Below are 221,017 nucleotides of genomic sequence, written 5' to 3'. Positions count from 1 at the left end.
TATTTGGGATAGAATGAAGCCAGAGAGCTTAGATTATGCAATAACCAGCTCACCCAAACCAATGAAGCTATTATAGGGGAGTATTTTTTTTTTCTGCAAAACAAGAGTCCGTAATATTAACTAACATACTTGACTGATTCCCGTGCTCTTGGGGAAACTCTCCTGGATCCATTTTCCCTCTTCTTCAATTTTTTTTTAGGTAGCACGGCTATTTCAATGCTGGCTGACTGTCAGACCCACCTCGGGAGACGTGAATGAGCGGACTCGTGGCCCTGGATGTGGCCCAGGCCCTGGAATTTTTAAATTTTCCCCAAAGTGGCTTAATGGGCACCCAAGAGGTTGAGAGCCACTGATTCTGTCTTTCATCAAAAGTCTGTGCTAACATCTTCATTCCTTTTAAGACTGACGTCTTTCTTCCACATTCGATCTTAATAGTAATTTGGTCACTCGCAGAATTCTGGGTTGGAAGCCATTTTTCCCTGCATTTTGCAAGTGTTCACTCACCACCTTCAACTGTCAGTGTGAATGTCACCTCTTTTCCTTTGTGTGGGTTGTCTGTCTTTCTTTCCTCCCCAGCACCCCTCACATCGTCTCTCTGTCCTTGACATTCTGCATTCTTACTGCAGTGCATCTGGCTGGAGGTTTGTTGGTGGGTATCCTGCTTGCTTTTCAGTGTTGTCTATTTGTAAAATGCTGCCTTTCTTAAATTTTGAAAACCCAACAGCTACTACGTGTAGGGCTGGAGGATGTAGCCACATCTATCCTATCCTATCCTATCCTATCCTATCCTATCCTATCCTATCCTATCATCTGTCATCCTGGAACTTGTATCAGATGTATGTTTCAGCATCTCAGTTCATCCTAAGTTTGTTTCATTCTCTTTCACATCTTTCCTTTTTTGTCTCATTATCATTAATTCCCTGGTGTGATCTTCTCTTTCACTAACTCTCTCTTTAACTGTATCTACTTTAGAGTTAGTTGTGTCTCACTAAATTGTTTATCTCAATATTTCCAGTTTTTTAAAAATTTCCAGGCTCTCCAGTCAGTCATTTTTCTCACCTGCTTCTTGATTGCCAGCTTTGAGAGCTGTTTGTTTCTACTATTACCCCTGCCTCCGTGTCTTTGAAGAATGCTACAGTGAGTTAAAGCCCTTTAATAATGGCTCTAGTGTTTGGATTTCCTCAGAGGCATTGTCTTATTTGTTGTAGTTATTGGAAATGTTTTCAAGGCATTTATTTCTCTACTGTGTTCTGGGATGTTATTTTGCAGTCTCCTATTGTTTTGTCCATTCAGTGCCTCTACTCTCTCCTTTTATGGTTGGCAGGTTCAGGGTCAACTCCACCTGTGTATCCACCCCTCATCAAAGCCAGGAAAACAATCTTTATCAAAAGAAATTAGCTGTTTGTTCACAAGAGGAAAGCAACAGTCCTGCTCTTTGTTTCTCAGAATGAGCCAATTGCAGGCTCTTGTCACACATGGGGCACCATTGGTGTCCTTTGCTGCTTGGAAGTTGACATACTGATGGCACCGCCTGTCTGTAGGCCTAGACCCCATAGGCAGGTTGCTTTGGCCCTTTCCAAGAGTTTGCTCATTCAATTTATAGCATAGCTATAGAATAGAATAGCTGTGTATGTAAAGTATTTTGTGTGCATGTGTATTCGGATGCTTTGGGGTGGTAGAAGGAAAAAAGCCAATTCAATGTGACTTTAAAGAACTTTGCTATGTCATGCAGCTGCAATCTGGCTCTACTTGGTCCAGTTGTTCTTCAATGTGTTAGAAAGCTTCCATTCACCCTTCTAGACTGTCTCTCAACCTCTCTGGGTCCCCTCTGAGCTCTCCACCTCAGAAACCCACCCGGACGGACTTCCAGTTGAATTTTGCTAATGACGGCCATCAACAGAAGATCCTAGTGGGAAGTGGCTGTGAGGTTGAGCATTTCGTCTCCCAGCTGTCTCCTTGCAGGGACCCCTCAAACTGGCTGCAGTCCCCACAGTTGGACCCAACTTCTCAGAAGGCCATCTCCACACAGCCTGTCTGCCTCCAAGTTCTGGGAGGGATCCTCTCCCTTTTCAGGACTTGAGGTGCAGAGGGCAGGATGGAACAGCTGCCCTCACTGCTACTAACTACAAGTGGGCACTATACTCACCTCCCATATAATTTTTTAAATAATTACTTTATTAGACTCTCCACGTTATCCTGATTCCAATGTGCCATCTACTGGGAACTTGACTGGTTAAAAAAACAAAGTCACCAAGGATCAAGGTATTTTTTGAGTCTCCAATCTGCCATCTACAGTATGACCTTCCTCCTAATAGTGGTTGGTTGTCAGCTGGTGCCAGCAATAACTGTGCATACATGTTAACGTTCAGTGAGAGAGAAGAAATCATCTCTTCAAAGATCAAGGAGTCTTTCCCAGGGCTGCCTACCAACCTCCCTTGATGTTTCGTTGTCCATAACTGCTCACGTGTCCATGCCTGAGCCAATTCCTGGCCGCCAGAGAAAGGCCATGTATTGGTTGACTTCCATGGAGTGTTCAGACCCATTGCTATCAAAGAAGCTGCTATGATTGGCTTAGGAGGATGCTCTGAGATCCATCCTCCAATCCCAAGGCTGTTGCTACATGATGGGGCAGGAGTGGAATGGGTGACAAGGAGACATTCACCATTTCTGCTAAGTTTGGAGAGAACAGAGGATAACAACTCTGAATTTTAAGATGTATTTCCATGACAACTCCCTTTTCTTGGCAGTCTATAGAATTTTGTGGTTCTTTTTTTTTTAAGACTTTATTTGAGAGAGAGAGAGTGTTAGAGAGCACTACTGGGGGGAGGGACAGAGTGAGGGGGAGAGGGACAAGCTGACCCGTTGTTGAGCATTGGTTCCCAATGTGGGGCTCGATCCCAGGACTCTGAGATCATGACCTGAGCCAAAGTCAGACGCTTAACTACCTGAGCCACCCAGGTGCCCAGAATTTTGTAGTTCTTCTGAAGACACTTGTTATTTGAAAGTAAAGTCTCCTGTAGCCTTAATAAGTCCCCAGATCCAAGACTACTTCCAAGATGCAAAAATGCTCTTGGTTTCCTTACCTGGAAGAGAATGACTATCACAAGAGCATTGCCTTGAATGAGGTCTTGTGTCCCATAAGGACATCCACACCAGGTGGGGAAGCAGCCAGCCAGGTTCGGGTATAGCTCTGGGACTGGCTTTTATCCTGATGCAGTCTGACCATGGCAGTGTTCCAGAGGGCCATTGTCAAAGGCTTGGTGGGGTGGGGGGAGTGTTGTTCATGATGGGTCCAATGCCAACCGAGTGTCAAGTGTCAGACACCACACCCTCTCTCCCTTTCTGTGAAACCAGACCTGGAGACAGTTTTTATTTCAAGATCCATCATTTAAGTAAGTTTCTTCACAAGAAGAGAAATGAGAATTTCCATAAATTACATCCGATTGCTACATATACCTATAAAAGGTGATTCTATATCCAGTGTACGAAACTTGTCCTGATTCTTCACCCTCTTTCCTCCTTCCTTCCTCCCTTCTCTTGTCAGCAGTAAAATTTGAAGCCAGCCTGCTCCCTCTGGGTGAATCTTGACCTGGAGAATAAAATTGTTTTTGTGTAAAAAGAAAACAAAGAATGACAGGAGTGTGTGTGTGTGTGTGTGTATCTGTGTTGTCATGTTTGAGCATATATGTGTGTGTGAGGCCATGTGCATGCATATGCATGTGTGAGTGAGCATGCCTGAGATCATAATGGGGCACGTGCATACAGGTGTGAAGGCGCATATGCATGTGTGTGTGTGTGTGTGCACACAACGTGCTCTCTACTATGCATAGACCTCCTCAGCTACTAGAAATTTAAAAAAAAACAAAACAGGATTTAAAGATTAGCTAACTTTACAATCTTTTTTTATCTCAATGCATTTAATTAGAGCAAAAGACCCAGAAATCTGCCATCATCTTCCCGTTTTTGTCCTTCAGCAGAAAAGGACTTGGTGACCACAACAAAGATGAACAGAAGTTGATCTCCACTTGCCCTGCAGATGTACATGAATCATTTAATTATGCCTCCATTAGACAAAAGTATCAGCCTAAATATACTACCCAATATTATAAACTACACTCTATAAAATTTCAAATGATCTGATGATTTTAGTTATACTTTCTTCGAGAGAATTTTGCCAATACTTGAATCTATGTGGATTTACAAGCAGCACATCCTAACAGCCCCAATAAGCTCCCCGAGCGTGAGCTTCCATCCACGCCTGCCTGGAAGTGGGTGGGTTAACACACGTGAATGCCAATGGCACAGGGCTTAGTTATTAGAAAATTCTAAACCAAAAATCCTAGTAAGGCATTACTGTAACCAAATAACCCCAAACCCATTACATTAATTTAAAAAAACTAACCCAAAGGCAATTGATAAGCAAAGAGTGTAATAGTGATAACTAAGAGCCACCAACAATAAATAAATAAATAAATAAATAAATAAATAAATAAATAACATATAAAAGCCACCGAATGATGCCATGACATCAAAGTCTTCATCAATCACAATCACTGCTTCTATCCATCAGGAGAGTGGTTCCCCCCAAAAAAAATCATCCCCCAGAAAAGATGAGGCTGCCTCTGTTAAAGTTCGTACAGGGTTCCTCATCGTGCAAGGCACTCCTACTTGCTTTTCAAACAGTGTTTGTATTGTGAAGTACGACATCAGCCGCTTTTTTACAGAAGACAAACTTCTCTTTCCTAGAAGCACGGTGGCCTGAAGTGACCCCAGTCCGTGCTCAGTCCGGATGCTTTGAGTGGCCCCCTGGTTGAATCACTAACAGGAGATAGAGAAGAAAAGCTATTCAGTGAGGATTGAATTAGTCCAGGAGGTCTGACCTCACCCTCCGAGGACGAGGGTGTTAAAAGTAAGTTGTTTTTGTTTTTTTTTTGTTTTGTTTTGTTTTTTGTGTGTTTTTTTTGTTTGTTTGTTTGTTTTTGTTTTTTAAAGGCCGCACTAAAAGCCATAGGGTGTCCGTGTTACACCCATTCGCCTGGGGAAGGAATGGCAAAGAAACCAGGGTTGTTCCCTCAGTAGCACAGTTTGGGATAAGGTGTCCAGTGGCAACACCCTGCCCAGCCAACTGGCTGTAGCTCAAAGGAACTAGACAGAACCGAAGACCCCAGGGTGGACCCTGGAGGAGTCCGCGGCACACATGCGCACGCACAGAACTCAGGGGCACCTCTTCATCCAACCGGGCATATGCAAAATCAGCCCCACAGTAACTTGGAATTTATTTGTATGCTCTCTGGTTTTTTTTAATGTGTGTAAGGAAATTAACAAATGCTATATATATATACTTTTAAAGATTTTATTTATTTATTCCTGAGAGACAGAGAGAGGCAGAGACACAGGCAGAGGGAGAAGCAGGCTCCGTGCACGGAGCCCAACATGGGACTCGATCCCAGGATTCCAGGATCACGCCCTGGGCTGAAGGCAGCGCTAAACCACTGAGCCACCCATGCATCCCCAAATGCTATATTTTAAGTGAAGATTTGACCATTAATCTGTCATTAAAGCTTATATGGGATTTTTCATATGAGAATGTCTTTGGTGGCCTATGTCCCTAATCTTCAGATCTGAGGCAGAGTGGGAGGCACCCCGGGCATGGGCCCTGGACACCGCTTACGCATTTCCAGCAAATGAGCAACATGCTGATTGTATCTAGTGCCTATAAAACATCAGTAACCTTACTCATTCATTTCATAGGTCACAAGTAAATAGCCCACTGTTTTGCACAAAGACAAAAGCCAACATAACTATGCTTCTTTGTGGGGCCTCTGGGTGGCTCAGGGGTTGAGTGTCTGCCTTCGGCTCAGGGCGTGGTCCCGGGGTCCCGGCATCCAGTCCTGCATCGGGATCCCCTCGAGGAGCCTGCTTCTCCCTTTGCCTGTGTCTCTTGTGAATAAAGAAGACCTTTAAGAAATATGCTTCTTTTTCAGATAAGAAGCACCAAAAAAACTCTATTTCTTTCCATCCACCGCGGCTCCCCAGGAGGGCCCCTCCTATCCTCTGGCTCCTCTCCTAGTCTTCAAATTTTCTCTTGTGTAACTTCTAAAGTACTTTTGCAAGATCATATGCAAGATCACTTTCTAAGCTGATAGGTAAACACCAGTATGCCTGTAATCAGTCAAGGATGGAATCCAGCCCCTTGTGAATATTGACATTTTTCAAAAAAAAAAACAAAACCTTCTATCATCTCTCAAGTGTAACCAGTTGAATCTAAATAACCCAGCGACTTGACACCAAGCCACTGGCCATTGGAGAAGCACAAGAGCCAACTCTTCTTGGATAGTCAGGAATTTTGTGTGGATTCTTTCCTCTCTGAACGTGGATCTCCGCCCTCCCACGTCTACCGATGTCAACCGAACATGGTATATTAAATACTGACACTGTTGAATGTTGCCTGAGGGTTGAGAAATCCCCTGACCCTGTTGTGCCCCAGTAAATGGTTTACTCCAAGGAATGCCCTTCCTCCTGTGACTTGGTAGGATTCATGGATGCCCCCCTCGTTTACCTATGACGGGTTCAGGCACAGATCCCCCCAAGTTCCTATTCTTTGCCTCATCAATAATTAGCTCAACTGCTCATTCCCACTGATCGACTGAAACAAATGCTTCTTATCAGAGCTCATTAAGGACCATCTCTTCTGGGTCACCGAGCTTTGGCCTGAGCCAACAGCCACCCTTCCGGGAGCGTAGCAGGTGTCTCCAGCTTACTATGGGATCCTGCGGTCTCTCCTCCACCTCACTTCCTCATACCTTGTCCCTTTGAGTTCTGTCTACCCCTCTTTTGGAACAAACCTCCTGCCCCCGTTGCCTGGCTCTTGAGAAGCTGCCAAATCTTCAGCCAGTGTGATCTTACTGTGCCCACGGTCCCCTCCTCTTGGCCAAGGTGCCTTTCCCTCCCTCAAGACTTCGTTCAAAGTCTCTCCTTACTAAAGCCCAGATTGGTTTTTGATTTGACAATATCCATTTAAGGCTTTTTGAGTTACCTTGACGTGCTCTCCTAGTAAAATGTAATTTTTAAATTATCTGGGACGTAGGGCACTGAGTATGGAAAAATGACTCTTGAATTGCGGTCCTCACTCTGATCGATGCACAGCTGGGGGCAGTGATGTAGGTCCGAAGTACAAACTTTGACGTGGTTGTAACTTCTGGCTTTACGAAGTGTTTATTGGAAATGCGTCTATTAATGAGACGAACTGATTTGAGAGCAGAAGCAACACACACACTCCTCGGTTCAAGGAGAGGATCCCATCCCACTATGCTCACTAGCATGACTTGACTTGACTCCTGGCATCTGCTCCCAGGCAAATGGCTTGAGCTTTCGGTGTAGGAAATTCCTGAATGATCCATCAACTTTCAGTGGACTGTATCCACAGACAGCCCAAATATTCTCTCCGTACCCACCCCCTCTCAAAATCCCTTCCTGGCTATTTCCAACAATCCTATGACTCTAGCCATTTCCAATCAAACCTACACCTAGCGGGACTTCAAAGTTACAATGAATCCCGACCTTGCCTTTCCCTCAGTGACTGGACTTTCCCAGTGTCTCTGTCCACCATCCACCTAGTCCTGGAGCACCTGGGACAGAGGGACCTGAGCGAGTGACCTCATCCGCTCACGGCTGAGTCCACAGAGACTGTGCCCCCTCTGCCAGAGGGGGTGACCTATGTCACAGGTAAGCCCCCTGGGTGACATGTCGGTGAAGAGAAGGAATGCCCCAGGAGCCTAAGGCGATGGTTCCCAAACTGTGCAACAAGGCACCCCGAGGAACCTCAGCAAGTTCACTGGGGCACTGTGGGGTATTTAAAATTTCTCAGGGGTACACAGAGACACCTGCAGGACACCAGACAGCCTGCTGTTATTGAGTTGTTTGGACCTAATAAATTATCAACAATTAATCGATCGAACTATTCGATATTTCTTTTGGTTGAGGGTGAAGGAGTTAGACAACACCTCCCCCAAGAACATGCCGCTTTGACACAATTTTGAGCTAAAGGCAACTGAGACCCTGTTGGTCCTCTCTTAACTCCATAGAAGGATCTAAATTGGGGGTCTTTCCAGAATAAGGGTTCTTAGCAGAGATAAATTCTATCTATATAGCGGAGCAACCATCTCATCACCAAACATCTGCTCTCCTTGTCGGCCTGTGAAGTGCCTTCCTTCCCTCTGAAGCCCCAGACCCCTGGCTGTCTGTCCTTCCTTCAGGATGACATCTGTGCCTCATGCTGCCTGACTGCCTGAACATCCACACCCGTGTGGACTCCCTGATGCACACTATTAAATTTAATTTTCTCTGTGTCATGGCAACTTGATTCTTAGTCCAGCTAAAAGGACCCTTAAGGGGGCAGGAATCCTTCTCCCCGACACCCTCTGCCCCCCTCCCCCATGGCACCTGCAGCCCGTGTCGGCCCCCCAGCAAGGGCGGGGCTGCTCCATCAGGCTCTGTTCCATCTTCTGCTCTCTGCGAAGGTCCCCGAATGGTTCCACGCTCCTGTAATTTTAATTCTTTGAGTGCCCGTCCTTTTTAACATGCATATCATACTATACCTTTTCTTTTTTTAATACAGATTTTATTAATTTATGAGAAAGACAGCATGAGCAGGGGTAGGCAGTTGGAGAGGGAGAAGCAGACTCCTTGCTGGGCAGGGAGCCCGATGCGAGACTCAATCCCAGGACCCTGAGGTCATGACCTGAGTTAAAGGCAGACACTTAACTTACTGAGCCACCCAGGCACCCACTACTATACATTTTCATAAAAATATAAAGAAAATCAGCATTTCTATTCTTCTGCAGGAGACATGGATGGCCTCTAATGATCGCTATTGTCACCTACAGTTCTGGTTTTTCCTATTTTAAACTGCAAAAGAAGGTGTGCACATGTGTGTGTGGGGTGGGGGCTGGGTGTGAGCACGTACATGTGAGCTTCTTTCTATGAGTTTTTTTGTCTATTGCTATTGTAACAAATCACCATAAACCTGGTGCGTTAAATAATACGGATTTGTTGTCCTACAGTTCTGGAGATGGAGAGTCAAACACAGATCCCACCAAACTAAAACCAAGGCTCCAGAAGGGCTGTGTTCCTTTCAAGGGCTGTAGGGGAGGATCCAACTCTTTGCCTTGTCCATCTTTGGACAAGTTAGATTGTTAAAATTAAAAAGTGCTTCAAAGGGTTTTGTTTGTTAGACAACTAAAGTACTTGAAGGGAAAATAAAAATATTTTATTTTTTTAAGGTTTTATTTATTTATTCATGAGAGACACAGAGAGGCAGAGACACGGGCAGAGGGAGAAGTAGGGTGCCCATGGGGAGCCTGATGTGGGACTCGATCCCAGGACCCCGGGATCATGACCTGAGCCAAAGCCAGATGCTCAACTGCTGAGCCACCCAGGCACCCCCAAAATAAAAATATTTTAATATAAGAAATGCATTCAAAATATTTATGGACATTTAATAAACAGGTTCAGAGGCTTCCTTTCCCCCCCAAATGATTATTCAAATTCTCCAAATTTATATGCAATAAGGTAAAGGAAACATAAAAGCCCAAGAAAAGGGGCACCTGGGTGGCTCAGTCGGTTGAACATCTGCCTTTGGCTCAGGTCATGATCCCAGGGTCCTGGGATCGAGTCCCGCATCAGGCTCCCTGCTCAGTGGGGAGCCTGCTTATCCCTCTCCTCCCTGCTTGTGCTCTCGCGGTCGCTATGTCTGTCTGTCTGTCTCTCTCAAATAAATAAAACCTTTAAAAAATAAAAATATAATAGACAGCTGTGGATAAAGCAAACATGAGATTGTTGCAAATAATCTTTCCTATACACAAAAATATCCTCCAGGACATCACAATATCTAAATCGAAAAATAGAAGCTCCTCTGCCAGGTATGGCTGTGAGTAGACTTATGTACCCTATATAAAGCCTTTGTCAGGGATGCCCGGGTGGTTGAGCATCAGACTTTGGCTCAGGGCGTGATCCCGCGGTCTGGGGATCGAGTCCCGCATCGGGTTCTCTGCAGGGAGCCTGCTTCTCCCTCTGCCTGTATCTCTGCCTCTCTCTGTGTTTCTCATGAATAAATAAATAAAATCTTTAAAAAAAAAAAAAGCCATTATCAGTTCTTCTGTAAAATGAATTTGCCCAGAGAGAATTTTGCAATATAAAGATGAGTTTTCCTGTGTGTCTCCCAGCATTCGAGTTTATAACGAGGTTCCTGTGTGCAGCCCCTTCTAGGAGAGCTCGCCCACCCGGTGCCCTGGAGCCCTGCAGCTCCCTGTCCAGAGTCAGCTCTAACCTGGGCATCCGGGGCCCCTTCCCGCCCTCACTGGGGAAGCTGGGTGCGACAGCGGGCCTTCTCCCGTTTCCTGCTGCAGCTCCCTTGTCCACATACCTCCCGCTTTGTAAGAGCCCCCCAGGAGAGGTCGGTACAGATCTGTCCCAGCCTGTGCTTCGCCCCAGTCTGATCCCAGCTCCTCATCTCTCCCAATGCCCCGGGTGTCCGTCCTCCCCCCATCCCGGGAGCCCACCCAGAGCACTGTTGCTCCATGTCGGCCCCCGAAAAAGGTGTGGATCTAGTTTTTACCCTGCATCTGTCTTCTCTTTACATACTTCCTTTCTAAATTGTTTTGATTGATTGAGAAATAGAGAGAGAGAGAGAGAGCAGGGGGAGGGGGAGAGCGAGAGGATCTTGAGCAGACCCCGAGCTGAGCACGGAGCCTGGCACGAGTCTCGATCTCACGACGCGAAGACCATGACGTGAGCTGAAACCAAGAATCGGACGCTTAACCGACTGAGCCACCCAGGCGTCTCCTTTTACACACTTCTTGTTATTACTGTGTGTTCGAGACAATGAAAATGTTTCAAGGCACGAGACAGCGTAGCAGCTTCGAGTTTCTTCTCATGTATGTACATATATATTTCTGCAACATTCAAACTATTTCAAAGATTTAGCTGCCCATTTATTATCAGACAAAAATTCAGAATGCAACCTGGGAGGTCACGGTCAGTCCTCACCTGATGTGGCCCCCAACAGCCTCATGACTGATTGTCCCCCACCTCCCGGGGCACAGTTTCTCTTGGATGTCTGTAGGAGTCCCCTGGGGCTGCTGAAGCAATCCTATAGCCTGAGGAACCATCCTCTTACAGTCCAGACGCTGGAGGCCCGAGAGCCAGGTGTGGACAGGGCTGGCGTCTCCCGTGGCATCTCTCCGAGGCCTGCAGACGGCTGCCTTCTCCCGTACCCTCACGTGGTCGTCCTCTGGACACGCACTCCCTGGCGTCTCTGCATTTCCTCTCCCTCTGGCACCAGTGGGCTCGGGCAAGAGCCACTCTAACCCTCTCATTTGAACTGAGCACTTCCTTCAAGGAGCTGGGTCTCCAAACACAGTCACCCGCCGAGGTTCCAGGGCCCAGGCCTTCCGTGGATGAGCTTGGGGGGTGGCGCACAAGTCAGCGCAGGGCCCCACCCTGCCCCATTCCACACCCTCTGCTGTCCCCAGGGCTCCGTCCCCTGAGCTGTCGCTACCAGCTTGAGGCTCAGCGACCGGGCCCAACCTCAGGCTTTATTGGCTCTCTCTGCTTCTGAGCTCAAATGATGGCCACGTTTCCACCTTCCCCCGGGTCTCTCTCTGCAGCTCCAGACTCAAGCCTTCGTTTCCCTCCCTCAATGCCATCTCCATTTGGGCCTCCCTGGAATCTGTGCTGCAGATGGAACTATCCAAGCCTGAATGAGTCACCTCCCGGCAGACACTCAGTCTCCTTCCCACCTACGTTGATCCCCCCAACACCAGGCCCAATGGCCTCAGTGCGCCGCTCCTTCTAGCTAGTAATTAGGGAAAGAGAATGGGCCACGAGTGCTTTTCTTCTAAACTAACCAAGTGAGGCTGCAGAAAAATCAGGGCGCAGAGGCTGGTCATCACAGAGGGCACCCGCAGGATGGGGTCTGGGCTCAGTCCTGTCACCTGTAGAAAGAGACACCAGAAGGTCGGTGGTGGCTAGGCACCTGACAAGCAAAACCCTTTGGAGCATTTATTCCATTTTAACAACCTAGACTTATAAACTTGCGAACAATCTTAAACATTTCAATATTATGTTTAAAACTTAGTAAAATTCTCCCCTGCAGGAGGCCAGGCTTTGTCCTGGAGCCTCGCGATGGAGTGCAGAACGGGGCTCACCTGGCAGCCCTGGGACGGCGACCGTGCGGTCACAGCATTTTGCCAACATTGCAAAGGTGAAATATTTTCACTGCAATCCTGAGGACCACAGCTTCTTTCTGCCCACACGTTGGCTTTATCCCAGGGCTCTTGTGGATGCTACAGCCGCCGCGGGCACATTTGGACGCGTGCTGAGGGGAAGCTGAGTTGGGGGTACATTTCGGTTGGGATGAGTCATTTTGATGTTGTCTGCCGTCATGTGTAGGTCATTTGTGGTTAACTGTGAAGGGTGGGAACGGCTTCCAGGGACGCTCCGACCACCCGCAGCGCTGGTTCGGGTTCTCCGATGCTGCCCAGCGCCCCACGTTTGTGGGTTCCAGAGGGCTGGAGACAGAAGCTTCCAGGATGGGGAACGGCAGAGGGTCCATCCATCCCCTCCTTAGAAATGCTGTTTATAAATTGTCATAAGAAGTGAGCAAAGCATACGCACCCTGAAAATGTAGTTCAAATATTACAGAATTAAGATTCTTCGGTCGTTTGATGTTGCAGTACTGCTGGTTTTTGAGCATTTATAATTCATTGCGGGTTCTTTTCTCATTTTAAATAGATACCTGCTCCTGGGCTGCTGTCGTATTTATAATTTTGTGTCATATTTTATAATTTTGTGGCTTACTTCTTAAAGAGGGTCCTCCCACAATGGATAAACTTCAGCCCCCGTACGATACGGGCCCGGCTCTAGTAGAGCTTCTTGCAAATATGCACCGCCCTCTTCCAGAAGCATAAGATGCTCAGGCCTTGTGTAAATAGGCCGTTGCTTCAGGGAAGAACTAGAATGTGCCAATACCTAAAAAAATCCAGTCCCATCTGCGCCCAGTTACTGGGTCCTTCCGACCATGGTTGGAATTTTATGTTTGGTTCTGTGCATTGGTTTAGCACTTTCTTCTCTTTTTAAAATTGCCTTCTGATCCATCATGTCCTGGGACAGCTGGGGCAGTGAGGCAGGACTGGCAGGTCACAAGTCCCTGCTCGACGGAAATAAACACCGACCAAAACAGAGGCTCAGCCATTGGCAATGTGCGCTCAAACCTAGGGGCCTGGAATCCAGACTTAGACACTCCAGTCCTTGCCTGGATGCACGGCCAGTGAATATGAACATACCCAGTGAGGGTCAGAGGCTGACATTTGCAGGGGCAGCCAAGATGCGTGCAAGGAAATATCCTCTCCTTCAGGCCCAAAGGAGGATGCTCATGAGCCCCAGGGGTTAATGTACCTCAGCAGGCGTTTCTGGTCCAACTGGAAAAACCAGGCCAGGCCCTGGGTGGTTGCAGGCTGCCCAGTGGGAAGAGGAGAAGTTTCCTCAAGCTAGTAGTGAGAAAAGAAGGTAAGAAAAGAAGCTGAATCACTAAGCAAGTAAACACACACCACCCAGATTCCCACTGGTGGAACCGGTCCTGGGGGGCTCTGGGCCCCTCACCCCGGGCACCCTGGCTGCACGTCCCGGCCAAGGAAGGGTCAGGGCTCATGCAGCCTCTTCTCCTCACTGATTCCCATTTCTACCATTCTCCTTGCTCTCCATCCCATCTCCCGGCCTCCCACCCAACTCCCAGGTAGGACCCGTGACCCTGCGCCTCTTCTAACACCCCAGCCAGCTCTGCTCTTGTGGCCGAGAAGTAAACTTGGAAATGTGAGAAACCCAACTTCCCGGGCGAGGCTATCTGGGAGTTGGGGAGGGTGGGAACACAGTCTGTGGGCTCAGGCTTGGGCATGACTCTGCTGTCACCCACTCTGGGTGCAGGGGTGCTGGTCCAGCCTGGATCCCCAACTCTGCATCTCGCTCACCTTGATGGTGGTACCATATGATGCCCAGCCCAACTACTCAGCTGGAGGACATGCAGTAGATGTGGACTCCGGTCTGTCCCATCTCCTGAATGGTGGCCCAGCCCCTGACCACCGTGCAACTCTGAAGGACACGCTCAAACTCTGTGTCGCTTCTGTAGGGTAGGCTAATGGCCCCCGACTTCCAGTATCATGCCCAGAATCTAAGGAGATCATTTTTAGCAAATGCCATCAAAGGACCCAGCACATGGTAAACCCTCTTAAAACTTAAAAAAAAAAAAAAAAAAAAGATTAAACCTAGTGCCTTAGTCCATTCGGGTAGCTACAACAAAAATACCACAGCCTGGGTGGCTCAAACAACAAACATTGCTCACAGTTCTAGATGCCGGAAAGACTGAGATCAAGGTGCCTGCACATTCTGTGAGGTCACCTCTTCCCGGGTCATTGCCAACTGTGTTCTCCTTGTGTCCTCACACGGAGCCAGAGGCCAGGGAGCTCTGCAGGGGCCCCCTCCATGAGGGCACTGACCCTATTCATGGGGCTTCATCCTCATGACCTACGGGTCTACCAGAAGCCCCACCTCCTAATATATTGGGGGTTAGGATTTCACCATGAAAATCTTTTCGGGGGGGACACAAATATTTCATCTATAGCATTATTGTACTGATTACATTCCCATTAAAAATAATAAAATTTTAATTTGTGAATAAATACACAAAATTATTATTATTATTATTTTAAAAGATTTTATTTATTTATTCATGAGAGACACACAGAGAGAGAAACAGAGACATAGGCAGAGGGAGAAGCAGGCTCCATACAGGGATCCTGATGTGGGACTCGATCCCCAGGACTCCAGCATCACACCTAGGCCGGAAGGCAGACGCCCAACCGCCGAGCCACCCAGGCATCCCAAAATTTTATTATTTTTAATGGGAATGTAATCAGTGCAATAAGTAGTACTGATTTAATATGACTTGCATCACAGATTATATTCTAGAAATATTGACCATATACTCTCCTTTCTCAAGTCTTTCTCCTGTTTGGGTTCTCCTGAATAAGAACCAACATGGCACCGGGAAATTATTTTATCCTCCCAAACTCCTCCTTGATAAACCGGAAATTACATTCGTCTAGAGTTTGTAAAAATAAGAATGTACGTGGCTCCCCTTTTACCACCTCTTCGCTGGATTTCGGGAGGAGGGAAGACGTTTTATACCTAGAAGTCAAGCTACCTTTGAGTACGTGTCAAGCTTCATGTCGACAGCACCAAGGCCACGGTGAGATTATGGGTTTAAAGTTCATCAACAACCAGACAAAAATGCCCAGGTTCTGAGAATTGGGCCACAGGCTCCTTTCTCAAGACCAGGACCTGGATGTTTTGCTTCGCTGGGCGGGCCATCCGCTGGCTCCCGCCCGTGGCTCCGTGTCGGGCCGTCATCACCGTTATTCTGTAGAGGTAGAAAGACTCTTCCCTTCCCGCTCTATCTTCTCGGTGGCTGGTCCCTGGAGAACACCTGTGAGGGCGTTCTAACAGGTGTCAGATGCCGTCCAGGTGTGGTAACGACAGGCTGGGCGCATGAGAGGCCGGCAAGTGCCTTTCTACACCTCGTGTCCCTTGATCGTCTCAGTAACGGGGAGCACTGGGCCCGCCTTGGAGAATGTCATCTACTTCTCATGATTACATTTCAAGGATGACGGTGCCAGGGTTTAAAACCAGTTGTCTGGCTTCAACCAGCTTGATCAGAACACACTGCTCAGCTAGCCCCTCTCCAGGGAGCGCCTGCTCATCCCAAGCAAGAGTTAATTATTGGGATCAGGACGTGGCCGAGGGGCCATGGTGTGCGGCCTCATGGAGATTTTAGCTCCAGCAAAGGTGTCTCTCAGGTAAGGAACTGCTTTTCTGAAGACTAAAATCACCCTGGGAGGTCATTCACTTTGCTCAGGTTGCTTCTCGTCTGTCTCACACTGTTCCAGCCAGCTCCATCCATTCACAAATTAAAATTTTATTATTTTATAATCTATATTATAGATTATATATATATATATCTATATATCTATGTATTATCATCTGTATTATTTATTTATGACCCTCTGCCTCCCCAACGAGACTCCATAATGGAGTCTGCTCCCAACCCCTCCTAAAGCCTCCTCCAAATGCTCTCCTCCGCCCAGCACCCAGCAGCCCCCTAAGTCTGCCACCACTCCCCCCTGACACGCCATCCGGGCACCTGGCTCAGGTGAGGCTTCTCAGGTGGGTTCTCCACTCAATGCTTCCCAATGCTCACATGTGTCTTTTAAAAGGAGAGTCCAGTTGGCTTTTAGTATGACTTGTGAAATACGACACTGAGGATCAGCGGTGGATGCGGTCACTCTGGCTACTTACCAATGGGACAGAATGTAAATCCGGTCCTCTCTTCATCTCCACGCAGGGAGGGCATCTCAGGGACAGCAGGCTGGCGACGAGGTGGGGAGCTTTGTCAAAACATTGCTTCGTGATTTAATTTAACTTTTAGGTTTAAACCCACCATCACCCCTGTGCCGGTGTAAAAGCCAAGCTGCAAATGTGCCCCCTTAAATATGCCATTTCTTTTCCGATGATTTTAAATTTTAAATCAGCATAAGGAAGCCAGCAAGAGAGTGATCTCTGAGGGCATGGAGGTCCAGGTGGTCACCAGTGAGGACCGGAGGAGAGCCCCCCGGGAAAGTCACAGTGCAAGGCTGGCCCTCACCCTTCCAGGTGAAACCCCATCCATCTGACAAGGTCTAAAACCCTGCTCGAGGCAGCCTCCTGTCCCCGAAGCCTGGAGGCGGCTGGGAGGGGGTGGACAGAGTGTGTCCCGGACCACCAGCGTCAGCCTCACCCCTGAAACCACCATAGAAGGCTCTTGGAGGCAAGGCTCATAAATTTGCATTTTCTATCAAGCTTTTGAGGTGATTCTTACATAGAATGACCCCCGAGAATTACTGGAGACATCACACACTCATATATCCATACAGATGACCTCCGTGGCGGCACTTTCCCCATCTTCCATGTCTGATCAACCCTCTTCTGTTTTGTTTGTTTGCTTGTTTTAGCTGGATTCACATTGGATGGAATGAAGGTGAGGTCCCGCTGGTGCGGAGCTGGCTGCCTGCCACCTGACCCCCTGTGACCTGACTTGCACAGTTGTTTTACCATCAGGAAGCAACCGACCCATTATTTTTGAGCCTTTGGGTCACTTCTCCATGCAGGACAAAAAGTGCTTTTAAAAAATCCTGTTGTGGGTCACCTGGGTGGCTCAGTGGTTGAGAGTCTGTCTCTGGCTCAGGGTGTGATCCCAGGATCCTGGATCGAGTCCCACATCGTGCTCCTCACAGGGAGCCTGCTTCTCCTTCTGCCTATGTCTCTCATGAATAAATAAATAACATCTTCAAACAAAAAAAGAAATCCTGTTGTTTTTGCTAATCTCACTGTTACACCTGAAGCCACCTCGTCCTACGCAGTTGTGGTATCATTGATGGTTTCATGTGTGGCTGGACAGTTTCAGGTATTAATTCATCTGCTTTCCTTACCCTCTCTCTTTCCTCTTGGTCTGGACCAAGCCAGCACTGGACTTTGTTTCTCTGGAGCCCAAGGAGGGAAGTGGCCAGAAGTGGGTCTTTCTGGTTCTTTTAGTCCAAAAGCCTAAAGCCTTAGCAGAATATTCTAGACAGCAGCCTTTTAAAAGGCTGTAAAATGAAAGGAGGAAGACAATTTGCTTCGAGGGAGAGGAAGTTCCCTTTGGCGGGGCAGGCCCTCCTCCTGGCCCTGCAGGGCCCATGGGGACAACATTCTGTAGGCGATGCTGGTGACGGCTTCACATCTTTTTCAGCAAAACATTGAGGGTAGATGTGCTTCCTCACGGCAGCCACCCCTTACCTCTAGCTGTGCTCTGGGTTCGTGGCTTCCTTTCTAAGCAACTGCGAGGCATCTCACTCTAAATTTTTATATTGAAATGGGGAGATTCATTCGGTTGGAAAATTCGAGAATTAAACGTCGATGTCATGATGACGAGACACGTCTTAAAAATAAATTTAAAAAATTAAAAAAATAAATCCATGTTTTATGTGTTATGTCTGTTTTATGTCTATTTTATTCCAAATTAAAAAAAAATAAATCCAAAGTTTAAATAAATCCTTAAGAGGCTACACGATGAGGGTACCTGGCCTGAAAGAGCTGGAAGGGACCCAACAGGGAATGTGTTTGCAGAGACTGATTTATACACGGCTGGTCTCAAGAGTTGGATACAAGTATAGAATGGAAAGAAAGAAAAACTAAACAATAAGGTGAGCAACATAAAGAAACAGGACAGGAGGACAAAGAAGAAGAAAAAGCAGCTGACCATAGAGGTGGACACAATAAATGTGCTTCTGAGCTTCCCAGAAACCAAGGACGGAGAAGTGGGGGGAAGCTCTGAGTCCTGTGGAGGGGAAAGCAGAGCAGTTCACCTTGGCAGATGATGGTCCTTTCCAGAAGGACCAAATTCTGCACTGCAATCCCCCTGCCGGCACAGAGACAGGGCCGTGTGCGGCCTGGGGGGCCAGTAGGAATGCCCGTTCTCTACACGGGTGCTCCTTCTATAAACAACACAGAGGGAAATCCTCTATTATTGGACTGGCTGTAAGATTGTGCCTCAGAAGGAGGACGCCTGGGTCCCTCAATGGTTGAGCGTCTGCCCTTGGCTCAGGGCGTGATCCCAGGGTCCTGGGATCGAGTCCCCTGCAGAGAGCCTGCTTCTCCCTCTGCCTGTGTCTCTGCCTCTCTCTCTCTCTCTCTGTCTCTCATGAATAAATAAATAAAAATCTTTAAAAAAAAAAAAAAAAGAAGGAGAAGGGCATGAGGTGTCACTTCCTTCTCTCATGCTCTCCTAATTCTACAACAACCAGGTTTTTGTCACTCTAGAATCCCCCTCACCATGCTCCCCGGATCGAGACAGGTGCAGCCTGGTCCTCCCACACATCACAGGCACCTGCTTCCTTCTCCTTGAACTCTTGTCACGCAGCCTCCCAGACGCTCCCCTGGCTGGGTGGCCCCCTTCCTGCCTGATGACGGGCTGCACCTTCTCATCCTCCTTCTGTGGGCTCCCTCTGACCCCCTGGCAGGTGCCCCCTGGGGCTCTGTCTCCCCAAGCCCCTGGCTTTCAGCAGCATCCCCCTGCTGACCCCCAACCGCGCCGTGTCCACTCCCCCGGCTCCGACTGCGTCCTGACCATCTCCGCCCAGAGGGCTGATGGCCATCTCTGCTCACTGCCCAGGGCTGCTGTCACTACATACCACGGGCCCGGCAGCTGAAGCAATTTTCTTCCTCAGAGTTCTGAAGGACAAAAGTCCAAGATCAAGGTGTCGTCAGGGTTGGTTTCTCCTGAGGCCCCTCTGCTTGGCCTTTGGGTGGTGGTCTTCTCGCCGTGCCCTCGCCCGGTCATCCCTCCATATGTCCAAATTCCTCTTCTTATAAGGACATGAGTCCAACGGATCAGAGCCACCCTAAGGGCCTCATTTTAACTGAACCACCCTTTTGAAGGCCCCATCTCCAAGTACGGTCACCCTGGGGCTCTGGGGTTAGGGCTTCACCCTATGGGAGGGGTGGTGTGGGACTATTCAGCCCACAGCAGCGTCTCAGACTCAGTACGCCCACGGCCGCGTTCTTGGTTTCATCCCCCAAATCTGCCTTCCCCATCCCAGTCAAGGGCACCCGATTGCTCTAGCCGTTCAGACCAAAGCCCCTGGGGGCCTCCCTGACTTCTCACCGCAAGGCCCACATTCTTTCGGCTAATGTGAATCTTATCTGCTCCCCCACCCATCCCCCAGGGACCGTGACACCCAGAGCACCACTGGACGCCCCCTTTCCAAGGACCCTCCTCACCCGCACGGGGCCCCAGCAATTCAGTCTTATCGTGGCCGAGAGCACAGTCTTATCATGCCTCCCGGACACAAGCCAGGTCGTGTGATTTCTCTGCCACCACCCACCTCGGAATACAACCCAAAATTCTTTTTGTTGCTCGGAGGCCTTGCATCATCGGCCCTACTCCCTATCTCTTACTCTTTATGGTTCTTGTCTCTTGGGCTGTTCCTCTGGGCCCCATGTGAACTCCTGCAGGGAGGGACCTCTGCCTGGAAAGCTTTTTCTCTGGCAGATGCACCTGTTACCTCTCCTACCTTACAGGTTGGACGGGAACCCTCTCCTATCATCACTCTGTCCCCTTGCAGTGAGTTTTATTTTTCTTTTTAGCACTTAGCACCCTCTGATTCCACGTGTTTATTATTTATAAGTTTCTACCTTCTCTGATGGGATGAAAACTGCACGATGACTCACAGTGGGCTCCCTCTGTGCCCCCAGCACAGGGCCTGGCACAACGCAGGTGCCCAGTAAATGTGTGCGGCCACCCCACAGAGCAGAAGGAGGCATGTGGGAGCGGGGGGGCCTCCTCTGTCGTTTCTCTAAGCTGAGGAATTTAAGAGGCTAGGAGAGAGAGAGCAGAGAAGGCAAGGATGATTCCTACTCAGTAGTAGCTTCTGACCTCAGCCCTCTAGGGAGATGGGGACTCTGGGACAGGCCACGAGGCATCGGGCGTCCACCAGACCCAGCAACTTCTGGAACAGCTCATGACGGTTCTAAGCATGTTCCATGCAGGGCCAGCCCCTGGGAGGCCATCCCTGCTCCTTATGGGCCGTGCAAGCTGGCAGCCAGGTCTTCCAAGTTTTAAAGAGGAGCTGGAAAGCTGCATTTTTATGTGAAGTTTCTTGATTTTAAACTGTTAGTTCAAACGCTCTTAGCACTCTGATTCTACTAAGACACGTCATAGCAGGTTTGGCCCGTGACAACCAATTAAGAGGTTTGTTATAAATCAATCTAAAGTGGCTGGGCACATTTTTAAAGTAATTGATGCCTCTACTTCTGGCCTCTAATTATATATTTAAGTCAGAGAACAATTAAGATACAAAACCATGATTCAACTTTACAAACCACGTGCAGGAGAGTAGTGCTAGAGGGTTAGTTTCTCCTACCTTTCGACAGCACATGGACAGGCAGCCTCATGAGGGGCTCACGAGGAATTTTCATATGAATCGGAATAAATCGTCTTTTCCATGAGACATTTCCTGGCTTGTTGGAAACCTGCCATGTTAAAACTGCCATACAGTGTGATCCCGGGGTCCTGGGATCGAGTCCCACATTGGGCTTCCTGCATGGAGCCTGCTTCTCCCTCTGCCTGTGTCTCTGCCTCTCTCTGTGTCTAACATGAATAATTAAATAAATTTAAAAAAAATAAAACTGCCATACATCTGAGTACAAATGTGGAAGGCACTCCTTGGATTTGGTCTGTACACGACATGCACAGCCACACAGGCCAATCCCAGGTATGAATGTCTCTGTCCAGCCCGTCCTAGACCTAAACTGCTTGAAAGTTGTCTGAATTCTCCCTTCCTTGGAAGAGGTGGCAACTTTTACTTGCCCAGCTCTTCACGGTTTGCAAAGTCTCTCTTCATTCATTGGCTAATTGAATCCCCTGCAATACAGATATATGTTATTATGCCTATTTTATGGATAGAGGAATTCATTCTCAGAGGATTTCAGCAATTTGCCTGTGAGATTCTGAAAGTAGTTAGAGGCAAAGTGGAGTACAAACCCCAATTCTCTGACGTAAGGAGTCCCTGAGGTCTGGGCTGTTCCACCTGGCATGGTCCGGACCGCTTTGCCCTTGTCCTCATCCTGGCGGGCACTCTCACTCACACTCAGCCCTTTAGCTCACTGAACAGTGATCTCCAGCCCTTCCCAGGGCACACAGCCAGGGAGATACGGGGGGTGGGGCCAGGGACCGTCAACAGTCCCTTTTTTAAATCAGTAAAGAAGGAAGTAGATTTTTGTTTTCTTCCTTCTTTATAGTGGAATCATTTGCTGTTTTACAGCAGACATTTTGTACTCAAGACTGAAAGACTTTTACAACTGGGAACATGACCAGTTATATTTTCCTTATTACTTTGCTGAGAGTAACTTATCACTCTCCATTTACATAAAATTGTCCTTTATTGTCAGGTGCGGGCTCCCCAGATAACCGCCAACACACCCAGACAAAGACCAGTTTATCAGTCATGATGATAAGGCCCTGTGATGTCTGGGAGAGGGGAGGGTGGGCAGGACCCACCCAGGCCTGGAAGTGGAGCTTGAGGTGGGGCCTTCAGGGTAGGGTGGGGGGATGGTTTGAGCGGAACTGGGTGTGGATCCTGTTGCAACATTCGGGACTGGTGGAAACAGCTGGGCAAGGAGTGTGAGGCAGGGATTTGAAGAATCACAGGGCATAAATTAATGATATTTGTCACTGAAGAATTGGTGGGGCCTCCTAGAGATTTCACTAGTGAACAATCAAGTCATTTCCCTGGGCCAGAGATCTCCTGGAATAGTGCAGTCATGCTACTGAAGACAGTCAGATCTTGTTAACGGAGACAGTGAGCTGTTTTGAGTGTAGGCCTAAGTGGTCTCTGTGCTCATTCTTTAAAGGGCAGATTCACTAAAGCAGTTATGGTTTCTGAAAACCAGTGAGAAAAAAAAAGTGCACACGTGTATATACACATATGTGCAGATGAGCACATGTATGTGCATATTTAAATTGTGTCCGGCATGTCAGAGATCCCCAAATGAATAGAACGAGGAGCATTCAAGTCAAGATGAGCTATGCTGTTTGTCAATCAGTTATGGCTCGTTTTCTAGGTGGACGTATTTGTGATAACTAAGTTGCAATGTGGGGCGTCCTCGCACCTGAAGAAAGGGAAGGAGGAGCAGAGCTCACTGCAAGCTGTTGGCTGTCCCCAGATGTTCCTGTTCTGCTTCAGAGCACATTGACCATTGACCCACCCCAACATAGCTGTCGCCTGCTTCACCTGTTGTAGTGGCTCTCATGGCTGGACATTGTGTTTCTCGGGGGAGAGAGATTTAAGAGTTTTATGTAACTTTGGGCCAACCATTACCAGGAAGGAGACAGAGAACTGGCATAGCTCCCCAAGCTGACTTCCTAACTCAGAGTAGTAGGGCTTGGAGGGTGGGGGCAGGAAGGGACTGGGACAATGGTGACAAATTCAGCAGGTGTACCAAGGTCTGGTTATAGAGGCTCTGGGAGTCCCAAATATCCACTCAAAATCTGAAGGATATTTAAGTGTGAATACGGAAGAGAACATCTATAGAATCACCAGGCCAGTTTAATCTTCTTTTTAAAGTTGTGTATTTTAGCCAGAAAAAAGAAAATATATAGAAGCGGGGGGGGGGGGGATATGTTTAATGATGAGAAATACCCTTATAAGAAAACCTTGAATTTAAAATATTTAAGAACTTACTATGGGGACACCTGGGTAGCTCAGCCAGTTAACTTCTGGACTCTTGGTTTTGGCTCAGGTTGTGACCTCAGGGTCTTGAGATTGAGCCCCATGTTAGGCTCTGCACTAAGCAGGGAGTCTGCTGGAGATTCTCCTTCTCCCTCTGCCTCTATCCACCCCCTCACTCATGCCCTTTATCTCTCCCTTAAAAAAACAAAACAAAACAAAACAAAACAAACTTACTATGAATGAACTATTTCTAATTCTTCTCTCTTTCAAAAAAAATATTTATTCAGATCAATACCCCTAAAAAGACTTATTTTTGTAAGGTGGGGCTGGCAGGAGGGCAAAACTCCAGGGATCACATGAGGGGTTCGGTAAGACCCATTTCATCAGAGCAACCTTTCTGGAAATAGAATTGCATTGGTAGTTAATACATTTAATTTCTCTTGATAGACCCTAGGTAACGTGCTGTTGGGGAAGAAAAATTTTCCTTTACCCTTCCAAAGTTCCTGCATCTGGTCTAAGAACCAAATTGACATGATGCAGATTAACAGGAGAACAATAAAATTTAATTTCATGACTACGGAAGCCAAGTCATGAAAGGTAAAATGATTCCAAAAGCAAAAGTTTCCAAGACAGAAAGGTAAAATGAGGTTGTCTATGCCCCCCTGAGCTAAGGAATGGGTTAGGGGTCTGGGTTTCAAAGGGAAAGAGAACACTTCACAGGGCGATGAGACGAAGAGCAGATGTTTGGTAATCAGATGTCCACCCTGCCCACAGATGGGTCACCCAGATAAATTCATCTCTGCTAATAACTCCAATTCTGGGAAAGATCCTCAATTTGGATTCTTCTATGGAGTTAAGGGATGGGTAAAAGTTTCTCTTGAGCCAACAGGGTCTTGGTTGCCTTCAGCTCAAAATAGTCCACAGGCCAAAAGGGTGTATTTGGGGGAAGACATACTCTGAACCCCTTCAGTGCATTCTGAGATGAATAATAAAACCTGCATTACTCATTTAGAGACAAATTTAATAAAACGCTAAAAAAAAAAAAGAGAGAGAGAGAGAGATGGAAAAATATTTGCTATACCAATGAAGCTGAAAGCTATTTCTGGTTTCTAACCACCCCCATCCCCTGCAAGCACCTCCCCTCCCTGCCCTGTACCTGGGTGGGGGAAGGGAAGGGGGCAGAAACCAGAGGTGCAAATTCATCTCACCTTCCCGCTTAAACCCTTAAGGATCCCCTCACCCCACCCCGCACTGAGGTCAAACCAAATTCTTTGAATGAGTCTTTGAGCTCTGATCCAGCCCCTTTTTAAATGTTGTCAAGGAGCAGCGTTTGTCCTTCCAGCAACATCTGGCACACGCTCTGCAAAACACACCCAAGCAGAGTACAAAGGAGGGGATTTGGACCTGCTGGTGCCTGCCCTGCCTCGGTGCCCACCACAGGCATCTCCTCCATGCCTGTACAGGTGTGGCCCTGCCCTCTGTAGCTTGTCCACACACATGTAAAGTGAGGGAACAGGTCTCCCTGTCTGGGGAGGAAAGGGAAGCAGCTCCTTTACATTCCCTGTCCCACACTAGAGCCACTCGCTGCCTCCCTCTAGCCTCAGGTTGATGAGACTGGCAGCCTGGCTTTGTACAGGTGCAGAGGATTCCCAGCCCCTCCCTAAAGAATCCTCATGGATAAGATGGGCAGCAGGTCTGGAGAGCAGGACGTGTGGAAGGCTTTGTGACAGCCACGCCACCTTGCAGAGTAGCCCCTGCACGCCTCAACTAGTCCCGACTTCTATAACCTTGCATTCAAAGCCCAGGAGCTGGGCTTGAAATTGAATTCTGGAGGCTGAACTTTAAAGAAGTTTGTTTAACCATGAATTGTTATTGTTAGGGCTAGTGCTGCATTTATTAAAATGCTTTAAAGGGCACTGCAGGTACCCATACCCGGTTCGCATCTGCACTCTCCTGGGAGCCTGCAATTATGCTGTCATTAAAGTCCAGAATGTTGGCACTCGACAATGTCATGTAAATATTAGTCTTGACACAGTGAAAACAAGTTTTTCTTTCACTACAACGAGTGGAACATATTCCATTGGGGCCCAGGGAGAGGGTAGATGGAGGATGGACAACACTGGGGAGGCAAGACTTGGATCCTCCAAAGTAGACCCAAAGTGTTTTGATGAGAGGCAGATCTTAGGACTCCCCAGGCTGAGGTTGGTGGTTCATCCATCCAGAGGTTGATTCTAGAATGGATTAATTCAAAATGGATTAATTCACATAGGTAGGAAGTGAATACATTTACTTTATGGTTTTTAGAGCCACAGGTATCATCTTGAGAGTCTAGAATATGTCCCCATAGGGATGCGGGTCCGAGTCTGGGTAGGTGTTTTGCTAGGCATGTTTTAGGAGGAGGGGAGGCATCCTGAGCACTTTTCTAGTAGTAGTAGCAGTAGTAGTAGTAGTAGTAGTAGTAGTAGTAGTAGTAGTAGAAGTAGGATTAGAAGTAGGAATAGCAGTAACTGGGCATTTAGTAGGTGCTGGGTGCTCTTCGAAATCTTTAACACGTCATAACTCATTTGAACAGAGTTGCATCTCTATGAGACTTTACAGAGAAGACTAGGGCATCAAGAGGTTAGGAGATTCTGTCCTGTTGCAGGTTCTCCGGCAGGAAGGAAGTTTCCTGGGGAGTGTTACTGGGGTCGGCCTTCGGGGAGTGAAGGTGGCAGAGTCAGGCAGAGGGAAGCATCAAGCTGTGGGGCAGTTACCCCAAGGTGTCCTCCACCACCCTGGGCAGCTCCGGCTCCACCTGAGTTGTCCCGAATTGGAGACAGGGGCTCCAGTCAACCAGCCATTGGATGCAGGCTGCCTCAGAAAGCGCTGAGCTCACAGGCCAGGTGTCTGTCGGCAGGACAGCCGTGGATTTTGTAGGCTGGGGTGGGGTGAGGTGGGGGGATTAGGAATCAGAGGAATGGGCTTCAGCAGGGGCCCGGGGGGTGGGGGGGTAGGCAGGTAGTGGTGGGCACATGTAGGGAGCTGACTAGCCTGCATATGAAGAGCCTGCACACTTGGAGGCGATGGGCTGTGTCCCTGTCCCTTCATCCCTGGGCGAGGGTAAAGAGAGTCACCCACAAGTAAGCCCAGTAGCTCAGGAGAGGAGAGAAAACAGACATCAAGCAAGAGAAAGGTCACAAAGTCATGTCAAAGGCAAAATGTGGTCTCCCCTCCCTGGCTTCCTGGGACTGGAGGGGTGTCTCAGGAAGGCGGTGGGACCTCGTCCGAGCACCTCTGCTCTTGGGGACAAGACACCAGCTGTAAAGACCAGAAGACCAGGCTCCAGTCTGGCTTCGAGGACTGTGTCTGACTCGGACTCTGGTTGATGGAAACCACACCCAGGAAAGCCCGGCACAGACCCGCGGCCAGAGAAGCCCAGGTCTGCCTCAGAAAAGTCTATGATCCCTCCACTCGGAGGCACAGATGCTTCCAGGTGTTTTCATCGGGCAACAGACGGTTGCTCAAGCAGCTGGGCAGCAGGAGGAGCCCTCCCCTGCCCCACTGGACCAAGGAAGTCCCCTGAGGGCAGAGCTGGGGGCTACCAGGACCTCGGGATAGCAGAGCAGGAATCCTGGTCCTTCCTTCTGGACAGGGTCCAAGGGAAGCCATGTGACCACCAACTGCTGCTTCTCCTTCCCCTTCTCAAGTGAAGTTTTTTTTTTTTTTTTTTAATCACAGTTACCCCTATTTTTCCTCCATCCTTATGAATCAGGTGTGTTGGGGACAGTGATAGTGATAACTTAGCCTCTCAATGAATGCACATCAGCCAGCCCCCGCCGTCCGCATGGGGTGTCCCCCTGGGGCTGAGAACCGCTGGGAAGGAGGACCAAGGTTGGCTGGTGGGACTCAGGGCATCGGAGGAGGCTGACAAGGGAAGCCGGAGATAAGAGGTGTTCTTTCTCCGCTAACAGCTTCTGCTGGTCCTCCCACCGCCCCCCCTCCCCCGCCCCGCCCGCCCCGGTCCCTGGCACCCTTTCCCCTGGAACTGCCCGCCTCTGGGGTCTGGAGTCAAGGGGACTTTAGGATTTGGGGGCTCCGATAGCAGGACAGCCTCCCTGGCAGGGGCCTCTACCCAAGCCCTGGGCTGGGAGCCCAGGCCCTCATTCCCACTTAGCTGCCTAAGCGACACCCAAGACCAGAGACCCAGTTCTGGTCTCCGCACGCCTGTGTGACCCCGGGAGCTCTGTGTCCTCCGGGACACCGTGTGTCCTCAGCTGTGACACGGGGATACCTGTGCGCCTACCTCCTAACGAGGTCACCGGCTTGGTGACTGTTTAATAAAAGGCCATTGTTATTTTCACAGGGCCCGGGACGCAGTGCATGCTGAGCCTCGGAGCCAAGCCTTGCAACTGGCTTCCACCTCGAAAAAAGAACAAATACGGAAAACTTTTTCCTTTGTTTGAACAACTGGGATGCAGATTTGTGTGAAGAACTCGCTGAGAGCGTGGTGTCTGCCTGAAGGGGCCCACGGGGTGAGGTTCCGGAGGGGCCTCACCCATCTCTCCAGGACTCGCCAAAGATCCTGCACACTCCCAAGGATGGTTTCAAGTGGCTGAGGCCTTGACACTCCTCCTGCAGCACTTCACTGGGAATAAATCCTGTGCCCCGCCTTTCCCAGGGATGTGTTCAGTCTCTTTCCGACTGTGGGTACCGATGGGACTCTCGGGGCTCATTAACACAACGGAAGTACAAAATTACCTTCTCCATCATAAATAGCGTGGAGCAGAAGGTCTAATTAACAGCTGACCATGAATTATTCCCATCAACAGACTTGCTTCTAAGGGCACATATTTTTTTTTTTTTAATTTAATTTTATTTTATTTTATTTTATTTTATTTTATTATTATTTTTTAAAGATTTTATTTATTTGACCCATAAAAAATATTTTATTTATTCAAGAGAGGCACAGAGAGAGGCAGAGACACAGGCAGAGGGAGAAGCAGGCTCCCTGTGGGGAGCCCCACACGGGACTTGATCCCAGGACCCCGGGATCATGACATGAGCCAAAGGCAGATGCTCAACCACTGAGCCACCCAGGCGTCCCTAGGGACACACATTTTAAAACCAATCAGTCTAATGATTATGCCCACGTCATTTTTATTTTATTTTAATTTTTTTCCCACGTCATTTTTAAAACTATGAAATATTCCATACATATGACAGCATACATATAATGCAAAAAAAAAATGAGGTATAAAGAGAAAAGGAAGGGAACACCTATGTCCTCATGGTCCTGGTTAACAATGGTCACCAACACCAGCCCGTTGGTCCCCTCACTTAAAATCCTTTCCCATTACATGCCCCCTATTCCCACTGGGGAAACCACAATATCAAATCTTATATTTGCCCATTTTGTTCTACGCTTCGTGGTTTTATATGTATGTATATCTGCATATACCGAAAAGCTATAAATATATCATCTAATGTTAAATGTTTGGATATTTATGTAGGTGGAATCACCTGCATGTGTCCTTGCAGCAAAAAACTTGCTTTTTTGCTCAAAAATTTGTAGGAGTTTTTTTCATCGTAATGGGTACAGTAATTTCAGTCTTTTGAATAGAGCACTACACATGAATTCCCTTTCCTATTAGCAAGAGCTGACAGGAGTTTCCTGTCCATCTTTGGGTGGTTTCCAGTTTTCCGCAATAGAAATGGTGCTTCTGTGAACATTCCTGGGGGAATTTCTGGGCACAGTTCAAGAGTTTCTTTAGGGTGCACACTTCAGTAGAATTTCTGGGTAAAAATCTTACGTTTCTTCGACATGGTGGGGTGATACAGAAAAGGTTTTCAATGTGGTTGTAGCAATTCAAACCCTCTTCTTTTCTCGCCCCCTCCCAGCTGACTCAGTTTTGGTCATACATAGTATTGAGCGACTTTAATTTTTGCTTATCTGGTGTGTGTCTGTGTTAAAATATGCTTGACATAAAATTTACCATTTTAACCATTTTTAGGGGCACAGTTCAGTGGTTTTAAAATACATTCACTTTATCGTGCAGCCATCACCATAACCCATCTCTAGAACTTTCCACTTTGTCCAGTTGAAACTTTGTCCCCCTTAAACAATAACCCCCTCCCCCCCACCCCTGGCACCCCCGACTCTATGAATCTGACTATTCCAGAAACCTCATATCAGTGGAATCATACAGCATCTGTGCTATCGTGTCTGGCTTAGTGCACTCAACGTGGTATCCTCAGGGTTCCTCTACGCTGGAGCACTTGCTCAGTTTTGTGTTCGATATACTATAACGGGGGGCATTTTCCAGGGTATTGGGTAGAGGACTTGAGATGGTGCAATTGAGGGAGCTGCCAACCAGCCCCTGTGTGTCCCTTGTCTCCACATGTGATGCTGAAGCTTGACGACCACAGAGCAGGGAAGGATGTTGTCTTGGCCCGGGCTGCTCTAGCAAAATACCACAGTGAACGTTTATTTCTCACAGTTCTAGAGGCTGGAAAGTCCAAGGTCAGGATGCTGGCCTGTTTGGTTCCTGGTGAGGACTCTCTGGCTTGCAGATGGCAGCCTTCTTGATGTGTCTTCACATGGCCTTTCATTGGGGTGCACACATGAAGAGAGGGAGACGGAGACAGAGACCGAGACAGACACACCTGCAGAGATCTCTCTAGCTCTTCTTATAAAGGCCATCAACCCTGTCAATCACCAGTCCACCCTGTGACCTCATTTCTGCTGGATTATCTAAAAGCCCTAATTCCATGTACAGTCACATTGGGGGTCAGGACTTCTACATGGGCGTTTGGGGGATCATCATTCAGTCCACAACAGATGTAAAGTGGCAGACAGAAGAGGCAAGTTAGAACCCAGATGCATGGGCTGGAGCCCATGAGGCCAGACGGTTGCCCATGACCTTGATGAGAGTGTCCCACGGAAGCTGGGGCAAGGGCTGGTCATCACAGAGCTAAACACACACCAACAACCAAGGAGTTGGAGAAGCTGAAGGATCTGCAGGGAAAGGCCTGGCTGTGCCTCATGCAAGGAGGGGTGTCAACCGACCAGCAACACGATCCGGGAGCAAAATCCAGTCCTGCTTCACTTCTGCCCTCCAGATCCCCCAAGATCCCTTCTGGCCCAACCTAAACCCATACACACAAAGTAGGGAATTCTGGTGAAGTCGTGTCATTGCAAAGCTACTACATCTCCTAGAAGTTCTAGCACGTTTATTTTCACGTATGGTCTTTAATCCATCAGAATTGACTTACGCCTATAATGGGAAGGAGGATTCTAACTCCATCTTTTTCCATACGATCCTCGGTTTCCGTGAGACTTCTCCACGGACCTGTATGCCGCCTGTTTACATGTCACATCTCCATACGCACATGGTTCTGTTTCTTGGCTCTCTGTTCTTCCCCTTCACCGTTCTTCTTTTCCCCACGCCAGGACCATTGGGCTGCTTCTTATAACAAAGTCATTAGACTCAATCTCCTGCGATTGGTCTTCTGAGACAGTTTATTTGGGAAGAATCCTGCCATGTCTTTGCTTTTGTCGGGCGTGTTTTGGTGCTTCTTAGCTCTTTGTTCTTCCATGCTCTTGCATATATATTTTAACTCATCAGTGAGCTCCAGGACACATGCATCAGAATTTTGGTTGCAACTGTGCTCAATATATGACATCAATTCGAGGGGACAGTTGACATCCTTATAATACTACACCTTCTGTAAATGCAATGTATTTCTTTCTTTTTTTTTTTTTTAAGGATGTTATTTATTTATTCATGAGAGACACAGAGAGAGAGGCAGAGACACAGGCAGAGGGAGAAGCAGGCACCATGCGGGTTGTGGGACTCGATCCCGGGGACTCCAGGGTCATGCCCTGAGCCGAAGGCAGACACTTAACCGCTGAGCCACCCAGGCTTCCCTCTTTCTTTCTATTTATTTAATCTTTAATACCTTTCAGCAAAGGCTTATAATTTTCTCTCTAAGGGTTTTCACATATTTGGGTAAGATTTATTCAAGGCAACTAATTTTTGTTGCCATTTAAGTGGTAAACCTTTGGCTTTTTTTTTCCCCGACTTTTTTGATGACACATTTCAAAGATGCAGAAAATCTGAAAGATTAGTACAATAGACATATGTCCACACTCCTCCTAGAGCCAACAACTCTTAACATTTCCCCATAGGTGGCTTTTTCTAATGAGCCATTTGAAATTAAATTGCAGACATCATGACACTTCATTCCTCAATATTTCTACATGCCTCTTCTAAAAATGACATTCACTCACAAAATCATGCTACCATGATTAAACGATACATTTTTAAAAAGCACTTCCAGTGGCTAGTTGGTGACATAGAAGAAAGCAAGTTGGGGATCCCTGGGTGGCGCAGCGGTTTGGCGCCTGCCTTTGGCCCAGGGCGCGATCCTGGAGACCCGGGATCGAATCCCACATCGGGCTCCCGGTGCATGGAGCCTGCTTCTCCCTCTGACTATGTCTCTGCCTCTCTCTCTCTCTCTCTCTGTGACTATCATAAATAAATAAAAATTAAAAAAAAAGAAGAAAGCAAGTTATTTTGTGCATTGTCTCTGCGTCTTGCATCAAATATAGACCACTAAGCTTTCTTTATAATTCTGTTTTTCTCTTGAATCTTTGAGGTTTTATAGGTACACAACGACATCAACTTCAAATAATGACAGACTAATTTCTTTCATTGTAACTTTCATCAGGTTAATTTCTCAAATAATGACAGACTAGTTTCTTCCATTGTAATTTTCATCAGGTTAATTTCTCATTCTTGCTAAAAAACATCCCATACAAAGTTGAGTAGAAGTGGTGCTAGCAACAATCCCTTCCTTTTCACCACTAAGAGTGATATTTTTGGAAATTTTTATAGATCTCCTTTATCAAGTAAGAAAGCTTCCTTTCATTTCATCTTTGTAAAGGATGTTTTTTTTTTATATTATCATGGAGACATGTTGAATTTTATTGAATGCTCTTTTTAAATATATTAAGGTAGTTTATGATTTATGTTGTCATGTTGAACTGTAGTGAGAGGTTTTCTAACATTAAAGCAACATTATATTCCTGGGATAAATCCAACTTGATTGTAATCTTTCTTGTAGAATGTTGGATTCATTTTGTTAATATTTGTTTAGGATTTCTACATTTATATTCATGAGTTACATTGGCTTGTGATTTTCCCTTAACTATCTTTGCTGGTGTAGGCATTGATAAATAAATGAATATTTTCTGTTTTTTTGATTCCTTGGAAGAATTTTTGGAAAACTAGAATACTCAATTTCTTAACTGCTCCTAAGAATTAACCTGGGAAATCATCTGGCCAGTTATTTGGTGTAAGTGTCTATATATTCCTTAAAAAAAAAAAAGTGTCCATGTATGTCCATCAATAAAGTCTGCTCGTTGTGTTGTTCACATCTTTTATGTTTTCACTGATGTTTGTTTGCTTGACCTTTGATGGTCAAGAGAGAAGGTGGTAGATTTGGAAAGATTTTGTAATTCTATAAATGTTTCCTTTATACATTTTTGGAAACTATGTTGTTAGGGATATGCAAGTTCACAACTACTATACTTTCCAAGCAATTTGTTTATTTTATTATTATAAGTGGCTCTCCTTATTCTCAATAAAGCCTTTTGTTTTCAGGTCTATTTTGTCCATTATTAATATAGCCAAACCAGCTTTCTTTTATATATGTCCATTCTACATATGTTTCATAAGTAGCACAGCATATGGCTGTCTTAAAAAACTAGATGATCTGATAATCTATGTATTTTTAAAATATCTATTCATGGTAACTGGACAGTTCAGAGTATATTTTTAAAGATTTTATTTATTTATTCATGAGAGACACAGACAGAGAGGCAGAGACATAGGCAGAGGGAAAAGCAGGATCCATGCAGGGAATCGGATGTGGGACTTGATCCCAGGACCCTGGAATCACACCCTGAGCCAAAGGCAGGTGCTCAACCACTGAGCCACCAGGTGTCCCCTAGTTCAGAGTATTTACATGTACTATCATTGCTCATGTATTTTGCATACACTTATCCACGTATATTTTGTGATTTCTTTTTGTCCTGTTTTTTTCTGGGTTCAGTCTTACTCCTTTCACCATCATCCTTCTTTGCTTCACTTTTTTTGGCTTCATTGAGTTCTTTCCCACTTATTCCATTTTTTTCTTCTTCGGGTTGGACATATCAACATACACTGTTATTCTTATACCTTATACCTTATTGTTTGTTTGTTGGTTGGTTGTTGGTTTGTTTTAAAGATTGTATTTATTAATTTGAGAGAGAAAAAGAGAGAAAAGGCATTTATTTATTTGGAAAAAAAAGAGAAAAAGCATTTATTTATTTGAGAGAGAAAAAGAGAGAGAAAGCATGAGCTGGGTGGGGGGAACGACAGAGGAAGAGGGAGAAGCAGATTCCTCAATGAGCAGGGAGCTCGATCCCAGGACCCCGGGATCATGACCTGAGCTGAAGGCAGATGCTTAACCGACTGGTCCACCCAGGCGCCCCTATTTCTTATTCTTTTGTAATTATCCTTTTAACAAGCATTTCAGCAATGTCGAACATTAATCAATGTGTTTCTTCTATTCCAGAGGAATACAATCATCAAAATGCCTTAATCTTATTCATTATGCTAGGGATAACACTAAGTTTTCATGCTTTTATTTTCTGGTATCTCCGTTCTACTTGTTGCTGCTGCTGCTGCTTCTTCTACCTTTGCAAATTAAACATTATCAGAGGTACCGTGTTTTGCTGGCAATATTGGTTTAGATTGACCCACATTTTTACCACATCCTTCACTCACCACCGCCTCTTGTGTGTCAGGCTTCCCTTCTGGGATCGTTTTCCTTCTTCTTGAACTGTGTCCTTTTCAGGTTTCCTTGTGGTTAATACTGTCTTGATTTGTCCGAAAATGTCTTTTCCCTCTTTCTTGAAGGATATTTTTTGCAGGATGTAAACTTCTAGGTTGACAGTCACTTTTTCCTGATGCTTTGAATATTTCATGCCATTTTATTCTGACTGCCCTTTAGGGAGCTAAGTCCTTTGCCCCAGGAGGTTTTTCTAGAATTTCTCTTTATTTTAAGGATTCTGCCTTCTAACTATATTATGTTTAACTATGGATTCCCCTTTTACCTGCTTTGAATTTGTTGTGCTTCAATAATCTAAAGACATATAACTTTTATTAATTTTGGGAAACTTTAAAAAAAAATTTATTTGTTTTATTCTTTTAGAGAGTGGGGAGGGGCAGAGGGAGAGAGAGAACCTCAAGCAGATGCCCCGCTGAGTGCTGAGCCTGATGAAGGGCTCAATCTCCCAACCCTGAGAACATGACCTGAGTCAAAATCAAGAGTTGGACACTTAACTGACTGAGCCACCCAGGTGCCCCAATTTTGGAAAACTTTTAGTCATTATTGCTTCTGCCTTGTTCTACCTCTTATCACATTTTGGAAGTCTAATCAGACCTATTTTATTTTATTTTTAAGTAGACTCCATGTCCAGCGTGGACATCAATGTGGGGCTTGAACTCCTGACTTTGAGACTAGGACCTGAGCTGAGACCAAGAGTCAGATGCTTAATGGACTGATCCACCCAGACTCCCTTAACCAGGTCTATTTAGATCTTCTTCCTCTATCTCCACATCATACAGCATATTTTTCATATATTTTTTAAAAAAAAGACTTTGTCCTTGTGTGAATTTTGGATAATTTCTCCAGGTCTGTATTCCATATCATGGAGTCTCTCTTCGGCTACTGAAATTCTTTTTCTTCTGGAAGTTCTCTTTACTATTTCCCCCTCTAGTTCTACTAATTTTTTTTTTTTTTAATATTTGCTTCCAGGGCACTTGGGTGACTCAGTTGGTTAAGTGTCCAGCACTTGGTTTCAGCTCAGGTTGTGATCTCAGGGTCATGAGATCCAGCCCCACGCTGGGCTCCTGGCTCAGCAGGGAATCACTTGGGATTCTCCCTCTGCTCTTCACTTCACTCTCTCTCTCTCTTTCTCTCTCAAATAAATAAATCCTTTAAAAAAATCCTTGTTTCTTATTCATTTTTAGATTCTCTGTTTTCAAACGTAATGAACATACTTATTGTCTCATCTGTGTCTAATAATTCCAATATGTATGGTCTGATTCCATAGCTTTTTTTTTCATGATGTCTTATTTTAGTTCTTTTTAACTCAATTAAAGCTCATTTTAATTGTGACTGTATGGGACTTTTTCTCCTGGGCTGAGTGGCAAATAGTCAAGGTTATCCAGAGAAAACAGAACCAATAGGCTATATCCATCTCTCCCTCCCCCTCCCACCTATTGAAATTGGAATCAGCTCATGTGATAATGGAGGCTACAATCTGTTCTCTGCAAGCTGGAGGACAGAAAAACCGGTGGCATGATTTGATCTGAGTTAAAGGTCTGATAACCAGGAGCACCAATGTTGGAGGGCTGGAGAACATGGATGTCCTAGGTCAGGCAGAGAAAGCAAATTAACTCTTCCTCTGCCTTTAGTTCTACTCAGTCCCTCAAGCGATTAGATAACATCCATCTACATTGGAGAGGGCAATGCTCAGTGTATTGATTCAAAAGCTAATCTCTTCCAGAAGCACCCTCACAGCCACACCCAGATATGGTGTCTTACCAGCTATCCCGCCAATCCTTAACCCAGTGGAGTTGACACATAAAGTTAACTAGCACATGGGGCGTCTGAGTGGCTCAGTCGGTAGAGCGTCTGCCTTCTTCTCAGGTCACGGACTCAGGGTGCTGAGATCCAGCCCAGCATCGGGCTCCCTGCTCAGCAGGGAATCTGTTTCACCCTCTCCCTCTGTGCTCTGTTCCTCTCTCTCTCTCCTTCTCAAATAAATAAATAAAATGTTTAAAAAAAAATTAACCAGCACAAACAGCATTCCACTAGAGAGGCTCTGAGTCTGCTTTGGCCATGTGCCGAGGGCATCACCAAAGTACACTATTTTATTTATTTTTATTTTGTAAAGGTATTTATTTATTTATTTATTTATTTATTTATTTATTTATTTATTCATGAGAGGCAGAAAGCAAGAGGCAGAGACACAGGCAGAGGGAGAAGCAGGCTCCATGCAGGGAGCCCATCGTGGGACTCGATCTCGGGACTCCAGGATCACGCCCTGGGCCGAAGGCAGCGCTAAACCGCTGAGCCACCCAGGGACCCCCAACCTACACCATTTTAGATTAAACTCTTGGCCTGACATTTTCTGACCACAAAGGTGGGAATTTGGGTTCAAAACCTAAATTGTGATATAAATTGTGATATGAGGACTCCCTTGTAATTATAAATTCTCACGAGACCATTATTCCTTCTGTAAACTATAGACAAATTTATACCTCCATATTCCAGTGGGGTGTATATCAATTTTTAAAAATCATTATTTTTCTGAGGGAAGAGATTTTTGGGTGTCCACTTGCTAGAGTGATATCACAGCCACCTTGCTGAGGCCTGTGACTTTACTCACCCTCACCCTCACCCCCTGTGCACAAAACTCTGCAGTATTTGAGAATGGTTTCGGGATGCCTGCCACTAAGATTCCTTCTTCACTTCCCTAGATACATACGCCCACTTCACTTTTGTGCCTCAAGATTTCCTAAGTTTTCTTGCAAATTCAGCTGTAATTTTAAAGGACGTCACAACATATATCCTAGCCAGCCTCTTCGGTTGTTTGTAGTGTAAGCATTATTTCAAGGTATCGACCCTGCCATATGAACAGAACTCTGTTGCTTATTTTTATTTTCTTTTTATTTTTTTAAGGTTTTATTTATTTATTCATGAGAGACACAGAGAGAGAGAGAGAGAGAGACTCAGAGACATAGGCAGAGAGAGAAGCAGGCTCCACACAGGGAGCCCGACGTGGGACTGGATCCTGAGACTCCAGGACCACGCCCTGGGCTGAAGGCAGGACTAAACCGCTGAGCCATCCAGGGATCCCCTGTTGCTTATTTTTAACATTTAATAATAGTATTTTGCTTTCATTGCATCACAGCTACTTCCCTTGGTGAGCAATCCTGATTTTCCGCTTGTATTCATCCAAGAAGTGGTAATGTGGGCTTTACTTCAGAGCCGATTTGAGTCAGTGGTTCAATGACACCATGAAGAACCGGGTTTCTAGTCTTCTCTGTGCTGTCGTTTTTGATGGAGGAACTTTGTTTATTGGGCTCTACCTTCCTGGTGATGGAAAGATAATGATCTGCAATTCCTGAGACCGCTAGCTTCTTTTTCCGAGGACAAGGAAGTGGTTCTCTGGAAGTTTCCTTAGAAAAGTGAAAAAAAAAAAAAAATCCAACCTCCCTCCCCTAAACCCCACATCTCGCTGGCCATAAGCATGTTGTGTGTTCATCCCTGAAGCGGGAATGTGATTAAGCTGCTGAGCCAGAGACTAGCTGGCTACATGCCCACCTCTAGCGCCGAGGCGACGTTGATTATGCAGGCTGACAGTCTGCCCCAGGGAGGTGTGTATACTGCAACAAAAATTCCATGAAGCGGTCGAGAGGAGAAATGCATGTTGAGAGAATAACCTTCAGGAGAGCTGAATATAGGGACCCACATACCACCTGGGGTGAAGGTGGACATTAGGGGTTTACATAATGGGGTCACTCCTAGACAGCTCCAAACACACCCGTCTGGACAGAAGTAAGTGGGTTGCCCGGAGGACAGAATCTGACCTGAGCGTATCTGCCATACATGGTCCTGGATTGTCTCCTCCTTGGGGCAACCTGGACACCTGTGAGGTATGTGAGATGGGTGGGTTCCCCGCACATGGGACGGTTCCCTTTAAGGATCTAAGGCAGAGCTGCCTCCGGAACCACCTGCCTTCTGCACCTGGGGGGGTCAAGGTGCAGGGTGGGAAAGAACTTACTAGGAGAGTCCAGCTCCCAGGCCAAGGAGACATGTGATTTTGAATGAATTAGGTTTTCTTCTGCTTCCACTTTATTGTAAAGCCATGCATGCTACTTAGTGTGCTGCAAACTGCATTGGAAAGAGTCTGCAGGACAGGGAAGAGCCACGCCTCTCCTGGACTGAGGCTTATCTCACCGCGTCCCTTGCCTGCCGTGCTGGGAAGACCTGTCCGTGCTCCCTGGGGTGTCCGGAGGGTGGGAGGAGCTGGGGACCTGAAGGCCAGGAAAGGCTGGCACCGGTGGGCTGGACGGGCCTTGGCGCACGGTGCTGTGTCCTGGGCGCCAGAGCCAGGGGTCCTGGGGGCCTGGGTTCTGCTTGTCGGGTCCAGGAGCTCTCGGAGCAGCTGCTTCTGGGGCTCCCGCGGGGCTCAGGCAGTGCTCCCCAGAACTCTGCTCCTCCATCCAAACCGGAGCAGTGCAGAGGACAAGGGCAGGGACACACTGCTCCCAGCCCTGCACTGCCGGCCACCGCGGTGGGGGGGCCCGGAGCTCCATGGGGTTCCCCCGCCGGGCAGGGGCCGAGCCCGTCCCGGGCAGTCCCCGGGGCAAACTCCTCCCCCCCCGCCTCCGCCCCCGTCCCAGCCGGGACCCGCCCCGCCCGGGGCCGCCGCACCTGCCCGTCCCCTCCCTCTGCCAGAGGTGACCTGGGACCGCGTTTAGGGGTGTCGCCCTGGGCACTTGGACACCGCCTCCCGGGATTAAAGCGAGAGCCGGGGAGTGCAGGGCCGAGGAAGACGAGCGCCGCGGGAGGCGGAGGAGGCGGAGGCGGAGGAGGAAGCGCGAGGGGCGGGGAGCGCCGGCCGAGCCCCGCAGGTGAGCGGCGCGCGCGGCTGGACGTGAGTGAGGCCAGGTGTGGGCAGCGCCAGCGCAGCAGGTGCGTCCTCCCGCCGGCGGGACCCTCCGGGCCGGGCCGGGCCGAGCGCCCTGGGGGGGCTGGAGGGCGCGGCGCCCCCGGGACCCCTCGGTGCGCAGCTCCCAGGTCCCCGGGGCCCCACGATCGCTCCGCGCGGCCGGGACTCGCTGCCCCGAGTCTCTCGCTCACTGGTGGGAGCAGGGGGTGCTCGGGGCCCCTCGGGGTCGGGCCTCTCGGCCAGAGCCGCCTCCAGGCCCACCTGCCTTCTGCGCCCCGGAGCTGGGGAGCCCGCGTGCGCCTTTATCTTGGGGGCGCAGGGGGCGGGGCAGGAGGATAGAGAGTGGCCTGTCCTTTTCTTTGTTTCGGGAAAATCTCTGCAGCCCCGGAGTGTTACCTGAACTCCTTCTGCTCCTTGGTTCCCTCCGGAGGTTCCGGGAAACTGGAAACTCGCTGAGATTCTGGGAGCGATAGGGCGGCGGGCGGGGATGGGATCCCGGAGGGCCCCGCACCCCGTCCCGGCCCCAACCCTGGGCGAGGAGGGCGCCATCGGCTCGGCGGCGCGGGACCGGCGGTGGCCATCAGAGCCAGGCGTCCTGGGCACCGGGGTCCGCAGGAGGCTGCCCCGGAGGAGCCGTCCTGACCCCACCGTGCGCTCCCTGCGGGGACAAGGGGACCCGGGGCGCCTGTCGGCCGAGCACACCAACCTGGTGGCGGGCGACCTGCCCGCGGCCCCACGGGCCCTGCACAAGCGGAGTCCAAGCGCCCCAAAGCCCGTGCGTCCTCTCTGCAGAGGGCCCTTGCGTGCCCAGAGCCCTGAGCCCGCCCTGAAGCGGGCTGCGCCTCCCCAGGGCACAGCGCATTGGTCCAGAATTGCAAAGCCCGAATGCCTTTACCAAGACACAGGCAGCGGCCCGCCAGAGAGGAATCCTAGTGGCTCCTAGTGGTTCCCCGCCCCAGGTCCACCTGGTGGGCAGGTGTCACCCACCGCTGGGCCCTGAGACTGCAGCCTCTGGGTCCTGGGACTTAGGATGAGGACACCCCCCAGGGGCGAGCTGAGCCTTACGGTCACCGTCCTGGCAGCTGTAGAGGGTCACCGAATCATGGAAAATTATAAGGGCTGCCAAGCGGAGTTCCAAGGTGTTTAGGAAACTCGAAGTGAGACAAGGCTTGTTGACTTAGCCGGGGAGGTTGGGAAGGTTCTCCAGGAAGTGAGGCTGTCGCCAGCCTCTCCTGAAGGCGAGTGGCCGCTGGGAGTGTGGGCAGAGATTACCCAGGCTCAGGAACCTGGGGGCGCAGGCCCCCATGGAGCCAGGCCGGGCCAGGTGAGGGGAGCCTGGCTGGCCAGGTGATGGAGGAGACTCCCTCTAAGTCACTGGGGAGCTGCTTCCCTTCCTCCAGCTTTTCCAGGGGTGAGGCCTGCCTCCCTGCCCCCAGCACAGCAGGAGGTTGGGGTTATCTTGGAAGGCAAGCATGCAGAACTGGGGGAGTCCTCACTGGTGCCTGGAGATCCATTCAACACCTTCCTCTCCGTATTTGTTTTTAGTTTTTAAATATCAATGGGTGGGCTGCATGGGCCTTCACCAGTCCAGCCAAGCAGCTTTGCTCTTCCGCATTTCCAAGGTCAGGCTTCTCCTAGCAGGGCTGTGCTGTTGCCAGAGCCCTGGAGGTGGCCTGGAACCCTGGGCTTGCCCAGGGGCTCAGTCACTGGAATGGTAGGAGAAAATGTGGCCGCGTTAGTATTATAATAACAGCAAAGGTGGATGAGGCACTTTCTTCCAGCCAGGTGTCATTCCAAACTCTTGATAACATCCTTCACTTAGTTGTGAGTTAACTGAGGCAGAGAGGCAAGATCCTCGCCCAGGGTCCTGTAACCCATGGGAAGCCCTAAGGGTGAAGCCTGGCCACCAGGCTCCGTAGGGCTGTGGCTGGTCTTGTGACCTCCTTTTCCTCTGGGAGATTGGAATGTCTCAGGTACAGGTACCTGGATGGAGCGCCAAGGGAGCTGAGAAAGGGACCCAAGGGACCCAAGGAATCCTCAGGCCGAAGGGGTGTGCTGGTGCGCTGGGCTGGTTCCCCCTGCCCAGACAATGGAGCACCTGCCTACAGCCCTCCCTGGGTTCTGTGCTGAATCTTCCAGAGTGACCGGGGCAGAAGGGTCTGGGACTCCTCGGTAGGGCGGTGTAGACAACTGAGCTCCTTGGAGCAATGAGGGACAAGAGTCAGATGAAAACATCCAGTAGACGGTGTAGCCTAGACACACACGGGCCTCCCAGGAAGTGAACACCAGGAGTCCAGGCTGGTGGCTCTCACTCTTTCCACCCAAACCTGTGTCAAGAGTCCCAAGAGAGCTTCGTAATAATATGGGGTCCTTGCCCCCGTTCCAGTCACTGCATCAGATTGGCAGTGGAGCTCACGTCTCTATTTTTTTAAGCCCTCCAGAAAATCACAGATTTGGGGGGACCAGAGTCAAGTCCAAGCCTTGGTAATGGAAGCAGAGAGGAAATGGACTGGGTCAATTTAGTGGCCGATCAGTTTTGGTTAAGGACTGGAAGCTGGCCGGCTGGTGAGGAGGGTGAATGGGGGGGAGGGGGCGTCTAGAGAGGCACTCAGGGTCTCTGCGCTTTCTGAGCTTTCTGACCTCTGTTCCCTCCCACTGCTCAAGGTCTCCGGGGGTCATCCTGCCCCCCACACTGCTAAGCCTTTGCTGCTCGTCCTTCCCTCTCCTTTCCAGGGCACCTGCGGGGACCCCCTGATGTTGGATCTGCCCCAGGACAGGCTGGTGGCTTCCGGGGATGGAGGAGGGAGGCTCACACCCCTCTGTGCTGTTGACCGTCCTGGCCCCAACTACATGTGGAATCCCAGAGAGTAGCAAAGGGCTCGGCTGGTCAAACAGGCAGTTATAGGGGACAACCTAGAGGCAAAGCTTGCGGTCAGGAAGGAGAAGAGCCAGCCTGAGATTTGGTTTGTCCCAGCTTCCAGACAGTGGTCGGGAGCCGAGGGACTCGGACGGGTGGAAATGTCACAGTCAACCTTAGAAACACGGAGGGAGAAAGAGGTGGAGGGTGTGGGCAGTTACTTGGATTGTGAACAGTGTGGACTTCGAAGAGGGAAGGTGGCTCAAAGTCACACTTGTCGAGGTGAGTCCGGGAGGAGGAGGACAGGGCTTGCTCTGGGTGAGAACTCCAGGCATTCTGCTGGTGTGGACGGAGCCCAGCCATGAGGCCCCTCCCGGGCTGTGTGTGCAGGAAGGTGAGGGTACAGAGATGTGATAAGAAAGCACAGAATGTTTGAAGGGCACCAAGTGTTGGCAGGTGCCGGCCGCTGAAGTCTGGAAGCTCCTGGAAGTTCATGCAAATGCAGAATTGACAGAAGGATCGAGGGGAGCTCAAGTGGAACTGAGAAGAGGCGATGGCATCCAGCTCAACAGAGAGATATTTTCCAGTGAGAGCTGAACTGGAAGATAAAACGGCCCAGGTTGCACGTGGGCACGAGACCTGGTGCCAGAGGCCCCCCTGGCCACTGCTCCCAGGGCACCACACCTGACCTCATGTCAACCCTCGATCAGACTCCGGGCACGCAGAGCCCCCGTTTTCTAGGGACGTCGGGTTTGGAGTTCGTTTTGTGAGTGTCTCATCACAGGCGATAAAAGACCGTCCTGCCTGGCCCCCGACCAAACTCAGTTCTGTTCTAGAATATACTCGGATAAAATACGCGCGGATAGCCCACCTTCCGGAAACATTGGATCAAATGTTTCTCAGTTTGGAGAACTCTGTTCTTTCCAAGGCAACTGGTGGATACTTAACACCTGCCTTGTTGGAAATGTGGTTTTCCCGGGTTGAGTTGAACCTGCCTTTCTGACCACTGGGATCCTGCTTTCTTTCGCCCTTTGGATATACACAGAATCAACTGAATCTCCTTTGCACGTATTCGTCCCTTTGATACACCAGCAGGTAAAAGCTTAGTTGCCGTCGTGATGTTATTAGCGTGTGCCATCGCGTGTCGGCCCCGGTGCTGGAGGCAGACACACTCGTTCCTTGGAAACAACCTTGTTCATTGATCATCCCATTCCACAGATGGGCCTGGGGAAGGTCTTCAGCCCTTAGCACAGCCTGGGGACTCCTTCCTCCCGGAGGGACCTGGGCACCTCTCCAGCCCGCATGCCGCATTAGGTATGCAGTCAGTTTTGTGCACCTGCGTCTCTGAGGTCACCCACATCCCCACCTTGGAGGCTGGTTCTGTCCAGGTGCGGGCTTCCCAGCCTGCTCTCCTCTCTCTCTCCCTCTCTCTCTCTCATTCCATCTTACTCGTTTGGCTTCTGGAACTCGAAAAATATCAGAACACTTTTTTTGTACGCTACAAAGCTTAGCTTGAAAGAAAAAGAAGAAAGAAAGAAAGAAAGAGAGAAAGAGAGAAAGAGAAGAAAGAAAGAAAGAAAGAAAGAAAGAAAGAAAGAAAGAAAGAAAGAAAGAAAAGAAAGAAAGAAAAGGGGAGGGAAGGGGAGGGGAGGGGAGGGGAGGGGAGGGGAGGGGAGGGGAGGGGAGGAGAGGAGAGGAGAGGAGAGGAGAGGAGAGGAGAGGAGAGGAGGAAAGAAAGAAAGAAAGAAAAAAGGACCCGACCCAATTCCTGGCCTAAAAAGTTTGTAATCTCACTAGGACAATGGGGCATTCATAGAAAGAGAAACTTGGAAGACGCGGGCAGTACCTCTCCGAGGCGATGTCTCTGTCTCTGTCTGTCTCTCTCATCCCCGTGTGAATCACTGCGCAGGCCTCTCGATCGCTTGTCTTATATTTGTTTACATGGATCTGTCGCTTACACCCTCAGTGTCCGATAACCGGCACCTAACCTCGCTTGGTATCCGCAACAGGATACGAGAGCATCTTTGCATATCATATCCTGTGATTTTATGGCCTGGTTGGGGTGTAAGCAGCTCCTAGCGATCGTTTGTTTGTTGGACAGGGAGCGTCTATTGGTGTTGTTTGCTTCGGGGATTGAAGGAGGCGGACAGGTCAAGGAAGGTAGGGCCTCGCCCTCTTGTCACACCTCCTCACGCCTCCTCACACCCCCGGTGTCTTAAAGGCGCTCAGTGGGGCTCGGGGCAACAGCAAATGCATGATAGAGGTGTGTGGTGGGGTCCACGGGGACCCCGTTATGAGGAATAATACCCCGGGGCCCCCTGGATGGGAGTCCGGATCGATGAGATGGACCTCATTTGCATTGGTTGGGTGGTTTTCAAAGTACCTCTCCAGCAAATGCTTCCAGAGATCCCCAGAGAAAAGACTGTCTTGGTTTGGAAAGAGCTTCGTCACGTCATGGGGTGGGGGGGGCAGGCAGGGGCCCGGCAGGTGCTCGGGATGACTCAGCTCTCTGAAAAGAGAGCCCGGAGTGACCGAAACCAGGCAGCGCGTTGTGTGGTGTGGTGTGACTCAAGTGGGCCCTTCTGTTAGTGTTGGCACGGGAGCTGGCCGAGGACCAGGAGGGACCAGGAGCTTTGTCACACATTTGCTCTATTGTCGCTTGAAGGAAACGTGCTTTGTTAGGTCTGGCTTTCCGGAATCGAGGACAATCATCCGTGTCCTTTAAATGACAGGAAAGAACGTTCGAGAAACTGTCCTCTCTCGCTACCTCGGGCTGTCTTGCTCTGTTCAAAAAAAAAAAAAAAAACCCAGTTAAAGAGATGTGCTTTGCTGTGGAAAGACTTGGGGTTTTGTGTCTCTTTCGTTCTGTGCGGGTGTTGTGGTTTGTGTGTGTGCGTGGTTTTGTGTTTTTTTGTTTTTTGTTTTTTTTTTTCACACAACGTTATATGTAAACGCCTGTTTGGAAGATGAACCGGACCCAGTGGCCTCCTGGTCATTTCGGACGTCGGTGCTTCCTGTAGGTCCAGTCCCAGAGTGAGACACTTCCCCTTCTTTGCTTTTGGGCCAGAGAAATTACAGGCAGCTCGACTCCTGTCTTCTGTTCCAAAGTCCGCGGAGGCCGATCTGGGCGCGCTGGGTGTTTCTGGTTCTAGGTTTTGCGGGTCAAGGGATCTCTGGATGAGACAGGCTTATCCTGCGGTTACTTCTGGGTCCTGTGGTGTTTACTGGACAATTCGCAGCTGCGGTCGCCTGCGCTCCTTCCTTCCTTGGCTACCTGGCCCCTCGCTGTTGGGGATCGCGAGGGAATAGGAAGCGTGGATTTTGAGCGTTGACCCATCATCCCCTTCAGAGGGCTCTTAACCGGGTAAAGCCGCCAGGAGGATCGGATTTTCATTTCCTGAAACTTCACCCCAAATCTATAACTGGTGAGATAGCTCAGAGGCACGGGGAGCTGGAGACCGGAGGGCTGAGAACGTGTGCTCAGGCGGGACGCTTCGGGAAACAACGTCAGGGACGTGCTGTGATGGTCTCCCCTGCTTGGACCAGAGGGGAGTGGGGGGGGGGGTCCTGTCTTGATGGCGAGTCTTAGATAGAGCCCCCGTCCTTCAAGGAGTGGACATCGGACAGGTGTCTTCATATGTGATGTATGTGATGATCACATCGTTTAAAGGCTTACACGAAGATCCTCTCACCTGTATATGGGTCACTTTTCTTCATTCCCAGAAAAGTGTTAATCTTTTTTAAAAACCTAAAAAAGCCTCAAAGCTATCAATACGAACTCATTCTTTTTTTTTTTTTTTTTTTTTTTTTAAATCTGAGTGGGCTCCATGCCCAATGTCAAGCCCAACACGGGGCTTGAACTCATGACCCTGAGACCAAGACCTGAGCTGAGATTGAGAGTCGGACGCTCAACCGACCGGGCCACCCCGGTGTGCCTCATTCTTGTATCTTAGCTTCACGTGAAAAGTAAATAAATGACCTGGTGCATTTTTATTGCGACCTGTTCCTTGAGGTTTCCCAAGATTAAAAAGCCATACTCACATTTTTATTTATAGCAAGCCAATGTGGGTTTTTTTTTTGTGTGTGTGTGTGTGGGGGGGGGTTGTTTGTTTGTTTTTAGTTTAACGAGTCCAACAACCATTGTGCTCACGAGGTGCAAGGCAGTGAGTGGGCCGGAGCTGGTCCTGTTGCATGTAGCTCCCAGTGGACTTGGGACTCGGGGAGAAGTGCCAGATGCAAATCTGCAAACCTGCAAATGTATCCTATGTCGCCTCCTTCCCTACCCCCTTGGAGGCAACAGTTATCAGCTTTACAATCACCTTTATTTAACAAAAATGTCAGCAGCCCTCACCGTATGCCAGGCACCAAGAGTACATTGGTATCAACTCATTTCACACCCCAACAACCCTGCTCTTATCTCCTTTTGCAGACGAGAGCACAGAGGCCTGGGAACATTTAACCAGCCTGCCCCAGGCCCCAGGTCCCAGAGGTCATGGGTTCAACCCCCGCACTGTGCCGCCCTTTGAGCACCTACTGTGCACCAGGCCCTTGGCAGGCGCTAGGAAGCCCAGAGCCTTCTCATCGGGAAAGTGGTCTGGAAGGCTTGGAAGGCCGTATCCTCGAGTCTTCTTTGGTCACTCCGAGACAGCAGGGAGGGGCGGAGAGAAACCCTCCGTGAGCACCCGGAGGGTGAGGGTGATGCCTCAATGGGGGCTTTACTATAAAGCATTCCATGTTGATGGTTTTTCTAGAAATTACGGTTAACTGTTCACAAACATCTGCAAACAACAGAGCCTTCTTTTCATTCCTGCTAACCTTAGAAACTGTCAAAATGGTTCGTTCTGGAATGTTTTCTTCTCTGGATTTGGGGTAGCACGTGACTTAGTGGGTGCATGTGGGTGAGCTTTATGGAATTTTGTTACACGTGTTTATTAAGAAGTGGGAGATTCCATACGGCTTATTTAGAAAGAAACGTGTGGCCTCCATCTGGTATTAAGTTGTGGACCACTTGCTGCACAGTGGGAGCGTCCCCCTCGTCCCCGTGGGTGGGAACCTTCCCCTCGTCCCTGTGGGCAGGAGCCTCCCTCTCGTCCCATGGGTGGGAGGCTCCCCCTCGTCCCGTGGGTGGGAACCTTCCCCTTGTCCTGTGGGTGGGCACCTTCCCCTTGTCCCTGTGGGTGGGAGTGTCCCCCTTGTCCCCATAATTGGGAGCATCCCCCTCGTCCCCGTGGTTGGGTGCCTCCCCTACGTCCCCATGGGCAGGAGTCTTCCCCTCGTCCCCCGTGGGCAGGAGCCTTCCCCTTGTTCCCGTGGGCGGGAGCCTCCCCCTCGTCCCATGGGTGGGAACCTTCCCCTCGTCCCTGTGGGCAGGAGCCTCCCTCTCGTCCCATGGGTGGGAGGCTCCCCCTCGTCCCGTGGGTGGGCACCTTCCCCTCGTCCCTGTGGATGGAGGCCTTCCCCTCACCCCTTGGACCCTCTGCAGGAGGGAGCAAGGAGGGGTGTCTCGTGGGATGCTGTTGCTCACCTGGAGCATGAGCTGGACCCACCTGGACCCCCTGGTTAAATCCTCACCCGAGCGAGACTGTGCCCAACTCCACATCCATGTCCATCCCAGAATCAGAGAGGCTCAGGCATTGGCATGATGACACCTCCAGGAAGTGTCAGTGCCATGAGGTGACCCCAGGTCTTTGCCCACCCTTCCCCTCCCTTGACCTTGATGGTCTGTGAGTCACTTTGTGCTTTGCGTCCCCGGGTCCTCCGTCGCCAGAGGCGGCCCGCGGGACATCTCGGCCTCGGCGAGAGCTGAGCTAAGTACAGCGGCCCTGGCCCTGAATGCAGGCAAGCACCCAGCTCCTTCCGTGAGCGTTTGGTGGGGAAGAGGCAGGTGGAGGTGAGGGCCAAGGTGAGTGGGTAAAACTGCTGTTTGCTCCGGAGAGAGCTAACTCTCGTCTGGAATATCTTCTGGTTTTTTTCTCCACGTGTCTCCTAAATATTAACCGGTCTCAAAATAATAGTCTTATCATTCTTTCTTCTAGGTCATCTCGAACGTCCCAAACCTTTGCCATTACCTGATGCTGCTGATAAAATCAAGATGGCCTTAAACTCAGTAAGTGGTTAATTATTACTTTCCCAGTCTTCTCCGTTTCCTTATTCCTGCTGTTATTTTCCAAAGCGTACGTTGGGCAGCATTTTAAGAGCCGGCTGCGGGGCTGCGTGTGCCCCGTGGACGCTGGTCAGGGCTCTCTCTCTGGGGCGGGTGGGCGGGTGGGAATGGGTCAGGGTGCAGACAGACCCAGAGCTGTCGGGTGGGTGTGGGGTGTGTGCACTGCTCACCTGGGCCCCTCCTCTTCCTGCCCTGCAGGTGAGTTTCGGGGTGAGCTGTGGCGACAACCAGGGGCAGAAGGGTGTGTGGGGGGGGTGGGGAGTAAGTCCCAAGGTGGAACAGGTGCGGGGGTCACCGCCGGCCGGCAGACCCCTGTGCAGCCCCTGTGCAGCCCGACGTCCTGATAAAACCGGGGGAGGCTACCCCTCTCCCCGGACGCCCCCCGACGTCCCCCCGCAACAACGCTGGGGGCAAATGCAGTACCTCTGTTCCCTGTTCTATCTCACCGACTCATCTCCCCGGGGACGCGTGCATGCGGTACAGGGTCGTGGTTCCTAACCAACCAGATTTTCCATAGCTCGTATCTGGAAAGCGGACCTTTTGCTTTTCCCTCTTTAGCAGTTGCTGGTTTTTATTTTCACTGGATCCATTTTAAAATTCCTATGCATTGCCCCGGGGCTTCGCTGGGACAGACGCTGTGCTGCCACGACCTTTCCCGGGTGGGACGGCGTGTTCTTAGATGCTTCCGATAGAGACAAACACAGGCTCTAGGTTTTTTTTTTTTTTTTTTGGCCTTCGGTGGCCTGTTTAGATGAGAGATTACACTGGTTCCCTCTCTGTCCACTGCTCTGGTTCAGAGTTACGGTCTTTGGACTCGTGAAGGAGAGCATCGGTGAGTTATTAAGCAGAGGTTAACTCCGGCAGCCCGCACGCGGCTGCGGCTCCGGCTCCGGCTCCGGCTCTGGCTCCGGCTCCGGCTCGTTCCCGTTCCCGTATAATCTTGCTTCCCGGGAGGCCCCATTTAAAATGCTAAGCGGTGCCTGGGCTCAGAACCCGGGTCCTACCTGAGACCCCGCTCAACAAGAAGCAGGAGGAGAAGTGAACGAGGGGAAAGAAGTTTGAGGGTCCCCCAGAGAGGACGGCCCAGCCGGTGGGCGATGGGGGAAGGGGGGGGCTCGCAGGTGCAGCCAGAGGAGGCAGCGTTTACCTGGGCAGAGAGCGAGGGGGAGGGTGTCGTGCACAGACCCAGCGCTCCCCTCGGAACTGGCTCGTCGCAGCAGGACTGCCGTGCACACGGTTCAAGGGTCCCCCGGTAAATGGTGACACATCGCCTAAGGGAGGACGAGGTGGAAAAGGAACTTTTAGAATAACATGGATAGCATGAGCCTTTAGGTAACTTTCTTAACCTCTATCACGCACGCTCCTCCCTGCAAAATGGGTCTGTCCGTCCCACCTGCATCATCCAAGGGGGGGGTGTGGCCCGGTTTCCAGGAGGCAGTGAACACAGGCTCACATCCAGACCTATACACATTTTTTTCTTTTTTCTTTTCTTTTCTTTTCTTTTTTTCTTTTCTTTCCTTTCCTTTCCTTTCCTTTTTTTTCTTTTACTTTCTTTTCTTTTACTTTATTTTATTTTATATCATTTCTTTTTTTTTTTTACTAAATCTCGGTATTGATCATTCACTTTATTTCAAAGTATTTTATTTATCTCTATTTCAAAAAAAATAGTTAACAAACACACACAAAACTGTTGACACTTTTTTTTTAAGATTTTATTTATTTATTCATGAGAGAGAGAGAGAGAGAGAGGCACAGACACAGGCAGAGGGAGAAGCAGGCTCCATGCGGGGAGCCCGACGTGGGACTCAATCCTGGGACTCCAGGATCACACCCTGGGCCGAAGGCAGGCGCCCAACCGCCGAGCCACCCAGGGATCCCCAAAAACTGTTGACACTTATTGAAAGTTCTGGTTAGTTCTTGGTCTAGGTGACTTCAGTGTTTGAACCTGAGGGGAATCTGCAGCAGCTTTTCAGCACCTTGTCCAAGTGTGATGGATGCACACCTAACCTCTGGGGTAATTGGGGTTTCCTAGCACTCACCTTCTCTTTCATCGTTTAGGGGTCACCGCCAGGAGTTGGACCTTACTATGAAAACCATGGATACCAACCCGAGAGCCTGTACCCCCCGCAGCCCGCTACGGCCCCCAGAGCCTACCCGGTGTATCCGGCCCCGTACTACCCGCCTGCAGTGCCCCAGTACACCCCGAGGGTGCTGACGCACACTTCGACACCTGCGATCCACACGCAGCCCAAGTCCCCGTTGGGGACTGGGTGCACCGCAAGTAGGACCCTTTTGTGTTTCTTTCCTACAACAGCACCAGCGCTGGGGTCCGCCTTCCCCAGGGGGCTCTGTCTCTGACTGTCCTTCCTCTGCAGGGGCTGGTCCCGCACCCTTCCCCTCTCCCTCGCTGTCACAGCTGTCACTGCCTCTGTCACCTCCGGCCTGGGGCCCTGTGAGGGCTGCCAACCTGCAGCCCTCCTTCACTTTCCTTGACCACCCGGGGTGGTCTTCCGAGCTGGGCCTCTGCCTGTTCTTGCCAATGAAGGGTAAGCTCCAGAGCGGGAATCCCGTACCCTCCTCCCTTTCTTTGTGGCATGGTTCCCTGGATACAGCAAGTCACGTTTAAGTTGCTGGACGAGGGCTTGGTGCTCAGCCAGTGAAGCGGCTGGTGTGGTTGGCGCACACGGAAGTAGGTCTCGAATTCAAGGATCTCACGGGCAGAGTGCAGTGCGTATTGCAGGGCGAGGGCTCCCGGGACTGATCCCCTCAATGCCACGTGCTTCCTTCTGACTCTCTCGTTCATCTCCTTTCTTCCTGCGGCCCTCCCAGCTCTTTGTTTTTGTTTTATTATTTTTTTAAGATGATTTATTTTAGAGAGAGCACTTGGAGGGAGAGAATGGCGAGCAGACCCCCCGCCCCCAAGCATGGAGCCCAACGTGGGGCTCAATCGCATGACCCTGAGACCGTGACCTGAACCCAAACCAAGAGTCAGATGCTCAACCCACTGAGTCACCCAGGCTTCCCACCCTCCCAGCTTTGACTGCGGGCTAGGGGAAGGGTGAAGAACTGCCCGGAGAAACCAGTATAGCTGGTACCAGTACCAGCCACTGAACGGTTACCATTTTTGTTGACGATGTTTTTATTTTATTTTGCAAGCTCGCGTGTACATGCAGCTTGTACAAAGAGCAATAGCGAAGTGAATCTCCACACGCCCCCAGCACATCGTAAAGCATGGAAATGAGTCCTTAACACCTGTGCTGCCTAAAGTCCCGGCATGCCCCTCCCCAGGCCCCGGCAGCCCTTAACCAGCGCTGTCACCCTTAGTCCTGCCCGACACTCACCTTTGCAAATGGCTCCTGGTCCTTCCTTCCCTTCCATAATCTCTACTCTCATTTATTCCCTCATTTCCTATCCTTCAGTCTTCCTCCTTCTTTCCTATATGGTTCCCTCTTTCTTTCCATCGCTTACCATCTCCAGGTTTTACCCCTGGAAGACTGGGGATGTAGGTGTCAGGCAAGTGGGCTCCTCTTGTCTGCCTGGGTAGGACGGTCACTAGTATGGATTCCACCCTCTGAACGTGCTAACCTCAAGAGGGGACTCTTGGTTTCTGACCATTGCCCCCCCCTTTTTAGGACTTTATTTATTTATCAATGAGAGACACAGAGAGAGAGGCCAAGACACAGGCAGAGGGAGACGAAGGCTCCCTACATGGAGCCCAATGTAGGACTCAATCCCAGGACCCTGCAGGTTGAAGGCGGACACTCAACCACTGAGCCCCCCAGGTGTCCCAATCAATAGACTAGTTTTTAGAGTAATTTTAGGCTTGGAAAATTGAGGAAAAATTGAGTCCTGAGTTCCCACATAGCCTTTCATTCACCCCCCAAGGTTTTCCCATCATCTTGCCTTAGGGTGCTACACTTGTTGCAATCGATGGACTGATGATGTGGATACAGTATAATTAACTAAAGTCCATAGTTTTACTTTAGGATCACATTCCTAGTACATTTTGCAGCTTTTGTTAAATGTGTAAAGACACGTGCATCGTCACAGTAAAATACTTCAGTGTCCTCAAAATCCCCTGAGGCGCGCCCATTCATCCCTCCCTTATTCCCCCAACACGTGGCGACCACCGATCTCCATCGTTCTGCTTCTTCCAGAACGTGGTGTGGTGGGATTCGTGCCGCACATAGCCACACATAGTGTCAGGGCCTTGGCAGTGTCTAGCGAGTTACTCACGAAGCACAAATCCAGAAGAACCCATCGGGAGTGCCAGGGCCACCCCGGGCCTCACTGTATCCGTTTGCTACGGCAACGGTCCCAAATGTCTCACACCGAGTCCCCACATCTATACATCCTGAGGTCTGGGTTTTGGAAAACTGAAGGTCAGCGGTCTGTGAGGCAGGTCGTTGGCCCTGGACGTGGTAGGGCTGCATCAACTGACTAAATTGAGGACGATGAGGGTGCACGAACAGTACGTCGTAGTGAAATGCAACAGGAGCACGATTGCAAATCATGACCCAGCGTGGACTGAGCAGACCCTGATGGCAGGTGCCCATCCACCAAAAGCAGGGTCGGGGCTTCCCACTGCCTACGTGCTCCTAGGGAGAGCTGGGCAGACGGCCGTACTCTCAGTGAGAGGTTAAGAATGCTTAATTTAATAGCTTTTAGCTCGCCAGGTGTGTTATTGTATCCCAGATAAAATACACAGGAAACCCCCTACTCCCCCTCCAACGGAAGAGATCGTCCTTGGCGAGTGAGTTCCAAGGAATTTAGAATTTAGGATTTCCCCCGTGAGCTTCCCCTGCCACTCCACCCAGCTCAGCCCTGACACGTAATCACCGGAGGCCTGGTTCTGATAACGTGGCTTTCAGTGTCACCTGGCCCTCCGCAGACCAGTGGCCTCCGCCTCAGCTGTGCACCTGTTACGACTGTAAATTCACGCCTCCCCTCTCCCAGCGGAACCGAGCTCCTGGTAAGGAGGGCCAGGAAAGTGGTTAGCAGACTCCCAGGCGATCCCTGAGCCTGCTGCGGTTCCAGAACATGCTCACCCAGAGGTGGGTTTGGAGGCCAGGCGGGTGGGTGGGTCGGCCCCGTCCACCTGTGTCCAGAAGCACAGATGCATACAGGGAGTGGCCGGCCTCCCCGCACACTCTGGGACACCTACGTACAGGGTGTCCTGCTGTAAACCGAGGGGCTGCTGAGGGTCTGTTGAATGCCCCCACCCCCCCACCCCACCTTGGCCTCTCCGCCTTTCTCCTCTGAGGAGGGCTCGCAGGAGCCGCCCTGTAGGAACTGCCGGGTGTGGTGTGTCTGGCGCTGCTCTCTGAACCTTGATACGGCGTTTGGTTCACACGTTGACCAACAGTGACCTGCCGGTGTGTTTTGACTGGAGAGCATGGGTGACTTTCTCCAAATGACGTTACTCTTGGCTGAGGTGTGAGCCCAGTGCTCCTGCCTCAAACCAAAGGGCCGATGTCAGCACTGCCGGTGGAACATTCCACGGGGGGCGAGAATGTTCCACAGCTGCCCTCTCCGGTAGAGCAGCCCCTGGCCGCACGTGACTGCTGAGCTTTGGAATTGACATAATGACCTTTAATGAATAGCTACTCAGTACGTTTCATGATAAGTAACTGAAGTGCAAACAGGCGTACGTGGCTGGTGGCTGTCGCTGGGACTCTGGGTCGGCGGCATCCACTCCCTGAACTGTCTTGGGTAAGACGATTTATTCTACCTTGAGGTCGTAGTTTGGGGGCATTATGGCTGTTTTCCTATGCCTGGAATTACCAAAAACAAGGTACTTTCCCAAGTTTTAGGCAATGTTCTACATTAAACATGTATTTGACTATTCTAAGACCAGACATTTAAAAAAAAAAGATTTATTTATTTATTTATTTATTTGAGAGAGAGAGAGACAGAGAGCACACAGGCATGTAGTAGGGAGCCCAGTGCGGGGCTCGATCTCACGACTCTGAGACCATGACCTGAGAGGAAACCAAGAGTCGGCGGCTTCACTGACTGCACCACCCAGGCGCCCTTAAGACCATGGCTTTTTAAAACTTAACGTAAGGGTAGGTTACGTTCATATCATGGCTGCAGAAAGCATGAAACTGGGACCCGCAGGTGGCTCAGCGGTTGAGCATCTGCCTTTGGCTCAGGGCGTGACCCCGGGGTCCTGGCATCGAGTTCAGCATCGGGCTCCCCGCAGGGAATCTGCTTCTCCCTCTGCCTGCGTCTCTGCCTATCTTTTTCTCTGTGTCTCTCATGAATGAACAAAGGAAATCTTTAAATGAAAAATTCAAAGTCTCACTTCTCACTGTATGAGAAATTACTGCTTGACATGCTGTACTATCCAAGTGGCGGGGACCGTTGGAGAGTGTGACTCAATTTGAGCAAACGCTGCCGCTCCACGGTGTGCTCCCCCCCTCCCTTTCCTAGAGACTAAGAAAGCGCTGTGCATCACCGTCGTCCTGGGGACCATCCTGGCGGGGGCAGCTGTGGCGGCGGTCCTGCTCTGGAAGTTCAGTAAGTGTGGGAAGGGGGCCGAGGCTTTGCGGGGGGCCCTGCCCTCTCTGCTTCCTGCAGTCTCTCCCAGCAAACCAGCTGTCTTCTCTTCCCCTCTGTTGGGTGACAGGGAGGACCCCTCTCACCCGATCTCCTTGTCTGGGTTGTTAGGAGTCACTTGCGTGCATCATCCTCATCTGTGGGTGGTCAGCACCCCGTGATGTTGGTGGCAGGGTGACACACGCCGTGGTGACACACTTTGGGTAGATCCGGGGCGCTAGGTGTTTCCTGGCACTGGTGAGCACAGACTCCCCGCCGTGTAGCCACACCTGTCCCCCGGATCTCAGCGTGCCGTGTCACCTGCTACGTGCGGGGGCGGGCCTTGCCTGTGCCACCTCGTTAACCACAGCCCGGCTTCTTCCACCAGCGCAGGGCACTACAGGCTCATGGAGTTTAGGGACCACAGGAGTCACCTGTGTGGCAGACAGGAGGTGGGGTACTATCCAAGTCCAAGGCCCCGGGCCCCTCGGGGTCCCCCTGGAGGTGATGCTGCGGGGGCTCCTGTGGCTGCCAGCCCTGCCTCCCTTGCTATCGACCGTGGCAAGGACACATCTGCTCCTTATTAAACCAAAGGGGGGGAAAGGTTCTTCTCTCCTGTTGCTTCGGGGCCCAGAGAGTGGTCTCTGGAACTCGCGGCAGGTGCGTGAAGTTTGCTCGGTGTCTCGGGCTGACCGGTCTCCCTCCCGTCTCTCTGCAAGTGGAGGACAAGTGCTCGGTGTCCGGGATAGAGTGCGGCAGCTCGGGGACCTGCATCAGCCCCTCTCAGTGGTGCGACGGGGTCCTGCACTGCCCCAGCGGGGAGGACGAGAACCGGTGCGGTAAGTGCAGGGGGCCCCGGGCGTCCACCACCGACACTGTGGCCGGGCCTGGGTCCGGCCCAGCCACCCGTTCGGGACCCTGAACCTTCGCTCTAACCCCAGATGAGGAGCGGGGCTCAGAGAGGCTGCGCTCCTGGCCCGGGGTCACACGGCGGTAGGAGGGAGACCGCGGGGCCGGGGCCACGCTGATGGTGTGCGTGCGACCGGCCCAGGACGTCCCCTGACAGCAACTCCATGAGCAGAGGGTTTAAGGTAGCGAGTCGGGAGTGCCCTCTGTTATTTTCCAAGCCAGCTCGCCTTTAAGGCGACGTGTATCTCTCGCCGCGGAGGTGGCCTGCCTGATTTTCCGATCACTGTTCCAAGTGATTTCCAGGGTGGAGGAGCGGCTGTCCTGAGCAGGTGTCGTGCTCCTACCCACCGACGGCCACCTCCAGCGTGACTCCCACCCCAGTTGGGCACCTGCCGAGGGGCCTGCATGCGGGGGGCTGCTTGTTCCCCGTGTCCTCTGGGTGGGCCGAGGTGGGCGAGCCAAGCGTCACCCGCCGCGTGTTTAACTGCTCTCTGCCCCTGGCAGAAACTGCTTATTTGTTCTGACGAGCTTTTAGCTTGTGGTCCTCCAGCAGAACGAGTGAGCCAGCCAGGCCGACGGCTGCGCCCCCCGAGTCCCGCTTCCTGCTGCACCCTCTGACACCTTCACATGAGAACCTCAGTTTTCTAAACAGACGGAAATTTCAAAATTGTGGTGTCAGAGGGGTCACCAGAAATCGGACAAGCAGCTTTTCCTCTTCTGCCCTCAAGTGTCCCCTCACTCCTCAGGGTTTTGTTTAAACCCGAGGAGGGCTGCGGCGGGCGGGGGATGCGGGTCCCCTCTCTTGTTCCGGGCCACCCCGGGTGAGGACTGCCCCCCTGCCCCTCCTCCCCGCCCGGTCACGACGCTGGTGTGGGGCACGCCACTGGGCCTGGCCGGTGGGACTCCCCGGAGAGGAAGGCTGGGCCCTGGATCCATGCAGCCCCTGGGGTCACCCATGTCCCTCGAGCTGTGCCTGCATCTGGAACATGTCCACACTCAGCAGTGACCCATGTGTTCCTTACACTTTCAACACAGCGCCCTGCCTGCGTGTTGGTGACGATGTGACCCTCCCCATTCTCTTAAGAAAGGGGCGTTGAGGTTCATAGAGCGCCCTTAAGCTATCATGGGTGATGGCTTTTGGTGTTTTCATCTGTGTGCACGCACGCGTGCAAGGAGAGACTCCGGCAAGACACATTTGTTCTATTTCCTGCAGACTCTCCCCTTCCTTCTTCTCTTCTTGATGTTTACGTTGTGTTTATTTAAATACTTGGAGTTGACATCCTCAAGTAGATCGAAATCAGGAAGGACCATAGGGTGCAGGGAAAACTCATTCTCCCCCACTCTGCTCACACACACGCACACGCACATGCACGCATGTGTGCCCAGGCACCAACCAATCATCCTACTTTCTCAGGAGCAACACATAGACTTTTTTTGTTTTTTGTTTTTAATTTTTATTTATTTATGATAGTCCTACACAGAGAGAGAGAGAGAGAGAGGCAGAGACACAGGCAGAGGGAGAAGCAGGCTCCATGCACGGGGAGCCCGACGTGGGATTCGATCCCGGGTCTCCAGGATCGCGCCCTGGGCCAAAGGCAGGCGCTAAACCACTGCGCCACCCAGGGATCCCCATAGACGGGTTTTTCTCCCCTTTTTTTTCTTTAAGGTTTTAAGTGAAAAAAGCAAATACGCGTGTGCCTATTTCCCACGGTCCTCATTTTCCCGTGGTCACTGCCCAGCCGACCACGAAGGCCTTGATGCCACGTCCTGAGGACCACTTCTGGTTGGGACGCGGGTCCCCGTGTTCCCCGCGGCAGCCCACCCCGTGCTCCCGCGTGTGGCTCCAGAGCCACGGGAGCTCTCTCTTCTCGGTGGACATAACACGCGTGTTCCAACCACAGGAGCACATTGGCAGGAGACACGCCCCAGAAGCAGAATTGCCAGGTCGGAGCGTTTGCACATCTGTAATTTGATCGACTCACCTTAGTTGCAGTTTGTATCATTTCCACGCTGATTATTTACATAAGACCAAGTAGATGAACATGACGTCGTGTGCGTGTTCTGCATCCCATCAGAACACGCATCTGGTGTGCTTCTAAGTCGCCCACCTCGCAGAGCAGAAATGATTCTCAATGAAATGCACGTCTTCTGGTGCTCGAGAACATCCCCCGTCCCGTGGAAAGCGTTCAAATATACGTGCAGAGCGTTCTCTGCCTCGGAGTATATATATTCTCGAATATATTTATGTGCGTATTGAATGTGCGAGCGTTGTTAACATTAGTTCACTTTCTACATCTGTTGCCATGGTTTCTGTGACCTTTACCTGTCACGAGAGAAACAAGAATGGCTCGGGGTGGCCCAGCGAGCGCGCTGTTTTGCACGCTTGAGACTGGCCGAGGGGGAAGACGTCAGATGTGCTCGCCACAGAGGAAAGCGAAGCCGTGTGCGGAGATGGGTGTGTCACCCTGCTTGATTGTGGCCCACGTGTCACGGTGTGTGCATGAATCCAAACGAACGCCAGGCCGTACCCCTTAAGTATATACAGTGGTTCTTCATCAATTGTGCCTCAATAAAGCCAAACAATCCCTAATACTTAAAAAAAAAAAAAAAAAAAAAAGAACTTGAGCTTGAGACCATTTCCAGCTCACTGGCACATCCGCTGTCGTGTTTCCCCAAGTTGCATTTTTTTTTTAAGTTCTTACTTAAATTCCAGTTAGATAACCTACAGCGGAATATTGGTTTCAGGTGTACAGCGTAGCGATGCAACACCTGGTACAACTCTGCGCTCAGCACAGCAAGAGCCCTCCTTACTCCCCATCACCTACCCTAGTGAGCATTTGATGGAAGGGGAAAAAATAAATCTCTTAAGAGGGCCACAAGTCAAGATACAAATCGAATAGTCTCCTTTACTATCTGCCATGCCACAGTGTCAGTTTTATTTTTAGTTTTGCAATTATGTTTAATTCCAGTTATTTTTTTTAAAGATTTTTAAAATTTATTTATTCATGAGAGAGAGAGAGAGAGGCAGAGACACAGGCAGAGGGAGAAGCAGGCTCCACGGAGGGAGCCTGATGCGGGACTCAATCCTGGGACCCTGGGATCATACCCTGAGCTCACCCGCTGAGCCCCCCAGGCGCCCCTAATTCCAGTTATTATTTTTTTTAATTTAATGGACTTTATTTTTTAGCAGTGTCAAACGTACAGAAGATTGAGCAGAGAGTACAGACTTCCCGAATCCCCGTCCCCCACACACAGCTGCCCATTTTTGACCCCTTGCACTGGGGTATGGGGCTTCCATTTTCATGGATGAGCCAATGATTAATTAATGCATTCTTATTAACTAAAGGTCTTAGTTCACAGTGGAGTTCGGTCTTGCCATTGTGGACACGTGTATCATGCATTTGCGTTTGAACAAACGTGCACTTTCCAGAAGCTCACATGGGGGAATCAGTCTGGAGCCTTTTCAGATTGGCTCCTGTCACTTAGTGACGTGCACTTAGGTTTTCCTCCCTGGCTTTTCCCATTTGATGGCTCATTTCTCTTTAGCACCAAATAATACTCCATCATCTGGACGGGCCACAATGTGTTTATCCACTCACGTAGCACGTGGCTGGCCTGCACGCACCTGGTATGTGGGATCACTCATCCCGGAAGCATCAGGAAATAATCCGACCTACAGATGCTCACCTCACAGGGGATGAGCCCCCAGGTGTCGGTCCGAACGTCCAGCGAGTGGGCTGTGGCCCCAGACGGGGGGTGGGGGTGGCGATGTGAGGTCTGCGATCACCAGGTCCTCATTTTATATTTTACATCACACGTAGTCCCCCCCACCCAGACCTCCGGGCACGCTTTCACCCGCTTTTAGACTTTGCTTAGGTGACGTTGTGCGGGACACAGCATTCGGCAGCGTGCCCTGGCTCCTGGCGCGCTGTCATCAAGGTCGTTTATATTCGTGCACGACACCCGCCGATCCTCGAGCCATACGGGATCCCGCTCTGTGGCTGCGCCCAGCTGCCCACGCGAGGAGAATGCTCAGAATTCTGGACTGTGGTGACCTCCGGGGAGGGGAGAAGGCGCTGGAGTAGCGAGAGGCTTAACCTATGTTATGTCTATAATGTTTTGTTTCTTTGAACAAAACAGCTGAGGTCGCTCGGGCAGAGCTGAGTTGCTGGATTTAGAGGTAGAGCTGTGGCCCAGGGGACTTGGCTCATCTCTGGGTGCGCTGCCCGGATCCAGGGTGTTGAGCAGGAGGGGTCAATTTATTGTTCAAAATGATTATTTAGAAGATCATTTTTAAAAAAAAATATCCTTGATCTTATTCATTTATTTAAAAGACGCTTTGGGACGGCCTGGGTGGCTCCATGGTGGAGCATCAGCCTTCAGCTCAGGGCGTGATCCCGGGGTCCCTGCATGGAGCCTGCTTCTCCCTCTGCCTGTGTCTGTGCCTCTCTCTGTGCCTCTCATGAATAAATAAATGGAATCTTAAAAACAAAAGCACCACATTAGCTTTATCAAGGTATAATTCACATGCCATAAAATTCATCCTACAATTCAGTGGCTTTTCCATATCCACAGAGAAGTGCATCCATCACCACGTCAATTTTAGAATACTTGCATCACCTGCTCAGGGAAGCAGGAGATGCGATCCCCCCCGCCCGCCCCCCTGGCTTGTCCCTCCTTCCCTCCCCACCCGGGGCCCTAAGCAGCTGCTAATCTACTCTCTGTCGCCTTGGATTTCCTACTCTGGGCGGGTCACAGAGCCTGGGGCATAGGGTGTCTGGAGCATCCACGCAGCAGAGTGTCGTCATGGCTCCCACGGCTTGGAGCGTGGGCCGGGGCCTCGCTCCTTTCCCGGCTGATGACGCTCCTCGGTATGGATGGACCGCATTTTGTTCGTTCATCCGTTCGTGGCCGCTTAGGTTTTCCCACCTGGTGGCTGTTGTGAAAAACGCTGCTGCTGCACATCCGCGTGCAGGTCCTTGTCTGAACACCTGCTGTCAGTCCTTTGGGGTGGAGAGCACTTTCAAGCCGGGAAGGGATAGACCGGGGACCCCCTTGTGTGTGGTCAGCGCCCGCGGAGCAGGGGGCCTGAGGCCTGGCACCTCTGAGCCTCTGTGTCGGGGGGAGAGGGGGCGCGGGAGGGCCCGGGTGGCGTTCGGACAACCTGCAGAGACTCACAGACTGTCTCCCTTGGTGCAGTTCGCCTCTACGGACCGAACTTTATCCTCCAGGTGTACTCGTCCCAGAGGAAGTCCTGGCACCCCGTGTGTCAGGACAACTGGAGTGACAGCTACGGGAGGGCCGCGTGCCAGGACATGGGTTACCGGTGAGTTGTGGCCCCAGACGCAGAAACAGAGCAAAGATTCTCTGAGCCCCTCCCCGGAGGTGCCACAGCACACACCCCAGTGCTGGCGACAGCTGTCTCCTTCCCAGCACTGGTCGGGGAAACCAGCAGGGGCCCACCCTCCCCTGCATCTAGAGGACCCGACTCACTGCGCCCAGCCCCGCCGCCTCCCCACCGCCATCCGCTCCCAGATACCTGGGGGCGTCTAGTGCCGCGGCCACCAAGGTCCACGGTGCTGGCCGAGGGCCGAGGGCTGGGTGACGCCTGGCTGGGGACAGGCAGGGGGCTCTGGGGGAGATGCAGGGGAACAGATCGTGCTCGATCTTCACAGCGGGCAGGCTTGGGGGATGGCCCTAGAGCTTTTGAACAAGAGAGCAGTGACATCAGATTTACACAGAAGGGGATTCGGTCCTGCAGGGGGCCCCAGGGAGGGTGGGAGAGGCAGAGGGTCCCTCCCAGGGGTTCCCAGTCAGGGGTGCATGGCAGCTGTCTGGCCCCACGGGGAAGAAGGCTGTGTGGTTTCATCACCATGGCCTTTCCCTCGGGGTGTCCCCGTGTGGCTTCCCTGCAATACTAAGGGGATCTCTATATGCCATTTTTCAGAATTAATTACCACTTGATAAGAAACTTGGCATCTTAGCTAATGAAATATTTCAAAATGCCAATCCCCAAATCGCCAGGGAATGACACAGTGAAGCCCTCATCACCGTTCAGGACCTGATGGGATCATGTAGCTGACGGTGTATTAATACCTGCAAATTTTCTTAAGTTACACGTACTCATACATCCCTAACCCAAACCAGGGACGCCTGGGTGGCTCAGGGGTTGAGCATCTGCCTTCGGCTCAGGGTGTGACCCCGGGGTCCTGGGATCGAGTCCCACGTCGGGCTCCCTGCAGGGAGCTTGCTTCTCCCTCTGCCTGTGTCTCTGCCTCTCTCTCTGGGTCTCTCATGAATAAATACATAAAATCTTAAAAAAAAATTTTTAAAAACATCCCTAACCCAAACCAGATTAGAAAACAACCGGCAGAGAGAGCTTCTCCCCGACAGTTGCGGGTTATCGGGTGCAGAGAGGCTCCTCACACCCGACGTGGCTTGATTAGACCTTGTGATCTTCGTCTTCCAAACGCTCAGCTCTTCCTCGTAGTCTGAGCACCGCCGGAGAGACGTGCGACGATAGGGCACCGGATTTGCAATGGCTTGCAACGAAGCCCTCGTTTCAATGAACATTTTCTGCCTCTTTTAGGAATAGTTTCTATTCGAGCCAAGGAATAGCGGATGACAGCGGGGCCACCAGCTTCATGAAGCTGAACATAAGTGCCGGCCATATGGATCTCTACAAGAAACTGTACCACAGGTAGGTGGCGATTTCGTGTTTCCTTTAGGAAAATTTGTCCCGAGAGCGAGTAGGAGACACCACGGAGAACCACGAGGTCCCGAGGCTGGTTGCTCTGCGCCGTAATTCCTCGAATCGCTGAGTTTCTCATGAGGAGACTGGACTCCACGCGGGGCTGGTTGCTGTGGGTTCATCCTTGGGAAGCAGCTGTGGGTTATTTGTCATTTTTTTAAAAGATTTTATTTATTCATGAGAGACACAGAGAGAGGCAGAGACACAGGCAGAGGGAGAAGCAGGCTCCATGCAAGGAGCCAGACGTGGGACTCGATTCCGGGTCTCCAGGATCACGCCCTGGGCCAAAGGCAGCGCTAAACTGCTGAGCCACCGGCTGCGCTTATTTGTCATTTGGTTTGTGCCCTTGCTGCCACTGGATAACATAAAGTGGAGAGTCCTCCTTACTGCGTTTTTTTTTTTTTTTAAGATTTTATTTATTTATTTGAGAGCGAGCGAGCATGGCAGGGGCAGGGGGGTGGAGGCACAGTGGGAGAGAGAGAGAAAAACAGGCAGCCCCGCTGAGCAGGGAGCCCAATGCGGGACTCGATCCCAGGACCCCGGGATCATGACCCGAGCGAAGGCAGACGCTTCACCGAAGGAGCCCTCCAGGCGCCCCCCTTACTGCTATTCTTTACTCCCCAGACGTTAGCGTGTCAGGGTGTATCTCCAGGAATCCCAGAGAAAGCCTCGGGGTCCCAACCGGGGCGACCAACTGATCCTGCTTTGCCCTGGACTTTGCCAGTTTCAGCCCGGACGTCCTGCTGCCCAGGGACCCCCTCCATCCCAGGCGGCAGGGGCGGCTGGTCCCCCGGCCCTGGGCCACCTGCCAGAGGCCGCCTTCGCCTGGGGGGGGGGGCAGCATTCCGGGGCCTGGGCGGGGCGGGGAGCGATGTGTCTTGCACCTCGGAGCCAGCGTGTGGCCCTGGGCAGGTCACGGTGTGTCCAGCGGGTGGAAAATCACCCGAGCAACAGATCCCGGGACGGACGGCTTGACCGGTCAGCAGGGCCGAGGGAAGGAGCGGAAGCTCCGCGTGCTGTTGTGCGTATGTTCACCGGGTGTGCGGGCTTCCTAGGATCGTCGTTACTCCATGGCTGTCCTTTAATGGCAAAGTCACACAGCGTCCTTTGTGCACGAGCCTTGGTCAGCTCCCAGGTCCCCATCAGTCACCCCCAGGTGGCTGGCCGGGCCGCCTCCTCCCCGCCGCCCAGGTGCCAGCGGCTGCATTTTGGGGCAGGCTGCGGTAGCCACGGCGCCCCTCCTTTCCTTCCAGGGGGAGCCTAGTGGCCGGTTTGCATTCCTGGCAGCTGCGTGGCTGGGGGGCTGGCTTCCGCCCGGCTGTCCCCAGGAATGTGACGGGGTGAGCCCGGGAGGAGGGCCGGCCTGGCCAGGTGCGCCCGCCTGCCCGCCCAGGAAGCCAAAGGCAGCTGCCCGGGCTCTCCGTCAAGGCCAGGTGTTCCCGTCCTTCCCCGTGACGCTCACGCGTGGAATCAGGGCTGAGCAGGGGGCCGCTGGCACCTCCCCGCAGGAGCCTCGGGGCCTCACAAGGTGGCAGCCGGGTTTGGGGGGAGGACAAGGCGCTCTTTGCCTGGCACGGGGCATCCCGGACATGGAAAAGGGGGGCCAAGGCTCCTTTCTCTTGGCTTTGATACCCAAGTCACAGGCTCCCGGCGGGGCTCACCTGCGTGACCGCGGGCGTGTCCACGCGCTGGTGGCTGCAGGCGCACCTCCACACGGAGGACAATCAGCCTCATGACTCTTAGAAAATTGTTCTTTTATTTACTTTTGTAAAGATTTTATTTATTTACTCATGAGAGACACAGGCAGAGGGAGAAGCAGGCTCCCTGCGGGGAGCCCGATGTGGGACTTGATCCCGGGACCCCGGGGTCATACCCTGAGCCGAAGGCAGACGCTCAACCACTGAGCCACCCAGGTGCCCCCAAAACATCCTTTTTTAATGAAAACATGTGTTCTCTTGGCGTTGTTATGTCTTGCAACCGGAGACCACTGGGTGTCCTTGGAACCATGGGGCCTCTTGGTGTGAGGGTGTCAGAGGTGACTTGATATATAGGACTCAGGCTGGTGTTGGGTCCTTTTGGGGAGGTTCAAGGAAGCAGGGGCTTTGCTCTGGATTGGATGCTGTTGGGAAGCGAGATGATTTTGTGATTGGTATTTTTTTTTTTTTTAAGATTTTATTTAGTTACTCATGAGAGACCCAGAGAGAGAGGCAGAGACCCAGGCAGAGGGAGAAGCAGGCTCCCTGCGGGGACCCCGATACAGGACTCGATCCTGGGACCCCGGGGTCACGCCCTGAGCCACCCAGGTGCCCCTTGTGATTGGCATCTTCACGCTTTTTCCTCTAGAAGGGGGCTGGCATGGAGCCAGGCTGCAGCGGGATTGGCCAACCGGTGCCGTCAGCCCCACTGGCCAGCGGAGGAGGCTGTCGCTCACTGCGTGGCTTGGGCTCGGCTCGGGCCTGGCCCCTGCGTGTCTGACCAGCTGCAAACGCCCGCATGCTAGGGCTGCTTCTCCCCCTCGAGATGTATTAGGGGCAGCTCCCCCTGGGGCAGGACGTGCGGGTTGTTCGTAGCCTCGAACACTCTCCTCCCAAACAAGTAACTGCCCTTCGGCTCCTGAGCAAACGGTCGGTGGTTCTTGCTGCGTGTGCGGTGAGCGCACAGCAGTCGCAGGGGCCTGCGCGTGCCCGGGGGGCTCCCGTGCAAGACCAGAGGCTGACTTTTAAGTTCTTGGAATAAAAAAAGTAGGTCGTGTAACCGGGCGCTTCCCCTTACAACCAGTCCGACCTGCTACCCTCATTCTCCCGCTCTTCGGATGGGGGACACTGAGGCACAGGGAGATTAAGTAACCAGCCCGAGGTCACACAGCGGAGACTTGAAACCCCCCACTTGGATCCACTCCCCTTATTTGAGTCTTCAATGGTGGGGAGGCGGGGGAGTGAGAACACGGGGAGAAAATGTTTCTTTCTAAGAGTCTTGAGAGTCGAGCATCCCCTGCTTATCACAGTGACCAGAACGTGCCCTGTTCTTTTGTAGTGATGTCTGTTCTTCAAAAACGGTGGTTTCTTTACGCTGTATAGGTAAGTGATGCTTGGTTACCCCTTTTTTTTTTTCTTTCCCTAAATAGGAGCAGTCACTCTGTACCTTCAGAAATGCCTCCCCTGGGTCTGGGGAGGCAGGGTGATGGGCTGGGATGCGCCCAGAGGCCTTGCGCCCCATCTCCACCCCCCCCCCCAAGGGAACACCTGTCTTGGCCCACGGTGTCCTGGAGACGCCGTCAGCCTCGCGTCCAGGAGCACCGTCCCGTGAGGACGTCGAGCTCGGGAGACGGACGGGCCCTGGCAGTTCCCGTCTCTGTGTCGGGATTATGTATGGCTCCCACACTTTTCCCAGGGTGGGTGCACCGTCCCTGGGCTCCCCTCTCTGGGATGGCCCCAGAGCTCAGCTTTTCAGGGTGAGCAGATGGAACTAGCAGCTGCTCTGGGTGGGCTGCGTGACCCCACGGTCCCGGCCGCCGCTTCCCGGCCTCGCGCAGCTCAAGCTGCTTTAGGCCTCAAGAGAGTGCGGCGCACAAGTGGCACCAGGCCAGGCATTGAGGGTCCCACACTCCCTCCCCCTCTTCCTCCTCCCTCTCCTTCCTCCTTCCCCTTCCTTCCTCCTTCCTTTCCCTGTTCCTTCCTCCCTTCTCCCCTTCTCTCCTTCTTCCCTCCTTCACTTCCCCTCCCTCTTCTTCCTCTCTTCCCCTCCTTCCTCCTCTGTCTCCCTCCATCTTCCTTCCTTCCTCCCCCTTCTTTCTTGTCCTCCCTCCCCCTCCCTCTCCCTCCCTTTCCCTCCCTCATCCTCCCTCCCTCACCCTTCCTCCCCCTCCCTCCTCCCTCCCCATCCTTCTCCCTCTCCCCTCCACCTGCTCCCTCTTCCTCCTCCTTACCCCTTCTTCCTCCACCTACCCCCTCCTTCCCTGTACTTCCCCCTCCTTCCTCACCCTCCCCCTTCTTCCCCATCCTTCTCCCATCTCCCTCCCCCTCCTCCCTCCCCTTCCTCCTTCCCCCTCCTTCTTCCTCCCTCTCCCCTCTCCTTCTTCCCCCTCCTTTCCTGTACTTCCCCCTCCTTCTTCTTCCTCTCCCTCCTCCCTCCTCCTCCTTCCCTATCCTTCTCCTGCCTCCCTCTTCCTCTCTCCCCCTCCTCCCTCCTCCTTCCCCCTCCTTCCCTGTACTTCCCTCTCCTTCCTCTTCCTCCTCCTCTTCACTCCCTCCTGCCCACCCTCCTGTGCTTTGTTCTGAGCATCAGGTCTCCCCATGACTCAAGCAGGTGCAGGCCCTTTACTATCCAAGGCCCCTGGGCCAGGCCTGCCAGAGACACTGATGGGGTGAGTGCTGAACAGAAGGTGGCATCAAGTGCCCACAGAAGCAGGGCTGCCCCGGGGCCTGGGGGGCTGGAGGGCCATCCTCTCCTCCCCTCCACCGGAAAGAGATCGGGACACATTCTCTCAAATTCAGATCCCAGACCAGTGGGAATGAGAGGCGGCGAGAGCAGCCACCTGCTGGCTGGGCCCGGGCTGCGGGGTCCCGGGGCGGCCCTGCTGTGCTCACCGGGGGTGCTTGTGGCTTTCAGAGTGCGGGGTCTCTGCGAAGGGGAGCCGTCAGAGCCGGATCGTGGGCGGGACCAGCGCCTCCCTGGGGGACTGGCCCTGGCAGGTCAGCCTGCACGTCCAGGGCACCCACGTCTGTGGAGGCTCTATTATCAGCCCCGAGTGGATCGTGACAGCCGCCCACTGTGTGGAGGAGTAAGTCCCTGACAGGGTTGGGGGGGCGGGCGGCTCTCAGGGCCGTGAGGTCGTGGGTTTGGAGGTGGCTCTGGGGCCGTGTGACCCGGAGGGAAGTCTCTGACCTCTGCAAGCTCCGGTTTCTTTGCCTGGATGTGGGCACGGCACCCGCTGCGGAGGCCTTGCCTGAGGGTCGGGTGAGCTCGTGCGTGGGGAGCAGATGCCGAGCCCGTCCCTTCAGCAGGTGCGCTCCGGGCGGGCTCCTGTGCAACAGGTGCTGCTGTGAGCGGGGCCCCTTCCAGCCCGCACCCTCCCTGGGTTCTCAGCACCCCTGGCCCCGTGAGAGGCCTGGTCTCCCCTGGACGCCCATCCTCAGGAGCACACCAGGGGACCTCCCGTCGCTCTGCCCCAAGGTTCCCTCGGACGCCGGCCACGCAGATGGGCAGGGAGCAGGGAGGTGGCCGTGACGTACAGCGCTAGCTTTTGTGGAAGGACTCGTCCTCCTCCTTGTTCCTTAAACATAGAGACTTTTGGTCACGTGCCTGTTCTGGAGGAAACTTGGCGCAGCAGAGCTGCCTTTCTGATTTGGAGTGAGCTCGAGCCTGGCTGGGGTCCGGTCTCTGCCATTCCCCAGCCGCGTGGCCGCAGGCCGCTCACTCAAGGTGGCCGGCCACAGCGTCACCTCTGCACACCTGCCGGACAGGCGAGCCGGCTCCTCCCGAGGGCTGTTGGGAGGGTGGATGGACCCACGTTCATTACCCAGCGGTGTTCCCTCTCTGACCTCCTTCCCCCTCCCCGGGACTGGGATTCTCTCCAAAGGGAAGCACCTAGATAAAGCTAATGCCCTGATGGCTGTTAGGCCTGGAGCCCAGGCATCCGTGCACATTTATTATTAAGCACCTACTGTGTGCGAGAAGACGCCCCATAGGTAAGACCCAGTCCTGCCAGAAATGAGGTTTGAAGCCTCAAGGAGGCATCAGGCCCAAGTGAAAGTGTCCTCAGAACCCGGAGGGTTTGCAGGCCGGGGCAGGAGCACAGGAGGGACGGGCCTCACGGCGGGGAGCGGAGGGAGCCGTGTGGGACCGAGGGAGGAGCCTGAGACCTCCTCGCCAGCCCTGCCCTGTCCTGAAGCTCCTAGTGGGTCGTGTCACCTACGGGACACGTGGCTCCCGCTTTTGAATGTCACCAAGTGAGTGACATTCGCGCGTCTGAGATACTGAGCGGTGTCCGGCTCTGCCTTCCAGACCTCTAAACAACCCGCGGTACTGGACGGCCTTCGCGGGAATTTTGAGACAATCCTTCATGTTCTATGGACACGGACACCGAGTGGGAAAAGTGATTTCCCATCCAAATTATGATTCCAAGACCAAGAACAACGACATCGCCCTCATGAAGTTGCAGACGCCTCTGACTTTTAACGGTACGGACCTGTGTCCCTGGGGCTCAGGGTGCGCGGAGAGCTTTGGCCACATCTTGAGGACAGAGGTCGATCTCACCGGGCGGAGGGGTTTGCGTTGAGCGATGATTTCATCAACACGGGCAAGTCCAGAAGGGGTTTCCAGCCACAGTGCTGTTGACACTTGGGGTCAGATGCCTCTTGGCCGTGGGGCCCTCCTGCACATAGTAGGACATATATGGGATCCCAGGTATCCACCCACTCGGTGCCCTTTAGTTGTGACAAAAAAAGTGTCCCATTGCTGCGAAACATCCCCTGGGGGCCAAGTCTTCTCCGGTTGAGAACTATCTGTCTAAAATTTATCACTACTTTACTTTCTTTACATAAATCCTGAAAACCAGATACTTCACAGTTTACAACAATAAAAAACACCGATTTCCCTTAGCTTCTCATTCGGCCCCCGTTCTAGTCCATCCGAGGGCCCCGCTGGAATGTTCCGGCCCACGTGGGCCCAGAGGAAGCCCAGCCTCATCCCTCCCTCGTAGGGGTTTGGATTCAAGCCGGGATACAGTGTAGACCCCAGAAGGAATCGGTCCAGGGGGCATCGGAGGTGCGGGCTGGGAGTGCCCGTCAGCTTCTCGGCCGCTGCCGCCCGTGTGTCCTTCTTGCCACCGATCACCTGGAGACACTGTGTATTTTGAAGTGTGTGCTCCTTGAGGATTTAAGCTTCGAAAAAGGTTTCATTGTTTGAAACCTATTTGCTCTTTTTCTCGAAGGTTTAAGTCTGGAAAAAAAACAAAAAAACAAAAAAAAACGTTAGTTGTGAGTTTTTAGAAGCAGAGCTTGCAAAGAATCCCATTGCCAAGGAGAAGGGAGCACCTTGCTCGTGGGAAGGAGGGGCCTGGCAGGGACAGGAGGCAGGATTTGTCCCTGAGTGATGGAGGCGGGTACCAGGCCCCCGGTCCCACCGGGCCGAGCTCACCGCGCTTTCTCTCCCGGGAACAGACAGAGTGAAGCCAGTGTGCCTGCCTAACCCGGGCATGATGCTAGAGCCGGAGCAGTCCTGCTGGATTTCCGGGTGGGGGGCCACCTACGAGAAAGGTGAGGCTCCCCGGGGTCCCCGCGGGGACACAGCACCGGGTCTGGAAGTGGGAGGTCCGGGGTTTAATCCCCCAACCCCATGATTAGAGGACTTCGGGCTCCAGGCTCAAGAGAGGAATCTGCTTGAGGATTTTCCCCCTCTCTCTGCCTCTCCTCCTGCTCGGGAATCAATACATCTTATTAAGAAAAGAGGAAGGAGGGGACGCCTGGGTGACTCAGCAGTTGAGCATCTGCCTTTGGCTCAGGGCGTGACCCCTGGGTCCTGGGGATCCGGATGGAGTCCCACATCGGGTCCCCGCAGGGAGCCTGCTTCTCCCTCTGCCTGGGTCTCTGCCTCTCTCATGAATAAATGAATAAAATGTTTAAAAATAAAATAAAAAGAAAGTCCACGTCGGGGAGCGTGAGGGGCCCGGGGAGGGCAGCTGCTTGCTTCGTGCTCTGAGCCCCAGGGTGGGCCGTGGTGCTGCTTCCCGAGCCGGGGAGTCCGGGCCGGTGAGGATTTGGGGCGGGGGGGGGCAGGGAGGGGCCCCGTGTTGGCACGTGAAGCCTGCGGTGCCCGGAGGACACCCATGTGGAGGCGGTCAGGTGGGAGCCAGGCGGTGGCGGTGACAAGAGCCCACGCTGGCTTAGAGATATCTGGACGTGCAGGGGAGCGGAGAAGTGGGGCCATGGGGTGGTGAGGGTGGGAACACAGGAGCGGGGTGGTGTGGGACGGAGCCTCAGGGCCCAGTGGCTGGGGGGTGGGGGAGAAGAGGAGGTTCTAGAACACAGAGGAGGCCCTCCCGGGACAGGAAGGGTCCAGATGACCCAGCTTCCCCGGGGTGGGGTGCAGGGGGGACGGGACATGCCCAGGGCGCTGCTGTCGCCGCGGCGTGTTCCGGGAGGGAGTGCACTGTCCCCTGCGGGCCGCTGGCCACGCCGCAGCTGGGCGTCATCCTCTGTCCCAGGGAAGACCTCAGACGAGCTGAACGCGGTCATGGTGCCCCTCATCGAGCCCTGGCGCTGCAACAGCAAGTACGTCTACAACAACCTGGTCACTCCGGCCATGATCTGCGCGGGCTTCCTGCGGGGAGGCGTCGACTCCTGCCAGGTGAGTGCCCGCCATCACCTGCGCTGCCGCCCACCTGGCGCCGCGGCGTCCCCCCCCCCCCCCCCCAGGGTTTTCATTTTGTCAGCTTGTCGGTGGGACAGAAAGAAGCTTCTGGACTATTTTAAACTACGGTCGACAATTTAGCTAGCAGCTCCTACCTGGTACTCGCTAGACTCGGAGTTATAGGTTACTGTCCCTCGGGGGAGGGGGGGACACGAAAGCTGCACACCCACTCGTAACTCCCATGGGGACCTCGACCCCCACCCCGACCCCCCACCCTCTGTGTGTGGCCGGCTGCGTGCACGGGTTGCGGCTTGAACCCCTGCTCTTGCTGTGTCCCCCAGGGTGACAGCGGAGGTCCCCTGGTCACTCTGAAGAGCCGCGTCTGGTGGTTGATCGGCGACACGAGCTGGGGATCCGGCTGTGCCAAGGCTAACAGGCCGGGAGTGTACGGAAACGTGACCGTTTTCACCGACTGGATTTATCGGCAAATGAGGGTAACTTTCCCGCGCTCCCAGGCTGCTGTCGAAGCCCAGAAGTCTGGGGGGTGTGGGCTCCCGGCGGGAGGCTGACGGTGGGGGGGGCACCCAGATTCTGCCTCCCAGGCTCCGGTTTGCAGTGAGCACCGCCCTCCGTCCCTCTACTGTGCACCCTCGTCCCTCTACTGTGCACCCTCGCTGCTGCGTGCAGCCCAGGGCTCACTCGGGTGGAAAAACTCCAGGAAAGAGCTTTTCAGAGTCCAGAGCCAGCTCTAGATGGGCTTCCCCGTGCTCTGCTGGCCCTGTTAACCCACCCAGACCTCACGGGATCACCTTCTGGGGATGGGCGGAGAGCAGAGCAAGGCCAACCAGCCACAGGGGACGTGGCCGTGCCCGTCCCGTGGGCCCCGGGCTGGAGCTCTCTGGCACGAGGAGAGGAGGTAAAGACGGGGAAGGGTCCGGGGGGTTCCCTGCAATCCTTCCCACCTGCCTCTCACCACTTCGCAGAGTCCTTTTCTCAGGCTCCGCCCAGATCTTGGGCTAGAAACGGATCTCACCCCCCACCCCCACCCTGAGGACTCCCGGTGGGCACTTTGCCCCGATTTCACCCCTTCCAGGGCCAGGCTTATTGGTTAAAGAGAAGCTTCTGTTGTCTCCTCTCTGCTTCCCAAGGGGCCCACGCAGTCGAGGGAGGGGCACATCCTGTCCACGGAAGATGAACAAAACTTTTAGAATTCCTTAAAAAAAAAAAGAGTTTTATTCGAGCCCAAGTAGTGAGGATGGCTGCCCGGGGTGGTTCAGAGTGAGTGCTCCGGGTTAGGGACGTAGACTAAGGGGTTGTACGTGGCCTCAAGAGGGACACGTCATCATGACGAACATCCCGTAAATTTGCAAACTGTATCCTATGTTTTCAGTGTGTGCGAGGCTGCAGGCCTCAGAGGAGTGGGATGGAATTAATGGACATTCTTACTCTTATTTTTATTTTTTATTATTATTTTTTTAAGTATGATTTTTATTTTTTTTTTAAGATTTTATTTATTTATTCATGAGAGACACAGAGAGAGAGAGGCAGAGACACAGGCAGAGAGAGAAGCAGGCTCCATGCAGGGAGCCCGATGTGGGACTCGATCTCGGGTCTCCAGGATCACGCCCTGGGCTGAAGGCGGCGCTAAATCACTGAGCCACCCGGGCTGCCCACATTATTACTCTTGTTTTTAGTTTGAACCGTGTCTGTGAGGTTAGTTGCTAACAAAACGGACGTACAATGCATGCTCAGGGCAGTAATAGAGCCCAGGCTTCGAAGTCTGGTTAAATCATTCTGACCAGGGTGAAAATTAGGGTGTAGCTTCCCTGGGAGGCCAGGAGCAGGGCTCACAAACACGGAAAGGTACAAACTTCCTTTATCAAACCAGAAGGGGTGGCCTGATGCAGCGCGGCCTGCATGTCCCGCAGATCACACACCGTGGGACCTGACACCTTCACGTGACCCCGGGGCGGAGGCAGCGGGGGCCAGGCTGTGGCTGGTAAAGGGCCGAGCGCTGGAAACAGGCCACCACCTCTGTCCTGCTGGGGGGCTGCGGGCTGGAGGGGGAGCCGGCTGGGCCAGGCCAAGGGGCCGACTGTCCAGCGCATGGAGTGACAGGCCTGAGTGGCACTAATTAAGCACTTGGGCTGCAAGGACTCAGGTCACGTTTGAGGTCCCCGGAGGAGGCCCACGTGCCGGCTGTGCTAGCCACACGCGTGCACATGCCACGTCCTCTCACCTGCCCTGTCCACCTCCTCCAGCCCAACGCTTTGACCTCCGTGCTGTAGGAAAGATACCTCGTGGCCCCTCTTAGCTCGCTCATTAGGTTCTAAGTCAATCTAGGGAGGAGAAAACCCATTGGCTCCCCTTTTATGTCTGAAGAAAATAACGTTATTTCTTTTTTTCCCCGCCAAACAGGCAAACAGCTGATCCCCGTGGCCTTTGTCCTTGTTCCTCGAGGAGATGAAGGGGCTGATTCTCCATTCCTCGCACATGATGTATTTTTAGAGATGCTTCGAAGGTCCTTTCATCGTTATTAAATAGTGAATTTGTCTGTCTTTGGCACTCTCCACGGTTCTGCAGAACTTGCTCCCTGACCCCTCGTCCAAAAAGGGTGGCCAGGCCCAGCTGGGTGCGGGCACCCAGCGCCAACGCGGAGCAATGGGGTGGGGGCTCCCCCGTTGGGATCTTCCTTCCAAGCCCTCTCCGGGGTCCACCTTCGGATGCACATGGGGCCAGTGACTTCTCAGCTGCTGGATGACTTGAGATTGAAAGGGAGAAAGCCAGGTGGGACCGTCAGGGGCAGGCTCTGAGGCCACTGCTCTGGAGGGCTACCCCAGGGCCAGTCTCCCCACAGGGGTCTTTGTTGATCATTTTTTAGTGCCTTTTCAGAAACCCCGGATGGTGGCTGGAAATAAAGGGACCAGCCCTTCATGGCTGAGGACGTGAGGGCGAGGGCGTAGACAGAGCCCTCGGAGCAAGGAAAGCCATTGCAGACACGTCCCGCATGCGCGCTGCTGGGCAGTTGGCCTCCGCCTGTTGGGCAGGGGCGCCCCCAAGGGAGACCCAGCCTCACTCCCCATCCTCGTCCTTGGGGGTGCCGTGCTTGACCCTCTTGGGGCCTGCCAATCACATGGAAATTGAGGCCACCCCCGGGGGAAATCAGGGATGTGTGATTCAAGAGACACTGTTTCGGTGTGAAGCTTCTACACCTTACTTACCTACCTCAGTGCTCACCGAGTCTTGATGCCTCCGCGTAGTCGCTGCCTTTGGCTCTTTGCGACTATGGTCCCGGCCAAGTGCCAACGGTGGCGGGCTAGAACGGGCTTTGCAAGGGGTTCTGCACACAGGTGTTGCAGAGGAGCAGCACCTGGGCTTGCACCAGAGAAGAGGAGGGGGGTGGGGACGCCCTGAGGCCCCTTCCTGCCCTGCGGCCTTTCCCTGGAGGGAAGGGCCAGGCCTGAATGCCGGGCGGGGAGCAGAAGCGCTCTTGCCCCGCGTACTGCTTTCCCCAGGCTCTGCCTCTGCTCACGCACGATTCTGCTGCCGGGGCTTAACCCCGAAAGGGGAAGGTCGTGGGGTCCCATCCCCAGGCGGGGGTGCGGGATGCTTCAGATCCGTGTGCCTCCTTGGCCGCAGCATCCCTGGGGGCCTTCCCAACCCTCGGCACCGCCGGTCCCGGCTCTCCAAGCCAGATTTTGAAAAGCATCGTTGGGGTGAGAACGTGTTCCTTCCTTAGCTTCTTTGTATGTGACCACTGTTCGTCTTCTTTGGTTTGTATCTTTTTTTAAAACTGTAAAATTGAATTGTGAGCATTGTACAAATAAATTATACTTTTTTTTTTTCCAAATGTTTATTGAGTCTTTGGAGATCTGCATGGGGAGCCGACCAGGTCTGCACCTCCTTGTTGGGCAAGGATGCTGAGTAGCTGCTGCCCGTGGAGGCAGGGGCGGGTGGGGGGGGGCTGGTCTGAGGACCAAGAGGGGCCGGGGTGGCAAGCGCAGATGGGGTCTTACGGTTGGTCCTGTCGGCCCTCAGGCCTGGCCGGTCGGAGGTGACCCGCAGCATCTCCTGCATGGGCATCACCCGTGGCTCCCGCTTCCCCTAGACTCAGACCCTGAGACCCAACTCCCTTCCAGACCTCTCTGCCCATTACCCCACACATCATCCCCAGGCCCGCCTGCTAAAAAATGCGTTCAGCATCTTGTCCCCTAAAGCTGTCTCCCCCAAAGCCCCTCTTGGTTCTTGGTGGCAGCACCGCCTCCTCAGCCGGTCCCGTGGAGTCGGGACCGTGAGCAGGAGAGAAAGACTGGATGAGTTTTTCATCTGCCCGAGAACAGAAATCCATTTGGAGCCTTCATTCCACAAACCCGTGGGCCCTACATGCATGACAGGTGACCGTCTTTATTATACCAAGATGGGTTAAAATTATGGAAAAAAACCTGTATTTAAAAAAAAAATAAAACACACAGTTTTGTTAGGCCATGCCCTGAAATACAGTCGAATCTGATGGTAATTATGTCCCACAAAACCGTCAGGAACGCTGAATTAGTGAATAGCGAATCATCGCTTCTAGGGGACACGCAGAGACAGGGCGGGGGCCTTCACAGCCGACAATCTTTTCAGTTACTTTTTTCATGCTGGAGCCGCCTTGCGAGTGGTTTCACTTGTGCGTGATGCTGACTCGACTTAGAGGATCTCGCCGGAATGCTGAAACTAGGGAGATCCTGATAGTTTTGCATTAAGACCTTTATCAACGATATAAGTTCATTGGCTTAATATAAACAAACCCCAAATACTAATGAAAGTGAAGACACGCGTGTTGATAGAAAGGGATAATGTGTGCTGGTCCTCGGGTTGCCTCTTGCAGCTGGCTCAGCGGGTGGGTTCCCAGCATGGAAACCTGCGCTCCCCTCCGTTTGCCTCCGGTTGAGTTGTCCATGCGGGACAGTCCTGCCTCGAACCCAGGTTCCAGGCCTGTTCTCAGCTCTCTCTCTCTCTCTCTGTCCTTCTAGGGCTTACCTGATTCCGCTCTGATTTCATGGCCGCTTCCCGTTCCAACCAAGGCCTCACCCCGAGCCTGGCTTTGTAAGGAGCTGCACAGAGGGTTCAGGAGTGGGCATCTTGGATATTCTACTAGATTCTGGACAGATAGATGGACTTTCCTTCTAGAGGAAGGGGCAGCAGCAACTGGAGATGCAGGTTCTGATCCTGGCAGTGTCCCTCAAGGGCCAGGGGGCGGCTAGGGACAGCTGATGGGAGAACCGGAGGGCATGTCAACCCCTCGTCTGAGCCCGGCTGCCATCTGAGCAAAGAAGTCACCCTAAGTGGACTCCAGAGCTGTCTCTCCCTGAGTCTGAACACACAGGAGAAAGGACAGTATGCTTCCCTGGGGCAGGCCTGGGGGATCCCTAGACACCTGCTGTTTGGGATCAAAATGAAATTGATTGCTGGGACGCCTGGGGGGCTCGGTGGTTGAGCATCTGCCTTCAGCTCAGGGCATGATCCCAGGATCCAGGATCGAGTCCCGCATCAGGCTCCCTGCAAGGAGCCTGCTTCTCCCTCTGCCTGTGTCTCTGCCTCTCTCTGTGTCTCTCATGAATAAATAAATAAAATCTTTAAAAATTGCATAAAACGAAAGCAATTGCAAGCACCTCGTGAGTCTGCAGCAGGCATGTTCCCTGGGAAGTTCCATCCTGGGGAGCACACACTCTCAGCTTCCTTCGTCCACCTTCTCTTTCAAGCTCCAGCAACATCGGAAGCACAGCAAAGAAGACCCCCGGACGACTCTGACATCCCTGGCTGCTCTGGTCCCAGCAGAACCCTCCTGGGGTGGGGGGGGAGGGATGCCTGGTGCTGGAGATGTCACCCAGCCCAGCCCCGTCCCCCACCCCGCCCCCAAGAAGCGGGCCCACATCCCTGTGCTAACAGGAGGGACCCGGGCCTCACATGCTGTAGGAAGGCCTGCTCCTCCCCAACTCTTGCAGAAGTCTGTGCAATAATGTTTCCTTTCAGCAGGAAGGAAACCTGCCCCTGCCCCTCAGGGGTTGTGAGTCAACCCTCAGGTGTGTCATTGGCGTAAAAGGCATGAGGTGCGGACTGGAACCCGTGGAATGCGCATCAGCTCTCCGGGCATCCTCCCTTGTCAGCAAATTCTCAGATTACGCCAAAGCACTGGCGGTCATTAGCATCCCGAGCGTCAGAAGGGACCTGGGGGATGGGGCTGGCTGCGGAGGGGACAGAATCACTAGTCTGCTTCCCCCAACAAGCGGTTGGCTGGCTCGGCCTGAAGCCCCCGTTGCCTGGAAACGCACAGCTCCTGGGAAGCTTCTCCCTTTCCGGACACCTGGCAGACGGTGCTCCCACCGCCCACACTGCTTGTGCAGACAGAAATGTGTCTCCCCGGAGAGCACCCGCTCCCAGCCCTCCCTCAGGGGGCTCTCCCGTGGGCTCGGACAATTTGACCCCCTTTAGGGACATGGAGGCAGATCTCTTTGCGCCCCATGTGGCCACAGCCTGCTGTTGGGGTTCCCAGGCCTGAGCCGCCCGCGGCGGGGTGTCTGCACGTGTCCCCAGCCCTGGCCAGACCAAGGAGGGCAGTCGGGACTCTGCAGGGCTCCCCCAGGGCAATTCAAGGTCAATACCCTGCCTTGTCCACCTCCTGGACCCCCCGCCACAGCCAGAGCATCTGCCTGCAAAACCCTGCCGGGTGCCCCCCTTAACGGGCTTGCGTGCTTTTTGTGGAATAATCATCGCATCGAGTCTGGTTCCTTAGCACCCACCACCTCACAATTCTCACAATTCTTCTTGTGATAAGAACTTTGAAGAACTACGCTCTTAGCGACTTGCAAATGCGCAACACAGTGTTGTCAGCTTATGTGTCTTCGAACTGGAAGCCTGGGCCTTCGACCCCCTTCACCCACATTTCTTGTTTCATTTATATTCCATTTCTTTAGCTTGAGTCCTTGGCTCCCTCTGGCCTCATTCTTTGCTCGGCTCCTGCGCTCTCCCTGGCCGGGCCACGGAGGCCAGCGCCCCATCGTTTACTCCACTGGGGTCCCACCCGCTGTCATGTTCAGGCTTCTCCACCCCCCACCCGAACATAAGGCATCAGAGCAATGTCTGGTATAAACAAGTTTATTACAAATCAGTGAAATACAGCTTCTAAGAGCACCCACACGTGGCGCTAATGCTCCCAAAACAGGTGCATGAAAGAAGTTGCACAAAAGCAGGAACTAATCCTTCTACAATGCTTTGCATGCACTGGTCCCCTGGTGGAAGATGGAGAGGGTTCAAGGGGAACAACCCCGAGGGCAGAAAATCATTTCTCCTAACCAGGAGGGCGGCGGCGTCCACCCCCAATCTGAATCTCGTTCTTTTTTTTTTTTTTTTTTTAAGATTTTTTTCATTTATTTATTCATGAGAGACACAGAGAGAGAGGCAGGGACACTGGCAGAGAGAGAAGCAGGCTCCGTGCAGGGAGCCCGACGTGGGACTCGATCCCTAAGTCTCGATCTTAATCATGACCTGCGTCTTCTTAGGAGGTCCTTGCCCACTCAGGGACAAGCATGGATGGTGACCGGGAAGACTGGCTACTAACTCCTCGAGTATCTGCGATGTGGGTTTGGGGAGAGAGGGCGGGTGCTGCTCCCTGCAGACGTGCCCTGGAGATGCAGGTGGGACAGGGAGCCGGCCTTAACCAGGGAATTTGGCTAAGCGGCGCCGAGCCTGGGCCAGCCGCGCCAGCCGCTCCTTCAGGAACTTCCTCTTGTCGCTGGTGTCACTGCGCTCCTTCAGGAGCCAGCTGTAGGTGTCCTTGTCCTGGAGCAGCTGCAGCATGCCGTTCTGCAGCTTCTGGCCGTACACTTGCAGGATGAAGTACTGGATGATCAAGGGGATGTGGCTGGAGATGCGGTTGGTGGCCTCCTGCCAGGGAAGAAGAGTTCACAGAGGTTTGGTGGGGGGCGGACGGGCCGGACCTGGCAGGTGCAGGTCCCCCCTGCCCGGATCTCTCGAACCCAGCACTGTCCTCTGGGCTGGAGGCAGTGGGGAACCCACAGTACAGGGGGGACCCCCCCCCAATCCCGGCCCTGACTCCACCTCCCCGCCAGGGATTCCTGACCACTCGGCTTCCTTCTCTGATCAGAGACGATAAAATGCGCGTGAAAAAGGTAAATGGCCGGATGGGGTAAGAAAACTCCATTTTCGATTTATTTACAATTCCACTGAAAATATTTTTTTTAATCAACACAAAAATTATTTAGAACAGAGGCTGGGCTGTGAAAATCCACAGAGGGGAACCCCCTGCGGGGCCTGCGTGTCCAAAGTCAGCCTCGCCACCCCCACCTCCCTCCCCAGGCCCCACCTGCCCCTGAAACAAGCCTCTCTTTCTTGAGACAGGCTCATCTCTCGGGAAGCCGATTCATCCCGGCACCCCAGCAAGTTCAGCCTCACTATTCTCCAGGAAATACTGAGGCTACGCCTGGCCTCGTGAGATGGTTAAAAAAGGATTAAACAAGCTGAAACACCAAAGTTTAAGAAGATGCCAGGTGCAGAATAAGTGCATAGTGAATGCAGCCCGAGGGGCGGTGCTGGGACACATTGCTCGTGCCGGGGATGACAGCTAGCGAGGGACGCCATGGAGGCGGAGGGAAGGAGACGAGGAGCCAGCAGCCGGGGCTGGGGCCCCACGGAAGATGATGCTGGAGGATGGCCACACAGAGGACCACGCAGACCGGCCACATTTGCAGGAAACTAGCTCCTTGGGGACGGAGGAGAAGTTTCTGAGTGGTGACAACAGGCGCCCTGGACCCCTGCCCTGGCCCTCCCCAGGTCCCACAGAGCCGGGCCGTCGTGCCAACCGCTGACCCCAGGGACACCCCCTCCACCCCCGCGATTTCACGATGAGCACACCAGGGACAGGGTCGGCTGCGGGGACACCGCATCCTGACCTCAGGACGGCACACGCTCTCACACCACAAAGGGGAGTAGAGGATGCAGGTGCAATGAAGATCGTTAGCTGCCGTTAACCTTAGGGAGAGCATCCGGATGATCTGCAGGGCCCAGCGCAAAGGAGGGAGGCAGGCAGCAGATTGGGAGGGGGTGTGGTCGGGAAGGAGGTCCGCGAGGGGCAGCGCCGCTGGCATCGTGTTCATTGGGAAAATACATGAGAATTGGCTGCAAAAGTCCCACAGGAGAGGGGAGCGTCCGCAAGGGCTTGGCGTGTGAAATAAGACGCGGAAACCGTATCCAACAGCCAGCAAGACACGGTGGAAGAAAAGGCTCACAGCGGGGACAGACGCGAGGAACCACGTGGGAACAAACTTCACAAGTGTGCACGGTCGACACCAAGACAAAACACACCAACACCTCTGGGCCCCCCACCCCACCCCACCCAAAAAGGAGATCGCAAAGCAGAGAGACCCATGAGGCTCTTGGACAGAAATCTTTCCTGTCACAAAGATGTCAGCTCTCCCCGGCACAGCGACAAAATGCACAGGGTCGCCAGGAGGATGCCAACAGCTCTCTTTTCTCATCAGGAATGGGGGTGGGGGTGGGGAAGCTCATTCAAAAATTCATACCGAGGCTGGGAGGAGCAAGAACTGGGGGACGTTTCTGCCTAAAAAAGACGGCCACAGCGGGAGTCCTAGGTTGGAGTCCCACATCGGGCTCCCTGCATGGAGCCTGCTTCTCTCTCTCTTTCTGTGTCTCTCATGAATAAATAAATCTTTATTTAAAAAAGCAAACCAGCAGAATTCAGGTTCTGGAAAAAGACTCCAGGACAAAGAGGGAGAGGGTAATTGACAGGGGCCCATTGCACATCAGTAGGGCCCAGATGGGATCTTCAGGGACGCGTCTGGGCCCACAGGGCTGAGGGCGAGCTGCCGGCTGGCGGTGGCCACACAGACCGGTGGGGGCGCCAAGGGGAGGCATTTCAAGGAAAGGACACGGCGTGAAAACCGCCACTGGGAGACGCTTGCAGACTCACCTGGCGGTAGGCCAACAGGTGCTCCAAGATTTCAGACAAGGAGATGTTGACGGAAGAAACCTCGTCATGGCTCATGCTGCTGGTCTTCTTCTTCTTCTCCTCGTCCGAATCCTTCTCCCTGACCCTCTGCAGGGCCCGCTGATAGACGTGGTCCTGGCAGTAGACGATCTGCTCCATTTGGAAGTGAAGTCGGATGGACTTCTCAGCTTCTTTCTCTAGCTCGAATTTAATGTCTTCGATTTTGGACTACGGCAAAAGAGAGGCAGGGCCGCGTTCCCTCAGAAACAAATCCCCGGGTCGAGGAAGGAGGTCCCCCGCGAAGCCCACGGCTAACCGGCTCCCGTGTGAATGAGGACGGCACCTCCCTTTGAGGTCTACACCCCACGCTGGCCCATCCAGGCTGGGGCCCCCACCCGGCCGGGGGTCACAACCTCCCGGGAGCCTGGGGCCGCAGGTGTGCCCAGACCGCGACCCCCCACCCCTCCGACCTGAGCCTGGGAACCCGCACGGGCCCTGCGTGCCGACCTGATTTCTCAGATTCTTTCTTTCTCTTTTGGGATCTTTTCCATCTAATCAGGAGTTTTAATCTAATCAGGATTAGATGGAGCCCCATCTAATCAAGGGGTGCCTGTGGGGCTCAGTCAGTGAAGCATCTGCCTTCGGCTCAGGTCATGATCCCAGGGTCCTGAGATCGAACCCCGCATCCGGCTCCCAGCTCAGCGGGGTGTCTGCTTCTCCCTCTCCCTCTGCCCCTGCTTGTGTTCTCCCTCTGTCTCTCAAATAAATAAATAAAATCTTAAAAAACAAACAAAAAAGGAGTATATACCCATCAGAGAGCTCACGGGGGTCAAAGTGGGGTCAAATTTAAATCCATTTAATTCTGTACGATTCACATTCCTATAGTTTAGAGAAACTGGCTGCCCCAAGGCCGGGGAATAGGTCTCTCATGCAGAAAATATCTGGTGTCCCCGGAGCTCAATGGCGGCCACCAAGTGTGATGCAAACTGCTAGGTGCACCCCAAACATTTTCTTCCATGTTCCTTCCAGAGGCCCAGGCAGCTTAAGTGACACGTCCCAAGCCTCCCCCCCCCCACCCACCCAGTCCACTTCTCCAAATACCCAAGAAAGTGAACATGGTCTTAATCCATGGCATCTGTTTTCCAGCATCAGGCTGACTTTTTTTTTTTTTTTGGAATAACGTGTGGTCAGTTTTACCTTGGTAGTTCTGTAGAGGTTGAAAAATTCATCAAAATTTGCTTTTGAAATATCTCCGAAGGCAACCTGGACCATATCTGAGGAAAAAAACAAGATTCATTCCTTATCGTAGGTTGCAAAAAAGAGAGAGAGAGAGAGAGAGAGGATGAAATCTTGAGAAATGAGGTTTCCTCCCCCTGCCGCCCCTTCTTCCCACTTGGGGACGGAGGCCATGCTGTACCTTCTTGCTAGAGAACAATGTGGAAGAATTTTAAAGCCTAATCGTTCCCTGGTATATTTCTTTGACATTTATAACCTGGGTGGCCCAGTCAGTTGAGTGTCCAGACTCTTGGTTTCAGCTCAGGTCATGATCTCAGGCTTGTGAGATCCAGTCCCAGCTCGGGCTCTGTGCTCAGTGGTGGGTCTGCTTGGGATTCTCTCTCTCTCTCTCCCTCTCCCTCTGGCCCCCTCCATTCATGCTCTCTCTCTCTCTCTCAAATAAATAAATAAAATCTTAGAAATTGTTTTCATCCTAAGCAAAAATAGTTGCAAAGAATTTAATTTCTGTAGTTATAAATATATTCATATTCTATAGTAAAACACAGCACCCTTAAATGTATCAATAGGACCTAACCGTCCATGTTACCCATTTGAAAAAAAAAATTATATGAACATGCTCTTACTCAATCAGAAAATTTACATTATTTCTTTTTATTTTTGAAACTCCTCATATTTCCATTTCCCTTCCTCACAGAATTCTATCCTAATAAGATGTGCATAGCATCTTTATGCTCAAAATTTATTTTTTCAAGTAGGCTCCGCACCCAGTGGAGCACCCTGAGGACAAGACCTGAGCCGGGATCAAGAGTCAGACGGCTTGACCGACTGAGCCACCCAGGTGCCCTGAAATCTTTCACTGACTCCACATCATATCTCTCTGAAACCGACGGAGGTAAACATATATATGTGGGTTTTAAAGGTTTTTTTCTAGGACTATAAAGCTCTAAGCACTACGAATTTTCTTCCAGAACAAATTAAGAGTGAAAAATTGATCAACACAACACAGTTACCTATCTTGATATACACTTATTAAGATTCAAGGTCACATTTTATCAAAAATACATGTCGTAAGCTGCTGCCATGGGACTGGCCCCAACCTCTACGGGTTCACGGATCCATGAATGATTATTACTTCTTGCTGAAATGAGCCAGCTGAAGCCTGGGCGATGATGGCATCAGCCACGGTGGGGACAAGGAAAAGAGATTCAGTGGACGTCTTGAAAACCCAGGTGCATGGCAGTTCCAGGAGAAGGGATCGGCCAGTCCTGCGGAATGCTGTATCGCTCCTCACCAGCTGACCATCTCCCACCGACTATGACAACGGCTGTGACACCCTACATTCATACGGCACTCTAGAACACCCAACACCCTCCCCCAGTGGACAGTCAACTGTCAACCTTAACCCTCAGAGACTTCAATACATGGAGTATTTTGAGACTATGAAGTAATCCCAGCTGTGGAGCTGCCTGGGGGTGTGGACCATGAAAAATATGCATCTGGTCTGTGTTCCTGGTTCCTGACCCAGAGCTCCTAGATCCCTCAGAATCTCCTGGGTGATAGGAGCGTCTCTCATTCTAACTCTTGGTGGGCCCCGGACAGCTTCAGGATGGGGGTTGGTCACCAGAGAGACCAAGCCTGGCTGAGAAGCCGGGAGCTTCCAGCCCCATCTCTCCACCCCACTGTCCCACTTCGCCACCTCTGGGAAGGAGAAAGGGGCTGGAGATGGAGTTAATAATCGATTATGTCCTTGAGATAATGGATTACACCTCCTTTGAACACCCTAAATGATAGGGTTCAGAGAACTTGTTGAACACAGCCACGTGCCAAGAGGGTGGTGCCCCCCGCCACCGTGTCACAGAGCAGAAGCACCTGCCCTGGGGACCCTCCCAGACCTCCTCTACGTATCTCTTTCACTCCCATCCTTTATAATAAACTGGCAAAGGTAAGTACATCCCTTAAAATGAGCCAGTAGAGAGAAGTAAAGTGTGTTCCTAAGTTCTGTGAGCTGTTCTAGCAAATTATAGAATCTGAGAAGGGGGCTGTGGAAACTCCAATTTATAGTCTGTCCATTGGAAGTTCAGCCTAGAGACACCTGGGTGGCATCTGCCTTTGGCCCAGGGCGTGATTCTGGGGTCCCGGGATCAAGTTCCACATCGGGCTCCCCACAGGGACCCTGCTTCTCCCTCTGCCTGTGTCTCTGCCTCTCTCTGTGTGTGTCTTTCATGAAAAAAATTTTTTTTTTAAAAAAAGGAAGCCCAGCCTAAAGTGGGGGCCCTGCTGTGGGCCTGAGCTTTTATGCTGTAAGATCGGTGCTAACTCAGCATCGGAACTGAACAGAGATGCTGAACACCCAGTTGGTGTCCAGAGGACCAGAGAATTAGTCCGGTTCTTGGATGCTGGAAAACACCCCCAGGCAGAGGACTCTGGAGTTCAGCACTGGTTTGGGTTCAAGCCTTTCCCTGCCCTAGACATAAAATGCCTAAAAGCAAAATCAAGAACTCACCAGTTATCGTGTGCAGCATATCAACAGCTGGCTCTTCCAGTTCTTTGATTTGTTGTTTTATAATAATTTCGAACGTCTTGTAATTTACAAATCCTGGCAGCTCTCTGCCACGATACCGATTTTCAAATTTCTCCATTTGTTTATATATAGCTTTGTAACCTGGAAGACAATGGTTCTGAATTATTTTACAGAAATAACCTTGCGGGTCTTTTTTTTTTTTTTTACACACTACCATTTGAGACTTTCTGCAAACACAGAGAGGCAAGGGGCAAAAAAAAAAATTTTTTTTTTCAAATCTGATTTGCAAAACTGAAAGAAATTCGGGGTTTGCAATAAAAAGCCAGATCTCAAGACCATTTCCTTAGTCATCTCCAGACGGCAAGTATAGGAGCTGGGGTGTGACACCAGAGGGCAGTGAATGCACAACCCAGGAGCAAGGAAGAGGAACTTTCCCAAGAGGAAATCCTGTAATGTTTACCAAAGAAATTGTATCACAGGAAAAATAAAAACGACCATGAACACCACCCAGAATCAGTGACATATCATGAACAAAGTCACGTGCAATAGTGTGAGTGCAGCGTGTTTTTAAATCAGATATAAATATAGCAGAGTCACCAGGCACATAAGGTCACTGTCTGTCATAAGACACTTTTCCTTTACACTTTTGGAATTCTTTTTATTCTCGACAAACTGCACCGTGGAGGCTACCTCCTCTGGTAGAAGTTCAGGAGGGCTCTGGTGCCTCTTTTCGAAGAACCAACCAGGAATCAAGGTCTGGGTATCATCTTCTTTTGGTCGGGAGACATGTTCTCATAGGATTTTTGTTTTTGGTTTTTTTTTTACGTGGAGATAGAATTCAGATGCTACAAAATCCACCCTATAAAGTGTACAGGTCAGTGATTTTTAGAACATTAACAGAATTGTGCAGCCATCCCCGCTAGCTAATCCTCACACACCTCTGTCACCCCCTTGGAACCTGTGCCCATCGTCATGTGCCCCCCATTCCTTGCCCCTACAGCACCTGGAAACCTCTCACCTGCTTCCTATTTCTATGGATTTGCCTGCTCTGGGCATTCCATATCAACGGAATTTTTTTAAAAAGTGTATTTTTGTGTGTCTCACTTCCTTCACTTAGCAAGATGTCATCAAGATTCATCCATGTGGGAGCATGTTGAGTGCTTGATGCCCTTCTGTGGCTGAATAAAGATTCCGCTGTCTGCTGCTAAAGGCTGAATTGTATCTCCCCGAAATTGATATGTCCTAACCCCTTGCACCTCAGAAATGTGACTGTGTTTGGAAACAGGACCTTTAAAGAGGCGATCAAATCCAATCTGACTGGTGTCCCTATAGGAAGACGAAAGCAGGACACAGACCCACACAGGAAAGTCCACGTGAAGATACAGGGAGAAGGTGGCGTCTACAGGCCGTGGAGAGAGGCGTCTGGAGAATCTGAACGTGCCGGTCCCTTGATCTTAAACTTTCAGCCTCCAGGATTATAAGAAGATAGGTTTGTTCAGACCCCCGGTCTTTGTGATGAAAGCCCCAGGAGATCAGTAATGGGGACATGAACACGCGCCAGCCATCCTAACATGCGAGTGAGACGGGGTCTCTCCGTGGCTTTGGTTTGCATTCTTCCGATGGCTAATGACGCCGAGCATCCATGAGCCCCTTGTATGTCTTCATTTAGAGAAATATCTCCTTTAATCCTTTGTCCATCTTTAATTTGGATTATTTGTCTTCTTGTTGTTGAATCCTATGAGTTCGTTGTATAGTCTGGATTCTGGACCCTTATCAGATGTGTGGTTTACAAATATTTTCTCCTGTTCTATGGGGTGGGGTGGGGTGGGGTGCCTTTTCTCTCTCTCTCTCTCTCTCTCTCTCTCTCACACACACACACACACACACACGAGGATTAAAAACACACATTTTTAATCTTGACGAAGTCCACTTCGTCTAGTATTCCGTTTGTCGCCCATCCCGTTAAGTGCTGTATCTAAAAACCGCCTCCTAATCCAAAGTCACGAAGATTCAAATCTACATTTTTGTCCTAAGAGTTTTAGAGTTCTAGGGCTCATATTTTGGTTTCTTATCCATTTTGAGTTTATCTCTGAATGAGGGGCAAGTTAGGAATCTAAATTCTTCTTCTTGCATGTGGGGGCCCAGTGATCTGCAACTGATCATTCGTTGGGAGGAACTTAGCCCCTTAAAAAAAAAAAGAGCTACATTAGCTCACGGGCTATGTGCCGTCGCAAGCTTATTGAGCAATGCATGAGGGGGTTGCTGGAGGTCAGGACCGTTGTCTTCCTTGAAAGGGACAGTGGTCCCTCCCTGACGTAAGAACACGCCTCACGGCAGGGGTTCGACCCTCTGCGCCGCGGATCAGTAAGCAGTATGGGAGCTGTGCACACGTGGCGAGTGGCCACCTCCTTGTTTTTTTTCCACCAAGAAACACTGTTATTTATCTTGTCCCACCTTCCATGCCCTCTGCCAAGGAGCAGACAGGACCGAGAGGTGTGGCTTTCGAATTGTGCAAAAAAAAATGGCACGATCTATCTTCCCACGTTCATTACCCAAAGCCAAGGACAGCGGTCAAACCGAGCCTCGGGTCAGCTGGAATAAGTCACGGAACCCACCAAGCTGCCTGAATAAAGCAAGGTTCCTTAAAATTCCCCTCAGCTGCTGCAGCTTCATCACTGGTCTGTACACGATTAACTTTGAGCTTCTTGAAATATGGAAACATAAACTTCAGGTCACACTTCCACCTTTTTCGGACTCTTGAGGATTTGGTGCTGCAAGGCGATGCCTCGGGTGTGTTTCGCGTCCTCTGTGTCGCCACCGCCGCCGCCGCAACCATGAAATGCACTGAGATACGCCCGGCCTTCAAGGCCACGGCCAGCAGACCGAGCCCAAGGTGCCGTTGTTCTGGGGCCAGCGGCACTGGGGCCCGGGTGCGTGTGGCAGGTGCCGTGTTGACCCGCCGCTGTCGAGGGAGGGCTGGTCCTCGTGGAGGCCTGGGCTGACCTGGGCCGATCCCCCTGCGTGTTCTGGCCAGGTGTCCTCTGAAATCTGCAGCAGACACCTGCTGGCCTGAGCTCAGGGATGTGGGCCGGGGCGCACGCGGCTTCCACTCACCTCTTTGGAACTTCTTTTCAATCACAGCGCTCCATTTGTGGAACTCATTTCGGATTTTGGTGAACAGCCGGCTCTCGTCCTCCCCCACGGACTCCTCCCCTTGGATTAAGGAGCTGATGTCTTGGTTAAAGGCATTCAGTTTCTATCAAGAAGAATGGGAGTATAAGCGGAGACGTTCCGAACACAAGTGAGGGGGGCCTGGAGGGCGCGTGACTCCTCGCCACCTTGCCGGGGTGACGGGTCCCCGCACCCTGCCCTGACCGCCGCAGGGTCTGGGGGAGTCACTCCCTGCTCACTGTCACTCCGCGCCCCGGGCCCTCTTTGGTGCTGAGTGGGCAGACTGAGCCCGAGTCAGCTTTCGGGGAGCAGGATGAGAGTGCGTGTGACACAGAATCCCTTTCTGGACCACGAGGTGCGATTCCCCGACTTGAGGCGATGGCGATACTCACATCTATCAGGAAAAACATTTTCTCGTGCTCGTCTTCGGGCACATCTGAGCCGTACTTTTGTAACTCCTCTGTTATTTTCTCATGATTCTCCTTTATCTGATTTTCTAACAGAGGCAGGGTTTTCTGAGGAAAACAGAAAATAATGCAAAGACATGAGTACGGACAAGGAAGGAGCAGGAGCTCCCAGGCCTCCTCCTGCAAAGTGTGCCTGACTGCCTGGCTTCCTCTAGGGAGAAGATGGAGGGGGGTGTCCGCAGGTGCCAATGTCACCGAGGCCTCCCTGTGCCCCTGCTCCCCAAAGGACAGCCTTCGGGATGTGCTGAAGCGACCACCCCATATGATGCCAGGAAGGATTCCTTCTGTGACCACATTACATACACTCTGCAGGGAGATGAGAAAGAGCCACTTAGCAGCAGTTAGAACAATCTGAGATCCAAGCAACTTTTTTTTTTGATCCAACCAACTTTTACGCTGTTCACAAACTAACTGTATCAGGGACTTCTGTCTCTGATAACATGGTTGATGGCATGCATGAGCTCCCTCTTCTACTGCAGTCATTGAAAACTGCGGGCTGACACATCAAAGCATCCCTGGAAATGCCTCTGTGAGCGGGCAGGCACAGAACAGACACCCAGAGGCACAGCCAGGTGACGTGAGCACCCAGGGATGGACGAGGAGGGAGGAGTAGAGCCTCATGGGGCATTTGTAGGAGAGAAGAGTTGAGCTTACGTTTCAGAGCCTCCCTTGGTTGGGGCAAAGAATAAATCCAGGTAAGCTTGCTCAAGGCGGGGAATCCAGTGAGCCAGCATCTTCTTTCTAAGTAAAGCCGGGCCCTCAAGGAGCCAGGCTGTCACGATGTTGGGATGCTGAGCACCACCCCACCCTCCATCCCCATTCCTGGGGACTGTACGGGATGCCTGAACTCCACGCTGAGTGGGACAACATAAAATCTCTGTTGAACATCTGTAACTACAAGCCAGCCCTCAAACAGGGTTGCTGCCCAAATTCCCACTCCCCGAGGGGTTCCCCCAAAACCTCACGCTGAGAATTTGTAAAGCAGTTCCACCGGGAGGCCCTTCTTGGGGATTGGCTGAAGCAAACGTTGCCTCTCTCCCTGCACAAACCCATTCTGAACCCGGGCTTCCACGAACAGCCGCAGATCACGTTCCAAAACAGGCCCAAAGTCAAAACCCTGACCCAGGTCCTCGTAGGGGCTGGCCCGCAGAACCAAGACTTCTGACATTGGAGTTGTGGAGCGCAAAACACAAGTGACAACTCTTTCTGAGGGACGGCAAATGTGAAAGTGCAGGAGAGTTCTGGCCAGACAAATTTGAAAAAGAACCCACAGAGAGATTTAAAATATGAAATATAAGCACATCACAATTACCGGGACATTATGGACAGTGGCTGACTAGGAGAAAGGCAAAGTTGGTGCAGTGCCCTTAAGGCTTTAAGTTTTAATTAGGCCACGTGGATATAGCCTATCAGTTTTCATCCAACCTGTGGTCCTGATGTGTAGCGTCCACACCATCTGGGAGCTTGCTAGAAATAGAGAATCCCAAGCTGCACCCCAGACCCACTGAACCTGAGCTGCACCCTGGAGAGATCACCGGGGAGATCCGTTAGTGGGTTAGTCAGGCCCCCGTGGTGGAGCTTGGGGCCTACGGGATTCTAGTCAGAAAACGGACGGCTCTGCACGTGCTTACACAGATGTGCGTGATGAGCTCAGAGGTCAGTTTCTCCGCCAGGTTGGGGACTGTGGCCCTTCCTTCCTCCAGAAGAACCCTGCAGACAGAGAAGAGAAGACATGCACACATCCACCGTGGTGTGGCCAGGAAACGCAAGTCGGTTCTCCGCTGCAGGGACAGTCAAGTTCCTTCCACCTGGAAGGGATGTCCTGCAAGTGGTACCCAATGGAGGGTCAGAACTGGCTTCCACGGAATGGTGACCGAATTGTAGTTATTTTGGATACTTCAACAGCGGCAGAGAGTTGTACCGAATGGTTGAATCACTTTATAATTGTTGAATCAGTTATACACCTCAGACTAATATAACACTGTATGTTGACAACTGGAATTAAAATAAAAAGCATAACTTAAAAATGGTACAGGGGACCCTAGGTGGCTCAGTCGGTGGAGCATCCAACTCTTGATCTCAGGGTCATGAGTTCAAGCCCTGCATTAGTCTCTACACTGGGCATGGAGCCTATTTAAAAAAATAAAAGGGATGCCTGTGTGGCTCAGTGGTTGAGCATCTGCCTTGGGCTCAGGGCGTGATCCCAGGGTCCTGGGATCGAATCCCGCATCAGGCTCCCTATAGGGAGTCTGCTTCTCCATCTGCCTGTGTCTCTGCCTCTCGCTCTGTGTCTCTCATGAATAAATAAAATCTTTTTAAAAAATGAAAAAAAATGTTTAAAAAAATAGTATTGAGTGATTCCTTCCAGCTGATACGTTAAATATGCCTCATGACATGTGACTATAAAACCAGTCTTTATAAAAACACACGTGATCACTTACAAATGTATTTTCATAACACTCACATCCTTCTGTGTGTGATGCACATGCCAGTCTACACAATGCATATCGGTATAGGGCTTCACAAAAATACACTGACGTGTACCTACGTAGGAGTGTGCAGGATACGGGTTTGTGGGACACGGCCCTTCCTCAAGATGAGATCTTACACCATGAGCTTTTTTGGAGGAAGGAAGCCTTATTCTTACTCCACCCAAATCTATGTTCGCTGAGTTATTACAGGATTCTTTGTTTTTCATTTTTTTGAACGAACATTTTTTATTTAAAAAAAAATAAAGCTAAATCCTCTTTGACCATGGTGCTCATTCCTTTTATATTTATTTTTATTTTTTTTATTTTACAGAATTCTTTATATTTTATTTTATTTATTTATTTTTAAAGATTTTATTTATTTATTCATAAGAGACACAGAGAAAGAGAGGCAGAGACACAGGCAGAGGGAGAAGCAGGCTCCATGCAGGGAGCCCGATGCGGGACTCGATCCCAGGACTCCAGGATCACACCCTAGGCCAAAGGCAGGCACTAAACCGCTAAGCCACCCAGGGATCCCGGATTATTTATATTTTAAAGGATTTTTTAGGCTAAAGGGCAGCAGGGAACCATGAGTTTACATGTCTATTTGTGAAAGTACACGCATGGCTAAGTGTTGGTCTCTACAACTGCCAACTTTTTAAATTGTAATAAAATGTACATAACATAAAGTTTATAATTTCCTCCAGTCCATTGATTGATAATCAAACTCATGTGGCCAGTGATTTGAAAGGCCATGTTTATCATACATCAAATATATGTATCTGGGTCAATTTCCGGGCTTTCTAAATTTTTTTCTATTCTGAGGCATTTACGTCTTCATTCTGGTTCAAACACCATATATAAATGACTATAGCAAATTCCCTCATCTGATTTTTTTTTTCCTCATCTGATTTTTTAAATTTATTTTCTGCTATACTTTGACAATTCCTCTTTAAAAAAAAAAGACTATTTATTTGACACAGAGAGATCGAGAGAGCACAAGCAGGGGGAGCAAGAGAGGGAGGAGAAGCAGACTCCCCACTGAGCAGGGAGCCCGACGCACGGCTGGGTCCCAGGACCCTGGGGTCATGACCTGAGCCAAAGGCAGATGCTTAACCGACTGAGCCCCCCAGGCTCCCCCATGTCAATTCCTCTCTTATTCTTCCAGACGATTCCCAGGGTCATTATACAAGCGCACTCACACATACACTCCAAATATCTCCTTTGTCCCCAGGCAAAACAGAGGTCCTAGGTTTGGGTTCACCCATAAGAAAACACAGCCAGGGTACCTGAAATGTGGGTGGTCCTCAAAGAAGTCTTTCTCCTTCTGCAGAGCCTCGGCCAGGCTCACTTGGTCCTGGATGTCCTGCTGGCCCCGGCACTTGACGATCATGTAGCCCTTCTTCAGGTGACAGACGAGGTTTTGTGCCACGTCCACCACCTTGCCTTCAGTCCCTCTGTCCACCAGGTCAGGCTTTGTCAAGATTCCTGCAAGCCGGGGCCTTTTGATTAGAGAACACTCACAGCCTAGCCTGAGGGCAGACCACAGCCCAGGGTGACGCAGAGCCCCCGCCTGTGACAGAGTCACAGCTCAGGCTGCACAAAGACAACTTGCCCTCCTGAGTGGTGGTGGGGGGCCTACCTCCCCCAGCTCTTGGCCCTTGCCAGAGAGACAGCAGCATATGATGACCTTTTAATTTTCTTTCTGCCCAGTGGCAAAGTTCAATCTAGTATTACTGCAGTGGTTTTCAAATATCCCTGTGCAGCAGAACCCCCTTCCCGAGGCAAGTCTTAGGATGCAGGGCCCTGCCCCGTAGAGTCTGACACAGGAGGGTTGGCGGGGTCGAGGCACTTGAATTTCTAAACATTCTGCAGTTATTCCTGCAGCAGGTGGCGCGTGGCCCACCCTCGGAGAAGCACAAGTCCGGCCAGGACCAGCGGCATCATTGGCTGAGGCTGCTGCAAAGTGAAGACCACCTATGGCGTCTAGGTTCTTCCTTCTTCTTACCTATGGTCCTGTCTCCATCAGGGTCCACCTCCTGAGCCATGCTCAGTGCCTCCGTGGTGGCAATGTCCACGTTGCAGGGGACCACCACCAAGTTGATCGTCTCCTGCTTAAGGATGTACTTCCTAATGAGTTGCTTGGTCTGCGGAAAAATAAGAGCATATGAGAGCAGGGACAGGGCCTGACCTTGCACTTGCTTTGGGACCTCAGAGTCCCAGGAGTATCTCCCCAAAAGAAATGAGCCCACGGCAAATCCTGGTGGCACTTAAAACTCATGCCTGGGTTACAAGAATCCAAGTTTCCCCGTGGCAAAAACAGAGCTCTGGGGTCCAGAGCTCTGGGAAACCACCAGATCTTAGCCCAGTAACTGCCTTCTAAGACTCCACAGCTGATAACCACGGGGAAAAATAAAACTCAAAAAAGCGCTCAACTGTGCCCTAAATCTTTATTTCATCTATTGGGTGACATTCGCCAATACGAAAATATCATTATACTTGTTTCTAATGCTTTCTCTCCCCACATAAAACCCCTTCCTAATACACATTGGTCTAGATACACCACAAAATGTAACTATAACCAAAAACGAGTCACGGGGTAAAACGCGAACGTGTGTAAAATGGATTTCCAGTCTTGCCTGTTGGTCTCACACTCCCCAGAGTGCCTCCATCTGACTTGGTAGAGGCCACAGAGACCACCACGCTCTCCCCATCCACTTCACACCTCCTGAGATTCACTATCCTGGCTCAGCCCTGAACCCACTGCTGTCTGGGGCACCACTCCGCAACCCTCCCAGACCAAGGTTTTACCTGGCGTCCGATGTCAGCTGGCTGATTGCCCACAGCCACCCTGGTGATGCCAGGGAGGTCTATCAGGGTCAGATCCGGGACATGAGGAGAGCTGACCTCCAGGCTGATTAGCTCATGACTGATCCCCTGTCCTTCCCCGGCAATGGCATCCTGGGCTAGGGAAGGGGGAAATGAGAGAAACTCAACAGAGCTTATAGTGGAAGCATCTCCCTACAGCCCTACAGCAAAACTTCCCTGCCATGAGTCCTGGACAAGGCATATCTGGAACAGATGTACTTTTCTGGAGCTAAAAGGAACCTCAAAGCACAACTCAGTATTTTCTTTGCCAATGGGCAGAACCATATGCAGAGAGACCTAGTGAAAACATCCCTCAAGATCACCCCCACCTGTACCAGTTCAGAGCTGGGCAGACCTGAGTTCTTCCTGCTGTCACACCTAAATCTTCCCATTGATGTCATTAGGAAATTACCAACAAGGTAAAATGAAAGCAAATAAAAACACACAGGGACTCTTGAAACATGATCTGGAAAGGTATGGAGGGGAATGTGGTTATTTCAAGGAAGATGAGCACTGGTATTCCATTATGGGATTTCATTTTACTTCTTCCTCCTTAATGATGAAAATTTCAAGATATACATGGATTTTGTCAAATTGTTAGCTGCTACCATTTGACTTCTTTCTACAACCAGAATGCCTTTTTGGCTTGTTTTATACACTCAAGACCTTGGGATGAGAGTGACAGCAATGGCATGTGTGTCATTATCTGATAACTGTGCCTCCAATTTCCATTTACCAGATATGTGGTTGTGAGATTAAGTTTGGCCCATGAGATAAATGTGACAAAGGCACAGGCAACCTCCATAAACTCTCCTGAACAGGCAGGAAAAGCCCTGTGCTGGTGTCCAGCTGGCTGGGACAAGGGAATTCTGAATAATTATGTGGCTTTGGGAGTGACGGCCACACACAACGAGAAACAACATGGGAGTCTGGTTCCTGACGCTGGAACCCTCAAACCAGCTCTGGTCTGCCCACCTCCAGACATCTACATGAGAGAGAAATAAAATGGGCACATTGTTTAAACCACCGTGTTAGCAGCCCACTTGCACAAATGGCCTCAACAGTCCCTTCCATCACTGTCTGCATGCTCCTCTACAGGGTGACCTTCTCCCATTCAGACAGTCTGTCCCTTGACATTGGGCTTGCCCATGTGACCCCCTTTGGCTGACAGGACATCACAGAATGGATTGCAATAGAGATTGAGAACTTGTGCATGGGGCTTCTCCCCCCTTGTTGCTGGGAAGCCCTCTACCACCATCTAAAGAGCCCAACTTGGCCTCCTGGAAGAGGATGGCCACCACATGGAGAGAAGGCCTGGTCATTGCAGCCCCGGGCTTGGGTATGTGACCAAAGCCATCTTGGACTGCTGGACCCAGCAAGCCAGCTGATCCTCTGAATCACGAGTAATGAACAGTTCCAAGCCATTGGGTTTTGAGATCAGTTTGTTACACAGAAAGGGACAATTAAGTATACACAGTGGTTTTGAATTTTCTGCCTTAGGAGCTAACCTGACCCCAACAATCACACAATAGCGTTTTGACTATAAAACATCCCTTAACTTTTGTAAAAAACAGTCTGTAAATACGACTTAGGGCTTCTACTTCATAAAAGTCAAACTCCTTTTCTGCTGCTCAATATTAATGTTATGCTACTTTTGAACCCTCCTCAAATGATTGAAAAGCTTATTTATTCTCCTCAGTCTCAGCAGCAGCCAATGGGGTCACTACTGGTCCTTCCCTACTTCAAGTGCTATTTCCCCTTTCAGATGCTTCAAGTTGGCAGCGTGACCTGCGTGGCTTGCATTCACTGAGACCTATCGTAAGTCAGCCCAAGCTAGGATTATGCACACACATGCATTTCACTCTTGGCGGAAAGGGCCCCAGGAAAGCTTCTAAAGAGGGTTCAGGAGTGTTCCAGAATGCCTTTCAACCAGGTGAATTCCTACGTGAATGGGAAAGAGGTTTCCCAGCCCCACAAACCGATTCTTCCTCCATCAGATCTGTGGAGGGGGAAAGCCCTTGAATAAAGGACAGCTCCTCCTTGTTTAAATTTTAAAATTCACATTACCTCCAGATACTTACTTACAAACTAAGCAATAAATTGCTGAGATCAGATCCTGTCCAAGGTGCTGGTCATAATGAGGGTCAAAGAAGAGAAGCTATGAGGGAGCCAGGGCCTGGCTCACAGGGTGAGAGGAAGACCAGCCCAGAAAGGGAAGGTAGGAAGAAGGACAGATGGACCTCCTCCCACTTCACACAGGTGACCAGACATCCAAGCAGGTGATGACAAACAAACATGGGGCACTCACCTTTATTGATTTCCACTTCCACCTCTGAAGGGTCTGAAATCTCCATCTCAGTATCCTGGTAACTGACTTTGCCTCTCCACTCATCCTCATTTATGAGCTTCTTCAGCTTCAGCACCAGAGGACATCTTGTAACAATACCTGGAGGCCACATGCACATCAGTCCTATAAACTCTGCTCTTAGCGGTCCCAAAGGGTGGCCTCAGACCAGTGGTGTGCAAACTTTTCCATGATCATCTGAGCAGACTGCTAAAGCAGTCTGATCTTATTCTGTCACATTCAGAAACATTATGTCTGGGGTGGCCTTAGAAATATGCATCTAGGGTATGCATCCCAGGTAATTTTTTGCTCATGAATGCTTGAAAGCCATCACTTTAGGTTTCTCACTTCATCTCAGTGTATTGCCATCAGCTCAGATGGCACACTGCAGTGGGAAACCCCCAAACTCAGGCAAATATCCTCCATTATTCCCCAGGATACAGGATCTACTACCATAAGGGATGTGTACTGCTGTCACCAGGCCATCCTACCACAATCCCTTTGCTTCAAACTTCCAGATCCCACCCTCTACATCTGACCTGTACTTCAAGGTCCATCTCAGGTCTACCTCCTTCCCTTCAGCCCTCACTGATCCCTTGGCCTTGGCACTCAAACAGCACCACTAACCAGAGCACCAATCTTGACCTCCCATTTGGAAGGTCACTTCATGAGAAGGGGCTCAGGAAAGACACCCACATGCACATGGTTCTAGGGACCCAACTACATTTACTTAGACCTTCCACAAAGTGCAGGTTACATACAATCCATACAAAAATATGCAACACAAGGTTGCTATGGACTGAATCATGCCCCCCCCCCATTCATATGTTGAAGCCCTAACCTTCAATGTGACTGTATTTGGATATGGGGCCTTTCTTCAAAAGGGTAATTAAGGGGCACCTGGGTGGCTCAGTGGTTGAGCACCTACCTTCAGCTTAGGGAATGATCCCAGGGTCCTAGGATTGAGTCCCACATAGGGCTCCCCGCAGGGAGCCTGCTTCTCCCTCTGCCTATGTCTCTGCCTCTCTGTGTCTCTCATGAATAAATAAAGAAAATCTTTTTTTTTAAAGGGTAATTAAAGTTAAATGAGCTCATAAGAATGCAGCCCTAACAAATATGATGGCATCCATACAAAAAAAAGGAAAGTCATCAGACATCTGCATGCACAGAGAAAGGGCCACATGAGGACACAATGAGAGGATGATCATCTGCATGAAGAGAAAGGTCTTGGGAGAAGCCAACCCTGCTAACACCTTGGTCTTGGACTTCCAGCCTTCAAAACTATGAGAAATAAATTTTTGTTGTTTTAGCCTTGTAGTCTGTGGCATTTTGTTATGGCTGCCTGAGCTGACTAATACAGAGGGCAAGTTCTTACCACTGCCTCTTGGAAGGGCAACTCCTGACAGAGCCTCCAGCACAGAGCTCTTGCCCGAGCTCTGGTCCCCAATGACAGCAATGGCCGGCAGGGCCAGGTCCTGCTCCACACCCAGCGCCCGCAAGGAGTCGATGAGGTCGATGCATGGGCGTACCTTCTCCTCATATTGGCTACACAGGCTGTTCCCCTAAAGAAAGCAGAATCAAAGAATTCTGTCCTGGCCTGGAGGACTTGTTCCATCAAAGATGGACAACTTCAATCATCCTAATACCATAGGTTCATGGAGCTCACAAAAGAGAATGGGAAAGGAACAGAAAGAAATACGTAAAGAAATAATAGATAAAAATTTCCCAAACTTGTTGAATGATGAACCCAAAGACCCAGGAAGCTCCATGAATCCCAAATATAAGAAACATAAACTACATCAAGGCCCATTTTAAACAAATTGCTCAAAACTGGTGATGGAGAGAAAGTTCAAGCAGCCAGGGACTATGTTACACATTAAGGAGCAAAGATGAAATTTACAGTAGATTTCTCATCAGAAACAATACAAATAAGAAGAGAGTTGAATAGCCTTTTTTAAATACTGGGGGATTGGGGGAAAAAAATCCATCAACCTAGAATTCTATACCCAGCCAAAATATCTTTTTAGCAAATGAAGGCAAAGACTTTTTCAGACATAAAAAAGTAAATGAATTAATCACCAGCAGTTCAGCACCATAGGGAATATTAAAGAGTCCTTCTTTAGAATCATAAAAAATAATTTGATTACTTCAAAGAAGGCAGGGACAGAGAAAAAGAGAAATAAAGGACAGATAGGTCAAACAGAAAGCAAATAGTAAAATGACCTCAAACTTAGTTACATTAACATGCACAATAAATATAAATGGTCTAAATATGCCTAGAATAGTCAAAGTGATTTTGAAAAAGAAGAACAAAGTTGGATCACTAACATTATCTGATTTCAATATTTACTTAAAAAGCTTCAGTAACCAAAACAATGTGATACTGGTGCAAACATAAAGAAAGAGATAATAGAACAGAATATGTATTCCAGAAATAAACTGACATTATGTATGGCCACCTGATTTTTGACAAAAGTGCAAAGGCAATGTAGTAGAAGGATAAGTTTTTCAACAAAGGTTGCTGGGACAACTGGGCATTTATATACATGCACAAAAGAATTTTGTGTCTATATTCCACATCGTATAAAAAAATTAACTCACAATGGATCATAGACCTAAATGCAAAACCCAAAACTACAGAACTTCTAGAAGAAAACAGGAGAATAATCTTTGTGGCTTAGGATTAGGCAATGTTTTCTTAGATGTGGCCCCCAAAGTACAATTCCTAAAAGAACCATTGATAAATTGGACTTCATCAAAATTGAAAAGACCCAATCTTTAAAAGACTTTTAGGAGAATAAAAGCAAGCCATAATCTGGGAGAAAATGTTTGCAAAACATATATCTGATAAAGGACTTATGCCCAGAATATATAAAGGACTCTCAAAACTCAACAAGAGAACAACCTACCTGATTAAGAAGAAAATACGAGAATGGGCTTTGTAATATATATATATATATATATATATATATATATATATATATATAAGTTTTAGTAGTTCCTTTATATCACGGTGAGAAGCTATTTATAGTTTGTGCCAGATCAGCTTTCATTGTCGGGCGCCATCCTGTGCATTGCAGGAGGTTTAGCAGAACGCCTGGCTCGTCATTCACCCTGAGGTGAATACCACCAAAGTGGTGTTTGGAGACCCCAAAATGATTTCAGACATTGCCATGTGTTCCAAGGGGATAAAGCAGCTCTGGTTGAGAACCACTACCTTACAAAGTACGTGAGTACAAAAGTTGATACACAGACAATGCTGACAGATTTCTGCAGAGAAGGGGGTCCATACAGACAAAGACCCCCTTGACCCAATGTTAGTGGGGCCCCTTTGAGCCCTCTTCTCTGCTTTACCTCTCTTGGGGTGCTGAGTCCAGACTTAGCAAAGAATCTGCTAAGGCAGTTCATCCAGAATCCGCTCACCGTTTAGAGTCAATCAAGTTCCCTCCCCTGGCCCCTTGTTGCTAGCCTGATCTTAGTAACTCTTGCTCCTCTCTCTCACCCTTCTGGCTGTCTATATATCCCCATCGTCCCTTGCTACCCTGACTTCGATCTCTCTCCCTTATAGCCATAGCCTCCAATAAAATCCTCCTGGTCATGTTTTTAACAAGTGCCTGCTGTGATTTTTCTCTATAACAAACTTCAGAAAGGTCTGGAGAACACCTCCACAGGAAAAGCCCTGTGGTGGTCATGCTGGAAGACTGCCTACACCTTTGTACCCACCAGATGCCATCTTAGCCTTCCTCATGGGTTCTTTTAGGTTTTCATTTTTTTATATCACCCATTCACAAGAGTTTATAAAACATGAATAGTAGTGCTTGTGCATGAGCCAATTACCTGAATTAAGAAAACACACAATCTAAAAAGAAAAAAAAAAGAAAACACCAAAATTCCAGTATGCTCCCCCATCACCTTCCTGCTGTCACCCTTCCCCACACCCAGGGTCCCTCCATCCTGAGCTCATAAGAACCTTGTTCTTCTGTATGGCTCTCTCACCTACCCATCTTGAAGCAATACACTGCTTCCCGCTGCCTGACTTGGAACTTTATATAAATGGGACCACACCATACATTTTTTCGATGACTTGACTCTGTTTCACCATGAGGTTTTTCAGACCTCATGCCTTGATTCTGACTCCTATATAAGAATTCTACTGCATGAGCGTACCGCTATCTACATATGTGTCCACCATTCACGGGTGCTTGTGTTGATTCTGGGTTTTGCTATCATAAAACAACATCATTTTGAACATGGCTCTCAGCGAGTACACCTGCAAGAATTTGCATAGTGGTTCTCGAACCTGAGCACCAACAGGATCACCCAGGAGGGCCCATGAAAACACAGATAGATGGTAGGCGCCACCCCTGGAGTTCCTAGTGCTTTAGGTCTGGGGGAGGTGGCTGTGTGGGGATGATATTTGCATTTCAGACACATTTGCATTTCGAGCTTTCCAGGCCTTACTGAGGTTGCTGGTCTCCACACTTGGAGAACCAAGGTCTACAAGGTCTACACGTGGAAATAGAATTGCTGAATTATAAAACACACCCATTCAATGTGCCTGGAAAAGGCCAAGCTATGGCCAAGTAAGTGCCTATGAGTAGCATGAGCTCTTACCACCCCATATGCTGCTGGTTGGAGTCAGGCAAGAAACACAGTTATATTAGGAGCCCTCTTATCTTTCTATGCCCTTCAGTGGCTTTTAATATTGTTTAAAATACTATCAAGCATCGATTACAAAGATGGAGTCAACTTGAAAGAGGTTGACGACCCATGTGACTTTCAGATGCATGACAGCAGTAAAGAGAGCTCTCTCTCTCTCATAGTCACATGAAGTAAATACTATTATCATTCCCACTCGGGAGATGGAAAACCAGGCTTTCAAACCAGGGAGGAAGAGCCATCTTATAAACAAGATCCTACAGCTGGAAGTGTCCGCATTGGGATAAAACTCAGGTCAGACCAATTCCACAGGCCAAGTTTGGCTCCCTCCATCCCCCAAAAATCCCCCCTTGATTCTGGGAAAAAGGGCACCACACGGCTTCCCTGTGAGGGAGCGTCACAATGACACCTGAGGGTTGCAGCTGGAGGTGGAGCCATGCAGTGGGCACGGGACAGCACAGTGGTCATTGAACCAGGAGCCCATCAGTGTCTCCCGTGGCTTCCCAGGCTGAAACTGCACCCCATCAACCAGCATCAGCCAAGACGGACCCCAGCTGAACAAGGGAGGGATCACACAGGCAAGCAGGGCAGGAGGGATAAGGAAGCAGCATCTGACATGGGGTGGGGGCAGCAGGGAGGAAGCACGGTCTACATGGACAGTCCTCACACAGACACGGCTCATGTCCACACAGATAGACTTTTTCAGATAGCAACTTACTATTCCCTGATTTTTCTCTGCCTTATCAGTAAGTCCGTTTAGTAACACATGATTGGGTACAGGATTCGAGTCAGTGATTTTTCCTTGTGAATTAACCATCTTCTTCCTTTATCAATGCAGCCTAAAACCAAAGCACATCAGAATTAAGACAGTTCAGAAGCTGAGCCACCGTCAGTCACAGAAACACGCCTACCGCAAGACACAGCGGGGACCCACCCTGGGCTCCTTAACTCTTTAGGAAAAGAGTTAAGGAAAAGAAATGACAACAAGGAGCCGAAGGATGAATGGAGACAGACCTGCCTCCCAGCCCAGCCCTCTTCAGGAATGTGCTCCAGAGCCCAAACTTCCAACTACATACTTCCTGTTACAATTTGAGGTCAAACATCAAAAATCTTTTCGCCATAAATTTAAATTGTGGCAAAGAATAAAATTACTGTTGCGCTTTTGAAATTCACATGTAAAAGTAAAATTATTACAGAACCTCTTCCAATGTAGCTGCAGGAATCTGAATATTATGGGAATTTGTTTTTGTTTTGTTTTGTTTTGTTTTATGTTTATTTTATTTTATTTTTTTATTATGGGAATTTGATACCCAAAATTATGGTTGAAAAAAATACCTGACCTTTAGGTTCTTTTACTTTGTTCCTCTTGCTCTAGACTTCATATTTTTATTCCATTTCCCCCATACAAGTGTATCTTACTGCCTTTTACTTTATTTTTCCCAGTTTTATTGAGGCATAACTGACATCCATCACTGCATAAGTGTGAGGCGTACAGCATGATGGTTTGATTTATACATTTTGTGTATTTTGAACCTATTTTGATTACCACCATAGGTTCCACTAACACTCACCTTCTCCTATATATACAATATAGATACAGTATCATTTTCTTTTGAAAGAAGTTAATTAACCACTTTAGCATACTCATCTGCATCCAAAAAACATATACATACATATTTGAAATTCATTTTTCATAATTTCGGGGACCACAAGTCTCTAAATATTAAATTTTACACATCTAATAATCTCGGGTAAAAGATCGTGAGAATTTTTCCGTAACTTGAAATAAATGTTATGAAAATTATAAAGCACGTACTTACCTCCAACACAACTTCCTTTTAACTTGACGACGTAGCGCTGACTAGCTGGACTGAATCACAGAGCCGTTCTCTCACGCCCGGTGACCACACCTGGGTGAATAAATGTGAGCGCACATCAATGGAAAGTCCCACTGCTGAGAACGGTGTGCAGGGGATGTGCGTTGAAGCGAGGTCATGGTTCTCAGAATCCTTTTGGTAAATCTTAGATATCTTAGTTCTAAGATAGATGGACAAGGCACAGAGCCTTGCTATAAATTTACTGCCTGACTCCATGATTTTTTTTTTTTTTTGATGCTCTCTATGCTTCTTTTCACAAGACCCTCCCCCAAGAGCTATGCAATCTTCCTTTAATATCGGGGCAGTTGAGGGGTGACTGGATGGTGCAGTCAGTTGGGAAACCAACTCCTAGCTTCCGCTTGAGTTGTGATCTCAAGATTGTGGGATTGAGCCCCGAGTCGGGCTCCATGCTCAGTGTGTGGGGTCTGCTCTTCCCTCTGTCCCTCCTGCTCATGCTCTCTCTCTCAAATAAATAAATAAATCTTTATAAACAAACAAACAAATATTGGGGCATTTGAAAGAGCCAGGTTAAAAAAAAGGGTGAGGGGAGAGAGGGATGTATTCTTTTTTTTTTTTTTTTTGATGTATTCCTTTTAACGCAAGTGGGAGAAAGGTTTTCTGAAAGGCAATCGATTGTAACGACTACTTACAGAATACGGAAATTTGGAAATTTACTTCCTTAGCTCCCCTTCCTTCCCCTCTATGCTTTTGGAATTGCTCTGTGCTCAAGGGGTCCCAGACTGGAGCTCCAAGTTGAAGACCACAGCTGCCTCAGTTGGCCTTAACGCATCCAGTCAGGACATCCATGGTCCCCAGGGCTTGTACCTCCATGACCACAGGTTCAGATTCGGTCAACACAGGATTTTGTGAAAATTTCAGGAGCAGGGTGATCTCCGTCATTAAAGCCCATTTCTTTTTTTTTTCTTTTCTTTTTTTTTTTTTAAGATTTTATCCATTTATTCATGAGAGACAGAGAGAGAGAGACAGAGACACAGGCAGAGGGAGAAGCGGGCTCCCCTCAGGGAACCTGATGTGGGACTTGATCCCAGGACCTTGGGACCCACTGAGCCACCCAGGTGCCCCAATTAAAGCTCATTTCTTACTCATCCATTACACTCAGCACCCCACGGCAGCTGTCAAACTCAACTGAATGCATTCACTAGTTCCAGCCTTGGTGGAGTCAAACTCCCAGCCCCAAACCGCTTATAAAATGTCTAACCCAGGGTAGGCCGGGTGGCTCAGCGGTTTAGTGCTGCCTTCGGCCCAGGGTGTGATCCTGGAGTCCCGGGATCAAGTCGCACATCGGGCTCCCTGCCTGGAGCCTGCTTCTCCCTCTGCCTGTGTCTCTGTCCCTCTCCCCCCTCTCTCTTTCTCTCTGTGTCCCTCATGAATAAATAAAATCTTAACAAAACAAAAATAAAAAATAAAATGTCTAATCCCTATCGCATGTTTATAGACAAGACTGCGAGGAGTACTGAAGTAGGTGCACACCACCCCCAAGCCTCCATCCTCACCCATCTTGCTCAACCCCAGCAGCCAGGACGGACGGCCTCTTCTCTCACTGCCAAAGTTTGGGGCAGGGGTGGGGGAGACTACCCAGGGCAGGTCTGTGAACACTCAGGGCCCTGCTGTCCGCCGAGGCAGCTGTCCAGCTGCCCCTTGAACGTTTGATTTCAGAGGGTGGAAGTTTGCCAGTGGCTTCCAGACCCAGACACCATCCAGCAGCAGGATCACTGGGCAGTCTCCGCACTGGGGGGTGGAGGTGGCATTCAACGGGTGCCAAGTGGGTTGCCACCCTTGTGGGAAAGCCTCCTCAACCCAGACTCCATAGAGATCTCCCGACCCCTCATAAGCACCACCAACCAGTGCGCATCCTGCCAAATGACCGATTCAAAGTCCACAACGTGCCCAACAAAAATTAAGTCCAGTTTTAAAAATAATCCTCGCAGAACTTAAATTTACCTTTTTCTCTTGAAATCCCCTGATGTTTAAATTTTTTATGGTGTACTTTAGACCTAATGCTCTCCACTTAAAGCTCAGTGCTGGGAGGTGAAGGGAGGGGGTGTTAGAATGGGAGGGAAGCCAGGATGGAAATGGGGGGAAGGGACGCCCGCATGACAGGGGCTCCTGGCCATCCCGGCCAGCAGCTTGGATCCAAAGTGGAAAAAAAGAAAATGAGGGATGCCCGGGTGGCTCAGCAGTTGAGCATCTGCCTTCAGCCTAGGGCGTGATCCTGGAGACCCGGGATCGAGTCCCACATCGGGCTCCCTGCATGGAGCCTGCTTCTCCCTCTGCCTGTCTCTGCCTCTCTCTGTGTGTGTCTTTCATGAATAAATAAATAAATAAATAAATCTTTTTAAAAAATTTTTTTAAAAAAATGACACAGGGCTCCTGGGTGGCTCGGCGGTTTAGCACCTGCCTTTGGCCCAGGGCATGATCCTGGAGTCCCAGGATCGAGTCCCGCGTGGGGCCCCCTGCATGGAGCCTGCTTCTCCCTCTGCCTGTCTCTGCCTCTCTCTGTCTCTCATGAATAAATAAAATATTAAAAAAAAATGACACAGCTAGACATTTCAGGAGCCGCCTGGGACTGACAGCTGCGGGTCAGAATCACTTGACAAAACCCGATTTAAAATTTAACCAAATTCCTAGAATCCCACGGGCACAGCTCAGCGGTCACCAGGGGTGGACAGAGCGCAGGTGTCAGAGCCTGGTTCCCTAGGTCAGCCCCCGGGACCGTCTCACCTCCCTCCATCCCTGGGGACTAGCGTGTTCGCGGCCCATTCCTGGGCAGGGGTCCCTCCCCAGACGCCTGGGTCCCCCCGGGGGGGGGGGGGGGCGGGGGGCGGGCCTGGCACCTGCCGCTCCTTCCCGCTGGGCGGCTCGGGACTCGGCGCGCCCCCTAGCGGGGACCCTCCGCTCCACCCTCCGCGTCCGCAGCGGCTCCCGCGGACCCCGCGTCTACGCAGTCCCAACCGTGCGCCCGCCGGGCTTGCGCTCCCCGACAGTGGGAAAAGTGACAAAGTCAAAACGTCCCCGGAGCAATGGGGAGGCCGGAAGGGGCCTGTAACATTCCTCCTCAATCCCACCGAGGACCCTCCGCGGCGGGCCTCCGCGGAGAAAGAGGCAATAGTACGTCTCCCACCGACATCCGCCCCTCCTGCACCCCGGCCCACGAGAAGCCGCCATCACCCCGAACCCTTGCATTGCTCTCGGGTGGACTAATGGTCAAAACAGCCCCTCCCCACCCCCTTCCAGCCCTTGGTTGGGCGGACTGCTCTTACGCTTTTGCCAAGACCTTGCGTGTCCGGGATTGCGCATCTCGGCTATTCCCGAACAAACCCACTTCGGCGGGCGAAAGAACTCACTGCTTTATTTTTCGGGTCAACAGCAGGAAATACAAAAGGGCCCGAGGGGTGGTCCACCCTGGAGGTGGCCGTGGAGGCCCCGCCGCGGTGGATGTGAAACTTTCTCAGTGCGCATCCCCTGAAAGACCCCCCCCCCACCTGGCCGCCACCCCCTCCGCCTGCCCACCTTCCCCAGCAGAAGAGCCCGCAGGGTTGAGGGGGGCGCTGCTCCTGATGAGTCATCAGAGCCTCAGCAGCCTGTTGGCCCGAAGAGAACCAGGCACGCCAGAGCGCAGCATCCCCATCCCCATCCCCATCATCACCAGGGCCAGCCGCTACAATCTCCCATCCCGCATCTCTCCCCAACCGCCCCCCCCCCCGCGCCCGCCGCCCCGGAGAGCTGGTCTCTGCAGCCAGCACCCCCCCACCCCCACCAGCCCGATGGAAGATGCTGGGACCCAGGAGCGCGACACTCACCTGTCCCCGCGCAGCCGCGAGGGCCACCGGCTGCCCCTCGGCTTTTATGCAGCGCCAGGCGCCGCCCCTCGCGGTCCGCCCGCCCCCGCAGCCGCCGCGGCGGAGAAATGAAACTCTGCTGGACGCCAGGGAGGGGGCTCCGGCGGCGCAGAAACGAAACCGGGCACCCCGCCCCCCTCCACCTCCTCTCTGCCGCTGCGCCCTGGGGAGCCCATCGCGGGGAGGGGGGGGGGGCGCAGGCCCCTGGGAATAGCACAGGATTGCCAATCACAAGCAAGCTATGGCAAAACCACAGGCAAGCCCAACACACAGAAGGGAGGAACGTTATTTTATGGAGAAGATGGAGGAAATGGGGGGTGGGGATGTTGAACAAAAGTCTATTGGAGAGAAGCGAGCATGGGGGTTTCCCGTTGGCTGAGATGCACGGGTGGCCGATTTCTGGTCCCAGGTGCGGCGCGCACACTTCCCTGTTGGGCCCTAACTGATGGTTCTCCCCTGTCGTGAGTCTGCGCTGGATCTCAGTCTGCCTGGCCTGTCACTGACACCCAGTGGCGCCACCCTCCCCACTTAGCATCCCGCTTCCACTCCAGTGAGCTGCTCTTTATTAATTTTCACCAGATCCTCATCCTCTGCCTCCTTGTCCACGTCAGGTCCTCTGGGGAGTTGGGCGCATCTGATTTCTCCAGGATGGAGATGGAGGTGGGGGAGGTGGAGGCAGAGAGCAAGCAGGCCCAAGAGTGGCCCTCCCTGGGCGGGGAGTCACATTTCCTCTTGGAAGGCCTCTCCATTCTCCTTAGCTCGGCTCGGAGTCCCAGACAAGAGGCTCCCCGAAGGCTGTGATGGGAAAGGGCCACCCCAGTCTGCTGGAAGACCCCAGAACCCACCTCAGCTCCAAGCCCCCCAGGGTCAGGGAAAAGCCCAGATGGAAACAAAGGTAGTATGGCCCACCCCAGAGAAGGGGAGGAGGCCCCACAGTTCGACTCTCTGGTTGAACTCTGCTCTGCAGTATCCACTGCGGGGGTCTGGGCAGCCCAGCCAGGAGGGGGGCAGAAGGGGGGACACAGGCTCTCCCCATCATCAGGGAGGACTTTTGGTCTGGCCACTCACTCCTGTGAGCCTCAGTTACTCTCTGGTCAGGAGGAAGAATGACACCAATTCCTGATGGGCTGTGAGCAGGATGGAGGAAAGGTGCCCACGGGTACACGGGAAAGTGTGGGTGCGCGTGCAGAGATAGGACGCAGAACTCCGAGGAATCATGGTCCTTTTGCAAACCCAGGAGGCTCTCCCCAACCGCTCAAGTTGAGGAATGACATCACAAAGTGCTCTGGGGCAAAAGTGACAGCCAGGTGGAACCAGTCAATGCCCGGGCCAGGACTAGGGGAAGGTGGCTGATAGGTCTGGTGTGCCAAATTTAAAAGGCACTGCTCGATGGCTGGCTATGTGGCGCCTCCCTCTCCTGATGCCAGGGACTCCTGGTGTGAGATTTTAGTACCTTCCTGTTTCTAATCTGCTCATTATAGGAAGCTCCCTGAAGGGCCCAGGGGCTTGTGAGGGGGTATAATTCAGAAATAACACAATAAAAAAAAAAAAGAAGAAATAACACAATAATAAGTCCTAGGTCCTGAGTAAGGCCGTGCCACACGCCAGCCCCAGAGAGTAAGTCACCCACACGGCCCTCCTATGACACGAGGAAGGCCATCACTCCCAGTTTATGCATGAGATGGGGAGACCACGGAATGAGGTCCCTGCTGGGTCCCAGGGCTAGGAAGGGGCCAGCACGCAGGAGAGCTCAGACTGCCACCCCAAGTTTATTCCTCAGCTCTGGAGCATCTTCCCTTTGCTCCTCCACAGGCTCACAGTCTTCCACCCGAATTACTGACGATTTCTTCTCTAGAAAAAAAAAAAAAAAACCCTCACTGATGACTGTGTATTCTATCAAGTAAGTGTCAAACTCTTAGCCTTTGAGAACTGTCTTTCCGGCTCCACACCCCACTCAGACATCCCTGAATGCAGCCCACGGTACTGTTGCCTGTCCTTCCCCCCAGGCTCCCAGAGACACCCTCTCCTCCCCCGCCAAGTCCCAACTGTGATGCTCCCTGTCTATGCAGCCACCCTTGGGAGCTCCTTCCAAGCCTGGGTCATGCCTCTTCCAGCCCATCAGCCCATCTTAGCTCAGTCTTAGATGTTGTTGCTCTCAGGTGGATGTTGGGTGGTGGGCGGGAGGGATGCGGTTATCACCTACCTCCACGGGGCTGACACGTCCACAAAGGCAAGCCTGCATCCCTCCAGTGCCTACCACCTACCAACAGCAGGTGCTCCATAAGCATGGGCTGAGTTTAATGGACTGAGGTGCCCAGCCCCCTCCCCCTGGGCCACCAGGGCCAGCGGGCACTGCCCTCTTACTGTTGTTTCCTGTGTGCATTAAAAGACATCTGGCAAAAACCCACGGAGAAGCACATTAGTAGACAATCACCCTGCTGCCAGTACGCAGGTGCCCAGGACACCCCAGGTGTCTCTGGTCCTTGTCCAGCCCTCTCTTCACCAGACAGCCCTGGCCCTGACCTGCTGCGGACAGCTGTGCTGGTGTTAATGGATGGAAAGCCATGCCTGGGAAGCTTCGGGGGTCGCTCCCTACCTCCTCCAAGCCAGTGGAATTTCCCAACCGCCCCCCTCCGTGGAAATGGACAGCACCCGGCTTATGTGCTGTAGGGAGTGGGAGTGTGTGGGGTGTTCCCAACTGCTTAGCTTGGCGCGCCAGCCGTGCCCGTGCCCGTGCCCAGCCTCCCCTGGCTCAGCCCTGCTCCCACTGCTTATTGCTCACTACACACAACTCCTCCAGCTACTCCTCCAGCTCGGGGTGGGGGTGCTCCTCCTCCTCCCCCTGCACGCTGGGCTCCTTCCCAGCTCACAGCCTCCAGCCACCTTTCCCAGACCCAGGGGGCGCTTCCTGAGAGCCCCAGGTTCCCTCCCATTCCCACCCGCGGACCGTGGCCTCATCGCTCGGCCTCGACCTCCGTGAAGGCCCGTCGAGCCCCCAGCTTGCCCCAGGGCCGCAGCAGGCCGGTGCAGCTGCGGCAGCACTTGGGTCTAGCACAGCGCGTGGCGCAGAGTATTTCAATACACGTTTCTAGGAGGAGCGCCTGAATGGGGAGTGGGAGGGCTGGCTGTGACCCTCAGGCGACCCCGGGGGCTTTACCCTCAGCACCTCCTCCCGGATTTCCTTTCCCGGTCACCTCGGTTCAGTTTCAGTTTCTTTTTCCCTAGGTTCCCAGAAAGGAAAGTCACGAGAGCGGAAGGAGGGGGCGACGCCGAGGAGGAGGAAGGGGAGGCACCGGGATGGGGAAGGAGCCGAGCTGAGGAGGGAGGGGGCGGCCCTGGGAGGAACGGGGGCGGGGCCTGGAGGAGAGGGGGCGGGTTCAGGGGCATGGGACGGGGCCTGGAGACGGGTGGGGCCAGAGGTGGATGGGGCGGCCCTGGGAGGAACGGGGGCGGGGCTCGGGGCATGGGGCGGGCCTGGATGAGAGAGGTGGAGCCAGAGGTGGATGGGGCGGCCCTGGGAGGAGGAGGGGAGGGGCCTGGAGGGGAGGGGGCGGGGCCGCGGAAGGGGCGAAGCCGCAGAGGGGGCGGGGCCAGAGGAGGAGGGGCGGGTTCGGGGGCATGGGGCGGGACCGCAGGAGAGGGGGCGGGGCCAGAGGAGGAGGGGCGGCCGTGGGAGGGCCGGGGGCGGGGCCGCAGGAGAGGGGGGCGGGGCCAGAGGAGGAGGGGCGGCCGTGGGAGGGCCGGGGGCGGGGCCGCAGGAGAGGGGGCGGGGCCAGAGGAGGAGGGGCGGCCGTGGGAGGGCCGGGGGCGGGGCCGCAGGAGAGGGGGCGGGGCCAGAGGAGGAGGGGCGGCCGTGGGAGGGCCGGGGGCGGGGCCGCAGGAGAGGGGGCGGGGCCAGAGGAGGAGGGGCGGCCGTGGGAGGGCCGGGGGCGGGGCCGCAGGAGAGGGGGCGGGGCCAGAGGAGGAGGGGCGGCCTGGGAGGGACGGGGGCGGGGCCGCAGGAGAGGGGGCGGGGCCAGAGGGGGAGGGGCGGCCGTGGGAGGGACGGGGGCGGGGCCGCAGGAGAGGGGGCGGGGCCAGAGGGGAGGGGCGGCCGTGGGAGGGCCGGGGGCGGGGCCGCAGGAGAGGGGGCGGGGCCAGAGGGGGAGGGGCGGCCGTGGGAGGGCCGGGGGCGGGGCCGCAGGAGAGGGGGCGGGGCCAGAGGTGGAGGGGCGGCCTGGGAGGGACGGGGGCGGGGCCGCAGGAGAGGGGGCGGGGCCAGAGGGGGAGGGGCGGCCGTGGGAGGGACGGGGGCGGGGCCGCAGGAGAGGGGGCGGGGCCAGAGGGGGAGGGGCGGCCGTGGGAGGGACGGGGGCGGGGCCGCAGGAGAGGGGGCGGGGCCAGAGGGGGAGGGGCGGCCGTGGGAGGGACGGGGGCGGGGCCGGGGAGGCCCTCCGGCCTGGGCACCTCCCGGAGGTCCAGCGCAGCCTGGACGCGGTTCTGCCGGTGCGGGCGCCGGGGAGGGGGAGGGGGCGGCCCTGGAAGGAGGAGGGGAGGGGCCTGGAGGGGAGGGGCGGGTTCGGGGGCATGGGGCGGGGCCGCAGTAGAAGGGGCGGGGCCAGAGGAGGGGCGGCCCTGGGAGGACCGGGGGCGGGGCCGCAGGAGAGGGGGCGGGGCCTGGATGAGAGGGGGCGGGGTTGAGGGCATGGGGCGGGGCTGCAGGTGGAGGGGCGGGGCCTGGAGGGGCGGGTTCGGGGGCATGGGGCGGGGCCGCAGTAGAAGGGGCGGGGCCAGAGGAGGAGGGGCGGCCGTGGGAGGGCCGGGGGCGGGGCCGCAGGCGAGGGGGCGGGGCCAGAGGAGGGGCGGCCCTGGGAGGGGCGGGGGCGGGGGCGGCCCTCCAGCCCGGTTGCCTCCGGGAGGCGCCGCGCAGCCTGGACTCGGTTCCCCGGTGCCGGGAAGGGGTGGGAGCTCGAGGGGGCGCGCGGAGCGTCTGACGCCGCCTGGGCCGAGGGGCAGAGCAGTGCGCCCCCCCGCAGCGTCCCCTCTGTGCCGCCCGGGGCGCGAGGCCAGAGTACGGTGTCCCTTGCCCGGTTTTGTTTTCTCCTCCATAGATCCGGCCGCAGATTCGTGCTTCTCAAAGGAGGGACCAGCAGCATCGGCGTCACCCGGAAGCTTGCAGGAACTGCAGGGTCTGCACCCCAAGACCACTGAATCAATCTGCATTTTAAGGAGGTTCTCCAGGTGGTTCGTTTGCAATTCAAGCGTGAGAACCTGGTGCCTGCAAGACTGCTATTTATTTGGTGCTTAAGTGTAGGGTTCGGGGTTGCCTTCAAAGCCCCAGGCCCGACAGAGCAGATAAGCTACCAGAATGGTGAAGCTGAGCTGGTGGCCCTGGGCCCTGGGCTGGTGTCGCGGGGCCCACCCGACCTGCAGTGACGGAAGGCCCGTGGCCATCACAAGGTCTTTTTTCTGCGATAGGGCCTGGTGGTGGTTGCTTTGTGAAAGCTTGTTGTTCAGATAAGGGAGGCTGTTGCCCGGTGACCTGCCTTCCCAGGACCTTTCCCAAAGGGCTTCTGGGAATTGGTGCAATCCGTTCTTTTCACCAATTCTCAAATACCAAGCCAGTCAGTGGCATTCCTCCTCCACCTGCAACGGGGCTCAGTATTTCATACTATAGGAAGTGGGATGCTTGCTCGGGCAGCCTGTATATAGTGTAGGAAGTGGAGAGACCCGCACAAATACCTCTGTTAAAAATGCCATCCCTTGGCTGTGGAGCATTCATGCAATATTAACCCTGTCGGATTCTGGGCCAATTTCTGTGATCTCCAATATACCGAGAATCAGTCAAATAGGAGGTGGAGACTCAGAGAGGGGGACTCCTTTGCCTGAAATCAGACAGCTAGTGAGAAACTGAGACTCCTTTCCATGCTTTCACAGGCCAGCCTGCTTTCTGGGTTGCCATTCCAAGCACCTGCCTGCCAGCCATTACTCATTGCTCCGAAAAACATGTCTAAAATGTCTGCGGTGTGAGAGGTACCATGATAGGAACAGGCTTCTGTGTTGAAAAGTTGTCTTCACGCTGCCTGTCATCACACTCGGGCAGCTTTAAGGAAAATTCAATCAATCCTATTTACAAAATGCCATCCTGATCCTGATAATCCTATAGACTTTTCATTTGGGCTGCCATGTTGTGGTATCGCCCCAACATGTGACCTTGCACAGAACTGATGTCTTTGGCCACGGCTACCGAGGGCCTGAGGCCTGTCTACAACAGCTGAGTGAGCTGGGAGCCTGTATCAGCTTCCTGCAGCTGCTGTAACAAATTGCCACTTACACAACAGACACTTACTCTCTTACGGTTCTGAGGCCAGAAGTCCAAGGTCAGTTTCCCATGGGGCTGAAGTCACAGTGTTGACGGGGCCATATTCCCTTTAGAGACTCTGGCCACAATACTTCTCCTTGCCCTGTCCCACTTGGAGAGCTGCATCCTTGCTTGCTTGGCTCATGGCCGCTTCCTCCTTCTCCAAAGCCAGCAGGGTAGCGTCTTCCGATGTGCTCCTTCTTTACGTTGACTTCTCTGTAGCCAGCTCTTGCTCCACTTCCCTCTCATGGGGACACCTGTGATGGCATCTAGAGGCCCACTGAGGTAATTGGGGGGCATCTCCCTATCTTTGGGAGCACAGATTCCAGAGTAACCAGAAAAGTGTCCCATTTAGGCAGGGAAAGCAAGGGGGTTTTATGAGAAAGAAGAAGAAAGTAATCACGTGATTTAGATAAGGAAGAAAAGAAACCTGTGAATTCAGTGCTAGCCAGCTGAGCTGCTTTTCATGACCAGCTAATCGATTCTTTTATTGGTGCTGTCAAACAAAACTATTCCTGGTATGCATTAGTTAACTCTTTGCTCATCATAGGGTTCATATCAGCAGTTTTGTGGTTGAATGCTAGTCTTTCTGGTGGATTTTATGAACAACTGCTTGCTGGATTCTGACCCAGTTCCAGCTCATTAGTTAGAAAGCAAAATGCAGCCTCAACATAGAATCTCTCTGTGCAGAGACTGTATCCAGTTCTGCTCACATTTGCAGGCGCCAGGGATTGGGGCCTGGCTGTCTGGGAGGCCGTTCTTCAGCTCACCACAGAAGCGAATCCTCCTCCAGCTGAGCCTCAAGCTGAGTGCAGGTGCCTGGCCCACAGCTGTACAGGCTCCATGAGACACCTGCCTCCACCACCACCCCCTTCCACCCCGCCCTGGGACCTAGAGGCACCTGCTGAGGAACACAGTAATTCCTGATCCAGAGAAACTGAGATAGGAAATTTTGGGGTTTAAACTTGGGATGGTTTTTTTAAAAGTTTTTATCTATTCATGAGAGAGAGAGGCAGAGACCCAGGCAGAGGAGAAGCAGGCTCTGCCCATGGAGCTCAATGCGGGACCTGACGCTGAACCCGAGGATCACCCCCTGCAAGCCGAAGCCACCCAAGCGCCCCAGGGGATAATTTGTTATGTAATAATAGATAACCAGCACAGCATGTCCCTGCGTGTGACAAAAGAGGCACGTAGGGCCTCAAGGAGTAGAAACTAGATGGGAAATCGCCTATTGATACCTTTACATGAATACCCTTGGGTCTCATCACTGTACCATTGACTGGACACCCCCACCCTCACCCCGTTGCGGCCCCGCAGGAGCAACTGCCACCCAGAGGAATAGCAGGAGGTGGACACACGGGGGCGTGGATCCATGCACAGTGGCCACCAGACTGCGATGGAAGCAGGTCTCACCAGCAGGGGCTGTTGTGCAGCACCCGGGCCAGAGGAGAAGGGAGGGTCCCACAGGGTAAGGGAAGCTGTGGCAGACTAAATATACTCACACAGCACCCAGATGGGCTGTAAACCCAGGGCTGTCACGGCAACCTGCCTGAGAAACCAACCTGTTCTCTGCAGTAACCAGTCCAGGTGAGCCAGCCAGATGGCAGGATGTCCCCCCTGCTAGCCACCAACAATCCGGAAAGTTAAACAATTATCCCTACAATGGTTAGCCCCAGATGAACAGTGTTTGCCTAATAACAGATTCCCTAATTTTTTCTCCCTGTTCCTGATTCTGGGCCAACCAGAGAAAGCCAAATGTGTACCCCTGACCAGCCACGTGGGATGTCTGCTTCTCATTAGCGGCCCACAGCTTCCTGGGGCCAAGCCCCTTCCGGGCACAGCTGGGGACCGTCCGAGGTTCCCACCGTGAAGCTTTGCCACTGCTCTCCCTGCCCGGGGGGCTCTGCCAAAACCTAAGTGATGGTGGCTCCCCTCTGTGCCACAGTCTGCTTGTTCCCGTGTGGGTGGCCTTCGTTCTGCACTTGTTAGGAGCAAAAGCACAGCCCCACAGTAACCCTGGAGGAGGAAACCGTCGTGGGCATGCGTGTGCCAGCGTGTGTGCATGTGCGTGTGTGTGAGGGAGCCAGCCTGGGATAAAGCAGGGAAAGCAGGGAACGCTCCCGTGCTTCGTTCAAGGAGTATGATCCCGGTGGAAGTAGGGACGGGTATGTAGGGACATCCAAATCCTGCCTCCCCTGCCTTTCGTCTGCTCTGCTGGACCACAGTGAGGTGGGGGGCCCTGGGCCTCACCTGCCCCCCACCGCCGATCTGGGGGGAAGTGAGCTACCCAGCAACTGAGCGGGGCTCCCGGTAGCCTCCCTGCAAATCCTCTGTACTCTGTCTTTCCTCACCTGCTGGGTGGGCGCAGAGGATCTGGAGGGGGCTCGAAGGCCCGGTGATGGTGGGGCCCCAGGGACCGTGTGGCTCAGAACCCTGCCAGTCGGCGTGGATGTCCGTGATGAGTGGGGAGCACACTTGGGTTGTGTTAAGCTGCGGAGATCTCGAGGTGCTGTTGCAGCAGCCGGCTTATCCTGAGAGAAGGTGGGCCCTGCATTCAGCCCCTTGCTCCCACCCTGCTGGGAGGCCCGGGGTGGTGCACCTTGCCCTGTGGCCCCAGAAACTGTGTTCCAGCGTTAACCCCCGGAGCCTAGGAACGTGACCTCATTTGGAAGTAGCATCTTTGCAGATGTCATCAAGTTACAGATCTCAGGATGAGGTCATCCTGACTCAGCCTGATTACCGGTGTCTATAAAAGAGAAAGGAGAGGGACACTTGACCTGAGAGACCCAGAGGAGGCCATGGAATAAGGGGCGGAGATGGGGCTGACACAGGGGCCAGGCACAGAAGGCCAAGGACGCGGTGGCCACCGGCAGCCAGGGGAGCCACCTGGACAGGTTCTCTGCTCCAGGAGGAGCCAACTTTGCCAACACCTTGGCTTCAGACCTCCAGGCTCCAGGCTGTGAGAGAGCAGATTTCTGCAGTGTGAAGCCATCCAGTTCATGGTCCCCCCATGATGCTGGGACCAGGCCTGAGCAACCTCCCTGTGTGCTCACACCTGAGCTTGGGGGTTCATCCCCAGGTGGCAGATGAGAAGCTCTGGTTGAGGCCATGCATGTGTGTGTGTATGTGTGTGTGTGTGTGCATGTGTGTGCATATATGTGAAGTGAGGAGGCTCTGAATATGCGATTAATGGAATAAATATTAAATATGAGACTTTCTTTTTCTCAGACTTTATTTTCACAACAGCATTATAATTTGAAGGCTCAGAAACAAACAAACAAGGAATCAAGGACAGTGGGTCTTCTCAGCAATGCTACCAACTATTTGTGTATGTGACCCGACTCATAAACCAAGGGGAAATTATGTACAATGAGTCCAAATTACCCAAAAAAAAAAAAATTAAAGGACACCTGAACTGAGACTCGTATTTTCTCTTTCATACGCTCTTTTCATAACTCTCAGCTTTGATATTGCAAACATTCTCTAAAACCCAGGACATTTTACAAGACAAGGTTCTCCAATTTTGCCACTTCAGTTCAAGACAGTATCAGAAGAGGAATTTGGCAAGATGACGAAATGAAAGGCATCCAAATCAGAAAGGAAGAAGCACAATAATCTCTGCTCAAAGATTATGACTTTATATGTGGAAACCCACAAATAAACCCACTACACACACACACATACACATGCAAACTTGTTAGGATTAATGAACAAATTAGAGAGTGCCAAAATACAAAACTGACACATGAAAGTCAGTTGCATTTCTTTGCACTAACAATAAATGATCTGGAAAGGGAATGAAGGAAAACAGTTCCACTTAGCCTCAAAAAGAATAAATTACTTAGGATTTAGCTTAATCACAGAAGTGAAAGACATACAGACTGAAAACTACACAACGTTGCTCAAAGACATTAAAGGAGACACAAATAAATGGAAAGGCACCCAATGTTCATGGATAGCAAGATTTATTTTTTTGTATATTTTTTATTGGAGTTTGATTTGCCAACATATAGGACAATGCCAAGTGCTCATCCTGTCAAGTGCCCCCCTCACTGACCTTCACCCAGTCACCCCGTCCCCCTGCCCACCTCCCCTTCCACTACACCTTGTTCATTTCCCAGAGTTAGGAGTCGCTCATGTTCTGTTTCCCTTTCTGATATTTCCCACTCATTTTCTCTCCTTTCCCCTATAATCCGTTTCACTATTTTTTATATTCCCTGAATGAATGAGACCATATAATGTTTGTCCTTCTCCAATTGACTTACTTGACTCAGCATAATACCCACCAGTTCTATCCATGTCGAAGCAAATGGTGGGTCTTCGTCGTTTCTAATGGCTGAGGAATATTCCATTGTATACATAGACCACATCCCCTTTATCCATTAATCTGTCAATGGGCACCGAGGCTCCTTCCACAGTTTGGCTACTGTGGCCATTGCTGCTATAAACATCGAGGTGCAGGTGTCCTGGTGTTTCACTGCATCAGTATCTTTGGGGTAATCCCTAGCAGTGCAATTGCTGGGTTGTAGGGTAGTTCTAGTTTTAACTCTTTGAGGAACCTCCACACAGTTTTCCAGAGTGGCTTCACCAGTTCACATTCCCACCAACAGTGTAAGAGGGTTCCCCTTTCTCCGCATCCTCTCCAACATTTGTGGTTTCCTGCCTTGTTAATTTTCCCCATTCTCACTGGTGCGAGGTGATATCTCACTGTGGTTCTGATTGTATTTCCCTGATGGCAAGTGATGCGGAGCATTTTCTCATGTGCCTGTTGGCCATGTCTATGTCTTCCTCCGTGAGATTTCTCTTCATGTCTTTTGCCCATTTCGTGATTGGATTGTTTGTTTCTTTGTTGTTGAGTTTAATAAGTTCTTTATAGATCTTGGATACTAGCCCTTTATCTGATAGGTCATTTGCAAATATCTTCTCCCATTCTGTAGGTTGTCTTTTAGTTTTGTTGACAGTTTCTTTTGCTGTGCAGAAGCTTTTTATTTTAAGTCCCAATAGTTCATTTTTGTTTTTGTTTCCCTTGCCTTCATAGATGTATCTTGCAAGAAGTTGCTGTGGCCAAGTTCAAAAAGGGTGCTGCCTGTGTTCTCCTCTAGGATTTTGATGGATTCTTGTCTCACATTTAGATCTCTCATTCATTTTGAGTTTACCTTTGTGTATGGTGTAAGAGAATGGTCCAGTTTCATTCCTCTGCACGTGGCTGTCCAATTTTCCCAGCACCATTTATTGAAGAGACTGTCCTTTTTCCAGTGAATAGTCTTTCCTGCTTTGTCAGATATTAGTTGACCATAGAGTTAAGGGTCCATTTCTGGGTTCTCTATTCTGTTCCACTGATCTATGTGTCTGCATTTGTGCCAGTACCACACTACAAAGTACAGCTTGAAATCCGGCATTGTGATGCCCCTGGCTCTGGTTTTCTTTTTCAATATTCCCCTGGCTATTCGGGGTCTTTTCTGATTCCACACAAGTTTTAAGATGATTTGTTTCAAGTCTCTGAAGAAATTCCATGGTATTTTTATAGGGATTGCATTGAATGTGTAAATTGCCCTGAGTAACATTGACATTTTCACAATATTAATTCTTCCAACCCATGAGCATGGAATACTTTTCCATCTCTTTGTGTCTTCCTCAGTTTCTTTCAGAAGTGTTCTCTAGTTTTTAGGGTATAGATCCTTTACCTCTTTGGTTAGGTTTATTCCTAGATATCTTACGATTTTGGGTGCAATTGTAAATGGGATTGACTCCTTAATTTCTCTTTCTTCAGTCTCATTGTTAGTGTACAGAAATGCCACTGATTTCTGGGCATTGATTTTTGTATCCTGCCACACTGCTGAATTGCTGTATGAGTTCTAGCAATCTTGGGGTGGGGGTCTTTTGGGTTTTCTATGTACAGTATCATGACATCTGCAAAGAGGGAGAGTTTGACTTCTTCTTTGCCAATTTGAATGCCTTTTATTTCTTTTTGTTGCCTGATTGCTGAGGCTAGGACTTCTAGTAGTATGTCGAATAGCAGGGGTGAGAGTGGACATCCCTGTCATGTTCCAGATCTTAGGGGAAAGGCTTCCAGTGTTTCTCCATTGAGAATGATATTTACTGTGGGCTTTTAATAGATGGCTTTTAAGATGCCAAGGAATGTTCCCTCTATCCTTATACTTTGAAGGGTTTTAATCAAGAATGGATGCTGTATTTTGTCAAATTATTTCTCTGCATCTATTGAGAGGATCATATGGTTCTTGTTTTTTCTCTTGTTGATATGATCTATCACATTGATTGTTTAACGAGGATTGAACCAGCCTTGCATCCTGGGGATAAATCCCACTTGGTCATGGTGGATAATCTTCTTAATGTAGTGTTGTATCTTATTGGGTAGTATCTTCTTGAGAATTTTTGCATCCATGTTCATCAGGGATATTGGTCTCTACTTTTTTTTGGTGGGGTCTTTGGTTTTGGAATTAAGGAGATGGTAGCATCATAAAACAAGTTTGGAAGTATTCCACCCCTTTCTATCTTTTGGAATAACTTTAGTAGAATAGGTATTGTTTCTTCTTTAAACATGTGATAGAATTCCCTTGGGAACCCATCTGGCCCCGGACTTTTGTGTCTTGGGAGGCTTTTGATGACTGCTTCAATTTCTTCCCTGGTTATTGGCCTGTTCAGGTTTTCTTTTTCTTCTTATTCCAGTTTTGGTAGTTTGTGGTTTTCCAGAAATGCGTCCATTTCTTCTGGATTGCCTAATTTATTGGTGTATAGCTGCTCATAATATGTTTTTAAAATCATTTGTATTTCCTTGGTATTGGTTGTGATCTCTCCTTTTTCATTCATGATTTTGTTAATTTGAGTCTTTTCTCATTTCTTTTTAATAAGGCTGGCTAATGGCTTATCTGTCTTATTAATTCTTTCAAAGAACCAACTTCTGGTTTTGTTGATCTGTTCTACAATTCTTCTGGTCTCTATTTCATTGAGTTCTGCTCAAATCTTTATTAACTCTCTTCTGCTTGGTGTAGGTTTTATTTGCTGGTATTTCTCCAGTTCCTTTAGGTGCGAGGTTAGATTGTGTATTTGAGTTTTTCTAATTTTTTGAGGGATGCTTGTATTGTGATGTATTTCCCTCTCAGGACTGCTTTTGCTGTATCCCAAAGACTTTGAATGGTTGTATCTTCATTTTCATTAGTTTCCATGAATATTTTTAATTCTTCTCTAATTTCCTGGTTGACCCATTCATCTTTTAGCAGGATGCTCTTTAACCTCCACGTGTTTGAGTTTCTCCCAAATTTTTTCTTGTGATTTAGTTCTCGTTTCAAAACATTATGGTCTGAAAATATGCAGGGGACAATCCCAATCTTTTTTTAAAAGATTTTATTTATTTATTCATGAAAGATACACACACGCATAGAGAGAGAGAGAGAGAGAGGCAGAGACACCGGCAGAGGGAGAAGCAGGCTCCACGCAGGGTACCCGATGCGGGACTCGATCCCGGGACTCCAGGATCACACCCTGAGTCAAAGGAAGGTGCTCAACTACTGAGCCACCCAGGCGTCCCGACAATCCGAATCTTTTGATATCAGTTAAGACCTGATTTGTGACCCAGTATGTGGTCTATTCTGGAGACAGTTCCATGTGCACTTGAGAAAAATGTGTATTCAGTTGCTTTTGGATGTAAAGTTCTGTAAATATCTGTGAAATCCATCTGGTCCAGTGTATCATTTAAAGCTCTTGTTTCTTTGGAGATGGTGTGCTTAGAAAAATCTGTCATTTGCAAAAAGCACCATGTTGACGTCTCCCAGTATTTGTGTATTATTATCTAAGTATGTCTTTACTTTGGTTATTAATTGATTGGTAAAATTGGCAGCTTCCACATTAGGGGCATAAATATTCATGATTATTAGGTCCTCTTGTTGGATAGATCCTTTAAGTATGATATAGGTCCCTCTTCATCTCTTACTACAGTCTTTGGGATAAACTTTAATCTATCTGATATGAGGATTGCTACCCCTGCTTTCTTTTGAGGACCATTTGAATGGTAAATGGTTCTCCAACCTTTCATTTTCAGACTGTAGGTGTCCTTAGGTCTAAAATGAGTCTCTTGTAGACAGCAAATAGATGTGTCTTGCTTTTTTATCCAGTCTGAAATCCTGCATCTTTTGATGGGATCATTAAACCCATTCACATTCAGAGTTACTATTGAAAGATATGAATTTAGTGTCACCATAATACCTATTCAGTCCCTGTTTTTGTGGATTGTTTCTTTGGACTTCCTCTTTCTTTCTTTCTTTCTTTTTCTTTTTTTTTTTTTTTTGGACTTCCTCTTTCTTTTACAGAGTCTCCCTAAATATTTCTTTCAGAGCTGGTTTGGTGGTCACATCTTCTTTCAGTTTCTGACTATATTGGAAGCTCTTTGTCTCTCCTTCTATTCTGAATGAGAGCCTTGCTGGATAGGGTATTCTTGGCTGCATGTTCTTCTCATTTAGGACCCTGAATATAACCTGCCAGGTCTCTGTGATGAGGTCTGCTGTTAATCTAATACTTCTCCTCATATAAGTTAGGGATCTCTTGTCTCTTGCTGCTTTGAAGATTTTCTCTTTATCTTTGGAATTTGGAAGTTTCACTATTAAATGTCGAGGTGTTGAACAGTTTTTATTGATTTTAGGGGGGGATCTCTCTATCTCCTGGATCTGAATGCCTGTTTCCCTCCCCAAGTTAGGGAAATTCTCAGCTATGAGTTGTTCAAATACACTTTCTAGTCCTCTATTCCTTTTGGCGCCCTCTGGAACTCCAATTCTACATAGATTTTTCCTTCTGAGGCTGTCATTTATTTCCCTTAGCCTTTCCTCATGGTCTTTTGTTTTTCTTTTTTCCTCAGCTTCCTTCCTTGCCATCAACTTGTCTTCTATGTTGCTCACTCTTTCTTCCACTTCATTAACCCTGGTCGTTAGGACCTCCAGTTTGGATTGCATCTCATTTAATTGACTTTTCATTTCAGCCTGATTAGATCTAAATTCTGCAGTCATGAAGTCTCTTGATTCCTTTATGCTTTTTTCCAGAGGTACTAGTAGCTTTATATTTGTGCTTCTGAATTGGCTTTCTGACATCGAATTGTAATCCAAATTCTGTAACTCTGTGGCAGAGAGTACTGTTTCTGATTCTTTCTTTTGTGGTGAGTTCTTCTTTCTAGTCATTTTTCTCAGCGCAGAGTGGCTGTATGAGCCGGCTGAGTCAAGAATATCAACCACGACCTAAGTAAATTTCACCCTGGATGATACTGATTAAGTCAGAGAGCAGAAATTGAAAACAAAGATCAGACCAAAATAAAAGGACCACTAAAGTGAAAAGCAAATTTTAAAACAAAGTAGTAAAAAATAAAAGGCCAAGAATTCCAAAGAAGAAGGAAAAAAGAAGAAAGAAAAGAAAGAAGAAAGAAAGAAAGAAGAAAAAAAGGAGAAGAATAAAAGGACTGGGAAATGGTGGTGATGACGAACTTGTAGTGGAGAGAGAATGTAGTCTACCTGAGGGGTTCTAGAGGGTGATCCTCTTGGTTCTGAATATATTAAGATCTGTATGTTAGAAGATGCTAAAAAAAAAAAAAAGAAGAAGATGCTCAGTCCCAAATTTATATAAATCAGACATACTTATAGAAGACCCCACCATTGACCACTAAACATAAATGAGATAAAAGAGGGGGGCAGAATGGGAATGAAGAGAGAATAGAATTTCACAGAATGAACCAGCACGGCATACCACTTGGTTCTGGGTGCATGCTGGTCATGTTTTAGAAGGCATTAACGTCCACCATTGTAGAACAAAATGACGCAGAGAAAACAAAAAACACAAAACAAAAAAATCATATCTTGTATATCTCCCCAAATTGAGTATGTTGAAGAGAATCTAGAAGTGGAAAATATACCTAAGACCTTTAACTGTAGAAATATGAAAGTCAAAAAGGAAGAAACTTAAAAATGTAGAGGCGGTAAAATATTGTAGTTAAGGCAGAAAAAGAGAAAGAAAAATTGGAAATTCAGTCTGATAGAAAAACGAGTTGTACTGGAAAAAGGGGGAAAAAAGGGAGGAGTGCCCTCTGGTTCTATGTACTGTATATAAGTCCCTCGACTTCCATGGAACTTTCCAGCGCTGCTCCCCCGAGAACTTGCTCTTCCCCTGTCCTTCCAGCTGGTCTCTGGGGGGAGGGCCTGCTGTGCTCTCAGGTGTGTGCACCTGGGGGAGCTGCCCACCCCCCTGCAGGGTGCCGGGCTCAGTGGGAGCTGTTGACCCCCGGAGGCCTCTGTCCTCTGGCAGCCCCGCCCCTCCCAGGCACAGGGTGACACCAGGAGGGACAACAGCACTGGCGGCGGCCAGGTCCCCAGGCCTGGAGCCAGCTCCCCCAGTAACCACCTGCAGCTCCCAGTCCGCACTGGCCTGGATGCTCCGGGGGCGGGGGCGCTGACCTGCACAGCTTGGGGGCACCTGGCGGCAGGAGCGTCCTCGCTGTCCTGTGCCCTCCCTGCCTCTGCCCGTCCTGGGGGGACCGCAGGATGGGGGGCCGTGTCCCCGGCCTCTGGGATCCGGGGCCTTCGCTGCTGGACTCGCGCTCCAGAAGGCAGCAGGGTGCAGCCCCCTCCCCCGAGCCCCGCTGACCCACTGGCTTCTCCCCAAGGCCCCGTGGGGTGCGCGCTCCAGCCATTTCCCGAGATTGGCCGCGGTGTGGGTGCGCTCTCCCCTGCGCGCCCCTCCTCTCCTGGTAACCCCGGGAGCCTGGGGGCTCCACCGCCCCCCCCCCCCCCATCCTGCCAGAGTTCCCTGCTGAGAGCCTTTCCCTCGGGAAGAATCCGGGGCGGATTGTTAAAGTTCCTGCTTCCCCGGGGGTCTCTCCTGTCCTGAGGCTCCCAATGCCCCCCTTAGCCCGGCTTCAAGCGGGGGCCCCTCTCCTACTGGATTTTTTCCCCCCACTTTCCTACCTTGTTAGAAGCGCAAACCCTTCTCTCTGTAGCGTTCCGGATGTCCTCTCTTTAAATCTCAGGTCAAATTCATAGGTTTTCAGGATGATTTGAGAGTAGTCTAGGTAAGCTGGGGGGGGGGGGGCAAGTGACTTGGGGACCCTACTCCCCTGCCATCTTCTCCAACCCCAGATAGCAAGATTTAATATCATTCAGTTGCAAATCCTACCCAAAGTGACCTCCAGAGTCAATACAATCCCTATTAAAATCCCCATGACATCTTTTGTAGAGAGAGAAAAACCCACTCGAGGGTTCACGTGGACTCTCAAGCTACCCTGAAACAGGCAAAACAATCTTGAAAAAGGGGAACAAAGCTAAGGACGTGTACACCCTGAGTCCAAAACATAGTACAAAGCTACCGTTATCAAAACGGTGTGGTTCTGGCCTAAAGACAGACCCAGGGCAGTGGACTAGAATGGAGAGCCCAGAAATAAACCCCCATATATATGGCCAAATGATCTTTGACGGGGGTGCCAAGGCCAATGGGGGAAGGACAGTCTCTTCAACAAAAGGTGCTGGGAAAGCCAGACATGCATGTGCAAAGGGATGAAGTTGGACTTGTCTAACACCATATGACACCTGCCTCCCCAAGTATCAAAGGACAAGGTGTTAGAGCTGGCTGCAAGGGTGCTTGAGGTGAGGGCTGCTCTGTGGACCTAGGAAGTACGGAAGAAAGACGTGTTTGATGGAGAGGGAAAAATTGCTGGCATTTTGGAACACCTGCTTTGTTACAGGTGTTTTGCAGAAATGGTTCCACTTACCCCTCCTAAAATTCCTCTGAACTAGGTACTGCTTAGCATGACAAAGCACATCCTCCAATCTCGAGATGGCCACTGGTGTGAAGCTCATCATTTTATTTGTTTGTTTTTTTTTTAATGATTTTATTTATTTGAGAGAGAGAGAGAGCACAAGTAGGGGGAGCAGCAGGCAGAAGGAGAAGCAGACTCCCCACTGAGCAGGGAGCTTGATGCAGGACTCGATCCCAGGACCCCAGGATCATGACCTGAGCCAAAGATAGATGCTTCACCAACTGCAGCCAGGTGCCCATTTAAAAAAAAAAAATGTTCTTCCTTATTAAACGTCTCTTCAAGACTTAACATAGCAATGGGAGCTCCCTGCAGCCAGGGGAACGGTACACATTAAAACCGGTATCACTCAGGCTCATTTCTCCTGGGGGCTGGAAACACGATGACAGTCAACAGTGGGAAGCAGGTGACACTGCCTCATACCACCAAAGTCTGAATTTAAGCCATAGCGCCCGTCTCCATCATTCATTTGTTCAGCGAGATACCATTTATTAAGGGGCTCCTGTGTACCAGGTGCCATGCAAGATCCTGGAAATGCCAAAGAACAGTAGGATCCTGACTCCCCACCCCTCTGGGGTCCTACAATCTAACAAAGAATGAGAGCAGTATTTGAGAAGGCTCAAGGACTCAGAGCCACCTCTTCGGGGAGGTCAGAGGTGACAGCCCCAAGTGAGTGCGGACTTCAGATACAAACTCTGGTGCTGAGCACAGTACAATGAAAATGGACACCGGCGAGAGCAGGAAAGCCTGGTTCCACATGAAAAGCCACTTCTTGTCCCCTTCACAGGGAAGGCACATAAGAAACCGCCCCCCCCAAAGCATTGCTGCCCCTCCATGGACCTGCCCCCTTTAACTGAAGAACATGTAGAGTGCGCGCCGCGCCTGAGCCAGCCGGTAAATTTTCTCCTTGAGGAATCTCCTCTTGGCAGAGGTGTCGGCGTGCTCCTGAAGCAGCCAGGAGTACTGCTCTTTCTCCTGTAGTATCTGCATCATGGCTTTCTGCAAGCAACTGCCGTTCTCTTGGAGCACAAAATACTGAATTATGAATGGGATCTGGTTGGCGAGGCGTTTGCTGGTTTCCTGGAAGAAAGGGTGGGAAGGGTTAGCTGGTGGGGTCTTGGTCTGTGTCTGCAGGGAGGCCTTGGGATTCTTGGATGCCTGGGTAATTGCTTCAATAGGTCCTGGTGGTCCCGTGCACCCCACTCCAGGGGTCAGCGTCGAACCACGGGAAGGTTCTATCTGGGCAGCCGTAGATCTGCCACCGGGTATCCTCTCGGGCCCTCAGGAACCCACCTGGCAGGCTAGCAAATGCACAGCACACTTCTGAACATCCCAGCCTTCCTGGGAGCCCTGCCCGTCTCCCCCCTCCACCTCCACTCCACCTCCTCAGGGAGACCTCCAGGCCCTGCGATCCCCTGGCCCCTTTTGGGAGCCGATCGGGACCGACTTTAGTGCCCACCTCCTTCCCTGTCTGCATAAGTAGGTCCACTTTGCCTGGCAGCTGGACCTAGAGAAGGCTTCAGAATGGGCGCCCGGGGGGCTCAGTTGGGTCAATGTCTGACTATTGATTTTGGCTCAGGTCATGATCTCAGGGTGGTGAGATCGAGCTCCACATGGAGCTCCACGCTCAGCGAGGAGTCTGCTTCTCTCTCTCTCTCTCCTTAAAACAAATACATAAATCTTAAAAGAAAGAAAGGTCGGGAGTTGGGCTCCTTTGCAGGCTAAAAGCTATCTTCCTTCCCATGTAGCCCATATTTCTGTCCGTGGACAGAGGTTTGGAAACCCTGGAGGTGAGCAGGTCCCGGGATCCAGGGAAAGGAAGTTTCGTTCCTGTTTCGTGTTGCTGGTGAGTCTGAGGCCCCGGGGGCCTTCTGGACATCAAGGAAAGCTATGTCACAACTAGCAAAGTCAGTGCTTCTTGTATCCGGCTGCATTCTGCTCATAGCAATTTTGTAACTCGTGCATAACATAAAATATAAAGATCTCTGTGGTTGGAATTCGTGTTGAGTGCGTGCTTTGCCACATACAAAACGTGACCCCCAGATTCCCAAATGAATGAAAAGTTCCCAGAGACAAGGTTCCTGTAAAACTCTAAAAGAGACGATGTGTGAGCACCTGTCAACGCAGAAGGGGCTTCATAGCCGGTGGCAGCCCTTCCTTCCCTCGCCCAGTGAGGCAGCTGTCAATTGGGATGCCCGGTTCACGGGGCAAACACCCAGGCCACTGACCTACACGCTTACCAAGAAATACGCATTCAGGTGCACCCCGATCTCATCATTGGATGACATCGAAGGCAGATCTTTCGGGAAAGGAAATTTCAACTGAAGATCCTGCGCAGCCTTTCCCGCTGGGTTGAAAACCTCCTTCCGGACCTTCTTCAGAACCACGCTGTAAATCTGGTCTTGACAGTAAACCAGCTGCTCCATTCTGAACTGAAGTCGGATCAGATTTTCTGCGGTTTCTGCCTGCCTCGTTTTTATGTCTTCAATCTTGTTCTGGTTGGATAAGAAAGAGAAGACGCGTTACTTCTTTTCTCCCTCTGGTTGGTTTTTTTTTTTTTTAAAGATTTTATTTATTTATTCATGAGAGACACAGAGAGAGAGGCAGAGACACAGGCAGAGGGAGAAGCAGGCTCCATGCAGGGAGCTCAACGTGGGACTCGATCCTGGGTCTCCAGGATCACGCCCTGAGCTGAAGGCAGATGCTCAACCGCTGAACCACCCAGGGATCCCCTCCCTCTGGTTGTTTTAAACCTCGGAGGAAGCACTATCATGTTGAGACAGAACTGAATATAATTTAAGGTCACCGAAGGCCTGCAATGTTATATGGTGACTTTGAGGGGCCCCCAGCAGCCCGCGCTGGTGTCCTCAGCTGTCCTGTGACTCGATTGACATCTGTGCTTTCCAGAAACCCCATGACTCCCGCGTCACCCCCACAGTCAGAGGCATTCTGGGAAGGGAAGGGATGACGTGGTGGAGAAGAGACCCTTCTTGCAGTCAGGAGCATTGTGGGGATCGCCCAGGAGCTAGTCACTGAGGCCCGGGAAGAACAGGCTGCTGGCCTGGAGAAACGGTGGTCCAGGACCAGGCCTGTCGCCCATCCCCCGGTGAGGCACCCAAGGGCTCAGATGCAGCCCCTGGGAGAGGCAGAGAAGTCAGAAGTCAGACTGAGTTTTCGCCAACTGGCCAAAGATGTATAAAAGGACACATTCAAGCTATTATCGGAAAATGGGAGAAATTCTTTTTCCTGCTCACCTGGGCTGTGGAGTGAGATTCAGATCCACGTTGGGCAGAAGAGGGTCTTTATCTAGAGCTCAGGGGGGAAGCTGGACGCCCCTGGCTTCCCATTACTGAGAGGGGAATCTGAGTTATTTACGTGGAAACCCACCCAGCTGTGGCAATATTGTTAAGTCCAGCTTATAAAGATTTAGGAGTAGGACTAGTGGAAAATTCTGTCCTTTGTAGTAGAAAGAGAGGCAAAGAACCGGTCAGTCCCCGGGTACAGTCGGCTGCTCAGACCACGACCCCCGAGCCTACATCCTGCTGTACTGCAGCAGGTCCTGCGGAAACACAGCTCAGCCGTGTGCTTTGTTCGGCTCTCCCAGGGAGTGCGGGCGAAGCCTGCAGCCACAACCCCGGCCTCGCATTTCTGAACGACGGTCAGTATCCCACTTCTCTCAAAGGCTAGACCCAGATAAAACAGGCAGCAGTACGGGGAACGAGCGCGAAAACCGTGGGTGCTTACCTGGATTGTTTGACTGAGGTTGGAAAATACGCTAAAATGTTTCTTGGCTGTGTCGGTGAAAGCTTGCCAGACAATTTCTGACCAAAGGAAGAACAAAGCATCACCAAGCTGCAAGCAGGAATAAAATGGGCTAGAGACGCAGGGAGGGTAAGTCATGGTACGTGGACCCCCTTCCAACACTGAGCTCCCCAGATCTACAGACTGAGAGAGGAGGAGGGGACGGTACATTGTCCCAGGGAGACCCAAAATCCACCACCACCCAGAACCCACCACCCACCCCGACCAGGTCCTAGCAATTTCCTGATCTTTCCTGGAGTGTGTGTTCTCTCCAGGTCTAGCATCTGACTATACCGCACATGGCTGCCTAGAGGGCGAGGAATAACTCGACAACGCTCCTGTGCACTCTTGTCTTCCCCCCAAAATGGACAAAGAAGATCTTCATGGTTTGTTTGATCATTGCATCCTGATCCTCCCTCCAAGGCCTTGAGCCCTACGGAAGGTACTAGGCTGACACGTGAAAGGCACGCATGAGCGCTCCTCACCAATAGTCTTCCGGAGCATGGTGAGCGCGGGCTCCACCAGCTGTTCGATGTATTGGTGCACTATGGTCTCAAATGTCTTGTAGTTGACAAATCCAAGAAGTTCTTTGCCGCGATACTGCTTTTCGTATACTGAGACTTCTTCAGAAACGATATTTTTAACTACAACGTAAAACAAACCACCAAGGTGAATTCCTTTTTTTTTTTTTTTTTTACCAAAGTGAATTCCAATAACTCCACAGACATTTCAAAAACAGAAACTTTTTTTTTTTTTAAATTTGAGTCTTGCTTACCCACTGTACCCTAAGGCACTATTTCTAGGTGGAGTTTTTTGTTTTTTTTTGTTTTTTTCATAATGAAAAAAAAAAGGTATGGTCTGATAATGCTAGTTTAAGAAACAAAATTGTTATCCTATGAAAACGGGTTGCAGTTGAGGGTCGTCACACTGAGAGATGAGTTTCGAGTTTGTAACTGGTGGGAAGCACCGGATGAGTTCAATGAAAAGAGAAATTTAAATATTACGGTGGCTCCTGCAGATCTCTCAAGGACACGTCCAGGCTACAGTTGGACCCTGAGTTCATGGATGTGAACAGTGTTTTTATCAGGTGCCTAAGCAAGGATACAACACACACACACACACACACACACCCTCCAGGCATCTAGGCTGTAGCAGATGCAACTTCACTAGGCAAGGCAAGGAGATCTTCTCAAACCACAGAGCTCTTCGGTCTTGCATCAGGGGTGAAGACAGACAGAGGAAGGCAGATGGCGTGAGTGGAAGTGTCTAGCCTCAAAACAAGGAGGCAAGAAGGGGGTTACAGGTGGTGGACTTGTCTTTTGATGAGGCCAAGGCTGGGAAGCAGTTCTCGGTTGCTGAGGGGCCCACGGTGTCCCGTGTGGGTGGGCACGCTCAGCTGTTTGCACACCTCCTATGTGCCAGAAGTGGCCTCTGGTCTTGGTAAACGTGACACTGTGTTTCGGGGAGACATTTGTGGGGGAGCCTTGTCCCAGGACGTACCTTTTTGGGTATTGGCCGTGAGCACGAGCGCCCAGTGTTCAAACTCCTCCCGGATTTTGTTGTATAAGCGAGTCTCATTCTTCTTTACGATTTCTTCTCCCTCTATTAGCTTGTCAATGTCCTGATTAAACAACTTGATTTTCTGAAAATGAGATAAAGTCATCAACCTGTGCTGGAATCGCATTAAAGAGCTGGGACCTGCCTGGGGCAGCAGCCTGTGGGTTTGGGGGGGAGGTGTGTGCTACAAGAATGTCCGGTCAGCCACCCAGCCACCCAGCCACCCAGCCACCCACGATGGGGTCATCGTCCAGGCAGGACAAGTGGAGGGCAGCTCCCTGCAAATGAGGGCTCCCGGTGCGCCACAGGCAGGGACCCACAGAGGGCCATCTCCAGAGGTGCGGGGCCACCAAGGGGATCACGAGGGGTCCCCGGACATCCTCACCTCGATCAAAAAGAACATCTTATCGGCTTCATTGCTGGGGATGCTGTCTCCACACTGGTGCAGCTCGTCTGTCGCCCTCTGGTGGCTCTCCCTTATTTGCTTTTCTAACAACGGGAGCGATTTCTGAAACAAAATGAGAGCAAACACTGAAACTCTGCAGCTTGATCAAACGGGCCACAGGTTTCTTAGGGACATGGGTAGCATCCCATGGGAAGGGATTCACGGGGATCCCGAGTTTCTATTATCGTGTGAAGCTTGTTGAGACGGGCTCCTGTTAAAGAGCCCGAGGATGGCTTTGCACGCAACGGCTGTGCACTTCGGCTTGAGCCATCCAGTGTTGGCATCTGTTGGCCACTGGAGTGGGGAGGACTCTGGGGGGGGCAGGTTTTGGGTTGGCGGGGTGCCCTGTATTTAGAGACCAAGCAGGGGCGCCTGGGTGGTGCAGTCGGTCTTGCCTCTGACTCTTGGTTTGGGCTCAGGTCGTGATCTCAGGGCTGTGAGAGGGAGCCCCAGGTCAGGCTCTGTGCTCAGTGGAGCATCTGCCTGGGGATCTCTGTCCCCTCCCCACCTGGGTGCCCTCTCTCTACAATAAATGAATAAAATCTTTAAAAAAATTTTGGGGGGATGCCTGGGTGGCTCAGTGGTTGAGCCTTTGGCTCAGGGCATGATCCTGGGGTCCTGGGATCGAGTCCCATGTTGGACTTCCTGCATGGAGGCTGCTTCTCCCTCTGCCTGTGTCTCTGTGTCTCTCGTGAATAAATAAATAAAATCTTAAAAAAAAAAGTTTAAAAAAATTTTGGAGAACAAGTACACTTGAATATAGTGTAAGCTTTCCTTGGTAAAATGTTCTTTTGGTGATAATTTGAGTATAAACTGATAAACATTAAAAAATAAAATAAAATCGGGAAAAAAAATAAAATAAAATAAATAAACTGATAAACAGGGACACCTCAGTGGCTCAGCGGTTGAGTGTCTGCCTTCAGCTCAGGGCGTGACCCCGGTCCCGGGATCGAGTCCCGCATTGGGCTCCCCACAGGGAGCCTGCTTCTCCCTCTGCCTGTGTCTCTGCCTCTCTCTGTGTCTCTCATGAATAAAGAAATAAAATCTTAAAAAAAAATAAACTGATACACGATGCTATGGTAGAGGATATGTCATGGATGTGGTGCCAGGCTGGCTATTGTCCTTGATGGGGGGACAGAGGACTAGCTGAGGACAAGGCACATCGACAAGTCCTCGAAACAGGCAGAGGGACCTTCCTCTATGGACTCAGCTGCCTGGATGTTCATACTTCTCTAAGGGCAGAAGGCAACCTCAGCCCGACCCCCAGGAGCCTGTAGATCTACTTTAAAATATAAAAATTCCTTTAGAAATGTCCTTTATCTCTAAACCCCCAAGATACGTGTTGACGATCATCCCCAAGCACACGGCCCACCGATACACATCTGAAGGGTCTCATGCCTCAGATTTATTAGAGGGTAATCAGTGACCTTTGCCCAACAATAGCTGCCCCTCAGGGTCCTGGAAACCTTGCTTCCAAGCTTCCTTCGAGAGGATGCCATCTTCAAACCCCTCCCGACTCCCAGGTGTATAACCAGCCTCCCCTCACAGGCCCGCCTGGGGCAGCCGCTCTTCTGGTCCACTGGCTTCCATAAAACCCCCATTCTGCACCAAAGATGCGTCCAGAATTCTTTCTTGGTTGTCGGCTCCAGGCCTCACCTCATCCAACCTCACCTAATTCCAAAACATCATCAGTCCTAAAAATCAATGATGCCAATGCTAAGGAAGAGGAGGAGGAGGAAGGGCAGAGAGGTCCTTGGGCCAAGCAGCATTCTGCACCCTCCACATCTCAGCTAAGCCCCTCACTGCAGGACAGAGCGCACGTGGCTTTAGTGCCTCTTTGTTTTACAAGAGAGGAGCCTGAGGCTTGGAGAGGCTTAGTGCCTGATGCTGTCACCGAGGGAGGGAGTGGTGGAGTTCGTTCTGATGCACACCCTGCCCACAGCCCATGCAGGTGACACAGGCCTGGGTGACCAGCGACCCCAGCTTCCACTTCGGTGAATGAGGTCACTGCAGCCAGCTGGGCAGGAGGAGGAGTGCCTTGGGGTTTTTTATTTTGTTTTGTTTTTCTTAAAGCCTGCAAGAAACTTTAGTTTTTTACATTTTTAAAAATTTAAATTCAATTTGCCAACATATAGTATAACACCCAGTGCTCATCCCATCAAGTGCCTTGGGGTTTAGGGGCAGTTTGTGGATTAGCATTCCAAGGCCTGGTAAAATGCTGATGAAGATGGATGACACCAGGAGGTAATAAGGTCTCAGGGTGCTTTTGTCTGTTTGTTTGTTTTCAGGCAGTTTGAATCTATAGTTTCAGATTTAACATTTAACCTTTAACATGCTAAATGTTTCCCTGATATTTCAAATGATCATTATCCTAATGGTCTCGTTATGGATTTTAAAAATTCACTTTAAAAATATTACAGATGTAAAATTAAAGTTTTACTGTAAAATATGTAAATGCTGATAAATATATTGCCAAAAATAGTTATCAAAATGCAGTGTCTTGAAATCTCACAGAGGAAGGCACAGACACGGCCAACAAGCACATGAGAAAATGCTCCGCATCACTTGCCATCAGGGAAATACAAATCAAAACCACAATGAGATCCCACCTCACACCAGCGAGAATGGGGAAAATTAACAAGGCAGGAAACCACAAATGTTGGAGAGGATGCAGAGAAAGGGGAACCCTCTTACACTGTTGGTGGGAATGTGAACTGGTGCAGCCACTCTGGAAAACTGTGTGGAGGTTCCTCAAAGAGTTAAAAATAGACCTGCCCTACGACCCAGCTATTGCACTGCTGAGGATTTACCCCAAAGATACAGATGCAATGAAACGCCGGGACACCTGCACCCCAATGTTTATAGCAGCAATGTCCACAATAGCCAAACTGTGGAAGGAGCCTCGGTGTCCATCGAAAGATGAGTGGATAGAGAAGCTGTGGTCTATGTATACAATGGGATATTCCTCAGCTATTAGAAATGACAAATACCCACCATTTGCTTCAATGTGGATGGAACTGGAGGGTATTATGCTGAGTGAAGTAAGTCAATCGGAGAAGGACAAACATTATATGGTCTCATTCATTTGGGGAATATAAAAAATAGTGAAAGGGAATGGGGGGGGAAAGGAGAGAAAATGAGTGGGAAATATCAGAAAGGGAGACAGAACATGAAGACTTCTAACTGTGGGAAACGAACAAGGGGTGGTGGAAAGGGAGGTGAGCGGGGGGTGGGGTCACTGGGTGACGGGCACTGAGGGGGGCACTTGATGGGATGAGCACTGGGGGTTATGCTATATGTTGGCAAATTGAACACCAATTAAAAAAATATGTAAAACAAAAAACAAAATGCAGTGTCTTCGTAAAAGCAAAGTTTCTATCAATTAGATGAGGCTGTCTTTTGGACAGGGATATGTCTTTTGAAGCCCTCTTCTGCAAACTAAGAGGGTTCCACTGGAATTGGGGCTCCTCAGAGTATGTTCCCTGGATCACCTGGGAAGTTAGGAATGCAAAATCATTGCCCCCACCCCCTAGATTTACTGGTTCAGAAACTTGGATGGGGACCCAGAAATCTGAATTTAAATAAGCTTTCCAGGTGACTCTTGTGTGTGCAGTTTGAGAACCACTGGTCCCTTCCAACCAAACACTGTTGGGAGTATGTGTTTCCTGGCTCAGAAGAATTCCTTGCTTTTGTTTGACCTGCTGCTAAAATAACTGGCTATTTCATTTTCAAGGTCAACAAAGTGTTAACCAATATATTGCAAAAGGATATCTTTGCTAAGTCAGTGTTCATTCCTCTTACCCTTCTAAACCGGCTTACAGTTTCCCTCCTTCCCTTGCTACTTCTCCAAATGGACTGATTCAGCAATTGGCTTCAACATCACACAGCGGTTGCTTCCAGGTTTTGGAAGCTCTACTGGGAACCTCTGCCCATGAGTGATTTGGTTTTCAGAATGTGCTGGTCTCGTGGCGTGTGTGGGCAGCTCAGTGGGTGTCTCAGCCATCTCATGATGGAGGGACTTGGCTAGGCTGTCATTTTTACAACTCAGGATCCAACCCGCTGACTCACATTGATGTGCAAGATGAGCTCCTTGGTAAGTCTTTCCGCCAGACAGGGCACCGTGGCCTTTCCTTCCTCCAGGAGAGCTCTGAGACAAGACAGGAGACACAGGCGTTCAGGAAAGATGCTGGTCTTGATACTGTCAGGGAGACCTCGCTGACACAGAGTCGGGAGGCCAGAGGGGGAGATCCCATGCCACGCGACTGTCCAAGAAGTGTCACTGCCGGGCCCAGCAGAAGACTCAACAGGGGACAAGCATCAACTACAGACCCCAGCAGGAAAGGATGTGGTGCACTGCCTCTCCTGCAAGCAATCGACCGCCCTTGCAATTCAGCCAAGGAAAAGCCATCAGCACTATAAACGCTTGCGTTTCTCCCGTGGACCGAGTTCAAAAGAGCCCGATTTCCTCCATCTTCTCCATAAAATAACATTCCTCTCCTTTGTTGGACTTGCCTATGGTTTTGCCAGAGTTTGTTCCCCGCAAATGGCAACTCTCTGTTATTGCCAAATAAATTCGCTTTTGCTAAAAAAAGAATTCACTGTTTTATTTCTAAGATCCACAACCTATATGCTCATTTTTCCTATTCTGGGCTTTATCAGCTCCCTGCAGTGACACATGCCATCAGAAAAGCCACGTAGTGCATTAGAAATACAAGTGCTAAAAAAAAAAAAAAAAAAAAAAAATACAAATGCTAATGATGGCTTAGCCCAAACCTAAGCAAGCATGGTGCTAGAGAGTTACATTTCTTTTCTTTTTTATCATCTCAATAAACTCACAGGGTAAGGCGTTTTTTTACCTACAGGAAAACAAAACAAACTTCACTTCATAGAGGATAAGTGACTTGCCCAAACTAGTATTTTCTTTCTTGTAACAAGTAATTATTTCTGAATAGCCAAATCAATCTTGATGAAGAAGAAGAAAGCTGGAAAAAAAAAAAAAAAGCTGGAGGCATTATACTTCCTGATTTCAAATATATATATTACAAAGCTACCGTAATTAAAACCATATGGTGCTCGCATAAAGACAGACATACAGACCAACAATGGAAGAGGACGGTGAGCCCAGAAATAAACCCTCACACATGCAGTTAACTGGTCTTTGATGGTGGGAAAACCTCTCTTTGCTGTATGATGATGGGATAACTGGACAGCCACGTGCAAAAGAATGCAACTGGATCCATATGTTACACTATTACACAAAAGTGTGACTGAAGGCTTGAATGTAGGAGGTGCCTGGGTGGCTCAGTCAGTTAGGCGTCAGGCTCTTTCTTGATTTCAGCTCAAGTCATGATCTCAGGGTTGTGGGACTGAGCCCTGTGCTGAGCATGGAGCCTGCTTAAGATTCTCTCTCCCTCTCCCTCTGCCCCTCCCCTGCTTGCACTTACACATGAGCTCTAAAAAAAAAAAAAAAAAAAAAAAAAGACTTGAATTTAAGATCTGAGATTGTAAAACTTTCAGAAGATGGGTGCCTTGCTGGCTCAGTCAGTTGAGTGTCTGACTCCTAACTTCAGCCCAGATCATGATCTCAGGATTGTGGTATTGAGCCCCACATTGGGCTCCACACTCAGTGGGGAGTCTGCTTATCCCTCTCTCTCTCTGCCTCTCCTCCCTTCTCATGTTCTCTCTCTCTCTCAAATAAAGTCTTGGGGAAAAAAAACTCTTAGAAGAAAACATCAGGGGAAAATCTTCATGATACTGATCTTGGAAATGATTTCATGGATATGGCACCAAAAATACAATCAACAAAAGCAAAAACAGGTAAGTGGGTTATATCAACTAAAAAGCTTCTCCAGATCAATGGAGACATCCAACAAAGGGAAAAGCAACCTCCAAAATGGGAGAAGGTACATGTGAACTGTATAACTGATAAGGTGCCAGTTTCCAAAATATACAGAGAACTCCCACAATTCAACATTGACAACAACAATAAAACCCTAAAAACCCAATTAAAAATGACTCAATACTTGAACAGAGGTTTCTTCAAAGAAGACACCCAGAGGGTCAACAGGGACATGAAAAAATGCCCAACACCACTCGTCATCTGGAGAATGCAAATCAAAAGCACCACTTCACATCTCTTAGGATGAATGTTATCAAAAAAACCCCACAAGTGTCAGCAAGGACGTGGAAAAACTTGAGCCCTTGTTCACTGCTGATGGGAATACAAAAATGGTGGAGCCGCTGTGGAAAGCAGTGTAGACATTTCTCAAAAAATTGAAATATGGAACTTCCATATGATCCAGCAATCCCACTTCTGGGTATTTATCCAAAATATCTGAAATCAAGATCTCAAAGAGCTATTAGCACCCCGACGTGTGTTACAGCGCCATTCACAAGATGTGGAAACCACCTAAGTGTCCACGGGTGGATGAAAGGATAAAGAAAATACACACAAGCAGGACATTCTGACATCGGCTACAACAGGCAAGAATCTTGAAAATATTACGTGGAGTAAAATAAGCCAGTCACAGAAGGGCAAATACTGTCTGATGGCGCTTACATGATCTGTCTACACTAGCCAAACTCCTAGAACCAGAGAGTGGGATGGTGGTGGCCAGGGCTTGGGGGAGGGGAAATAGGAAATAGGGACTTGCTCATCGCCAGGGGCAATATTTCAGTTGTGCAGGATGAATAAGTTCTAGAGGTTGCTGGCCAACATGGTGCCCGTAGTCAACAAGACGCAACTGTGCACTTAAAAAATATGTTGAGAGGTTAAGCGTTCTTGCCACAAGAACATTTTAAAATCAAATTTTAAAAAATGCACATGGCGCTTAGTAAGCAGCGGGCACTGTTCTAAGGGCTTTACAAAGAGTCATGTTCCGAATCCGTGAACAACCGATTTTAAGGGCACAGGAGGTTCAGGAGCTTGGCCAGGGCCATCCATACACCAGGAGGTCTGGCTGCAGGGTGTTGATGTACACGAGTCAGCGAGGATGCCACAGGAGCGCTGCTCGGAGGGCTTGTCATGCGAGGGCTGAGTCCCGACACGTGGGAACTCAAGGATTTACATTCGAAGCACGAGCATAAAAGCACGTCGATGCGCTTTCTTGTCCAGGACTTCGCTTTCCCAGGGACCTTGGGGGTGGGGGATGCTCCGAGTGTGGGTCCCTGCCCCAGCAACACTGGGCTCGACTAGGGACCTGACAGAGACACAAATTCTTGGTCCCCGCCCCAGAGTCAAGGTGGACACAGAAATTGCACACGCTTCTCTCTGTAACTTGGCAGCCACGTGGCCGGTTCTGGACGGCCGTCCTGGGATTGTCCTAAAGAAGCTCACCTGAAATACGGATGTGTTTGGAAGAACATCCTTTCCTTCTCGGTTGCCTCGGCCAGACTCAGCTGGTTTGTGATCTCCTCCTGGCCCCGGCACCTCACTATCATGTAGCCCTTCTGGAGATGGTATGTGAGGTTCTGCGCCACGTTCACCACGGTCTTTTCGGTGCCCCTGTCCACTAGATCTGGTTTGGTCAGGACTCCTGTGACGTGAGAAGCCAAAGACAGTGGCAAAGGTCAGTCTGGTCCTCAGATGTGCTTGAACGCTGCCAGGCTCTGGGATCCTTCTTCGGCCAAGACCCGTGGAGCCCTCTGGAGCTCTGATGGCCCCGTGCCTGAAACCGCATTCGTGCGTTCCACGGCCATCCCTCGGATCTGTGTCTTTATTTGCTCTCCCACTCGCTCAACCCAACCATTTCCTCATATAACCTATTGAACAAACGTGTCTGGGTGCCAGACACCTGGTGGCATGCGGCCTCAGAACTTAGCGGCTCCACCTTATTCCCCGCAGCAGCTCATCCCCTGCTGTACAGGGTGGGGGGTGTCTGTGTCCCCCTCTAGCGTGTCCTGTCACAGACTCACTCTGCCCTCTTCGTGTGGGTGGGTGTCTCCTCGGACATCGTCTTCTCTGCCTCCGTCTCTCCCATCTGTCCCCACACCCTCCCACTTAGATTGGATTGAAAGCTTTGAATTCTGAGTATCTATTTCTATTCGTGTTCTGGAGGTGTCAGATTGCCACTACGTTGTGTTTTTTGTTTTGTTTTGTTTTTTTTTTGGGTTTTTTTTTTTTTTTTTTGTCTGTTTAGGGTGGAAATCTAATGTCATCTTCTACTATCTTTGTCCTTGTTTTTGATTTGTGGTTAAGTCTGGCCATCTGGTCTCTCATTTCCTGAAACCTTCCTGGCACCCAAGCAGTTGAACTTCTCTCTCTCTCTCTCTCTCTCTTTCTGTTTTGCCTTCCTATTACCAAAGGTTGTCATTAAGAGCATAGCTTACGTTCATTAAAAGATTTGTGTGCACACAGACCGTCGTGTTCCCACAGGAGCCGACAGGTCTCTGAACCTGCACCTGCAACCTTCCATCAGTAGAGGAGAGGACCCCTCCTTGGAGCCAGCGGTCATTCAGGAAAGCCTAGATCGCTGAACTATATTCTGAGATAAACTAGGCAGATAATAAAGAGTGAGGCTTGCAATGAGTTCTCCCCCTCTCTGGAGTCAGGGGGTCTTCTCACCCAGTGTCTCAGTTTGAAGCCAAGAACTCAAGCAGGGAAAATCTCATGCCTCCATCGACAGCCTCCGCACATGAGCATCACCTAGGGTCCCAACTCCTGGGCCATGGAGAAAGGCACTGTCAATAACTTTTAGATGCCTTAGTTTTCTTCTTTTTAAACTCTTTCCTGAGTAGATTACATATTCCTATTGAATTTTAAAAATGCTTATTAAGTACACTGCTTTAGGTATTGAGAAAGTGGCAGTGAACAAGACTGCAAGTCTCTAATTTCGTGGCTATCCTCTCACCTTCTAGTGGGTAAAAGCCACATAAATTAGTCCAGTAATATACAAGAAACAAAGAGAAAGTATCTGATATTGAGAAGTGCTAGGCAGAGAGTTAAAATCCAGTCATGTGTTGGTCAACGAGCGCAGGCAGGGGGGCATGGTGCAGTGTTGGGTTGGGTGGACAAGGCAAGCTGAGATCTGCAGGAGAGGAAGGAGCCAGCCCTGCGAGGATGCAGAAAGAGCAGTCCAGGCCCTGGAGACGACAGCTACAATGGAGACCAGTGGGCAAAGCAGAAGCGATGACAACCACGATCAGAGAGGCATAGGGAGCCAGGTCACGGAAGGCTTTGGGTTTATGGTTTATGAATGTGAGGTGGTAACATTAGTGTAGAAGCAGAGGAGGGGCCTGACTTTGTTTACCTATTTAAAAACCAGTGGAGGGTGCACTGTGGGCAAGGTGAGTGCCTGGAGACTATAGGAAGAGGTGTGAGTCGCCCAGGCAAGAGATGATGGGGGCCTGGTCTAGTGGTGACTATGCAGATGGAGAGCAGTGGACAGACTTGGTATTAGTTTTGGAGACAGTCACCAGGACTCCAGCTGAATTAGCCATGGAAGCGGGGGAAGGAGGAGTCACGTGTGAGTCAGACTTGGTTCTAGAACTGGCAGGTGTGGTGCTGTGAGTGAGGTGGAGAAGCCATGGGAGAGAGATGAATTGAGGAAGCGCGGGGTATCGGGGGTTGTGTTGTGGTCACATTACCCTGGAGACATTTAATAGACATCCAAGTGGAGACATCAAGCCTAGGGAAAGGTAAGGGTCACAAATTTAGATCTGGGAGTTGCCAGCATACAGACGGACTCAAAGCCGTGGCCGGATCAGCTCGCCTAAGGAGCACGTGTGATAGAGGGGAGATCTCCGAAGCAAGTTTTGGGTTTCCGATATTTCGAGGTCAGAGAAATGAAGAGACACCCGGACAAGACTAAGAATGTGACGTCCAGTGGCCGGTGAAGGAGGAGACGGAGCACGCGTCGTGACCCTGAAGCCAAGAGGCTGTGCGTTAAGGCGAAGGATGGAGAGATGGCAAGAAGGAAGCAGTGGTGAGCCGTCTGACCGTGTCCGAGGTGGAGAAAGATGGGGACTGAGGAGCGACGGCAGGTTTGTTGGCATGGAGGGCATCGGTGACCTTAACAAATGCCACCTGTGTGCCATGGTGGCCACAGGAGTCCCACCGGAGTGGGCCGAGTAGACAATGTGCACTTAGCAGTGGAAGGTGGAGGACCCGCCTCGCGGACCACCTGCGAACATCCTGGCTCACAGTCCTTCCCGAAGCTTGGTGTCATGTAAACCACTGCTACGGTGGTGGTCACACTTGTTCTGTTTTCACCCTTTGGAAGTACGGTATAGATAGTCATTCGGCTCTCTTTTTAAAAAATTGTGGCAAAATACACCTAACGCGTGGGGGCAGGAGAACAACTCAACTAATGAGAATAGGATGCTTCCTCCTTCACTCCACCTTCAGTTATCCTGTTTTTAAACAACTGTGTGTCTTTAAAAATTGTGGCAAAGTCCGCGTAACATCAAAGCGACCGTTTGGGCCATTTGAAAGGGAACAGTTCAGTGGCATCCAGTTACTCATTGTTGTGCAACCCCCTCTGCCAGGATTGGTTTTCTTCTTGCAGAACTGAAACTCCGCATTCATCCACTAACTCCCAGTCGCCGCCCTCCTGTAAAGATACTAATATCCAGCTAGCTGACCCTACTAAACCGATGATGTTACCTACCGTGGCCATCGGTGAGCCATCCCTCCTGACCTAGGATTGAGAGAGGACAAAGAGCGTGGGCCCTACAATGACCGGGGTGACCCAAAGCCTGAGTGTTCTCTCTGGTGCGGTGTGTTGGTGATGCTTGGAGAAGTTGACAGAGAACGGGGCACAAGCGTGGTCTAGCGTAGAGTGAAACATTATTCATGAGGTGTGTGCCCCTCATATTCATTTCCAACCTTACTGGAAAACCAGGCCTTTATTTGGGAAGGCGCAGGAAAGGCAATTATAAGCCGAGTATGCGTTTAGTCAGGGGAATGACCTGCAAATCTGCAGGAGGGTCAGCTCTCTGGGTAGGCGGGATGATCGGTGAAGAAGTGATGCTGAGTGATAATATCACTAATAAAGAAATAGCAGCTATCAGTTGCTGAGAAAACTCTACGTGCCCAGACCTGAGTACCATCTTCATGGAGTCCTCCCAACCACCCAGCACTTAGGACTGTTAGTCCCATTTCATGGATGAAGACAGTGAGGCCAGGAGAGGTTAAATATATTACCCAAGGATACACAGCCAGTAGGTGCTAGATTAAGGATTTGAACCCCAGACAGTGCGCACTCTTAAACCGAGTTCCCTGTAATGCCTTCTAGGGTGACTTTTTTTTTTTTTTAAAGAAATTTAAGAGAACCTAGCTCCCCGCGAAGAGTTCTGCTTGAATACAAATCCTGCAGACTCCGGCACCCCAACATCAGCCCAGTAGAATGTCCACTGAGGTCTGTAGGAAGGTCTTTTCCACGTCAGGTGGCAACAACCTTACCTGCGGAATGGCGGAGCTGGTGGGCCAGGCTCTTTCTCCTTTCCCAACCGTTGTGGGAAACAGATAAGGCAGTTCTTGCCCCACATCCGGAATGGTTTGTGAATGCAAACGGGGGACGAGAGGAAGGAGGGTGGAGAACCTCCAAATTCTGGCCATGCATCTAACCCTGGCTGTGGGTGGAGATACCCACCCGTGGTGTGTGAATGCACCCTGAGCCCACGGAGCTCCTGCTGGGAACAGCACTTGCCTCTAATAGTGCTAGATTCTAGGACCTTCTAAATATATAAGAAGGCTCCCCCTCCCTCCCATCCTCTGGAAGCTTGGTTCTGTCTTCTTACCTATGGTCCTGTCTCCATTGGGGTCCACCTCCTGAGCCATGCTCAGCGCCTCCGTGGTGGCGATGTCCACGTTGCAGGGGACCACCACCAGGTTGATCGTCTCTTGCTTCTGGATGTAATTCTTGATGAGTGCCTTGATCTGATACCAAAAAACAACAACAAAAACCAAACGACACAAAGGAAGAGTGCGTACGTCTCCGGTCAACCAACACCACAAGGGAGGCAGTCCAAAGCCCCCGGGGCTCCCCACGAAGACCCAGAAGTCTCCCCATCTTCAGCTTGGCCCATTCCCAAGTTCCAGAAGGCCTACCTGCACTCCGATGTCCTGGGGCTGATTTCCCACAGCCACCCTGGTGATGCCGGGGAGGTCAATGAGGGTCAGATCGGGGACCTCAGGGGAGGTGATCTCAAGACTGATGAGCTCATGGCTGATGCCAAGTCCCTGCCCAGCTATGATGTTCTGAGCTGTGGAGGCCAAGAGAGGGGAAACCCAGAGTCCAGGTTAATGACCTGTCGGAGGAATAGCCGTTGTAGGGGTCTCTGGGGCCACTTCGGGGGCTATTGAACACATCAGCCTCCCTGAAAGTCTGGAGGAAAACATACCAATATGTTCACAACGGGATACGGATGGGTTCTAGTCTCTCTCTTTATGCTTTTTAATATTTTCCTGTGAGTGTTAATAATTTCCACAAATTCTTCCCCACTCTTCCCTCCAAACGGTGAAGCCCTGCATGGGGGCTGGACATAGGGACCTCCGCCTAAAGATAGATAGGGTGGAAATGATGGCGTGGTGTGTGACCAGCAATAAGTACATCGTGACCGCCGCCTGCTTTCTCTGGCGTGGCTTACCCTGGGGGAAGCTCACCTGTCCTGAGGACACCAAGCACCCCCGTAGAGGTAATAGGGTTCAAAGACAGAACGAATTTTTCTTTTTGAGCTGGCCTCGAGCTCTGCTGGTGCAAGAGGACGGTTTCCGCCCTCCCAGAGCGTGGCCAATGGGTGGACAGGGTCCCTGGGTCCGATGTCCGAAGGCACACACAGTTGTAATGAAAACTCAAGTGTCAGCAAAGAGGGCCCCTCAGTGCCATCGACGGGGAGCTTCCAGCACCCCTGCAAGCCGAGGCTCAGTGTGCCGAGAAGTGACATGCAGATGGGGATCCTGGGGATCTCCACCCCAGGGCTTCGCAGAGCACATCCCAAGGCCGGAAGGAGGACATGGAGGCAGAGCTGAGCATGTCTCCCCCGCCCCACTCCCCCCATCACTCCCCAGGTGCCCCGCTGTGCATGCACCTGGCTTGCCTGTCACTCACAGTGACGTCCCTCGGGCAGGTAGCGGCCACCAGACACACCAAGGGTATCTTGCCCCTTCCTGGGAGCAGCCCCCTGTAGGGACGCTGGAGTCTTCCCACAGGCTGTCAACTTCACAACCACGACAAGGACCAGCTAAGATGTCTTGGGCACACACCTCAGAGCCAGCCCCTGCTTCATGCACATGGGGCCCGAGCGGTCACGGGGGAGCCCTGAGTTCGGAAGGGTCCCCTCCTGGTTTACTAATCTGCTTTCACGGTCTTGAAATTCTTAGTGATTCTGAACCGAGGGGTCTTGCAGGATGACTGTGCTGGGCCCCCCAGTCACGCAGGTGGCCATGCTCTGGGCACGGGTTCTCGCACTCCGCGTGCGTGTGGCCCATCTGGGAGCCTGGTTAAAGTCCAGGTCCTGACCTGGCAGGTCTGGGGTGTCTCCCGGAGACTGCAGGGCCAATGAGCCCCCAGGCAGTGTTGCTGCTGCAGATCGGGGGCCACACCGAGGGGCCGGGGGCTAGACGGCTTGGGGAAATCAGAACTGAGATGGATGGTCTAGGGGAGGGGAGGTTTCGATGGTGAATATCAGGATTTGTGGGACACACATGCCAAGGACATAGGGGTTGCTGGTCACCCACTCGGGGGGGAGCATGGAGACATAAGGACAATGCTCCCCAGTCCCCTGGCCTTGTCCCCGAGGGTGGCCTCTGTCCTCACCACCTCCCTGCCTCCTCCACTTCTTGGAGTGAGCCCCAGAGCCCCGTGGAACAGGCAGTGAGGCCTGGAGTATCAGGGCTGCAAGAGCCCTGGGGGTGGTCATCTACATTCAGGGGTGAGCACAGGAATTGGGGGCAGGATGTCTGCCCTTTGGATGAAATCCCTCTGCTGAGCCATCTGAGGCCCTGGGACATGGGATTCTCGGGGAGCTGAGCTCCGGGGAGTGACGGGAAGGCCTCGCCCTCGCACGCTGTGTTTGTTACCAGTCACAGGACCCCCCACCCCATCCCGCATTCCGAAAGGCCTCCTCCTGGCTTAATAATGCGCTTTTATGCTCTCCAGAGCAGGGCCTCGGGACAGTGGGACAGCGGTGACCAGGACAGCAGGGAGTCCTGCGGGGGGCACTTCCCGCAGGAGGGGGCAGTGTGCGAGGCAGGAGGAGCAGCCCGTGGAAGAGCCTGGAAGGAAAGGCAGCGGGCTCGCTGGTGGGGACCAAGAAGCCCGAGGACCAGGAGGCAGAGAAGAGGCCAGGACGGCGAGCGAGCGGCCCCGGAGCCGCACCTGCAGAAACCCGGGCCTCCTACCTTGGCGGATCTCCTTCTCCACCTGGGAGGGGTCCTGGAACTGCAGCTCCGTCTTGCGGTAGCTGATCCTCCCCCTCCACGCCTTGTGCGGATCCCTCTTCAGCTTCAGCACCAGCGGGCACCGGGTCACGATTCCTGAGACAGCGTCCCGAACATTCTAAGTTCCCTTTAACAGGACGGTTCGCGGGGCCCCCTCCTCTCACCCCCTTCCCCCACCACCCCAAAGGACCTGCCCCAGTGTCCCCGTCTGAAATCTCGGTCCCTCGCCAGGACCGAGACTGGGGGGCCTGGACTGGACGGGCACAGAGGGTCGCAGGTCCGAGGACAGAGGCGTTTGGAGCTGCCCCCGGGGTCTGTTCTCTGTGGCCACCCAGAGCCTGCAGGCCACCACGGCCACAGTCCCCGCCACGATGCTGTGAGCTGAGGCTCTGCGTGTCTGAGGCCCCCCAGGACTCTTGGGCTGGAGTCGCACCTCCGGCTTTGGCCGTGGGGCCTGCACCTGTCCAGCTGGCCACTGTGGGCAGAGGACAGGTGGAAACGTGGGAGCGGTGGGATCTGTCCCCCCACCTCGAAGCCCCCTCACCCCAGGGGTCAGAGGGTGCAGGGAGAAGGCAGCAAGAGCCAGGGCAAGAGTCCAGACATCCAAAGGAGGCGGGTCAAGGGTGTTCTCAGGGCGCCGTGTGCAGCCCGAGCTCAGAAAGGCTGGAACCGCCCAGAGCTTCTTGGGCGAAGCCCCGGGCACTGCGTGCGTCCTCCATGTGCTGGCCCTTTAAGGGCTGCATCGTCTCCTCCTCCAGCCTGGGGACAGGCCCAGAGCCACACGCGTGTCACTGGCCTCCAGACCCTCCACCAAGCTGCACCTCTGCCCAGGATGCTGACCCCAGGGCAGAGCAGAGGAGCGACTGCTCCAAACCTTCCCTCTCTCATGCATCAGGTGCCCGCAGGGCTGAGCAGGACCTCACAGGACACCCTGACGTCAAGGACCCACTGCCAGTGGCCGGGAGAGGGTGCAGGCCGGGGTGCCCGGTGGGCAGCCCTCCGGGGTCCCCACGCCCTCCTCTGTGCCTGGGGGCGGCCTAGGCGAGACGGCATCGGTGGCCCCCAACCCCTGGGTTCGGGTCGGGTCTGGGACCAAGGGAAGGGACCAGGATGGAGCCTCCCCCCAACCCACTTGGAGGGTACCGTCTCCTCCCTGCCTTTTCTCTTTATTTCATTAAATTGTAAATGTACGACAGCCTCTTAACTCCACACACTTGATTATTTTCTTAAAGGAAAACAGTGGGGACACCTGGGTGGCTCCGCGGTTGAGCATCTGCCCTCAGCTCAGGGCATGATCCTGGAGACGTGGGATCGAGTCCCACATCAGGCTCCCTGCATGGGGCCTGCTTCTCCCTCTGCGTGTGGCTCTGCCTCTCTCTCTGTGTCTCTCATGAATAAATATATAAAATCTTAAAAAAAAAATAAGGGAAAACCGTGTGTCTTAGCACACTACGATCCAGGCTAATCACTTTTCCAAACATCTAGAACATTCTTCACATGTCACCCGAGACTCTACAAACTCCACGTGATCCAAGAAACATCTCCACGCTCTCACGGAGACCACTGGGAAAACGCCTCCACTGACACAGGCCCAGCGAGAGCTACTTGGTGCCAAAGGGGGGGTCTGAAACCCAGGGGCAGCGGGGATCCCCCCGGCCCCGCCAGCCCAGGCCACGCGCTGGGGACCTCAGCCTGCCCGGGCCTGTCTGCAGCCGCTGGCGCCCCAGGGGTGCTCCGTGGCCTGCGAGCTTACCGCTGCCCCTGGGGAGGGCGACCCCCGACAGCGCCTCCAGCACGGAGCTCTTGCCCGAGCTCTGGTCCCCGATGACGGCGATGGCCGGCAGGGCCAGGTCCTGCTCCACGCCCAGCGCCCGCAGGGAGTCAACGAGGTCGATGCAGGGGCGCACCTTCTGCTCATACTGGCTGTACAGGCTCTTCTCGGGGCCCTGGAAGAGGCACGGCACACTTGGCAGCCTGGCCTCGGAGGGGAGCGTCCTCGTCGTCGGGACGCTGTGGCAGGATGGGTGCCTGTCTTGACGTCGGGACGCAGACAGGAGGTGGCCGTCCCCCCCTCAGGGAGTACCCCCTCCCGCTCCTCTTCCTGCAGGGGCTTTGCTCCTGCTGATGTGGGGATGGCCGGGCTGGAGGTGCCCCGCTGAGCGGGGCCCTACCCGGGGTGGGAGCTCCTGGCCAGAGGGAGGACCAGCAGCAGCCCCTGGGCAGCCGCGCGGGGGAGGGGTTGGGGGGCATGGGTTAGCAATGGGGGCCCCGCATGGCCTCGTATAGCCCTGTGACCACAGACGCTGCAGGAGAAGCTCCCCCCGCAGGGAGGGAGACCCCAGCATCTGGAACAGAAGCCCCAGGCTTGTTGCCCCAGAGTCTGGGTATGTCCCTGGTGCTCGTTGGAGGTGCCTGGGAGACGGCAGGGCACCAGCTTTTCTGGTGGGATTGGACCAGACTCGGTGGGTTTACGGTCGTGGCTGGGGTGCTCACCTCCAGCCAGCAGCTGGAACGCACCCTTCCTGAAGCCCCTCTGCATGACCTACCTTTGCCATCTGTTGGTGCCTGCTTCCTTCTAGTTGCTGGGGGTTCAGTGTCAGCAAATTGAACTCCTTGGCGAGATAAACCGGATCCTGCACTCCCACCTGACAGTTTGGGGGATACATCATTTGCCTTGCTGCCGTGTCAGATGGCGGCGGCTGCTGCTGGACAAAATTCATTTCTTTTTCTGGTTGCTGTCGGGGAATAACCACATTGTGCCTCCGATATGGCCGAGAACCGTGGGCCTTAGACATGAGTGGTCACGTAGTCCGAGCCGGTGGGAGCGCTCCCCCTTGCTCAGCACCTCCAAGTCTTCTCGGCGAGCTCTGCAAAGACACAGGGTGCAGAGTGGCTCAATGTCCCCAAGCAGTCCCCTCCCAGGCTGGACCTTTGCCGGCCCCTGCCTGGCCCAGCCCCATACAACCCACCCCTGCATGGAGACACAGGCCAGATTGGGTGGGGGGACAGGCCTCTGAGGCCTCTGGGGCTGGGGGGGGGCAGGGGAAGGGGACACCTGCTGTGTATCGGTTTGCTATAGTTTCAAATCCACTTGTTTGTGAGTTATGTGAAGTTGTTTAGATCTGGGGGGTGAATCTGCTTTCATGGAGGAAGCGGTGTCACCACGGACACCTGTTGTCACTAAGCAGTGGCTGCTGATGGGCACCACTGGGGACTTAATGATAAGAACAGGGACAAGGGGGCACCTGGGTGGCTCAGCAGTTTAGTGCCGCCTTCAGCCCAAGTCATGATCCTGGGGTCCTGGGATCAAGTCCCACATCGGGTTCCCTGCAGGGAGCCTGCTTCTCCCTCTGCCTGTGTCTCTGCCCCTCTCTGGGTCTCTCATGAATAAGTAAATAAAATCTTTAAAAATAATAAAGAGGTGGTTAAGGCAAAACGAGGTCCTAGGGGCTGATGGCCCTGATCCCGTCTGACTGGTGTCCTTGGAGGGAGGGATTAGGACACGGATGCGCACAGCGGGACCAGAGCGACGGCCGTGTGGAAAGGTGGCCGTCTCCACGCCGAGGAGACAAGCCTCCGAGGCGCCTCCACACCTTGAGCTTGGACTGCCGTCCTCCAAGACCTTGAGAAAATAAAACTGTTGTTTAAACCACCCGGACGGCGGCACTTCGTTTATGGCGGCCTGAGCAGAGTGACAGGAGGACCTAGTAGGCGTCGTGTGCTTTCAGGCACGGGGATGCAGATAAGGTGTCCGCCTCTGGCCCCTACTTTCGGGCAGGGAGACGCCCCCACCCCACTCAGACAAACAAGCCTTCCAACCAAGAACGCTTCAACAGTACAGCTCCCGGTGATGATGGCGCGTGTGGAAGAAAGGCAGGCCCGAGACTAGAAATAATTGTCCCTGAACGACTGCAGCCGGGTAGCTGGGGGCGGGGGGAGGCTCTCTTTGAAGATGTGCCTGTAACAGGAAATACGCTGAGCAGAGGAGCGAACCTTGGAGGGGGCTGGCTGGCAGGCAGAGGAAATGCAGGTGCAAAGGTCCTGTGGTCAGGATAAGCTCAGAGAATAGGAAAGGGTTGGTGTGACTCTGGGCATTGGGAGGGTATGGCGGAGGGCCAGGTGACACTGTGAGCTGTTAAGTGACATGATGACTACTCACATAGCGGAGCCTAGGTAAGGAGGGCAGGTGGCGTGGATAAGGGGCAAGGGCACGGCGAGGCACAGCGATCACACAAAGCCAGCGTCCCAGGTTTGGGGCCGACCGCCACCAGGCCCGGGGACCCAGAACTCTCTCCGTCCTGGAGTTCTTCTCTGCACCCTACGTACGTGCTGACCGGCTGAATTCTCACCACCGCCCTGTGCTCCCCGGGATCTCGCATTCACAGGTGAGGTCGCGGAAGGGCGGGGTGGCCGGCCGCTAAGCTGTGGGGGCTGACACCCGCCCCCAGGTGGGGAGGGCGGGTGTGTGTGTGTGTGTGTGTGTGTGACACAGAAGTGGTCACTACCACCTGCAGAGCGGCCCTCGGGCGCCTGCCTGGGTCCGCCCCACCCTGCAGCTGCGCTGGGGGCTTCCCTGAAGCCGCAGTGGGCCACCTGCCCTCACCTGCCCTCACCTGCCCTCACCTGCCCGGCTCCCCAGCATGCACGACGCTGCGGGGGAGCCGAGTAAACCCTCTGAGACCAGCTCTGACCCTTGGGGGCTGTGACCACCTCTGTCCCACCCCTCAGCCGGGCACGTTCCTACCCGGGTCCTGGAGGCCCACTCGCGACGGGGCCCATCGCCCTCCTGGGGTTGGCTGCACTTGCCCAGACCCCGCTCCCCACACACCTGCGCACGGGCTCCCGCCTTAGGCTCTGCTTCTGGGGGCGGGAGACGGAGCAAAAGCAAGGAGACTCCGTGGTTGGCACACCAAGTGGCGGCACCGTCTCTCAGAGGATGAACTTCAGGATCTGATTTCAGGAAATCGGATCCTCGGAAACCAGGGTTGGTTTTGACACCCGTCAGCACTGGACAGGGGTCTGGGGGCCAGAGTCGCCGTGGGGGCGGCCCTGCACAGTCTTCACCGTGACACGCGTGGCGGTGCCAGCGGGCCGAGAGCGGTGGTGTGCTACGGGCTCGGGCCAGGCCCCGCCGGCCCAGGAGGACAGGCCCAGTGCGGGCCCACGGGACCGAGGCGTCTCGGGGCCGCTCCCTCCCCAGCTGCGTGGGAGCCCCTGGCAGGAGGCCTGCCCATTTCTGTCTTGTTTTATGTTCTTTAAAAAAAAAAAAATTTAAGCTTTGAATGTTCAGCAAAGGAGCCACTGGAAGCTCCATGCCAGGCTTTGTCTCTCCGCCTTCGAAGCTCCCCGTTTCTCATGGAGGGGGTGCTCGGAAAGCCGGGTCCAGGGGCAGCTCGTCTGGGGGGGAAGGGGCCCTGGCCTTCCTGGCATTGCTGGGACTGGACCTGACACTTGGGTTTGAGCTCGAGGGAGGCAGGGAAGGCGCTGTTCGGAGGGGCCAGCCCCGCGGGAGGAAGCCCCGGGAGGCCTTCGGGTAGAAGATGTCCTCTACCTTCATCTGTGCACCTACAAAGTCACCGTCTTGCTCTCTACTTGATTGTCACCTGTCACCTCGTGACGGCAGGGACTGTCTTCTGCATGCCAAGCCCCCTGTTCCAGGGCACGCGGCAGGCGGCAGGTGCTCCTGGACTCGGGCCACATGAACAAACGAGGGAAGGGACCGCTACCTTCCCTGCAGTGACTGGAAAGGCCACTGTCCCAGGGCAGGATCCGCTGGCACCAGCACCCTGGATGGGCCCTGCTCCTGGGGACCCCAGCAGTGCCCGCTGGGCCATCCCTCTCCGCCAGTCCCACTCGCGGCTCGCTCACGAGGGCTCAGGTAGGTGTGCGAACTCCCAGGGCCGTCCACACCTGTGCCAGCTGGTGCCCTGAGCCAGAGCTCGGTCGTGCCCTCTGCTTACAGGCAATGACAGGCTCCCCTGGAGGAGACACTTCGTCTATACCGCCAGCACCCTGGTTTCCTGCGCGTGTTCTACCCCGTGCTGTTCGCATCCTGTGCCAGCACTTCCGGTCCCCCCGTGGGTGAATGTTGAGCACCAGACGGTGGAGCAGAAACTCAGGAGCTGAGGATGCCCAGGTGCCCCCCGCAGCCGGCCCGGCCCGGTGGTGGGTGTCCTGCGTGGGCGGCCCCCCTTCCTAACACACCGCCTGCATCTCCTGCGCAGCAAACCCAGTCGTGCACCTGTCGGGAGAGCCGCATCGCCTGGCGCTGGCTTTCCAGAAAGAGGCTCTCAGAGCATCCCTCCCTCTGACTGGGGACCAACACGAATTCCTGGGTATCTACGGGGAGTTTCCTTCTTCCAGGTGCCCTTCATGTCTCTGAGTTTGAGCCTTTGATGTTTTCAGCATCTGATGCTTTTCCACTCGACCATGTCCCCGCCTTATCCTGCTGCCCCGCAGAATCCTGGTTTCACCTGACGGCCGCTTCCGCCTGCCCCTCAGCAAGTTCAGAGACCCTGTGACCCTGGCCCCACTGACATCAGCTCTTTTCGGGTTCCCCGGGTCCGGTTCCGACGTGGGGGCTCCCCCTGCAAACCCAGGCAGTTCTCAGACACCGGCAGGGCTCAGCTCCGACCCTGTCTGCCCGGAGACGGCATCAGACCCCATATGCAGGGCGCAGTCCCCCGAGCCCACCCCGCACCCCCCTCCCGATGCCGGCCGCACGCCCCCGGCTCCCACATGAGCCTCGGCCCCACGCCACAGATTGGAGCTCCTCGGCCTCCTGCTTTCACGTTGCTGGAGCGGCTCACAGAGCCCCGGGCAGCGCTTACTAACCAGCCTGCTAAAGGATGTGATCGATGATATATATGAACGAACAGCCAGATGGAGAGACGTGAAGGGGGTGGGGGTCCCAGGAAAGGACGGGGAGCTCCCCTGCCCTCCCCTGCACCCACCCCCCGCCCCCACAAGCTCACCGACCTAGAAGCTCCCTACCCAGTCCTTTTGGGTTTCACGGAGCCTTCATTACACAGGCAGGACTGACTGAGTCATGGGCCACTGGGTGACCCAGCCTCCAGCCCCTCTCCCACCCTGGAGGTTGGGGTGGGGGCGGGACCGGAAGCTCCAACCCTGCACCCACATGGCCGGCCCTCTGGGCACCAGCACCCGCCCTGGGGTGGGGGGCCAGAGGTCACCTTCATCAATATAACAGAAGATACCTCTAGGACTCTCAACACATAGGAAATTCTAATGGTCTTTGGAGCTGTGAGCCAAGACCTGTGGACGGAGACCAGATATATATGAGAAATATATTTTGGTCATCTGGATGGTCAAATATGTGTTTCTTACAAATCACAATATTCTACCATGTAAAACGTCTCCACTTTTTTTTTTTTTTTTTAGGTAAAACCGACCTCAAGGACAAATCCGTCGGTTTACATAAGGAAATCATTTAAGTTCTATTAACCTCCGTGATATAAATACACAATAAACGACTTTGCAGAGGGTCAAGCTGGAGGAGTTGGCTCTCCGGGTGAATCGAGTGCTCCCCTTCATTCAAGAGTGAAGGATGCGATCCGTCTGGGCACCCCCCTTAGCAGCAAGGAGGCTCACAAGCAAATCATGGGTGGTCTAGGGTCGTGGGCATTGCCGTGCTCCTTGGCTCCGGTCCCTAGTGTCTCATCAGGTCTTATCCTCGTTTTATGATTTTGCAAGAAGTGAGAATTTAGGGTCCCCAGGAAAAGGAAGTTGAGCTACAACTTTCTTGACATCAGAAAGGTCATGTTAGGCCCCGGCCACCCCGGATCTAGGCCTGACCAGCACTACTTCCCCAAAACACGCTTCTTCAGGAAGGTCCTGGGATATGTCGAAATTGCACAAGAATAGACCCCGGTAGTTTAGGATTTTAAGGCAAGAAAAGAACCAAAGAAGCAGCAGCCACTACGAAGCCAGGAGAGAGCCTCGTGGGATCAGGGAGTCAATCGGTCCCAGCGTCGGCTCAAAACAAAGATTGGCCAACACGCTCCTGAGCTGTCACTGCAGGATCCGAACCCCCTGAGCGCTCAGGTGCCAGACCAACTGGGGTGCAGAACTGACGGCGTCGCCTCTGGCCGGCCCCGTGGCTTCCGCCGCCCAGCACCCCGACTCTGGCGCTTAACATGGCTTTTGCCCCTGGGGCGCCTGGGTGGCTCAGTCAGCTAAGCACCGGCTCTTGATCTCAGGGTCTTGAGTTCGAGCCCTGCGTTGGGCTCCACGCTGGGTTGTGGAGCCAAAAAAAAGAGAAAAAAAAAAAAGATGGCTTTTGCCCCAATTGCACGCTGCGCTCCCCACTGCACGCGCCCCCTCGTGAACATGCAAGCGCCCCAGCTTAAACCTTGCCCAGTTGTGTTGTTTGAGGACGTGCTGCTTGGGGAAATAGCCCCCGTGTTCCCCTTTGCTTCCTCCAAGGACACTATTCTTGTCCTTGTCCTATTCTTTGGCTTGGTTGGTCGTGCCCTTTGGCTCCCGGAGGCCAACAAGGGGCGAACCCATTTTCGGTAACAGTTTTATGAGCATTTTACAGCAGGGCAGGCGAGTGATGGTCTTTAGGAATCTCTGCGTTCTCTGCCTTTCCTGGTGGGAGCTGGCGGGAGCGGGAGGAGAGGTCTCAGCTGAAGACACGGGTGTGCAGAGAGAGGCCCGGGCAGTGCAGAAACACCGCTCCCGGGATTCGTGTGCGCGGCAGGATGGAGGCAGCACGATCCCATCAAGTGAGCAGCACGGAGTTGTCCCTGGTGAGATGGACAAGATAAAGGGGGGCACGCACGGCACAGCGTGCCAGGGAGGAGACGCACGGGCAGGAGAAAGATGGCCTGTCTGACACGGGGATCACAGAGGCCGCCCCCAGAGAGCGGATTTCCTTCCCTCCTTCCCTCTCGTCGGGTGGGAAAGCACCCAAGGGGGACCTTGCGTGCCCCCACTCCCAACCAGACCCTGCAGGGGGAACGGGCTGGAATCTGCTTACAGGGGTTGAGCCAGCAGCCAGAGGAAGAAGGGGTCCTCCGGGTAGGTAAAGGGTGGGACGCTAGGAGGACCCAGGCCGAGGATAGAAGGAGGCCGACCGGAGGGGAGGGCTCCCTGGCCCCTGAGGACATGCAGTCTGGCCCAAGGGACAATAATCGGGGGACGAGGGAATTGCTTTACATCATCCCTGAGACTCTGCCTGCATCCTTGGTCACTACAGGGCCTCGTCTTTGGATGGTCTCATCCTTCCCTGCAGGAGACAGAGCAGGGGTGCGGCTGGACCCCAGGACGTGTCACAAAACCCAGCCTGTCTGTCCACCCAGGCCACAGACAGCACAAGCTCAGAAGGCTCACCTGAGCTCAGTCTCCCCCCTCACCCTCAATCTGGACTCTCCTGGTGTCTCTGTCCACCATCTACCCAGTCCTGGTGCAGCTGGGACAGAGGGACCCGAGGGAGTGACCTGCCGCTGGGTCCATGGAGACAGTGACCCCTCTGCCGAAGGCACCCCCAACTCGTGACAAGGTGACCTATGTCACAGGTAAGCCCCCCGGACGACATGCAAGTGAAGAGAAGGAATGACCCAGGATCCTAAGGCGATGGTTCCCAAACTGTGCGCCCGGGCACCCTGGGGAACCTGAGCAAACATGCAGGGGCTTTGTGGGGTATTTAAAGTTTCTCTTTCTGAAATAAATTAATTAAATTAATCTTAAAAAAAAAAAAAGAAGAAGAAAGAAAAGAAAACACATTGCTGAGGGCTACCATCAAGGAGGGTAGACTTTGCATCTGGATCTTGAAGACCACCCCCACGCCCCCAGGGCTTGTTCCTCCTGCTTTTCACGTGTTTGGAACTTCCCCGGAGCCCTGCCAATCCCCAGAGGCGGCTCTGCAGGTGGGAGGGCCCGAACCTCAGCGTCAGCGCCCCTACCCCGCCCTGGGGGCCTTGCCTCCCGGACCTGCCCGGGGCCTGGTTCTGCAGAGGAGTTGCAACCTGTTTGCAACTTGTCCTCCTTTGACCTGGCGTCCTGCTGCTGGGTCTTCAAGGTTATTGGCCTAGAAGTGCAAAGATTGGGCCTGAACCCTAGGACCACTCAGGCCAGGCGGGGGACAGTCTGCTTCCTTCCACACTAATTAAGAAATGTGTTTCTCCTGAAAGCACAACACCGTGTCAAAAATCTGGTTCACGGAGATTTTGTCATAGTTTCCAGGAAAGAGAAAGTAAGGTGTGACCACTCCCAGATGTGAGTCTAGACCTCCCCTCAGTCCCTGGCTGAAGCCCAGGGACTCTGTGAGCCGCGGGGAGGAGCCGGTGGTCCAACCGTCCTGTAGAACCTGCAGGAATTGCTCCCGTGTCGCGGGTGACCCTGCGGCCAGGATTCAGGTCCTGTGCAACCTGAGAGCCATCACAGCGCCCTGAGGTATGTTCCCCAAATAATGCCACATCTGCGGGCGGGGACCAGACGCTGGAAGAGGCGAGGAAGGACTCTCCTCCACAGTCTGGGAAGGCCCCAGCCCTGCCGACACCCTGGGTCTCCGACTTCCAGCCTCCAGGGCCAGGAGCCGAGAAGCCTCTGCGGTCGAAGGCGCCGAGAGTGCGGGACACTTGGTTTCGGGGGCCCTGAGACACTAACACCCTGCAAACGCCACCCCTTGCTGGGCCGACCTGGCATCAGCGACTCTAAGTGACCCTTCGAAGGCTCCATCCTGCACTGCGAGCCACGACGGGGGGTGGTGGATGTCAGAAGCCAGGTGCCCCGTCCTTTCAGGGGAGCCCCTTTTCCAGCGTGCCGCTAAGGTGGCCCAGTGCCACCAATGCCACAAGCAAGAAGGCACCTGAGGCCCCGAGACCAGTCCCAACGTGTGTTTTCTTCCACAATACTGGGCAATTAAATCAGTCCTCTCACATGTACCCCCAAACTAGCACCCGACGCCACAGGCTGAAGGCTCAGGCCTGGCAGCTGGCTCCTGCACACACCGCACCCCCATCCGGCCCACTGCAGACGTTATGCGCAAGCCCACGGTGTCACCTGTGCCCTGACCCACTGGCTGCAGATCGGAGGTTCCAACCACCCCCACCTTGGGACGGAATAATTAGCCAGAGCGGCTCACAGAACTCAGAGAAACAGGTCACTTACGAGGTTACTGGGTTAGCAGTAGGGGACAGACTCAAGAGCCAGAGAGGGAAGAGATGCCCAGGCGAGGTCTGGGGGGAAGGGTGGAGCTTCCGTGCCGCCGGGCCCACCCTCCCCACAGCTCCACCCCATGCTCCCCGGCCCTGAAGCGCTCCAAACCCTCCCCTTTTGCGGTTTTTCTGGTGGCCTCGTCGTCGCACAGACACAATGGATGGAGTCAAAGGCCAGTGGAGATGCTTCGACCCCCAGTGGTTCTCCTTCCCTGGAGCTCAGGGGGTGGGGCTCAAAGTTGTAACCCTAATGCTGGGCCAGCCCTTCCCTGAGATGCTTTCCAAAGTCACCTCATTAACATCACAGAAGACAATGCGTGCTCCCCTCCCCGCCCCCTTAGGAAATCCCAAGCGTTTCCGGAGCTCTGTGCCAGGAACAGGATGAAAATCACATTTGGGTCCGCTTTTGGCCCAGGGCGTGACGCCGGGGTCCCGGGATCCAGTCCCACATCGGCTTCCCCCGCAGGGACCCTGCTTCTCCCTCTGCCTGTGTCTCTCTCTGCCTCTCTCTCTGGCTGGGTCTCTCATGAATAAATAAATAAAATATTTTTCAAAAAGCACATTTTATAGGTCAAATATTTTTCTCTGGTATTTGTATAGACTGCAAAATGATCCCTGCAGTAAATCTGGTTAACATCCGCTTCCGGACATACAGTTTTCTCCTGATAAGGGCTTTCAATACCTACTTCCCAAGCAGCTTTCAAACACGCAACACAGCGTTGTTAAGTACATTGTCACTGACTCCGGGGATGTGATATAGAGCAGGTGACCAGCGCTAACGAGGCTTATCATAATTGACAACATCACGGGGGCGCAAAGCTCCCACCCCACCTCCGGATGTGTGTGTGCACCCTGCGTGCCCAGCCAAGCGTTCCCAGAAGCCGCCCCTTTGTGGCCACAGGGCTTTTGGTCAGATTCAGGGTGGGGGCCTGCCCGGTGCTGCGAGGCCAGCCACCCCCTCTCTGGAAGGCACTGGGTCCCAGCGCCAGCACAGGCTTTCCCAAATCTCACATGGGGCAGCTTCAGAAATGTGCCCGTTAGCCTCCTGCCCTGTGGCACAAGCCACGTTTCCTGGAAAGCCCTCTGAGGAGGTGCCCCTGCTGCGGGAAGACGCCGTGAAGCCGCCCACCCCGCGTGCCCGGGGCACCCGCTCTTACCTCTGCAACCGATGCCAGCAGAGTCATCCTGCCCTCCTTGGCTTCCTGCTTATATATGCTGAGTGGATCACTCCTCCTGAGCTGCAGGGAGAGAAATGAAACCAAATCTCCCGGCCACAGAAATGAAACCAAAGCAGCAGCACACACCCCTCCACGACTCACGCTGTGGTCCTCAGCCTCCGGCGGCATTGGGGGGTCCCGGGGGGCCAGGGCGCACTGGCGGGCAGGGTGCTGCTCCGAGCCCCGGGGTCTGCGGCCCGGGAATCTGCATCGCCGAGGAGTCCTCAGCGGGAGGCTGGTGTCCGGCCACACTCGGAGACCCAGCGCCTAGAGCAGCGCGGTCCTGAGGACGTCGGGGAGCGCGGGGTGCTCTACCCGTTGCTGTGCAATACGGAGGGGCATCTAGAAGGAGGCTAGGGAGCCTGAGGGCTTGCCATCTTACTCGGCTCCATCCTAACTGACTTGCCCCTCACGTGTGGCTCCCATCCCGGGGGGTCTGCAGGTCTTGATCTGAACGTCCTGGGACGGCCGGGGGCAGCGCGCCGGAGCCACACGGGGCCAACGTTAAGCGCTGAAAGCCCGGAGGAGGGACGTCCACAGCTTCCCGCAACGCCCCATTCTTTGGGTGCACGCCCTCGCTCTGCTGTGGGGTCCCTGCCCGGGGAGAGCCCTCCACCGGGACCACGAGAGGGCAGGGGCCACGCTGAAGGCAGCTCCCAGCTGACCCGCTGGTCCTAGGTCAGGTCACCTGCAAAAGTGCAGGCGTGTGCCCAAGGGGTCCCGGAGGTCCCCTGCTCTGTGAGTGGAAGTGAGCCAGGCCTGCCCAGCCCCAGAGCGCAAGAGTGGGGAGCCCCGGGAGCCCTCAGGAGGCCAGGGCTGCGCAGGAAGGCAGAAGCAGACCTCCATCTGACGCTCCCCCAAATCGAAACTAACACTAGATAAAAATCATAAAAAAAACAAAACCAGAGCAAACCAAACCAAGCACTTCTTTGTTCCTTCATTTTACTTCCTGCCCTTGTGAGCAAGTTTTCCTTTAAAGAAGGCTTTTACAATCCCTATCAAAATACCATGGACTTTCTTCACAGAGTTAGAACAAATCATTTTAAGATTTGTGTGGAATCAGAAAGGACCCCGAATTGCCAGGGGAATTTTAAAAAAGAAAACCATAGCTGGGGGCCTCACAATGCCAGCTTTCAGGTTGTACTACAAGGTTGTGGTCATCAAGACAGTGTGGTACTGGCACAAAAACAGACACATAGATCAATGGAACAGAATAGAGAACCCAGAGGTGGACCCTGAAGTTTATGGTCAACTAATAATCGATAAAGGAGGAAAGACTATCCACTGGAAGAAAGACAGTCTCTTCAATAGATGGTGCTGGGAACATTGGACATCCACATGCAGAAGAATGAAACTGGACCATTCTCTTGCACCAGACACAAAGATAAACTCAAAATGGATGAAAGATCTAAATGTGAGACAAGATTCCATCAAAATCCTAGAGGAGAACACAAGCAACACCCTTTTTGAACTCGGCCACAGTAACTTCTTGCAAGATACATCCACGAAGGCAAAAGAAACAAAAGCAAAAATGAACTATTGGGACTTATTCAAGATAAAAAGCTTCTGTACAGCAAAGGATACAGTCAACAAAACTCAAAGACAACCTACAGAATGGGAGAAGATATTTGCAAATGACGTATCAGATAAAGGGCTAGTTTCCAAGATCTATAAAGAACTTATTAAACTCAACAGCAAAGAAACAAACAATCCAATCATGAAATGGGCAAAAGACATGAACAGAAATCTCACAGAGGAAGACATAGACGTGGCCAACATGCACATGAGAAAATGCTCCGCATCACTTGCCATCAGGGAAATACAAATCAAAACCAAAATGAGATCCCACCTCACACCAGTGAGAATGGGGAAAATTAACAAGGCAGGAAACCACAAATGTTGGAGAGGATGCGGAGAAAAGGGAACCCTCTTACACTGTTGGTGGGAATGTGAACTGGGGCAGCCACTCTGGAAAACTGTGTGGAGGTTCCTCAAAGAGTTAAAAATAGACCTGCCCTACGACCCAGCTATTGTACTGCTGAGGATTTACCCCAAAGATTCAGATGGAATGAAACGCAGGGACACCTGCACCCTGATGTTTCTAGCTATTGTGGAAGGCCCAACTTCCACAATAGCCCAACTGTGGAAGGAGCCTCAGTGTCCATCGAAAGATGATGGATAAAGAAGCTGTGGTCTGTGTATACAATGGAATATTCCTCAGCCATTAGAAATGACAAATACCCACCATTTGCTTCAACGTGGATGGAACTGGAGGGTATTATGCTGAGTGAAGTAAGTCAATCAGAGAAGGACAAACAGTGTATGTTCTCATTCATTTGGGGAATATAAATAATAGTGAAAGGGAATATAAGGGAAGGGAGAAGAAGTGTGTGGGAAATATCAGAAAGGGAGACAGAACATGAAGACTCCTAACTCTGGGAAACGAACTAGGGGTGGTGGAAGGGGAGGTGGGCAGGGGGGGGTGACTGGGTGACGGGCACTGAGGGGGGCACTTGACGGGATGAGCACTGGGTGTTATTCTGTATGTTGGTAAATTGAACACCAATAAAAAATAAATTATTATTTAAAAAAATAATAAAAAAATAAAGGTTAAAAAAAAATAAAGAAGGCATTTAAAGGCTGAATGTTAGAACCCTGGCCTTGGGAGGTCTCGGGGGATGGTCTTCAAGATCTATGTGCTGGGGGGTCGGAAGCTGAGCAATGTCACCCTGGAGCCCCCCACGGGGAGCGGGGCAGTTGCCTGCAGTGTGAGGCTCTTCTGTTTCACCACTGGCGTCATATGCATCCGCAGCTCCAGGCCCCAGGGCAGCCGGGCAGGGTGGCTCTATCCTGGGGGGTGAGGGGTGCTGCAAGAGTGCACCTGGGGACCTCCGTCTGCCCCTCCTGCCTGCTCCTCACCTGGTGGCCTCTCCAAGAGGGAGAAGGGGCACCTAGGCACTCAAACTGCAAGGACCGTGGGGTCCTTGCAGCTGGTGGATGGTGCTGTGGGGTCCTTGCAGCTGGTGGATGGTGCCGTGGGGCCCTTGCAGCTGGAAGATGGCACCGTGGGGTCCTTGCAGCTGGTGGACGGTGCCATGGGGTCCTTGCTGCTGGAGGACGGTGCCGTGAGGTCCTTGCAGCCGGTGGATGGTGCCATGGGGTCCTTGCTGCTGGAGGACGGTGCCATGGGATCCTTGCAGCTGGAGGAGGGTGCTGTGGGGTCCTTGCAGCTGGAGGAGGGTGCTGTGGGGTCCTTGCTGCTGGATGACGGTGCCATGGGGTCCTTGCAGTTGGAGGACGGTGCCGTGGGGTCCTTGCAGCTGGTGGATGGCACCGTGGGCAGGGGCTTGAGACCCTGGTCCCCTCCATGCAAGGGGCAGCTACTTCCGGACTCCCCTGCGACTGTCCTTGCACCTGCCATAGGGAGGGGCAGGGTCTGCACCCCTCCCTGCAGAGCTCATCTCTGCTATGCCCTGGGGAGGGGGGCTTAGGCTCACCCCAATGGGGGCTGGGCCAGTAGGACGCTCAGGGCTGGTTGCCCATTTCTGTGTCATTGGCAGATTTTTTTTTTTAACTAGACTATTTTTTACAGCAGTTGTAGGTGCAAAGCAAAATTGAGAGGAAGTTACAGAACTTTCTCATTCCCACCGTCCCCCAACACATGCACAGCCTCCCCCACCATGGACATCCCCACCAGAGTAGTACCTTTGTCACAGTCGACACACCTGCACCGACACGTCATCACTCAGGGTCCATGGTTAACATCGAGTTCGCTCCCCGGGATGGGCGTTCTGAGGGTCTGGGCAAGTGCACGATGACACGCATCCACCTTCTGGTAGGTCCAGGTCCTCTGAGCTCCAACTGACCCCCCCAGCCCCTTGGCCCCTGCTGCCTCCTCACTGACCACACTCACACTCCGCAGCTGCCTGGTCCAGAACCCAGAACCCAGAAGCAGGGGCCAAAGGGGCTTCCCAGTAAGGACAGGACACAGCGAGGTGCCCAGTGGGGGCACCGGGCCCTTTGGGGAGGGAACAGTCCCCAGCTCAGGGCCGAGGACAGTGTTAGCACAGCTGCCCTGCTGCTGGACTGCTCTTGGGCTGTGAACTCCCCTGTGTATGGCTTTCAGGAACATTCCACAAGACCTGCAGAAAGAACATGCTGTGGCCAGGCTGTAACCCGCAGCGGTGACCCGGGCCTGACCCCTCCAATGTGCTAATGTTGCGGAAGCCAGTCCACTGAAGGCCGTACTACCTAATGGAATAAAATGAAAGTTTAGGGTGAAAACATAAGCCTGATGAAGGGAAAATGGCCAAAGTCGCCGCTGAGGAGGACGCTTTCAGGAAGCTGCGTGTTTGGCAGGCGGTGAGCTTGGCAGGCAAGCGTCAGCAGGTGGCACAGTGAGAACAGGCGTGGGGCCCTCCCGGGTGCTGGCGCCCAGGAGGCTGGGACGTGTCCACACTCAGCACCCTCATGGGCAGGAAACAGGACACGGAAGGTTCAGGGTCCCTGTGTGCCAGGTAGGGACATGCCAGTGAGGGCCACTGCGGGTGCCAGCAGAGGCTGAGGGCTTCCAGCCGGGAGGCCCTGGGACCTCATCCCTGACAGTGAACTAAGATCAACGGGGCTGGGATGCCTGGGTGGCTCAGCAGTTGAGCATCTTCCTTCAGCTCAGGGCGTGATCCCGGGGTCCCGGGATCGAGTCCCGCATCGGGCTCCCTGCATGGAGCCTGCTTCTCCCTCTGCCTGCGCCTCTGCCTCTCTGTGTGCCTCTCATGAACAAATAAATAAAATCTTAAAAATAAAATCAATGGGACTATGAAAATGTAGTAATTCCCGCCAGAGTAAAAATAGTATCCATGTCCCTGCGCTGCCATAGCAAACCCCACAGACCGGGCGGCTTAAACAGCAGACATTTATTCTCCCTCAGTCTGGAGACCCAAGTGCAAGGCGTTGGCCGGGCCGTGCACCCTCCACGGGCTCCAGAGGACATCTATTCTAGGCCCCTCCCAGGCTTCTAGGGCTTTGCTGGTGTCTTTGGGGTTTCTTGGCTTGTAGAAGCATCACCTGGACCTCTGCCTCTATGCTCTGTGTCCACGTCCCCCTTTTTCATAAGGACACGGTCACACTGGCTTGCGGTCCACCCTCTTCCCTCTGACATACTACACCATGAGGACCCTACTTTCAAATAAGGTCACATTCTGAGGCACCAGGGGTTAGGATTTCAACTTAGGAGTTTTGTGGGGACCTAATTTAGTCCCTAACAGGGTCTGAGCCACAGTCTTACCCTGTGGTTTGCAGACTTCTCTGCAGAGAGAGGCCCTGGCTCCCCGAGGGGCTGCTGCTCAGGGCAGCGGGCCTGCAGGTGCCAACTCCTCCCTGGGCCAGAGCATGCTTGGCTTTCAGGGTCAGCATATCCCGCTCACAAAGACTCACCCCTTGCCTGAGGGAGGACAGCCACGTTCCCCTACATGCTTGATACCTCCTGGGCTCACACATGTCCTGACCGGAGCTCTGAGGCACCTGGGATTTCTGCTCCTCCTGGCTTCCCTGCTGACAGGGACCCTCCTCTGGCTCCCAGCACCCAGCGGCCAACCCCTGGCCGACCTGCGACTCACTTGTCATACGAAGGAGGAATCCGTGCCGTTGTAAACCACCCAGACTGGGGTGTTTGATGACTTTAGCACCAGATTCGATGGCGCTGAAACTCAAGGTGCCTGGTGCTGCTGGGTTTTTGAAAGGAGTCCTGTTGATAAAGATGCTTGAACGCATTCACCCATCACTCTCCCACATGAGACAGGCTCGGGAGGCATCACCAATCCGACCTCAGAGCCAGGCTCAGGAAGGGTGTTGGAATGGGTGCTTGATGGGGCGCCTGGGGGGGGCTCAGTCAATTGAGCATCTGCCTTCAGCTCAGGTCATGATCCCAGGGTCCTGGGATCGAGCCCCATGTCGGGCTCCTGGCTCAGCAGGGAGTCTGTTTCTCCCTCTCCCTCTGCTCCTCTGCCTGCTTATGTTCACTCTCTCTCTCAAATAAATAAAATCCTTTTTTTTTTTAAAGGGTGCTTGGCAATGGCATAACTTCCCCAACCCCAAATCAGATGCACTGTGGGACACCCTTCACCAAACGTCGTGGGACACCCTTCACCACCCTTCACCGAGCATGGATATCTTGGACACTCGGATCTTATGATGTGTCTCCTGGGAAGCATGGGGTATCCAGTTGTCCTCCTGAGAGCAGAGCCTGCCGGCCCACCCCATGACACACAGGCCACTCCTGGAGTGCGACCCTTGCATCTGCCTGGGTCTCCTCCACCATCATGATGCTGGTGCCAGGGGCCAGGCATGCCCAGATTTGTGGGGTGAAGGAGTAGTAAGTTCTCGGAGCCCCGGGAGCGTTCAAGGGCTTGGTGGGAGTTGACCAAGGCAGCTTTGCCAAGCCCTCAGGAGAGGGCAGTCCTAAAGGACAGTGGGCTTGGTGGTAATGCAACGGAGGCCTTATTTGTACAGCCGCCTGGGCCACACGTGGCTCACGCTCAGGTCCCATCCCACCACAGGTCCACAGCCGGACAAGCAGGCCTTGCCTCCCCCAGCCTGTCCTCTCCAGACCCCTTCCACTCCTTCCCTCACAGTTCCCATCCCTTCTACTCTTCCTGCTTGCTAACGCCTTCGCTACAGAAATTCTGGCATAAACAGACTGTGTGCTGAGGTTGCACACAACTAGCAAATACTGCTTGCCTGAAGACAAACCTCAAATACTCATCAAATATTGACTGTTGGTTAAGATTCTTGGGCCAGTCCACACCACACTGGTCTACACATTAACACATTTATTAAGACCGTGCAACGTTAGCTTGGCATTTTCGGTATGCAGCCTTCTATCTGGATCTCTGCGGGCCAGCCCGAGTATCTGTTTCTTGCATTATCAGAGTGGTTGATCTGTGTAAAGAAGAGAAAAGAAAAAAAAAAAAAAAGAAGAGAAAAGAATTTGATTTATCCACTATTTTATTCAACAAATATTTAACATGTCAGCTATGAGCAAACTCAGAGAAAGCATCACTTCCTAGAGTGGGATTTGCTCTAACCTACTCTGGGTAATTGATTTTTTTTCTGCGACGTGTTTCTTTATATTTGAGCCAGGTGTTAATAAGGCTCTAGAACCTTCTGCAAGGATACAGATGTTGTATAATCTACGCCGTCCAGTAGAGTAGCCACCAGCCATGTTGGATTCGTGAGTACTTAAAACGTGGCTAGTGTGACTGATGGACTGAATTTTAAATTCTATTTAATTTAACTACATTTAAATGTCAATGCAAATTTGGCTAGGGGCCGCCATATTGGACAGCAAAGCTCGAATGTTTAATTTTCAATTCTCTGTGTGGAGGGCTGTATTTTTTTCAGGGAAACTATAGAGTCCCTTGCTCAGCAACTGTGTGTTCATACCAACTGGGCTTTCGTCCTTCATATCTTTGATTCTTTCACCCATAATGGAGTACCTTGACCTCATGTGGAAGAAGAATAATCTGATAATCTGCATTGTTATAAGACGATGGAATTCTTGTTTTACATTCCTTTTTATATAACAGCTTTATGAAGATGTCATTCACATACTATAAAATTTTCCCATTTAAAGTGTATAATTCAATAATTTTAGTATTGTGGACTCAATAGTCCACAGAGGTATGCCACCACCACCACCACGATCAATTAAGAGCATTTTCATCATCTGAACAAGCAAGCACATACCTGTCCATAGTCACTCCCCATTGTCCACAGCCCTGGGTGGTCACTCATCTACTTTCCATCTCTATGGATTTTGCCTATTCTGGAAATTTCATATAAATGGGATAATACCAATACGTTGTTTTTTTGTGTGTTTGATTTTCTTCATTTATCATGTCTGAAGGTTCATCATCCATGTTGTAGCATGGATTGGCAAGTCATCTCTTTATGCGGCTGTGGAATATTCCAGTGACTGGCTATACCGTATCTTATTATACATGTTTTTACCCATTAATCAGACATTTGGGAAATGCAGACTCACTGCATGGACTTTTAAATTGTATTTGAATTTTAAATTCTATTTAATTTAAATACATTTGGTTGTTTTACATTTTTTGGCTATTATGGGTAATACTGCTGTGTGAATTCATGTACAAGTTTGGGTGAGCATATGTTTTCATTCTCTCAGGTAGATGTTTATGCGTAGGATTGCTGGGTTATCTGGTAACTGTATGTCTAACTTTTTGAGGAACTGCCAGCATGTTTCCCAAGGCGGCTGGATATTGCATTTCCTCCAGCCGTGCACAAGGGTTCTAATTTCTCCACATCCTCATCCACATTTCTTACTGTTTTGTGTGTTACAGCCATCCTAGTGAGTGGGAGGTGGTGTCTCACTGGGGTTTTTATGTGCTTTTTCCTAATGGCCAAGGAGGAGCATCTTTTCACGCACTTGTTGGCCATCTACATGTCTTTGAAGAACTGTCTATTCAGATCCTTTGCCCATTTTATAATTGGGTTGTCCTTCTATTATTGAGTTGTAAGAGTTCTTTATATATTCTGGATACAAGTCCTTCATTTGCACATGTTTTCTCTCATTCTGTGAGTTACCTTTGCAATTTCTGGATGGTACCTGTGCTCTCTTCTGTTGTTTGTGCTTTTGGTGTCATATCAAAGAAACCCAAGGTCACAAAGACTTACGCCTCTTTTCTTCTGAGAGTTTAGTAGTTCTAGCTCTTACATCTGGATATTTGACCCATTTTGACTGAATTTTTGTCTAGGGTGTGACGTAGGGGTCAAAATTTATTGTTCAGCATGAGGATATCCAGTTGTCTCAGCCACTCATTGCAAACACGATTCATTCCCCAGGTCCCAGCATGGGAGAGCTCTGTGACGTGTGGAGGAGAGCAGAGTGGAGCGGCAGTGGCTTCCCTGGCGTGTGGAGCGTATGCAGCATGGAAATACCCGTGGGGAGGGACTGGCTGGGCTGCAGGGGTCTTTGCTCTGGTTCCAGATCACCAGGGACCGAGATGGAGACCATGCCGGAGGGGATGCTAATGATGGCCCCGTGCTGAGTGCACCACGCGGGGCAGGCTCACCGCCCACGGTTCTTGTGAAGACAAGGAGGCTCAGACACATTACATCAGAGTCCTTGGGTCACACAGCTCTGCGGGACAGAGTCTAGGTCCAAACCCAGGCTATGCTGCTTCCGACTCCTATCCTCCTTCATTTCTTAGTTTGTGGGTCTCAGATTCCTCCTCCTTTATAAAACCAGAATCAGCCTTAAAGTGTGACATGAGCCGGGTTTTCGATGACAACAATGGCACGAGCTGCCAACAGAAGCTTCTCCCAGGTTCTCCTCAGATCCATGATGTAGATGCGGTCACTTTTCCTTCCCTGGACGTACTGTGCGTTCGGAAGTCAAAGTTGATGCCACCCACGTGGGTTCCTGCTGCAAGCAATCCTAGGACATCCTCTTCCTTAAGGGCTCTGGACTCTGTGACAGTTTCCCTTTAAGTTAGGACAGGAAGGCAGAACAAGGCTGTCTGGACCCTTCAGAGGGTTCACAGTGTGGACAAAAAAGCAAGCCCCTTACATGTTAAAATTCAGTTCAGTGGGTTAGTGGGGCTGGTGAACATGTGGGCTGTGCCTGGCAAGCCAGCTCTGGGAACAGCGGGGGGGATGCATGTGACAGTGGCTGGGGCCAGGGCTTGGGAGGCCCACCCCACACAGCCACACAGCACCCTCGGGGAAGTCCACGCAGTGAGTCTGCATTTCCCAAACAGGAAGACACACGGATTCCTCCAATAGCACTTGACCTGAGCTCTGGGTGAGGCTGGCTCGAGGCCCTGGTGCCCCAGCTCAGGCCTCACCAACATCCAGGCAAATCGCCTTTTGTGCCCCAAGCCACAGCTCCAACAGCTCCCACGAAAGCTGCTCACCGCATTCAGGTCTCATCTTCATGCTCTTGTAACAACCGGGACAAGAACCTTCAACCCACACATGTAGGCAAGACAAGCATTTTCCCGACGTTCCTGTAGAGGCCCCGTTCCAAAACACTCTGGTCCTCTAAACTCAGGGCAGCGCTTGGATACCCACTCTCACCTTGATTCCTCTCCTTCTAGAAACTCTCTTCTAAAGGAGACAGGAGAGAAAGGACTACTGCTACTTTGTAATTCAAATGAGGTTTTATTTTAAGTGTCTCAGCTGAACATTAATAGGGAACCTGTCTGTTGAGATGTTAACCCTGAGTTAAAAAGGGATTCAAGCCTCACTCCAGGCTTCTCTGATCCTGTGGATGTGTGGATGCTTGGGTGCCAGAGGGCACAGGGATGGGGGCCGCACTTCCTGCAGGGTCTGGCCTGTGCTCTGCTGGGTCCTGGGGCAGCTGGGGGAGGCAGGCATAGGGGAAGGGGGGAAGGGGGGCATAGAGGCCAGGAGGTGATGTTAGGGGGAAGCTGGGATGTGCTCAAGGAATTGAGGCCTCCGTCCTGTCGTGAAAATCAGAGCAATGGGCCCAACCCTTTGGGTGCATCAAGATCACCAGTCAGGCCCCACCCTGAGGCTCTGGTTCAGGCAGCCTGTGTAGGGTTGGTAATGGCAGGCTGGGGGTGGACTGGTGGGAAGGGGCAGGGGAAGCTCCAGGAATCTGCCCTGGGTTCCAGGGCTCTGCTCAGTTTCCCTGCTGGGCCCTGCATGCTAGTCTCATGTAACCCTCAGGGACCCTTATGTGACAGGTAGTTTTCATTCCTTCCTCGCTAGAGATGATTCTCAGGCACGGGGAGGTCGAGTAACTTTCCCAGGACCACACAGCTGAGTGGGTAAAGCCTGGAGATCCCCAACATGCCAGACTGCTACCGATCATGCACGGGGGCGAGAGAGGGGACGCTGCACTACTACATGGGGTCAGCCTGACGAAGGCCACGGGTCCGTGGGGCACATCCCCGCATCACAGCCGCTGGGCCCCGAGGAGCTAACTAGCTTTCACCTCACTGCCCAGGGCACCAGAGTGAGGCCTGCAGAGGTAAAGTGGCTGGGGGTGTGGGATCACACGTGGCCCCTGGCAAACCCGACACTGGATGCCAAGCCCCGCTGCCCTGCTGTGCCTGGCCTACCTCACCACGAGGTGCGTGTCCAGGCGGTGATGGCCCGTGACAGTGGTACCACGCAGAGCCCACGGAATGCCTCTCTGACTAGGACAAGTCCCTGAGGTCTCAACTGTACACCGGGCATCCACACTGCTTATTAGTAGCGAGAAGTCTATGCTAGGGCACCGGGTACATGTTTCTAACGTGTTCTGTATGATTGGCTTCCTGTCTGCAGAAGAATATGAGAGGTACAAGGGGAAACATGCTTTTCTAGATGCGTGCTAAAATAACCCTGATTTCGAACCCCCAGAGGAGGGGGCATCACAGAAGCCGTGGGCCTTCCCTGGGAGCTGGTCATGAGTTATCTGGGGTGGGGCCACACTGAAATCCCACCTCACGCACCCCCCTTCCCAGTGAGGGTGGTCCTGCCAACAAGGAGAGGTCCCGCTGCTGTTTCTGTCTCCCTTCCCAGACCCAGAACCACAGCAGACGGTGCCGGGAGGGGACCTGGACCAGGTGTCCCAGCCTCAGGTCGGGAGCAGCCTCTCGCATGGCCAGGACACGTCCATTCCCTGCCTCCTTTGAGTTTCTGGCTCCTGGAAAGGAAGCCCTTCTCCTGGAAAGAGTCGGTGACCACCCCACGGCAGTGCCGGTAACCGTTCCTCTCTGGAAACTGTCCCGTCTCCTAAAAGGCAGCGTCTCCGAAAGAGGCTGTGTGACCCGACCCAGAGGTGCCAGCTTGTAACTCCGACATCGTGTGCCAGTGCTCAGCTGGAATCTTCACAGGTGACCGAGTTAATCTGTTAGATTTGTTCTCTTGCTCTTTACTATTCTTCCGTAAAGAGGACACGGTGGTGGTGGTGGTGGGGGGGGGGGGACTTAATCATGCATCGAGCTACGGCAACGGTGCACGTTTATGCTGTGTTTGGCCCCTGCACGCACAGTGCCAGCACTGTCACCAGCCTCCGAACAGAGGCCAGTCACCAGAGGCTTGCCACGAATTGTGTTGGCGGCAGCACGACGGAAAAGTGGGACCAACAGCCCATAAAGAATCGACTCGACCTTCCGTCGAGTGCCTTTTCCTGATGGAATGGGCAAGGTCACAAGCACCTTGTGATGGACTGTTTTACTTACAGTGACGAACCAAGCACCCACTGCGTGGAAGGCGAGATTCACCCCGGACGTGGGAATGCAGAGTCCCAGGCACAGGGACTTCTCCCACGGGAGAAGCGAGGGCTCAAAGCCGGGGAAGCCGGCTCCGTGTGGCCCTGTGTGGCCCGCGCTTAGCGCAGGAGTGTCGTGGAGGCAGGAAGCTGTCACCAGCCCACAGCTTTTCACATCACGGGGCACCTTCTACTACTAACCACTCGTGGGAAGTGACATTGATAAAAAAACAAAAAAAAAACACTCACATTTTCTCTCTGAATGTCTGCAGGAAGTTCGAAGCCTTTTGCTGTAAGAAATACCCAGCTGGACCTGAACTTTATGTTCCTGATTTGTTTACTTCCAAGTGCTTCTATGACCTTCTTGGCGTCCTCCTTCAGCCTGGTGGGGGGGAGGGAGGGCGTGTGAGCGTGGCCTGTGGGGACTCCGGTGTGTCGCACCGCACGTGTCCGAGGCAAGAGGTTTCCCCAGCAACCCACCCCCTCCTGGGGCGGACAGCGGGAGGAGGTCAGATTTCTAGTTAAGCATGTAACGGGGGATCCCTGGGTGGGGCAGCGGTTTGGCGCCTGCCTTTGGCCCAGGGCGCGATCCTGGAGACCTGGGATCGAATCCCATGTGGGGCTCCCTGCGTGGAGCCTGCTTCTCCCTCTGCCTGTGTCTCTGCCTCTCTGTCTCTCTCTGTGTGACTATCATGAATAAATAAATAAATAAAATCTTAAAAAAAAAAAAAAGCATGTAACGGGCATCAGGGCCTCTTTCAGCCTCAGATTTGGGCACAGGGTTTTAATTCTCAATTCTCAAAAGCCCTGTGTCTTGGGTTCAACTGCCTCCTCACGTTCGGCCAACATTACATTTGGTCTTTGCTGTCTCTCCTGTTCACTGACCACAAAAGGTGGCGGACAGAAGTTGCTGAAAGATGAAAGGAAAGGTCAAAATGGTCCTTTTCATTTTCAGAGAGGTCAGTATCAAAAAAGAAAAAATTATGGGGGCGCCTGGGCGGCTCAGGGGTGGAGCATCTGCCTTCGGCCCAGGGCGTGATCCCGGGGTCCCGGGATCGAGTTCCGCATCGGGGTCCCCGCATGGAGCCTGCTTCTCCCTCTGCCTGGGTCTCTGCCTCTCTCTCTCTGGGTCTCTCATGAATAAATAAGTAAATTAAAAAAAAAAAAAAGAAAAGAAGACAAACTTCTGAAACAATGCTAAAAGCACGCAGCTTAGGGTAAGCAGAGGAAGGAGGAGAAGGGAAAAGGAAAAAAAAAAAAATAAGCTTCCAATTTTCCGGAGTCAAATCAGAATTTTCCCAAGCGTGTTATCAAATAACTTCTGTCTGGCGAGGTGCTCTGTTGAAAACAGGATCTGAGGTCAAATTATTTGGGAGAAGGCCGTGTTCGGGAGCCACCCTGGAAAGCGTACAGGCCACACAAAGACTCTTTGGTTCTTGGAAGTTTGGCAGCGAACACACACGTGTTTGCTCAGGAGAGCAAACTTCGGAGAGACACGGAGCCAGACCCACTTCTCCCTCCAGAAAGCTGCGTGTGCGCGCTTCCTTTTCATCCTATCGCTACTCACCTAGAGAATTCTTCTCAACGGCCTTTCCTGTTTCTCGAAGTCCCACCCTGGAAACGTTTAGCCTTTCTGCACCAAGTGTTAACTTTTCTGTCCTAATTATGGTCAGTGGTGGCTCCGTCTCGCTACCTGGGAATGTTCCTCAGCTTCTAATCCTCACGAACCCTGATGGCTACTTGTGGGTTTTTTTTTTTTTTTTTTTTTGGAAACCCCATCTGCTTTGTCATGGGGCTCCTGTTCCTTCTCCTTAAGAAACCGTCCCATGGGACAACCGGGTGGCTCAGCGGTGGAGCATCTGCCTTCGGCTCAGGGTGCAACCCGGGGGTCCCGGGATCAAGTCCCGCATCGGGCTCCCTGCATGGAGCCTGCTTCTCCCTCTGCCTGTGTCTCTGCCTCTCTCTGTGTCTCTCATGAATAAATAAGTAAAATCTTTAAACAAAACAAAACCTTGCTCCTTGGATTTGCTTTCTTTCCCAGAGCACGCTCCTGAGGGCCACCCCCAAAGCAGGCCTGGTCTCTGCCAGCCAGCTTCCCCAGCCCCCCCTCCCCTACGCACCCCACCGTGACAAACCCAGACACCTCACCCGCTGGCACCGTCATCCTGGGTCACCATGAAGAGCAGGGACTTCGGAGGTGCACTCTGAATGAAGGTTGCCATCAGTCCAGAGTTATCTAGAGGGTCAAAGCAAATCAATTTTAGGGTCTTCTCTGTTCACTTGCCCCGGACGCTGTGCCTCCTCTGCTCTTAGGGGCCATGTCCTCTCTGAAACCTTCGATTCCTGGGGTTCGTCCCGCGACCACACACGGGGTGCTCTAGCTCCACGAGCGAGTGGCTGAGGGCTCCACGGTGGGAACAGCGGGGGTGAGGGGCACGAGCAGATGGTGCAGATTCTGTGACTCGAACCCGAGACCAGCAACACGCTTGCCGGCACAGGCGGGGCATCTTCTGCAACGACTAACCAAGCCCGACAGCAGAGTGGCCCCAGGACACTAACGTGCAGAATGGGGGCGAGAAATCAGATTTTTAAATAATTCTCACTGTTCAATAAAGACAAAAGGGGCTGCTATACCCTGACTGCCCAGTGGGCTCAAGCCCAGTGCCCAGAGCACAGAGACCCCGGAAGGAGAAGGGGCGCCGTGTGTCCCAGGATGTGTGTGCTGAGCCCAGCAGGGCACCATGAGCAGGACAGGGGCAATGACAATGCTCAGGGCTCGAAAAAATGATCACATTTTTTACATATATTTGATTAAAAAAAAAAAAGTTCTCTTTCTCATTATCTGAGGAAGGAACAAAAGGGCAAGTGTGACCAGAGAAGACATTTTCTAGATAACACCTTCCAGCTCGATCACGTGAACTCACTTAGAGACCGGAAGGGCTTGTGGAAGACTGTTCTAGAACATTCCTCTGAGCTTCTGGTAACTTTTTTAGTAGACAAAATAAGAGTGTTTGACACTTTTGTTTGGGTCTTTTTATCTTAATGCTCCTAATTCATTTTAATTTTCATAGGAAAATTCCTTTTCTTACCACCTTCGACCATATTAAAATACTGTGTTGCTCTCACTTTTCCAGTCAGATCTGAAAAGAAAAGAAATCGGTTTTAAAAGAAAGTTCACTGGACTCGGGGCACATGTGGCACGCGTGCTCAGAACAGCACACTCGGCTGTCCCCGTGGGCAGGCCGGGAAGGCGGCTGGTGGGCTGCTCTAGAGCTTTCCTCCCGTCTGCTTCCAGTTAGTTGGAGCCCACGTTCTTTCCCGCCACCCCTCTGTTCCCACAGGAATACCAGAGCACCCGCCTCGGCCCTCCCCACTTCATACTTTGGGTTTTCCAGCGGGATTCTCAGAGTGGACACATATTGTCCCTGGTCCCCACAGCCCCGCAGTCAGGGGGCTGCGTGCTCCGTGTGCTCTCAGACACGGCACCTTCCCCAGCTCTGACAGCTCTCCTGGTCACGGGCCCCCAGTGGCAATCGTGCCGGGATGGACTCCCCAAGCTTTGTCCCTCGTGGCCTTTGCTCACAGAGGGGGACCTGGCTGCTGGCTCTCCCTCCGTGAGGCCACCGGGAATCCAAGAGCAGCTCCAGGATGGTCTGTGGCCCCACAGCCTGCTTATCTGATTTTACCCCTGCTTTCTGCTGGCCCCTTTTTTGTTTTTACAAAAGCCTATTTAATTTGACTTTTTTTTTTTTAAGTTTATTTATTTTTAGTAATGTCTACACCCAACATGGGGCTCGACTCACGACCCTGAGATCAAGAGTCGCAGGTTCCTCTGACCGAGCCAGCCAGGAACCCTGGACTGTTTTTGTTTTTTGCAGGAACCATAAATAATCCGTAAAGTGAAGCATTATAAAAATAATCAAATAATTTTAAAGTGCATTAAAATACAAGCCGAGACTAGATCATTTGCAAAAATCATCAAAAACTCAAGGTCACTTGAAAATCCATTTGTGGAACTTTCAGAGAAGTTTGAAAGACAATATTTAATGACTCACAGTCGACAATGGCAATATTTATTCCTCTTCCAACATTTCCAGTCTTTTCTCCAATGAGCCTGAAATGTAAATAAGAGTTAGTCAAAGAATCCTGTTCTTAACTAAGCAATGAGTAGGGCTCCCTGTCCCATGAGCTCTTCTCTTGGGAGAATCACTCCTCCAACCATTGGCACTTACCATTCCCTCGAAGTTACGCAAAGGCCTTGACCCAGCTCCCTCCAAAGTCACTCGACATATACCCACCCCCAAGGTTCTATAGACTCAGTCCCTCGGGGAACCTGGAAACTGAATTTAATCTTATCATCTGGACAAATGGTGAGGGAGAGGAAAGTCTAGGATTTGTTTACCACAGCCTCTTTACACACATTTTCTCACTGAACACTCAAGAAGTCGTAAGAAGTGGATCAATTGGGATGGATCTGACCCAAGTCTGGTATCCACGTACACACCCTCTCTTCTCATACTAACAGAGGCTTTGCTGGACTCCTGGCGATTTTTTTATCTCGCCACAAGGTACATGCCAGCTTACCTCCTCAAATAAATACCTTTTATTACTTCACTTAATTTTCACTTTTATTTTTTTATTTTTTTATTTTTTTTTAAATTTTTTTATTATTATTTATGATAGTCACAGAGAGAAAGAGAGAGGCAGAGACACAGGCAGAGGGAGAAGCAGGCTCCATGCACCGGGAGCCCGACGTGGGATTCGATCCTGGGTCTCCAGGATCGCGCCCTGGGCCAAAGGCAGGCGCTTAACCGCTGCGCCACCCAGGGATCCCTAATTTTCACTTTTAAATTGGAGAATAAATCTCAACTTCAAATGCACTGTGCCCTAAAACCAGTAAGAAGACTGACTTTCCTGGAGATGGTATTTATTACTGAGGATCCTGGAATTGTGTGTGTGCGTGCGTGTGTGCATGTGCAAGCATTCTCTGTCAAGTTTTAGAATCAGTGATATGCTAGTGTCACAAAAAGAATTTGTAAGTTTTCCTCCTTTTCACATGCTTGGGAATAGTGAATATAGCTCTGTAATATTCTCCTCTGGACACATTTATCTAAACTCCCCCAGGGGATTCCCAGGCTAAGTCCTTTTTGGAACAGTAGGTTTTTGACAATTTTAGAGAATATTCTGTACTATATTGAAAGAGAAAAAGAAACTTCCATTTATGACAGTGGAAAGTGGGGAGTGATCTGAATCTAACCTCTCATAGAGAAAAATTTAAAAATGGGATTTAAAGAATATATCTACTGACCATATTGGAATCACAACAAGGAAATAAAGAGTTTTGAAGCCGGGATGCGGGAAAACATGGAGTTTCAGGTGGGGGAGCCCAGCAAGCACAGCTACTTTGCCTCAGGAACATTGGCTAATTCCAGAAAAAGTGCCAATGACGATGAGTAGCGCTTCTAGCACCTTGTGAGGTGAGGCTAGGGACAAAATTGGAAGCCAGGTCCACCAACGGGAAGGCCATGTTAAATCCTCCAATCTTATATGGGTTGGGGTAAAAAATGACTGAATCTTAAAAATAAGAACGAACCAGAAATAGGTCAGAACTTGAATAACCGCAGCCAAGTTTTAAGTCAATTGGGTGGGTCCCCCCAAATCTCAGTCCTTAATATTTATTCAGATCATTCTATTCTGCTAATGATTCTAAGTCCCTGTTAAAAACAAAGACCCTCAGAAAAAGAAGATACCATATAATACCTTAAATACCTTAAATTAAAAAAAAAATAAAGAAAAGAAAACCCATGGGGCATCTGGGTAGCTCAGTTGGTTTAATATCTGCTTTCGGCTCAGGTCATGATCCTGGGATCCTGGGATTGGGCCCTGCATGGGGCTCCCTGCTCAGCAGACAGCCTGCTTCTCCCTCTGCCTGCCATCCCCACCCCCCAACTTGTGCTCTCTTTCAAATAAATGAATAAATAAAATCTTTAAAAAAACCCACAATTTCTCAAATGCACAGTCTGTCACACTATCAAATGTCACCTAGGACATAACGAGAGATGTCAACATAAAAAAGTGTCAATGAAACCAGCCGAAAATAATAGATAACAGTGACAGACTCATAAGGGCTCTAAATAGATTATCCAAAATATTTTAAAATAACTATACTTAATATGCTTATGAAAATAATAAAAGCAAAACATTTCAAACTGGAAACTACCAAAAAAAGTGATATGAAGATTAGAAGAAGTACAAAATGAAGCTCTAAATCTAAATGTAACAACTGCAATCAGTAGTTAACAAAGGGCTTAGCAGCAGATGAGGCCCAGTAGAAGATCTGCTGACCTGAGCAACAGTTCAGAGGAAGACAGCTCTGTCTACGATGGAAGACAGAAAGGTACAAAAATGGAAAATACAAAATAAATGGAGGGCTACAGAGAATATAATAATAGGATCTAACATATGTTTGTTAGGAGCCTCAGATGATCAGAAGAAGGCAAATGGGGCAGGAGATGCAGTGACAGAGAATTTGCTAAATGTGATGAAGGACTTTAATCTGTACATATTTAAAAAACACAATGAACCTCTGAAGAAGATAAAGCAATAACAGCAGACACAGCAGAGTACAAGTGCTGAAAACCAAAGACAAGGGGGAAAATCTTAAAGACAATGCAGGAGGGGGAAAAAGGCAGCTACTTTCATTGTATCTGCAATTCGATTGTTGGCTGACTCTTGCGGGAAACAATGGAAGCCAGAAGACCATGGAATGATATCCAAATGGGTTGAAACACAACCTGGAAAAATATATTTTAGTACCAAAGAAGGAATAAAGATATTTCAGAGAAATGTAAACTGAGACAATTCACCACCAGCAGACCATACAGAAGCTTTTGTTCTGTATCCTTTGCTGTAATAAACCTTACTTATCTGCAAGTGTTAGCTGTTACTGAGTCTTAGAAAGTCCCTCCAGAAGATCAAAGTTGAGGGTAGTTGTACAATCCCCCAAAACAATATCTAACTGAAATAGATGCACATGTGCACCAACAAACATGTAATTATATGACACCTTTGATGTACAGGTGAACTTATTTTAGTTTTTTTTTTCCCTAAAGATTTTATTTATTTATTCATGAGAGACACAGAGGGAGAGAGGCAGAGACATAGGCAGAGGGAGATGCAGGCTCCATGCAGGGAGCCTGATCTGGGACTTGATCCCAGGACTCCAGGATCACACCCTGGACCGAAGGCAGGCGCTAAACCACTGCGCCACCCAGGGATTCCCCTCAGCTTGTTTTCAATTCTAGAGTTTCTCTTGTTTTTCTTTGGGTTTTTTTTTTTTTAAATGTAAATATGCAATTCATTCACATGGTTCAAAAGTCACCATTATGTGTATGAAATAAAATCAGACCCAAAGAAATCTTCCCTACACCCTCCACTTTGTTCTCTTCAACCCCTGTTCCCATCTCCATCAATGGCTTTTCTGTTCTCCACACAGAAAAGCCAATCTAAAAACAAAACTACTAGAACTAAAAAGTGAGTTTAGCAAGGTTGTGGGATATAAGATAATTATAGAAAAATCTATAGTTTTAGTTTCTGATTTGTCCTCCCAGTGTTTATTTTTATGTCAAAAATGAGGAAATTGTGTGTGTATAATTAATACACATTCAGGGATATGGATATATACCTGGATGAGTACATTTATATATATTTATGCATATGTCTGTATCCCTTACCCTATTCTTTTATAACAATCTGGCAAATGTATTACTCTGAGTTCTGTGAGCCATTCCAGCAAATAACCAAGCCTAAGGAGGGGTGACATGGGAACTCTGATTTATAGACAGGAGGATAGTGACAATCTGGGACTTGTGATTGGCATCTGAAGCCAGCTGGAGGAAGAGTGTCTTGTGAGACAAAGCCCTTAACCTGTGGGGTCTGAGGCCATCTTCAAGTAGACAGTATCAGAATTGAATTGAATTGTAGATGCCCCACCCCCCTCGCCAGTTGTCATCGAAGATAATTGCTTGACGGGGTGAATAACTACCACACATTTGATAACCAGAGTACAAATGCACTCAGAATACTGTGTATAGTATAAAGGAAAACAATATTTTTTTTCTTTTAATGCACCCCAAAATAATGAAGCTCACCAAGAAGAAACAGATAACTTGAGTAGCTCTGTATTTATTAAAGAAGGTGAAATTTGTAGTTAAAAATCTTCTCACAAAGAAAACTCCAGGCCAGAAGGCTTCACTGGAGAATTGCATCAAACCTTTAAAGAAATAATACCAATTCTGTATTAAACTCTCCCAGAATATTGAAGAGGAGAGAATACTCACCAACATATTCGACCCTGATACCAAAGCCAGAGAAAAAAATAACAGGAAAACCACAGACTAATATCCCTCATGAACATAGATACAAAACTTAACAAAATTTTAGCAAATTGAATCCAGTATATAAAAAGGATAATATATCACAAGCAAGCAGGATTTATCTAAAAAATGCAAGGTTGGCGCAGCCTGGGTGGCTCAGTGGTTGAGCGTCTGCCTTCGGCCCAGGGCATGATCCTGGAGACCTGGGATTGAGTCCCGCATTGGGCTCTCTGCATGGAGCCTGCTTCTCCCTCTGCCTGTGTCTCTGCCTCTCTCTCTCTCTCTCTCTCATGAATAAATAAATAGTCTTTTTTAAAAAAAAGGAAAGCTTTTACCTTAAAAAAAATGCAAGGTTGGTTTAACATTCAGAAATGTAATTTACCACATGAGCAGGCTAAAAAAGACAAATTATAGAATCACCTCAAGAGATGCAGAAAAGAACATCTGACAAAATCCAATATCCATCACTGATTAAAAATTCTCAGAAACCGTGAAATAGAAGGAATTTCCTCAACCTGATGAAGGGCTTCTATGAAAAATCCCTAGTAAACATCATACTTAATGATGAATGATAGAATGCTTTCTCTCTAAGACAAGGAAAAAGGCAATGATGTCTACTCTCATTTTGATTCACTATTATAATGGAGGTTCGATCCAATGCAATCAGGCAAGAAAAAACAAAAGCAAAGGCATGCAGATGAAAAAGTGGAAAACTGCCTTTTATTGGGGTGGGGGGCAGTTAGCTGACATTATCATCCGCATAGAAAAGCCAATCTAAAAACAAAACTACTAGAACTAAAAAGTGAGCTTAGCAAGGTTGTGGGATATAAGATAATTATAGAAAAATAAATTGTATTTCTATGTACTAGCAATGAAGAGTTAGAAATTAAAATTTTTAAAAATATACTACAGCATCAAAAGTGAAATACTTAGAGATAAATACAGTAAAAGAGCTCCAAAATGTGTACACTGAATATCGTCAAAACATCTTTGACACAAATTAAAGAAAACTTAAGTCAATGGAGAGCTAACTATGCTTGTTGTGTAAAAGATGCAATATTGCTAAGATGTCAATTCTCCGCAAACTGATCTGGAAATCCAATGCAATCCTGTTCAAAAGCCAACAGGTTTTTGTGTAGAAATTTATATGCTGATCCTAAAATTCATACGGATGTGGAAAGAATCTAAAATATTCAAAATAATTTTGAAAAAAAAGAAAAAGAAAACTGAAGAAATTATGTTTGTGGGGCACCTGGGTGGCTCAGCAGTTGAGCATCTGCCTTAGGCTCAGGTCGTGACTCCAGGGTCCTGGAGCCTGCTTCTCCCTCTGCCCATGAATAAATAAATAAAATCTTTAAAACAAATTAAAAATAATTTCACCATGTTAAAAAAGCAAACAAACCTGGAGGCCACCATGTGTTTATGTGACCAGGCCACGCACTCAGTCATGTAACCGACATGCTGACTCTGACCTTAAAACATAAGCTTCCCCCGTGTCGGTATGACTTTTCAGTCATGAACAGGTAACGAATATCGTCAATCTCGGTAACAAGTCACACCAGGAAACAATGCACTGACTCATGCCTGCTTCCTACACCACGACTACTGGGCTCTGGGCTTTCTGACCCGTCTGTTGGGACGGCTCCTGTTCTCCAACTGTTCCTCACTCAGTAAAACATTCAAACCAAGTAAAGCCCATTGGATTTTCTTTAGGTGGTCTTCATAACCTAAGTGCTGGACCTTGATCAAACTGAAACGGCACAGTCAGTGCAATGACCGAATCAGGACCGGGTGAGGAAGAGGACGGGAGTGTTGGTGAAACCACCGAGTGGCCAGTCCACAGATAATGCCCAACTCGGGGAAAGCCGAGAAGTGCGAGCACGGGCCTGCCACCTGGAGATAGGGAAGGAAGGAGAGAGGCTGAAGGCAGAGGTGGCTGTCCCCAGGGAGGGCTGGTGGCACAAAGGAAATGAGCGGCCGGAAACTGTTGTTTGTCTTTCTACATGAATGTCTATTTTCTCTATAGGATGGTGAGACGGCCACAGCCCAGCACCTTCTGCTCCATGAGCTGACCACAGCAGAACGCGAGGCTAACCCAAGCGAGTGACCCTCCTTAGGTCTCTGCTCATGTTCACTCCTCTGTTGGTTTTAACCTGCTTTTATTCGGGTCTATGCTGCTTTCCATTGCACTGTATTCCGAAAAACATCTGGAATGCTGTTTGAAGTCAGGCAAGCTACGTTTGGGTCCCACATAGCCATATCGTTAGGTGTTCCATTAGACAACCGGATTCAAGTCCGTCTACCCAGCACGTCCAAGGACGCCAGGACGGAATCCTGGCTCTGCCACCACCTAGATGCGTGACGAGGGGCGAGTGACTGGATCTGCCCGTGAATCAGTTTCCTTGTCTGCATCGTGGGGGTGACAAAGGGTATACCTCACAGCAAGTCACACGAGGCTGATACGTGGGCGCGTTAGTCTGTACTGGGTAAGCATGATGCTGTCGCTGTGACACGATGGTCAGGGGACTGTGCAACAGGCTCTGGGCACTGTGCAACAGTGGAAATCCCGGGCTCTGGGGTCTGACTCAGAACAAGCCCCTTCTGGCCACATGATTCTGATGAGCATCCCCATCCCACTGTCCCACCGGCTCTCAGGTCTCCCCCCATCCTTACTATGGGATCCTCAGTTTTCAGACTGAAAACTGGTCTCATCCACAGACCTCGTTGACCATCGCATTCAACGGGACACTCATCTCTGAAGCTCCACAGCCCCACCCAAAATTACCATATAGCATTCACCATGGACGTCCGGAAAATATGTTTCTCCAAGTGTAATGGTTCTTGGAGGGAAAGGGAGTGATCTGGCCACCCAGGTGACACGTGGTAGTGTCTAAAGACATGCGTGGTTGTCACGGCTGGACGGGGTGGCCCACGGCATCCAGCAAGGAGGCGCTCGGGATGCTGCAAAGCACACCTTGTACAGCACAGTCACTGGTCTGCAGGGTCAGCCGTGTTGAGGTAGAGAACCCTGAGCTGTGATATAAGCTCCTTGAGCACAAGAGCCACATTTATTACTGTTATTCGCCCCCCGAGCCACCTGGGGGTTCACCTGAAGGAATGTCTACCGATGAGCATCCTGGCGGAGTGAAGTAGGCCTTTAGTAAGCGATGGACCTGCACAAGGGGTATGGTTTCCATTCACCTCCCTATACGGAATGGGGATGTGCCGAGACCATGCCAGGAGGAGCCACCCTGAGCCCAGGGTGGCTCGTGTCTGGGTGTGCCTCGCACTCCTGGGGCGGGGGGGCAAGGCAAGCGCAGAGACATACGAACTAACGGTGGTGGAGAGGGACGGGCAGGCGAGGGCTGAGGGCTACCACGGTGACCCAGCTGACTACGTGGAAGAAAGGTGCACCCAGTTTGGAGAAAGGGGTACGTAACTGGGAAAGGCTTCCTCCCCAGTGCTGGGACCAGCCAGCGCTCTCTCTCCCGTGTAGTAATTGCTGTGCGGCCCACGCATCCTTAGGCCAGGTGGTACGGGCTGAACTGTAGTGTCTCAAAATCACAGGCTCATGTCCTAAACCCTAGATCCCCCAGAACGTGACCATATTTGGAGGCAGGGCCTTTAAAAACGAGCTCCTTAGGGTCAGCCCTAATCCCTAAGACTGGCATCCTTTACGGGGGAGAGTCAGGACGCAGACTCACAGAGGGGGGACCCCGTGGGGACGCGGCCCTGGACAGGCGTGCCCTCTCGCAGCCCTCAGAGGGGACCAGCCCCACCCACATCTTGACCTTGGCCTCCCTGCCTCCAGACCGCGGGAGAATAAGCGTCTGTTGTTTCAGCATCCGGTCTGCGGAGCTTTGGCAGGGCCGCCTGCGCAGCTGCAAACACTAGGCTGGGGGCAGTTCCAGGCGCCAGGATTGACTTAGGCTATCGTGGGTCACGCGGACACACAGACCCGGGAAGTGTGGGCTGCAGAGAGGAACAGCACCTGCTTTCATCCCTGCCCGGGAGGGTCACACAGTAAGACGGAAGCACAACTGTGTCTGCGGACTTTTGGTGTTTCCATCACTTGGAAGGGTTATGGCACACATGCAATAAAAAGCACAGGATACTTATCCCACCTGCCGTCAAACGGGGGTTCCACACGGGGACGCGCCCCACCACGGGAGGCAGCGCCTGGCCTCCCCCGGGGAAGGGAGGCAATCGGGTGGGGTGGCTGTTTTCTTCTTCCACACGGGTACTCACAGCTCGTCCTCAAAGCAGATTTTGGCATACTTGTCCCGGCCGCCCCCGCTGAGCAAGCGGTAGGCATAGGTGTTCAAGGGGCACGGGGTCCAGTGGTCGCATTTCTGCCTTTTAGGGGTTGGGGCTGCAACAAACAAGAACATAACAGTCAGCATCACGCTGGTATCTGTCCGACGAACCCCGCTGCCCGGCTGTGATCGGCAGCCGTCCCGTCCAGGGACTTCACACTGGAGAGTCCCGGATGCAGGGCGGAGAGGGTCACAACTTGTCATCAGCAGCGTCAGAAATTCCCCTGAAGACACAGTTGATTTCGCCTGCGTTTGTCTTAAAGTAACAACTATGCCAAAGGGACGGGGGTGCTGAGTGGGCGTAACAATTCCAGGAGGGGTGGGAGCCCCTGCCCAGGGCTGGTCAGCTCACTGACGTTCTTGGCACGCACCGTGGGTTTTGTATCGGAACTAAAGAAAGTTCCCTCGGATCTCAGAATGCTGGCGAACGAAGGAACAGCCACGTATGGGGCATCATTCCAGGCTGCGTTTATGCAACTTGAAACACACACACACGCACACACACACACCCGGGACGCCCACTCTGGCCACCATTGATCCCTTTCTTTTCACTTGAGCCTGAGGCATTGGGCTTTTCTGCTGGGGGTGCCATGAGGTCAGCAGGCCGGGGAGAGGTCTCCCCAGCACCCCCGCTTTACAGGGCTTTCCATCAGAGGAGGATGGGGGGGTCTGCCTGAGGACCCCAGCTGGCCCCAGACAGGCCCACGGTCCTCCCTCACATCCACCGGGTGCGACGTGGCCATCATCACCACGTGCACCCCCAGCTCACGTCACTGTCCACAGGACCCGCTATGCTGGGCTCAGGTCAGCTCTAAGTCCCAAGTCCCCAGGACAAGAGCTCAGGAGGTGCTCTCAGTCGTCCGGTTTGACCAGAGACAAGCTGTGCTTCTCTGATCCAGGACGCATGGCTGTGAGGGACAGCTGGTCGGGTGGCAAGGACACGCACACCAGCCCTGGCAGGCCCTGCTGGGGGGAATCGGGGTGTACATGTTCCCTTGGAGGCCCAGCGTGCTGCCTGGCCTCAGGGCCTGGAGCTCCCCGGGGACCACGCACCCCTTCACACCCTTCACCCCCGCCCCATCACCTGCCTGGCCGGGGCTCAGCTGCCCGATTTTCTTTCCTTTGTCTTGGCGCTCAGTGCTCTAATATCCTGTAACTTCCTTTCCCAATGTCACAGACGCTGTACCCTGCCCCGGCCCCGAGCCCCACACCACAGCCGAGAGGGACAGCGAGACTTTCTGAACACTTGTGCCCGCAGCTCTGGTCCACCTTGACCGATTTTTCTGCCTAGTAGTCTATTTTTGTGTTTGTTTGTTTGTTTTAAACAAGGAAAGCCCATGAGATTTCCCCTTTCCTTATTTAATTTCTGCAGAAGAAAATTAAACATAACGGGAAAGCAAACTAAAGGGGAAAAAAATCCCACGTATTGTCACTGTGAAGGATCTTTACTGTTTTACCTTTTGGCATATTTTCTTCCAGATTCTTCTGTGCATACAGAGGTTGGTAGGCACAGATTAAACATACTCAGGCCGTATGGTACTTACGTAAATGTTCAAGTAAGACATTCACTATGTTTTTTCTTAATCTCCAGACACCTAAACTTAAAGCCAAGGGCCCAGCCATCAACATGAAAAAGTGCTACAAATACAGCATCTTCTCAGTGTCTTGGATTTTAGCTTTTTTTTCTTTTTAATTTAATAATATCCATTATGTTAAATGTAGAGATAATTTACCTGAAAACATAGTGAGCATAATATCTGAAAATGTGACGTATTGTTGAAAAGCACGTGTCCTGTTTCCTGACTTACAGACATCCTGTAAGTAAGAGTGAATACTCTTTTTTTTTTAAAGATTGATTTATTTATCATGAAGATTGACTTATCATTTGAGAGAGCGACAGAGAGAGAGAGCACGTGAGCACAGACGGGGGAGGGGTAGAGGAAGAGGAAGAGAAGCGGATGCCCCGTTGAGCGGTGAGCACGACGCGGGGCTCGACCCCACGACCCTGGGATCATGAGCTGAGCTGAAATCAATTGTCGGTTGCGGCTGCGTAAGCGACTGGGCCCCCCGGGCGCCCCCAGAGGGAATACTCTTGAAGTGGGATCCACCTTCATCCTACCTGTTACCTGAATTGCCTGAGTGCAGGTGACGCTGTCCCCTTTACAAGCATACAGACTTCCTCACTTCTGTGGGGACCCTGCTGTTTGTCCCTGGCACAGATGGAATGAGAGTCACGGGGACCTGGAACCCACCCTCTGCTCTGGGAAAACATCGTTTCCAGGTCCTCTTGCCATCGCCACAGGCCGTAGGGCTGCACTGGCTGCATGACGCTCTCAACCGAAAGGACGTTAATCTGTATGGCGAGCGCTCGGCGGGCTGACAGGTGTGCCGTGCTGACTGGAGGAGGGGGCCGGTCTCCCACGTACCCCACGGATCTTACGAGACAAGGACGCGAAGGCACATCGTGCCTCCTGACCCCCACATGGTAGGGTGATTCAGAGACAGAGTGACAGCACATAGGTACAAAGGTGGCCAGGAAGTCTTGTCCATCCAGTACTGTGCTTGCTCCGCTGGTCCGGCCGCCTGGCTCCTGTCCCTGAGCCCCAGGTGCACGGGAGGGATCGCCAGCAGGAGAAAGAATAAGGAAGAACTCAGGTTGGGTGTTTTGGAAGAGGAAGAGGAAGAGGTGTTTTGCTTTGTTTGAAAGCCAGGAGGCAGGAGTCCACGTGGGGGTGGGACCTGGGTGAAGCAGGTCAGGAGGAAACCAAGGGACTGGGGCAGCACAGGCTGGGTCCCAACCTGAGTTCTTCCTTATTCTTCCTCCTGCTGGCGATCCCTCCCGTGCACCTGGGGCTCAGGGACAGGAGCCAGGCGGCCGGCCCAGCGGAGCAAGCACAGTACTGGATGGACAAGATTTGACTTGCCCGTCTCTGCCGCCCTCTTGGCCCTCTTGGCCCAGGATGTTCACCCCAAGGCCTGATGCTGGAGTTTCCCAGGGTGCCCATCCCTGGGGGTCCCTATGGATGATCTCCCATCACCCCTCATCCCGGCAGAAGGGATGGTCAGTGGCACAACCAGGCAACGGCCTTGCTGTCCACACAGCAGCCAGCTCCCCTGGGTGCTGCGGTGGGCTGGAAGCAGGACCCTGTGCCTTCCCAGGAGTGCCGAGGGCAGGTCTTCCGAACCTGTGGCCCTGCTGCTCAGAGGGCCCGGGGAAATGTGGGTGCCCTTCCTGTGGATAGGCACAGGTGCACTTTCTAGAAGGGAGGTGCTTGATTCTCATCAGATTCTCCAAGGAGAAGGTGGCTCTCGTGACCAGGGATGACACGGAGGCGGTATTTTCTTGAAGTGCCTGAGAACGGTTGGGGAGTCTGCGTGGCATCTCAAAAAGGCTTTTATTAACCTTCTACCCATTCCCTGGAGGCACAAAATGTTATTATGGGATCAAAGAAAGAAGATCGGGGCGCCTGGGTGGCTCAGTGGATGAGCGTCTGCCTTCGGCCCAGGGCGTGACCCCAGGGTCCTGAGATCGAGTCCCACATCGGGCTCCCTGCAAGAAGCCTGCTTCTCCCTCTGCCTGTGTCTCTGCCTCTGTGTGTCTTTCCTTCTTTAGGATGGGGCCGTGGGGGGGTAGACACATCTCACAAGACAGAGCTCTTTCCAAACCCCACCTCTTGCCCATCACATACCCCAGTAGATTCACTCCCTAATTCCACAGAATTCTTATTACACAGATATTTACTCAAAAAACATCTGTTAAGTACCAGATATTGTGTTGTCTCTAGGTCCTCCGCGGTTTTTTTGAAATTCTTTCCCCAAAGACCGAATGGGAAAGCCCACATGATGGTGCGGGAGCTGATGCCCAGGCAGGAGGAAGAGGCCTGCTCCTCAGGGTCCTACTTACCCATCTCCTGAGACACCTGCCTGTTGGTGTAAGTAAGACCCTGAGCCCCGATCGGCACTGTGGCTCCAACAGAGCAGGCCTCGTGCTGCGAATTTCGGTCTTAGAAACCATTTTCTTGCTGAGGGAAGTCTTGCCTTATTTCTTATCCTTGCATTCGCTAAAACAAATATAGGTTCTTAGGCGCCACCTCGAACCCATAGATTTTTTAATTTCCTGGAGCGGGGTCCAGGAATCTGTCTCTTTGAAATACTTCCTGATTTGGGAACCATGACAACGCTCACCCCTTTAGACGAGGAAGGTGACTCCAGAAATGTGATCCTGCCATTTTTGCCAGGCAAACAGGAAAGGTGCTCCCTGGGTGTGCGTCTGACCACATTTCAGCCATGTCAACTCGCCTCATTGTTCCCAATGAGATTAAAGTCCAGTCCACAGAAATAAAAGCCCAGAAGGCACCCAAAGAGTGCTGGTCTCCCTGATGAGGAGCGACAATGATCTCTTGGGTGCCCCGAGGGCTGTGAGGTGGCACAGACTGTCAGCGCTCCGCTCCATCAGGCTCGGTGGTACCAACGTGGAAGGATGCCAAACCCCACGGAGAGACGGGGCGGGCGCAGCATTGTCACCCTCATGGGCCCCTGTCGCCACATTCCCCGCCATTCCTGCTTCTGGGCCCTCACTGTGGGGGCACGGACACGGGAGCCAGGTGGGGAGCTCAGGCCCTACCAGCTACCATGGTTTTCCGGAGGACCTCGTACCGTGCAAGGCAGGGGCCAATCTGGAACTAGAAAGAGCCTCTGACATAGAGACGTGTGCCGTGTCCCTTCTGGGTCATTGTCGGAGGCCATGACAACTAGCTAGTGGCAGAATTAGAATTGAAAGTCGTTTTTCGATCCGGCATCCGCCCCCCCGCCCCCCCCCGGGGACCGGCAGAGGCCGGGAGGGCCCAGGACCGCAAGGACGCTCCTGCCCCGAGCTGAGCAGATCAGTGGCCCCGCCCCGGAGCCTCCAGTCCCTGCAGACAGAGAGCTCTGGAGTTACTGCAGGAGCTGACTCCAGGGCTGCAGAGCTGGCCCCGCCACTGTGGTTGTTCCTCCTGGGGCCTCACGGGGTAAACAACCCCCACTGAGCCCTGCACAGGCAGGGGACAGAGCAGCTCCCCCGAGTGCTAACACATGAAAATCAGCACAACAGGCCCCTCCCCCAGAAGACCAGCTAGACGGACAAGTTCCAGGGGAAGTCAAGGGAATTAAAGTATACAGAATCAGAAGATACTCCCCCGTGGTTCTTTCTTTTTTTCTTTTTGATTTCTGATTGCTTCCCCCACCCCCTTTTTTTCACCTTTCTTTCTTTTTCTTTCTCTTTTTCTTCTCTTTTTTCCTTTTTTTCTTCCTTTTTTCTTTTTTCTTTTTCTCTTTTCTTTCCTTCTCTCTCTTTTTCTTCTTTTCCCAATACAACTTGTTTTTGGCCACTCTGCACTGAGCAAAATGACTAGAAGGAAAACCTCACCTCAAAAGAAAGAATCAGAAATAGTCCTCTCTCCCACAGAGTTACAAAATCTGGACTACAATTCAATGTCAGAAAGCCAATTCAGAAGCACTATTATACAGCTACTGGTGGCTCTAGAAAAAAGCATAAAGGACTCAAGAGACTTCATGACTGCAGAATTTAGATCCAATCAGGCAGAAATTAAAAATCAATTGAATGAGATGCAATCCAAACTAGAAGTCCTAACGACGAGGGTTAACGAGGTGGAAGAACGGGTGAGTGACATAGAAGACAAGTTGATGGCAAAGAGGGAAACTGAGGAAAAAAGAGACAGACAATTAAAAGACCATGAAGACAGATTAAGGGAAATAAACAACAGCCTGAGGAAGAAAAACATACGTTTAATTGGGGTTCCCGAGGGCACCGAAAGGGCCAGAGGGCCAGAATATGTATTTGAACAAATCCTAGCTGAAAACTTTCCTAATCTGGGAAGGGAAACAGGCATTCAGATCCAGGAAATAGAGAGATCCCCTCCCCCCCAAAATCAATAAAAACCGTCCAACACCTCGACATTTAATAGTGAAGCTTGCAAATTCCAAAGATAAAGAGAAGATCCTTAAAGAAGCAAGAGACAAGAAATCCCTGACCTTTATGGGGAGGAGCATTAGGGTAACGGCAGACCTCTCCACAGCGACCAGGCAGGCCAGAAAGGGCTGGCAGGATATATTCAGGGTCCTCCATGAGAAGAACATGCAACCAAGAATACTTTATCCAGCAAGGCTCTCATTCAAAATGGAAGGAGAGATAAAGAGCTTCCAAGACAGGCAGGAACTGAAAGAATATGTGACCTCCAAACCAGCTCTGCAAGAAATTGTAAGGGGGACTCTTAAAATTCCACTTTAAGAAGAAGTTCAGTGCAACAATCCACAAAAACAAGGACTGAATAGATATCATGATGACACTAAACTCATATCTATCGATAGTAACTCTGAACGTGAACGGGCTTAATGACCCCATCAAAAGGCGCAGGGTTTCAGACTGGATAAAAAAGCAGGACCCATCTATTTGCTGTCTACAAGAGACTCATTTTAGACAGAAGGACACCTACAGCCTGAAAATAAAAGGTTGGAGAACCATTTACCATTCAAATGGTCCTCAAAAGAAAGCAGGGGTAGCCATCCTTATATCAGATAAACTAAAATTTACCTCGAAGACTGCAGTGAGAGATGAAGAGGGACACTATATCATACTTAAAGGATCTATCCAACAAGAGGACTTAACAATCCTCAATATATATGCCCCGAATGTGGGAGCTGCCAAATATTTAAACCAATTAATAACCAAAGTGAAGAAATACTTAGATAATAATACACTTATACTTGGTGACTTCAATCTAGCTCTTTCTATACTCGATAGGTCTTCTAAGCACAACATCTCCAAAGAAACGAGAGCTTTATATGATACACTGGACCAGATGGATTTCACAGATATCTACAGAACTTTACATCCAAACTCAACTGAATACAATTCTTCTCAAGTGCACATGGAACTTTCTCCAGAATAGACCACATACTGGGAGACAAATCGGGTCTGAACCGATACCAAAAGATTGGGATCGTCTCCTGTATATTCTCAGACCATAATGCTTTGAAATTAGAACTAAATCACAAGAAGAAGTTTGGAAGGACCTCAAACACGTGGAGGTTAAGGACCATCCTGCTAAAAGATGAAAGGGTCAACCAGGAAATTAAGGAAGAATTAAAAAGATTCATGGAAACTAATGAGAATGAAGATACAACCGTTCAAAATCTTTGGGATGCAGCAAAAGCAGTCCTAAGGGGGAAATACATCACAATACAAGCATCCATTCAAAAACTGGAAAGAACTCAAATACAAAAGCTAACCTTACACATAAAGGAGCTAGAGAAAAAACAGCAGATGGACCCTACACCCAGCAGAGGAGAGTTAATTAAGATTCGAGCAGAACTCAACGAAATCGAGACCAGAAGAACTGTGGAACAGATCAACAGAACCAGGAGTTGGTTCTTTGAAAGAATTAACAAGATAGATAAACCATTAGCCAGCCTTATTAAAAAGAAGAGAGAGAAGACTCAAATTAATAAAATGAATGAGAAAGGAGAGATCACTACCAAAACCAAGGAAATACAAACGATTTTAAAAACATATTATGAACAGCTATATGCCAATAAATTAGGCAATCTAGAAGAAATGGATGCATTCCTGGAAAGCCAGAAACTACCAAAACTGGAACAGGAAGAAATATAAAACCTGAACAGGCCAATAACCAGGGAGGAAATTGAAGCAGTCATCAAAAACCTCCCAAGACACAATAGTCCAGGGCCAGATGGCTTCCCTGGGGAATTTTATCAAACGTTTAAAGAAGAAATCATACCTATTCTCCTAAAGCTGTTTGGAAAGATAGAAAGAGATGGAGTACTTCCAAACTTGTTCTATGAGGCCAGCATCACCTTAATTCCAAAACCAAACAAAGACCCCACCAAAAAGGAGAATTACAGACCAATATCCCTGATGAACATGGATGCAAAAACTCTCAACAAGATACTAGCCAATAGGATCCAACAGTACATTAAGAAAATTATTCACCATGACCAAGTAGGATTTATCCCCGGGACACAAGGTTGGTTCAACACCCGTAGAACAATCAATGTGATTCATCATATCAGCAAGAGAAAGACCAAGAACCATATGATCCTCTCATTAGATGCAGAGAAAGCATTTGACAAAATACAGCATCCATTCCTGATCAAAACTCTTCAGAGTGTAGGGATAGAGGGAACATTCCTCGACATCTTAAAAGCCATCTATGAAAAGCCCACAGCAAATATCATTCTCAATGGGGAAGCACTGGGAGCCTTTCCCCAAAGATCTGGAACAAGACAGGGATGTCCACTCTCACCACTGCTATTCAACATAGTACTAGAAGTCCTAGCCTCAGCAATCAGACAACAACAAGACATTAAAGGCATTCAAATTGGCAAAGAATAAGTCAAACTCTTCCTCTTCGTCGATGACATGATACTCTACATAGAAAACCCAAAAGCCTCTACCCCAAGATTGCTAGAACTCATACAGCAATTTGGTAGCGTGGCAGGATACAAAATCAATGCCCAGAAATCAGTGGCATTTCTATACACTAACAATGAGACTGAAGAAAGAGAAATTAAGGAGTCAATCCCATTTACAATTGCACCCAAAAGCATAAGATACCTAGGAATAAACCTAACCAAGAGGTAAAGGATCTATACCCTAAACACTATAGAACACTTCTGAAAGAAATTGAGGAAGACACAAAGAGATGGAAAAATATTCTATGCTCGTGGATTGGCAGAATTAATATTGTGGAAATGTCAATGTTACCCAGGCAATGTACACGTTTAATGCAATCCCTATCAAAATACCATGGACTTTCTTCAGAGAGTTGGAACAAATTATTTTAAGATTTGTGTGGAATCAGAAAAGACTCCGAATAACCAGGGGAATTTTAAAAAAGAAAACCAGGGATCCCTGGGTGGCGCAGCGGTTTGGCGCCTGCCTTTGGCCCAGGGCGCAATCCTGGAGACCCGGGATCGAATTCCACATCGGGCTCCCGGTGCATGGAGCCTGCTTCTCCCTCTGCCTGTGTCTCTGCCTCTCTCTCTCTCTCTCTCTCTCTCTCTCTGTGACTATCATAAATAAAAAAGAAAACCATATCTGGGGGCATCACAATGCCAGATTTCGGGTTGTACTACAAGGTTGTGGTCATCAAGACAGTGTGGTACTGGCACAAAAACAGACACATAGATCAATGGAACAGAATAGAGAACCCAGAAGTGGACCCTCAACTTTATGGTCAACTAATATTCGATAAAGGAGGAAAGACCATCCACTGGAAGAAAGACAGTCTCTTCAATAAATGGTGCTGGGAACATTGGACATCCACATGCAGAAGAATGAAACTGGACCACTCTCTTGCACCAGACACAAAGATCAACTCAAAATGGATGAAAGATCTAAATGTGAGACAAGATTCCATCAAAATCCTAGAGGAGAACACAGGCAACACCCTTTTTGAACTCGGCCACAGTAACTTCTTGCAAGATACATCCACGAAGGCAAAAGAAACAAAAGCAAAAATGAACTATTGGGACATCATCAAGATAAGAAGCTTTTGCACAGCAAAGGATACAGTCAACAAAACTCAAAGACAACCTACAGAATGGGAGAAGATATTTGCAAATGACGTATTAGATAAAGGGCTAGTTTCCAAAATCTATAAAGAACTTATTATAAACTCAACACCAAAGAAACAAACAACCCAATCATGAAATGGGCAAAAGACACGAACAGAAATCTCACGGAGGAAGACATAGACATGGCCAACATGCACATGAGAAAATGCTCTGCATCACTTGCCATCAGGGAAATACAAATCAGAACCACAATGAGATCCCACCTCACACCAGTGAGAATGGGGAAAATGAACAAGGCAGGAAACCACAGATGTTGGAGAGGATGTGGAGAAAGGGGAACCCTCTTCCACTGTTGGTGGGAATGTGAACTGGTGCAGCCACTCTGGAAAACTGTGTGGAGGTTCCTCAAAGAGTTAAACATAGACCTGCCCTACGACCCAGCAATTGCCCTGCTGGGGATTTACCCCAAAGATACAGATGCAGTGAAACGCCGGGACACCTGCACCCCGATGTTTCTAGCAGCAGTGTCCACAATACCCAAACTGTGGAAGGAGCCTCGGTGTCCATCGAAAGATGAATGGATAAAGAAGATGTGGTTTATGTATACAATGGAATATTCCTCAGCCATTAGAAGTGACAAATACCCACCATTTGCTTCAACGTGGATGGAACTGGAGGGTATTATGCTGAGTGAAGTAAGCCAGTCGGAGAAGGACAAACATTATATGTTCTCATTCATTTGGGGAATATAAATAATAGTGAAAGGGAATATAAGGGAAGGGAGAGGAAATGTGTGGGAAATATCAGAAAGGGAGACAGAACATGAAGACTCCTGACTCTGGGAAACGAACTAGGGGTGATGGAAGGGGAGGAGGGCAGGGGATGGAGGGGAATGGGTGACGGGCACTGAGGGGGGCACTTGACAGGATGAGCACTGGGTGTTATTCTGTCTATTGGTAAATTGAACACCAATAAAAAATTAATTTATTAAAAAAAAAAGAAAAAAAAAAGAAAGTCGTTTTTCCAGCTTTTTTGCCGCAACAGCAGCCACTTAGTGGTCGTTAGCTCCTTCGGTCTTGGCTGAGAGTCTAGGAAGGCAGATCGGGTTGGCTTGGCTCCATCGCACGAGAGCTTCTAAGAGAATGACTCGATGACTGCACAGCTGAGGCCCACGGGAGAACATTTCAACAGGATTCTCCTTCTACATACTCTCCCCTGAAACCGACCTTCGAGGTCTAGGGTCGCGAGCTGCGGGTGGGGGGCATAGGTGCCTTCCAACCAGACTCACCCCTCCACGGGTGCACACTTCCCATCTCACAGACACGCACTGCGGAAGTACTTGTTGAACACCCCACGCGTCCTCAGCTCCACAGGCCAGCAGTGGTATGAACCCAGGAGGGCACGGACCCGCGGGTAAGAATTACCTTGGGAAAGCCCAAAGCCAGCATCACAGGGCCTCTGCAGCCGCACAGGGGGTTGAGTCACTTTAAGAGAATAGTTTATGAAGCTGAAAAGCAACCCAAGGATTAAGGTGAAAGTCCAAGGGGTAGGGGGGCGGGTGTCAGGGCCAAGCACAGGTGGGCTCAGTCCAGGCGGCCTCGGCCACAGGAGGGGTGGAGGGAGTGCTCCGTGCTGGCCTCTGGCTCCTCGGCCCCTTTCTTTTGTGCCCAACACTAATCTCACATGTCAACATGCTCCTTCCCTTGCTTCAGATCAGACCAGACGCCAGGGGTCACTGAGGACATTTAGGACAAACACTCCCAGGGAGGCGTCAGGGTCACGCTGCTGAGCCAACAACAGTATGACCTATGCTCCTTCTCGAGCCCTGTCCAAAGCCAGGTGTACCCTGTGCTCCACGGACAGAGGAATGCAGGTGTCTATGGGGGTTCAGGCACCCGCTAAGGGCTGTGCAGGCAGTGTCTGGCCAAAGAGGCCTTGTGCTTGCATGGGGGCCACTCTCTGGGACGCTGACAACAGCATGAAATGAGCCCTCCGCAGAGCCCACAGAGCGCCAAGGGCGACGCAGCCCCCTTTACTCTTATCGACATAAGCGCAGGACCACCAATCACTCACTAGGCTCAACCCCCAAACTCCGAGCCCACCAGACGCCCAGGAAACCCTGGCTCCCTCCAAAGTGGGGCCAGGACACAGCCCTCATGCCAGCTGCAGCCACCCCTCCACCCTGCTCCTGCCACCTTTGGGTTTCTGGTAACCATACAGCGCTCCAGTCCCAGGGGAAGGTGACCAGGCCTCCCTGGCCCACCCTGGGGGGAACGAATGAGCCCCTTCTCAGACGACAGAGGCAGCTCCTAGGAGTCCTGGGCAGACTGTGCATTTCATGGGACAACAGAGAAAGCGAGAAAGCCTTGTCCCCCATACCCGTCCCATGCATGGCTCCGCCTTGTTGCTGGGCCTCCTCCCCGTCCACCCAACTCCCCAAAGGCAAGCATATTCACCATGGAAACCATGAAAAATATAAACACCAACAGGCCCCTGAGTGGAACAGCAAGTTCAGCGTCGGACTCTTGGTTTCCACCCAGGTCATGGTCGCTGGGTCATGAGATTGAGCCCTTCTTCGGGCTTCCTGCGCAGCAGAGTCTGCTTGAGATTCTCTCTGCCTCTGCCCAGCCCCCCTCATGTGAGCTCTCTCTAAATAAACAGTTAATTTTAAAAATCCAGGCAGTCATAGTCGATTCCTGGAAACTTATTGGGGTTTGGGGTGGCGGGGGTCCTAAAAGGTAATTAACCTGAAAAGAAATTGCTTCTACAAAATTTTTAAAAAATATTTTATGTTATTATTATTTTCTTTTAAGATTTTTCTCTTTAGGTGATCTCTACACCCAACGTGGGGCTCAGGCTCACAACCACAAGATCAAGAGTCACACACTCCACCGACTGCGCCAGCCGGGTATCCCCAGCTTTTATAAATTTTTTAGGTCATCACTCAGTTCTTTATATTTGTGCAAGTTATTTTTCTTTTTTTTTTAATTTTTATTTATTTATGATAGTCACACAGAGAGAGAGAGGCAGAGACACAGGCAGAGGGAGAAGCAGGCTCCATGCACCGGGAGCCCGACGTGGGATTCCATCCCGGATCTCCAGGATCGCGCCCTGGGCCAAAGGCAGGTGCTAAACCGCTGCGCCACCCAGGGATCCCTGTGCAAGTTATTTTTCTATAATTTATTTCTGTATTAAAAATTTGCCAGCATACGTATTCACAATGAGATTTCATAAGAGGGTACACATTACTACTTGAGTGTCCTGCCTGCTTTTGCAAAGGAGATTCTAATGGAGATTTTGAGATTTCATTTTATTTCCAATTTCAGTTGCATTATTCTGAATGTCTATTTTTATTTAGTAATCGAAATTTTTCCTTTTTTTTTTTTAAAGATTTTATTTATTTATTCATGAGAGACACAGAGAGACAGAGAGAGGCAGAGACCCGGGCAGAGGGAGAAGCAGGCTCCACGTGGGGAGCCCGACATGGGACTCAATCCTGGGTCCCCAGGATCATGCCCGGGGCTGAAGGTGGCGCTAAACCGCTGAGCCACCAGGGCTGCCCTAAATTTGTTTTCCTAACATCATAATTTGCCTTGGGGTCTCACAGGGGGATGAGCAGGGGTATTTACCTTGGAAGGGTGTGGGAACGGAAGGGGCAGGTATTACCTCCCCTCTCTTCTCCTCCTCCTTCCCTTCTTCTCCTCCTCTCCTTCCCCACCCTCCTCCCCTCCTCCTTCCTCCTCCCCTCCCCTTCCCCACCCTCCTCCTCTCCCCCTTTCTCCACCCCCTCCTTCCCCCTCCCCTTTCTCCTCCCCTTCCCTCTCCCCCTCCCCTCCTCCCCTCCCCTCCCCGTTTGTCCTTCCCCTCCTTCCCCACCTGTCCTTCCCCTCCCCTCCTCCTCCTCCCCTTCCCCTTTCTCCTCCCCTCCCAGCTCCTCCTCACTGCCCTGATCATCACCAGCACCAGCACCAGCACCACAAGGCCAGCTGGGGCAGAGCTGAGGCCAGGACCCCCTCCTCGCACCGCAGCTGAGCCGCAGAACTGTTAGTTGGCACCCCCCCACCCCTCCCACCCCACCCCTGGGACTGGTACTCACCCTTGAGGAGGGGCTTCTCAGCGATGTTCCGGAAGCCGTAAACAGCTCTGGTCAGGGACACCTCTGGAATGAGCTCTGCCAGCAGGTACCCGGAATACCAGGCGCTTATGGAGGCAAAGAAGAAGAACGCGGCCTTCAAAGTACCTGGGGACAGACACGGGGCAACTGTGGAGGCCCAGGGCACGGGGGCCACCCGGACCCCACTTCCTGCGTCAGCGCCTGCAGGGCACTGTGGGGACCAGGTCCTCCCTGGGAAGTGGCAGGTGGGTAGGGGCCTGGGGGGCAAGGGGGGCAACGAGGCCCTGAGACTTGGCTGGCGGTGCTGAGACTCTTGAGGTCACGGCAGCAGATAATAGAAACGAGGTGTGAATGTTTTCTGCACCAAGTTTTTATTCGTGCCGCTGGTCTGGGTTTCAGAGCTTCCTCCAGTGCTAACACCAGTGACTCATTAGTGGCCTCGTGACCCAACAAGCCTGACGAGGGCCTAAAAAGACAAAAGTGGCTCATTCCTTTGTGAGACAATCAGATTGGAGGAGCCTTTTGGAGGCAGACCGACAATTCCAGAGGGCAGGGATTGTTTTGTGTATGCTGAGAACAGCACCTGGCGTCCTGTGAATATGCAAAGGGTCCCTGTAACATTGGGAAAAGCACCAAACCTGTCATTATCATCACAGACAAGCATACAGGGAAACCTAAGTTTTGCAGCAGAAGATCCCCGGAGGTAATCTTTCTGGTTGATTGGCTCTGGTATGTTCCTCCCAATTCTTTTTTTTTTTTTTTTAAAGATTTTATTTATTTATTTGACAGAGAGAGAGACAGGAAGCATAAGCAGGGGGAGCGGCAGAGAGAGAGGAAGAGCCTGACGTGGGGCTCAATTCCAGGACTCTGGGATCATGACCTAAGCCGAAGGCAGACACTTCGCCGAGTGAGTCGCCAGGTGCCTTTCTTCTTCCCAATATTTAAGGAAAAGACATTACCCACTCCTAGGTCACAGGAGGCCTAGCAAAGGACGAGGGTAGGAAAGAGAAGGGAGGGCTGGGGAGGGACCTCCCACCTGACTCCACAACCACCTGTACCTGCGGCTGCCTCACTTCTGAACATGCTCAGGCCAAGTGCCTGGAAATAGCCATCCCCTCCCACGGCCCCCGGGGCTCACCTTGCACCCCCTGGCTCAGGGCCGCTGTGCTGGTCAAGGCCTCCAAAGTCCTCAGTCCCCGGATGACAGGCACCCCCGTGTGTGTCCCCCCTGGATGACTGACACCCACGCTCCTGACGGCGCTCCCACTTTGTGGCACCTCCCGGCCTTCTCTGCTGGCATTCCCTCCCAGGGCACAGCCTGGGCCTCTCCTCTGGACCCCAGGATTAGCCCATCCAGACAATCCTCTGAGCTCCCGACAGGGCTGCCCAACTGCCAACCTGCCGTCTGCGCCCTGGGAGGTTGGGGCCTCACACTTCGCACGTCCCAGAGGAAAACCCTTCATTCTCCCCTCCCCCCTGCCCCGCCAGATCTGCCCCTGGCCCACATCTGGACCATCTCAGTGGATGGACGGGGTCAGGTGCCAGACACCTGGAAACCTTCCTTCATTTCACACTTGCCCTCCCGGCGCTGATGGGATCCGCCGGCCAGTCTCGTCGGGGTCACCTCCACCATAAATCTCACCTCCACAGGCTTTTCTTCATCTCTACTGCCCCCCCTTCCCAGGCCACCACCATCACTACTTCCCTCTTGACGGGGGTGGGGTGGGGTGGGGGTGGGGTGGGGGGAGGGGAGTTCTACACAGTGTGTGGACTCGCCATAGGGGATGTGATAAAGGTCGTATCTGGACTTTGTCCCATCTCCTGGCACAGACCGCCTACAGCCCTTGGTATCTCCTGGTAGGACTATCTGCTGTTATTCTCCAGAGGCCCCTTTCGGCCACACCTGAGCTGACGCTCACAGGACAGACGTCAAGGAGTGTCCCCAGGTGGCTTTAAGGGAGAGGATTGGAGGGCTTGAGGGCTCCGCCCAGCCTCTGATCTCCAGGAAGGAGACGACGGGGAGCCTGAGGTGGCTATGCAATCACCGAAGAACCCTGGACTCCCGAAGCCCGATGCTGGGCCCCCTCCTGATAGCAAATGCACGTGTGTGTGTGTGTGTGTGTGTGTGTGTGTGTGTGTGGACATTGATACACCATGACCCCAGGAGCAGAGGCCCAGAACTCCGAGGCTGGGGACCTCCCAGTCTTCCATCCAGAGGCCTCCGCGTATGACTGGCGCTCCGGATCCGTGGACCGTCCACAGGGGATGTTCCCTTGGATGGCACGTTTCAGTTTCATGGGACGAGCTGGTCTTTTCCAAGCGTGCACGCCAACGTCCGTTAGGTTCCTCCATTATTCCAAACCGTGCGGCCCCTGAGCCTGTTAGAAGGTTACGCAGGGGTGGCTTCTGTAAGGACAGGGTGGCCGCTGCAGTTTGCGGGGCTGAAGGGACACCTCAACGCTGGGGAAACGAGCCACAGGAAACAAACGGGAGCCACGGGCTTGGCTGACTCCGTCCCCGCAACTCCTGTTGGCTCTGCTCTGGTCACACTGATCCGTGAGCCTCGGCCCTGTCCTGCCAGGGACCTTGGTGTGAGTCTGTCCCTCTGCCTGCAGGGCGTGCTCCTCCGTGACCTCCGGCCTTCCCTCTGTCCCTCCAGGGTTCCCCCGACCTCGGCGCGGCCTGCACACAGCCCCTCATCAGCCCTTCCCGTGCCTTGCTGGCACTGCACACCGAGGGTCTTCCCCCTCCGGGGCTGTGCCCACACACCAAGACAGTGCATGGGTCACAGAAGTTCCAGAAAATTCTTTCAGAGGCACACCGAGCAAGCACTGCGGTGTGCCTGCTGGAAACGGAGTCAGTATCGATAGTGTCTGGTTCAAGGGCAACAATAGGCCTTTGTGTCCTGTGTGTGTCAGATCGCACTTTTAACCAAGTGTCATATTCAAGGAAGACAATGGGCAAACCAGAGACGCATTTGCAGGATCTTCTGGTCGCCACGTCTCGGGTGAGGTCTCTGAGCAGAGGTGCTGTTTAGCTCGGAGGACACTGAAACAGAACATGATGCTACCTTCCAAATGTGTAGAGACAGCTACACGGAAGGGAGACGTGACTCTGTCCCCAGCTGAACAAGGACACACGAATAGAAGTGACAGGGAGGGTCATGATGAATGCGCCCTCACGGGCACAGCTATAAACCACAGCTGGCCTGCCTTGCAAGCAATAAGCTCCCAATCCCGCACGCTTCCCGGGAAAGCGGAAAGCATTGGTGCTTTAGGTGAGGGGTGAGCAGGTGACGTTAGGCCTGGGGAGAGCTGGTTTCTGCCATTGGCCCAGAAAAGCCAAGACCTAAAACTAGAGCCACCTTGAGGCGGAAGGAGAGACCAGGCGGCATGGACTGGGACCAGTCCACCAGGAGAGTTTGGTGGCCCATGCCAGTGGCCAGCTAGACCGGCAGCCAGTGCACAGGCCTTACGGTCGCAGAAGTAGCCCAGGTGCCAGGGGAACTTACGCTGGAGGAGACAGCAGTCCTAAGACCAACTTGCACTAAGCCAGGCTACAGGTAGGGGGATCCTGGGGCACCATCTACCCCTCCAGCCCTGGGGACCCTGAAGAAGGCAACTCCAAACCCCTCAAGAACACATTTTCTTTGGTGGGATCTCTTTCAGCATGAAGCAGGGTGAGGAAGCCGTCACCAGCGGCCTCGCCAACATGAACCCAAATCCCCTTGCCCTGGACCTCCTGCACCTCTTATCCTGGGTGGGGGGCGGCAGGGGTACGAGAGGGCTGAGGGTGGATGAGCCCTGCTCGTCCTCCGAGACTCGGCTGCTTTGGCCTCAGTACGCACTGCTGTCACTGTCCTGCTGCTGGCTGAGGCTTCACGGCAGAGAGGCTGGGAAACGTCACGCCTGAACGCCACAGTAGGTTTGGAAGGTAGCCTGCCTGGGAAGTTTCACACACCAACACCCTACTTTGGAGGGGTTAGGATGACCGCTACCAGGCAGCTGAGCAGAGGTGCTGTTTAGCTCGGTGGCGGTGGCTTAACTTACTCCACCCATTCGGTCAGAATGTCCCTCCTGTGGACTTTCTACCTGGGACAGACCCAGGGCCTGACTGACCCAGGAAAATGCTGCTTCTAAGAATGTTGCCGAATCCTGAGCTCATAAAATTCAAAGGAACGTGGTTCCGAGTTTCTGCAGGTGACTCTCCCCTAACCACACACGTCCATATGAACACAAATCTGGGGTTAGGTCAAAGCTTTATGTGAAAGGACCACATGGCCCATGAATGACTCACAAGGGCTATGTGAGAAAGAGGTGTGGGTAGGAAGTAACCAGCAAAACGTTTTCAAGAATATAAAATATAAAATAGAGGGACGCCTGGGTGGCTCAGCGGTTGGGCATCTGCCTTTGGCCCAGATCCTGGAGTCTCAGGATCGAGTCCCACATCGGGCCCCCTGCATGGAGCCTGCTTCTCTCTCTCCCTGTGTCTCTGCCTCTCTCTCTCTGTGTCTCTCATGAATAAATAAAATTGTATATAAAAAAAGAATATAAAATAGAGGGGTGCCAGGGTGGCCCCATTGGTTAAGCATCTGCCTTTGGCATGGGCCATGATCTCGGGGTCCCTGCTCAGCGAGGAGCCTGCCTCTCCTGCTCCCGCTGCTTGTGTTTCTCTGTCAAATAAACAAATAAAATCTTAAAAAAAAAAAAAAAAAAGAATGTAATATGGAAATACTGAGGGGCACCTGGATGGCTCAGTGGTTGAGCATCTGCTTTAGGCTCAGGGCATGATCCCAGGTCTGGGGATTGAGTCCCACATTGGGCTCCCCTGCAGGGAGCCTGCTTCTCCCTCTGCCTGTGTCTCTACCTCTCTCTGTGTATCTTTCTTGAATAATTCTTTTTTTGTTTTAAAAGGAAGAATGAAAAAAAATCTTCCAAAATAGCTATGAAAGTCAGTGCCCCAAGAGAGATGTTTTCTCCCCCGCCAAAAAGACCTATTTCCACCCGTTTATCCTACAATCCACACGAGTTACCGAAAACAGTGCCATTCATAAAGTTTTGCAGAGAACATGACTATTTCACACGATAAAGAAAAACCTTAAACTCTTATCTTCCCAAACTTTGGGAACGGAGCCGCAAGGGTGGCGCTTAGAGTTTTCCGGAGTGTGCCCCAACGAAAGGCGGTTTAGTCCACCACCTACCTACCCGGCAGACCAGCTGCCCTCCTGGGAGGGGGAGGTGGCCACCACAGAGAATTCACCATTTCTGAACTTCCCATTTTTGCACAAGATATGCTCCCTTGCTCCAGAAGGAATCCGGATTCCTCAGATTATAGGAAGCAAACAGCAAACCGAACCAGGAAGGCAAAGGTGGGCAGGTCCACCGGGGAACCCCGGAGCACCCTGTAAAGCAAGGCCGGCAGGCCAGTGGCCGGCAGACGCGGAGGTCAGGACCCGCCGGCTTTGAGAGACCACATGGCTGGCGGGATGAGCATTTTGTTTTTTCTTCCCTTTTTCCTTTTTTTTTTTTTTTTTCCCAAGCCTTGTGCAGGCTCAAGTAATTTGATACTTGGGGGGAAAAAAACTTAAAAGCGGCCTCAAGAAAGGGATGCAGGCACAACTTTTACAGTGGGTGTCAGTGGAGCAGTCCACATGAATGCGTCCCCACTTGCCAGCCACTCACATCCCCGGGCCACTTAAAAAGGCTGCCTCAGTGTCCCTGGCTTTTCCTAACTTCCTAGGCTGGTCAGGCCGGCGCAGCGCCAGGTGGAGCCCACGAAGCAGCCCCGTGGGGGGGGTGCCAGGGCCCGGGGCATCCCGGCAGGCACAGCCCCCCTGCTCCCGTGCACCTGCTCCAGCCGCACCTGCCCCGGACCCTGCGCGCGGGGGACCCAGCGAACCGGCCCCGCGGGACTGGAGCCCGCGATTCTGCTCCCGGGGCTGCGGGGAGACCCGCGGGGGTCGGGGGGGGGGGGTGGTCCCGGGGAGGGCCAGGGCGCCGGCTCTGCACCGCTCCCGCCGCAGGGGTCGCACTCACCTGCAGTCCAGGGGCGCATCTTCGGGCGCAGCTCGCCGGCGACCGCACAGGGCCTCGCAGGGGCCGCGGGCGACCGGGACGCGCCCTCGAAGCGCACAAGAGGTGCAAAGGGCGGGCAGAGGGGCCTCACGGAAGCGCAGGCCGGCTGGGGGCCGGGCGGGGGCTGGCCGGGCAGGCGCCTGCAGATCCGGCAGGTGCGGACCGGCAGGTGCGCGGGGCGGCGCCCACGAGCTCCACCAGCCTGCGGCCCAGGAGGGATGCTGCCCCCGCCCCGCCGACAGGGGGCCCGGAGTAGGGACAGGGTCTGTCCCCCAGGGGGAGGACCCCGTGTCCCTTAACGGTTCGCAGCCCCAGCCGCCAGTGCAATGTCTCCGGAAGGGAAATGGCTACGAAGAGAAGCAGGCCCTGAGCCGAGTCCCCGCAGGTTCCGAGGTGGCAGCCGGCCCCAGGGGCCAGGGTCAGAAGGCTCCTGCTTCCTCCCGAACAGTCCTGCTGCCCGCCGTGGGTTGCACAGCTCCGCACAGTCCTCCACCCCTTGCTTCCTCCTTTACTTCGGGGGCCCGTTTGGGGGAAACCAAGGACAGTGCCCGCAGCCCCACGGTCAGGGTCGCAGGCCTGCAGGTCCTTTTGTCCACAGAGAGGCCGAGGTACCAGGGTGGGAGTCTGGCAGGTGTTTGAAGACCGCTTCCCAGAAGCTGCCCCAGCTGCTCTCCCTGCAGACCTACGCTCCAGACACCCATCAGGTGCTCTTTGGAACACACTGTAGTCATAGTGGCCTCCGTCGGCCAAGGGCGAGTTAAGGCTCCAAGGGCAGTTGGTCACTTCTGCAATAGAGTGTTCCAGGTGGGCAGGGCTCTGCAAAAGACCCACCCCCACTCCCAGAGCCCGTGGGCTCCGCAGTTCTGCTCTGTTTGTTCCTGTTTCTCCTTCCCTGAAAAGCCCAGAGGTCTTACCTCATCTCAGGATGCTCACCACCCTGCGGGGTGGCACAAAGGACTTGACCATGACCCTGCTTCACCACTGTCTTTGCCTCCTAAGGAGCTCCTGTGTGGCCCCATCCAGGGAGCCTGGGGACACATGTCCTGTAGATGGCTTGGCTTTACCTTCCAGGTCAGTCCTCCCCCGACTGTCTCCCCAATCAGGGGCTCAGAAGACAAGGTCCCCACAGTCCCCAAGACATGTGCCTGAGCATGGCACATTTCAGTTTGGATGTCACCTCTGGGCTGCTCCACAGCAACACTCAGAAGCCATTCTCCAGCTGTTCCTAACACTTCCATCACAGCAAGTGCATCAGTCCATTAAAGTAGGTCTTGGTCTCATTGACCAAGAGTCTCACTTGTGTCTGGCTCACCTGATTTTGGGGATTGAGCTTTTTTATGTCCTGTTCTGTTTCATTTCTTTTTAATTGTGGTCCCAAAAAAATGCATAACATAAAATTTACTGTCATTTCGAAATTTAAAAATTTACATTCAAGTGCAGAGTTCAGCAGTGTCAAGTACGTTCACATTGTGGTGCAACAGATCTTAAGGCCTTGCCTTACAAAACTGAAACTCTGTCCACATTAATATCAACTCACCTTCCCCCACCCTCAGCTCTTGGAAACCACCATCCTACTTTGCTCCTATCAATTCAACTAGTTTAGAAACTTCAGCCAAGGGGCACCTGGGGTGGCTCAGTTGGTGAAGCGTCTGCCTTCGACTGACGTCATGATCCCAGAGGCCTGGGATCGAGTCTTCCTCTCCCTCTGCCCCTGTTTGTGCTCTCTTGCTTGCTCATTTGCTCTCTCTCTAATAAATAAATAAAATATTCAAAAAAAGAAAAGGTAAGAACTTCACCCAAGTAGAACATACACCATTTGTCTTTTTATGACTAGCTTATTTCACTCAGTATAAAGTCCTCAGGGTGCATCCATGCTGTAGCATGTGACAGGATTTCATTCTTTTTAAAGGATGAATAATATTCCATTATATGCGTATTCCACATTTTGTTTCTTCATTAATTTGTTGATGAACACTTGGTTATTTCCACCTCTTGACTACTGTGAATAATGCTGCTGTGAACATGGATGTGCATCTCTTCCGGACTCCATTTTCAATTATGTTGGGTACATACACAGAAATGAGATCGCTGGGTCATTTGGTAATTCTATTTTTAAGTTTTTAAGGAAACACCATGCAGTTTCCCCACAGTGGCTGCTCCATTACAGTACGAGTATTGGCTGCCCCAATAACAACGTACAAGTATTCCAATTTCTCCACATCCTCACCACCAACACGTTTTGTTTTGCTTTTTAAATTTTCAAATAGAGTCACCCTAATCTCACTGTAGTTTGATTTGCATTTCTCTATTGCTTAGTGATGTTGAGCATCGCTTGCGCTTGTTGGCCATCCGCGTATCATCTTTGGAGAAATGTCTGTGCGAGTTCTTTGCATTTTTTGTAGTCTGGTTTCATTGTTCTTGCTGAGTTATATGGGTTCTTTAAATATTCTGGATGTTAATTTCTTATCAGATTAAACAATACTGAAATATCAGTATTGTTTGAAAATATATTTCTTGATTCCATAGGTTGCCTTTTCACTCTGTTGATTGTGTCCTACGATGCACAGTTTTTGAATCTGACATAGTCTCATTGATCTATTTTTGTTGTTGTTACTGGTGCTTTTGGTGTCCTATCCAAGAAATCATTACCAAATCCAATGTTATGAAGTTTTTCTCCTATGTTTCCTGTAGAAATTTTACAGTTTTAGGACCTATATTAAGGTCCTTAACCCATTTTGAATTACTTTTTGTAGATGGTATTAGGAAGGACCTAACTACATTCTTTCAATGTGAATGTCCCGTCCTCCCAACACCATTTGTTGAAGAGACTGCCCTTTCCCCATTGAATGGTCTTAGCACCCATGTTAAAGATCATTTGACCATATATCCAAGGATTTTTTGGGCTCTCTAGTATATTCCATTGATCTATACAGAATCTGTCTTTATGCCAGTACCACTTGATTACTGTAGCTTTATAATAAGTTTCAAAATCAGAAAGGGTGAACCTTTTAATTTTTTTCTTTTTCAAGATTGTTTTGGCTATTTAGAGTCCCTTAAGATTCCACAGGAATTTTAGGTTGAGTTTTTCTATTTTTGCAAAAAAAAAAAAAAAAAAGAAAAAAAAATCATCAAGAGTTCGATAGGGCTTGCATTGAATCTGTAGATTGTTTTGGATGGTATTAATAATAGCTGTAAGGACACTAAACCTCCCAATCTGCAAACACCAAATGTCTTTTCATTTATTATTTCCTTAATTTCTTTCAGCAATGTTTTACAGTTTTTAGTGCATAAGGCTTTCACTTTCTTGGTTAAGTTAGGGTTTGTTTTGATCTTGCTCTTATCACCTGCATCCCGACTCTATTCCCCACTCTCAGCAGGTTTATAACAAACATGGCTACTCAAATTCTCCCTAGCAGCTCCATTAAAAAAAAAAAAAAAAAAAAAAAAGACATACTTTCCATTTCTGATCTATACCAAGGAATATTTTTTCTTCTTTAAAGAGGAAGTGCTATGTATATTAACTGAAAAATGTAATCATAAAGTTAATAAAAGGCAGAATGATTATTTAAATAAATTACTATTTAAACTCTTGGAACTCTACTCAGGAACTTAAAATTATTGTTATTGAGATTACATATCACAGGGACGCCTGGGTGGCTTAATTGATTGAGCGGCTGATCTGGACTGTGGCTCAGGTCATGATCTCAGGGTCCTGGGACTTAGCCCTGCGTTGGGCTTCCTGCTGGGCGGGGAGTCTGCTTAAAGATTCTCTCCCCCCTTCTGCCCTGTCCCTCCGCTTGTGCTCTCTTGCACTGTCTCTCCCTCCAAAAGAAATAAATCTTTAAAAAATTATATATTACTTGTAATATACATGGGAAACATATGAAATGCACATTAAGTGAAGAAGTGGGAATAGAAGTGCACATTTATGCATATACGAAGGCTAGAAGGAAACATAGAAAGCAAAAAAAAAAGGCTGCATTTACCTGAGCAAACTATAAAGTCACATTAGTTTAAAAAATCTTTTAAATAAACAAGCACTACGAGATATGGAAGCTACATAGTGTTGATCGGTAGAGGAGTGGATAAAGAAGACGTGGTGTGTGTGTGTACAATGGAATACCCTCAGCTATAAAAAAAGATTGAAATCTTGCCATCTGGGACAACATGGACCTAGAGAATATTTATGCTCAGTGAAGTTAAGTTAGAGAAAAACAAATCCCATATGATTTCACGTCTATGTGGAATCTAAAAAAAAAAAAAACGAACAAAAACAGAAGCACTCATAAATACAGAGAACAAACTGCTGGGCGCCAGAGGGGTGTGGGGGGTGGAGGAGGGGGGAAATAGGTGGAGGGGATGAAGAGGCACAAACGTCTACGTGTAAAATAAGTAAGTCACAGGGATGAAAGGTACAGTTTACTACCTCTGTAGGGCGGCAGCCAGTAACTGGCGGTGGGGAGCGTGGCCTAACTCCCAGCAATGCGTGGAACCGCTGAATCTCTAGGGCGCACACGTGAAACTGACACTACGTAGTCCCCCCTCAATTCCCTCGTGGGTCCCTGGGCCACCAGCTCATCTTCCCAGCTCTTCCCCTCACCCGGCACCGAGGGTCCCCTCCCCAGGGACAGCCACTGTCACTACTAGCAGTTCCCAGCCCTCAGAGCCAGCCTCTGCGTGTGCAGACCTGAATGTATTTCCTTCAGCCCTTTTACACAAAAGACAGATTGTGCATGGTGTTTCACAATCTACCTTTTGTGCTGTAACATCTTAGAAAGCTTCGTACATAAACACACCCAGGCTTTCCTCTTTTTTTTTTTTTTTTTTTTTTTTTACTGTTGGTTGAATATATCTTTAAAATAGGTGTGGAGGGCAGCTTGGGTCATTTTGAGCCTTTTGCACTATTAACGATGTTGCAACGAATACACACCTTCATGCATCCACCTGGGCAATAAATACTGAGGTAGATTTAAAATAGACGCCTGGAAGTGAATTACTGAATCAGAGAGTGTGTGAATTCTGGATTTAATGGGTATCTCCAGGGAAGTGACAGCAGTTTACATGCCCTGCCAGCAGCACCGGAGAATGCCTATGTGTCCATACCCTTCCCAACGCACCACCTCATCCAACTCCTTGATCTGTGCTAATCTGTAGCATGGGGGAGAAAGTCTTAGTGTTATTTTAATTGCCTCTTTTTTTTTTTTTTTAACGAAGAGGGGATTGGTTATGGTTATTTTCCTACTGAGTGAACATCTGCTTAAATTCAACACTTTTATTTTTTTATTTGTTTATTTTTTAAAGATTTTATTTATTCATGAGAGACATACAGAGAGAGAGAGGCAGAGACACAGGCAGAGGGAGAAGCAGGCCTCTTTCATTAAAGTGATGGCTTGGGCATATTTTCGTAGGTTTATATATATATAGTCCAATTTTTTTAAAAATGTATTAAAAAGTAAATGGTCATAATCACCATTTAAAGAGGTGATTATCCCCATATCCTCTTTACCTATTAGAAAACCAGAATTATTCATTTCTTGGATGTCCTTCCAGAACTTCTTTGTACAATACCCAACTGAATAAGAATCTATCCCCCCACCACACACACACATTTAACAAACCAGTGCATACTCTCACCCTGCCCCACATCTGGCTCGTCAAGATATCTCGGAGAGTCTGTCATTCGTGTAGCCGGAGCTCTTCCATATTCTTTCAAGCTGGCTCCTTACTATAGACACTTGATTCTTTTTCCACTTCTTGTTAGGACTAACACTGTGACAAAAATCTTTCACATAGAATGTTTCACTTATGTGAAATGAATAACACTACTACTACTACTACTACTACTACTACTACTACTACTACTCATCAGTGTGGAGGCGCCTGGCTGGCTCAGTCGGTGGAGCACGTGGTCTTGGGGTTGTCAGTTCAAGCCCCACGCTGACCCTAAAAAAATAAATAAATAAAATTCCTAGAAGTAGAACTGCTGAGCTTGTATTATCTATAATTTTGATAACAATTTGCCAAAGCAAGGGCACCTGGGTGGCTCAGTTGGTGGAGTGTTGTCTGCCTTCAGCTCGGGTCATGATCTCAGGGTCCTGGGATCAAGCCCTGAGTCAGGCTCTCCTCAGTGGGGAGTCTGCTTCTCCCTCACTTCCTCTATGGTCTCTCTCTTTCTCTCAAATAAAATCTTAAAAAAAAAAAAAAAAAAGAGTTTGCCAAAACAGACCTGGATGGCTGTTGCACTCACTGATGTGCCTCCAGCAACACTTGCACATGCTTGTTTCATCTTAAGGGCTTTCTGGGTGGAGAGCTGGATGTGGGACTTGATCCCAGGACCCTGGGATCACGCCCTGAGCCAAAGGCAGGTGCTCAACCACTGAACCACCCAGGCTTCCCTAAGATAATTTTTATTCTTGTTGATTTTCACCTTACTTGTTTACTTGGGAAAGCACTGCCATTTAAAATGGATCTCCAAAAAAAAAAAAAAAAATGGATCTCCCCTTAAGATACACTCAAATGGCCAGCCCCGGTGGTGCAGCGGTTTAGCACCGCCTGCAGCTCAGAGTGTGATCCTGGAGACCCAGGATCGAGTCCCACGTCAGGCTCCCTGCATGGAACCTGCTTCTCCCTCTGCCTGTGTCTCTCCTTCTCTCTCTATCACTCATGAATAAATAAATAAATTAATCAAAAAAAAAGATACACTCAAATGCAAAGCAACCAGAATAACAAGGAGTGGAGGTTGGAGGGGGTGCTCTTACACACCTACATGTGGTGTAAGACCCCCCCTTTCACACTAATGGACACCTGCTACTATACACATCACTACACAATTCTAAATTGCATATGACAGCCCTTACAATTCTGTATTAATTAGTCCCTTATCATAGGTAATAAAAATTCTCCCCATTTTTGAGCATGGCTGTTTACCCCTTGCATGATTAAAAAAATTATGTGATTTTTCTTTTTGCAGCTTTTGAGTTTCATCTTGCTCGGAAAGGCCTCAGTTCCCTTCCTCCTAGTTTCTCAGTTCTTGATTAAAACACTGGATCCCTTGATACTAGATTTTGATGGCGATCCAAACTTATTTTCTTCCAGCTGGCTAGCCAGTGGCTCGCTATTTGTGGAGGGATCGTTTCCCAGCATTGACTCAACTGCCCCCTCATCATACAAAGGCCCGTGTGTACTTGTTTTGATGTCTGGACTTTAAATTCTGTTTTCTCTGCTTCATCTCCTGCTCAGGTATTTCTTAGTGATCCTTGCATCTTCACCTTACACGCTAGCTTGGGATTCTGCGGTCACGGCTCATGGCCCCAGAGCCCCAGCATGGGACACACTGTTCTGGAGGCCCTACAGAGAGATCTTTTCCTGCTCTCACAACAGCCTAAAGGGAAGCCATATATATTAAATTTTATTTGAGAGAGAAACAGCAAGAGAGAGAGAGAGAGAGAGAGAAAGCGAGAACATGAGCAGGGGGAAGGACAGAGGGAGAAGCGGGCTCCCTGGTGAGCTGGAGCCTGGCACAGAGCTCGATCCTAGGACCCCAGGATCATGACCTGAGCAGAAGGCAGATGCCTCACCGACTGAGCCACCCAGGTGCCCCAAGGGAAGCCACCTTAACCATCTTACAGATGGTGAGGTGAAGCATCAAACTGTCACAAAGGCCATCAGTCAGCGAGCTAGGGGTCCACGTGAGTCCAAGCAGATGTTCTGCTCGCTGAAATCACAGCAACAGGACAACTGAGGCCTCCCAAAGGCCATATTCTATAGTCACGACCCCCAAGTTCTCTCTACTCGGGTCTGCAGAATGACCTGGCTGCTAACTTTAATTCTCCGTCTCAAAAATCCACAGCACATAAAATGCTAAGACTTTTTAAATGTTCTTTTATAGAACTAGATTTGGCTTCTTCACAACTAAGCCGAGTGTTTTTCCTATTTATCGCACAGCTAGAGACTAAATGTGTTGAAATGCCTGGAAATCTCTGGAAACCAACTTCCCTTCTTCTCCTTCCGCAGGTGTCAGACCTCTATCATTCTGTCTCAGTGCCACTTACCTTTTATTTTCCAACTTTGTGTTCCTCCGTGCTGCACTGTATTGAGCCTTTTCTGACTTTACCCTCCAGTTCACTAATTACATATTCAGCGCTATCTGATTTGATGTTGAACCTGTTCATTTGAATTTGTTGTTGTTACTGTACACGTTTTTATTTCTAGAAATTCAATTTGGTTCTTTTACAAAGCTGCTATATTGTTTTACACAATTTTCTGTTTCCTAAGGATATCCTAAAGCCTGCTTTTATTTTGCTAACCATAATTAGTCTGTTGACAGTTGAATCTGCCAATTACAATTTGTCTGAAATCTTTGCAAGTTATTTTCCTGACTCTAGATCATGGAGGTTTTTTTTTTTTTTTTCTCAACTGGCTACGCACGGGGCATTGCATTTGGGAAAAAAAAATTATATATATATATATATAATATATATTCACTTGAGGCCAGTGGAAGTAATTTAGTCCTGAAAATATCTGTGTTTGCCTTGGCCAGGGCCTGAGTCATTACCACTCTGGGGCCATCTATAAAAATATATATACAGTCACGGTTTGAAAACTCATGGATGACCCAGCCAATTAAAAACAGGCTATAATTCAACATGAGCTGTTCATTTGAAGTTAGTGTCTACCCTGATGGAGTTGGGCTCCCAATTTTTTTGCATGGAGGTTCTACTGTCCTACTCTTCAGAGCTCATTTGGGGGATTAACAATTGCCCTTGGATAAAATGCGGTTTCCTGGTATGCTCCCCACCCCAGAAGTGCCTCTTTGGGGAGTAAAGGCAGATGGTGAGCTCAGTTGGGAGTAGGGGGCAAAAGGCGGCTGGGATGTGAGAGGCGTATTATGGTAAACAGGGAGTAATGCATTTTCAACAGGAGTGCTGTCGACTGTAATGCACAGCAAGCAGGGGATACAAAAGATAAGGGGAAGATGAGTTTAGCCCTGTGACTGGTAGCTGAGGATAATGAGGCCTCCTTCACGACATCTACGCCTGCACACGAAGGGGACTCTCCAGAGAGGCCTTCCCTGGACACTAGGAGAATAAACCCAGAGCCTCACCTCTCCCCCTATTACTCTTCTTCATGCCCTTAGCACCAATTAGGCCCCCCTCCGTGTCTAAGGAGCTGTTTATGTCTGCCTCTTTCAGGAGAATATAGGCTCTACCAAGGCAGGGCATCACCCTGCACACTGCTGGGCCCCAGTGCCTTTGCACAGAGCCCGACGCCAAAGGCTTTCTCAACACATCTCTGGTGAACACGTGCGTACATGAACTAATGTGAGAACCGATGATTCCACTGAAGGAGACACAGGTCAGGAGGGGAGGCAGACTGCAAGGGGAAGTGTCAGGAGTCTGGTTTACACACTGAGTGTTGCTCAAGGGACACAGCCCATCAAGGGGAGGGAAGGAAGGAGGCTCAGAAACAGGAAAGGAGCCATCCAGCTAAAGGTGATAAAGGCACACCTTGGTTTTCTTCTTACAACACTCGGGCCACTAATGGACATTCACAGCAGATGATGATTGCAACCACACCTCAATGTCTTAGAGCCAGAGTAGATACTAGGTGTCTTTTTATTTTAATTAACCAATTTTTTTTTAGAGTAGTTTTAGGTTCATAGCAAAAAAATGAAGGGAGAGCAGAGGTTTCCCATTCACCCCCTGCCCTACCCCACGCAGAGCCTCTCCATCAACATCACCCACCAGAAGGCACATTTTTTACAAATGCATAAATCTTCACTGACATGTCATAATCACCCAGAGTCCACAGTTTACACTAGAATTTATTCATGAGGTTGTAAATTCTATGCTTTTAGATAGATGTGCAACCACAGGTTTCCACCATTATAGTGTCCTACAGAGTAATTTCACTGCCCTAAAAATCCTCTGTGCTCTGCTTGTTCATCCCTCCCTCACCCCAGCCCCTGGCAACCACTGATCTCTGTACTGTCTCCATGGTTAGGGCTTTCCAGAATGTCATACAGCTGTAATCATACAGTTAATAGCCCTTAACAATGTGCATTTAACTTTCCTCCACATTTTTTGCAACTTGATGGCTCATTTCTTTCAGGACTGAGTAACCCATGGTTTGGATGCACCCATTCGTCTCTTTACCTACGGAGGAACAGCTTGGTTTCTTCCAAGCTTTGACTATTATCTTTAAAGCCTCATAAACATTTATGTGCAGGTGTTCATGTGGACATAAGCTTTTAACAACTTTGGGTAATACCAAGGAGTGTGCTTGCTGGATCGTACATAACAATAGTTAGAATGAGTTAGTTTTGTGAGAAATGCTCCAAACCAGCCAAAGTGGCTGTACCATTTTTGCATTTCCAACCAACAGTGACTGCGAGTTCTTCTCGCTCCACATCCTCACCAGCATCTGGGGTTGTCAGTGTTCTGGATCTTGCCTATTCTAATAGATGTGCGTGGTGTCATTGTTTTAACTCCCATTTCTCTTGTGACATATGATGTGGAATATCTTTTCATCTGCTTATCTGACATCTGTATATCTTCGTTGGTGAAGTGTCTGTTAAAGCCGTTGGTCCATTTTTAAATTAGCTGTTTGTTTTCTTATTGTTGAGTTTTAAGAGTTCTTTGTGCATTTTGGCTAACAGATCCCTACCAGATGTATCTTTTGCAAGTATTTTCTCCTGGACTGTGGCTTGTCTTCTCATTCTCTTGACACTTTGAAGAGCAGACATTTTTAACTTTATTTTTATTTATTTTTTAATTTTTTTTTCCATTTTTAACTTTAAATGAAGCCCAGCTCATCAATGATTTCTTTCAGGACCACGCCTTTCATGTTGTATTTAAAAAGTCATCACCACACCCAACGTCATGTAGGTTATCTTCTAGGGGTTTTATAGTTTTGCGTTTTACATTTATGTCTGGGATCAGTTCTGACTCAATTTTGGTAAAAGGTATAAGGTCTGTTTCTAGATTCGTTTTTCGCATGTGGATGTTCTAGTCTTCCAAGACCATCTGTTGAAAAGGCTGTCTTTGTTCCATTGTATTGCCTTTGCTCCCCTGTCAAAGATCAGTTAACTAGAGCTATGTGGGTCTATTACTGAGCTTTTTATTCTGTTCCATTGATCTGTTTGTCTATTCTTTTTTTAAAAAATATTTTGTTTATTTATTCATGAGAGACACACAGAGAGAGGCAGAGACACAGGCAAAGAGAGAAGCAGGCTCCATGCAGGGAGCCCCGCGTGGGACTCGATCCCGGGTCTCCAGGATCACGCCCTGGGCTGAAGGCAGCACTAAACCACTGAACCACCCAGGCTGCCCCTGTTTGTCTATTCTGACACCAATACCATGTTGTCTTAATCACTATAATTTTGTATTTAAGTTTTCAAGTTGGGTAATCCTAGTCTGGTAACTTTGTTCTCCTCCAATACTGTGCTGGCGATTCTGGGTCTTCCTCCTCTCCATATAAACTTTTGAATCAGTTTGTCAAGATCCACAAAATAACTTGTTGGGATTTTGATCGGGATGGCATTGAAACTACAGACCAAGTTGGGAAGAACTAGCATCTTGACAACATTGAATCTTCCTATCCATGAACGTGGAATATCTCTCCCATTTATTGTTTCTTTGATTTTGTTCAACAGCACTTTGTACTTTTCCTCATATAGATCTTGTACATATTTTGTTAGATTTCCACCTACGTATTTCATTTGGGGGGGTTGCTAATTAAAAGGTATTATAACATTTTTAGAACTGCTAAGATTAAATGAACTAATATCTGGAGTGTTCTAGCACAGACAGCCTGAAGCTGAGACACTGCATTACTTATGCACTCTGCACTTTGTCCTATAAGGCTCTGAGGCAGCCAGAGACTCTGCTGGGTTGGTGGTGAAGTTGTTCAGAATCCTGGCCAGCTGACCAACTACAAGAAAAGTAAAGGCTCTCCACATCCTGGGAGGCCCCCTAGGAAGGCCACAGGACAGTGGAAGGGCTTACCCTTCCAAGCTCTTCCAACCTTGGGGGAGGAAGCGTTCATCATCTTTCACAGGGCCAGAAACCCAGACAGAGGAGCTCCAGGGAAGATGCAAGTCTAAGTTCAATTCAATTCAATTCACAAAACATTTATTAAGCACCTCCTAGATACCAGGCACTATTTAAACCCCAGAGATACATCAGAGAACAAAACTGACAAAGACCCAGGACTTAGGCAGCTCACCTCCCAGTGCAAATTTATGAAAAGCAAAGCAGCTTTTCATAACAACACAGATCCCTGGGAAGGACTGACCTGCAGTCAGGAGCATGCCAGTGGAAAACCCTCCGCAACCAAGAGGAACAGAGTGTGCGCAGCAAGGCCCCAAAGGCTCTTGTGCCAGGGGTCATACGGAAAAGCACTGGTGATGCTGGGGGGCCAGGGATGCTAGAGGTGATGACAAGCAGGACATGAGGCTTCCCTGGAGGGAAAAGAAGCCTGAGGTTGGAGAGGGCAACTCTTGGGTGAAAACCTTCAACCCTTTTCTAAACCATAACTTTGTCAGAAGCTTCCTTGTCTCCAAGAGGTTGAGAGGAGAAATCCAGGGACTGTGAACTCTGGGTTGGCAGATTTCAGTTTAGAAATCTCTGAATCTGAATGGGGTCAGAAGCAGCTGGGAGAGGTGAAAGGAGCATATAGATTGAGGGGCTGTCTGCCCTTCTTTCAGCTGCCATTCTGGGCTGCGCCCCTTTTATTCTGGGAGCGACCCGGTGGGCCGGATGTAACGCACACATGAAGGTCTCATGCTGACCACACAGCCACTTGTTCATGAACAGTCATTGCTCTTGGGTAGGACTGGTGGGTGAGGGTCCAGGGCAGTACGTCTAAGCTTCTGAACTGGTTTCATCTTTTCTGCTTGTCAAGTTGTTACTTGCAGACTGTTTCTCTGCAAGTATCTCAAAGGTGCCAGATCCTTTTGTGCAGATAATCCATGTTGACTTTGGGGTTTTCATTTGAAAAGGTGTTTCCCGCAGAAATCAAGAGTTGAGTCACACGCTTCACTACACAAATCCACCCTGAAATGGACACGTACGGTGTGAGGAAGAGTCCAAATTTTTGAAGTGTGTTTCTCCTAGTTGTGACTGCAGAGTTTTATATCCCATCGTACAAAATGCTTCTTACACGTTTCGTGCGTCATCATGTTGGTCATGGTCAGCATCCTGGGACGAGGAAGAACTGTAGCAGAATTCACGCATCTCCTGGAAGAGGCCCTCATGCAGGGAATGAATCATTTGTGGGGAGAAAAGACACCCGATTTCATGCACTCGAATGACACAAAAGTGTGAGAACAGCTCCAAGGGTAGGTTGGAGCATGTTCGTCAGAAGAGAGGGTCCATGTGGGGACTGGAAAAGAGGTTTTGGACACAAGTGCAATATAAACCAGTAACATAAACCAATATTAAATAGTTGGTGCGGGAGATGGATGATGCCGTACGCTCCCTTGAGCTCAATCCCAGATCCCAAAGTACAAATAGGATAACTTAGTAGCCCACAGCACCAAGCTAGAACATGGGTCTCAGCACCCAGGCCCTGTAGTCAGGCGTCCCACCTTCCTGGAGGGCCATGCGTCCTTTCCTGAAGGTGTATACAAATTGAGAGGTCACCAGCATCTTTGAGGGGCCAGGGGAGAGTGCGCACACACTCACAGTGACCTCCTAGACTCTGTGTGACCCCCGCATGTCTCTTCCTCCTCACCTTTATCCCCTGTGTGATCTGTTTACTTGCGCCTCACCTGGAATACAAGATCCCTGAGAAATAAAAACAAGCAAACCAACACCCAAACTCAATCCCTTTGCTGCTGGTTTTCACTTTTTATGAAACAATTTTTGCTGGCTGCAGTGGCTAAAACTCTCAAGACGAAGAGCATGGAGATTGGATCAGATGGACTCTGATCCCCTGGTTCTGTCTCTTAGCAGCTGGGTGTGAGCTAATGAGGGGGGAGGAGGGCCCACAACACCCACGTCAGAGGTGAGAAGATACAGACAAGGTACCAGAACACTGCTGGATGTAAAAAAAAAAGCACCCTATCCACAGTCACTATTATTATTTTAATGCGTTATTTGGTCTCTCACTGTCATAAGCAATCACGAGAAAAACTAGCTGAATTTCAGCTTTGATTTAGAAAAAAGTTAAGTAAGGGACTATCACAGACACTGTATGATACCTGTCCTCGGATATTCCAATGAGAAAAGATCTTTCTTTCTTTTTCTTTATTTTCTTTCTTTTTCTTTATTTTCTCTTTCTTTCTTTCTTTCTTTCTTTCTTTCTTTCTTTCTTTCTTTCTTTCTTTCTTTCTTTCTTTCTTCTTTCTTTTCTTTCTCCTTTCCTTTCCTTTCCTTTCCTTTCCTTTCTTTTCTTTCTTTTCTTTTCTTTTCTTTTCTTTTCTTTTCTTTTCTTTTCTTTTCTTTTCTTTTCTTTCTTTTCTTTTTGAGAGAGAGAGTGTATGAGCAGGGGAAGAAGGGGCAGGGAGGCAGAGAGAGAGGGGGAGAGAACCCTAAGCAGGCTCCACTCACAGACTGGGTGACCCACGGCCCTATCTCACTGGCAGGAGATCATGACCTGAGCATAAATCAAGAACCAGATGCTTAGCTGACCGAGCCGCCTAGGCTCCCCGAGAAGGGATGTTTCTTAAAGGCAAGTCCCTTGGGAAAGAAAACAAAACATCTCAACAACACACGCATTAACTGTCCCCAAATGCTAAATGCAAGAAAACAGACTATTCGTGAAACTCAGTGATTTCCAAGTTGGACCAGCTGCCGCATGGAGGCGGCCCCGGGCTGTGCAGGGCTGCCCTGGCCGTGACCCCACATGGCACCCGCAGCACCCCGCTCTCTCCTGCACCTCCTGGTCACTTGCTCGGCCTCCTGACAACCACCCTGCCTGGGGCGGGTTCCCAGGCCTTGAAACGCGGGTCATTTCAAGCACTTCCTTTTGGGGGTCCTCGGAGCACTGCAGGCCCTCGCGGTGGAAGGACTGAAAGGAAGTCACTGCCCTCCGGGCGCTCCACCACCCGCCCAACGGGACCCCCTGCCCGACACGGGGGGCCTGCCCAACATGACCTCCCCCAACACGACCACCCACCGCCCAACACGGGGGTCCCGCCCGACACGACCCCCCAACACGACCCCCCAACACGACCCCCCAACAGGACCCCGCCCGCCCCGCGGCCCCGATGACGTCACCCCCGCCCACGCCCGCCGGGACCGAGCGTCCAGTCCCCACGATGCTGCCCCGCGGTCAGGGGGAAGCCCAGGTGGCCGGGCCTGACCCCCGCTCCCCCCACCCGGGCCGGGCGCGTCCCTGGCTGCCCGCGTGGGGTCGGGGCACGTGGGGGGGGGCCCGGGGCCCGGGTCGCGGCCAGCGCCCCCAGGCGGCTGAGAAGAGGCCGGCCCGGGTCGCCCGTCCCTCGCGCCACGTCCCCGACGTGAGGTGCGGGTCCCCGCGACAACGGGCGGGTCCCCCGTCCCGGGTCCCCCCATCTCGGGTCCCCCGCCCCGCCCCGCCCCGCCCCGCCCCGGCCCCCTCACCCAGCCGCCGCCGCTCCTCTCCGCCCGCCGGGGTCCGAGCGCGCCGTCCTGCCCGCGCCATCCCGCCCGCTGCGCACGCGCCGACCCCCGCCCGCCGCTGGGGGCGCCCTCTCCGGACCCCCGCCCACCCCGGGCCCCCCCCCCCACCCCGCGCCGCCTCCCCGCCCCCACCCGGGGACCCCACCACCGCGCTCCTGCCCCGCCCAGGCACCCCTCCCACCGTGCCCCGGGGACCCCACCATCTCCCCGCCCCTCTGCCCCGAGTCCCGGGGACCCCACCATCTCCCCCTTCCCCTCCCACCGTGCCCCGGGGACCACACCATCTCCCCGCCCCTCTGCACCCCATGTCCCGGGGACCCCACCATCTCCCCGCCCCTCTGCACCCCGTGTCCCGGGGACCCCACCACCTCCCCGCCCTCCTGCCCCGTGTCCCGGGGACCCCACCATCTCCCCGCCCCTCTGCACCCCGTGTCCCGGGGACCCCACCATCTCCCCGCCCCTCCACCCCGTGTCCCGGGGACCCCACCACCTCCCCGCCCTCCGCCCCGTGTCCCGGGGACCCCACCATCTCCCCGCCCCTCTGCACCCCGTGTCCCGGGGACCCCACCATCTCCCCGCCCCTCCACCCCGTGTCCCGGGGACCCCACCATCTCCCCGCCCCTCCACCCCGTGTCCCGGGGACCCCACCATCTCCCCGCCCCTCTGCACCCCGTGTCCCGGGGACCCCACCATCTCCCCGCCCCTCCACCCCGTGTCCCGGGGACCCCACCATCTCCCCGCCCCTCTGCACCCCGTGTCCCGGGGACCCCACCATCTCCCCGCCCCTCCACCCCGTGTCCCGGGGACCCCACCATCTCCCCGCCCCTCTGCACCCCATGTCCCGGGGACCCCACCATCTCCCCGCCCCTCTGCACCCCGTGTCCCGGGGACCCCACCATCTCCCCGCCCCTCTGCACCCCGTGTCCCGGGGACCCCACCATCTCCCCGCCCCTCCACCCCGTGTCCCGGGGACCCCACCATCTCCCCGCCCCTCTGCACCCCATGTCCCGGGGACCCCACCATCTCCCCGCCCCTCTGCACCCCGTGTCCCGGGGACCCCACCATCCTCCCCCTTCCCCTCCCACCGTGCCCCGGGGACCACACCATCTCCCCGCCCCTCTGCACCCCATGTCCCGGGGACCCCACCATCTCCCCGCCCCTCTGCACCCCGTGTCCCGGGGACCCCACCACCTCCCCGCCCTCCGCCCCGTGTCCCGGGGACCCCACCATCTCCCCGCCCCTCTGCACCCCGTGTCCCGGGGACCCCACCATCTCCCCGCCCCTCCACCCCGTGTCCCGGGGACCCCACCATCTCCCCGCCCCTCTGCACCCCGTGTCCCGGGGACCCCACCATCTCCCCGCCCCTCCACCCCGTGTCCCGGGGACCCCACCATCTCCCCGCCCCTCTGCACCCCATGTCCCGGGGACCCCACCATCTCCCCGCCCCTCTGCACCCCGTGTCCCGGGGACCCCACCATCTCCCCGCCCCTCTGCACCCCGTGTCCCGGGGACCCCACCATCTCCCCGCCCCTCCACCCCGTGTCCCGGGGACCCCACCATCTCCCCGCCCCTCTGCACCCCATGTCCCGGGGACCCCACCATCTCCCCGCCCCTCTGCACCCCGTGTCCCGGGGACCCCACCATCTCCCCGCCCCTCTGCACCCCGTGTCCCGGGGACCCCACCATCTCCCCGCCCCTCCACCCCGTGTCCCGGGGACCCCACCATCTCCCCGCCCCTCTGCACCCCGTGTCCTGGGGACCCCACCATCTCCCCGCCCCTCTGCACCCCGTGTCCCGGGGACCCCACCACCTCCCCACCCTCCGCCCCGTGTCCCGGGGACCCCACCATCTCCCCGCCCCTCTGCACCCCGTGTCCCGGGGACCCCACCATCTCCCCGCCCCTCTGCACCCCGTGTCCCGGGGACCCCACCATCTCCCCGCCCCTCCACCCCGTGTCCCGGGGACCCCACCATCTCCCCGCCCCTCCACCCCGTGTCCCGGGGACCCCACCATCTCCCCGCCCCTCTGCACCCCGTGTCCCGGGGACCCCACCATCTCCCCGCCCCTCCACCCCGTGTCCCGGGGACCCCACCATCTCCCCGCCCCTCTGCACCCCGTGTCCCGGGGACCCCACCATCTCCCCGCCCCTCCGCCCCGTGCACCGCACCGGGGCCCCATCACCACCTCCCGGGCTACGTGGACGGGGGAGGCACCAGGAGACCTCAGCCGCCTTCCCGTGGAGGCCCTGCCACAGGGCACCCCGCAAACTGCCTTAGGCTTTCCGGAGGCGGGTGCTGACACTGCTCAGCTAGGTGCCCCTGCAGGAGGCCCCACAGGGCAGTTCCTGAGGCGGACAGGGGCTTGCAGGAAAGGTCAGGCCTCAGGGGAGGGCCCCCTGTGGGGTCAGGTGTCAACTCTCCTGCCCAGGCTCCAGCTCTCCCCTGGCCACACCTGCTCCCGCTCCTGCAAGCCAGCGTCTGGCTTCCTCTCTGCTCCCCTCGGCCCCTTGTAATCGTGATTCACTTTTTGAAAGTATGAGGACCCCCCAGGAAGGCCTTTAGAACGAATCCCCGTATTAAAATATTCCTGTGGAAATGCTGAGTCCGTTCTCCTGCCCTGCCCCGCAGGACTTCTGCAGAGTTGGCGTGAAGCGGGTTAATGAATGAAGCGGGTTAATGACTTCTTTGCCTGCAGATGCACCTGCGGTCCTGCGGGGCCCTGGTAGGCGGGGCCTGTGTTTTCTCTGTCCCGCGTGCACAGCCCTGGGGTGGGGGTGGGGGGACCCAGCAAGCACTCAGCCCTGGCATGTGCGCTGAATGAGGGCCTGTGAAAAGTCCAGGCTTCACGTTATTCAGCTCCCTCAGAGCATTTTCTCCCCCAAAAAGGTTGTATCAGCCAGCTCAGGCTGTGACAAAATACAAAATGCCACAGACTGGGTGGCGTAAACAGTCCCAGTTCATCTTCTTCACAGTCCTAGAGGCTTAGAGGTCCCAGATCAAAGTGCCTGCAGATTAGGTGCTTGGGGAGGTCTCTCTCTTCCAGGTTTGCAGACAGCTGCCCTTGCTGTGGGCTCACCCGACCTTTCTCTCTCTCTCTCTCTCTCTCTCTCTCTCTGTGTGTGTGTGTGTGTGTGTGTGTGAGAGAGAGAGAGAGAGAGAACTCTGCTCTGTCTTCCTCTTCCTAGAAGGGCTCCAACCCTCATGACCTCAGCTACACCTAGTTATCTCCCAAAGGCCCCACCTCCAGATGCCCTCGCCCTGGGGTTAGGGCTCCAACAGGGCTGATGAAAAGACACAAGCCTTCAGCCCACGATATCCATACCCAGGGCCACGCAACCTTCCAGGAGGGAGTTGGGGGAGTCCACTCCCCAAACCCTTTAGGTTTCAGATGAAGGAAGACATTGAGAGGCGCGTCATGCGACTTGTCAGAGGTGATGTTGTCACACCCATGTGTTAGGTATAAATCTTCTCTCTGCGAAGGCCTGACTTTCAAGGGACCCACCTTGGGTTCAACTGGGAGATACACTAAGCTAGTATTTTTGGAACATTTGTTGCGGGAAGCTTTTGGCTCCTACCAGGAAATTGCAATTTGAGTCCAGGCCACAGGGATCAAGAAGAGGGTTGATTGATGTCACACCTTCAAACACCCTAGCTAGTCATGAGTGTTGACGCATAAGGTGTGTTTGATCAGCATGGGGTGTGGCTGGAGGAAAGCAGTTTTGTGGGAGAAACAAGACCATTCATTTGTTCTTGACTCATCACACAGAACAAAAGTCAGAATGGCTGATGAATGCA

At 51.4% G+C, this 221,017-nt stretch overlaps 5 protein-coding genes and 3 long non-coding RNA genes across 16 annotated transcripts; 2 read left to right on the top strand and 6 right to left on the bottom strand.

Moving 5' to 3' along the window:
* Positions 1–10,969: 10,969 nt before the first annotated feature.
* Positions 10,970–21,778, bottom strand: LOC118353024 (uncharacterized). The gene is made up of 3 exons (XR_004811124.1): positions 21,668–21,778; positions 12,207–13,547; positions 10,970–11,993 (listed from the first exon to the last, which is right to left on the bottom strand). It is a non-coding gene; the product is annotated as an uncharacterized LOC118353024 (long non-coding RNA).
* A 15,373-nt stretch (positions 21,779–37,151) lies between these two features.
* On the bottom strand, positions 37,152–38,841 carry LOC112669158 (uncharacterized). Its single transcript, XR_007407583.1, has 2 exons — positions 37,776–38,841; positions 37,152–37,630 (listed from the first exon to the last, which is right to left on the bottom strand). It is a non-coding gene; the product is annotated as an uncharacterized LOC112669158 (long non-coding RNA).
* A 39-nt stretch (positions 38,842–38,880) lies between these two features.
* Positions 38,881–47,586, bottom strand: LOC118353003 (collagen alpha-1(I) chain-like). The gene is made up of 3 exons (XM_035709357.1): positions 47,555–47,586; positions 39,833–40,015; positions 38,881–39,586 (listed from the first exon to the last, which is right to left on the bottom strand). Exons 1-3 carry the CDS (start codon positions 47,584–47,586, stop codon positions 38,974–38,976), a joined length of 828 nt encoding a protein of 275 aa, XP_035565250.1. The 3' UTR covers positions 38,881–38,973.
* On the top strand, positions 38,938–74,545 carry TMPRSS2 (transmembrane serine protease 2). Of its 3 annotated transcripts, none has more exons than XM_025462042.3 (14): positions 38,938–39,088; positions 48,019–48,089; positions 50,205–50,427; positions 54,582–54,668; positions 55,406–55,525; positions 60,795–60,921; positions 62,185–62,295; positions 65,380–65,423; positions 66,955–67,126; positions 68,350–68,525; positions 69,507–69,602; positions 70,550–70,692; positions 71,037–71,189; positions 73,114–74,545. In XM_025462042.3, exons 2-14 carry the CDS (start codon positions 48,075–48,077, stop codon positions 73,123–73,125), a joined length of 1,479 nt encoding a protein of 492 aa, XP_025317827.1. In that variant the 5' UTR covers positions 38,938–39,088; positions 48,019–48,074; the 3' UTR covers positions 73,126–74,545. The 3 variants fall into 3 exon arrangements, with proteins under 3 accessions (XP_025317827.1, XP_025317828.1, XP_025317829.1); XM_025462043.3 differs by having other exon boundaries at positions 38,991–39,149; XM_025462044.3 differs by lacking the exon at positions 38,938–39,088 and adding an exon at positions 45,032–45,408.
* Positions 74,546–77,816: 3,271 nt separating this feature from the next.
* MX1 (MX dynamin like GTPase 1) lies at positions 77,817–106,256 on the bottom strand. The gene is made up of 15 exons (XM_025462039.3): positions 106,137–106,256; positions 102,259–102,348; positions 101,157–101,277; positions 97,155–97,341; positions 95,744–95,881; positions 93,379–93,533; positions 92,576–92,714; positions 91,857–92,055; positions 89,728–89,806; positions 88,022–88,144; positions 87,573–87,714; positions 84,441–84,599; positions 81,899–81,975; positions 80,684–80,929; positions 77,817–78,621 (listed from the first exon to the last, which is right to left on the bottom strand). The coding sequence occupies exons 3-15, from the start codon at positions 101,253–101,255 to the stop codon at positions 78,391–78,393; spliced, it is 1,974 nt and encodes a 657-aa protein (XP_025317824.1). The 5' UTR covers positions 101,256–101,277; positions 102,259–102,348; positions 106,137–106,256; the 3' UTR covers positions 77,817–78,390.
* LOC112669155 (uncharacterized) lies at positions 82,901–93,002 on the top strand. 2 transcript variants are annotated; one of them, XR_003142101.3, is made up of 2 exons: positions 82,901–83,879; positions 92,455–93,002. It is a non-coding gene; the product is annotated as an uncharacterized LOC112669155 (long non-coding RNA). The 2 variants fall into 2 exon arrangements; XR_003142102.3 differs by having other exon boundaries at positions 92,443–93,002.
* Positions 106,257–124,343: 18,087 nt separating the features above from the next.
* MX2 (MX dynamin like GTPase 2) lies at positions 124,344–157,787 on the bottom strand. 4 transcript variants are annotated; one of them, XM_035709327.2, is made up of 16 exons: positions 156,998–157,787; positions 156,836–156,916; positions 152,870–153,266; positions 147,045–147,365; positions 146,252–146,444; positions 144,460–144,594; positions 142,168–142,322; positions 141,858–141,996; positions 137,455–137,653; positions 134,187–134,265; positions 130,059–130,181; positions 129,617–129,758; positions 128,602–128,760; positions 128,060–128,136; positions 126,556–126,810; positions 124,344–125,395 (listed from the first exon to the last, which is right to left on the bottom strand). In XM_035709327.2, exons 4-16 carry the CDS (start codon positions 147,291–147,293, stop codon positions 125,165–125,167), a joined length of 2,136 nt encoding a protein of 711 aa, XP_035565220.1. In that variant the 5' UTR covers positions 147,294–147,365; positions 152,870–153,266; positions 156,836–156,916; positions 156,998–157,787; the 3' UTR covers positions 124,344–125,164. The 4 variants fall into 4 exon arrangements, with proteins under 4 accessions (XP_035565220.1, XP_025317822.1, XP_035565221.1 ...); XM_025462037.3 differs by lacking the exon at positions 152,870–153,266 and having other exon boundaries at positions 156,998–157,144; XM_035709328.2 differs by lacking the exons at positions 152,870–153,266; positions 156,836–156,916; positions 156,998–157,787 and adding an exon at positions 151,911–151,934.
* Positions 157,788–163,707: 5,920 nt separating this feature from the next.
* Positions 163,708–217,251, bottom strand: FAM3B (FAM3 metabolism regulating signaling molecule B). 3 transcript variants are annotated; one of them, XM_049104661.1, is made up of 8 exons: positions 217,185–217,251; positions 195,527–195,670; positions 181,766–181,889; positions 173,198–173,256; positions 172,232–172,282; positions 171,291–171,378; positions 169,392–169,524; positions 163,708–163,831 (listed from the first exon to the last, which is right to left on the bottom strand). In XM_049104661.1, the coding sequence occupies exons 1-8, from the start codon at positions 217,243–217,245 to the stop codon at positions 163,742–163,744; spliced, it is 750 nt and encodes a 249-aa protein (XP_048960618.1). In that variant the 5' UTR covers positions 217,246–217,251; the 3' UTR covers positions 163,708–163,741. The 3 variants fall into 3 exon arrangements, with proteins under 3 accessions (XP_048960618.1, XP_035565270.1, XP_035565269.1); XM_035709377.2 differs by lacking the exon at positions 217,185–217,251 and adding an exon at positions 201,580–201,896; XM_035709376.2 differs by lacking the exons at positions 195,527–195,670; positions 217,185–217,251 and adding an exon at positions 201,580–201,758.
* Positions 217,252–221,017: the final 3,766 nt, after the last annotated feature.

Source organism: Canis lupus, chromosome 31 (assembly GCF_003254725.2).
Source record: "Canis lupus dingo isolate Sandy chromosome 31, ASM325472v2, whole genome shotgun sequence".
In the NCBI taxonomy this organism is placed as follows: domain Eukaryota; kingdom Metazoa; phylum Chordata; class Mammalia; order Carnivora; family Canidae; genus Canis; species Canis lupus.
Note: the sequence above shows the minus strand (reverse complement) of the source record. Positions and strands in the feature narration are given on the sequence as shown.

Bases quoted from the DNA above. Each gene is read 5' to 3' on its own strand.
- TMPRSS2 (XM_025462042.3), top strand. The intron at 54,669-55,405 runs GTAAGTGTGGGA...TCTCTCTGCAAG, and splicing joins GGTCCTGCTCTGGAAGTTCA to TGGAGGACAAGTGCTCGGTG. The intron at 60,922-62,184 runs GTGAGTTGTGGC...TGCCTCTTTTAG, and splicing joins TGCCAGGACATGGGTTACCG to GAATAGTTTCTATTCGAGCC.
- LOC118353003 (XM_035709357.1), bottom strand. From the start codon at position 47,586: ATGGATGTGGAGTTGGGCACAGTCTCGCTCGG. The intron at 40,016-47,554 runs GTGAGGATTTAA...GTCTTGGTAAAG, and splicing joins TTGGGCACAGTCTCGCTCGG to GCATTCGGGCTTTGCAATTC. The intron at 39,587-39,832 runs GTTGGTGTGCTC...TATCGCTCCCAG, and splicing joins GGCAGGTCGCCCGCCACCAG to AATCTCAGCGAGTTTCCAGT.
- MX2 (XM_035709327.2), bottom strand. From the start codon at position 147,293: ATGTCTAAGGCCCACGGTTCTCGGCCATATCGGAGGCACAATGTGGTT. The intron at 128,137-128,601 runs GTGAGGAGCGCT...TCCTTTGGTCAG, and splicing joins CATGCTCCGGAAGACTATTG to AAATTGTCTGGCAAGCTTTC. The intron at 126,811-128,059 runs GTAAGCACCCAC...TTATCCAACCAG, and splicing joins ACCTCAGTCAAACAATCCAG to AACAAGATTGAAGACATAAA.
- MX1 (XM_025462039.3), bottom strand. From the start codon at position 101,255: ATGGTTAATTCACAAGGAAAAATCACTGACTCGAATCCTGTACCCAAT. The intron at 95,882-97,154 runs GTAAGAACTTGC...TGTGGCCTCCAG, and splicing joins TGCCCTTCCAAGAGGCAGTG to GTATTGTTACAAGATGTCCT. The intron at 89,807-91,856 runs GTACCCTGGCTG...CTCTGTCTGCAG, and splicing joins GAGGACCACCCACATTTCAG to GGTTCTTCTGGAGGAAGGAA.
- FAM3B (XM_049104661.1), bottom strand. From the start codon at position 217,245: ATGGCGCGGGCAGGACGGCGCGCTCGGACCCCGGCGGGCGGAGAGGAG. The intron at 181,890-195,526 runs GTGAGTACCAGT...TGTTTGTTGCAG, and splicing joins TGAGAAGCCCCTCCTCAAGG to CCCCAACCCCTAAAAGGCAG. The intron at 173,257-181,765 runs GTGAGTACCCGT...TTTACATTTCAG, and splicing joins ATCTGCTTTGAGGACGAGCT to GCTCATTGGAGAAAAGACTG.